This window comes from Nyctibius grandis, chromosome 1 (genome assembly GCF_013368605.1).
Source record: "Nyctibius grandis isolate bNycGra1 chromosome 1, bNycGra1.pri, whole genome shotgun sequence".
In the NCBI taxonomy this organism is placed as follows: domain Eukaryota; kingdom Metazoa; phylum Chordata; class Aves; order Nyctibiiformes; family Nyctibiidae; genus Nyctibius; species Nyctibius grandis.
The window spans coordinates 14,110,465-14,349,679 of NC_090658.1; the positions used below are offsets into that span (position 1 = coordinate 14,110,465).

The 239,215-nt window shown below is 48.0% G+C and overlaps 10 protein-coding genes across 13 annotated transcripts; 6 read left to right on the forward strand and 4 right to left on the reverse strand.

Moving 5' to 3' along the window:
- Nucleotides 1-8,235: 8,235 nt before the first annotated feature.
- On the forward strand, nucleotides 8,236-22,702 carry DSTN (destrin, actin depolymerizing factor). Of its 2 annotated transcripts, none has more exons than XM_068416832.1 (4): nucleotides 8,236-8,479; nucleotides 17,289-17,596; nucleotides 17,837-17,913; nucleotides 21,531-22,702. In XM_068416832.1, the coding sequence occupies exons 1-4, from the start codon at nucleotides 8,477-8,479 to the stop codon at nucleotides 21,572-21,574; spliced, it is 432 nt and encodes a 143-aa protein (XP_068272933.1). In that variant the 5' UTR covers nucleotides 8,236-8,476; the 3' UTR covers nucleotides 21,575-22,702. The 2 variants fall into 2 exon arrangements, with proteins under 2 accessions (XP_068272933.1, XP_068272924.1); XM_068416823.1 differs by lacking the exon at nucleotides 21,531-22,702 and adding an exon at nucleotides 19,202-19,491 and having other exon boundaries at nucleotides 8,245-8,479.
- A 2,261-nt stretch (nucleotides 22,703-24,963) lies between these two features.
- RRBP1 (ribosome binding protein 1) lies at nucleotides 24,964-52,667 on the reverse strand. The gene is given in 25 exon segments (XM_068416744.1): nucleotides 24,964-25,505; nucleotides 25,789-25,932; nucleotides 26,446-26,544; nucleotides 27,059-27,142; nucleotides 27,850-27,942; nucleotides 29,239-29,322; nucleotides 29,766-29,861; nucleotides 30,043-30,114; nucleotides 31,659-31,751; nucleotides 32,192-32,281; nucleotides 32,381-32,461; nucleotides 32,565-32,657; nucleotides 33,029-33,121; nucleotides 33,849-33,939; nucleotides 35,117-35,154; nucleotides 35,343-35,530; nucleotides 35,883-36,021; nucleotides 37,884-38,037; nucleotides 38,837-38,955; nucleotides 39,280-39,432; nucleotides 40,388-40,510; nucleotides 40,759-40,907; nucleotides 45,319-45,791; nucleotides 45,793-46,018; nucleotides 52,584-52,667. Coding segments are annotated over 24 exon segments (2,994 nt in total). The 5' UTR covers nucleotides 45,999-46,018; nucleotides 52,584-52,667; the 3' UTR covers nucleotides 24,964-25,466.
- Nucleotides 52,668-113,037: 60,370 nt separating this feature from the next.
- Nucleotides 113,038-128,866, reverse strand: SNX5 (sorting nexin 5). The gene is made up of 12 exons (XM_068416773.1): nucleotides 128,741-128,866; nucleotides 119,904-120,008; nucleotides 119,282-119,392; nucleotides 118,572-118,693; nucleotides 118,117-118,240; nucleotides 117,362-117,457; nucleotides 116,385-116,490; nucleotides 116,229-116,304; nucleotides 115,339-115,378; nucleotides 115,166-115,252; nucleotides 113,886-114,045; nucleotides 113,038-113,121 (listed from the first exon to the last, which is right to left on the reverse strand). The coding sequence occupies exons 1-12, from the start codon at nucleotides 128,771-128,773 to the stop codon at nucleotides 113,048-113,050; spliced, it is 1,134 nt and encodes a 377-aa protein (XP_068272874.1). The 5' UTR covers nucleotides 128,774-128,866; the 3' UTR covers nucleotides 113,038-113,047.
- Nucleotides 128,867-129,242: 376 nt separating this feature from the next.
- MGME1 (mitochondrial genome maintenance exonuclease 1) lies at nucleotides 129,243-137,802 on the forward strand. Of its 2 annotated transcripts, none has more exons than XM_068416787.1 (5): nucleotides 129,243-129,302; nucleotides 133,706-134,307; nucleotides 135,493-135,715; nucleotides 136,183-136,315; nucleotides 137,567-137,802. In XM_068416787.1, the coding sequence occupies exons 2-5, from the start codon at nucleotides 133,785-133,787 to the stop codon at nucleotides 137,699-137,701; spliced, it is 1,014 nt and encodes a 337-aa protein (XP_068272888.1). In that variant the 5' UTR covers nucleotides 129,243-129,302; nucleotides 133,706-133,784; the 3' UTR covers nucleotides 137,702-137,802. The 2 variants fall into 2 exon arrangements, with proteins under 2 accessions (XP_068272888.1, XP_068272896.1); XM_068416795.1 differs by lacking the exon at nucleotides 129,243-129,302 and adding an exon at nucleotides 130,131-130,281.
- Nucleotides 137,803-142,671: 4,869 nt separating this feature from the next.
- On the reverse strand, nucleotides 142,672-150,294 carry OVOL2 (ovo like zinc finger 2). The gene is given in 9 exon segments (XM_068416807.1): nucleotides 142,672-142,737; nucleotides 142,739-142,982; nucleotides 146,821-146,854; nucleotides 146,857-146,902; nucleotides 146,904-146,955; nucleotides 146,957-147,017; nucleotide 148,134; nucleotides 149,295-149,485; nucleotides 150,189-150,294. Coding segments are annotated over 9 exon segments (801 nt in total).
- Nucleotides 150,295-164,474: 14,180 nt separating this feature from the next.
- Nucleotides 164,475-170,367, forward strand: PET117 (PET117 cytochrome c oxidase chaperone). Its single transcript, XM_068416857.1, has 2 exons — nucleotides 164,475-164,612; nucleotides 170,217-170,367. The coding sequence occupies exons 1-2, from the start codon at nucleotides 164,517-164,519 to the stop codon at nucleotides 170,364-170,366; spliced, it is 246 nt and encodes an 81-aa protein (XP_068272958.1). The 5' UTR covers nucleotides 164,475-164,516; the 3' UTR covers nucleotide 170,367.
- Nucleotides 170,368-170,625: 258 nt separating this feature from the next.
- Nucleotides 170,626-189,666, forward strand: KAT14 (lysine acetyltransferase 14). 2 transcript variants are annotated; one of them, XM_068416754.1, is made up of 10 exons: nucleotides 170,626-170,890; nucleotides 172,891-173,009; nucleotides 175,080-175,201; nucleotides 177,724-177,905; nucleotides 178,449-178,868; nucleotides 179,835-180,406; nucleotides 180,952-181,088; nucleotides 181,600-181,775; nucleotides 184,946-185,136; nucleotides 187,799-189,666. In XM_068416754.1, the coding sequence occupies exons 1-10, from the start codon at nucleotides 170,635-170,637 to the stop codon at nucleotides 187,970-187,972; spliced, it is 2,349 nt and encodes a 782-aa protein (XP_068272855.1). In that variant the 5' UTR covers nucleotides 170,626-170,634; the 3' UTR covers nucleotides 187,973-189,666. The 2 variants fall into 2 exon arrangements, with proteins under 2 accessions (XP_068272855.1, XP_068272862.1); XM_068416761.1 differs by having other exon boundaries at nucleotides 178,452-178,868.
- Nucleotides 189,667-193,691: 4,025 nt separating this feature from the next.
- BIRC5 (baculoviral IAP repeat containing 5) lies at nucleotides 193,692-195,005 on the forward strand. Its single transcript, XM_068416845.1, has 4 exons — nucleotides 193,692-193,815; nucleotides 193,914-194,023; nucleotides 194,231-194,348; nucleotides 194,627-195,005. Exons 1-4 carry the CDS (start codon nucleotides 193,693-193,695, stop codon nucleotides 194,708-194,710), a joined length of 435 nt encoding a protein of 144 aa, XP_068272946.1. The 5' UTR covers nucleotide 193,692; the 3' UTR covers nucleotides 194,711-195,005.
- An 841-nt stretch (nucleotides 195,006-195,846) lies between these two features.
- On the reverse strand, nucleotides 195,847-220,994 carry DZANK1 (double zinc ribbon and ankyrin repeat domains 1). The gene is made up of 20 exons (XM_068397232.1): nucleotides 220,886-220,994; nucleotides 220,070-220,190; nucleotides 217,665-217,782; nucleotides 217,202-217,298; nucleotides 216,311-216,435; nucleotides 215,668-215,753; nucleotides 214,860-214,977; nucleotides 213,788-213,901; nucleotides 210,889-210,981; nucleotides 208,828-208,950; nucleotides 207,628-207,792; nucleotides 206,765-206,993; nucleotides 203,308-203,411; nucleotides 201,122-201,196; nucleotides 200,095-200,191; nucleotides 198,798-198,886; nucleotides 197,472-197,552; nucleotides 196,774-196,901; nucleotides 196,242-196,316; nucleotides 195,847-196,009 (listed from the first exon to the last, which is right to left on the reverse strand). Exons 1-20 carry the CDS (start codon nucleotides 220,992-220,994, stop codon nucleotides 195,847-195,849), a joined length of 2,310 nt encoding a protein of 769 aa, XP_068253333.1.
- A 1,708-nt stretch (nucleotides 220,995-222,702) lies between these two features.
- POLR3F (RNA polymerase III subunit F) lies at nucleotides 222,703-233,039 on the forward strand. Its single transcript, XM_068397245.1, has 9 exons — nucleotides 222,703-222,798; nucleotides 223,603-223,720; nucleotides 225,803-225,870; nucleotides 226,861-226,928; nucleotides 227,727-227,839; nucleotides 229,826-229,969; nucleotides 230,738-230,845; nucleotides 231,559-231,750; nucleotides 232,357-233,039. Exons 1-9 carry the CDS (start codon nucleotides 222,743-222,745, stop codon nucleotides 232,432-232,434), a joined length of 945 nt encoding a protein of 314 aa, XP_068253346.1. The 5' UTR covers nucleotides 222,703-222,742; the 3' UTR covers nucleotides 232,435-233,039.
- Nucleotides 233,040-239,215: the final 6,176 nt, after the last annotated feature.

The following is a 239,215-nucleotide window of genomic DNA, read 5'->3' on the forward strand; positions in this document are numbered from 1 at the left end:
CATGCTCCAGGAACGACACGGACCTCGCCAAGTTTGTCAGCTTAAACCTCTCTGCAAAGGGTGGTCGCAGCAGCTGGGGTGAAACAAGCACATCAGGCAGGCAGGGAAAGCCACAGAGGGGCTTAAGGCCACAGAAGAGGAAAAAAAGGAAAAAAGAAAGAGTTGGAAACTACTAGTTTATATCTGGCTGAGAAAGTCAGGACTGCTCTCCGACAAACTCCTTTCATGCCACCAGATGGTGCCCTGCCTTCAGTCACCAGCAGGCAGTTGCCTGGCAGGGGACAACAGCCCTCTGCTCTCCGCTCCACCTGCCTTTGATGGGCACTGTCCTCAAAACTGCAGGGAGAGGGGAAACACCAGCCTTGCTTTGCCCCAGGGCTCGGCCTTCCCAGCAGGACATCTCACGGTTGCAGGGCCATCTCCACCCTGAACTGGGGTGAGGCTGACTTTGAAACTGGGGACCAAGAGACTCAGGAGCCAGGAGAGGAGGGTAAATCAACCGCCTCCCAGAGGTAAGGACCCTGGAGCTGGAGTGAAGATCAAAAGTACCTTTTTGAGCACTGCGAGAGCAAAGCATCGTATGTTGGGAGAAAGACTTCTGTGACGGGAGATCTGACGGGACAAGTGCTGTCGAGTTGTGTTTTGGCTACATTCAAGTCTTTTTGAACCAGTATAAGTGTCAGAGCCCTGGAGAAGGATTGCAGGGTAGCCTGAACAAGGAAGAAGTTGCTCTAGCAGGCCAGATTCAGCCCATACACCATCGACTGGCAACCCATGCTTCCTGGCCTCCTTTAGAAATGCAGCTGCAGTCATGCTCCTTGCCAGCACCCACGTACGACTTGTTGGGTGACTATCCATCAAGAGATCTGAGCTGTGCTACTCAGGCAATGCAATGGCTCAGAAAGACACCATTGGCTGCTGAAGACTGAAAACACATGGGCTCACCAAGCTGGTTCATCCCACCAGACCAGCTAGCCTTTCTCCAGCGAGCGTGCCAGAGGCACACCAAGCACAGGCCACCATCACAGATCCAGGCGCAGAACAGATCTAAAGAGGGTGGTGGGAAAGGGCTGCTCCACTCTCAATACCCTGTTTGTCAGTGGAGACTTCCCCACAGCCCCTTCCTTGGACAAGACCAACTGCAACAGGAATAAATAGCTCACCGTGGCCCAGCTGTGAGCACAGATGGCTAGCAGAGCTATAGCTATCAAGCCACTGTTGACCCCATTCTTGATCTACGCATAAAGACCACATCCTGTGGGCCAATGGCACCCACAACACAGATAAGAGAGAGGTCAGGGATACTGTTAGTTTCCCATCCATGGCTGTCTGCTGTCTGCCTGCACACTTGCAGGAAACACAGTGAGACCCTCCTCTTTTCCAGTTTGTCTCTCTGCAATATCCTCCTACTCCTCCACCTCAGCTCACACAGTCCAAGTGGCAGAAGCGGTAGGAGTGTTGTCTATCTATGTGTGAGGTGGGTTCACCAGGAAAGCAACACTCTCTTTTATACTACCTGATATATTGGAAGGCAAAAAAATAAGCGAGCGCAACCTGATGTGCTTGCTTTCTGTAGCACCCACACATAACACCGCTGGCACAGCTCTCGTAGCTCTTAGACCCCTCCAGTCCCAGGCTGTGGGCTGGAGACTTGTCCTGCTGCTCTCCCCAGTTGTGCTCCACAGACACTGGCAGTGCTGTGGCTTCTCACCAGTGTCACAGCGGTCAGGGCTGTGCTTTGGAAACGAGTGCTCACCTCTCCATACCTGCGTCTGCAACTCAGGCCTCCAGTAACCACCTGAAATTCTCAGAGCACTCCCCTCATCCACCGCATTCCCAGGAATCACATTCAGTGCTACTTCATTATCTTTGGACAGTTTTGAAGGGGCTTTCACTACCCTCTAGCAAATCCTTCCCAGCTATCAGGCTGGTGTTGATGAAAACCCATCATGCTGACTAATATGGTCTCATTGCTTCCTTTTTCATTATCCCATGCATTTCTTACCTTATAGTTAGACAGTAAGCAGATTAGGGTGGGGATTTTCCAGTCCATGCCTTTACAGCACCTTGCACGATTGGTGATGCATGTGGTAGGGCTAATTCACATGCCATCTAATCTTACCCTCAGAAGCCTTCCTCATCATGAAGTCCCAATTTTAACCACCCCAGTAACAAGAGCCAAGCTCCCCCCATTCCTGAGAGCTAAACCTAGACAGGTTCAGCAAGTGGTCCCAGCCTCAACAAACATAAATAGGCCTGCAGTTCCCAAGCCAAAAGAAAGAGCCATCCTGCAGAAGCAACACACCTCTGAGAGGTTTATTCGTTATTCGGATGCAGCTAAGCACAAACTATAATAAAAAAAGCAACCTGCCACAACAACCTTCTGTCTGGGTCACAGTGTGAGAGGAGTGGGGATTAACTTAGTCAGGAAATAAAAATTATTAATGGCATTGCATAGATCTCAGCAGCAACCACCTCCACACCTGGAACAAAGCCCACATAAGCCACGAAGTGCTTATTCTCTAAGAAATTCAGGCAGCTGTGCCGCATTCGATGTAGTAGCATTATCATCTTACATGCGCAGAGAAGAGATGGCCTAAAGGTTAGGGTGTTGCCCTGTTAAGGCAGTGAAGGCTTCATCAGACTTAACCACAGATTTCCTGCCTGAGGCTGGGAGAGTCATGCCGCCTCTCTTGGCTCAGCCCTTCCCCTCTATAAAAGGGGTTGCACACACAGCCTGTCTCAGGGCAAAAGCTCAGGAGAGTAACCACACTAAACGCTGCAAAGCATTCGGGTAATACAGCCAGAGCTGCTGCTTAAAGCTTTACCCACTGGTTAAGAAGAGTTCAAGGCCTCAGTGGGCTCAACATGAGCCTCCTTCTCAGACTGAGGGGGATTTAAGATCCAATTCATGTGCACGCAGTGAAACCAACACATCATTGTAAGTTTTGCTCGTTGCCTATTTGAGGATTTAAGCGAGAGCTGAGCAGTGGCTAGTCCTTAAGCTGATTCTGGGGCAGGTTGCATTTCATTCTCATCATACAAAGTACTTTGGACAGGCACTTCCGTGGCAACAAAAGCAAAGGAAAAGAGGAGAAAAAAAAATTACACAAGCCAGGTAGGAGAGTAGCTTGATGACAATCTTGCATATTTAAATTAAGGTGGGGCTGTTCCATTCCTGAGCTGCCTTCTTGTGTTACTTCCTCCTTCGTCCTTCTAGTGGTGAAAATGCCCCAAGGGTAATGAAGCACCAGGCTACCTTCCCCATCACACTCAATCCAGAATGGTTCTGATGAGGCTGATAAAATGAGCCAGGTTTTACAGCAGCAAGCAGGGTCAGATTTTGGTCCGGTTGTTCATAGCCTGCAGAGTTTTTACCGTACGGAAATTAAAAGGACTGCAACCTGCAGCAATCGTGGAAGTTGAGAGCAAATTAAAAAGAATGCGAGTTCTGGCATTCATCCTTAGCAATTTAGGACAGCCTTTTCATTACTGTAAAAATAGCACATATTTATAAGCAACATCCAGCTCCGATCTCCGCTAAACCTCAAATTGCATTATAGAGAATGCAGTAACAATGTTAACACTTCACAAATGGGAAACTAAGGTAATGGGGAAACACAGCTTGCCCAGCCTCACCCCACAGGCTAGGGCAGGGGTTTGGACCAGACTCTGGGCTCTTGGTTCCTGCATGCTGCCTGCTGCGCCACACCACCTCCTCGGTAAAGGAATGGAGCATCACAGCAGTTTCTGGAAATCACCTTTAGGTTCTCCTCCTCTCCCAAAATTTCCCTTTAAATTTTTACTCCAGTGTACCTACTAAGCAGAATGTTTCAGCAATGTACAGCAACGGGCTTCTCATGGCTTTGTTTCTGCCAGTGAAATAGCTCTATGACTGTAAGGTTTACAGAGACTTTCTGTTCCTGTCTAAAATTATCTTCGCTGAGCCTTGCGATGCCAAGAGCACAGAGCCAATATTCCATAAGCCCTGAGAAAAATGGACTACATTTCAGGCACACTCAGCTAGCACGGTTACAGTAGCATCCATCAGCCACGACCAAAGCTCAGGGCCACCACTACGTCAGGCCTCACACGAGGGGACACCGCCTGTTTCTTCGCTGCATGAGACAGCACATAAATTCAGGGCCTGATCCAGCCATCCAGGTGCTCTGCGGTTGCGGGGTGGTTGTCCAGCCAACAGAGAGTCTCTGCGATCCCTGCTCGAACAGCGAAAGGGTATGAAAAGACAGCAGGTGGATGCAGACAGCTGGGGGAAGCGGAGGCTAACAGGGAGACAACAGCAATTAGCATAAGCAGCGGTAGTCTCAGCTCACCAGCTGCTTTGCCAATTGTCTGCCTCCCTGATTTCCAACAGCAAAGCAGCAGTTTGCCTAAGAGCACAGCCAGTAGCTAAAACTGCCTCTCAGAAGTGAAAGTATCGGGGAAAAAAAAAAAAAGATTTCCATGGTAGAAAAGCAAGGCTTGCAGGGCTGTCATGTAGGAGTTTGCCTAAGTAAGGCATGGAGCAGGCAGCTCAAAACAGCCACCAAATACTTCAGAGCGAAAGGCTAAAAAAGGAAGGTTTTAGAGGAGGAAATGAGTCAGTAGCTTGGAGGACGGGAGGGGGAGTTCAAATAGCTGAGGCATATAAAGTAAGTAGTCACCGTCTCAGATGCTAGAAAGTCAGTGAGGTGGATGTATTGATCTTTGGTTTCTGTTGATGCAGGGTCTCGTTCACAAATGGGAGTCCATGGGCGACTTTTTATATTGACCATGCTGGGTTTTGAAGTAGTCCTTCACTGGGCAGATGCTTGTCGGCTGCAATTCACACGGGTGCCTCAAACTGGAGCCAAAGCGGCCACCACCAGCTACAGGATTGCTGAAATTTCTTGGGCTCCCCCACGGTTGGGGGGTGGGTTTTTTTGCAGGGGGAACGTTTCAGGTGGATTGCAAATGCCATTTGCCTTAAGAGAGGGAGGGGGATTCACCTTTCAGGATGGTTCATCCAAACATCCAGCCTGAGCTTTCAGCCTAGCTTATTTATAGCATTAATGCTAGGAAAAAACGACAAAGCTTGTTCAGTGTTGAAAAGCAGCAAAGCTGGTAAAAAAACCTCCATCTCCTCAGTGCTGTGGCAATCCACAGCATTCATTTCTTTCTTTGTAACAACCTTCTATTACACGGAAACCCTGGGGGCAAAGGGGAAAGTCTTATTCTGAGAAGCCTTTAACCTTGCTCGCTGGTACACTGCCACAGCAGCTGGCCCTAATAGGGTGTGCATTAGCGGAGCAGTAAGCCATGAGAGGGCTAGTGTCCATGTGGCAATAAGCCACGAGACACGACTTCCTCACCTCGACCCCACGTCCCTGTCCCGTCAAAAGGGCAGGACTGATGAAAAGGGAGCTTGTAAAAGAAACACAAAAATCCCCTCGCACCCTCCCCAAAACAGGGAGCTTCCTCTCAGTTCAGGCACTGAGACAACAGCTACATAGCTGCCGCACGAGGACCCTGCTGCAAGCCCTCTCCGAGGGAAACCGCCGCAGCACTGCAAACGGTTGGGGTGATGCTTAAGGTCACAGGCATGCGAAGAGCAGGCTGTCGAGTGGGAGCAGCACAGGACTGTAAAAACTTTCCCCTACACAAGCAGCAGCACAGGATTTACACACAGTAGGGGTTCCCAAACTGTGTCATACATACTGCTCATCACCGGCAGGCAGCTCCTGGTGCAGAGCCGGAGCTCCCAGTGCCCGTGCTGGTACAGCACATAGAGTCCGTGTAGCCCTATGCGAAGGCAGGCTGGTACCACCATAAGCCACGTGCTTGTCAGTGCATCTTGGTGCACAGCTCCTGCCTCTTGCTTCCTCAAAGCACCACGGCCACTGTGTTTATGCCTCACGGGGCTATGCTGTTTGGTCTTTTGTGGAATTAAGCTTTTCAAAAAGCAATCGTGGTTCTCAGTCAGTGACCTTCCCAGAGCAAGCCCATCTTTCCCATGAGACAGAAACGAAAGAGATCTCCCTTACTCTGCTGATGAAGGAGCTCCTGTCCTTGCTGAGGTTCCCTTAACTAGTTAGATACCTGCTCAACCCACTGCAGTGTTTCCGAAAACACAAGACCTCTTGAAACAGATTGAGCCAACAGGCCAGTTCCAACTCATTTTCCCTTATAAGTATACAACATGAAACAGCCCCAGCGCTGTTCTCATGGCCTTGCATCATCCTTTCCCCTCCTCCCCAGGATGACTTACTTCTGTACCCCTCTTTCATAGTGAAACTGATCTATGAAGAGCAACCTTGGAACAATAACAGACAAATTACCCACAACAATTGAGACTAAAAAGTACAGCTGTCCCAGGTCTCCGTTACATGCCACCAGAGATGGAGGTCTGCTGCAGCACTGTGCAGGGAGGCCCCCACTGCCAAACAGCTCCTGCCTTGATTTCTCTCCCAGCCACACAGCACGCACTGCCACCAGGCTAACAGCCACAGCAGAAAAGACAGGACCAGAACAAGCTGTCCAGAGGAACATATCGGTAGGACTGAAGCTCTGCTATTACACAGGCGTTTTATCTGACTTGTTTTAGAACTTCTTTTTTGTTCAAAAAACAAAAACCAAACATGTCCCTACTAAATTCTTGTTATTACTTCCAAAGTCATTTAAGAGTTTGGTCCAAATTTAAGCATTCTTTGATTAAATACATCAGAAAAGAGCCTAGGGAAGAACTACCCACCCACCCTAACTTAAGTCTAAGTCATACTGGTAGGTCTTTTGCTAGTTTCACCACAGATCTGATGCAAACGCTCTTGCAAAAGGGACCCCTGGCCAGCGTAAGCCACCCAACACAAGAGCCTAACACAATAGGACTGCTTTTTCAATACATGCATCTTCAATATGGGGTCTTTCAGCAACTTCTGTCTAACGTGAACAAGCATAACAGCATCTAAAAAGGGCATCTACTGTGGTATACCACAAAGAGGGGAAAAAAAATCAAAATGTAACACCCTTCATTAGAACGGCAACATGGATGAAAACTGTAAGGTATGGCTCACACCTTTGGTATTGAAGCTTCATGCAAGCTGTAACCTGGTACGAAGTATTGCTGCCTCATACCCCGGCCCTGAAAACATGCAATCAAGTCTTGTTTTTGTTTTCTGCTTACAAGCAGGCACAGAGACTCAATAAACAACCTTGATGCTGAGGGCTTTTTGCTTGTCAATTCGAGCTGGGAACATCACTGAGTCAGGATCCAGTATTGAAACCTAACTGTCTATACATTTTTTAACATTAGCAGGTGCTTCTGTAATGTGATTACAAAAAGCCCGAGCTTCACTGCGCAGGAGCATTACGGAAATATTTTCACAGCATTTCAGAGTGAGCAGTACTGCCATAAACACGGAACAGCAGCTTCTTCGAGCCCCCCGCCCCCCGGTCTCAGCAGCAGCGTTTTCTCAGCGGTCAGCTTTGTCCCGAGGACAAACCGTTCATTGTTTTCAGCCACCTGAAATAGATGCCGCTCTGAATCATGCGGGGACGCGGCTGCTGCTGCTCTTGCTGCCGCCGCCGCTGGGAAGCAATGCACAGGGTTTCCTGCGGCAGGCAGCGAGCGCGGCCCGCCGGAGCCAATCAGGAGTGCCTGACTGAGATCGCACCAAAGTAGGTATTAAAAAAACCCTCAAAAGAGAAAAAAAAAAAAAAAAAAAAAGAGAGAGAGAGAAAGAAAAGCCCCACACTTCCTCCTCGCCCGCCTCCTGCCCGCGCGCCCTCAGCTGCTCTGTTTCAGGCCGCCCCCCCCCGCGGGCTGCCCTCCTGCTAGGCCCAGGGCCGCGGCCGCCCCACAGCCGCCCCCCTCGATGCCCCCCCAACCGCTCCCCTGCCCCTCTCGTCTGCCTCAGTCCCTTTCATCTCCCCAGCGGCCCCAATTCTCCTTTTTGCCCCCCCCAGCCCGGCAGCTGCCGAACCGCCCCACGCCCTTTCCCTCACGCCTCCCTCAGCCCCCCCCAACTCTCCCCTCAGCGCCTTCCCGCTCTCCCCCCCCGCACACCTTGGGGCAGGTAATCCCGCCCCGCCTGTCAGAGAGGACGCCGCCATTGGCCGGCCGGCGCCTGACCGCCGTCAATCACCCGGCGGCTCCCCCCATGATTGGGCAGCCCACCCCCCTCGGGCAAGTGGGGGGCTGTGGATGGAGGGGTTCCCCTCCCCGCCCCCCCCCCCGGGTGCGGGCGCGGGCGCGCACGCGCGGAGAGGGGCGGGGGGTGGGGGAGGAGGGCCCGGGGCGTTGCCACCCAGGGCTCCCACCATAGCAACCGCTTCCTCCGCCGGGCACGGGCGGCCGTGACGTCGACACCGTTTCCGCCCGGCTCGCGCCCTCGCCGCTTCCCTTCCTGCTGCCGGAGTCCGCGCCGCGCCCAGCATCCGAGGGGAGCAGCCGCTGCCGCACCGCACCGCGCTCCGCCGCTCGCCGCGCCCCGCCGACGCCATGGTAGGGAGCCGGGGGAGCGGGGGCCGCGGGCCATCAGGCTTCTTCCCCTCCCCTCCTCCGCCTTCACCCCTGGAGAAAGGGGGGCGATTCGTACCGCCCGCCCGCCGTATCCCGGCCTGCGCTCCGGCCGGCGCCGCCGCCGCTGTGCCCGGCGGCACGACAGTATTGCGCCCCCCTTTCCTTCTCCTTCCCGCCCCCCGGTGCTTTCCGTTCGCCTTTGAACTTGAGGCGGCGGATCCGTTCTCCTCCCTCCCCCGCCGCCATCCCGCCATGAGGCGGCGGAAGATTACTCCCCCCCCCCCCTCCTCTTGAGGCGGTGGAATTGTCCTCTCGCCTTCGTCCTGCCCCCGTGAGGCGATGGTACGTTCCGCGCCGCATACACAGGCGCTGGGGGCGGGCGCGTCCATTTTTCCCGAGGGGGGGGGGGCGGTGAGGAGAGCGAGCGAGGCGGTAAGAGCCGGCGGGGGGAGGACGGGGGACGGCGGCGGCACCGCGGGGGGATGCGCGGCCCCTCCCCGTGCCGCAGGGCGCGGCCGCGTGGTGGTGGGGGGGGGGGGGTGAGGGCGAGTTCCTCCCCCCCCCCCCCCCCCCACGTGAGGGGCTGCGCGAGGAGTGGGTGGCAGTCTGGCAGAAAGGCCACGGGGGGTGAGGGGGTGTGGGAGCCCCCCCGGGGGCTGCCCCGCTCGGGAGGAAGCGCAGCCTCAGCCGCATCCGCCCCGACGGCCGGCCCCGGGAGGGAGCCATCTTCCCCAAAGGCGAGGGGTCTCGGGCCTGGCCTAGAAAACGACGGCGGCTCCTCCCCGGCGGAGTGGGGCGGCTGAGGCGAGCGCCGTTCTCCCTCCCGGCAGCCACGGCCCCGCTCCGCCGCCCCCGGTGCGCAGCCTCTCGGGGCTAGGCCGCCCTTAATCAGGCCCGGCTGGAGTCAGCAGTCCTGGTAGCAGACAAAAGGGGGGAAGCAAAACCGGCGGAAGGAAAACGCTGGTCGTAACAAACACGTTTTTGCAGCGACCACTCGAAGAAGCTTAAATTTTAAGGTACTTGCCGCAAGGGGATATTTTTGTCTTGCTTCTCTGCACAGAGAAGATACAATGCTGGAAACGTTATATCTAAGATATAATGCTGGAAACAGAGGAAATATAGAAATGTATGAAACATACACACTGACTTGCCCCTTTTGTCTGACTTTCAAAAGAATGCCAGGGGACTCCTTTCATAAATGGGGCGGAATAGACAAAACAGCTGTTATGCTTCATGGTGGTTCATTTTCTCTTGGTTTGCCTACACTAAAAGTTTGCATCCCCGTTTAACTCTGGCTACTGAGACTGACAAATTCACTTAAATAATTTGTTCATACAGTTTTAACTGCTGTCCTGTTTTTGCTTGAGTCATGCAGAAGCACTTGTCCAGCAGCAAACATTTGTGTGTTTTGATGCACTTGCCTGGGTAGAGGGGTTACCAGTTGAGGCCTTGCCGTGGTATTTACCATTAGTTTCCTGAACATGTGGTGTATCCAGTAAATAAACTTTTATTCTGTATAGACCTGGCAGACAGGATGTGCTACTAATCTCCCTGCTGCCTATAACACCCGGTCTGCAGCATGAAGCATAGCTAATGGGAGTTGCAGATGAAGCTGCTAAAAGTCTGACGAGACTCGCAGCTCCTGTTTAAAAAAGGCTTGTCTGAACAAGCTAGCTACCACCTCTGCAGTATGCAAACCTAGTTTAGAATGACTACTCTGTGTGTCAGGCCTCATCTTGCTTCTGAACCAGAGAATTCCCCCGTCAGTCAAAATTAGTATTTTTCATAGTGATCTCCTTTTTGGAACAGGGTCTGGGTTGGCTTTCTTAAGATGCTTTCCAGTTGCTGAACTGCTTTTGGGCAAAGAGTGTAGGCCTTCTGGCAGAGTACAGTAATGCCAGCAGGAGGGCATCCTTTGGTATCAAAAGGGCATTGGATTTTCTGCTTTTGTGTCTTGCCACAAGGTTCAGTTTCTTTTAAATGAGTCCATGGTCTTTGGAGGACCGTGCAAATTATTTTTCTTGGTTGTTAGACAATACTATTCCCAAATCTGTGTAATTACAAGGTACATGTGCCTCATATACAAGATGACAGCCTCCTGACAATTGGTAGTGTGGGTGTCTGGCGTGTTCCTACTTGCTTTGTCAGAATATCACTATCAAGAGGCTCCTGCTGGGAGCAAGGGCTGACCTAAGCGATCTCATGTGGGAGAGCCTGCAGACAGCCAGAACTTCCATGTAAAGCTGTTCAGAGCCTTTTGCTCGCCTGATTGTTCAGTATTCACAGCGGTCTCCAGGAAGGATACCTCAGAGATGAGTATCTGGGATGCCCAGAGCAGGCCTTCAAAGTCTGTTTTTAAAGATGAGGTTTAAGCTTTAGGTTGCCATAGGTGCATGGGGGGCCACAAGAAAATTCTTACAGACACTTGGGCTCATAATAGGTGATTTCTGTGCTGAATGTGTTTCTAAGAAGCTTTACTTTTCTCCAAGAGTCCTGTTGCATACCAGCTTACACTCGCATTACCTTAAAAACATGTGTTTCAACATAGGAGTGGGTACTACTCAAAACTTCTGCCCTGCTACTGCCCTGCTACTGGCTACCACGGTTCCTGTTTTTCAGCAGTGTTGCTGGGATTGCCTTTTGTGGGTATTGCTTGTTCTACCTACCTTGATAATTATATTGTGAGTGAACTTCATGATAACTCGGAGAAGGTGATGATTTCCTCTTTGTCTGAAAGCTGAGGAAATAACCTCCAGGAATTCAGGGGAGACTTTTTTTTCTGCTTTTTTTAAAAAAAAAATATTTCTTACTCATCTGTCCTACTCTAGCCAATAAACTTTCTTATTGGCAGGAAAAAAAAAGCTGGATAGAGTTGTGATTCCTTCTCCCACGTGCCTCCCCCCCCCCCCCCCCCCCCCCCCCCAAAAAAAAGAGACCAAATAATGCAAAATAAAAAACTAGAGTTTAGATCGCAAGATCTGCCTACAAGTGATATGCAAATAACTCTGTACTTCTCGGGGTTTATGGTGTGCAAATAATGGCCTCTTACACAACAGCAGTAAAAAGGCAGTTAGTTGTGTTTCCTATCATGCTTCAGATCTGAATTGAAGCTTTGGACTTTCAGTTGCATAGGCTGCCTGGCATAAACTGGCAGTAGGTAGCAGAGGACATGGACCTCTTGGGACTTGGGAGGTCACTGGTGTTTCCACACTGGTGCTGGTCTTTGGGGTGAAGTTAAACTACTCACTCCATGCCTTGCCTCCTTTCCTACTAAGTGAAGTGGAGATGATAATGTCAGATGGGTTTTCTTGAGTGCTCAAATAGATTAAAAGCAAAGCAATATTTAAGATCCTTGTATTTTTAACCACGCACGCTTTCAGTTGGCTTGTCGGCCATAGCTGGCACCTTCTCAGAGGCCTGATTTGGTGAAGTCTTCTCCCAGTCTGTTAGCTGCAGCCAGGCTGTGTGACCATCACTACCTGCTAGGTGCTCTCACAACTATAACTTGGCTTAGTTTTCTCTTCAAGGTCTCGGTGCTGATGATATCCAATGGTATTGCGTGGCACCGTAAGGGACAGCTTTGTGGAGGCTGCTGTCCCAGAACAGTCCGGTGGTAATAGGTTTAATTGAAAAAATATTTGTCACAGGGATGTACTATGACACACTACTGAGTCAGATGGAAACGCCACATGGTTACACAGGCAGTTCTGGCAGTGGCAGGGGATTTTGAAGGTAGATAGGAGGGATGGTATGCCAAGCATAGGGGAAACAAGGTGTTTGCTGAAGAAACTGAGAACCAAATATGTGGCAGTAATGTGACTAGTAAATATGGGAGCACAGTGGTCTCGAATCTCTGCCTTTGCAATTAAACAAGGCATACTTTAATAACTTACTGGTGTCAAATTCTGGAAAAATTGATGATGCTTTTCCAAGAAGCAAAAGTTTCCACATGAGTAGCTGTGGATAGTCACGCTGATGTGTGTGCATGGTTCCCAAACAAAACTAGTCAAAAACTGGTTCTTGATATGTCTCTCTAGATAACACATGCACAGGCATCACTAGGGAGGGCTCTTAGGTTCTGATCACAAGGAAGAAAAGCCACACTGTAAAATTGTTAATACTTAAAAACAAATTTAGTCCTTCAAACTAAGGCAAGCTAAGTCATTAGTTTGAAGTCTTCTTGACTGTCTCACTGTCCCTTGAGGAGGGAACAAAGACTTTTCTTAGGTAAAATATTTTAAATATTAAAGGAAAATGCTGGAGTTCATAGGGCTTCCTAACAAAAGAGAAGGCAAATTTCATTGTGTCAAAGTTGCATTTCAGTGCAGGCTTGCTACAAATCCAGTAAATCAGGCATCTGGCATGTGTCTCACTCCTGAAATGGCTTTCTGTGCATGGGGATTTCTTTGAGAAAGCTTTGGATTGTTCTTCAGTCTTCCCCCTTCATTATATCACCCAAAAGTCCTGTTTAGATTAAATTTCAGTTGTAGGGTACTTGGCAATGAAGGCAAAATGTTGGAAGCTATTAGTAGAGGCAGCTGGGGATGCCTCTTGCAGTTGGAAGCCTGCTAGACAGAAGGCTCTCTCTTTGGGCTGCCTTGTGTAGGGACGGCATTCTGCTCTCGCAAGACTTCTGCAGTGCTTTGCACTTAAGGCAGGAACGATGGCTTTGTGTAGGGAATAAGAGCTATTGTGTTACTGCAGCGCATGCTGACAAGGCATTTAATGCAACCATTACCTCGTGTGCCTACAGCAGTCTATATGAAAATACAATGGGGGTACTGGTGTAAGTGCTCCAGAATAACGTACGAGGCAACAGTGCCTGCGAGACCTGCCGCCTTTGCAATAGTTGCATGGAGGTACTAGGGAGAACTCACTTTTGCTGATTTTCTCAGAGAAATTTACTCTGTCCGTTCTTGCTTGAATGTCTCCCTGAATATGCTGTACTGGCATTGTTTTCCCATCTGATAATTAGGTGGCTTGCCTCCTTGCTGCTGTCTTGTTTCAGTGAGGTTAACAGTCCCTGCAGTTAAGGTCCTTGACACTTACAGAAACAGGCTGGCTACTGGAATGTAGTCTTTTGTCTGCAGTTGTGTTCCGAGAATGGTTTTAAGTTGGTGTTGCCTGCGTTACAGCGTTTATCTGTCCCCTGCAACAAAATGTCACCAGCTGATGGTCGTGTAGCCCATGAGTACCTGCAACATGTACTGCTCAATGAACAGCCACCCATGTAGCAGTCCAGAGTTGGATAACTGCTTTCATGGTGAATAAGGAACAGAACCAGGCTAGCTGTCGTAGCCCTGCAGTGTTCAAGTCAGAGTGCACAAGACAATAATGAATGTGCTGTATGGAATCCTCTGAGCAGAGCGATATTGGGCCAAAGAGAGAAAATCCAAACTAACAAATGTTTATCCTGTCATTACTGGCAGGATGGAGGCTTCTCACCAGCTATTCTTCTGGACAAATCAGCAGAGACACAGTTAAAATGTCGATTGAGGGCATCTGTTTAGGAGTGTGGCATTTCTCCTTGTACCAGTGCTCTTAACAGTCATCCTGTTGCTGCCCTGCACAGAATGGTTGCAACCAACTTACAACAAAAGCTGTCTAGGGTTTGGGCTTTTCTTCCTTTTCAAGGATGTTTATGAAGCCAGTCGTGGCTGGTAGAAGCCCAGGGTTGAAGAGGGAGTCCTACAGTTACAAAAGTAGGTCCTCTTTTTGGAAGCAATTAGTTGCATTGGGAGTTTAGGGGTTCATTTCAACCCATACTGTTACACAGCTATAGGGTTTTCTCAGATGGAACAAATCTGCATTGTCCCTAGCATTATAATGGCTGCTAATGTCAGCTTGTGTGATGAATCCAAGGGTTGTACAGCAGCTGTGAAAAGGAGTAGCACCAGCTACTAACAGCCTTTTGCTTTGGAAAGCTAAAAAATCCAGTTCCTGCTATTGTCCCTTCAGCTTCTGGTCAGTCCCAGTTATCAGCTGCAGTTTAACAGTGAATTTTGAGTTTCCAGACTAAATACTCTCAACATTTTTGGAATCTGAACTGACTTGCCAGCAGTGCTCAGTTTCTTTATAAGGAAACAACTTGTCTCCTGACTTGGAGACATGCTTTTGGCTGTGCAGTAGCACAAGCATATACTCTTGACTGTACAGTTTGCATCAACCTGCAGCTCCATTGCTGCTGCTTGCTTCTGGCTCTCTGCTGAGCATTAACCTCTTCTTTCAAAGTTAACTTCTTGGCAGCAGGACTTGGTGAAGGGGAATTAGGTGTGGTCTTGGAGCAAAGATCAAGAATTGACAAAAGTAGGGCTAGGTGACATGAACTGCTTTTGTGTGATTACTAGACTCATTCCTATGCTAGTTCCGGCTTTCTAAGCATTTTCTACTTAGAATCTTGAGTTTTTTTGTGACTAAAAACTGAGTCTTAACACCTGTTGTCAGCTACTGAGGTGCCATTAGAAGACAAACCTCAGGTAAAAAAAAGTTGTTCAGAGTTCACTGTGGATTTATCCTTAGTGAATGATGCAATAGTTCTAGTCACTGCACTGTTTGGTTTATTAGGGCAACCTTGTATTATTTAGTCTTCCCAGAGAGCTCTTGCCTTCACCAACCACAGGGACAGGAGGAAAAAGACCTTTATTCCTCGTTAGTTCTCAGTCACACTGTGACCAAGTGCAATCTGTCCGCATGGAGGAGGTGACATAGGAATGAGTCACTTTGAGTCGATGTTTGTGCTTTTGCTCAAATTTATCCTGGAACAGGCTTTCTCTGCTTACTTTCCTTGCCTTATTGGAGATATGCAGAAGGGTGGCTGCCTGCCAGGCAGCTGAGGCACAGTGACTTACTCGCTGTTCTCCTATCCCAAAGTAAGTACAAGGGATTCGGGATAGATTATCCCTAATAGACAAGCCATGCATTGTAAATCTTGAGGGAGGTCCTCTTGTATTTGAGTAAACCCCTAAAGAGCACTATTCTCCACACTAGAGAAAAGCTTCTGTCTCAGATTCACTGCTGTATGAGACTGCTCTGGTTTTGCATGACCGGCACTTGGGAGTTGTAGATGCCAAACTCCATGGCAATAGATTCTGCCAGCTGTGCCATCTCTCTTCACTGGGTTAGCAAAGCTATGCTAGCCACTAGACGTTACAGAAGGAGACGTGTTGGTAGGAAAAGGAGAATCCAGGCTCATCTGAGGTCCTGTGTGGTAGGCATTGGTCAAGGCTTTAAAAAAAAAATACCCGTTACGTAGTTGTCTAGTCAATAACCACCTCTCAAGGACAGACTGTATGAAAGCTAGCACTAAGCAGTTCCCCTTCACCACTGATCTCCCTGGTTTTGCAGCTGAACTCTGCTGTTTCTTCAGAAAATTTCCACTCTGACAAGCTACAATGTCCCCCACAAAAGGAGTCCATCAAGCATGTGTTTTGGGGCTGAGCTTAAGGAAAAACAAAATGAAGAACAACTTTTAGTCTCTTTCAACCTTCAGTCTTATTCAGTTGGTATATCTCACATGATGCTTTACCTGACTGTTTAGTACTGCCGACTGTGCTTGTAACAGTGACGTGTGGCAGTTTACACAAAGGGAGGAGGGCGATTTTCCTTCTGAGATATGAATCGCCATATCTGAGGATAATGTCATTTGAATTTGGAAGACCAAAAACCAGCAGGGGAAGAAGCAGTATTAGAAAGGAATCTTGCTGTTTACACTGCACAGATAGGTGAGTGTTGGGCAGGCTTCAGTTTGGTCTTTACTGCTCTGGCCATGATGTCCTTCCAGCGGTGTCCGCTGGCCCGTATGGCTCCCCGTATTTGCAGTATTCGCTATTGCACAGCTGCTTTTAAGCTCTCCCAACTTGCTGCACTCTGAGAACAAAACTCAGATACAAATGCTTCTACCCTGCCACCTCTTTTTTTGTCTCATTCCCAAAAAAGCAACAGACTGAAAATGCAGTTCAGCCTTTTGTCATTCTTTCATTCTTGCTGGGTCTTGTCCTCTTTATTCTGTGTAGCTGCCTTTAACATTAGATTGGTGATGCTACATCTGCACCTCCTATTACAGCTAGCACAGGGGGATACCACTGAGTAACTAGAATTTCCCATCAGACTTGGGGGGGGGGGGGGGAGTTGAAAAGACAGCTTGCTTTAGAAACTGATGGAGGAGCTGCTGGGAAGTAGACACTTTAACTGTTAGACTTGCAAGTTCTCCCTTTTAAAACACTGAATTGAGAGCAGCTTCTGAGAGTTGGTTTGTTCAGCTAAAAACTCTATCACTACAGTCCCAGTACCCCACTCTCTTGATCTCTAAACCAAATCCATGTGACAAACACGGAATTTGGCCATGTTTTACCTCTGTTCCTAAAGCTGCTAGCAAGCATGCTAGAAACTTTGAACAGAAGATCCTGGTGGACTTGAATGTCTAGCCAGCCTGAAATGGGTAACAAAATTAAGCTGCTGTAATGCCAAAGGATCTGCCGCAGCTGAATCTCAGAGGACAAGGAGTGGACATGTGTGTAAAACTACCCCAAAACAATGTTCTAATATAAGTAGGATTGTGCCTTCTTCGGAATATTTTTGGTTTGGCAGCTGGCTGTGGGCAGCATCAAGACTCCAGATTCTTTACTTAGCCTGGAAAAAGAGGGCCTGCAGCCTTTTCTGATGAGACTCTCAGGCCACTGGTGACTATTGCCAGTATCGGTTGTCTTCTAGTCTCGGATTTAAGGCAGTACAGTAACGTAGTTGTGAAAATTTGCAGTGGTAGCCCTAAAGGTCTTTGCTTTTGTCTTTCCAGGCATCTGGAGTACAAGTTGCCGATGAGGTATGCCGTATCTTCTATGACATGAAAGTGCGGAAGTGCTCTACGCCTGAGGAAATTAAGAAGAGGAAGAAGGCTGTCATCTTCTGCCTCAGTCCAGACAAAAAGTGCATTATTGTGGAAGAAGGCAAAGAGATTCTGGTGGGAGATGTCGGTGTGACAGTTACCGACCCTTTCAAGCACTTTGTGCAGATGCTTCCTGAGAAGGATTGCCGTTATGCCTTGTATGATGCAAGCTTTGAGACCAAGGAATCCAAAAAAGAAGAGCTGATGTTTTTCTTGTGGTAAGCCATCTTCCCAAGTCACTCATTCCTAACATGCAGTCCAAGCACTGTGGGTGAGGTCTCTAAGCATTTGTATTGCCCAGGCTGGCAAGATGGCAGGCTTAAAGTGAGCCGAACAGGCTGATGTCTGTTTTCTGAGCCATGAGACATTTCATTTGTTTGTGATCAGTAGGGCACTGCTTCTGTCTGTGCTGGGTAATAAATGCCACTAATTGCACTCTTTTTGGTGTATCCCACTAGGGCACCAGAACAAGCACCTCTCAAAAGTAAGATGATCTACGCAAGCTCCAAGGATGCAATCAAAAAGAAGTTTCAAGGTATGTGATACAGCTAACGCTCCTAGCTGTGCCATGCCCCTAGAATGCTTACACAGCAAGGCTTCACCGTTGGCTAATTGGCTTTGTGGTTTTTTGTTTGTTGTTTTTTTTTTTTTGAGATACTGGTGAGAGGTGAGAACTTCACAGGTGGAAATGCCCTGTGACAGAGCTAAAATGAGCTCTAGCTAAAACTTACACTGACTCTGAATTTTAGAGGCACTAGAACTGTGCTGAGGACAAGAGCAGGCTTTGCAATGTGTGACACCATAGCTGTACTGTACAGAGCAGCACGTCTGCGCCATACAGACTAGAAACCATTAGATTCATGACATTGAGCTGGATTTTGTGCAGTTTCCTCTGTCCGTTGAAATACACAATCTCATAAACTTACTGTGCTCTAGTGGTAATTAACGATTCACCTGATTTAGAGATGCAGTTGTGATTACTCATTGCAAAAGGCATTGCATCTCCAAGTGGAGAAGCAAAGTTCTGTTCAGCCTGTCAGGCACCATTAACCAAGGAATAGACACCTTGCTGCAGCATTCAGAAATTTCATGCTAAGTCGGTCATTACGATGGCTCGTAGCCAGATCGCACTGCCCCCCCTTCTGTTCCTCTTGCTGTGCTGGGCTACAGTCTCGCAGTGTGCAAGACTGACAGGATCATTGTGCAGCAGTACCAGCCTTCACAGGACAACTTGGCAGTGGAGTGGTACTACCCAGGGAGACCGTTGTGTGCTGCACACGTGAAAGTTAAAAAAAGAAATCCTGAAGAAATTCTGCTTTTCTCCACATAAAACAGGCTTGGGTTGGGTTCCCCACCCTCCAAAAAAAAAGAAACTGTGGTTGATTCCTTAGACCAGCAAAGTCTTTCTAGTCTCTACATTTCAAGTTCCCACTCTGATTCTTTCACCCACCTCTCCAGAGCCAGCGGGAGCTGAGTCAGCCATCTTAGTGTGCTGGCATGCAGCTCCCTCAGCTGCCATATCCAGGGTAGCACTAGAAAGGAGAGATTTGCTCCTAAGATAGCCTGCAATGAAAAGGCTAACAGTCTGAGCACTGATCTAGTGAAAACTTTCTCCCTGATATTTCTACATCGATATTTGGTATGTAGCCAGATGTCTCCTGTGACATATCGGGGGAAACCATCCAAATGCCTAAGCTAAGGCAGGACTTACCTGCTTGAGTGACCGGATTGCCTCTTCTAATATTACTACCAAGTATGTTTCTTTGATTGATTACCAGCATGTTGAAATACTGCATTATTGAATGTTTTGCATCTTTTTTTAGGCATAAAGCATGAATGCCAAGCAAATGGGCCAGAGGACCTCAACCGAGCTTGCATTGCTGAGAAGCTAGGAGGCTCCCTAGTTGTAGCTTTTGAAGGAAGTCCCGTGTAGATGTCATACAGTGCCACAACTCTACAAGCATTCCATGTTTTAATATATCAGTTATGTAAAGCAACCATTCTAGGCAAGGGTTTCACTAACTGTAGGGAAGCTGTCTTGTAGAATAAAGTAGACTTTGGAGATGTAGCTCGTATGTACAAATGACCCTAAATAAATCAAATTAAGGATTTATCTTGGTGTATTAATATTTGCATTGGTTGTCCAGCCCAATACTGTCCCCAATGGATTAACACTAAAGGTCTCTAAAAATTTTGGTCCAGTGCAGCAGTGTATTATGGGATGAAAGGGGGGAGGTGAGAACAATCTGGTTCCTGTTCTTACTTTTCTAAATTGTAACAAGCAAAATTCAGTCAGCCTTTTTGAGGCTACTGGCCAAATTGCCAAACTCAAAAACTTTTCCCCTGTGACCGTTTAATACAAAACTTAAAACCTGTAGTTAAAGTTAGGCTAAAGCAACCTGTTGGCACCAAAACTGGGTTAAATTCTTAGTGCTTGCAGTTGCAGAGCAGTACTAATAAAGGCTAATTATGAAGTTAAAATAGAGATAAAATAGACACACTTTTCTGGAGGAGTAGTCCTAATCCACTCTCCTGTAAACTCACTGTGCAGTAATAATATTTAAAGGTTCACTTGTTCTGCAGGTTCAATTTTCTTGTCATGAAGTGTCTTGAGGTCTCTTCCAGCCTGAGTGATTCTATAAAAGTTGCTTTTCTGTTGACATAGTTTAATTTAGAACTACCTTAGTTTCACTAATAACACACTTACTAGTGGATTGGATGCTTCTGAGGCTTTTACAAATGCAGATTCTTATATCGGAGCTCTCCAGTTATGGGTAGTACAATGAGAAGGAACCACATCTTAAAAAGTGGTATTCTCAGCCCCAGTCTTTGGTCACTCGGTCCATTTGTCCATAATTACTATTGATTTAACTTAGAACCAATCAGCCTGACTAATATGGCTTGATCTGGGCTTTTTGTCTGTTAGCTTCTTTAATCCTGTAGAAATGCATGGAAATACCACCTACTAGAAAGTTTGACCTGAAATGCCTTTTGTATGGGGGGTAGAGAACGTTCCTGTGCCAGCTACAGAGATCTTAAAAGCTTCCATGTTTCACCAGTGGTTGATTAAAGCTGTTTGTGTAATGTGTACATGGGAGTTGCATAGAGTTTTCCTGTATGTCTGTAGAGAAAAAGAAAAAAAAAAAAAAAAAAACAAACCAAAACCCTTAGCCTCCAGTGCGTTACTGTGATATGTTCTGTGCGTGCCAAATTCGAACAGCCTAAATAAATGGGGTTTCACTCCCCTGGGTCAGTGACTGATTCCTCTCCAGCCTCCAGATTAGCCTTCCTGCAGCGGGGCTAGTGCTGCTGGCTGAGCGTGCTGGTGACCCCTGTGAGCTGGGCGCTCAGGGAGCTGGTATGCCTTCTGCAGCTACCCCCCTGTGCTGCTCCCAGGGCAGAAAGGATGGGGGGGAACAGGCTGAACAGAAATGCTGGTGGAGGGAGTTGAGGGGAAAGCAGGTTCATCTGTATGCAAAGTGTGCTGCCCTCCTTGGCCCTGCACCCCTCTCACAGCTGAGCGACTGCCAGCCTGCTGCAGGCTCTAGCTCCCTAACAGCACCTGGCCTCTGCCTTTTAGACTTCGGACACAAATTTCCGTGGGCTGGAGAGCTTCCTGGGAGACACCTTGTATTTGCAGTCTGAGCAGGAGAAACCCAGCACGTGTCAGTTATTTTGTGCTGCTTTCCCTGGAAGAACTGAGGGAGCTTTCTCTGGCCAGCCCAATGAAGCCCAGGCAGTTACAGGCTGCCCCTTCCTCTGCAAGCTCTTGCCAGATGTGCAGGGACAGAAAGCTGTACTGTCCCCGCAGCTCCCTGGCAGAGCAGTGCACTGCGCTGGTTTATCTGCAGGGCCAGGGAAATAATGGTCCATTACCTAACTCAGCATGTGCCCTGTCTGGCCATGTTGCATGGTTAAAACCTTTAATTAAACGCAGGCATTGACTGCTTGCTCTAACTTGGCACCCACGTGGGTCACAGGGTTGGAAGCGCAAGGTTTTCTGATGCAAAGAGATCCACCGGAGTGAAGCTTTCTGATTTTGAGAAAAGCAAACTGGCCTGGTTTCTGCTGGTTCTTTTAGCCTGCATTTCAGTCAACTCTGAGCTCGCCCAAGGGGGTAATCATCATCTTAAACAGCTTGTCCTTGCCTAGGTGTCTGCAGTACTGGTCTCTGTCCAAAGTCTGGGTTGAGATAAACCAGAGTGACACAGTGGGAGTGGTGCTGCCTGACAAACAAGGGGAACTCCCAGCCACGATCCAGCTGATAACTAGTGCCTCCAGACTGCAGGCATCTTCGAAGAGATATCCGGCCCAGGTGACGCCTTGGTGGACTTCTGCCTGGGATTTCCTTCTTTGGTTAGAAAATGGAGCAGGAGACTCTGCCTGGAAGGTAGAAGGGCACTTCCCACAGCATGAAAGCCCTCGTATCAGGGGCTTGGGTACAAAGTGCCATAGTCCCAGGACTTTGAGGGATGAGAGGTCTGAGGTGGCACTTTGTGACTTGATTAGGTGTGGTCCTACAGCTTCAGGACTAAGAGGCTTTGGCTGCTTTTAGGACCCTCACAGCAAGTCCCGAGGTATTGTACTGGCCTCTCTGGAAGAGTATGCCTGCTCTCCAGCACTGGCAGTAACACAACCTTCAGAGCTATAATGCTTCAGGCTTGTCCACGTCACGGAATTAGTGGGCCAAACGTCACCACCTCCCAAGGTTGCTTGGCCTGCAGTTGGAGGGGACAAAAAACATGGGAAGATGTCTTTCAGTTAAGGTTTCTCCCAAATCACCAAGACCTTCTGAAAAGGTAAGACAAGCAGGGAGACAGCATGAGGAATGCTTCCTATAGCTTGGCTGGTTGCACAGGAGAGAAATTACTTTCTAACAGGACAGCACAAGGAAAAGGTGAAGGGATTCAGGTGATGGACACAGCTCAGAGCCACGCAAGCTCAGCAGGACCGCAGCCCAGGTAGCACAGCTCAGCTGTAGCAGGAGCAGAGCTGCTAGAAACCTTGTCAAGTCCACGTGCAGGCAAGGGTTTCCCAAAAGCCATTTTTGTCCATTGCACTGCGGAGATGATGGGGGTGGGAGATGGAGGCTGCTAATTCAGGCCTGAGCATGAGCAGCAGGTGGTGTAAATGTAATTTAGCTGCTCCAACAAAGATGAACTTGAGTGTCTAAGCTATGGCTTGATAAGCCTGTGTACCCAGGCTGAAAGGTAACTCCAGCCATGGCTGAAATCAGCAGAAGGATCCAGCGGTCCCATCCAAAATCACCCCATCTGGGCGCTTGCTTGATCTTTATCAATAAAGTACCTGACTGCAGCACCCTAGCACCTGGCTGCTGATCCTTCCTGCCCTGAGTCACAGGCTGGCAGGTAACAAGCTGACAGCGTGGCTTGCCTGAAGGAAAGATGTTAACCCTCACCAAAGCCCATGGCGTTGGGTGTGTGCATTGTGACACCCCACCAGCTCCTGGGAGAGCAGGGGCTGGATGGTCCTTAGCCCAGCACGCTGGTGGGCAAGGTTTGGGTTGCCTCTGGCCCCTCGGGATGTCCTTCCCCTTCCACCAAGGTGCCAAAGGAAGAAAAAAATCCCGGCAGTACCACTCCAGATATTGGAAATTAAGCTAAACATCTTTCTCCAGAGAGATGTGTTTTTTTCAGCTTTGCTTAACAAGACCTCTCTTCCTCCAACAGCCAGCTCGGCAATGTGTCCTGGAAGGGCACTGTGTCTCCCACGCTGGGGACACTGAGTCTTCTCTTGTGTGGCTTTTGGAGCCCCACCAGAGCCCACCTGCCCCATAGCATGCTCGGGATGCCAGCCACCCTCTTTACGTTGGCTGTTTTGGGGGCTTTGTTACTGCTCGTGTGTTAATGCCTGGGTGTCTTGCTCTGTTTTGCACAAATGCTCACAATAAGGGAAATCGTTGTTGCAAAAGCAAAAAACTGTGAAAAACGGAAGGATTGCATCACTTTGCTGCGCCTGCTGCTCTGGGGCCCTTCCTACCAATGGCTCTTTGGAGGTGATGGCCACCCCGATACGCTCAACAGCTCACTGCAGCCCTAGGGGTTAGGTGTGGGGTTGTTTTTTTAATCCTGGTAGAATCCAGGCGTTCCCTCACTTTTGAGGATCTTAAAAGCCAAAAGGCTCTGGGCCAGGCACGCGGCACCATGGTGAGCTGCGACACTAACAGCATTTGACTTCGCCGGCTGTCCTTGGTTTATGAGGTCCTCCCCAGGCATCACAAAGTCCAGCAAGAGAAACTGAAGGCTCATCATCACAGCTGTGGGGCAGAGGTCTGCTTGTTGAGTTTGTCAGACCTGCCAGAGCCTGGGGCACTTGTAGGAGCTGCCACCTGTGCACACACAACAGCCCTGGTCTGCTAGAGCTGGGAGGGGCAGCAACAGCAGAGCTTGTAATGAGTGTGTGGGGTCTCAGCTGCCATGCAAGGGGCTGGGGCCACCACCCTGCCAGGAGACTCAGCAACCGGCTTCCCTCTGGCCAGGTGCGTGAGCTCCATCCACCTCCCATCCTGCAAGGAACTGCAATGGAGGGGTGTCACTGACCACTCACCAAATCTGGAGGGTGGCCCTCCTCCCTGCGGCTCAGCACAGCCCCTCGAGGGTGCTCAGCCCATTTGTGCAATGAGTGTTGACGGGCTCAGCACTGCCATGTGCAGCAGCCCTTGCTCAGCCTCCATCAGCAAAGGCCCAGTGAGAGCAGGATAAAAGGGTGCCTTCGGATGGGGATGGGAGGCAGGTTTGGGGAAGAAGGGGGCTCTCAGCTTGTCCCGTCCTCAGCCAGAATTCAGCAGGACCCCCCCGCCTTTTCTTGCCTGGTCAAAGATGGGTCACACCCCCCACACCCCCCCCAAAGTGTGACTTGCACACCCCTTCTTCATCACAGCCCCAAAAGCCACAATACTGGGGTGGGGTGGGGGGAACGACACAAGTTTGCCCCGTCCCGCCTGCGTGGAGTCTCTGGTGTCTCATACAGAGGTTGAGCGCACACTGCCTTCCCCGGTAACAAAATGGAGGCAGGTCTGTCCCTCATCCCCCTTCCCAGCCTTGGCTCTTCACACCCCCGCAGAGGGACCGGGCGGTTCGGGGCCTCTTTCCCCCCTGTCTCTCAAATCCCGCTGATGTCAGCGTTGGGCTCAGCAGCTTTATTGTGGGGAGACAGGCACCAAGCTGTCACGTGGCCTCTGCCATTTCCTAAGGAACCAGCTAAAACAAAAAAAAAAAAAAAAAAAAAAAAAAAAAGAAAAAAGAAAAAAAAAGAAAAAGGGGAAAAAAAGAGGGGGGCGCGGGGGGAAGAGGAAAAAAAATTTTCCCCACGCCGGGATCTCGTGTGCAGCACCCACGTGAAAACACACACGGGTGGAAGGAAAAGTTTCTCCCCTTTGCTTACATTGGAGGAAAAAAAAAGCAGGGATGGCTTTTGCAGCACAGCCAGCAAGGGGGAGAATAAAAGGATCTGCTCCTGGTCAAAGCAGGGTCCTTGTTCAGTGACACTAAAGACCTGCCTGGCCTGCAAACTTAAAAAAAATATTAATAAATAATAAACAGGAAAATAAAGCAAGGACAAGCTCTTCTCACTACGTCATTTTAATTGCATTGACACCCAGAAATACACAAAAGGATACGTGCCAAGAGCTACCCATCAAAGACAGGCTTCCTTCCATGGTGGCTCTTACTTTCACACTTCTTTCACTCCAAAAAAAAAAAACCAAAACCAAAAAAAAATATAATAATAATTGCACCAGTTGATGTACAAACAGAGTCTTCCCTTTTCACACATTCATGGATTCTGCCAGGAGGGTGAAGCCCCGGCACCCACCCCAATGCAGCCAGAGTGGCTCCCCCGGGGAAGGAACAGTTGTACAAAACAGTATGAAGATCTTCTTACAAACGTACGCCTGCAGTGTTTACTGGTTGGGGTTTGTTTTTTTTTTAAAAAAAGTTTCAAAACTAGGTTTTGGGTCACTAATGGCTTTTATCTTTTATCTACAGTAAATTCAGCATATATTTTTATTTTTAGGAATGTGTAAGGCATTTTGGTAAGTTGAATGCTAAGGTCTAGGTCACAGACTCATCAAACTGAAGTCCCTTCCTTCGAACTGTCCGCTTCCCCCTGGAGAAGGAAAACAGAGGTGGGTTACTCAACTGGGTCTCAACTGTATTCTCATGGTAGCTCAAGCATCAAAGCACTTCACAGATGGGCCAGGTCCTGCCTTCTGGGCAGGGAGAACCATGACCACCATCTCCTGTGGTCCCAGGGCTTCCCAAAAGCCACACAGATGGTTTCTGGCAGCAAGTGCCACCTTGCCTCTGCTATTAAATCACTGCCTGACGTGTGCTTCCCCACAGCCTCTTCCAGCACCAAAGGGAGGGATGGCCATGGCCACCACAAGTACCGTTTCCTGAAGCTGTTCTTTCAACTTCTTCACTGTTTCTCTCTCTTTGGTCAGTTGGTCCTGGGTAACCTTCAGTAGCTCCTGTAGTTTGGTGGCTGCCTGGCCCAGGTCCTTTGTTAATTTTTTTTCTTTTTCAAGTCTTTCCTACATGGAAGTCAAAAGAAAGCATCTGTCTGAGCCTCCCTTTGCCGTCTGGTGACCTTCCCCCCTCCAAAACACCTCAGGTCACCTCAGGACTGCACTGAGCCAGTTCAGTGGCCACAAGACAGAGGAGCACCCAGCTCCCTCCTCGCCAGAGGGGCCAAGTGTCACCCTACCAGCTACAGCTCCCTCTGGCTCCCCAGAGATGCCATGGGCTGAGACAACCTCATGGGAGCAGAACGGTTTCCCAACATGTGAAAAGCCCAGCCTGTGAGAGCATTAGCTCAGAGCATCACCCATAAGGACAAAGGATGAAGGGGCTGTGACTTGCACCCTGCTGTCCTTCAGCCACATTGGAGCTCACAGCCAGCCCTCGGCGGGGAGCTACCTGCAGAGAAACCATCTACCTTGCCCCACCATCCCCAAGAATGATAAATCATGCCCTTAATCCTGCTCAGACACAGCTTTTGCTGGCTTGGCTGAACACCAAGCACGAGAGCAGGGCAGCCAAATCACCTTGAGATGCTGGGCTTCCTCCGTGTCTGAAGCTGCTGCATTTTCAGCCAGTCTCAGCTTTTCCAGCTCTGCTTGCAAACTGCCCGCTGAGCTCTGGGCCTGGAAGGGGGACACATACTCAACAAGCACACGAGCTATAGGCAGCAGGCACCTCCTGCATCCTGCCCCATACAGCCCCTGGTCTCTGCTGGGTCTGCCTCTGGTGAAGGGTTAGGTTATACAGCCACTGTCAGACGGCTGGATGCTAAACACAATGCATTGCTTTTGCTGGTCCAGCTTCTACCAGGAAGAGGGCATTTCTCACCAGGAGCAGCGTGAAACCCAGCTAAAGCCCTTAACCCTCAAGGGAAAGAGCTGGCAAAAAACATGGGGGGACTGGGAGAGGGGCAATTCGAGGGGCCAGCAATGCCGTGTGGCTTTAGCACAGCTGCTGCAAGAAGTTCTTCACATGTGTGAGGGACTGTGGTGATGTCCGAGATGCAGACAGGGATGGGGAAAAACCTTCAAATTAATTCTTCAAATTAACTCTTCAAATTAATTCTTGGGCTTCACTAAGCAGCCAGGAAACCATGAAGGCCTTGCAAACCCTTGTATCCTCCTTGCTCGCACCTACCTCCTCCAGCTCCAGCGCCAGCTTTTGCCGCAGCACTTGCTCCTTTTCCACCAGTGTTTCGTTCTGCTCCAACTGGGTTTTCAACTGTGTTGAGAAAAGGGGAAAACACATTTGCATGGCCAAATTTTGCCTGCTTCTCAGGCAGCGACAGCTGGGACTTGGGACAAGAAGCACCCCATAGTGGAGGACGTGCCTGGCAGGTCCCTGTGCTCAGGAGAAGGCTCCACACTTAATGGGATTAAAGGAGAGAGACAGAGCCCGGCTCGTGGCAGCACTGCCATGGGCGAGAGGCGTTAGCCTGAAAGGGAACAGCCGCTGCTAACGCCTTCAGCCCGGCTCCAGCAACATTTACGGAGCCTCTGTAATCCCAATCCCCACCAGCTGGGAACAGATCCCGGCACAGCTCTGTTGGGGTGTCCCCTTCCTCCGAGGAGACACAAACCCTGAACCCAACGGGGCATCGTCATGTGGCAATGTTGGCCCAAGGGCCTGCAGCATCCCCTGCCTGCCTCCCCCAAAACCCTGCCAGCCTGCTGCCGTAACAGAGGGCTCCCAAGGGGAACAGCCTGGCAAAAGCCGGACGGTGACGTGTTCCCAGTGGGAACAGGATGCATGATTGAAGGGACAAGGGGGCCGGCTACCCCCCAACACACAGGACGGGAGACAACACAGCCACGACAGCCCTGAGCAAAGCCACGTGTGGTTCTCCATGTGCTTAGAGAAGGTGAGACAGGACAAGGGACATGGTTAAGGGTCAGTGCCTCCATGGGCAGCAGTCTCACCACCCTAACCTCGAGGGGCGCAGGCTCGCTTGGGTCAGCTTGTAACCCCACTACTTCTCCATCCTGTACATGGCTCTTCATCTCACTCAACTGCTGCCTGACCTGGAAGGAGGACCAGCAAGCCTGGCTCAGTTACACATCCCTGCACCGCAACCATTACAAGACCTACAAGGACCTACAGATAAATTTTGCCAGCTTTTTGCTTGCACACGAGCTGAAATGTTTGGAAAAACCATCTCAGTTTCTGCTAGATGCAGGATGGTGGTACCTAACCTGGGCAGCCTGAGGCATGACAGCTCCTGGGCGTGCAGAGCACATGCTCGCACCTTGTCTGCTCTCCTTTGATCACTCAGCACCTCAGTTTAAGGCCGCTGCTGAGGGTTTGCACTAACATAGTCGACGTGTTAAATAAAGCAGTCGAGGCAGGGTGGCAGGTCCCATTTTGCCATCAATCACAGCTCAGGTGGCTGGGGAGGCCACCTGAATACCATCCCTGCCCTGACTCCACCTACCAGAGCTCCATCCTGCATCGCAGCAGCACCAGCAGTCACGCTGCAAGCTAACAGCGTGCCGTGGCCAGAAGAAAGGGAAGGCAGCTGGATGAACGCAGACGTGTTCCACACTTACAGCTGCCTGCCCATCTAATGAGATTAAGACTAACGACGACCCTGCGCCACGTTCCCTCGAGAGCAAGGAGCTGCATGGGCTCGCTGAGTGAGCTGGACGGTAGCGGCTGCAAGGCTGGGAAGAGTCATGGCACCCAAGGGAAACTGTACTGCCGGCTCCCTCCGCTCTGAGCAGCTCTGCAAGCCAGCGTACTGCTGAGGTTTATAAAAACAATCATCTCCTGAGCCTCTCACAATCAAAGTTTGGATTTAAAAACAAAAGCCCTCATGGTTTCGGCAGGTCTGTTAGCTCTCCTGGCCCTATATCCCAGTCCTGTCCCCCACTTACCTGCAGAAACCTAGCCCCATCCTTCAGCTCCCCGAGTGACCGCTCCACACAGGCTGCACAGCCTCAGTCCTCCCATCCAGAGGTGGATGGATGAATGGATGCTCAAGGCACGCAAACCTCTGCCCCAGGGTGCTGTTGGGGTCACCAGTGTCCAGTGGTGGGGCAGCTGGGTTTTTCTGCTACATGCCAGCTTGTGCAAGTTCTTGCTGCTCTCCCTTCCTTCCCACCCCCACCACGGGAGGAGAGGCAGGCAAATAAAAATCTCTTCCTGGGTCACGAATATCTGCTCTGAAAGCCGATCAGTCTGGTGCCCGGGAGCAGCGGGTGCCTTCCTCCCCACCCCGAACCTGCAGGGAGGATGCTGGCCCAACAGCTGGGTTTGCAAACTGGCCCCAGGCGGAGCAGCCAGGTCCTAGCAGGGCAGCTCCAGTTGTCCCCCCTTACCAGGGCCAGCTCCTTGCTCTGCTTCTGTGTTTCGGTCTTCGCTGCCTCCAGCTGCTTCTGGGACTCTGACAAGAGCTGCCTCAACTGTCAAGGAGGAACAGAAAGGAAAAAAAATCAATTTATGCACTTGGTTTTGGAGCCCTTTAGCCCAAGGAAGCATTTTTATGATGCAACATCTTCTCAAAGAGGCCATGATGACATCACTTGCAAACCTGCCTTCTGATACCTGCTCAGAAAAATGGCTGTGAGACAGCTCTGTCTCACTTGAGCCACAGAAATCCCACAGGCCACTGAGAAGCAGTGGACAGCATCTCCATACAGATCTCCCTGTCCCATCACCTTGCCAATGGATCTCCTGACTTTAGGTGTCTACAACCCAGACCAGAGCAAACACCTCCATCTGTTTTCTCCTGCTTTACAAAGTTGCAGATCCTTGGGGCACTCCCCAAATCCCCAAAACACGGATGGGTGGTGAGTCAGGCTTAGAAGAAAGAAGCATTTAAGAGGGTAACGGCAACCACACTTACAACTTCAACTTCTTTTGTGTAGTTTTGGCGTTCGGAGCTGGCTGTCTCCAAGTGATTTTCCAGTTGCGTTTCCAGAAGAGAGGTGTATTCCTTTAGCTGGATTAAAAGGGAGGAAAGCGGGAGGGGGTTGATTGATTGAGGTCCAACACATCGCAAACATCCCATAGTCCAAGCCTGCCTTCCCCAGTGCAAGTCAGGAGACACGTCCCGACTCAGTCCAAGCACAGCACGCACCTATCTGGCACAGGGACCTTCTCCTGTACCCAAAAGGCCTTACCTGATCTGTGCTCTGCAGATCTGCTTTCAACTTCTCCACCATGTCTTCAAGGGATTTCAGCTGGAGTTGTGACTAAGCCAGAAAGGATCAGAAAAGGTCAGTGAACGACATCTCATGTGGACACTGAGCATCTTTCATTCAACTGAAAATCGGCCAGTGTTTCACTCCCACCTCTCCCACTTCATCTTGTACCCAAGTGTGAAAGAGACCTGACACCAAAGTGGAGCTCCACAGCCTGCTGGGCAGGAGGAGCTCCTCTTCCCAGAGAGGACAAGTCCAACAAGCCCAGGCCATAAATCGTGGAGCAAGGTAACAGCTTTTGCCTGCAGGACTTCAACTGGCTTCAGTCAGCATTCAACACCCGAGAAACTGGCACCAGACTCAGTGCAAGCTTCCTACTGAAAGCGCCTTTGGTTTGGAAGCAGCAAGGCAGACTTTCCAATGAGGTGTCATGGGCTTTGCCAAAGACACCAATGAGGTGTCATGGGCTTTTTGCCCAAGAGAAGCCAAGCTATGAGAAAAAGCATGGGGTTTGCATTTAAACCTGGACAGATTTTTGAAGAGGACTCCATGGTTACTGAATTTTTTGGAAAGGAGGAATTCACCTCCTCTTCACAGAGAGGCAGGACTGCGCTGGGACCTGCCCTAGCCACCAGACTTTCATCCCATCATACACACCCTGCTGCCAGCACACCACCAGCAGCCATGTCATCCCCATGCAATCCTACACCAGCCCTCAGCAGCACTGGCGCTGCAGGAGCCAGCAACGGGCCGAGAAATCAAAGATCTCTTGTACAAGAGCTCCTCCGCCTCCCTGCAGCCCCTGTTCACTTCAAAACCCCATGTGATGGATGGGGAGCAGCCAGACCATGGAAAGTAGCTTCATCTCAGTTCTGCATTCAAAAGGGAGGAGATATAACTTAAGTCCGCATTGCAGAAAAGGCACGGCCAGCCAAGTTCTCCTAGACTCCAGCTAAGTCACGAGAGCTCATGAAACACACTCCCCACCAAACTCCTGGGCAACAACAGCTCTCTGGCAGCTGGCGGCTGACTTTTCAACTAGGAAGAGCGGTACCCAGAGCTAGACAGACAGCTGGACCAAAACTATGTGCACTACGTGGCTTGGACCTCAGCTCCTTTCTGAAGGCTCAACTAACGCCAAGGTCAACTCAGGTTTTGAGAGCAAGCCAAGTTCTTCTGAAAATGGGAGTCCAAGAGCCCTGCACGTGCTCTCCTCCTGCCAAGCCAGCACCCACCAGGAAGGCTCAGCCCAATTTCCAAGCATCAGTACTTGGATTACTGAAGCGGTGACGTAGTTTTCCAACTACCATGCCCAAACCGGGGAGCTGCAACCATTCCTCCAGCTCCACTGGCAGGGTCTAGGCACACACCGGGTGGGGAGGTGGGATCCAGGAGGAAGAGAGGCTTAGCTCCTACGTGAGGTGGGCTTCTTGTCTGCTGGTTTGGTGACAGAAGGAGTGGATTTGGGGAGAAAAGAAAACCCTCAGGCTGGCAGGAACAGTTAGGGTCACCATTCAATTTAGTGCCAACAGCCCGTGTGCTCCTGTAACTCCAGCTCCACGAGCGACAAACCCAGGTGTGCCCCAAATACGCACCTTTTGGAGTTCCTCTTCAGACGCCGTGAGCTTTGCTTTCCACACCTCCTCCTCCTCCTCCACGCTCTTCTGCAGGTCTCGCAGCATCCCTTCCTGGGGGCAAAGCCTCAGCTGAGCCCAAACCTCCTCCAGCCCTCCCAAGCCAAGCAGTGTCAGGGCTGGAAGCCCTGGCATACCCAGTGCCTCTCCGAGGATTTGGACCAAAGAACAGGTGACAGAATTAGGTGCCCCAGGTGGGGCTAGCGGCTTTCAGTTCCTAGGCTGGCTCCACCACCTTGCTCATCAAAGGCCTTGCTGTGCCACATCTTACCACCACCAGGAAGGTTTCCAACACAATTTGGCTGAAGAAGAGCTCTAGAAATTCAGGTTTCTCCTATTCCCCTGTCTCACTGGCAAACAGTCTTCCATATGGCAGCCCCCCAACGTACTAAGGGATGCCCAGCATGAGCCCACAGGCAGCCTGGGCTGCCAGGAGACCTCTCAAGAGGTATTTCTAGTGGAAGACCAACACAGCACAAAGGGCTGCAACTTACCGTCTCTGCAAGGATAGTTCTATACTGCTCACATTCTGCTTGTAAAGTGCTTTGCGCTTCCTCTGCCTCTTTTAATTTAAGTGCTGAATCCTGAAAAGAGAGGGAAGAGATGGAGAGAGAGGTGAGGAAAAGAAACGAGTGACCCTCAGGCACTCCATCGCCCCTCCACTTTCCAGCCCCTTCACTTACTGGGGCCTCTGTTGTAACTGCCTGCTGCTTTAGCACACCCACGGTCTTCTCCTTAAACTCTTGTAGCCACGTGTCATAATCCTGAGTTTGAAAAAAACAGGACAAGGAAGAAAACCGATGCTTAGACGTCTGTCCTTCCCATGTGGTAGAGGCTCTGTGGGGGTCTGAGAAAGCCTGTGCCCACCTGCTGCGAAGACACAGTGACTCCGGGGAGGGCAGAGAGCAGCGTCTGCTTGGTTTGTGTCTGAAGCGCGTCCAGCTGTTGGGCCAGCTCTTCCTGTAAGAGGGACAAACCAGGGGATGGAGGTCTCGGACGCCTGTCGACCAGGCTGCCAATACTGGTCCTGCTTTTCTGTGCCTACAAGGGTAAGCCAGCATAGGGAAACCAGCCAACAGAGAAAACTGCTGCCGCTGGGAATCACCAAAACGTCCCTCCCGCTTCCCCCATGCTCCTGGTTCCCCCGACCATGACCTGCACTGTGCATACATGGCCCTCAGGGCAAACTTTGGAGAAGCTGGCAGGAGGGTTGGGCCAGCACTGCTCCTAAGAGGAGGCAGGTGACCCAGGGCAAGCACTGGTGGCTTGGTGAGGCTGAATGTTTCCCCTACAACACCAGCATCACTGTCACGGAGAAATGCCGAGCTCACCTTTGCTTTTGTGGCAGCAAGTAGTTTTTCCTCGCATGCCTTCTCCACTGTGGTCAACGCTTCCATTGCTTTCCAGTTCTTCTCGCGAAGGTCCTGCCGAGACCACACACAGAGGGCAATAAGCCACACATCGTGCCGAAGGCCACCAAGCTGCTTGTTGGCACTGCGGAGGATTTCAAAGCCTCCGCTCAGGAAAATGGGCAGCAGCCCGTCGCTTTTGTCAAGGGTCTTCCATCCCACTGCCCACGCGCGCCCCTTTCCCCTCCACCCTTGCAGCGGCCCAATGCACTGCATGGCTCAGGTGGTGGCCTCCAGGGAGCAAAGCAGAGCTGGATGGATGGAGGCAGAAGCTCCAGAAGCAGCCCTCAGGATGCCTAGAGCTGCCTGGAGAGAACACAGGCCAGCTGGAGGGCTGCAAGGTTGCCTCCACATAACTGATACCACCTTGTAGTAGAGGGATAAGAAGCAGAGGAGCAATGAGGTGTGAGGGATCCCTGCTCAGAGATTGCCTTGACCTTGCCAGGGTAGGTTCTCTCGGGCTTACCAGGTCCTAAACCTCCCAAGAGAACAGGGGACAGACATCTGCACCCAGGCAGCCCACTGCCTGCTGCAGCCCATTAGCTCGACCTGCACAGGGGATTCCTGCTCTCGGGCAGACAAGGCAATGCCTCCAGTGCTCTGTGGGGCTGGAAGAGCCTCTGGCTGCACCACAGAGCCATTGGTAGCCAACTACAATGGGTTGTCATCCAAACCCCAGAGATCCGGGTTTTGGAGGAAAAAATTGTGAGCAGCAAAAGCTGAGCCTGGTTCACTCACGTACGTTGTTTTTCATCTTCTGTTGCTCCACCTCCTCTCGCAGCTCTGTGGCTTCCCTTTCCAAGGATGAGAGCTGGTCTGTCTTCTCCTGGAGCCTGGAAGGGCAGGATGCAGGAGTGAGTCTCAGCATCCACCTCCCTCCCAAGTAGCGAGGTGTCGAGAAGGGTACCACAGCCCTTCCTATCCTGGTCTGTTCCAGGATCTACACAGTGGGAGGAGGAGGGAGTGGGACTAAAAACCACGGCCATGGCAATGCTGGAGTGGGATCTAGTTTTCTACCAGCTTATCAGCAATAACCAGCAAGCGAGTAGCTGGCTGGCTGTACACCCAGGACAAGAGGAAGAAGCAGCCTGATCCAAAGGCCAGAAATTCCAGCTTACACAACTGGGACTGCTCCCGACACACTCCCATCCACGGCTCGTTAGGCTGAGATAGCCCATAGCTGTGCATTTTGAAAGCATCATCCTATTATCTGGAGTAACCATAAATCAGGGCTGCCAACCAGACACCTGCAGCTTCCCTCCACACCCTCAGAACCACCATCTGCCCTGAAGGGAGCCTCAGCTTGATCAGACCAAGGAAGGTTCAGGACCTTGAAAAGAACCACCCAAGTCTCCTGGGGTCCCAGGACAATTGAACAGCTGCCCTCCTTTAGAGGAATGCTGAATGCTCACTGGCAGTGGGGGCATCTGAGAAATCCTTCCCCCGTGCAGAGCCTGAGCCTTCTTGGAGGTTCCCAGCACACGGGCAAGGGGCAACAGGCACAAGTCATGACATGGGAAACTCCAGTTAGATGCCAGGAAACCTTTCTGCACCGGGAGGGGGAAGAGGCTGTCAAACAGTGGAACAGGGACCCAGAGAGGTGGTGAATCTCCATCCCTGGAGATACCTGCAAACATCCCCAAAGAGCCTGCTCTGGTTGGCCCAGCTTTGAGCAGGGGCTTGGACCAGAAACATCCCACCCCCAGCACCAACACCACCAGAACCTCCTGCTCTGCAGGAGCAGTTAGCCTCCACATGCCTGCCAGCAATTAAAGTCTCACTTCAGAATGGACTGTCTCTTATTTGGGGCCAGCACTGGAGCCAATTAATATTTTAAACAGCTGTGTTGGCCAGGACTGACCTTGTCCTCCCAGCTTCGCAGTCCCCAAGCCTGCCTAACAGAGAGAGTAGGAAGCCCTCACCCACAGGGCTCAGTGCCTGGGGGAGCGTGGGACAGACAGACAGCAAGCTGGAGGTGCCATAGCAGCCCCCATATGTACCTAGACCCACCTTGACCGCAGCTGCTTCATCTCTGCTTCATTGGCTGCCTGGAAGAGAGAAAGCACTTTTGTTACCTGTCCTAGGCACGTGACGCAGGTCAGCCCTTTCTGCGGCATCCCAGAGGGGATCCCAGAGCAAAGATAACACAAGTACTGTGTTAACACAGTGCAAAAACACCTGCTTGAGCGGTGTAACCCCCTCTCCTCCTCCCACCCCAATTAAACGAGCACACGACCTGCAAGTGTCTGTCTTTTTCTGCCTCCCTCATCTGGCCAGCCTCCAGCAGAGCCTCGATGGATTTGATTCTCTCCAGGAGCTTTGTATTCTCCAAGCTGGCATCCTGCAGTTTCCCCTTCACGTTGTCCAGCTCCAGCAACTTGCTTTTAACCTCCGCTTCAGAGCTCAGCAGCTTGGTCTGCAGTTCTGTTGGAGGAAGGGGTGAGAAACACAGTAAGGTAGGTGCAAACAAATTTGGAGACTCCCCACCCTGCTCTGCCCAAGCAGGACTCTTGGCCAAAGAAGCTGTGGCCATGGATGCTTTCAGGAGGCACAGAAAGGGCAGGCAGGGATGCAGGACAGCACAAGAGAGGGGCATTGAAGTGGCATACTAGGATAGGACCATGCACCAGTCCTGCGTCTTGCTCACATCGACACCAGGCAGCCTAACTCATCCCTGGGTCTGCTTGTCCTGCCCTGACCAGCCCCACCAAGCACCCAGCCCTGAAAGCTCCAAGTCTGCCCCACAGCTCTCCCTGCGCCGATCCAAGGTCCTCACCAGCAATGCTCTGCTGCTGTCCTTTGGCCTTTTCTGCATCTGCTAACAAGCTTTTGTAGCTGCTCTGGGTTTTGCGGAGCTCGTCGCTTACTTCATCCAGCCTCTTCTGCAGTGTCGCCTCCACCTCCCTTTGGGAAGCCTACATGACAGGAAGAGAAGGCTTTCCGTGGCATGCCAGGCACCCTGGCCAATTCGAAGCAAAGCTCCGTGTGTCACATAACGTTATTTTTAAGCTATGCTTTGGGGGGTTTAAGCCATCCTTCCCCCACGCTCCCCCTGTGCATGAAGCATCTTGCCTTGCGCTCGCGTTTTATCATTTGCCAGCCCTCAAGTGGGAAGCAGACAACACCCGAATGTCTCGGTTCTGTGCCAAGACCACAGCCATCCTCCTCTCCAGAGAGCTAAGCTCTGAAAAACCTCTTAAAGCCCTGGTCCTAATGCACACCCCCAGCCCAGTAGTGAGAGGTACTGCCACGGCGCTTAGCAGGACAGAGACACCCAGACACGTGTTTCCACACGCAGAGGAATTTTCTGTGCAGTTTGGGACAGGGAAGACTTTTTTTTTTCCATCTTAGAAAGCAGCGAGGCAGAGGCCTGGCCAAGGCAGGCACTTTGAGGGGGAAGGCAGAGGAGGAGGACGAGGAGCGTGCTGCAAACCAGCAGCTCTATGGGTACGAGTTGTACCACTGCAGATGGAGAGACGTTGCTTTGCATGGAGGGGACAGAAGAAGGTAAACCAGCAGCCCTGTCTCTGTCTGAGTGATGCTTCCAGAACCACCAAGAAAGCAGGACTTCTCCATTTTTTGAGGATTTGAGCCTGTATCCTCAGCTCAGCGCTCCAGGTGTTACTGTGGAGAACGTTCTCCCTAGCACTTTAAACACACCACTGGCTTTAAAGTCTTTGAACTAGTATGATTTATTTAATTAGTATTAAGGTGTGCAGCAAGCTGACAGCCCTGGAGAAGTTCTCCTAAAAGCTGGTGTTTTGAGCCAGGAAGGCGGCTTCTGCCTTCACGCTGGCTGCATGCCCACATCACTCCCCTTTCTCCTCGGCTGCAAAAGCAGCAGGGGGTCAAAAACAGCCCACCAAAAGGAGATCTCTATCCTCAGGCACCCGAAAAATTAAGATATCAAAGATCCCTTGCTCTAGGAGCACCTCTACAAAAACATTTTGGCATGTGCAGATGAAGGTCTCCACCACCACAGCCCCTTTGTAAAGGGGCCAGAGCAATTCGGAGGCCACAACACATGCAGGAGACACACCTCACATCCCTCACCTTGTCTGCCACCCCTCAGGGAAAGAAGTGCAAGTTCCCGGGTCAGGGGTACCTGGGATCAATGCTCCCAGCCCCTGGCTTAGCTGAATCCAAGCAGGAGCGCTGCCACCCCCCAAAGAAGATGCTCTTCCCTGTGTGGATACAGCCCGCCTGCCAGCAACGCACAGCCGCTCACCCACGGACAGCGTGCTCAGAGGCTCGACTTGGGAGGTGTCCTTTAAACACCCCTAAAAACCCCAAACCCAGCCACACCCTGGTGACAACAAAAAAGCCACAAGCTCTACCTCCTGCACCAAAGAAGGAGAGCAATGGGCTTAAAAACAGCTAAGTCAAGAGAGCAACCTATGTCCACGTGAGCACAAGCTGGCGGGGACCAGTGGGTTTCCTCTCTCGCCTTAGGGTACCACCCAGCAGTGTGCACCATCTAGGCTTCCCCCCAGCACCTTCACACCAGGCTCATGAGCTTCACAGGTGAACGAGAACAGCTTCAACCACAGCATCGAGTTCCCTGGGCTTTGCTGGTGATGCTGCACAAAGAGCACATTGCATGTGACAAACTAACTGCGGGAGAGGCAATTAAGAGGTCCGCAAGGCAGCTTGCTCTCCAACCATGGATACTCATCTCCCTCCAAGCTCTTCCCATGGCCAAGTCCATAGATCCCACGCAATTTAGCCACCCACCCCACCTCTGTGAGGGTAGCAGGTTTGTCTGCGCCTGCCTGACCTGCAGCTGCTCGATCTGCTTCTCCGAAGCCGCCGCTTTGATCTCCCAGCTCTTCTTCTGCTGCTCCTCTTGCTGCAGCACCTCCGATTTCTCAGACAGCTCTTTCATCAGCTTGTTGCACTCTTGCCGTAACTTGGCCAGCTCCGCGTTTTGCCTGCACCAACAGAAGCAGGGTTATTTTAGCCCACAGGCCAGTCAAGCATCTCAGATGTTACCTAGCAGGGGGGAACACATTCTCCTGTGGGCCTTACAGGATGTGAAACATCCCAATGGTTGCGTTAGCCTGTTTCCAGGACCGCCTGGTCCTTCAGGGAGGGGGTGGAAAAGAGTTGACAAATCACTTTTCGAAAGCCGCGTTTCAATCACAGGAGACATTCCTTTCTCATGAAGTAGAGGACGTGAGGATCTCTGTTCCCAGACACAAGAGGAAACTCTCTAAGCAGCTGAGTCCGCTCTGTAATTATTTGGCTGCTGTTAATCACCAGCCATTTCAGACTTTCTATAAAAAGGAGTGTGAAATTCTTTTACCTAGCTCCTATTTGTTCTGCATGCACTGGGCAGGTCTCGGTTCTCTGCAGCATCACTCCCATCAAATAGCCAGCTGCATTTCTTCCAAAGTTTAAGAGTACAAGCTCCCCTAAGGGGGAGAAGTGCCACAGTGCCTTCTGGTCCCCTCTCCTCCCCTCCGCTGCCTATTGGTTCTAGCATCAGCACAGGTGACCCCAAAGCAGAGAGGGTTTCCCCTGCCCTTCCACTTGGGAAGAACATCCTTGCTTCCCCGCCAACCTTCCAAAAGCCATTTGGCAAGCTCTTCCTCACTCCCTCCTCTACCTCCAGCTAGCTGGGGTGTCTGTAGAAGTACCTTCAAGAAAGCGGGTGGCCAAGCCCAATGGACAGCCAACCCCACGGTTTGCCAGAGGGCAGCCCCAGGCTCTGCCCCCACCCGGCCTTACTTGCTCTCCGTCTGGCTGGTGGCCTGGTTGAGGGCGTCCCTCAGGATGGAGTTCTCCTGCTGCAGGCGAGCCAGCTGTGTGTTGGGGCCATTCTCCAGCTGCTCCTGCAGTGTCCGGATCTAGAGGAGCCCAACAGGGGTTAATGCCGCCACTGGCCCCTTTGCTCTCCCTGTGAAGCCTGTGCGATGAGCAAGAGGGACTGGCAACACAGGGGGGTGTCTACCAATGCTGACAGCCCCCAGGGATGCAACATCCCATGAGGATGCTCCCATGTGCCTCTTCTCCCTCAAGCACCATGGTCCAGGAGCATGGTGGGGTCTCAGCCCTCCCCGAGGCTCTGGTCCCCTCACACATCTCGGTCTTCTCCAAAAGACTGCACATCTGCCACCAAAAGCCACCCGACAGCCAGAGGAGAAAGCCGCAGAGCACAGCGTGGGGCTCACCTTGCCCTGGAGCTGCTGCGTTTCGCTGACGTGCTCCTGGTAGCTGGCTTGCATGCGTGCCTGCACCGCCGCAATCTCCCGCTCACGGGCAAGCAGCTGCTCCTTCAGCTTGCCCTCCACGGCCGCCGCCTTGGCCCGCTCAGCTGCCAGTTCCTTCGAGGGGAGAAGTCACCCAGTTAGGCCTCAGCGTACGAGTTTCCCCACTTTAAGGGGATGCGAAACCAGCGGCCTCCTAGCTTAGAAGACTTTTAAAAGTTCAGCCCTTTTGGAGCTGCCCCCATGCCCAGCTACACCGTTTAGCACTTACATTTCCTCCTGCATTTTGTTTTGGGCTCTGTGGCCACTGGATGCCACTGTTGTTCCACATTGGGTCAGCTAAGAGAAAGGAGTAAGACAGCCTGGAATTGTACTTCCCCCCCACCTAGGATCAATAACATCACATGAAGTTTGGGGCAAAGCAGGAAAATTAAAAAAATAAAATAAAAATAAACACCCTCTGCCCCCTGCCAAGTCAGGGATGCTCCGTTGGCTTGACGGGCAACCGCCCTGAGTGGTCTGCACAGGCAGGGGTTTAGGACAGCACCTGAGTGCATGGGATGGCTTTGTCCTCTCCTCTCCTGCCTGCAGGCAGATGGGTCCTGCCAGCTGGCGGGGGTCTGTTCCGACTTCAACTCCCAGACAGAGGTGGAGGTGGGGGGGGCTGAGTCAGGGAAGGTGGCTGTAAATAGGATCAGGCCCCTTAAAAAGGGACTGATCAGCATCTTCTCAGCTCAGGGGACCCAGGCAGACATGAGGAGAGATTTATTTTCCTCCTTAAACCAGCAGAAAGCCGCAATCTTATGGGAAGGGCTTTCCCCTGCTTCTCCTGCAGCTGCCAACAGGCATTACCCTGCAGCTCTTTGGGCTGGTGCCTCCCTGGGCTGGATCAGGCCCAGGAGAGGAGGCCAGGCGGGGATCTCCTCCCCTTTTTTGGGAAGAAAACAGCAAACAGGTGAAGGGCCCAGAGATCCCCTGGGGGGGATGGAGATGCGGGGAGCGGGAGGCACATGGTGAGCCATGACGAGCAGAGCCCACGCCAGGGATGCCGGGAGGGCCACATGGCACTTACCTTGCTCAGCTCCCGCAGCTTGTTTCTGGCAGCAGCCGCATCCTCCTGCTCAGTGGTGAGCTGCTTCTCCTTCTCTTCCAGCTGGCGTTTCAGGACAGCAACTGGGTCACCCTTCTGCATGGCCTGCCAGCACAGGGTGGCACATCAGTGGGGGCCACCACCTCCGGACCCATCCCCTCCACCCCACAAACATGGGATCCTGCCCTCTGCCCTCTGCTCCAGGGGAAAATTCATCTCCGGTCTCTAAGACTGACCCTCGGGGCCAGCCTGCCCAAAAACAGGGTGCCTTCCCTCCCGTCCGCACGTCCCAAGGCAGGGCAGAGCGGCAGAGCCCCGGTGGCAGGCAGCCACGAGGGCGCTGGCAGCCCTACCGTGTGCCAGGTGTCCTGGACGATGCCCGCTTTCTCTGTCAGGATCTCGATGAGCTGCTGGGCCTCCCCATCGCTGAACACCATGCTGCTGATGGTAGACACGAGCGTCTTGTAGGGCAGGTAGAGGGGCCCATCTGAGTCTGCGGGTGCTAGGAAGGAGAGAGGAGGGGTTGCAACCGCTCAAGCCAACAGCAGAGCTGAGTACCACCGTCTTGGTTGGCTTGACCACCACAATTGCCATTTCATACCAGCATCCACCCAGATTTCCACAGTCAAGTTTGATACCTCTCTAACTGAAAGCAATATGAGAAGCGCTGGAGATGACACTCACCACACACGCGTGTTTCTTGAGCCAGCTGTCACCTCTGCCTGGCTCTACTACTGGTCCCATCACCCTGCCACCATCCCCCATCAAACTGACTGATTCCCAGCAGGAGCTGGGCATGCTTTGCTAATGGCAGGGAGCAGAGACATGTTGGGCATCAGAAGATGGACCGCATCGCGATACAACCTTGCTGGGGGACGTCACCCCACGCAGCGGTGCCAGTGATGCAGAGTGCAGCAAGGTCATCTCCTGCCTTTCACCACGCAGGTTTGTTCCAGCTCTTTGCTAAGGGAACGACATGACTCCAAACCCTTCCCCTACACCTCTGCTAACCTGGGAAAGCCAAGGAGCATCAGGGACCACGATTCTGTTGTAGGACCACAGTGCACATGGTCACAATGGATAGAGGGTGGCACGCTGTGTTTTAGGAGTTCCTGCACAGTATCTATGGCCCAGTGGGCTTATTTTGCTAAAAAAAAACCCTAGAATTACAGAATCGTTTTGGTTGGAAAGGACCTTTAAGATCATCGAGTCCAATCATTGACCTAACACTGCCAAGTCCACCACTAAACCATGTCCCTAAGCACCACATCTACTCATCTTTTAAATACCTCCAGGGATGGTGACTGCACCACTTCCCTGGGCAGCCTGTTCCAATGCTTGATAACCCTTTCCGTGAAGAAATTTTTCCTAATATCCAATCTAAACCTCCCCTGGAGCAACTTGAGGCCTTTTCCTCTCGTCCTATCACTTGTTACTTGGGAGAAGAGACTAACACCTGCCTTGCTACAACCTCCTTTCAGGAGGTTTTCCCAGAAGAAAAAGCAGTTTGGACTCCAGTAGCTCCAGAGCCTCTAAGGCTAACACCAGGGTCTCTGGAACGCAGAGCTCGGACTCCCCAAGCAGCAAGGTCAGAGAAGAAGTCTGTTTTGCCTGTACGAGTAATTGCTAAGTAATCACTCTGTCTATATCTTGACCCATGAGCTTCCCCACCTTATTTTCACCCCCATTCTGTTGAGGAGGGGAGTGAGAGAGTGGCTGGGTGGGCATCTGGCAGTCAGCCATGGTCAACCCACCACAGCAACACAGCGGCAAAGCCCAGGAACACCTAGCAGCTCCACCATGCACTGTTTGTTCCTGGCTTCTGGTAGATCCATTTGGGATGGCAGCACTAAGCCCTGGCAGCAGCAGAGTCTGTCTCACCAGCAGCAGCCACTTCCCAGCAGTGCAGCCAGGGCAGCTCCACTGTCTTGTGTAACCGGGGCACATGAGCTTGGCTCACACTTCACTCACACTGGTGACAGCACGGATGCAGGACAGCACATCACCTCCCTTGGCCCGGTCCCGCTGGGCGGAGGGACCCACCAAGCGAAATTGTGCCCATCTCCTGGCGGCGTTGCGCAAGCGAGCCTTGCACAAGGCAGGCACGACACAAACCCCACCTTGCAGCTGGCAAATGGAGCCAGGGCAGCCTGCCAAGCCGTGGCTAAAGGCAGCCTATGCTGCCATCGAGCCCATTTGCAGAGCGGGAAACCTTGCGCCTCGCCGAAGGAAGCGGTGAAACAAGAAGCAGCCGTGCGGCAAAGCTGCCATGGGAAAGCACAGCAAGAACAAGGGGTCTGAAGAGCCGCTTCTCAAGCCCAAGGGGACACGGGAGACACGGAGGGCCCTTGTGTGGAGCTCCACACCCGGGAGTCTGCAGCCCAGATCAGGTGCCCATGCACGTTTCATGGGAAAGTGTGGCTCCTGCTATCACAGATAATGACCTGGGAGCCAGCAGTGTGCCCAGATGGCCAAGAAGGCCAATGGCATCCTGGCCTCTATTAGGAATAGTGTAGCCAGCCGGTCTAGGGAAGTGATTGTCCCTCTGTGCTTGGCACTGGTGAGGCCGCACCTTGAGTACTGTGTCCAGTTCTGAGCCCCGCACTTCAAGAAAGATGTTGAGGTGTTGGAGCGAGTCCAGAGGAGGGCGACCAAGCTGGTGAAGGGTCTGGAGGGTCTGACCTATGAGGAACGGCTGAGGGAGCTGGGGTTGTTTAGCCTGGAGAAGAGGAGGCTCAGGGGTGACCTTACTGCAGTCTACAACTACCTGAAGGGAGGTTGTAGTGAAGTGGGAGTCGGCCTCTTCTCCCAGGCAACTAGCGATAGGACAAGAGGACACAGCCTCAAGCTTCACCAGGGGAGGTTCAGGTTGGACATCAGGAAGAATTTCTTTTCAGAAAGGGTTATTAGACATTGGAATGGGCTGCCCAGGGAGGTGGTGGAGTCACCATCTCTGGATGTGTTTAAGAAAAGACTGGACATGGCACTTAGTGCCATGGTCTAGTTGACAGGGTGGTGTCAGGGCAACGGTTGGACTCAGTGATCCCTGAGGTCTCTTCCAACCTGGTTGATTCTGTGATTCTGTAATCACTTGCAAGCAAGTTTTTGTGTGATGCAGGAGGATAAAAATGAACCACACATGAGACAAATACCCCAAGACACTCTTGTCAGGTTTGCCACCCGTTTCAGTGCCAAGCACATGTCTTTGAACACTTTGAATATCCATTTTTTATCTGCCACGGGATAATTTGTTGCTTCTGCCTTTGAGGAGGAGAGACCACAGCTGCTGAAACACTGCCCTCAATACCTTGGTCAAACTGCAGCCAGCTTCATGGTGCAAATACTGCCGAGAGCTTTCCTTTGAAAAATCCCACAGAAGCAGCTAAGACATCACTCTTGGCTTTTAAGACATGCGGGACTGGCACTTCATACCCAAAGGAGTGGATGTTTGGAGTAGCCAAAAAAATTCGCAGCTTAACAAGTGCTAAAAGTTCATGTCCAATCCACATTCCCTCGGCTGTTACAGCTTGGATTTAGGGCCATGTTTTTCAGTGTTAGAGAAATGCATCCCTGCGTGCACATGCCAAACCAGCCACCTCCAGTGTCCCCAACACCATCGCTGCGATAGCCTCTGATAGCGCTGCTCAAACTGTTTCAAATCTCATCACTATGTGGAGATGGCCTTTAGTAAAATCCTTACCTCAGAGGAGCAGATTACAAGGGTTTTAACCCAGCCTTGGAGACCAGCGCTCACAAAATGTCCTGCTGAGTAGCAGGACCTCTTCCAAAACACGGGTGTGGAAACTGCCAGGTTACACAGCAGCCTAGGTTTGGATGTGCTGGAGAAGGCTAGCAAGTAGAGGCATCTTTTTGTTTGGCTGGGATTTTTGTAAATAAAGAAAGAAATGAAACCTATGCACACACACCATCATACCACATCCCACCTTTGAGAACACCTGAGAGATTTCTCCCACATGTCCATATAGGAACACCTCTACAGGTCTGAAAGCACTCACATCTTTAGTGCTTGTAATTATCACTTAACCAAAAATAAAACCCAAACTGTTCACACTGGTGCAATGAGAGGCAAGAATCCAGCTACAGAGCTGCTTCTCCCCTCCCTACACCTATTTACACCCTGGAGAGTTCAAAACCACCTTCTTTAATCTCTTCCATCTTCGAGTCAGTCAAGTGAGGCATGAATGATGACGGGCGAGTTTTCCCTTCCCTGTGACATATCCAAAGTCACTTCCCTCTACCTCCCTCAATCCCCCACAGTATAAAATCCCTTCAGTCCTTTCCCCTCCAACAGGCTGATTTTTACCTTCAATGAAGAAGGAGGAAACTCTAGCAGGGACCCACCTCCCCATAGAAGAGTGGTAGGGCTCCTGTGTGCTTTTAATAGTCAGGAGTGGAAGGGGAAAACACTTCATCTTGGCTTTCCACCCAGATGTCCAGCACCTTGGCAGCTGCCCCCTCTCCCAGGATAAGTACATGCACCTCCCATTCATTCTCAGTGTGCAGATCTGCTCAGAGACCCCCAACGCAACAGCAAATCCAAGAGGAACCTGTAACTCTTCAACACCTGTGTGCTGGACTAAGGAGCTAAGCACCAAGCAGGGGTACCCGATGCAGGAGGCAACACATTACAGAGTGAAAACAAGTCAGTAAACTCTTGACTTCAACTCTACTTCCCCCCAGAGAGAACTACAACCCAGTACAGGCTTGTTCAACCCACCTTCCCCTTGGCGCACATGGTCCATCTCACTAGCGGCAGCCTTTCTACAGCTGCCCTGTTTCAAACACTTAAGAAGAACAAAGAGATCTCAGAATGGGATAGCTCTGTTTTAACAGCACCAAGATGCCCTGCTGGCTTACTCGGTGGGAATATACACAGAGGAATTTGGCCTTACTTGGCTCGCTCTTCTTCTTAGATGCAGCCTTCTTCTTGACGGGTCCATCGTGCTTCTGCTCCTCATGGGTCGAAAGAGCATCGGTTTTCTTGATGGCGACGGAGCTGATGACTGGAGCACTTTGCTGCGTGCCAACTGGTGGCACAGCCACAACAGGCACCTCCTTAGGGGTCACCTCTAAGACGGGAGAACTTTTGGGGACACTGACAGGAGGTGAAGCCAACGCCGGGCTAGGAGCAGGCTCTACCTTTGCCACCTTCTTCTCCTTCTTCCTCTTCTCCTTAGGTGACGGAGCAGGTTTCTCCTTTTCCTGGGGGGCCACTGACACCGCTGCAATCAGAGACTCAACAGCTACAGGCTCAGGCACCACAGCAGGCTCAAGAACCACATCCTTGGGAGAGTCCATCACTTCCTGAGTCAGATGCTGCTCTGGGATTTTTCCATTAGGTTTCTCTTCCTTTTCTTTGCTTTTCCTTTTTCTCAACAGGTTTCTCTTTCTTCTTTTTCTCTATTTTCTGCTGCTGGGTCTTCTCAAGTTCTTTGCGTTGCTTGGCCAAGGCTTCCTCGTAAGATGTCTCCTTCATGGAGAAGGTGGACACCAGGAAGATCCCGATGGCTGATATCACCATAAAACCTCCAAAGACCATAACACCCAGTGTCTGAGGGTCATACACATCCATCCTGCCTTATTCTTCTGTGCCTGCAAGACACCAGAACAACAGTCAGTGGAAGGAAAAAGAGATGCAACAGCCTCTCTGAGCAGGGAGCTTCATATGGACATGTGCATCTCCAAATGGCACCATGCACCAAAAAGACAAATGCTCAAGATTCACACAACTCTGGTGAGGGTGACCTGCCCATACACACCCAAGTCTGTGCTCCTCCGCTACGTTGCCTATGCACAGTGGTCCAGTCATACTGCAGTGACTAATTTCACTGGCTGTAGCAATCAATCTCCAGAAGAATCAAAGAGGGGGGAAAAAAAAACAGGGATGCAGTCGGAGACAGCCATGAGCAACTACCCATTACATGTCCAATGGGATGGTTTTGCGTGACCCTAGGCAATACCTACAGCCCTGCAGCAGTAAGAGAGCCCGTTTTCAGACTGTTTGGTGCAGGCTGGCCAAGATCTGGGCTTTCCCTGGAGCACTTGGCCTTTTCATTGCACCCAGACACACATCCAGGTCTCAACTTTGGAATAAAACATACCCCCGGAAGGAGAAAGCATGCCCAGGAGAGCTTTCCCCAGCTTTGCAGTGGCCCTGGCCTTCTCCCTTTGCCACCTGCACCCTGCAGCACTGCTGGCATCTGCCCAGCCCAGTGAGAAGGATGCACGGTGACTGCGCCCCACTGGGTAGCTGCTCCCAGCTCCCCACAACAAGAACCACCTCAGCAATGATGCTGGGTGCACAGACGTCACACAGAGAACCAAGTCAAAACCATTTCCTTGAGAAGCAAATACCAGTAAAAGTAATAAGTTCAAGCTAAAAAAAAAGGATGACCATTAATTATCTCATCTCCCCAAAAGATGCCCGCAGGAAGAAGTGAGACTTGCAAAAGGAGTGCTGGATGTAGCACTTCTCTTTCTACCTCTGCTACTCGCTGGTGGGCAAACCTGGTTCAGGGTCCTTCCCACCCTCCTCTCCAGCCTCAGTTTCTCTACTCGTAACACATGGAGCAGCAATGGAGACCGTACTGCCTGGTCTGAGATCTAGCAGGCAGGGTGCAGCCACACAAGGAGAAAGATGTTGCTATCTCCACTCTTAATTGCTAATTGAACCCCGTCCCTAGTTTTGAAGCCAATCTCTTCTTCGCTCTCCCACTCACATGCTTCTCCCATCGGGGCAACACCTCCGCGTGGCTCCGAGGTGGCTCATGAACCCCAACATGCTGAAGTCAAGCAGTTATCTGCGAAGAGGCACTTCCCAGGAGGTGCCAGGCTGCAGTTTCTCATCATTGTGCATCAAAACATAATCAGGAAAATTCGGAAAGTCCTCAACTATCAGTTCCCATCCCCATGCTTAACTGTACACGTTATCAAATTTCCTCTTTAAGAGGTTGTGGGTTGAGGAAGGAGGGAGGGGCTGGAAGGGGAGGAGGCAAAAATAAGAATAAAAGTAAGGAGATCAGCATCTTTTCAAAACCCCAGTGCTCGCAGGGAGAGACCTTGGAGCCTTTTTCTTTCTAACAGCCGAAGCAGCGAACTCGCAGCCGAATCTGCAGCCCAAAGCTGCTCGTACAGTGAGGGGGTGACAGTGCAATGAAAAACTCTCCTCCAACACCTGAGCAGGGGGTGCAGAGCTGGAAGGAGCTGCAAAGCGCTGTCTCCCACCGGAGATACCCACCGACCCAGGGAAGGATGGCAGTCCAGCAGCCCAGCCCTCCCTTCCCGGCTCTCCAAGCATCCCAGGCAAAGCAGGAGAGAGCTGGCAGGCAGGAGGGCTGCCAACGCCAGCTGGAACGAGCCTCCCCTGGCAGGGAACCACGTTTTACCCCGGGGCACCGCTCAAGATCCCAGCTGATACTACAGGCATCGCTATTTCACGTCCGCCCCGGTTGTTTTGGATTTAAACAGCCTCAGCCTGCTCTATCCCAGCACGTCTGGTGCCAAGTCACTGCCTTCTGACTAGGTAGCATCACTTTGGGATGGTCCCCACCAGGACAGACAGATTATTCCTAACCTGCAGGGTGAAAAGGGTTGGATTTCCTCTCCCTGGCAGTAAATAAAAAGTAGGGCTGGAGAACACATACCCATGACCTTGTGCTAGTTTTAGGGCTACACTGAAGCACCCGGTAGCTGTATTAGGGGCAGAACAAGGCGAATTGCATTCCTTGCCCAGTGACTGCGACATATCGGTAAAAATAAACCCTTCCTGACCTCACGCCACCATGGCTTCATATCTAGATAAAAATTTGCAGCTCCAGCTTAGGGCAAGGGCATCACCGAGCGCTGGGAAATGTGCTCCAAGCCCACCAGCTACTGCCACATCCAAAAGCAGATGGATGGAGCCCCCAGAGGATGAGATGGGAGGAAAAAACCCAAACCTCCACTACAGAGGTATCCAGCACGCAGAGGATGGATGAGAAAGGATGGCATTATCACACAGAGACCGGGGTGGTGAGGCGGCGGTGCCGGACACGGCACCGTGGTGCCGGAGCTCTCTGCCTGCCCCACATCTCACCCGCACTACTGCCCCCCCCCAAGCCCTTACAGGCAGGGTGTTTGAGCCCCACGCTCCCTATCCCTCGCAGGCAGCCTCACCCAGCCCCGCTGCAGTAAAAGCTGCCTGTACCTTGCCTCCTCTCAGGCTTTACAGCCAGGGTGAGATAACGATGCAGATTAGCATTAAAGTCCTTCCTAGCTAAACAAAAACAAACCCCTCCAAAACAAAACCAACACAAGAAAAAAGCAGACCAGAGCACCAGCCTAGAGGAGCTGGGGACCTGCTGGAAGAGCCGTCACAGCAGCTGGAGCTCGTGAAAGCAGCTGAGATGCTCGCACAGGCCATTCGCAAGCTCCCACCACTGGACCAGAGGAACTCCATGCTGTTCCCAAGGACAGATGTGCCAGGAGAAAATCGAAATGAAGAGTAAGAGGTACCAACAGGACAGCAATTACTCCCAGCAGTGCTATCATGGCAAAGGGAAACTTTGGGCCTGTCTCAACGCTTGTGCCCCGCAGCCCACGGTGCAAGGCCGGTCTCGGCAGACCCAGCGCTGACTCCAAGGAGCAAGTTCTACCAGTACAGTTCCTCCTGCGGTCGAGACTTGGCATGGACCAGCCCAACAACTTGTTTGGAGAAGAGCCTATCACTCCGATGACGCAAAGATGGCGGCACGCTCTACACTACCGCGTGTGTTTAAATCAAACCAGGCTGGCTTTGGCATCTGGGGGATAAGGAAAAGTCTTCCTCTGGGAACTTCCTGATGCATAAATGCAAGAAGCAATGCCCCACAGCATTAGCATCAGGAGCAAAGCTCTGCTTTGGCATTTCCTGACCTCGCCGCCTTTGCCCTTCGAAGGGCTGAAAGTTTCCTCCTGGATTTGCACAGCAAGACACAGTCCTTCTTGTGAGCACGGTGGCAGGAGCGTGCGTGCCGTGCCCTTCAGCAGGAACGCCCTCCACGCTTCCCACCTGCACAAAGCCTTAGCCAGGACACAGAAAAATAGGGCACTGAAGGTACCACTGCTTGTCTGCTCACAGATGCCTAGAGGATAGTTTCACACACACAGGTTTGGCTCGACAGCCAGGCTTTAAAGAGGCTTGAAGACTTCAGCCTCTTCCCCTCTGTACCTTCTGGTCCTCCACAGGACTTTGTCCCTACAACAGCATTTTTCAATCTGATGCCCGGGCTGCTTTGGGAGAGGGTTGTGTGCCTAAGGGATGCAGGGACACCACCAGCTATCAGAGTCCACGTTTGAAAAATCAAGTTTACGTCCAACACTGAGCACGTCTACCTGCGTGAAGTTTCTCAAGCAAGATCATCCTCTACTCCTCACCCAGCCAAAACAGTGGAAATCATCAAATATCGCCACATGCAAACTCCTTCCACAAAATAGCCTGTTCAGATAAAGCTTTTCACCACCACCAGAAGAGGAATAAGATGGACAACTGGTATTTCACTTGGCCTTCTCATGTAAAGGAGCCAGCTGAAACACTGTGCTCCGACTCTTTCGTTCCTGAAGCTTTTTCTCGTTATCCATCAAACTTCCCAACATCCCAGATAACAGCCCAGGACACCTGACCTCCCTCGCCACCCTGCACGTTCAATCAATCACCTCTGTTTGCCCTGAGCAAAAGTCCAACTCACCCCAAGGAAGCAAAACCAGTAAAGCACTCGGCCTTGCTGGTATTTCAGCACCAAACAATTTCCAGGATGCACCAACCCACAGACACGCGGTGTGACAGCAACCGGGGCCCACACTCAGTGTCTTGTGGTCGCATTGCCAGAGACAGTTAAGTGTCAAAAACCAGGCTAGAGCCTTCCCACCTGTTCAGCCTTTCCTCCCCTCTGCGACCACTTCCATGAAATCCACGGGAATTCAGCATCTTTGCGACTCGGCCCTCCACCAACCCTGGTTTAAATCAGCCAGGTGGGCAGGAGAAAAGGAAGAGACAGGTTGTGTAATAACTATAGAAACCTTATTTCTTCACACAGGCAAAGGAAAATATATCTGTTATGTCCTCCTGGTCTGGATAGGTGCTGCAGATGGGAAAAGATGCACTTTGCAAGCAGGACACTGTTCCCCCTGCAATCCAAGGCTTGCACTTTGCCATGGTGTCAAGGTGGCATCTCAGGTCAGAGCAATGTAGAAGAGGTGATGGGGTGTCGGAGGGCAGAGAAAGAGAGAACTGGGTTCGTGCAGCCGGGCTCTGCATAGCCCACAACAACGCCTGCCTGCGAAGAACCTGCAGCTCCCTTTCCTCTACAGCATGTCCCATCAGGTTAAAAAAAAAATAAAATAAAAAGCTCTCCCCTCCTTACACACGCACACACAAGTCAGTTGAAGCTGGTTGACCCAATACACAAGTTTCCTGGCTGAGATTTCAGCTTTTTCCAAAACCAATATTATCTCCCTGGCCATCAGGGCAAGAAGCGGGAAGCACCTAAGGGACCGGCCACTGTTTGGGGAGGGCACTGCCTGGCCTCTGGTTCAAAGAAATAAGGTCTCCTCTCCTTCCCTGGCCCTGGTCTGTTGTTTCCCTCGTCAAAAGGCAGCCCAAGGGCAGAGACACAGCCAGGGACAGCGTTCCTCCAGCACAAAGGAGGGACAGGGTAAGGGAGAGGGAGGCCTGATCCTGCTGCTAGCGGGGCAGCCTGGCAGCAGGAGAAGGCAGCAGCACTGCCAGCAGATAAAAGTCAATCACCAGATACTTCTCCTGGAGTTTCTCTCTCCACCCTGTTCCCGCGTCCCTGGCAGCCTCTGTTTAAATACATTTTCTGCGTAAGTGACTGTGCATTTCCAGCCTCCCAGTACCACGTATTACTCTACGCAGCAACTCCGGATCAGCCAGCACGCCGATCGTCAACAGTTATAGCTCGACTTAATTGAACGTGTCTTTGCGCTCCATTAGCTCTCGCAGCGCGGCAGCAGCAGCAGCCGGGACCCTTGGTCGTGCTGCCAGCTCCCTTCCTAAGCCTCGGAGCTAAAAAAAAAAGGCAGAAAAAATATATCTATACACGAGAAGAGTGTAATAGCACCATAACACAGCTGCAGCTTGACAAACCTCTGCAGCGGCTATTACAAATTTTCTCTCCCCTCCCCGGCCTCGAGCGGCGTTTCACCGCCGGCCTCGTCAGCTTCTGCTTGGGGCTCACGTCCCAGGTAGCACCCGCCTCACCCAACTCCTTCCAGCCACTTCCCGGCGACGCGGGCGAGGGGAGGCCTCTGCCAGGGCTCCTGCGGAGAGGAAAGCTGACATTTCAGGCGGGGAGGTTCTTCCGTCGCACCCGGCCACGTGTGCAGGCGTACGCTGGCCCCGCTGGCCCGCTTCCCTGGCGGGGCGAGGAGTGGGGCGTCCCGTTGGCAAACCCGTGGGGAAGCTGGCGACATCCAGTTTGGAAAGACCCCGGGGGAACGGGGTCTGTGCTTATGGGGTCGCTGCCTCTTTTCAGGCATCGCCAGACCCCACGCTGCCGGGGGTCTCCCACGGCTGTAGGGATTTTTTTGGGGGGGGTCTTAGTTAAGGAGAAAAAAATAAGGCACAACGGCCTGCGAGCTATGACCTTTTGTCACCGCGTTTAATCAGATTAATGAATTTCATCGGGCCAGCGCTGGGGCAGGGGAACTGGTTTGGGCGCTGCGGGGCGGGCGGTGATGCCCGGGGCCGGGGGGGGGGCGGCGGGCGGGGACCGGGGCCGGGGGTGCCGGGGGCGGCGGCGCGGGGCCCCTCCCCTCCGCTCCCCCCTGCTGCCCGGCCGGCCGCACACGCCGCCATTCCGCACCGCCCTCGACCAGCCTCAGGCCATTCATCCGCCCGACCCCCCGCCCCCGCAAACGTGGGGCCAGACCCCAAACCCGGGATCCCACCCCCCGGTTCCACGCGGAACACCCGTCCGCGTGTGGGAGCAGCGTGGACGCGTGTGGGTGTCCTCACCCCACTCCACGTCTGCTGACAGCCGGGGGCTGGGGGGGGTGAGCCGGGTTGTGGGGTCCCCCTCGCAGCGTGGGGGCAGGCGGTGGAGGGGTCCCAGGGCGACGCCTCCGCGTGGAAGGGGAAGAGGAACGGGCAGGGGAGAGGGGGGTGACGGCCGCCGCGTACCCACCCGTGCCGGGTCGCGGTCCCTCCTCGCCGCCGCGGCCGTGTGGAGTCGTGGCACTTTCCGCCGCTGTCTCGCCGGGCTCGGCCGTCCCGTCCCGCCCCGCCCCGGCCCGCCCCGCCGCTCCGCGCCGCGCCGCGGGGCCCACTCAGCGCGGCGGGGCGGGACGCGACGGGACGGGACGGGACGGGACGCGCCGCCCCGGCACTGTGGGGCATGTAGTCCCGCTGCACCCCCGCGGGTGCAGGGCTCCCTTCCTCACTCCCCACCGCCGCGGAGCCTGGAGCGGGCGCCTGGGCAGCGGGATTGCGCCCAGCTGCCAGCCGGGGGGGTGGGCTGGGGGCTCGGTACCGGGAGACCCCGGCTGGGGAAGCCTCGCAGACCTTTGCCCCGGCGGTGCTGGCGGGTTGAGTTGCCAGGGACGGGTCTGCGCCAGCTGTGGCTGCCCGCCCTGCGTGCTGAGGTGTCAGCACAAGCCCTAAGGCACGGCTGGGAGAGGATGGATGGGAAAACTAGGGAGCTCCCTGCAAGGGGTGGGGATGCTCGTTGACGCTGTGGACCCTCCTCAAGTGCTGGGTGCGGGTGCCACGAAGCAGGTCCCACCTGATCCTGGTGGGAGCCTTTCTTCAGGGTTTGCAAACGCTGTGTGCTTAAACAGCGCTGAGTCTGGTCTGTCACCCACCAGCCTGTGGGTCCCAGGGCAGACGCAAAACCATGCCCAGGGCAGCCCATGATGGCCAGTGCCACCCAGCATAGTGGCTGCCCTCTGGGCACACAGCCTCTGCATGCCTGCTGGCCTGGCTGTGACCTCCCGTGGCAGGACAGAAGAAATTAGATGTGTGTTACTCAGGTTCTTCTTTGCACCAGAGGGAGTTAGCTACCTGGAAGTTACTTGGATGCCCCAGTACCCTGGAAATTAAAAGGAAGGGTTGGAAGGGACTCCCTTGACATTGGAGTTCAAGATCAGAGCATCCCATCAGGTAGGAAGTCAAGGAAGGGTACCAGGAGACCTGCATGGTTAAACAGGGAACTGCTGGGCAAACTCAAGTGGAAGAAGAGGGTGTAAAGATCATGGAAGGAGGGGCTGGCCACTTGGGAGGAATGTAAGTCTGTTGTCAGAGGGTGTAGGGAGGCAACTAGGAAAGCTAAGGCCTCCTTGGAATTAAACCTTGCAAGAGAGGTCAAGGACAACAGAAAGGGCTTCTTCAAATACATTGCAGGTAAAGCCAACACTAGAGGCAATGTGGCCCACTGATGAATGAGGTGGGGGTCCTGGAGACAGAGGATAAAAAGAAGGCGGAGTTACTGAATGCCTTCTTTGCCTCTGTCTATATTGCTGGAGGCTGTCCTGAGGAGCCCCGGACCCCTGAGGCCCCAGAAGAAGTCAGGATAGAGGAGGAATCTGTCTTGGTTGATGAGGGCTGGGTCAGGGACCAATTAAGCAATCTGGACATCCATAAATCCATGGGCCCTGATGGGATGCACCCGCGGGTGCTGAGGGAGCTGGCGGAAGTCATTGCTAGGCCACTCTCCATCATCTTTGCTAAGTCATGGGCAACGGGAGAGGTGCCTGAGGACTGGAGGAAAGCGAATGTCACTCCAGTCTTCAAAAAGGGCAGGAAGGAGAACCCGGGTAACTATAGACCGGTCAGCCTCACCTCCATCCCCGGAAAGGTAATGGAACAACTTGTCCTTGGTGCTGTCTCTAGGCACATCAAGGATAGGGGGATCATTAGGGGCACTCAACATGGCTTCACCAAGGGGAAGTCATGCTTAACCAACTTGATAGCCTTTTATGAGGACATAACCCGGTGGATAGATGATGGTAAAGCAGTGGATGTGGTCTATCTTGATTTCAGTAAAGCGTTTGACACAGTCTCCCACAGCATCCTTGCAGCTAAACTGAGGAAGTCTGGTCTGAATGATTGGGTAGTGAGGTGGATTGTGAACTGGCTGAAGGAAAGAAGCCAGAGAGTGGCGGTCAATGGGACAGAGCCCAGTTGGAGGTCTGTGTCTAGTGGAGTCCCTCAAGGGTCAGTACTATTCAATATATTCATTAATGACTTGGATGAGGGAATAGAGTGCACTGTCAGCAAGTTCGCTGATGACACAAAACTGGGAGGAGTGGCTGACACACCAGAAGACTGTGCTGCCATTCAGAGAGACCTAGACAGGCTGGAGAGTTGGGCGGGGAGAAATTTAATGAAATATAACAAGGGCAAGTGTAGAGTCCTGCATCTGGGCAAGAAGAACCCCATGTATGAGTACAAGTTGGGGACAGACCTGTTGGAGACCAGCGTAGGGGAAAGGGACCTGGGGGTCCTAGTGGACAGCAGGATGACCATGAGCCAGCAGTGTGCCCTTGTGGCCAAGAAGGCCAATGGCATCCTGGGGTGTATTAGAAGGGGTGTGGTTAGTAGGTCAAGAGAGGTTCTCCTCCCCCTCTACTCTGCCCTGGTGAGGCCGCATCTGGAATATTGTGTCCAGTTCTGGGCCCCTCCGTTCAAGAAGGACAGGGAACTGCTAGAGAGAGTCCAGCGCAGAGCCACGAAGACGATTAAGGGAGTGGAACATCTCCCTTATGAGGAGAGGCTGAGGGAGCTGGGTCTCTTTAGCTTGGAGAAGACGAGACTGAGGGGTGACCTCATCAATGTTTATAAATATGTAAAGGGCAAGTGTCATGAGGATGGAGCCAGGCTCTTCTCAGTGACATCCACTGACCGGACAAGGGGCAACAGGTGCAAGCTGGAACACAGGAGGTTCCACATAAATATGAGGAAAAACTTCTTTACAGTGAGGGTGACTGAACACTGGAACAGGCTGCCCAGAGAGGTTGTGGAGTCTCCTTCTCTGATGACATTCAAAACCCATCTGGACACGTTCCTGTGTGATATGATCTAGGTAATCCTGCTCCGGCAGGGGGATTGGACTAGATGATCTTTCGAGGTCCCTTCCAATCCCTAACATTCTGTGATTCTGTGATTCTGTGGAAGGGACTAACTATTAGGCTGAACTGTTGGAGAAGAGCCAGGGCACTCTGGGAGATGCGGTACCCTGCCAGTCTGTGCCATAAGAACATGAGAGCCATCTCTGACCAAAGGCTCATCTCCCCAGAAATGTGCTTCCAAACCCACCCAAGTACCCAGACACCCAACCAAGCAGGAGCCATAAGCTGATAGAGCAGAAGTTTGCTGCCTGCTCGGTAGGTCAGAGATCACACTGGCTACGCTTTTCACCCAGAATCGCACAAAAGTCTGGGCTCGAGTGGGAATATGTCTCATATGCCTCTACATCTTCAGACAAGCTCAAAGCCATCTCTATCCCTTGCCTGCTCCTCCCGGGCCACGTTGTGGTGCACACTCTAGCTTCTGCACTTGCTAGGCACTGACTGTGGAGTAAGAAATTAATTTGCCATAAAAATGCCTGGGAAGGAGCAATAATTCAACACCACAGGACAGGCTGTCGCGATCTTCCAGCCTCCTGCCTTGTCTCTCCTTGCAGCCTGTTGTAGATGCTTGGGGCACCTATGTTATTGCATTTCAGTGGCCAGACCTTCTCACGGGGTGGCAATTGGGGCTGCTCTCAGCGGCCTCCCCGGGATTTACATCAGCTGCCACTGCATCTTCACCCCTTGCACAGAGAACAAGCTGTCCTATTGAAGTCAGGCTGGGGACGGGCAGCAGGTCCTGCCCGCAGCCTGGTACATCTCGACACAACAGCAAGGAGAATAAGTGACTATTTCATGCAGGCTGATGTGATGGAAGAAGAGAAAAAATATGCTAACGGAGAAATGGTTTGGCTAATTATGATAACACGGCTTCTGCAGAGGGACCTGAAATAGCACAAACACTTCTATTCTCAGCACTCATGAGAACTTGGAGACTTTTTTGGGGTTTCTACATGCTGCAGGCAAAGCAGGCAGGGCAGGGCTCCCCACTATGTGCAGAACCTGGACTGGCAAGACCCACGAATGCAAAGGGTAGCTGTAGGCAGAGAGTGATCCAATGTTCAGCCCTTCAGGTAAAGGCATGAAGGTTTGGGATCCAGCCCTGCCCCAGTCCTCCCAGAAGCATCAGCTGGTTAAACCCACCAAGGCCCTTCTCAAACTGAAATGCTCAGAAGCAGGAATGTGGGGTCTGAACAGCACTGGTGTCCCAAGCCCCACAGGTCCCCGTTTCCCCAGCTGCAGCTGCGGTGGAGCAGGCAGCCGGGCACCCTGCCCAGCCACCTGCCTTGCTGCGAGCATCCTGGGGGGCCAGGGGAGTTATCTCATGCCTGCTGTACGTGGGAGTTGTGGTGCTGGGCTGTCTCGAACGCTGTTAGCGAAGCTTTTGCCGTTTGCCCCGAGTACTTCATTATTCACTGGGGCAGGGACTGGCACGCACTGCCCCAGCCAGGCACCCAGGGAGGTAGGCTCGCTCTTAATGTCTCGGCCAAATGAATAATTGAGTGTCCACTTCAGTGTGGAACAACAACGAGGACAGAGTGACGCATGCATGTATGGGGGAATGCACAGGGTGGGGTGAAACTCCTGGCAGACAGAGCTGGGATGTGAACCTGGTTGTCCTCTGCCACATGGCACGGACGTGCTCAGAGGACTGCTCCCTCCCCAGCTGTGTTTCAAGTCTGCAGACAGATGTTCAAAACCCTCACTCACCCTCTGCTCATGGATACCTACGTGGTTTAAGGCTGGTTCCCCCCACAGCACTCCTCCCAGCATTCATGGTCACCAGTTGCTCTATTCTTGGATCTTCCCCCTCACTTTTTAAGACGTCAAGCCTACACCTCCCACCATGGTGTTTCCCTCTGATTCTTGCACTGCGCTGCTGATCCAGGCCACTGGGTCCTATATTATCAGTATAATTTGCTTTTGCCCCATATCAAAAGAGTTCTCCCTAACTACTAGTTCTCCCAACTCCTGCCCAGAGGCAGTATCCAGCCCAAATCCAGAGGTCTGTGTACCCTGTTGTTAAAACAACCAAAGCGCTGGCAATTATCCACGGTCGTCCTCACTGCTATAAAGTTTTTATTGGGTTCAGTTTGAAAATCCCTTGCTCCAGCTCAAGTTTTTCAGTTCCTAGTTATTTTTGCATCCACAAGGCTTTGGCTGTTGGTGAAGAAGCTGTTGTTTAGCCCTGGAACGGCTCCAAATCTTTCCACTGGATGTATTAGTTATCCTAAATTCATAACCATCACTGGGGTATTTTTAGCTCTGCACAGCAGTTGTGAAACAAACCCTGCCACAAGGCAGGGGCATGGTCTGCAGGACTCCCCAAGGTCCCTCGCATCCCTGCTCCTTCTGAAGGTCCAGGCTCAGTCGTGCAGAGATGACCACGAAAGCCTACCTGGGGAGCCAGCTGGGACTCTGACCAAGCGCCTCATCCCATCCCCATGCGATCCGCGTCCAGACTGTGGCTGAACATGCAGACAGGCACGGCTTGTGTTTTCTAACGGAGAGCGATTAGCCCTGCCCATGGTGCATTTCAATCTGGGCCCTTGGGGAGGTGGGGAGGTGCCTGCCACCCTCGCTCCCACTGAGGAACACACTGCTACAGAAACATACCACAAAGCTGGTAGGAGTGAGAGCAGAGGAGTCCCTTGCTCCAGATTTGGCTGCTGCCTGCGCTACAGACATGATGCTGCATTGGCTGATCCTCCAAGCAGCCACACATCTACACTCAGTCCCTTTGGAGACTCTGGAAGCAGCCTCCCCTTTTTATAAAAGCCGGGATGGGTACGTCTGGCCTCCCCCCAGCTCCCTGTAAGTCCCTCCCAGCCCACGCGCCTTGCCAGGCGCTCCCTGGTCTGGGTTTAATAAGCAGCAGCTCTGCTCCAGTGATGGAAACTGGAGGTGAATGCCACAGCAGAGTACGGCGTGGGGCCATGGCGTGACCATGGGGAGGTCCATGTTTCTATGGTGGCATGGCTGAGGTTTGGATTAGAAAATGTACCATGCCACAGCTATGCCTGCATCTGGAACAGGGTACGCCCTGGCCTCCCCCTCCTTCAACCCAACTGCATGTGGGCTTGGGAAATGCGGCCTGAATATGAGATATGAACCAGGACCTGAAGGAGAACCCCACTTCAGTGGGCTGGCAGCCAGAGACCAGGGGGACAGCCCAGTTCCTGGGGGGCACTATACTCCTGTGTCTCTGCAGCTGGGCGTTGCTCTGGGTTTTTGTAAAATAACACTTTTCCCAGAGTGGGGACACACTCACAGTGTTCACGCCTCAGATCCCTGTCCCACTGCTTCCCCATGCCCACAGCCCCGCTCTGTGAGATGCCCTAAATACTGGTGGGAGGAGCACTAGCTCAGGAGTCATGGCGTGGGAAGCAGGAGCATCCCTCAGGAGGTCCGCACAGCTCCTGAAAGCCTCTGTCATTCCCCAATGAGGTGTTCGCCACCATACTAACAACCTCCAAGCAACTGGTAGCCACTTAGCCAAGGAGGTGCACCCACCCAGCCTGCCTTTCTGGTGGAAAAAACTTAGTTGCACAGCTGCTGAAGATGGGCATCATGTTTCTCTAGGACAGAGCCACCCCAGAGTCAAGGATGGGTTTTGGTGGAAGCCAGGTTCCTCAGGTAGCTCCCAGTTTGGGGATCTCTCGTGGGCTGTGTGGTGGGTTGACCCTGGCTGGACGCCAGGTGTCCACCAAAGCTGCTCTATCACTCCCCTCCTCAGCTCTCCCCTCTTTCAGGGAAGAGAAAATATAACGAAAGGCTTGTGGGTTGAGATAAGGACAGGGAGATCACTCACCAATTACCGTCATGGGCAAAACAGACTCGACTTGGGGAAATTAGTTTAATGTATTACCAATCAAAACAGAGTAGGATAATGAGAAATAAAACCAAATCTTAAAACACCTTCCCCCCACCCCTCCCTTCTTCCCAGGCTCAACTTCACTCCCAAGTTCTCTACCTCCTTCCCCACAAGCGGTGCAGGGAAATGGGGGTTGCAGTCAGTTCATCCCATGTTGTCTCTGCTGCTCACTCTCTTCCTCTACTCCAGTGTGGGGATCACTCCCAAAGGAGACAGTCCTCCATGAATTTCTCCAATGTGACTCCTTCCCATGGGCTGCAGTTCTTCATGAACTTCTCCAGCGTGGGTCCCTCCCATGGGGTGCAGTCCTTCAGGAACAGACTGCTCCAGCGTGGGTCCCCCACAGGTCACAAGTCCTGCCAGCAAACCTGCTCCAGCGTGGGCTCCTCTCTCCATGGGGTCACAGGTCCTGCCACGAGCCTGCTCCAGTGCAGGCTTCCCACAGTGTCACAGCCTCCTTTGGGCATCCACCTGCTCCAGCATGTGGTCCTCCCTGGGTTGCAGGTGGATATCTGCTCCACCACTAACCTCCATGGGCTGTGGGGGGACACCCTGCCTCTCCATGGTCTTCACCACAGGCTGCAGGGGAATCTCTGCTCTGGCGCTTGGACCGCCTCCTCGCCCTCCTTCTTCACTGACCTTCCTGTCTGCAGAGTTGTTTCTCTCACATATTCTCACTCCTTTCTCTGACTACAACTGTGCAGATTTTTTTTCCCCTTCTTAAATATGTTATCACGGAGGCCCTACCACTGTCGCTGATGGGCTCGGCCTTGGCCAGTGGCAGGTCCATCTTGGAGCCAGTGGCATTGGCTTTTATTGGACATAGGGGAAGCTTCTAGCAGCTTCTCACAGAAGCCACCCCATAACCGCCTCCCTCCTCCCTCCCCCGCTACCAAAACCTTGCCATGTAAATGCAATACAGGCTGGAGGAAAATGCTGATATGGCACACATGAACTTCAGAAGTGAGGCCATAGTAGTTGGCAGTAATGTCCTGCAACTTGCAAACCAAGTTTGGGGCAAGCCCTTTCCCTCCGAGATAAGAGTGACTGTTATATAGGAGAAGAATTGCTCCTGGTCAGCTGGGGTGTCATGCAGGATGTGGGGATGGCCATCTTTCTCCAAAGACAGAGAAGGAGTGGATATCTCATGGGTGGAGCAGTTAGATCCTGAGGACAAGATGAAATTCAGTAGTCTCAAGGGCCAGATCATGCACCTGGAGACACGATGAAGCCCAGGGGAATCCTTGCACAGGAAGGGGCTGCGGGAGAGAAGGACCTGAGTGTGCTCGAGTGGGGGTGTTCAAGGCACAAGAGAGAAACCTGCAATCACAGAAATCCCTCCGGACTCCTGGTGGCATTGTCCTTGGACATCTCCTGGATGGTGGCTGCAGTTCTAGTTGCTCATGTTCAAAGGAGGAAGCGAATCCCTCCAGGAGCTGCTGCTGGGTAGGGCCCAGGGGCCGTCGGGGAATGGAGATCCAGAGTTACAAAGGAAACCAAGAGTTTAGCTATTCAGCTTACCAAAATGAAGGTCGAGAGGGAACATGATGGGAAGCATGCTAGGGAAGAGCAAAGGGTTGAGTCCGTGCTGGCGGGGAAACAAGTGGGTACCAAAACAGAGGTTTTCAACCCACAAAAGAAGGCACCTGGTGGGGCCTTGTGCTCTTTCTGCACATGAGGAGTGTGAGCACAGATCCCCCAAGCCCAGCTGTGACAGAGTGAGCATGTTTATGAACGGAACATCACAGTGCAAACATTCCCAGTGGAGGAGTCCTCGGCTGCGTGAGCCAGAGGCTGCTGGTCAGCCCCTGCTCTTGTACTAACACCTCCACCTAGTCATGAGGAGCTTGTCTGTACTTTAGCCTATTCTTTCCCTCCCCTTTCCAGCCACTCCAGCCTTCAGAAATGGCAACCACAAGCCAAAAGTTCAATGACTTTGTCTTCAGGTCCACTGACAATGAAACTATTACAGAAATAGATGGCATTGATGAGGAGCTTGGAGTTAAATTAGCTGATGAAGGTTTTGAGAAGGTAACCTCTTTCTTTCCTCACCAGCTACTTCCCACATTGCCTTCTGGCCTCATCAATAACATCACGTTCTTGCAGCATCCTTTCTTCTCCCCTCCTGGCCATAACAGGGCTCCCACTGTGTGAGTCCACCTGAAATCTGGTGGAAGATTGCTCCGGGCCATTTCAAGGCATGACAACATGCGCTTTGCAGTGGGGCAAGATCAAATACCTGTGTGGTTCATCACTTCCTCCATCCTGCTTTGGAGATGTTTTAAGCAGAACTTAAACCTGTTCTGTCACAGAATTTACTTAGACTTAACTCCATAGAGGGAGCGTTGTGAAGCTACACCACCTCCTGTGACTCAGACGGTGGTGAATGAATGTTAACCAGCTGATTTCGGACCCTGGACATATCTTCTGGGGATAAGGCTTGACACCAAAGAGATGTGCCAACCAGTAACTTCAACTTCTCAGTTGCATGCCTGACCAGACCTGCTCTGCAAGCAGCTCTGGCTCTCCATGGCACTCAGGAGCCCTGATCAATCACTCTGTGTGTGTGTGTTTATCTTGCTGGCACTCAGAAAATATTTCACGTTCTACTCTTAATTTTCTTCCAGAGCTTTTGCATTGTTTCAGTTCAGAACGATCCTTGGCGGGAGGAAAGCAGAAACAGGTGAGTGACTGGGAGAGGAATGTGCTAGACGGGCTTGGACCCATCTAGCCAGAATGGCTTCAGATACCAGAGCTGTGCACCTTAGCCTGTGCCAGAAGTTAACATTCCCTCTGCCACAATGGCAGGGAAGGAGATGCACCGTTGTTCCAGCTGCTCCTAGTCTCCATCCAGCACCTGCCATGGTCCCCCAAGCCTTGCATCAAAGCTTGAGCTGTTTGAAAGTTTCCACACAGCTGTGCTAGGCACTGGAGAGCTGCAGGGATGTAGGACCAGCTCTCTGTGGTCTCAGCATCAGCCTGAGGTCACTCAGGAAGGGCAGCTGGTAGACTGAGCATGGCTGGATCCATCCCGATGTAAGCTGCATGCTGTGATGCTGCGGTGGGTGGAAAGCTGTATCACTGTGCCAAAGCAGGCTTGTAACAGGAAAAGCCATCCTAAGGGCAAAGCCAGGAACACAAGCTAATTTGGGAACACAATGGTTATTGTAATCAAAACACCTTCCAGAGAAGAAGGAAAGGAAATTACCTAATCCTTCACCATGCAATGTGGCATCCCAATGCCCAGTCCACAGGAGCAGGGCTATATACAGCTTGGAAGAAAGGGCATTGCCATCTGGGCAAGGAGAAAAGCACAGGGAGCTCTTTCCTCCAGGCCCTCTTCATCCACATTAGATGCAGGAGAGTCCACCTCTTCCCATCCCCAAACTGGCTTTAGGTCTAGATAACTTTATGCCTCTCTTGAAAGTTTGGCTGGACAGAAACTCACGTGACTCCAGGAGCTGGAGCTTAACAAGAAACTTCTTCAGGACTTACAACAACAATCTGATGAGATGGGTTGCAGCGATTCAGGGATGTCCAGCTTGTCTTGCTCCACCACCAAGAGACTGCAATCGGGCAATCGCTGGTAATATCAAGGGAACTCTTCTCACTTTCCATGTATGACCTTAGCAGGGTTCATGCTCATTGCCTGACTCAACATCTGGAAATTGTAATCCAGCTGAAAAAAGCCCAGGAAGGACCTCCTAACATGCCAGGAACAAAGACAGTTCCCAGCTTTGAGAAATCCCAGGGCATGGCCCCAGATGGAGAATTTAAGGTATTTTGGGGATGCTAGTGCTACAGAGGACATGAATGCATTTGCAGGATTAAATAAAAAGCCACAAAGTACATCTGGATTAAAAGAAACATGCCTCTTCTGGGGACAGGCTTCTCTGGTTGAAGCTCTCCCATATTCACAAGCCTCCTCTGCCTATTGCCACCACACCTCAGATGTGAAACTGGTTCAACATCTCTCCTCCCCTGGTTGAAGCACCCTTTGGGGAGAGCAGAGGCATTTGCTGTCTGTGGGTACTGTTTGCCTGATGCGACCTGAATAAAGCACAAGGGTAGGAACAGACAGTCCATCTCTTCAGCTATGCACACGAGAGAGAGTGTGTCCATGCTGGTATTGCATGCGGATGGCAACACCAGTCGGGGACAGAGTCAGAAGGGTGACGCTCTGGCTGGTGACACCAAGAAATTGCAGGCATGGACACTCTGCAGGGGTAGACACACACACTACAGTAAAGACAAAACTAGGCTTACATGACCTATGCATCTTCTTCCCATCAGCAGGTAATCTCCAACCAATCTAGCAAGGAGCCGTAAGTGTCAAAGATACTAATGCAAACAGGAGAGGTACCCAGAGAGCCCACAAGAGCTTTGGCTGTGTGAAAGACACAAGTAGTCAGAGGGGGCTGAACACTGCATGGGAAGAGCAGCAGGGGTGGCCTGGCTTCCCACCCAACTGCACAGCAAAGCCTGAGGGCCACAAGACACTTGTACCCCTGAAGGCCAGAGGGAAGAGGGAGCTCAAAGCACAGCAGCCATCACCCTGCCACAGCAGCTCCTCTTCTCTCTGGGCTGGTTTTGCTGGGAACCAATGAGGGGAAAGTGTGAACCGTGTCCACGGTCGGAGGTTTGGATGCACCCAGAGGGACTGCGAAATCTTGGCACAAGAGCCAGGAAGTGAAAGCAAAGACCTGAAGGGGTTTCTTCTGTTCCACGGTGCAGCCAAAGCTGCAGACAGATTGTGCCTTCTGCCCAGACGCTTGCTTCCAGACAGGTAATTTATGTATTTAGTTATAACCACCACGTCGCCCTGGCACACAGCAATTACCACGCAGGACTCTCTCTCACTGAAGGTCCTGCCTGCTGATGAGAAGCAGGAAAAGCAAACAGCGCCTTTCTGAAGTCATCCTTCTGGGCTGCTCCGTGGCACTGGAGCACAACCCCACAGGGAAAAAATCTCACTGTGGCTTTGTGTCATGTCTTTATGGACATGCAGTTTCCAGTATGTCACACCTAGACACTCCGAAGCACTTTGGGTAGAAAGGCAGTACCACCAACCCCACTTTTCAGATGGAGAAATGCAGCCAGAGGGAGGATGCAGCTTCTCCTAGGTCTCTCCTGGGTGGAGGCATCTCCCAGGTTCTAGCTGAATGTACTGCCTCCCCAATGAGCATGGCATTGTCCCACTATTCATGTCTGTCAATATACAGTGGTTCCTCCCAAAGAATCACGTTCCATGCTCTTATTAAAAAAATACACCCTACAAGTGGCATATTTTTCTGGAGCAGAAAAATTCCTGGTTTGCATACGGAATTCCCTTCTCTCCCCACCCCCCTAAATTTTAATGGGCTTTCTATGGGAAAATATTAACTTGCAATTTTTTTCCCTTTGCTTGTCTCCTGTTTCAGTGTTTCTCCAGCCCACAGACACCAAAGGGACACTCGTGGAGTGTGGAACTGATCTGTGAGTCAGCAGTGGGGTGGAGATGGAAGTCAGAGGGTGCCTGTGTTGGAGGAGCAGACCCTCTCCTCCAGTACAGGACACGAGTGCTCCATCAGCTCCCGTGATGCAGAAAGGGCCATGGCCAGACCCCTCGTGGTCCAGGGCAGCCTGGGCAGGACAGGCAGGTGTGCAGACAGACGCACTGTGGGTGCAGGAGTCGGGTCGTACGTGAGGCTGGGTGCTGGGTGTGCCTGGGAGAGGTCCTCTGTGGGACCCAGCCACCCTTTCTGCCCCTGCCATCCCTCTGCTCTGATTGAGGGCATACAAAGCTTCACCCTCCGACCTCAACACCACCTGAGCTTACATAGCTTCCACACCACTGCTTATTCCTCTGCTCCTGTGCACTAGCAAAAAGCAGACAATCCCTCCACCTGCATTTTGTTAAATCTCTTTATTTCTGTGTCACTTGAGTCCCCCTCCCCTCCACACAGTCCTTAGGATTAATTTCTCGTGCTGGGCACAAGCATCCAACATGTACCCGCTATTGCAAGGGGGACTTTGCAAAGGGCCGGCAGCACCTCTCTGCCTCTGCTAGGAAAACCTTGCTTTAGATGTCCTGTGATCTGCTACATCAGCATTGAAATGTATCAGGAAGTCTTGAAGCCAGACACACCTAGGCATGGTTATTTACCCAGAGAAGCTGAACTGGTGTAAAGGGAGTACTCTGAATGTATTGACTCTGTAATGGGACCAGTGACCCAGATCCTGAGTAGAAGAAGAAGAAGGAGAAAAAGAAAGAAAAAGAGAAAACAAAACTAAAAAAAACACAGAGAAAGAATTTTTTAAGCTGCTTTCCTTCCAAAAAATATAGCAGGGAACCTCAGGCTTGGGGAGAGGTTAAATCCGTGTGTGAGGTGGCACTGAATAATGCCAAGGTAAATCCTAACTCTGAATTACTCTTCTTAGGGCAGAGCCGTGTACCTGCACACCGCCGTCCCAGAACACGCTGTGCTTGGTGCCTGCAAAAAACACTTTGTACTCGGGAGTCTCTTAGCAGAACAGGGATTTTTATATTAGCAAATAAAAAAAAAAAAAAGACCTCTCCGAGTAAGTATACGATTACACCCAGGTGCCAGGCTGACATGTCGGCCAGGTGAGGGGTTTGAACCAGCGTGTGGGTCAGCAAGCCTGGACCTCGCTGCAGCAGCACAGTATGATGACTGATGTTGGGGTGTCAAAACAGCAGGAGTTTGGGTCTTGGGGAAGTTTTTAGGTCTGTGAGGGGGAGCTGGGAGTTGTGGGAGAAACTCAAAGTCCTGTTTCAGGTTTGCCAGAAGTATCCCACTTCTCCTCCCACCCCAAGACAACAGACTGGTATTGCATTAACACACCAGCCCTGAGATAGAGGCATTGAACTCTGGCTAGGGGAAGGCACCCAAAATCCTAAAACGCCCCACTAGGCTTTGCCCTGTGTCTCCAAGGGGAGCCCTAAGGGCTGCCTGCAGAACACCTCTTCCCTTGGATGCCCCATCGCTCACCCCCAGTGACTTCAACCTGGCCTGACACCTTCGTGCTATTACCTTGCCCTTCAGGTGTGCTGAAATAAAAACTGCTCTGGAGGGAGAGGCACGTCCCCAGCCGCCCATCCCGCGCTTCGGGTCTGCTCTCCCGACGTGGCCACGAGCGCCTGAGAGCTGTCACCTACAGTTTGCATTAAAAAGAGGACTTTTGCCCAGCGATCGCCTTGGCAAGGGGCAGCATTATTCGGTATGTGATGAGGGCCTTAAAAAATAAAATTGGGGCCAAAGGAGATTGAATAGGAGAAAGCTGGGGAATAAGGTCACTGTGACACTGGCCAGTTTGAAGCGCTCTGACACAGCGGAGCAGTCCCATGGCGATGGCCTTCGGCATGCTCGCACTTCCCGGGCAGCTGGGCGCCCACACCCACGGCGCGGAGCTGTCCTGGACAGCAGAAGTGGTTCCCGTTTCCACTGCCAGGGGCGGTGACTCTCATAAAGTTAATTAATCTCTTCATACAGCATAATTAACCTGTGGGAATCGCTTAAAAGAACAACATGCTGTAAACCCCAAGCGTTAAGATGTGACATAAATGCCAAGATTATCTTAAAAAAACCCACTGAATCTCTTCAAATAATACATTTTAGGGTCTTTCTGACTCAGCATCATGTGCTTAAAACTTAACAGATGTCACGGGGGTCACGCTGTCCGACATTTTCCCAGTCATCCAGGGTAGAAATGAACACACACACGCTTTCTGATAGCAGCTGTAATTTCACATGTCCATGTGCCGCTGCAAGAGCAGACTTCAAGCGGAGCTTCCCAGCAGCAGCCACCCGTGCTAGAACTGCGAGAGGTCCCAGCAGCACGGCAGAAGAGGACGGGGCTAGCTGTGACCCAGAATACAGCCAGCACACGCGCTGTGGTTTGTCCCTGGCTTTATATATTGCAAACTGTACTTTGGCTGTGTGTACTCAAGGGAAACACTCACCTCGAGAGCAACAACGTAAAGCTTGTCTGCGTACCTACTTCTGCTCCTAATTGTATACTACCTCACCAACCTTTGAAATGAGGATCACCGCACACACACACCCCCCTTCTTCAGGAAATAAATGTCATATGCAAAAGGACTGTCCCTTACATGGGAGCGCAGGTCTACTTGGAAGGCTCAGAAATGCTCAAGAGGGAGCGGGAGCTGGTTTAAAAACTGGGTTTTTTTCCAGTTGGTTCCCAAAATTAAAGGACCATCTTGATTCCTGGATGAGAAACAAACAGGCGTTTTCCTAAAAGAGTCAGATTTCCATTAATACCTTAAAAAATGATAACAGATACCTGTCAACCTGTTCAAGTGGAAAAGCAAGTTACACACTTGTTTGTAAGTCTGTAGATGTTACTGAGGGCATTTTGTTCCAAAAAGCAGACCAAAGGCTTTGGGATTAAATGCACTTCGGCAGCAATTCAGGCAGGATCATCAAAGCCTTGCTCAACCATCAGCATAGAATCATAGAATCATTTTGGTTGGAAAGGACCTTTAAGATCATCAAGTTCAACCATTAACCTAGCACTGCCAAATCCATCACTAAACTGTGTCCCTAAGTGCCACATCTACTCGTCTTTTAAACAACTCCAGGGATGGTGACTCCACCACTTCCCTGGGCAGCCTGTTCCAATGCTTGACAACCCTTTCAGTGAAGAAATTTTTCCTAATATCCAATCTAAATCTCCGCTGGTGCAACTTGAGGCCATTTCCTCTTGTCCTATTGCTTGTTACTTGGGAGAAGAGACTAACACCTGCCTTGCTACAACCTCCTTTCAGGTAGTTGTAGAGAGCAACTAGACAACCTCAGTCCCCTCAGCCACTCCTAATAAGACTTGTGCTCTAGACCCTTCACCAGCTCCCTTGCCCTTCTTTGGACTCCCGCCAGCACCTCAATGTATTTCTTGTAGCATTTGCTCTCCTGGGTGAGAAGTTGAAGTTGACATAACCACCCGCCTCCTGGGAGATGCTGTGGGGTAGACTGTCTCCATTGATGGCACTCCATCATCTGCTGGGGCTCCAGGAGGAGGACCCACAGGCAACACAGCAGCTCAGCCCTGCTCCTCCCCAGCCTCTGCTCTCCAAACCACCCCCTCACTTTGGGTTCCTCTATTTTTAAATGTTAGGCCATGTTGTTCTTCTGAAGGTGCTAAACACACCCAGGGCTTTTACTAGAAAATTTTCCACATTTATTAGTATTATGTTAGTACAAGAAAAAGGAGGGAAGGGCTTGCAGTATGGACTGTGCAAACTCAGATCCTTGTTGCTCATAAAATGTTTTTTCACCCTTACCTGATCAAAAAGCTGTCATTCAAAGCGGACAACAGACAGGTGTCCATGCCTGCACTGCCGCTGAAAACCACAGTACCAAGCCATACACACAAGGTTACAGGAGGGCCTGACATCAGCCCCCTACCTCCAGAGCCCAAAGGGCAGGTTTGTGACCACAAGGCTCCACTTCTTCCCTGGTCACCTAGAAAAAATACAGTCACCCCAAATTTATCTGCATCACTTGCTATAATTCAGATAAATCCTAGCTGAGCCAATCAGAATGTTTGTTTATTAATTGAGTGGATTGATGAAGCCACATTCATTAATCCAGCCAATTAAATGTTCTGCCCTACCCATGCCACTGCTCAGGAACAAGGAGTTTTGTGCTCTGGCATTCCCGTCTTCCCAGGAGAAATGCCGCCCGTTATGCGGGAAGAGGCAAGGCTCACGTGGAGATCAAGGGGCAATTACAGGTGCAGGTAGGGATCAGGCACAGGCAGCTCTGGGAGGCTCTGGCTGGCACTGTGCCTGACTGTGACCAAGCGAATAAACAGGTAATAAACGCAGAGCAAACACGTCTTCTGGGGAGCCCGTGCCTTTGCAAAAGAGTGTCTGAGGCTCCAGAAGAAAAGAAAAATATTCATAATGCTGCCTGACACTCCTGAAACTTCTTTAGCTGCTCCGAATGGTTTGCAAGAGGCAAGATCATAGTGGATCTTGTGATGTTTTAGGAGTTACGTGGGGCCAGCTGCAGAAGGGGACAGCCAGGGACATGCATGGCCAATTTTGAGAGAGCAACACCGCTCCTGTAACCAGCAGCTGCTGGGAACTTTTTGCAATCAAATGGCGGGAGTTAAAGAAAAAAGCAGCCGGCCAGTAAATATACTTAGCAAATTCAAACAGTGAACGAGTTCCAGGAAATTGAGATAACCCTGTAGGCACAAAGATCCTGATCCAAGGCCCACAGAAGTCTGTGGAAAAGAAAATCATGTTAGCTTTTAGCAGGCTTTGGATGAAGCCCAAGGAAAGTCAAATAAGCGATCCAGTCCCAATGACTCTGTAACTCTTCCCAATTAAATAGCCACCCAAATCTCACACACCTTCCCTGGCAGCTCCTCACTCGCAGCTTGGCCCCCACTCTGGGAGTTGCTACCGAAGGTTAACTGTACATACATTTTTTTACTCACTAACTGCTACTCGGTCCTGCTCTTCTGGCAGGTCTCTGGTGTCTGTGGCTTTGTCATGAGACTGAGCATCTGGCTTTTCTCCTTGAGCCTCCTGTAGTTACAAGGATATCTGAAGATTTCGAAAGGCAGCAAACTAAAACTGAGCAGCCCCAGAAGCGGCGAATTTCTACGTAACCTCACGGTGCTCAAACCCAGGGTATGAGATCCACTGGTCACCCGGCGGGGACCAGCATCCCATGGCATGGAGAGGACACAGGATAGGAGCAGCCAGACACTTGCCAGGCTGAAGAAGATGCACTCCCATCATCCTGCACCCATCAGAGGGTGGAAGCTCCCAGCCTCCCACAGGCACCCAGTTCCCAAGTGAAGATGGGCCCAGAGGCATCTGTGAGAGGCAGCAAAAGTCAGCTCTTCATAGAGCTCTGGTTACATGCTCTGCCAACTGGCTTTGCCTCGTGCTTTTGGGGACAAGCATCGCATGCAAGCTGGCCACTGTCCAGAGGTCCACAATCCAGTAGGCAAAGGAGAAGATGCGACATCTCCCCTCTTCCAAAAACATTTAACCAGTCTGCCAGTTTTTAAGCCTGCCGGCCCTGACTCAACCATGTCGAATGCCAACAGTTGATGATGGTGAAATCATTTCATGTCATCCACCCTCCAAGATACCAGCACAGCCGTTGAGTCAGATCCTGAGCTGAGGTATGAGCCCGGTGCCCCTTCCACATCTGCAGAGCTACACCCGTTGCCGCACTGGATCTGGTCCTCTCTGCCTGGGGACTCACCCCAGCTTCAGCCATCCCAAAATGCTGCATCTCTCGTCTAACCTCACCTGTTGCTAGCAGGCAGAAAGCAGCTGCTCCAAATAATAGCTGCTCATCTGTAGGGGGGATCTTCCTGTCAGATTTTCCACAGCCACATGGCAAATGAGGTTCAGCTGACATCTTAACCACCCCCCCTATATCCACCTGCAAAGCAGGAATTTGGGTCTGTCAGAAGAAACTCTCCTTTTAACAGTTTTGCTGATCCAACCTATACTGCCCATGATTTTCTCTGCCTAGTCCGGTCTCTGGTGGCATGCACCAGCCTACACGCACTGCGCGTGGTGCAGAAACACCTCTGCTGGAGCAGCTGCCTCTATGAATATTGAAATTATTCAAAAAAGTAGGAATAACTTACAACCCCTCCTCCTTCCAGGAATACTCCCAGTTGATACACACGGCAACCTCTGTAACCCCTGCCCTCTCTTGGAGGTACAATCTCAGCTACTGCTCACTGGTACAGACAGTATGGGTAGCGCTGTGCTCTCCTTCCATGGGCTCAGGCAGTGCTGGCATGGCCAGACCTTACAGAGGTTTGCTATTGGCTGGATGTATTGCAGATTCCTGAGATGCTCACCATAAGGTCATTGGGTTTTTCTTTTTCCTCCCTTCTCTTCACAAAGCCCTTAATTTGTTTTGAATGCAAAACCCAAAGAGAGAAAGTAAAATCTCTCTTTTAAAGAGGATGGCCTCAATTTTCCCAAGAAGTGAGCAATTCAGTATCTCTCACTGCTTTGGGGGTCTGGTGCAATACCCCAGTTTAAGCAGGATCCTTGTTTCGGCTGCTCAGCAGCCAGCGGACCTGGCATGAGCGCTTTACTTTTAAAATAAAATGTGGGGTTTTTTTCTTTGCTCCCTTTAACTATGATTGTCTGGATAAAAAAAATAGCAGTTACACAGTGTCTGCTCCAGAGACCACTGACATCAACAGCAAATTGCTCCTGCCTTCAGTGGGCTTTGAATCAGATCCTAAAAATGCAGCCCAGCCCATCCACATCAGCAATACCAAAGTCAGAAACGAGTTCAAGCATCCTAGAAATCCAGAGAGGCGGGGGGAAAAAAGCCAAGGTGACATCTAGGAAAAGAAACGTGCTGCAAGTCAGCAGCTCTGTTAGGGCTTGAGGGGGGATCAGGGGGAGCTGGGGGGGGTGGCTTAGCACCGCCACCATGGAGTTAGAGGGACAATCGCCCTGTTAATACCAGTGTTATCCCAGCCGGGCCACTCGGTTTCTCACTCATGCTGACAAGTTTTACTGTCCCTGGGCTGTCAGGGCAAAGCTAAGCAACTGTTTTCTAACAGAAAGACCCTTGTCAAAGAAGAAAGTGTCTTCCTAAGAACGATATGTTTGTATGAGAAAATACAGACATTTTATTTCTAAGTGCTCCCTTCCCCCACTGAATTTATAACATTAAAATGAATTGGAAAAAAAATAAGACTGTCGGGTTTTTTAATTACAGTATTTATCAAAGAGCGGCTTTCATGATGCTGGAAAGGAAATCAAGTTGAGACTTTGGAAAACTTTTCCTGGAAACAACTCCTTTTTTTTTAAACATGGTTTTAATATGGTTTCTTAAGGCCATAAAACTTAAGCAAGAGTTGCATCTGCTCATCAATCCCCCCTCTTTTAACATTTTAACCCACTAAGCCCTTTCAAACATATTTGATAAAGGGTGAGAGCTTCTAAAGATAATAAATTCCTGTGAGTTTTCTGAGGACAGGAGAGAGCTGGAGAAGAGCGCCTACGAAGCCCTCCCTCCCCAACGGAGAGGCTGGAGCATGAGCTGAACCATCATCAGACACCAGAGGAGCCATCGCAAGGCACAGATCCATAGACCCAGACATCGACTGGCACAACCATTTGGGATGGGCCCTTGTTGCAAGGGACATGAGCCTGGAGGGGTTTGGTGGTTTATTCACTGGAAGCAACTGGGAGGCAGCTCAGCTGCAAGGGCACCCAGTGCTGTAGGGCTGTGCAGCTTTGCCACCCACAAGACCCGTGGCCGGCATCTGCCTGTAGGCAAGGAAAAAAGTTAAGGACGGATGACACAGCCTGCTTCAAGGCAGAAATGTTTCAGGTTTTCCGTGCCTTCATCCATTCCCCGGAGGTCACATCCTTGGTGAATGAGGCAGGCAGTGGGTTGCGACCCACATGCTTCCCAACCCACCATGCCAGTGACAGTGCATGTCCAGAGCCAACACCAAAAATCAGCCCTGTTCAGGATTGCTGCTGGTACTGTAACGCACCCCACCAGTGTGGCAATGACCTCTGTGGACATCTGACAAGGGATGGACCATGCCCTGTTCTCTCTCTCCTTGAAGGTTTTGGGCTTAGGCCAAGTCTTTGTGCGACAGCGTGAAGGTCTAGACTGGGTTCTGCTAATGATGCAGACTTAGCCCTTGACTCCAGAGGAACACCCCATCATTATGGTCCTCCCCGGGTGCCAGACAGGAAAACCACGCAGCAGGTCAGACACACACGCTTTCACCTCACAGTAGAGCCGGTCTCTTCCTGCTTGCCCACATTTGCGCATCGTGGAAACTATCACTTGGCTGGCAGCAGGGAAAGCCCCGGCAGATGCACTGCCCTGGCTGGGGGTAGCCACTCTTGACTGCTAATGTGGAGAGGATGTGGGTTACAGCTGTTTCAAGGGGGCATCCCCTACTGCAAACTCACATGCCTCTTTCCCCAGTTTTTTCCCCACCATGGTTTAATTCTCACCAAATCAAAGGCAGCAGATCAGATCTTCCTTAGTCTGGCCAGGTCTGCTTTGCAGAAGATGGTAGTTACGTGCATAAAGTGAAACTCCTCTTCTCTGTGCCATCCTTCGCCCCAGCACCTCCCAGCACCAAACCTCCTCCTAGAGTCAGCCTGAAGGGCACAACACTCAGACTTTCTTCTCATTCAAGCAGAGTGACTCTGGGGTGGTTTCCTTTACTGAGGCATAGTATGATCTTCTGGCATTCATCAGTGTTACAGCTGATCTTCGTATTGACTTCTCCATTCACAAGTGGAGTTTGTGACTGCCAGGGAGGGTTGGGACACGCATGCCCGAGGGCCATCAGCATTACAGGGCTATCTCCCATCCTTCCCATTCCCAGATACCCAGCTTTTGCTCGAGGAAGGGATGGAAGGATTCATTTCCCAAGCTGTCCCTTGAGGTTTTCGTCCAAGGACTAGAGGCACGCTAGTCAAGGCACAGAGCTAGCCTAATACTCCAGCCAAAGCAAAGCAACTTCTTCTGATGTTTGATAGAGGTAAGTTAAGTCACAGCTATGTTGATGCAGACAGAACCAGGCAGAGAAACACAAGACGCCCACCTAGAACTAAAGAAAATGGCCCAGAACATCTAAAGAGCCATCTCTCCATTAGAGGACAGATGAACACCTGGTCAGAGCAGCCACCTCCCAGCCTTGGCTCAGTAGTCCCTAGTCAAAGACAGCTCTCCATCGACACAGACGGATGTCAGTAAGGCTGCTGTGAGTCTCCCATCTCAGCAGTGGCTCAGATCAGGTGCATGCAAGAAATTAACTTCCCTGGAGGCCAAGACCCCATCCCTTTTTCCTCCAAAGGAGGTTACTACCACTGTTTGCCGGAAGAGCTGAGCATGGCATCTCCTCCAGCTTTCCAGGCTCATATTTGCTATTGTAACCAGGTCTAGATGCAGCTTAGATTTACAGGTTTTCAGCTTTGACTCTCCCTGTGTCTGCATGGAAGAGTCTTGGGCTCCCTCTGTATGAAGATGAGGACCTGTGCAGAGCACTTCTCATTGAGTGAACGCTTTAGTACTCTGCAGCACATGATCTCAGTGAGTGCAAATGTCCTGCAGAAACAGGGAGTGCTGTCACCCACTGTCTCAGAAGTGTTTAAAAGGAAAAGCAAAAGAAACCATCCCCACACCAAAGCAACCTGACCCCAGAGGGCTAAAGCAACCCATACCTTGGGAAGTGGGTGGCAAGGATTCAAGTCTCAAGCCTGGCTCCATCAGGCCAGGCTTTTGAGCTCTTGCATTTATAAGCAAGAATCACTGTAATCACCATGCACTCAGCTCTGTAGTGGGCACGCACTCACTCTCTTTAGTCAGAAATCCCATCCTCCACCAAACTGGACCCTGCATTCCCAGGAAAAGCTTGGCTGCCAGTTAAAGTACCCACACACAGAGTAAGGTTCTCCTCCAAAGTCTGTGCATGCCTCCCCTTCCAGCACAGGCTGGATGGCAGGTCTAACGGGAGAGGGAAGGAACAACACTGCGCAGTTTCCAAGGCTTGCTTTTTGAGCACATTCCTTCTTGAAGACAAAGGTTTCCAGCTCCTTGCAGTGTTTCAGGGAGGCATACCACTAGCTGTTGAAAGGCCTTGGGCCAGACCGCCTACAGCGACATCTCTGCCACTCTGTAAGCTGATGTGCTTCTGCTCATCCACCAGGTCACCAGAGGAAGACCTGATCTGCTCTATTTTCTTATAGTTATTTCTTCTTTCCCACAGCATTTTGAAGTGTCAGGAGGTTTCCCCTACATAGAAAATAATGCTTTTTTCCCCCATCCTTGGGCACCTCAACACCTAAGAATAATCCTTTCACAGAAGCCTAGTGGTTTAAATTACGTCATGTCTGTTCTGATTGTCATTACTAATATTGGATTAGCTGCTCTGCAGCCAGACCTGTAACAAGGAGGAGGTCCCATGGTGCCCGGTGCTGCCCAGGTGTGTGGGCAGACACAGGACCCTACACATTTCGCTCCTTGGGAAGCTGATCCAAACCGAGGACCTGTCCCACAGCAGCTGGAAACTGCTGTTAACAACGTCTGGAGCAGCAGCGTCTGCGTCCCCTCCAGCCCCAGCCAGGGAGATTTGCTTCCTCCGGCAGCTGCGTTATTATGGCCGGAGCTGCCAATCTTCAGACAGAGCTCAGGCTTCGTTCACACCCCTGCTCCTTCCAGCGATGTCGGGAGAGAGTTCAGTAAATAACACAAGACAGGTCTGAGCGTTAACGTCCTGGGCAGAAGCCGCAGGGGAGAAGCAAGCACTGTGTAGGACCGTGCTGGAGACTGAATCATCACAGGAAGATACACTCATTTATTTTTCCAGCGCAGATCTCGCGATCTCGATGTCTCCTGGGGCTTTCCCGGCCAGCCTGGAATGTCTCTGTGCTGACGTGCGTTAGCCAGCACACGCTCCCGGGTTCGACGCAGGGCAGCATGTCGCTGGGGTGTATTAACAAGGGTCTGTCCATCTGATGCTGCAGGCTTTTCTGTCTCCCACGGATGTCCAGGGTATACCACAGCAGCCGTGCCAGCTCCAGGAGCCTCCTCTGCTTGGGCAGCATCCATCAGTATTTTTAGTGCTGATTTTCCCAAGAGATTTTAGGGTCTCGTGCCAGGGGTGAAAGACACCACCTCCTTCCTGCACGGACGGCTTGGACGGGCTCCCGCTGCCTCAGCTGTGACAGCCAGAGCAGGGCAGCTGTAACCGCGATGGCCTCGGGATGCAGGAGGGAGTGCAATGACTCGTGGGGCCCAAATCTCATCCACCTTTTCCAGCCACAACAGCCAACTGGAGGAGAGTTATTGCCTCTCCCTGCCTGACCCTGGCACTGCTTTTGGTAGCGAACTTACCGAGCAGTCCTGGGCAAGCCCAGTCATGGGCAGCATACCCCTTCCCTGCTCCCGGCCACCTGCCACAGCTCACCCTGTCCCTGACTGGGGGGACACCCTGATCAGGGAATGGACCCAGCTTGAAAAATCAGTTAATACTGGGGAGAGAGAAGGAGCAGGGATTACTTTCAGAGGCAGGACCTGCCCCAGGTCACAACACTGTGGTGGCATTGCTCCCAACCCGCCTGCAGCGATGGGAGCTGGGGAGAGACAGTCTGGGTTGAGGGGAGGGGAAGGAATTTGGTGAGGCAGCTGAGTGATGCCAAGTGCGTGGTGAGTATGTGCACGTCTTACCCTGGCCGCCAGCTTCACACCCCGCCAGCCACACGCCGCTCCGGAGATTCCTGTTCCCCGGGGCTCTGCTTAACTCATGCGCTCACAATTTCCTATTGGGGAAAAAAAAAGAGAGAGAGGGAGATGTAAAGTAGGTCTGAGGGAAACATCTTCTCCTCCTCACCGACTAGCCAAGCAGAGCTGGCAATAAAAGGCCAGTCCTGCCTGCTCCCTGGTGCTCTGTTTTATTTGCCTTTCCAACACGTGGAGACTTTTGGCTGGCACAGCGGTATTTTGAAAGGCTGAACCTACGGCCTTTCCTAGCTTTCCAGAGGGGGAAACGCTCGACACATCCCTGGCATCAGTGCGTGTGTGGACCCCCATCCGTGTGGGGTCAGACTTGCACATCGTCCTTCTTTGCAGCTACAAGTACTTACCCAAACATCTCTCTCAACACCACCAAGTTCATTTATATCCTGGCTTTCATCTCACAAGTTGACACAATACCAGAAGCTGCGATACTAGTCCTGAAAGTGAAGCCCCACATGGTACAACCTGAACAAAAATGGCTTCGGAGCTGAATGAGAGCAGTGCTGACCTGCAGATCTGGCAGGAGACAACAGCACAAGGCTCGGGCTGCAGAAGGACAGACTTGCTGACGGTGCCAGCTGTGTGAAAGCTGTGATGCTAACCCTGCTGCCGGGCTGTGGAGCAACCTCAGAACCAGGCATTTCTCCTGTCCCAGTACATCAAACCCTCGAAAGCTGAGCCCACTGGAGTTAGGCTGCTGTGGTCAGCCTAATAAAGCCTTTCAACAAAGGCAAGTGTAGAGTCCTGCACCTTGGGAGGAATAACCCTATGCACCGGTAGAGGTTGGGGGCTGATCTACTGGAGAGCAGCTCTGCAGAGAAGGACCTGGGGGTTCTGGTGGACAACAAGTTCACCATGAGCCAGAAATGTGCCCTTGTGGCCAGGAAGGCCAATGGTATCCTGGGGTGCATTAGGAAGAGTGTGGCCAACAGGTCAAGGGAGGTTATCCTGCCCCTCTACACGGCCCTGGTGAGGCCACATCTGGAGTATTGTGTCCAGTTCTGGGCCCAGCAGTTCAAGAAAGATAAGGAATTACTGTAGAGAGTCCAGCGAAGGGCTACAAAGATGATCAGAGGACTGGAGCATCTCTCTTATGAGGAGAGGCTGAGAGAACTGGGTCTGTTCAGCCTGTAGAAGAGAAGACTGAGAGGGGATCTTATCAACACTTACAAATACCTTAGGGGTGGGTGTCAAGAGGAGGGGACCAGACTCTTCTCAGTGGTGCCCACTGACAGGACAAGGGGCAATGGGCACAAACTGAAACATGGGAAGTTCCATCTGAATATGAGGAGGAAGTTCTTTACTTTGAGAGTGACAGAGCACTGGAACAGAATCACAGAATCAGAGAATCAGAGAATGTTAGGGATTGGAAGGGACCCGGAAAGATCATCTAGTCCAATCCCCCTGCCGGAGCAGGATTACCTAGATCATATCACACAGGAACGCGTCCAGGCGGGTTTTGAATGTCTCCAGAGAAGGAGACTCCACAACCTCTCTGGGCAGCCTGTTCCAGTGTTCAGTTACCCTCACCGTAAAAAAGTTTTTCCTCATATTTATGTGGAACCTCCTGTGTTCCAGCTTGCACCCATTGCCCCTTGTCCTGTCAATGGATGTCACTGAGAAGAGCCTGGCTCCATCCTCATGACACTTGCCCTTTACATATTTATAAACATTAATGAGGTCACCCCTCAGTCTCGTCTTCTCCAAGCTAAAGAGACACAGCTCCCTCAGCCTTTCCTCATAAGGGAGATGTTCCACCCCCTTAATCATCTTCGTGGCTCTGCGCTGGACTCTCTCTAGCAGTTCCCTGTCCTTCTTGAATGGAGGGGCCCAGAACTGGACACAATATTCCAGATGCGGCCTCACCAGGGCAGAGTAGAGGGGGAGGAGGCTGCCCAGGGAGGTTGTGCAGTCTCCTTCTCTGGAGATATACAAAACCTGCCTGGACATGACCCTGTGCAATATGCTCTAGATGAACCTACTTTGGCAGGGGTTTGGACTAGATGATCTCCAGAGGTCCCTTCCACCCCTTAACTATTCTGTGATTCTGTGGTCAGGTCATGCCAAAGCGCACTGGGCACTGCTGCAGCGTGCAGTGCAAAACACCAGCTGGTTGAAACCAAGTCCACCATCTCCCCATGGGACGCATGATGGTCCTTTGGCAGCACAGCCACATCTGGAAGAAATTCAGGCAAGCTTGGTGGCTGCAGGCACAGGTCCGCAGTCCCTCCTGGTGGGTCTGGGGAACCATGGCCCCAGGGCTGCCTCTTTTGAAACACAAATGTTTCCAGGCAAGCAGGCTCAAGGAAGGGAAAAAGGGGGGAAAGATTATGTTGCTTCACCACACCTCCACATCCCACAGGATAAAGTAACTCAGCAATCCCCATCCAGGCAGTCGCCCTGAGGGACATCCTCACTCCCAGCTGGGGCTCGGGTCTCTACAGGCATTTGAGTGTGAATTCACCCTTGGGCTCCTTTCTCCTGGCCTCAAAACCAACCCTGGGCTTCCCAATGGTGAGTGACCAAGCACTAGGGAAGACTTCCATTTGATCTGCTTGATTCACGCCACTACACTGTCCCCTGTGGTGGACCACCGTGAAGCAAGAAGACACAGAACTGATGTTATTTTAGCAGCCGCTGGTGTGTCTCCAGAAGCCGGTGCATCTCCAGAAGCCGGTGCCTTTTGACCTCCTTGCAGTGACCGTGCATCGGATGGCCAGGCAAGGGTCTGCCAAATGCCCAGTCTTTCATGGCGGTCACTGGTAGAGCTGAGATTTCTGGAATCACTTTTGGAGATAGTTGTTTCCCTGCCTGCCTTCCTCCTCCTGTCTTTCAGAGACACTCCTGTGAAATGTGGAGGGGTGTAGGGGGACAGCCAGAGATCAGCTGATCCCTTAAGCCCAACGTGATCCAGAGGATGTGAAGTTCACATTGTCCTTTATCAGATAAAACTTGCCAGGACTGACTCCTAATGTGGTACAGTCTGTAACCCACGGGAACCATCCAAATCTGCTCGTGACACTAGGAACGGTGATTTTTTTTTTTAGTCCACTTTTTAACTCACTTTTTGCATGTTTTCATGAAAACTGTCACTTAGTGGAGAGTTTCAGGTGATTTTTAATGGGAAAAGGAAATTCCCCAAACCCATTTTGTCTAGTGCTCCAGGTGGATTCAAAACACCACAACAGTGACTTACAGGATATGTAGTCTGATGCTCACTTATCCCTGTTCTCCACAGAGAGACCTGATCTCCCTGGATGGACTCCTACGAGTGACTTCATGGCAGTGTTGCACCTTCTCCAGAGATAAAAGCACCTCATGGAAGATATGGTCATCTGGGGAATTCAGACACCTGGAAAGATGGGGAGAAGACAACACCTACCACACTTACCATGCAATTCCTGAAAGGCATAAAAAGTTTGAATCAAAAATATTTTTGTAAATCTTTTGCTAAGATTCTTGCACTAGCCAGGGAGCTGTCTTCAATTTCTGGCAGCAGCTTCCCTTAGGGCAAGAGGTGTTTTTCTCCTCCCTGCCCAGGAGGGACTGACTGATGTCAAGCCGCAGCATGCAGCTTAAGAAGGGGAGTAGGAGAGTGAGAAGAGCTGCATTTTCAAATACAGAGAAATACTTGTCTGTGGACTGTACATTGCTGTGTCAAATCATGTCATTTAAGCCATTGCCCAAAACAAATCACATCCAAAGGTCCTGTCACAGGTTCTCCAGATTCAGGTCCAGCCTCTGCCCACCATGGACGCTTGCTCATGTGGGTATGCCAGAAAACACTGCAGCGCATGGCTGCCCATTTCTCTGCCCGGTTGCTCTATTAAACATAAGTCGGGAAAAGATGCACCCTCCAGGGTTGGGAAGGGTATTTATATGAAATCGGCATCTCAACAGCAGAGCACAAAACCAACTGAGTTCTGGTCAACACTGCCAAAAGTCTTGACTACCAGAGATTTGTAGAACTGTTACTGGTATTCCCATGACGGACTGGCATATAGAGCAAGAGCCTTCACATAATCACACAGCCAGACGAAATCCTTGCCTTGCCTGTAGTCACTGACAGCCCAGTTGTAGCAGTTTGCCTTTCTGGAAAGAGGAAACAGGACTTGAAACAAGAACTGCATCACTGCCGATAGCCGCAGCCATCACCAGCTGCTGAGCTCGTTCCCTTTCTGTGCTACAAAGGAACAGGCAAACCCAGAGTGGCCAAGAAAGATGTGACCGAGTTCAAATAAGCCTGCAAGCAAGAAGGTTACCAAATCAGCAAGGCCTCCCTGCAAGAGAGCTGGGGGCCCCTGCCCAGGGGTAAGAGCAAGCCAGGTAGGGGAAGGGAGTCCTGAGCTGGGAAGAGGAGAGGTCTAGCAAAACGGGACGCTTCCTCAGAAACACAGGAACAATATTAACAGGAAATAGTCTAGTTGGCAGTGCAGCATTTAGCTAACGAAAAGCACAGAAATGGTTCTGCCCAAACATCTATAAGCAGCAGGGAATATTGCCGTAATTAGTAAGAATTGCAGGTTACACTTGGTAAACACAAAAGGAAGCAGGTACACTCACACTGACAATCAGTCAGCCCCTAAGAGAAGCCATGGATGAGAAAAGCCTGTCCTGTACCTCACCGCTACCTGTGCATAGTGGGGCCATACCCCTGAGGTGTGAAAGTGTGAAGCTTGGTTTCAAAAAGCACAAAAAAATCTGTGTGAAGGGTAGACACCTTTCAGGAGAAAGGATGCCTTTTTCCTAGGTGTCAAGAGAGGGCCTTTACCATAACAGCTCCATCCCATTTACCCCAAATTCTCCCTCAGGGGCAAGCAAGACATCCAAAGGGAGTAGAGGCCTTCACCTGCCCATAAAGCATCATGAGAGAGTTTGTGCCTTTGTTGCACTGAACTGACAAAGAGAACTTTGACCCCCATGTTGCACCAGTAAGGAGAGTCTGCCCTCTGCTTGCTTGGAGAAAGAGGGGGTCCCCAGCAGGGTTAAATCACTGCTCCCCACTGTGATTCAGTGATTTCCACCAGCTGGCAATAGGAATGGCCAAGCCTGGATCACATAGGCACAGAGGTTCCCCTGGCACCACCTTTGCTCAGGAAAAACTTTCTGAAAAAAAGAATGCTGGTGAGAGCCTTGTCCCCAGGGCAGGGGTAAGTTTTACCAGGGCCTGACACCAGGTACGGCTGGAATTAAACCCTCCAAGAGGAAAGTTGCCTGCAAGGAGCTCATCCGTCCTGTCCTGCTCGCATGCCCATGCTGAAATTCAAAGTGGCTGCCAGCACACCTGCAGCCAAAATCACCCCCATGATGGGAAAGTCTGAAGGTCACAGATGCAAACAAATATTTGATGAGTTGATACAAGACAGCCTTGAACGCTGCACCTCCAGCATCAGGGAGAACCCCCCCCCTGCCGTGCCTGTGTGTAAATGCCCTTCAGCATACCACCCACGCTGTGTTTGAGCTGCACCGCTGTGTGCACACTGCTTGCTCCGTTAATGTTTAGACTTTCCCTAAAAGGCCTGTCTGGGCTCAGCAAGTGGGAATCAGCGACATAAACTAGCTGGAGACAAAGTGTTTACCTCAAATACTGCTATCATCTCTTTCGTGTAAGCAGAGGAGCCATGTTCCCCCTGGGCTTCTCTACATGACCTTTTCTCCCCAGCCCACCATCTCCAGGGATCATCTGACCTACATCTCACCCACTCTGGGGATGGCCACCAGAAACCTGCCTGACCACCTTGCTTCCAACCCTCCTTCCGAGCCCAACCAGGCTCAGCCCAGCTCCTTAAAGCATCTGAAGGGCACTGAGAGGCAAATGCATCTTCTGACTAGCACTCTTGCAGCGGAGCAGGGGACCAGCTCAGTGAGAGACTCAGGAACAAGCCTCTGGGTGAAATCTCCGGTCCACATGTCAGCAGGACATGAGGCTGCTCATGGGGTGACAGCCCTGCTTTGATAGACCTACTCTGCTGATGCATGTGTGACTGTGTGACTTTGCCCTCAGGATGCATGAGACTGCTCACAGGAGCACAAGGGACCAGAGCAGTCTTAGGGTTGTACTTAAACTGCTGTTGCTGATAAATCGCAGATACTGTCCCTGTAAAATCATGAGAGGTTTGTTCAGGATGCCAGGAAACATGATTTTGACATGCTCAATAGCCTGTTCAATATCTCAAACAGTCTCTCCTGGTACCCAGCTGTCTGTCTCTCTCTCTGTCTTCTCTTTGCCTCTTCCCTCCCCGTCTCCTTCCAAGTTCTGTGGGATTTCTTCCAGCCCAGCTCCAACAAAAAACAGCAGCCTTGGATCCTGATGCAGGAATATCATCACTTTGGGTGTAGACCTTTTGCTCCACCATGATCTGTGAAATGGGGAAGATTTTCCTCCCCTCTAAATTTTGTTGCAGGAGGCCTGCAAATTGCATGGCACAGTGCTCTCACTTGAGGGAAATGTCCTTCATGACATGAAGAAGAAGAAAGCGCTTTACTGAAACCTGAGACTTGGTGGGATGGAGTTTATGTCTTGTCTCCTGACTCAGCAAACCTGGGTGGACCACCTGCATATGCCCCAAGTGACTTCTTGCTCTGCTGGGAGTTTTGTGGAAATCTGGGAGAGATAAGAAGTTTTAAGGTTGCTTTTTTTTTAGCCCCCTGTAAATTTTCATATAGAAAAATAAGTCTGGGCATCCCACAGGCCCTCCAGCCAAATTTACTGCCCTGTCACAGCATGTCAGGAGAGCCTGAGACCTACCAGCCCTTCCAGCTCCCCACCCAGCATCTCAGCACAGCTCATCCCACTGGCGTGGATTCAGAGCTCTGCTGCGGCTATCCTGAGGAAAGTCCAGTTTAAAAGGAATTAAGAGGATATTGCAGTATTTTTACAGGATTAGTTTAACTGAGATCTGTGCCACAGGCAGCGATGAGCCCCAATGCTGCTCCTCAGAAAGAGGAACCTATAAAACAGGCCTGCTCACAAATCTCTCTCTTATCCAAAAGTCAGTTATTTCCCCCAAATAGCTTTGCAGAGGCAAGACATTTCATGGTGCTGGATTAAAACTCCCCTGCTTTCTCAAGAGCTCAGCTTTCATCACCTGGACTCCATGTACCACCTAAACCGAGCGCCACAAGACAGCATTTCCCCTGTTGAGCTGTGATCCCTCTTGCTGCAGGAGCTGGGCATTTATTCTCACTAAATCCCCTCAAACCCTCTTCAACACCGAGGTGCAAGAGCATCAAAATGCCCCATTAACCATTTTTCCCCAGCCTTGCCTCATCTTCTCAGCGAACAAGGTTTGCAATAGGTTTTGCTTGAATTCTCCAGCTACGTGGCTTTTTCTTTTTAATGCCTGGCTGCCCAAGGGCACCCGCAGGGCTCGGCGAAGCAGGCTTGACTTTCAGCCTTTGAGGTGGTTTCGGACCTAAAACACTTAAAATCCTGGTGCTAAAAATATAACCTGCCACTTTCAAGAACTAAAAATGTGGCTATTAGTTGTCTTAATTTACCTGTTGGCCTGGCTTTAGCATCCCCATATGTCTGCTAGTGAGCTATTTCCTGCTTTAAAGAGGCGTGTTATCTCATATCTTTTTTCACTTTAAGCCTTAGCTCTTAATCTGCGATGAAGGGGCCATTTGAAAAATATCATCGTGCTCTTCTGCAGCAGTTTCAGGTCCTTTGGTTCCTCCCAGCGCTACAGCTGCATGGGTTTCTGGGCACAGGCCTGCATATAACAGCTATTTCTCTCAAAAATGCCAAAGGGTGGCCCAGCACCAGGATTTCCAGGCCTGCAAATGGATGTGGTCCCATCCCACCGGCCTCGAGCGCTCTGGGGCTGGTGCCTCCCACCTGGGCTTGGGGCAAACCTTTTGGTTACAGATCCCATCTGGTCCAGAAACATCAGGACTAAGCCAAGACTGAAGGAGGTCCCAGGATTTCCCCTGTACGTTACAGCCTGTATATACTGGGTGGTCCAACCAAAGGTCAACAAGCCTGATGCTCTTGTTGCAGCTCTGGGGAAGGTTACCCAGGTAAGCCTTAAAGAAGGGAAGAGCCCTGTACGGTTTTGCTCCTGCATGCCTGAGCACTTCTCTGCCTATCCAGGCTTGCTCCTGACATGGCTCAGGATACGTAAATTTGGTAACAGCAGCTGGGGAACAGTGTGGGTGCCGTGTCCAGCCATGCAACTGCAAGCATGCTTGTGCATCACCTCCTGGATGGGCACCAGCTCCCACGCTGCTGTGAGTCCGGCAGCACAACGAGCTCTGCGCCCACTTCTCCTGGTGCAGGAGTTGGCCCTCAGAGTCAGATTTGGGGCCTGAAAATGCCCCCAAAGCTGCTGGGACACGTACAGAGCCACCACCAGGGTAGTCAACCCACTGCACCGAGACCTGAGCAGCTACCTCTGCTGGCACTGTCTGCCTGTCCTGATCCTCGTCTGCTGCTGGACTCCCCAGCCATCCAAACGCACCCGCAAATGGCTCTTATCTGGGATGCAGTGGCGACTGAAGGGCAGGGAGATACAACTGTTCACACAGCAGCTTCTCCACAAGCCCTGTATACAGCTTTCTCTCTTAAGTAATATCACGATTATCTTTATTACTCATACTTCCTCTGAGAAAAATGCTTGGTTTTAAGGAAGGGACTCATGGACCGGGACACCACCTGCACGGCTGGGAGCTGGAGGCATACGTGAGCATACAAGCCAGCCCAAGAGTGCACACATAAGCTCCGATCCACGCGTGCCAGTGAGGTTGGCAGAGCAGATCACTCTTGAAGTTGGAGGTCTGGGATGCCACGCAGCCACTGGCTCAGAGCACTGTTGCAGATCCATCCCTGGGTCCACGCTACCATCACTGCTGCACCCAGCTGCAGGGCACAGGGAGGACGTGAAACCTGGCTCAAGCTCAGGGTTTGTAAGCAGGAGTATTTCAATCTGCAGATCATCGGCACTTCCCACTCCCACCTGGGCACCAGCCCAGTGCCGGCAGACCTCAGCATGGCTGCTACAAGCATTGCTATTATCACACAAGTATTGCCACAGCATCTGGCAGCCCCGTCTTTGGGGGCGGTGGCCTACCTAGAAGGTAAATTACCCAATCTCAGCTGTTTCTATGCATGTTTAAGGTCAGGTTAATCTTGCAGTGCTCCAGGCTTTCTGCCATGCAAATGCACTGCAGTTCCTGAGGTGACAAGGCAGAAGTGATGGAGCACTAAAACAGGAGTAATGCAGCGAGGGGAGCAGGCCAGTTGCAAACAGCATTTACAAACTCGTGTATTTTAGCTCCTTCGCTAGGAGTTGTTGTGGAGCTTAATGGAATTCAAGCAAAATTAGACAAAAGCTGAAGAAGAGACATCTCCAGCACATACGTTGCAATAAACCCCATCAACAGGCGGGTATCACCCTGGCATGATGCTGTCCAGCCCTTGAGGAAGGACAGGAGTCGATCAGCGGAGATGTGGAGTTACTCCCCTCCTGGAGACCCTCCGGCACTGCGTAACAGGGACTGCATGGTGGGTCGCAGCATTTGCTACCTCTGTAGCACTCCTGTGGTGGTGGGTGTCTTAAGAGGCAGCTTAGTTGTAGAGACAGCCTCCGTGCTTTATCAACCTGGCATGACGCGGTCTGGAAAAACAGCAGCAGATGTCTGCCTGGTGAGGCTGAGGGAGAGATTAATGTGCTCACAGCCAACGGGAGGCAGTGAGGGGCACTCTGACTGTTGGGTTTCCCAACAGGGCACCTTGCACGATCGCATGAGCTGTGCCACCCGGGCAGAGGCATTGGGAGGAGAGACAGGAGAACATCTCCTGCTCTCGTTACCCACAGAAGTAAATGGATAAGAAAAGAGTGAAAAACCATCTCCAGAAAGAGTAATCCAGAAACTGTTTAGTTCAGGCAAACCAAAAATTGATATTTCAGTTTGAGCCAAACTGTAAAAACAATTGTTCATACAGTTGTCCCCGCAACCGAGAGAGAAAGCTGCTGCAGAGGGTTTGATTTTTTTTTAACGTGAAACCGAGCAGCGGAAGCATGAACAAAAACCTCGCAGAGCCCGAGATTTCACATATTTACATGTAATTAGGAGCCTTGGCAAGGTGCATGTTACCGAGTATTCCCCCATCAGTTCTGGGACCTCTGACGCCAGCTTGCAAGGGCTGCAGTCTTCGGCGCCTAACGATGCGTCCGGTGACTCTGAAGTGCCGTTTGGGGACCGCCATCAACTCAGGGCTGAGCCAGACCCTTGGTGTACCCTCAGGGCACCTACCTCCCCTTGGATGCAATGGGAATTAAGCACCCCGGGGACTTCGCTTCCCCATCCCAGCTCTCGCCTTCTTCCGGTTTCGGTCCCTTCGAGGGACCCTGCCGTCAGGGCTGCTCCCCACCTCTCGCCTGGCTTCGCCTCCACCCTGGGACCACGTCACCCCCCCACAAAGAGGGGCCTGTGCAGGAGCCGGGGCTCATGCCGTGCCGAGAGTAGTCATAAAGCTCCTTTTAAGCTGGCCAGCACAAAGCCGAGCCTGTTCGGCCACAGGTTGGGGGCCGCCGCCTGCCCTCCCTGCCTCTGCCAGGCACTGAGTCATGGCCCTGATGTGGGGCTGCCAGCCCAGCACCCGTGAGAGGGGGAAACCTGCCCTGCTAACCGCTGCAACAGCCACAACGTGTGCCTCAAAGTATTGCTTTTTCCCAGAGACGCAAATAGGAAATATTGTGGAGAAGACCCGCGTCTGCCAGGGAAAGGGGCAGCCACGTGGAAGGGGTCATGCGCAACCTTCGTCGGGCTTTTATCTTCTGCCACATATCCCTTTCAAATCTCTTTTTGACATAAAGAAAAAGCAAGGGTTTCTACCTGCTTCCTTTCACAAGATGAGGGAGGGAAAGTGGAAGATATGCTCACGACTCTCACAATGGGGGCTTCTCCCTCCATGACTTGGCACCCAGAGCCAGGACTGCAAAGAAATCTCTGCTGTTGTCTAAAGCAGCACAGATACAAGAGACACACAGTCTTCCGCCCATGGAGCAAAAAATTGTAAGAAGTAGGTCTTGGCACTTTTTCAAATTTTTAAAGCACTTTTAGGATTCTGAGTCCCTCTTTTTTTGACACTCTGAGCTGGCAGATACGTGATGCTCACAGGTCAGGATCTTTACTGGTGCCCAAGGGATCAAAGTGCTGGTTCTCTTTAGCTCCCTTGAAAAGTACAGCCCAGTTCCCTAAGGGTAAATGCAGTGATCCATATCATTAGCAGACAGGAAGGAGAGCTAGAGATACATATTGTGCTTTCAGTCTACCACCTCTTAAGTCATAGCAATACAAAAATTAAATAAAAGGCAGGATAAAGCTGGGAAAATGGTCCTGCTCAGAGCCAGGGATATGAGGTAGGTTGGAGAAACATATTCCTGACTCCTTTACCTTGCACATGCCCATGATCCAGGTACACACTCCCTTAAATAGGCCAGTTAGCATCAGCAGGAAAGAGCAGCAGCCAATTTAAAATTGAGGGAAATAGGAGACTTGGAGCCAAAAAAATAAAGCCCTTGAGCACCTCACCTGCACCCACCTGTGCAAGTTCAACAGCTGGGAGCCCTGGGCACTCGCTGTTGCAAAGGCTGAGTCACATTCCTAAATACGTCCCAACTGGCTGGTTTCACTTAGTAATTGCCTTTTTAGATTGAATATGAAAAAATGGGGGGTGAGGGGAAGACAAGCCAAACAGCTTAGAAGTCTGCAAATAGAGAGAAAAATAACTTCAGCACAGGAAAAAAAGACTCAGTGCAGGCAGGAGATTCATCTTCTCCATTTATTATTTGTCTCCTGACTCTGCCTTTCCTCTCCCTTTCTCTTCCAGGTTATTCAAGGCATACTGACAGCAGAGCCTCAGCCAGCGTCACCCTGATGTCCTTCTGAGAGTCTAAACCCAGGGCAAGTGCCAAGGACCAATTTGCAAATTGGCATCAGCGCTGCACAGGCTGACGAAGGCTTCCCACACCTCCGCCCTGCGCTGAAGCCAAATTCACCCCATTTCTGTCTCCACAGACATCGTGGGCATTCTCCAACAAATAAATGTTTTTTTGTCTAACACACTGGCTAATCATGCTGCGATCCCTCCTGGACTCACCCACGGGTCCTGTTCTTCTTACAAGCATCACAGATTTTAGTATTGACCTCCCTGGTCACAGTAGGTGGATCAGCTCCAGCTTTTACATGTGTGCTGAGCTGAACAATGTGAGTTTGCTCTCCAAGGAAGTCCTGTGGTCTTGATTGGCAAGCAGAAGGCTCTGAAGGGATGAGTAGGCTTAATCAGTGCTTGAAATGGCTTTCCACTCAGCCTCTCGTGCCAGGGTAGGCCAGTGCAGCACATTTCAGCCATGCTGACCCAAAAGCACCAAAGCTGTACAGGGAAGGGGTCAGACTCCTAAAAAAAAAAAAAAAAAATCAAAGCCCTGCAGCTACTGCTGACAAGCAGAGAGAAGAGGCTCCCCTCCCCTGCCAGGGCTGGCCGGTTCCCTCTGCAAAGGGGATGGGTACCTTGGGCACATCGGGGCATCCCGGAGATGCTCGCTGCTCTGACTCAGCCCCCGGCCAGCCTCACATGGAGTGGCACCGGGCACTGCCCCTCCACTGCCTGACCAGTGGCCACAGGGCAGCCCTGTGCCTCTGCCCGCCCTCAGGTCTGGGGAACCAGGCCTTCACACCCCATCATTTTTTTTTCTTAACTGAATTAGCTGATTTTGCAGGGATGCAGGCTGGAATGGGTTTCACCAACAAAGCTATTTTAAACCAAGCTTCCCTTTGCTTTCCAAGGGCCAGCAATTCCCTCCTCCCAGTAGGATGCTCTGCCCACGCAGCCCACAATGTGCTTGAGCACCAAGGCACAATGGGGAGGAAACACTGCAAAGCCGCCGGGACAGCCGGGAATCCCAGCACGGCTCTTGGCTCAGCCACCCCACCCCAGCCCCCAGCTCCACAGTTTGCTCTGAGCCCTGGGGATGCTGGCCCTGGCTGGGGATTTCCAGCTGCAGATGTGCCAGCAAGCCTGCTTGAAGCTCCTTTAGCCCCTCCATCTCAGCCAGCCAGGAACAGTCTTCCCTGAAACACATCTGGGAAATCCAGGCTTGACAGTTTCAGGCAGATCGAACCAGGATTTGCCATTGAATAAGCCTCTTCAACAGCACTGCAATGTGTTGCAGGCACTGGAGAGTGGAACAGCCAGCTGAATCACCCCCTGATCCCCTCCAGTCAGCCCTGAGCCCTCAACTTGCCTGAGGTCCGAATTAACCTCGCTGCAGTCCTCCTCCCTCTGCAGCTTCTGGAAGTCACTGCCTCATGCTCCCCGAGTCCTGGCATCCGTCTCTCCCAGGGCTCCTCTTGAACAGCATTTCCTTGCAAGGAAAAGCCCAGGCAAACCATATCCTTTCCCTCCCTTTAAGCACACTCCTGTTTAACTTCATAACCCTGTCGGGGCTGGCTGTGCTCCACAGCAAAGCCATGTGGGTATTCCCACCTCCGGGCAAGGCTTCACCTAATAGGAACCATCTAGGAAACTTTGTAGGGTGGTCTATGCTACTTAGAGCCAGGCACTTGTCAGGGGGGGAGAGAGAGAGAGAAAGGGTGGTTTCTCAGTTGGTTTAAGCTTGCTCCAGGTGAGCACTTGGTAATCAAGTTTACATTAAAAAATACTTGACTTTGGTGGCAATTCTTTCCTTGCCCCAGTAACAAAAAGTCAAGCCAATCTCTGCTGCTCGGGGGAGTAACTTTTAACACTTCTCCCTAGAAATGGGCTTGCATCTATATTAAATTCCAGGTGCACAATAAACACAGAAGTCAGATGGGAAATTGCTCAGGGAACCACCAGGCACTGATGCCCTGCAAGTCTTCACCCAGCTGAGCCCCGTACGAGGACCTGACCTCCAGCCTTCGCACAGCACTGGCATGGAAGAGCTGCCAAGCATCAGTAACCGCTCCTGACAGACTCACATGATGTCCTTGTCCAGATGTCAGGACCAATTAGTGAGCACGCAGGCAGCAGGACAGAGAGCACTCCCCGTGTCTGGTGGACACAGCCTGCTTCCAAGGCATCTGCAGGCTGTATACAAAGTGGCCGAGGGACTGTGACCCTCGTGAGATGTGGCAGTAGGACCCTTCAGCGAGGAGATCCTGCTCCATCACACACTCCTAAAAGCTACACCTTGCCAGCAGGTAGTGGGGAAGGACCTGCAGCTTGGCAGCCCTGGGTTTGGCTTCCTGCACAAGCAACCAAGCTTTCGATGCTGAGAAACTGCAACGTTTCTGCCCAGGCATTGCAAGGGAGAATGAGCTGCCCAGGCTTGGCACTTGCAGAAGCCACCAAGGTGAAGAGCTTAATCCTTACCACAGAAAGGAGGTTATCAGCCAAAGAGGGAGACACTGCCCCCCTACCCTCCTGCCCGATTGTCTCTCTTCACGATACCCAGCTGGGAACTCTCTCCCAGACATAAACATCCAAGCAAAGTCAGCCCTGGCCTCAGGGATGAACAAATCTGGTCTCCTGCATCCCACTCACCCAGAAAGTCATTCTGTTCAAAGGAAATAAGAAACTCTCACCCAAAGTGACTGAAACATTCTTCATGCCCCAGAGCACCTCCTCCAACCCTCATACCAAGTGTTTTCCTTCTTCCCCCACTTTCTCCCCTAATTTTTACCTTTCACGCAGTCTCAACCATGCTCACTAGGGATGCTCTGGCTAACCAAGACCTCTATGGCAGCTCAAGCACTCTCACAGGAGTGGGAAACTCCGCCTCAAGAAGAACTGGAATCTGAAAAGAAGCCATCATCTCCCCTGCAGGGGTGCAAAGTCTGATGGGACACGTGTCCAATGTCTGTCCGACAGCAAAGCCTGACGTGTGATAGACCTTACCCTACTCTTTTCCAGAGCAGCCTGACTAGGATCCTTGCCGTACAGAGACCTTCCTGCTCATCCCCTAGGGTAAGGGTGGCCCTGTTCATAGCCCAGCCTCCTTGAAATCCTGCTTTTGGAAAACGAGCAGAGTGGGGTGGGCCTCTCTCCAGCTCTGGTCCAGACAGGAGGGGGAAGCAGCAATTCATCCGCCATGAAGGCGCTCCCCATGCAGTTCTCATCTCCGCCTGGCTGGAGGTTGGAAGGAAGGACCGCAACACAGTGCCTGTCAGACAGAGATCCTTCCCTCCCACGTCACATTGACATTGGTAACAATCCTCATCCTCCCTTCCTCCTTCTTCCTTAATTTTCCTTTCTCTTTTAAAGATTTTCTCCCCCCCTGACCCTTGTCATTCAGGCCTCAGATTGCCTCTGTGACTCCTTGCTGGGTGGCAGAGGAGCCTTGGGAGGTATTTGAAGGTGATGGGGCAGAGGTGGCTTTTCTCTGCATGGAGGTGTTTTTGCAAACCAGCCTTCACATGTGTTTCACAACAGGCAGACTGCCACCAGCAAACAGTGTAGTAAGTGCCTGCAATCCTGGCCTGGAGAAGACAACACAGTCCACTTGGCTGCAGAACGATCACAGGATACGTTAAAAGAGCTCATTAAACTCACTTTGGTCATGCTTCAAAGCGCATTGGAGGTTGGGGGAGAGTCTCCCGTTGACATGAATGGGTTTCGGATGAGGGTCGATACCATTAGCCTGTGTGTTTGGGAGCTGCTGCAAACCCAGCCCAGTCCTGTGCTTATTACTGTGCGTGTAAGCCGTCCCTAATAAAATAAAGAAGACAAACTGGCCTCCTGTGTTTAATAATCTGTGATGACTAATGGATCGTCTGTGTTTTTTAATATCCATCTCTTACACAGCCTCGTCTCTCTCTAGCTAGTGCCCAGCTTGTCCTTCGTTACCGAAACCACAGCCAGCTTTCCTGCAGAAGGTGAATTCCTTTCAGAGTTGCATTTAATTTGCTGCAAGCTACCCCTTTAAATCCAGGCTTTTATATCCAGTTACTCCAGAGAATAGGAGGAATGCCTCCGCTGGTTTTTCACTGAGCCCATTTAGCCTTTTTTGGACAGAGGGAAGCATCTGAGAGGGAGGGCACATTTTTCCCTCTTTGAATCACAGAAGGAACACCACAGCTCATTCCTCATGTCCAGGCTGCTTAACCCTTTCCATATCCAAGCGGCCCTCAGCCACTCCTCCACTGGCATTGGAGCCTGTCGCTATCACATTGCCTGCTGGTCTGAAAGCCCAGGACACGTATTAGATACCCTGGGAAACAAAGGCGTGGGTTTTTCCATCCTTTCAGAGCTATAGCCAAGACAGTCGTTCCCACCTCGATCCCGTGATACAAACCACAGCCCGACACACAGCCCCACAGCTCCTCACACAGCGGGGCCCTATGCAGAAAACCCGGAGAGATTCTTCTCTCTCCAAAACAAGGAAAGAGTGTTTTTTGCTTCCCACTCCTTTTTCCGCTGCCACAACAGCTGGTCTCCACAGGCTTACTGTACAGCCCTCCGGCTTAGCTCGGTTTTCAAGTGCACTAAATTTGCATCCATGCCACATGACCCAGGCATTAAGCGTGCCCACACGGCTGGCAGAGTTTGCTGGTATAAGTTCGGCTGCAGGGACTGACTTTCTGATGATCACAACGTTGCTAAGAGATTCCCCTGCCCTCTCCTTCTCCTCACGTTCCCATGGGATGATGTGGCATGCTAGATCACTGAGCTGGAGAGCACAGGGAAGGTCAGAGCACAAGCTGTGGGACTCGAGTCTTATGTACACACAGAAGGTGTCCTAAGTCATTTTTTCCTAGTGTTTGAAAACAAGTTAAATTATCCACATAGGCAGAGTGAAGGATGAAAGCAAAGCAGATCACAGCTTCTCTCTGCCACTGCCTGGAGAATGACAAAAGCTGGTCGTGTTTTTACAGTCATAGATGCTGTTTTTTTTATATGCCATCCTTAAGTTAAAACATTCTCCAAGATAACTTCAGGTAAGCTGACCTTTAGATGTGCTTTTTTAACTGAGACGGTGATTGAGATGCTTGTTTGGTAAAAGCCCCACTCTTAATAAAAAGAAAACCCCACATAACAAAACACTGAAAACATCAAAACCTGACAGATGTGCCTGTTTGGAAGGCTGCAAAGTGAAGTTACGTAGCAACAATTTTACAGTGAAAGAAACAATTGATTTCAGATGCTACAAACTGTGGGGACTTAGGGAATTATCACACCTCAGCTGAGCCACATCAGCATCTGCACCTGCACTCCCAGCAGTGGAGAAGACCCAGTGATGGAGCAGCACTGCCTACCCCGAGACAGGATGAGACCCAGTCTCCCATCCCAGCAGGCTGTGCTGAAGCACAGGGAGAGCGTCTGAGTGCTCAGGCTACACGTCCACCATCAGGAATATAGCATCTGTGCACCAGACCACTCAACAGCATACATTTCATCTCAGTTTTGCATGAGCAGAACATCTAATTTCTACCCAATTAGCCACGGCAATAAAGTTTATGCTGTCTTTGTGCAAGAAAACAGGCAGCACGCGGTCCAACATGTAGTTAGTGGGGCACAGAGACAGGCAGCTCCTGATGTGGCACAAGGCTCTCCAGTCAGCCTGCCAAAAATATTTAACAAATCTGAACCAGAAAAGTGAGTTTGCATCGGTCATTAGTGCCTTGTATCACAGGGCTGGGATATTTTTTTGATGTGGTTACCAGGAGCCCTGAAACCACAGCCTCCAGTCCAGGGCATTGAACATCACAAAGGACAGGAGGTGCCACAGGATTCGCCATGTGACGAGCAGCACCATTACCCTTGCTTCATTCTGGAGAGCAGAGCCTTGAAATCTGGTTATGTGAGGACCACACAAATTAATAGATAAACCTCGGCTCCTCCAACACGCTTCCAGAAAAGCAGAAGAGCCTAAGAAACTTGAAATGTGACAGTAAAAAAAAAACAGCATGAAAAAAGAGCTACACGGTTTAACAGTACTCAAGATGTGAAGATAGCAGCTGTGCAAGGGGACAGCAAAACATTTCTAAACCGACCAGACAAACTTCTGCAGTTGTGACGGTTTCTGCACGTGGTTGAAAGGACAAGAATATTCCGTTTCCCTTGACAGCTTCATCAGCCTACGAGTGTGCCAGGACTTGCAGCCACTTCACCAGAAGTTTAATATTCTCCTTGTCATTGTGCCCAAGGCCAGGACCCCTTTCCGCAGCACTGTTCAAGCATGCACAGCAAAGACAGCCCCTATCTCCAGCAGCTTACAGGCTGAGAACAGATGGATCATGTTGTAAGGAATCAATTGGTAGCCTTTGGAGGAGAGCAGAGGGTAGCAGCTGTTGACACAAAGTTTTTTTGCCCAGCACTGAAATACTTCTCCCTTCAGGGAGGAGTGTGTCAGCTGCTTCTGCAGAGATCTCTGGCACAGCCATGGCTGAAGCGGGTGGTGGCAGCTCGTAGCAAGATGCCACAACATCCCAAGAAACCGAGGGCATCTCAGCCCAGACACCACCCACGTTTTGCATTTGCCGAGAAGCACGTGTTCACATGTTCACCAAACATCTACTAGGGCAGAAAACACACAGCAATTTACTCCTTACCTGTAACCGAGGCAGGGAACACGTTTCTAGCACATCCCTGGCCACATGCAAAGCCCACAGAGCCCAGATGTGAATTTCCAGCCATGCTACAGGCCTGGTTTGCCAAATGTATCAGAGACCAAATGGATGAGCTACTGAAACAGGCCAAAGGGAGGCAGACACTATGTCCCCATCGGTGAGGCTCAGGCACCTAACTCCCTTCTGGTCCTCAGGAAATCCCAGCTCTCTGTCCTCTGAAGACATGCAGAGACACCAAGGTGTGGTGTGCTGAAGGAAGGGGCTTTCACAGCACTTTCCCTTTCAGGAGTAAAACAAGGTCTTCCATGAACACCAAAGCATTGATGTGATGAGGTGCAAGTAGCTGAGAGATTCGTACCTCCCCAGTCCCCACCACTTTTCAAGGATGGGCACAGAGCAACCAAGCTGAGAAAGAAACACGGGAAATAAAAACAATGAACAGGCACAGTCCTCCTCCGCATCAAACTGCGACATCCCTTGGTGGGTCTGGCTGGTCCAGAGACGGAGGTGGCTGTGCTGGATGGCAGATATACTTGGCCTAGGGAGGGGCAATATATACTGGACTCACTCCAATGGCTCCATGTCCTTCTATATTGGTCTCCACAAGCAGCTTAGCTGTGCCATGCTACAGCAGGCAGGAGTCCCTCTGAGACCCACACAAGAGCTGTTGTGGCCCTAAACTACCATTTCCTTAAATCATATGATGGCTACAGCCCTTCTTGCAAGCAGGTTTTATTGCCCTGGTGGTTAAGGGAGACAAACCTGGGGGCGTTGCATACTACCACCTCCAGCCATGCCCCAGCTGTGTCTGAGGGAACACTGCTCAGCTTCACTGGGCTACGAACCAAGTCGCACGTGCTACCAGGCTGGAGACAAACTGGCCTTGTTTCATTTAGCAGGACATGCAGACTGGACCTTTTGCTCACAGGCCAGTCTGTCCTTTCCCACATTCAGGCAAGGGAGAAGAGCCAGTTCTCCACCCAGGTCCCTCCAGGCTGAACCCACAGGGAAGGTGAGAAATGGGAAGAACAAATAAAAAGTTAAAAAATCTTCCTTCCAGTGCCCCGAGACAGGCAGGAGATGTGAGGGCAGTGTGGCCAAGCGAGGTGAGGCCAGACTTGCCAGGACAGAGCTGTCAGCTGTCCTGTACTGAGCCAGAAGAGTGACAGCCCATTTCTGAACCACCAGTACCCCTCCTTTCAACCCAGCAAAGCCATTAATAAAACTGCTATTACAGTTAAAAGAATGAGCACTTCCTGAGGAAGTGGGAATACACAGCATGAAAACACACGAGTGGAGGAGGCAGGGACTTACCAGTAAAAACGCCAGCTGCCTCCTGCCTCTTTGGGGGCTAACGCTGGCTAACCCTCTTCTGCTGCTCCCGTCCCTTTCGCTAGGTCAAAATAAAGGGTTTCTGACTCCAGCCAGTGTTACATCCCTCTAAGAAGGGCAAACAGCTCCCCAGCAAGTCAATCAGAAAATGGAATGACATCAGACTCGGGCTGGTGCATCACTCACTCTCATTTTGGCCAATTCTGGGTGTGATTGGGGGTTTGGGGCTTTCTTGCTCTGAAATATGCTGTCATTACTTTCAAGAGCTGGCACGCCAGCAGAAGCAGCAGCATATTTCTCAAAACCCTTCTCTGATACCAGCCTTGTAGCTTTTCAGACAAAACATGCCTATACCTGATAACCTAGAGCAGTTCTTGGAAAGTCCACCTAACTTCTCTGACCACAGCCAGTTTCACAGCAGTGTCAGCAGCAACGCCTAAGCCATCAGTTTTGTCAGGTTATTTTTAGCCTGGGTGAGTTCCCTGCTCTGTTTTACTCCTGGCCCCATAAACTGATGCTGTGGATAAACAGGGAGGCAGGAACAGGGAGCATTGCTTAAGCCTGTATTGCTGCAGAGAGAAATATTTGGCAAATGTTTCCCAAAAGGTGTCTTTCGTTTGAGCAGGGAGATGGTGGGTATTCCTGAACAGCATCAGGAAGGAGACTGGGAAGGAAAGCTTGTCAAGCAGATCCAGGCAGAAGTTAGCGGTACATTAACACCCAGGGATATAGGCGGGGATGCTTCCCTTTGCTCGAGGGATGCAGTGACAGAGTGCTCCCTGCAACAGCAGCACTGGAGCAGCCACCCCACTTGGCAGTGAGCTCTGTGGCTGATAATGTGCTCCAGGCTGCTGCAAGGGTGGTAGTAGCAGTCCATGCACCACACTTTTCAAACCAGCTTTGTCCAAAGACTGCAACGTAGACGTGCCCTTAAGGTGTGTGTGTTACAACTTCTACAGTGATTGCAGCATTTTAGAGGTAGAGAAATTAACCTAATTACTCTCTCTGTGCCTGGCTCATCTCCCCATCTTTCTCCCTTTTAACACCTCAGAGTGGGATCAGGAGACCAACACAGTTTGAAAGCCATGAGATGTTTTTTGGTACAGTGGAGTGAGGTTTGTCTGAATTTTTTGGGAGGTGGTAGAGGATGTATCAGGAGGGAAAAGGGCCTTAAGCCAGAGCAGATCTCTGGTCCAGCCCACCGTGCAGCCACTGAAATCACACGGGTGGCATTCCTCATACTGTGGAACTAAAGTGCCATTGATGAATCCACATACATGATGGAGGTGAGGGTAGTATTCAGGCAGGGACTGCTGAGCAAGGTCCCCAAGGAGTTTAAGGTTGCTGAGACCCCAGAGGGAACCTCAAATCAGAGCCCCGCTGCCTGCCTTTGCTTCATGTGGCAGCAGAAACACGCCTGTTGCGCTGGGAGGAGAAGGGAAAGCAGCGCGTTGCAGATCCCAGAGGGGCCATGGCTTTGCAGGAGTGCCCATCATGGATGCCTGCCCACCTGTCCTGCTGCTGGGCAGTCAGGCTAATGCAGACCCACAGTGAGCCTTAGAAAAAAGAAACAGTAAATCTGTAACCACTGGAACTGGTTGACTCAGGAAAGCATTAAAAGATGAGAGATTAGACACGTCGTTAGTTTACCAAGAGCCCTGTTCTTCGTAGCTGCCTACATACACCGGTGCTTCAAGCCGAAAGCACCTCTTGTTTTGTGGGCAGTTGCTAGATAAGCTCAGTGCCCCATAAATCCCAGATGAATGTTGCTGAGACCATGCCCCTTGGCAGCATCACACAGCAGAAGGAAACGCTGCTGCTTCCTCTGCTTTGCTACGCTGCAGTCCCACCAAGAAGCCTTCCTACGCAGCTCCCGTGAACAGGCTGCACAGAAAGTTAATTCTTTCAACATCTGTTACCTTCTCCCTGCGCAAATACCAGGCTGCTGATGGACGAGGGAAGGACACAAATATTTACAGACAAGGCGAAGGTGGGAGCTCTGCCAGACCCTGTGCTTGTGGGTGCTGCTGAGCAGCAAACGGAGCTGCCAGGGTGACTGTGGCGTGTGGCTGATGCAGAGACAGTCCCAGCAAATCCCAGATTCAGCAGCAAAGCATTTATTCTTGGGCTGATTTCAAGGCGTTTGGTTTAGAGCTGAGATGCTGATCTGGACACAGCTAAGGGTGAGGGAAGCAATCCCGTTAACCTGTTAAGCAATCACAGGCCCTGGTTACATACACAAGGTTCTCCAGCACATCAGCCTCACCATAGGCCAGCCAGCTCACCACAACACCCCACACCAGGCATCGGTGTAGGAAAGCCTGGCACTGCTGCAGAAGAGACGAGCAGCCACAGGAAACCCCTACCACCACCCCCCAGACAACAGCAAACACCCAAAACACCCTCCTTTAGTTCAGTCTCCTCCTTGTCCAGCAAGTCCCAGAGCTGGAACATCCCCCTGCCCTCACATGGACCAGTGAGGACAAAACAGCCTTGCACTGTATCAAAGGAAGGGGAGACAGTTTCTATATCCTAGGAATAATATCTTTAAACATACGAGGGAACATTGCTGGGAAGTGGAACTGTGACTGTTAGGATGGTCCTTGGTGTGGTTTCAGCCCATGCCAAGCAGCTTCATTCTGCAGATATCCCAGATTTGGGAGACAGTGTGGGCCAGACAGAACTTCCAACAGGCAGCATGGACATGGCGACCCTCCTCTTGAGGGACTTTAATAACATATGGGCTTGGCCAAACCCAGCCACAAAACACCCCTGCACACCTTTAAATACTTGTGGCAATGTAGCCCCTTGCGTGCTCGTTTCTCCATTTGCAGATCTAAGGACTAGCACCCTGGGTTGGGTGGACTCTCCTCATTCTAGTTTTTGCAGGCTCATTCGTGAATTCCTGTTTGCTCTGACCTTTCCAGCCATCCAAAGCCTCAGGCTGGTTTTCTGGGGTTTCTCCTTTTTCCAAGGCTGGAAAGTAAGTTGCGGTGACGAGGGGAACGTTGGCCAGGGAAGGAGAGCCTGCCTTTGATGCTTAACAGGGAGAATTTCACCCAGCCTTGCCTCAGCAAAGGAGTACATTCCTCCCAAATTTACAGCAGGACCCTGCAGTATGGAAACACGTGTGTTTGTTAGAAAAAAACTCTCCTACCTGGTGCAGTGTCCTTGTCACAGCTGATCACCCTCCACCTTCTGCTTTTCATTCCCCAGCCTAGTGCTACGCTACAAGCACCACCTCACTGAGACATGCCAAGTTATTTTTCCAATTCCTGTCCTTACCAGCCCCAGGAAATCAGCCGTGATATTGCCTTCACATATCAGATTTCTGGCCTCACTCATTCATGGCAACAAAAACCATATGGCGAGAACACATCCTGCACAGCCCAACGGGGAGGCACAGGGGGCCTAACCGAGTGGCCAGGCAGGGATGGATACAGGCCACAGTGGAGCCCATGGGGAGGTTTAGGGCAGAGCAAAGGTTTTCTTTACCCTCTCCTCCCACCAAGCAATGCAAACTCCTGCTTTCCATATGGACACCAAGTGGCTGGCACATGTACACTCCTCATTGGCAAACACGAAGGTCACTGATATGGAGACATCCACCTCTACGTGCTTTGATGGGAGAGCTTAAGACACATTATTCCTGCAGCCAGGGGATCCTCGATTTATTCCAAAGTTGTTGGCAGCACCAGCTGTCCCTCTCCACCCCATTTTTCCCCCCTTCCATCTGTCCTCATTCACTGTAGCACTGCACCTCTTCTCCTTTAAGCATCCCTGCAGTTCCAGGCCAAGGGGATAAACCTGTTTTCTCTGGCCCAGCTCTGCAGAAGTCTCTCCCGTAACTAGCACAGAGCCTGTCTGCAGGCAGCTGGAACCCTGGAGGAGCCTCCTCCTTTCTCCACCACTCAGCACATATCTGGCTACAGAGCCCTGCAGAGCAAAGAGCCCCAAAGGTTCACAGGGCTTGAAAAGCACCCACTCCCGGGGCAATCGCTTAGAGCTGGGATCAGGGCTCAAGGTGTTACACAAACATTAGTAAAGGTCATTGCTTGTCTTAAGCAGCTTGCAGTGGAGACTGCAGAGAGAGAAAAAGAGAGCTTTTTGTAAAGCCAATGTAGTCATGATGTATCCGTGCTACACAATACATCCAGGCCCAAGTTATAGGGACAGAAAGTGCCTCTTCCGTAGAGCTCAGCAGGCTTCAGCCTGCTCACAAACCCACTGATTGGCCCAGGGCATTGACTTGTTGGCAGATTCCCCACTGCACACCCTGGGCAAAGTAGCTCAGACAACCTTTGCCTGTGCATCGGTGTGTCCATCTATCGCAGCACCTTCCTCACCTCCTTGGGACAGTAAGGGAAGCCATCTCTCAGCACTGAAAAGTCACATTACTATGCTGCTGGGGAGTGCTGAAACTGGGCGGTACTGCCACACCTCTGGCCAAATTTGTGAGGAATCACATTGGCATGCTGGCCCCCCCCTCTGCACCCATCTGGTGGACAGCCACCTGCCCACCTCTACCCTGCCTGCTTTGTTATGCCTCTGCAGAGCTGCATGACAGCGTCTTAAACGTGGATTGTGTAATTTCAGCACAGAGCTCAGAGTCACTCACTCAGCAAATACGTCTCCTTGCAGGACTGCCTTATCTCGCGGCTTTGGTAGGCACAGGGTATGCATACACTGGCATATTGGGGCAGACGGAGGGCAGGGGGTGCCCTCAAGGCTCCTGTTTCCTTCTCTCTGTTGCGCTTTTGAAAGAATTGATCCCTTGCCATACCTCCTTCAGTGTCCCCAAAAGTGTTCTACCTGTGCAGCCCATGGGGGAGCTGACAGAAGACCCCAGACCCATTCTACCTGTGCAGCCCATGGGGGAGCTGACAGAAGACCCCAGACCCATTGCTCCACCTTGCCTCTTACAGAGTATAAGAGGATAGATGGGCTATCCGCTTTGCCTGCTCCCCAAGCCCACACTGCAGGCCCCTTCTTATCTGCACAACCCACCTTACAGCAAGTTACTGAACACCAAGCAGGAATATTCAATAGCACAATGCTAATGTGTGATAACATGATTCTTACATCCTTCCTGCCGTGGGTGAAGCTGAGGGAAGAAAGAGGGGAGGAAGCTGTCACCAGCTCTGTCTTTCACCAAAGCAATCTGTCTCACCAGCTACCAGTCAGGACGCTTGTCCTCCCAGTGTCCTTGCTCCTTTTTTAGCTCCTCTGTAACCAAATAGAGCCAGGTGGTTTATTGACAGAGATTTCTCCACTCAGACACAGGGATGTTTGTCTCCCACAGAGGACTCCCTGTTTGCATTGTACCTCCCTCTGGTTGTTGTGTGCAGAGGAAGCTTTGGCGGTTGAAGGCTTGCATACTCGCGCACCACACAACTTTTATGATTAACCAGTTTCTGCAGACTAAATTACCCTGCCTGAGGAAAGTTTTTCAGCCAAGCATCCTCTTTCTCCCTTCAGCGCACATCCTCCAGCTTGCAATTTCACTCAAGCAGGCAAATATTACGTGCACAGTTCCAAGGACAGCAAATATATGTTGTATTTTCCCTCTTCCCCTCTACTCAAGGCCGAGGCGTGTGCAGCATCCAGGTGCCACGTTACATTTTGCACTTGATGTAATGCAGGACGAAGGATTTTCTAAGTCACCCTATCCAGAGCCCCTTGAAGGGTCTGACAAAGGAAGGCTCGTAGGTGTGTGCATCCATAATGCAAAGGATGGGCAGAGGCACACCCATCAGTCCTTTTTTTTGGAGCATTGGCTCCATTGGCATTGCGTCCCTCCTTCCTCCTGCAGAAGACCAAACTCTGGCTGTCCTTTTTGCCAGTCCTTGCTACAGAGGAAGGAGACACTGTCCTGGGGTCTAATGCGAGAGGATGATTCATCTGCTCTCCCCTGAGCTATGCTCCTTAGCCTCTTCTTTTAACAAAAGGATGGCCTGGTCCCTCTAGAAAATAAAAGACAGACTCCATGCTGCACACAGTTGCCAGAACAGTTGTCCCTGACAACCGAATTGAAGATCAGCAAGACCATCTCTGTTTTCATTTATTGCCTTTAATTCATCCCTTTTGCTTCTCCCTTTGCACACATACAAGGGACAGGGCAGGACTTTTCTTTTTCATGTTGTCTTGTTGACATCAGTGACTGGTTTGTGTGTCACCTTGCATGTTTTACAGGCCATAGGACTAGAAACACTGTGAGGACCAGGCAGCCTTAAAAAAACCCAGCCAGGCTCTACACCAATGGGCCACATGGTGCCAAGTCCAGCCCCAGAACGCCAGGCCCGGGGCTGAAGCAGGCTTTCTGCAATAGGTGGATGCAAAGCCTAAAAAGCCCCGTCTCACATCAGGGCAGAGGAACCACGTCATGTCAAGCTGAAGACGTCTAAAACACACACTGTCGGCTATCGATGGGAAAATAAAGCAGCACAGAGGGTGGAACTTGACTTGTGCAAATATACCTAGGGAGGGCTGGCATAGAAAGGAGAAGGTGGCACACTGTGGTCAGTCATAAAATGAAGAAGTGAATCAGGTCACTGCATGTTGACTCCAGACAGACGTCACAACCTCCTGTACTCAGGGCTAGGCAAACACAGCCAGGGAGCCCTATCGGTGTAAATCAGCCTTGCATTCATGCGAGTCAACACAGCGATGCCAGGTTACATCAGAAGACACTCTCCCAACATGAGAAGAAACAGTGCAAGAGGGTTGTTTGAACTAGGATTGCGTCATTCTGCACTGCATAAAAGCTGGGCTGTGGCAAGTCCGGGAACAGCTGCCAGGGAAATCCTGGAGTAGCTTCAGGGAGGATCCAGGAGTTTAACCCCCACAACCAGAGCCCTGGGATTTTGATGCTGTTCCCATCACACTGGGTGCCAAACGTGCCTCAAATCCACCCACACCATCCCTATGAGCAACTCCCAAGAGGTATCCCCAGAGGCCTCGCTGCTGATTTAACAGCATACTGCATTAGCAACAACACAGCTCAGTTAAACATAAAGGAAGTTCCACACCATCTTAAAAGCAACAACTGGTGTACAATAAGAAGTTGAAGAGCACAACTCCCTCTCCCTTTTCTCTCCAGCCAGGACACCTCCTGTAACACCATGGTCTACATGCAGGAGTATCCTCTGGCGCCTTGAAACAGAAAGTTCAGCTTTATGGGCACAAAAACTTGGCCCATAAAACATTGCTGAGCAGAGCTTAAAGCTCACCAAGTTGGACATGGCTTTCTTGGTTTCTCTTCAGCACCTAACACAACTCAGGACTGCAATAGCATGGACAGACAGGACAGCAATGGGACAGAACCAGATCTGAAGTAGATGACTGACAAGCCTGTCTCTGGAGGAAGGGGAAGTCCTGATGCAGTGTCCATCTAGAGGTGATCAATAACCATTGTTGCACATCAGCGGTAAGCCACTCGTCTGGCCTCTGAAGCAGACCACAGGGAAGAAGGACAAGTACTGGTGATGGGTTAGGTATTCATGGCTAGCAGCAACCAAGCAGCTCAACCTTTATACAACTTGATGATGTTAACAGTGATGGCTTGACAAAGCTGATTAACCCACCACAGGCTTGTCTGGTCTCAGTTCCTGAGGGAACTGGGTCAAGCTTGCAGAGCCTGCAGTGGAAAGATAGAGCCAACATGTCCTGAAAGATCTTCCTCAAATCTCACCTCTTCCCCATCTCATAAGGACAGGCTGGCTTTAAGCATCTAGGTATTTGCAGGAACAGATGACCAGCTGCTAGAGCTGCATACACAGCCTGAACTGCTGTTCCCACCTCCAGCAATAGCAGCCAGGATACATCTCAGATTGTCAGGTGGGGAACACAGACCCACCATAGCAGAGGTGCCTCCTGCTCTAAGAGGTCCAAGAGAAGAAAAGGCAGAGACCTTCCTCTGCAAACAGTAGAGGGAAACAGGAATAAGAGGAGCTGCAGAGTTAAAAGGAAAGGCAGATACTGTAAATTTGCTAAGTATGCTCCCAAGCAAAAATCCCTCCTGCTTCTCACATTAATCAGGACACTTAAACTAGTCCTAACCAGCTGCTCCCACTCCTTTGTGGACAAACTTCTTCAAACGTGCAAGCAGCCCAGTAAGAAACAGAGCAAATATGTTGCAAAGATTTGCAGACAAACAACGAGACCTTCGGAAAACACCCAGTAGAAAGCAAGCACCCCTCTCCCAGCACAGAGGCAGCGTGCTTTACAGTAGGATAGTTTCCAATGTTTTCCTTCTCTGTGCAGACGAGGGATTTCCTGTCCTCCATGGCAACAACCTTGCATTTACTGAAGGAGGCTGTGCCAATAATCTCCACAGCAGAATGAAAAATTTTAAAGTGGCAATCCCTGTTAGCTCAGGGCTTCAGCTCGCTGATGTTTTCCACGCCCATGGTCCAAAACCACTCTGCTGCCTTCCTTAAAAGGTTTGTGAGTGGGGGTAAATCTCCAGTGCTGCACTGCCCACGCAAGGGGAGTTATTAGATTCTCAAGCCCTAGTGATGGAAATCTTTCTGAAGAAGTCACCAACCACCACTACCTCCCAGAAAGAGCTATCTATGCACCTTCCAAAGGACAAGCTTTTTCTAACAAGTAACAGTTCCCAGTTCAAAGGCGGTCTCCACCATGCAGACAGCCCTGGATTTACATGTCCCAAGTCTTCTCTCTGCAGGTTTAGAAGTAATGACTGACACTCTCTTCTGACAGGGAAGCACTTATTAGATCAGCACTGGTCCAACAGTTTCAAACACAGCTGAGCTAAGCTAAGCTCCCCAGCAAGCTCTCCCCTCTCCATCCCCTCTGAGTCACCCTTGCACAGGCCTGCATGCTTCTCTGCTCCAGGGACACAGATTCAGTGCACTGACTTGGCAAAAAGCCTGTCTTCATTTTGGCCCATCTCCATTTTGGCCCATCTCATGCCATTTTAGTGAGTTACATCAGCTTGGCACGAGGCCACGCGAACATCAGGACCAGCCCAAGGGATGCAATAGGAACAAAACAGGAGGGGAAGTGAGGCCACCCCCTTTCAGTGGCAGCAAGCTCGTGATGACACTACATCCGGCACTGTCCTCAAATTTAATTAGACAAGTAACTTCACTAGAACATCTCTGCTAACCTGCTCATTAACCTCTCATAAACCTCTTATGCCTAAAGAGGTTTTGTTTAGCAAAGCTTTCAAAGAGGAGCAGTTCAAGAAAGAGCTGGAAGCCCCTGACTAAATTATACCAAACCTGAGGTATATTTTTGGGCTGAGCCACAGGTGCAATCTAAACCTGTGCTGTTTTACAGAGCCAGACTTTCTTTTTTTTGTTGTTGGTTTTTTTTTTTCCCCTTTTTTAAACTCCCCTGCAGAGGGAACAGAACAAACTTGATCCAAACTAAACCAGGCACAATAAAGCAGTACATTGTTTTCAAAGCAGGTAGTAGGCTGGCACTAAACAGCAACCTTAAACTTTTTACCCTTGTTTTATACCAGTGAATCAGACTCTCAGGGGCATTTTCCCACACAGAACAGGCTTAGAAAAGTTTTTAAGCAACAGCAAAGCAACATTAAACACAAGAAACAGAGAATGAGAATCCCTTAACTGATGGGGAAGACTTCTACAGCCTTCTTAAAAGAAATTAAGGTGCTGCAAGCAGTAAGTGCACAGGATCCAGCCACTGCACTCTACCTTTGAGTGCTGACCAGAAGCTAAAGCATCAGAGAAGCACTCACAATGCATTTCCACCTGCCTAGGACTCCACCACCCTCTCTTGCAGAAAGTGACCTTGCAATTCCACTGCCAAGTAAAACAGACCCACAGAAGAGAGCACTAAAAGTCATTTAAACTGACACGTTTCACTACATTAGAGTGGAGGCGGAACAGTCACACTAGCAGTTACCACATCTCCACAGAACAGCAGTAAACCACAGCCAAGGGACAGCCAAACTAAAATCACAAGCATTCCTTTGACCGCTTCTAACAGCAGTGGATCAAGGCAGCAGGACCCCTGGAGCAGAATTTCAGATCCAAGTTAAATTTCTGGCTCTGACAAAAATTCCCTCTGGAACAACAGGCAAGTCACCTTTTCCGCACTCTACCTAAATCCCTTCCCCTGTAAAACAGGCACGGTTCTTGCTTGTCTGTTCAAGTTACAAAGCAGTCCTAGCAGGGATTATTTTTAGCACATAAGCATGAAAACCCAGCTGAGCTGGACTCTGATCTCAGCTGGGCCTTCTCATTGGCTTTGTAACATAAAAAGCAAACAAAGAGCAAGGCTGAGCCCACACCACAGCTTGGCCACTGGACAGCATTTCCATAGCAGAGGAACCACACTTTTCAGAAAACAGTGAGCTGCAGGTCCAAAGTTGGAGCCAGACAATAATCTGAGGGATTAAAATGGATCGCCAGTGCCTGTATTCATTCACTGGTGACCAGTGAGCTGCGAACCGACAGATTTCAAATATTCCACTGTCACCAAGCAATGACGCAGGTGTTCAAGCGCACAAGTTGAAATAAGTCAGAACTGCACTCTCAGACATAGCAGCAAGTGCTGGGATAGCAGGAAAGTACTGAAAGCTACAACCAAGCATGGGAACTCTGCAGAGCTCCTTGCTTCACAGCATAAACAAGTGGCTCCTCCCAATCTTTTAAGAGACACTGCAAGTGCCACAAACTATCAACACCTGCTGAGAAAGCCTTCCCAGCTCCATGTTTTGAGAACTTCACATTTGCTGCTATCAGAAGTGTAGCATAAGACTACAAAACTGCTAGTGGTCAGGGCCTCAGATCAGAGCTTCTGTACCGAGTGTGCAGTCAAGAAGAAACAGGATGGAATGGAGAGGAGCTGAATAAATTGGGAGCATGTTAAAAAAAAAAAAAAAACTAGTCTTGACGAATCTCTAATTAAAACATCAGTAATCATCCCAAGATAAGCCAGACTGCAGCTGTATTTCTGCCCCCAGCCAGGCTAGGGTGTTTAGCAGAGTTTCTCAGGCTTGTGAAGCCGGTCATAGCTGCAGAACCATTGTGAGAAGCAGACCCAGCAACAACCAGCATAAAGAGTCCATGCTCACAGCTTTTCCAGGCTTTCTGTATCCCAAAGGCACAGGAGCAGTTCTCTGCTTGGTTTACCAGCCTTAGCATCAGTGATGTGTCTTCCTAGAATTATGAATTCTTGCATAACTGGGGCAAATCAGCTCTTTCTTGAAGTACATTCAACCCTTAATCATTCCCTTTCAATGACTACAAAACCCTGTTCTGTTGCACTACCTGGAATCACAATCTTGTGCAACAGGACACATTTATGAGCCTCTTACGCAATCAGGTTGGTTCCCATCTGCAGTTTTCCAATATCCAGGTATTGCCAGCTCCCTAAGTACAATCGCCCCGTTTCACCCACTCCAAAGATGCTCTCATTTTAGTATGCCTTACCCACTGCAAACACCATACCAAGACTGAAGCCTTCTGCATCCAGCTATCCTTCTGCTAGTCTCTCCTGGCTTTGTACTGTGATGCAGATCCACTGCTCTGTGCCTGTCTTAACTGTTAGCTCTGCTGCACTGGAAACAGCCAGCCAGATACCTGCAGCACCCAAGGACTTTGTTCTTTCTAGCCCACCTTGCCTGCGCCATCCCAACAGTCATCATCGCTTCTCTGTAAGATGAGACGTGCTACTGCTGTCGAAGGACACAAATCACCTCCCTACTCTCTAATGCTGAGCAAATACAGCTGGATTCCTCAGAATCCATATTTCTGTTGGGAGGATGAAAAACATCTGCTCCTCCCCAAGATGGAAGAGAAAAAGCTAGACTCCAAACTTACCATGTAGAGAAGGGAGTACTGTATCCTATAACACCCTATGCAGCTCAGCAGCTGCATGCCAGTAGAAACATTCTCTCTTGGAGGGCAGTTTCTCTATGCCATCTCCCATAACACAGGCCACAAGCACAGCAACAAGGCACAAGGGGATGCACCTCTGCTACCAGCTGTGTTAAGAGAATATGTCCTTGACTCCAGGCTGGAGATTTGTACCTGCTGAGCCGCTACCAGGAGAACCCCTACCCCATTTCAGGCAAAGCAAGCTGGATTAGCAGACCTGCTATTTAAACTCTTGGAGGGAACATGGCTGGAAGGGATTCCACAGAACTAACCTAAGAACTTGTGCTGCAGGCCAGTGGCATGCTTACCTCCAGGTAGTAGTAGCACCTGCCTTCATCAAAGACACTAGAGTTGGATATCTAACAAACCTTAGTAAACTTGACCAAACATTAGTTTTCCCTCTGACCTCATTCAAATGGAAAGAGAGGAACTGACCTCTGATGTGAAAATCCACATACCAGTTACCATCACAGTGACGAGGCTTGTGCCTGTTCTCCAAAGCCAGTTTGCAATTCATAAACTAGAGCAACAAGCTTGTAAAGGTAAACTGCTTTACAGATGTGATCATGATGTGTACACTAGAGTCAATCCGTTTCAGATATCTATGCAACTCTCTCATCCCCCCCAACCAGCCTTTTAAATTAAGTCTCAGGAATATTTCTAAAAAAACCCTTTATTTTCACATTGATGATAACTCACCTTATCACACTGACTTGCCTCTGCTAATATTTGTTCTGCTAAGGCTTTACTCAAGGCCCTGCTACAAGGAAAGTCAGGTCCAGTCACATTACATTAGTTAAAGAACGATTTCTATCCTTCCTTATGAGCAGACTGCTCACATAGGCAGCTAATTTCTCTTATATATCAACATATGTCCAGCTGTCAGGTAAGAAACTGGGGTACGCAGCAGCCTTTCCAGTACTTCATTACAACTCAGTCTGAGGGTAAACATCATACAATTAGTTATCAGCAGCTGTACCAGCCTGCCACCCACTGGCCTCCAGGAAGGTGATCTGCGCTGGGACTAGTATTTTCCAAGTCAACACTTTTCACACACTGAAGCTGACTGCAATGCACTCTACTGGCATAGCTGATGCAAAACAGCTTCTTTCAGAGCAACAGTGTTATTGGCAGAGACTGTTTTATAGCTACCATTTCTTGCAGTTATTGTAAATTAACTGTAACTACAATAACTACAGCATCAGTATAAAGCCATACTTACATCCACTCAAAGTCTTTTGCATACTTTTAATCTGATCAGATTAATACTTTAACCCAAGTCAAGCTATGTCAAGAATTTAGAGTGCAAACCACAGAAGAGCCAACATCTCATGAAAGAGCTCTAACAGAATATTTTTTTTTTTTTAAAAAAAAAAGGGTGTCTCACTTAAATCTTCAAATACGCTGTTACTGGCAGTGCATGAAGCCCACAATAGTCTAGAGTGCTTCTGGAGTAGGGACACTAAGTGTTGTTTGTCACGTCAATCCTAGCTGCAACCTTTCTCTGGGGAAAATAAGAATGGCCTTTGAACTGAGTTGAAGTAGCTTAGGATACACACAGTCAGAGTTCAACTTCTTCAGACTCAGGCCAAAGGCAGTTAGGTATAGGCTGCAAGTTCCTGGCTACTGACTTTGATTCACAAAGACCACCTGGTTCTTGGAGCTAGGTTCAGAAAGATCCAGCATGTAGTGGTATTTTACTGTAAAACAGCATAAGCAAGATGCTACTTCTCCTGTACAATAGACACAAAAGAGCATGAAGTAAGCATGGCTTCCAAGAGCCACAGCACACTAGATGCTCATCCTGGCACAGCTGGCACACCAGCAAATGAAGCAGCCAGAAGTAAGGGCAAGAAGCAGAGTGAGCCTTTTTAAGAAAAGCCAAAGCTTTGCCAGCATGAATTGTCCAGCCTGGGGCCCCTAGTTGCCCCAGGATAAGTGGTTAGGAGTTCATATGACATCTGTCACAGGTGACAGCGATGTACCTATCAGCTCTCTTCTATATAGGAGCCACATATCAACAAGTAATATACTTATGTGACTGCTGCTGGAACTGAGCTATTTGGGCAGAAGCTGAGCACGAACTCCAGAAACTTAATCAACCACAACTTGACACTGTTCCTGTCAAACAATGGTAAAAGGAGACAGAATTCAGACATTTTTCAGCTAGAGTGCTGCAGGATGGTGTGCCTGGTAAGAGCTGCACAGTTTTGATGGGGTACCAAAGAGAAAAGGCAATAGGTCATGGAAAAGTAAACTATTGAACAGTCCTTAGATACTGCTGCTGTGCTGACCATTCGAAGCGGTTCTCTGGTTGAAGCTGCTTCAGGCAGTCTGCCCAGAGCATAGCCACATAGCCTACTTCAAGCATGAGTAGAAGTTCAGTCACAAGAAATTAAGAAGGCTTAGATACTCTTCTTACTCAGAAAGCTGCCTTTAGAAGGGTATGGCTTGTCAACCTATATCCATATATGCCAAGTGATAGCCAACCTCTAGAAAGATGAGTTGTCTCAGCTATCGCAGTGTATGCCCAGTTGGCCATAATTAGTTTGAAGAGGTTTATCTTATAGAAGACTGGCAAGGGCTGTGCTTCTAGAAACCCTGAAGTTCTAAATAGCCTCTTGTTGCTAGTAGGAGGTGTAAAGATTGACAAAATATGAAGTGTTGTGAAGTAGTCTGAAGGAACCCAAGCCATCTATACATATCAATGCTTCTGAAAGTCTTGGTTTCCTTTGTGTGCAGCATATAGGAAGTAAAAGTTTGAGTTACTCAAACAGCAACATGACCTGAAGTCTCCACATTTCATGTCAACACCCACTCCAAGAACAATCCTATTGAGTCAAATACTTGTCTCCAGTGCTCTGAACGAAGAGCTCCAGGTGATGAGTAGTTTGTGATAGGTCTGTGCCTGAAACCACAGTTTGTCATTTTACATCCCACACAAAGTCTTGCTATACAAAAACCAGCTTGTTGTATCAGACATCTTTATTTGCTGTATTGCCCAAGTGTACAAATACTGAATGTAGTTATAGAAATTCAAAATATATTGTAGTAGAAATCTGTCTGGGAAGTGGAATGTTAAGATATTTACTTTATAAAATTATAAGTCACTCCCACTTGCAAGTTTTAAATATATCAGGGCTATGAAGAGACAGACTCTTCATGATCCTGCAAAAAAAGAGTTCTTCTCAGAAAACATTTTCTGCTAGATTAAGTCAGTCATCAGCAAATTGATTTCTTACATTTGACTCATTTTGAGTTATCAGCCAACAGGATGTTAGCCACATCCAGACAATTCATACAAACAATCCAGCTCTCATTTATACCAAGAAAGTTAACGTATCACTATCAACATGTTTAAGTATTAGTCAAACTTAATCTCAGTGACAATATTTATTTTAAGCTAATGAAGTCAAGCCAATAAGTTGCCCCTGGTCATTGAGTGCAATTGATGCTTTTTTCACATTTTCAGAATAAGGCGCCTTAGTTCTTGAACAAGTCAATACAGCTTTGCAGGAGAGACACATTGTTCTGGAAAGGAAGAGAATTAGTTTCAGATGAGTATGAACCAATAATTTAAATCCTGCCTTCCACAATGAAATAGCTTCCAAATTAGTAGGTCCATCCCAGGATTTTGTAGCCTGTGACAATGCTAAAGAGCTTATACTGCAAAGACAAGCATTCAAGCAGTAAAGCATCAAAACCAGATCATACAGTCTGCAATCTGCCTCTTCCTACAGGCCTGCAACCATGACTCAGTTTGTGGGAAAGAGAGGGACAAGAGACAGAGTAGCAAGTTTTTAAAGTGGTCCAAACTGAGCAGCATTGTCAAGCCTTTTATATGTCCCATTCAAGCTCATCAATGAAGTAGCTACCTGTGATGAAGTCCAGGACTCTCAAGCAGTGGGAAATTAGACCTTTCTTCTTCAAAAGAAACTGAGGATGCACAGTTACCTCTTCCTAAGGCTTCCTGCTTTGTTCTCTACACTGAAGTAGCAGACCCTGTAACCTGTGTACACTTCCCTGGATTAAGGTGGCAGTACATGGTGTCATCTCTGTAGCCTACTTCAAGCCTGCTCAGTAAAGTTTGGCAGAGCCAAGTCCCCTTTCACTGACAAGCCAAGTGAGAAAGGTTGACATCTAGGTCACAAGATGCAGGATGTGCTCTCACATCACTCAGGAACGCTTTAAGCAGCAGCTGCCTCTAGATGCAGGAAGGGTCAAACCCCACAGATGAGGGGGTTCCCTGCCTCAGGGGAAGTTAGGTGAGCTGTTGTGTACTACCTGCAAAAGTGAGACTTCTCACTTGCAGTGCAATATGCTGGTGACCTAGGAGTGACAAGTTGAAAACAACTTTCTTCATGGGACAGACAAGACTGTCAGCATTTGTTCTTTGTACGCACTACACCTACAGCTTTTCACTTCCTTTCCTTCCTCTCTTCAGATCTCAGCTAAAGAGCCCAGCTGTTCTATTTTACACTTCCTAGTTTTAAAGGGAACCCAGCAAATCCTCCAAGTTACACAATACTCACTTCTCTCAAGCTATGCCTGTTAAATTCCAAAAAGAACACACCTTTTGCATGTTTTATTTCAGTTCTGCCATTTCAATTAGGTTTTTGCGGAATGCTGCTATCCTCTTCTGTTTGAAGCTCATCAGTTCTGTATGGAAGAACGAACAAAAAGATAAGACAGATGTACGAAGTGTGACTGAAATTTCAGTAATGCCCCATTACTTTCAGTAATGTATTGCGAGTTCTGTTGTTACAGCCCTAGTTACAGTATTTGACCACAAAAACATCCAAGAGTTAGTCTTGCTGTTTCTAGCCACAAGATGCATTCATCCCACAACACCAACATCTTGGTGAGGAAATAGACAGCTTGTCTAAGACAGAAAGGTTTTGTAGGAAGACAACTAGAATAAAACTAAAGTAAACCATACAAGCTGTGAGAACACAGAACATTTAAAAACCAAGAACACTAAAGTAGTAGCACGTGTATCATGAAAGCATGTTTCCTCTGGTTTATATTGTCCAAAGGCATCAACCAAGAACCAGTGTTTGAAACTCTGTATGAGGCACTCGGCTGTACTGGGACAGAGCAAAAGCCTGTTTGCACAGTTCTAATTGAGGTAATTGGAAGCCTGAGAAGTTACCTTCAGGTGGAGGCTGAGAACAACAGTTCAGTCTGGAAAGCAAATACTAGGGGCTTATAATTAAGGCTGGTTGAAGCAGAGCAATGTCAGTGTTAGACCATTCTTAAAACTATTCAGCTGCATTAATTTTACAGACATTTATACTGCCCTTGGGATGTCCAGACCACTTGCTTCAGGATTGTTCAGAAGCCTTCAGTAGTTGAAGGTCAGATAGAGGCCTGGACTGCATTAAGATCTCCCTTCAGCATAAATATAGCAAAACCTGTTTTACCTTGTTTTGCAGATTCTGAAATCTTTTCAAACTTCTGACAACAATCCTGTTGATGTGCCTCAGCCAGCCTGACATCCTTGCTCTTTAGTCTGGCTTTATCTAGAGCTTTGTTCGAGTTTTCATAGTCAACAAGAGCCCTTGTACGTCTGTACAGGAGATCCTGAAAGTAGAGAGGAATAGTGCATCAAAGCCTTAAGAGGACTACTTCCCAAACTGAGGTTACAACTACCTTAACAGCAGAAGGTTTCAGTTCTTTCAGCACCAGATTCTGCTTCTTCCAACACACTATTATAACCTGCTATACTCTTACAAAACAACAGGAGTCTTTCACCAGTGCAGTATCAAGTATTCAGTACAGCCACTTGTGCCTAAGTCAAAGAAGTCCGAGGGCTATTACAGGCATCACTTCTTCCTTTAAAGTAGCTTTATCCCTCTATAAGGTGGGCCTCTCCACTGATGAGTAATGGCACCTTCTGAATTCCCCTCAGTCTGTTTCCAGTAAGGGATACACTATCATTTAATTCATTGGAGATCTGATAGTTTGACTGAAGCACTATACTAACCTAGACATGAGAAGCAGTACAGGTCTCAGTGCCAATTCCTTTCTAATCTAGCAGCAGTATAGTCTTGGTATCTAAATAGCAGTGCACCACACATAGGGAGCCTGTAGTGAGTGTTCCAGGGTACATGGCATTAGAGTTATGATACTAGATGAAGAGGCCCATCAGGTTATACCTAAATACCATTTCTCAGCATAGTCACCCGCTTGCCAAGTCAAGTATTGGTTAGAAAAGAGTTGCTGGCAAGGCTTTTGCAGTCACATCAGTTTACCAAACCCCTCTTGGAAGTACATACTCCAATAGCCTTCACGTGTTACTGCATATTCATGCTAAAGTATTTTAGTTGGTATTTACTTCAGGATTTTTAATTAGTCATCATTGGTTTTACTGACAAGTCATGAGTACTCAGGCAGGGGAAGGGTTAGAATGCTGCTGCAGACTCAAATTCAGTTTGCTCTAACTTACTTACAGAAATCTGAGTTCTTCCTCTCTACATGCCAAAGAAAAAATGGTCAGAGATCTTAAACAGCCCTTCTGTAAGTGGGCTGGACTGCAGCTAGCCAATATATAGTTTCTGTATTCTGCTGTGGTTTAGGAGTGCCAGGTTTCTTAGGCAAAACAAGGGTCCACCTTCCTGTCTTCTTAAAGTGCAAATAAAAACCTGAGTGAGCCATGATGCCCATAATAAAATTAAGCTTCAAAAAGAAAACTGTTCTTTACCTTAGCAGCTTCTATATTGAGCATGTAGTATCTCAACAGTTCAGAAAGCTTCAAGTCTTCGTCAGACGAAACTCTACTCTCTACCTTCTGCAGAAAAGATCAGATGGTATGTAACAGGAAACAGCAACATCCAGATTCAGAGATTCTTTTTTCCCCCCCGAAGCTTCTCTTACCCTGAGTTTCTCAAAGAGCTCAGCCACTTTCAACAAGTACCTAGGGGAAAAAATTGCATAAACAAGTTTTAGATACTTCTTAGTCTGATAAACGCCAGGACCAATTGACAGGAAACCAAAAAGCTGAAGGCTGGAGTTTACTCCTCCATACAGACCCAGACAACAGTTTGAAAAGAACTCAGGTCTAGGCAAAGACCTGGACAAAAGGTTCAATGCAAGAGGTGCTGATTCCAGCCTAACAGACTAGTACAGTTGAGCAGCTAGACACCACTGAAAGTAAAACACTGATCTCTAGATCAGAAAGGTCTTGTGGCGAATTTCCCCACTGCTACTCTCCAACAGAGATGAACCATCTTGTTTATTCAGCTATATACTCTGTTTTAACAAGGTCTTGGTAAATTGATAGCAAAGTTTAGAGAGGTGGAAGAATTCACCTCAGAAAAGTGACTAGGTTTCCATAGCTTAAAAAACCATACTACTCTGGAACTTCAAAGGTCCAGAAGATAATACAGGCCTAGGGTAAGCTGTGGTTGTATTTAATAGCACATTAGAACACAGACGCACAACCCTTTTCTCCCATATTCTCTGAGAGTTTGTGACCTGGGCAGGGTGGTGGAATCAATCAAGACTTCTGTTTAGAAGGAGCTTTGATGACAAGCGCAACTCAGCTCTAGGGCATAACTGGCAAAAGATTGGCTAGTTAAGTGTCAGATGCCATTGATAATTTCAGGTCAGCCGCACCAGGAGCATCAGAGGAAAGAAAGTTTCAATGCCACTTGCTTGAAATTCAAGAAACTCAAACCAGGTATGACTCAATCCCCTGGATTTTACAGAAGGAACTTGATATTCCCAGACTCAGGGTATGTTTACGAACAGTTAGAATTGCTTACTTTTTGATAACTGTAGGTTCTTCTAATGCCAGGCTGTTCAAGCAAGCTGAAGTATAAATATAGTCATCTGCAACATCTGCAAGAACAAGACAAGGTTTTCAGGCTGAAATCAGCAAGACTGCAAGGTCTTTAGAAAGGTCTTTGAAAAAGATTAACTTTTATGAGATCTTGTCATCTTATCTGCTTTTGCACACGCATCCCTGATTCTGTTGTAGTAGTTTACAAGAAAAGTCTTCTCTTGCTCAAAAAAGTCTTCTACTTCCTGAAAGAGAGTATGACCTGTTAAGTCAGTTACATTACTGCAGAATACAAGCTCTTCTGTATTTTGTGAAGGGCCAAAGAAATAACCATAGCCACCTGACCGTTATGCCCAATCTCTACTGAAGAGCAGAGTTCAAGACAAGACCCTGAGCCAAGGGTTTGACAAACCAAGCCATTTGGCAAGTTTCTTCTTCATGATGAAGAGGGACTTGAGACTCAACTATTTAACACTGCAGGTTGTCTGAAGCAACCAGCAAGTTGGTATCAGAGGGCTACCAACTCTTGGAATTTTATTTCCCAGGTCTGCTGCACACAGTAGCTAAGCAGTAAGCAGTTTACAAGCTTGTTTCACATCCACACCAAACATTAGATGTACTGTAATGTTTCACGACATTCTGTTTAGGACAGCAAGTCTATTAGAAAGAGCTACCATGGCAACATGATAGAAAAGCTGAAGCTGGACCAATTACAGGAGTCTTTGGTATTTGATCTCATCTAGTGCAAGCAGAAACCCATAAATCATATTTGTTCAGAGCTTCAAAGTAGACAAAAGCCAAAAGCACATTTGCTGAAGGTGTAATCCCTTCCTCCCCACCAGTATCAGGTGTTAAAGCAACTCTTGTTCATCTACCAGAAACTTGAAATACACACTTAGATTTTTTTAACAGCCTATAGCTTCAATGTCTTATTTCTATAGACGTCAAAATTAATATAGGCTACTCCACCCAACTTGGGACAGCAATAACAAGGAAGGTTAGCATTAGTAACTAAGCCTCATGCACATCAAGCCTGAAGCAGACATAACTAACTTCCCTGGAGCAGAAAGCAAGAAACAATCAAGATGAGGCTAAGAGGTAAACCAACTACCTTACCTTGACTCCAGAGAAGAGGACTTCATCAGCACTCTTTACCACACTTTTTAAAAAGCCACCAAACATCTCTTTTGTGTTTTTCCTCCGAACACTCAGCTGCAACAGAGGCCAGGACAGTTCTAAAGTCATCCCGAGGAGGGGGGAAAGTGACTATTTTGACACTTGCAGTGTTGTAACATCATTTATATCTAGCATATGACAGAGCAGGCTGATTTCCAAGCTCTCCATAATACCCCTATAAGCTGTACAATGATGGCTCATGTAACAAATGGCTTGACTGAAACTTGTTCAGCTATTCTGTGCCACGGATTTTTCCCATTCCCAGAAACAGCTCAGTTTCTCCTTACATACCTTGGATCAGCATCCATCACACATAACTAGGTGTAACAAACAGATGCAGTGCTAACATTAATACACCTCCATTCTTCCATTTTAGAATCATGCAACACACAGCACAGCTACACCTGAACTATAGGTGTTCTTAAGATGTCAAGACATACAAAGTTGGCTTCCTAACCAACTTGACTAGGATTAAGAAACACTGAGATGTATAGCAGAAAAAGGTCTAAAGGTCAGGCTTTCATCCTTTAATCATCTCACAGAAGTACTGGCAATATCTGCTTGCTGACACTGCACATAGATTTACATAACATTGACTGTGCCCAGAAAAGTGACGGCACTACTAACACCTTGCCTCACTCAAAGGAGACGGGGGGAGGGGTGGGGGTGGTGGGGAAAAAAAAAAAGTGTCTTACATCCTGGTCATACTCCAGGAAAACATGAAAATTGCGATCTTTGCTGAGCACAGGATGAGAAGAAATCCGCTGAAGGAAGATTTCATGTGATGATACAGTCTTCTTGAAGACAGCGAGGTATTCACTGAAAGGAAAGAACAGACTGAGATCCTCTCTTGTACTGCCTTCTTCAATACACAAAGAATCGCTTTAAGTTTATCCAGTGAAAATATCCAACAGCATGCTTCTGAAATAGCTAGCTAGTGACAGAGAAGCTATTTTCAATCTCTTTAGCCAGGAAGTTTTCCAGTTTGAGAGAAACTTTTGTCAACACCCCAGCTCCAGGATTTTAAAGAGTATCCAGCAGCAGACACCCTTCAATACAGCCACACTCAAGATCAGTTACCATCAAGGAAGTTGCTCTCCCAGGAGGCGTCTTTAGGTGCAGCTTTTGGTAGTAGACTCATTCTACTTACGCTTCTAGCTCTTGCTTCATTTTGGCAAACTCTTCTTTTGTCATAGACACTTCTCCTTCCCCTAGCTTCTGCATCTTCTCTCTGGGACCATCAAAGTCAGGCTTTGAAGGTGCTGGAGGTATCTAGCCAAGGAATTGGTTAGTGATAGATGCTAGTAAATACAGTTTTCCAAAATCACTTCTAGCCTTCTCTGGAAGGAGGCCCTTTTGCCTGGTCATGGTAAGCCAGCAAGGCTCTGCACCCAGGAATTCTAGAGGCATGTTGATGTCTAGGCGGCCCCTGTTTGCCCCTCCCAGCCCTGTGCCACCCCTGCCCCAGGGAGGAAGCAACCGAGAAGAACAGCCTCTACAATCCACCCCATAGCCAGCCATCTTCTGTGGCCCACAGGGCCTCTTAAAGAACCATGACAGAAAAGAAAGACTATATTTAATAGAATATTTCACCATTATCTTCAGGCAGATATTAATACCACCAGAGAGTTGGGAACTCTCCAAGCATCACGCTTTTTTGCTGCTCAGAGCTATACGGAAAGTTAACATAGAGCCATACCACTCAAGTTGTTCGGGAGTTAAGGCAAAAGGAAGCATAGAGAACACCCAAGTCATGAAACACTAGTAACACTGACAAAGCAGACTTCATGCCCTTACTAGCATGCACTTTAAATCACTATAGTCTTTTGTTTAGAATTACATTTTTTAGGAAGTACTTACAATGAGTCCTGCATACTCTTCGGTTTCAGTGAGTGTATCATGCAGCCACACAAAGTCTTCATGCTGCCTTGTAACTGAAAACTCAGGGCTTTGAAAAGCTGGCAGTGTGGTCTAGAAGAGAAGATATAGAAGCCCTACTGTTTTGTAAATTAGTGCTTTTAGAAACAGTTCTGTCCGTTTCCAAAGGAAGCTATTTTGCCTAGTAAGAGCCTCGCCCACTCCCTTTTAGCTGAGCTGGCACTCATTTGAGAGCCTTACTACTAAGGAGACTATTTAAAGAAAAGGCACAGTTGTGGAACAGCATTAATGCAGTTTATTTTGTGAAGTTTCACAGTAGCTGGTTTCCCCACCCCTACCCCCCAGCCTTCTGGTGTCAAACTAGGATTCCTCAGCAAAGCCAAGCTAGTGTATCAGCTACCTTGTCTCTATTTAGAGAGCGTTCAAGTCTTAAGAAATCTGAAGTTTCTGCATATATATGCCCTCAGGCCACCTTTAAATGGAAGAGTTCTATCTAATTAGTTTTCCTTCATTGCCAAGCCCATTTTCACAGGTATGTGTATTGCAAATACACAGATTACTTGCATAACGTTTATGAAGACCACTTTGTACTCCATGATCTTACCTTAGTATGCACAGTGAACTTCACTCTGTCCTTTTCACTTAGGGCATCAGGTATATCAATTTGAAGAGAAGGATCAACATTCAGGTCTACAGATACAGACCTCAGCTGCAATGGAATTCACAATATAAGCCTTGGTCAAGCATCAAGTAGGTTTAGTGATATACTGGTCATCAGCTGCCAACAAGAACCACATTGCAGTAAACTGCTGCCTCCAGGAACAGCACACATGGGCAAGCATGACAGCCTTGACATGACCTGCGCACCACTGTGACAAGTCTTCCCTTCCAAACACAGGAGAGGAAAAAGGCTTGTTAGCTTAAAGTCTGAAGAACCAATTGCTAGAGTTCACACTAGAGGTATTTGGGAAGTCTTCTCAAAAGAAGCATCCTCCTTCCAGTATTTCTCCAGCTTGTTTACTTGGAGCACATTAAGCCAAAGCCTATTACACCATTTAGAAGACAGCAACAACCCTAGTAGTTCTCTCTTCCTTATCCTGTGCCTCCACAATATGTGGCAGAACAGCTGACCTTGGGGAAAAATGGGGCATGAAACCTCTTTAGGCTCTCATGAAGTCTAAGTGCCAACCGTCTGCCATAAACAGGACCAAAACCCACGGACACTGTGGCACTAAGACTGCACCTGTTTAATCTTATTTTCAGGATATCTGGCATCATGTTATTCATTGCTGCTAGAATGCACATTTGCTGTTAAAGAAAGCCCCAGTAAGCTGGTACAAGAACTAGCCTCAAAGATAAATGAACTTTGTTTTACAAAAAGCTATTTTTGTTTGTAACTGCAAGTCTCTTCCTCTCCTAAATCCAGGTCTTGTCTTACCCTTTCTAGACAGAGTTTGGTGTCTGGCAACATTTTAATGCTATTTGTTTCCACTTAGAGCACCTCAGAAGAGGTTTCTGAGCTTGCTACATGAGTACCTCTTTACAGGAGACCCCAGAGCATACCAGGTTCAATAAAGACCAGACTTGCCTTCCCAGTGCTTCAGCCAGGCCTTAAATCACAGAATCACAGAATGTTAGGGATTGGAAGGGACCTCGAAAGATCATCTAGTCCAATCCCCCTGCCGGAGCAGGATTGCCTAGACCATATCACACAGGAACGCGGCCAGGCGGGTTTTGAATGTCTCCAGAGAAGGAGACTCCACAACCTCTCTGGGCAGCCTGTTCCAGTGTTCGGTCACCCTCACCGTAAAGAAGTTTTTCCTCATATTTATGTGGAACCTCCTGTGTTCCAAATGGGGCCAGCATCTTCCTTCAGGGACTTATTTCTTCATTCCAACAGCCTACACCCAGAATACAATTTCAACCATACTTAAACTTTCCTAGAGCAGTGAAATAGCCTTCTCAGTTGAAGATGCTCTAGGTTACACACCACTAACATCCTCAAGTCATAGTCCAACAGAAATTCCTTATAAGAACAGCACTTTCTGACTCAGAGCAGACAAAACCTTGATGCTCAGTGTGCCACCCTGTTCTGGGAAGCCAGGGAAGTGGCCAGGCTGCACTCATGAGCAGTAAGATTCAGCATAGCCACCAGCCCATTTCTCCCTCTGGTTTACAATTTGAACTTCTTTTATCAAGTTGTACCTCATTGCTTGTACCCAACCATTGAAGACAAATGGCTTCAATTCCCTACAGGACCTCAGAAGCAAGCAAAAAAGTTTAGGCATATCCAGCACAGATTACTAAGATTAATGCATACATCCAGTTCTTACATCAAGTAGAACAATTATTTAGATACCAAGGAATCGACTTTTGCAAGATATTAGACACTAGTGATCACCAGCTTCAGTCATCTGTATTTCAGAAGCACACAGGAAGCCTATCACATTATGGTGGTTTCTGTGCTAGAAAACCTGTCTTCTAAAAGGCCCTCCCTGCAGCCTAACAAATCATTCCTATTTTCTGCATAAGGGAGAAACTGCCAGAGATCAAGGTCACAACACAGGAAGTTTGCTGAAGAGTGACTGTCAGAGGCAGGCTGAATCCCAAGGTTATCCTTTATATACATAATTCTGAATGCCTTCACAGGACAGCACACTAGAGAACTGGGCCATGACTGGTGATGTTTCACCACTCTGCAGCATACTACTGCACAGACCCCACCAGCCAGGACCACATGCTAAGCACAAGTTTCAGCATCGAGGTCCACGAGCAGTGCCAAACAGCATCTGAGCAACCCTGTCATATCACACATAGCTTGAATGCTGCCTTCAGCTTCTGTGAAGCTGCATAAGAACTGTTGAGAGGTTGCCCTTTATAAAGGTGAAGCTTCGCTTCCAAAAGCTTTGGAAACTCCCTCCCTCTAGTTCAGCCATCTGTGTACTGCAGTCCAGATCTGGTAGACGACAAGCCTCTCCGGTTGCCTGCAGAGGACACAGCTGTCAGGCTAGCATGCATTTGTCTCTACCCAGCCTGCCCCTGCCTAGACTCCCACTACCGCTGATGGTTACTGCTATCATCTATGATCAGGCTGTCATGCATAAGTGAGGGATACTCCAGTCACTGTACCCTCATACTTCTAGCCACGCTAAAAAGTTTTCATCTGCTGCATGCTAGCTGTTAGCTAGAGTTCGAAGGAGGTACTTCAGCTAAAGAGACATACCTTCTTTAAGCCTTATGACTATGCAAAGACCTTGTATGCAGCACACTGAGCTTCCCATTCTGACTTCTGTAGGACATAAGGCTTTTATCCCATCCTGGGTATTGCCTTGGCAGCAAAGACATTGAGCTTACAGAGCATGCCCTGGAACACAGTTCTTAGCAGTTCCAGCACTGCTCACATGCAAATGGATATGGTGGGACTCCAAACACTACAGGACTCCAACAGGGCAGTTGCCTCTCTCCAGAGACCTTATGGGACAGGTTATTATATCCCCCTACAGGCATGTGATTCTGGGACTTGCTAGGAAGGCACAGACCAAATAGCACAAAGGTGCATGGTTTGGAGGTCACTGACACCAATTTAGGCAGAAGCTGCCCTGTTCAAGCACTAGATGAAGGATAGGTAGAAGGCCACCATTCAGACATTAGTTCCCCTGGGAGCACAGCCCACTATGTTGCCAACTGAATGAAAGGCAAGTTGGTCAGTATTTCCCAGACTGATAACACTAGCAGCCAAAGCAAGGAGATGCAGACTCCAGTGTTTTGCATCCTGCTTACTTATCTTTACTGTCCAAACAGAATCAGCAGTGCTAACAATACGAACTGCTGAGTCTGGAAAGTATGATAAGCCAAAGGAAACTGCTTCCTCTCAGCTAAACTAAGGAAAAGATTACACAAATGGGCCAGTCCTGAATTTGTGAGCTTTCTTAAGTGTTGTGGAGAAAGTAACCCATGATGAGATGCTGGCCACATACCCTTCCATGCCTAGTAGTTGCCTGCACAAGAGATGGGCAGGTATGGACACAAGATGGTACTGCTTTGCCAGATTAAAGCTGTTCTCATGTCACAGGCGTTTCTCCCCTGCACTAGCACCACAAACTGCAGAGGCAATGGTTCTAGTCCTGTGAAGGTCACCGTGGGCTCCTAACTCCAGGCCAGAGACCTTTAGAATTACACAATCACAGCAGCAAGGCTCAGACTACAAAGAGAGCATTCATATTATCTGACTTCAAGAGGATGGAGTGCTTTGCTTCCCAACAGAAAGTACTGGGGCAGCATTTCTCCAATGAACTAGAAGCAAGAAGCCCCCCTCCTGTTACCACAGCTCTATAAGGCACTAACCCAGTGCACCTAGAGCAGATATTCCACACCAACCCTTGATCAACACAAGCACCTCCTCCTGCAGCATTAGCAGCTCATCATTCAGGACCTTTCATTTCACCATCCCTCCTACAAGTAGGAATGAGGACCAACTCGCTTATGGTCACACAAAGGCTGTGCAGAGCAGAGCAATTAAACTTTCATCTCCAGGCCCCCAGGCTTGTTCCTTTATCAAAGCAGGCACCCAACCAAAGACCTTCCCAGGAAACTACTCCATCTCAGCTCTCTGACCCATCATGCCTTGCAGCTCCTTTGTATCTGGAGGCATTTCTCTGCTAGGATGTCATTGCTTCCTCGCTGCACTCAAGGCAGTGGGCAAGAGAACTGAAGTTTCCCTATCCCAGTTACCAGAAACCAGTCTGTTCCCTAACACCCTTGGCAAGGGGGATATAATCCAAGCTCAGCAGCTGGTGAGAGATTACTCCTTACTTGCAGCACATGCCCAAAGAGGTACAGAGGATGGTGACTCCTGGAGTAGCACAGTGGGAAAACAGCTGGGTTGGGCTGCAAACTGAAACACTCACCCAAACCCAGCACAGTGCCACCACTTTCACCTCTCACTTCCCTTCTCGGAAACAGCTTAGAGGCTTCTGGCTTGCAATGACTGCAGCAACTGTTAACAGTTTCTCTGATGCCTTCCACTTCTAGGCTTATGCCTCTTTAGGGACTCATATTGGGATCCCCAGAGTTTCCTGAGGTTTCAATAAAAACTTTTCCCTGTTCAGTAAAGATACTGTCCACCACAACTGTCTAACCTGGAAATCAGAACAAGACATCAAGCAGAGTCCTCCAGAATAACAGTCATCATACTGATTAATGTTTCTAGGCTTCAGGACCAGAAGACTAAAAATATATATTATGGTACTAATTAGGACACTATGATAATCACCTGATCTGGAAACCCAAGAGAAGAGACAGCAAACAGCATTACCATGACCAGCTCAGAGTTTTACAGCACTTGCTTAGAGATGTTAAAAAAAAACAAACAAAAGAGTTGAAACATTTAAGTACAATCCAGTGATGACCATCAGCTACCCAGGCTTCAACTTGACAGACGTAAATTTCTGATCAGGCCTCACCCAATGCAAACACATCTTCATGCTGGCAAGCATCCAGTGGAAGGAAATGCCCTCAGCCACTGAAGCTGCTCAGTTCTGTGAGTGGCCTGAACTGCTGCTTTTACAATTACGCCCTTTGCAGTTTTAGCATTAGTTCTAGATGACTCGATGTTACTTCTGCATTCTAACAAAAGAATCTGCCAGTGCAAGCAACTGTGTACAACATCCAATGGCTAGCAAAATAAGAATCCATATTTGTTCTCGAAGTCAGATTAATCCAGGGGTTTTCCACAGTCAGGCTCCAAGAAGTAGCAAGAACCCCTTCCACAAGGGTTTACATGTCACAGCTTTCTGCTTATTATCAGCTACCTTATAAAAAAACTCTCCTCTTACCTATCACCTCCCTGCTGTCATTCAAGCAACAGCCACAGACAAGACTTCAGTAGTAATTACATCTGTCACTACTCAGCATCCATTACTTTTTACAGAGTAGTCTTTCTAATTAAACCAGTTTAATGCTCTCTAGAGAGCTCTAAAAGATCATGATGTTTTCTGGCAGTTTATACAGAACCCTCTGGAACTGAGGGCCTTGTTTCAACACCCAGGAGTTAACCAGCAGCCTTTCAGAGTACCTGGACAGTAAATATTAGTGGCATTAGTTGCTGGAACTATGTTTCAGTCATATTCGGCTCAAATAGCTTAACTTTCCCCTTAATCAAGATACTAAAAATACATCTGAAAGTACACTGCATGCATGCAGCAGTAAAGAGTCAATACGGTAGATGTGAAGCTTTGATTTTGTAGCCTTTGTGACAGACTTGCTGCTAGCTCTCTGACATTCAGCTGAAACAGTCCTGAAGCAGTCAGTTACATATAACCAGGAAAATCAAACCAGTCTTCTTGCATACAGTCTTCATGTTGCTACTTACACTATACAAAATGCTTTCCCAATTTGTGCCTTTGAACTGTAGAACTCCAGTGATGCAATAGTTTAATTATTTTTCTTAAAACAAAGATAAAGAGGGAATAACAGCTCAATTTAGTCGCATTGAAATGGCATTCCTCACCAAGTGCAGTGCTTGCCAAGTAAGCAGAAGGCAGCCTCTATAGCCAGAGCACTTGTTGCCACTGGCTGTGCAATAAGCTGGCCTGATCACTTAGCTTTCATGTCAGAGGGATCTCTGCATCACTCTACAGAAACCAAGTGGTCATGCACGTCCTTACAGAGGGAGGGAGCTGTGGGAAGGAGGACACTATCAATATTTGAGGATCCCATACCCTAAGCAAAAGTCTCTCTAGCACACCTTGCTCCACCTAGCAGCCCACAGGGACACCTCCACCCAACTCACTGCTTCCTCAACTCAAGGGGTCAAGCAACAGCTTTGGCAGTGCAGGTCAAATCCATCCTGCTGTGCCAGTCTGCCTGCAGAGTACAGCCTATGGCTAAGCCCTTTTAGCCCACATGCCATCTCTAACACAAAGCACATCCAGCTAAAATTGAAATTGTGCAACAGAAGCAAAGCCCTAAGCCACATTTAGCATCTACAAGAATGTTTTGCTGACCTCCTGCAGTGAGGCCAGAACTGGTGGTAGGGAGACTCAGCAATACAGCCTCACCACACTCTCTTCACCTCCCATGGATTTGAAATTGTGTCATTAGCCCAAACTGCTGGACCAGCTTCACAGAGGCTATATGTCCTTGACAGTGCATTATCCTTCTTCTATAGCTTTCACCTTGCTAGCAGTTCATCTCCCTACTTGCTTTTGGGCCCAGCAGCATGCAGAAGCAGTTTTCTTGCAAAGCATAAGCAAGTTCTAGTAGGCCCTCATTCTTTCCAGAACATGTAACAGAAGTTATCTAGCACTGAGAACTGCTGTTCAGGTGTGGTAACAGCAAGTCCCAGGCTATGACATACTGTTTTGTCTTCCACTGACTGTTCTGAGAAAGAAGGGCTACAATATTCACTCTCAGCATTTTGATCTAGAACAATTTAACTGCAGTCTGGAGCCTTTAAAATACTACCAAGCCACTGACATCAAGAAATACCAGGGTATTCACAAAAGCTTCGCTTGGCAGTCCCACTATTCGCTTCACTTTCTGAAGTGCCTTTTCCTCCCCATGACAGATTACACTATCTTTCCCACTGCATTTCCAATCACCCTTATCCTACCCTCCCTTCCTCTTCCTACATATCCTGATCCTCTCCTGCTTCACCACCTCAGGGTCAGTTTCTAGTTTATACTTACCAGTGATTCCTATTCAAGGTTAATACCTAATGAAGCTTCCTTTATAGGCATAGGCTTTATCTACTGGCCACACACTAGCTCCATGTTGCTGTTTCCGTACCCAAGATAGATTTCTATCCTCCCCCCTGCTGCTGGAATCCCAGGACAGCCCTACTACCTGGAACAAGCTAGTTAATCTTTGGCCATTTAGCATTAGAGTTTAAAGCTACTCCAGCCCTCCCCATGGGAATATTTTCCCCTCCCCAATATTCCTGTCTGCTAAGTTAGGAAGGGCACATAAACACCCGAAGTTACCAACTGCTGCAAGACAGTTGATATTTTACCTTCCCCTCCATCCATCACCTGCAGGTCCTGCAAGCCTATAAAGACTTTCACTCAGTATTCTCAAATTGCAGATACTTTAATACTAATAGTTTCACAGGCAGCAGAAAAAGGTTAAAGCACCAGCAAGTTCACAACTCAATGCAAATAACTAGAAAATGCCTGTTCAACAAACTTTTGCCAGTTCTACTAGACCAAGATTGTTTTAAAAGATTCATATGCAACAGAAGCAGATAAAAGGAAGTTATCTAAAAAAAGTTATTCAAGGCAGGTGTATTTCTAGCCCTCAAGTCAGCTAATACACATCTTCCAAAAGGCTGGAGAAAACACAGACTGAAAATAGTTAAGCACCCTTCACAGCTTAAAACACAAGTCATCTTCTTGCAAGTGAGTTAAGCTTAGCCACAATGCAAAACTATGTTCAGATGCAACAGTATGAAAATCAAATAGGCCGCTCACAGACTGTTACAGGGCTGTCTTACCCTCTACTCAAGATGTGCTGCAGTTAGACTAGGTAGACTAAGCCAGGCAGCTTGTCCAATATGAGAAATAATTCCAAGCACTGCCTACATACACACACATTAATTCACAAAGTTCCTGGTTTAGCATTTAATTTGCATTTGCTCTAAGAAGTTGATGCTTAACATTGGGTAACACCCCATGCCCCCTCAAAGACAAGACATAAGCCTCCTTGGCACTTAAAGCTACAGCATTGCTACAGAGAAAGGAAAAACAAGTCAGCTACCGATGTGACAACCAAAGCAAAGAGGCATCACAGCTGAAGTGACAGCTGACAGCCTAATTAACACAGGCCACACAACCAGGAAGGCTGGTCACAGACACACCAGGCAGCTGACCCACTGAGGAAGCACAAGTTTGAATGCCTCTAGCAGAAGCGCCTACAGCACTTCATCGCTAGCACCGAGCCACAGGTCCTGACGAGCAGGTCCAGCTCCTGCATCCCCCCACCAGGCCCAGCTCCTGCAGCTCCAAGGCCCTGCTTGTCACCCTGCTCCCACCTCGAACTAGGTGCTCTGCTCACAGCCTGCACTGCCTTGGGGCAGCTGCAGAGCCCTTCTCTTCTCCTCCTTCCCACCCTGATTTTTCTTCCTTTTTCCCCCCCTTTCTCTAGGCACCTCTTCTTTCAGGGGCAGCACCCCACGCTCACTCCGGGCAGCAGCACCCTTCTCACCTGCCCTCAGAGGACCTTGGGTGCAGGGGCTAAGAACCCTAATAACTAAAATACAAACCCTAAAACGAACAAAACCTAAATCCTGTCACTGCCCCGGTGCTGCCGGGAGGAGAGAGGGCGGGGAGCCCCCTAACAGCCCGCGGGGCCAGCCCAGGTCTGAGCGCGGCCCTCAGCCCCGCAGGCGCGGCCGCACGCCCACAGCTCGCCTCAGCCGGACCTGGGCCCGGGCCGCCCCCTCACCTTGCTCTGCGCGTCCTCCCGGAGCAAAGCCATGTCGCCCAAGCACGGCCTGCCGCTCACCGCCCTCCCCACCGCCCCCTCATATAGCCGGGGGCGGGGCCGCGGCCGCCTCACGCCGCCAGCGACACACCCCCGCCGTCCCGGCGGCCCCCGCGCGGGCCCGGCTCCCCACGGGGGCCGCGCCGTCCGCCCCCTCGGAGCGGCGGCCATCTTGGGTGAGGGCAGGGTGCCGCTTGCCTTCATCCAACATGGCGGCGTAATGTTTTATTTTTCTCCCCTTTTTCACTTGCTTTTAAAGATTTAGGTTATTCTCTTCAGAGGTTTTCAAAGAACACTCAAAAAAAAGCGAAAAAGAGAAGGCACGTCCCCCTCACCACCACTCTCGGGGGCTCCAGCGCCGAACCCCCTCAGCCCGAGCGCGGGGGAGGGTCCAGGGCTGGTAGCGGACAAGAACTACAAGTCCCGGAAGGCCGCGGGGCGCGCATGCGTAGTGAGCGCGACGGCGGGCGGTGCGCGCCTGCGCACAGGTGGCCGCGGCGGTGGCGGGAAGCGCGGCGCTGAGGTAACGGTGGCCACGGGTTTCCCTCTTCGGGGCTGCTGTTCGTGAGGGGGCTGGGACCGGGGTTGGGGTCGGGCCGAGCCGGGACGGGCCGGGCCGGCGGAGGCGGTGGCCGCCTCGGTGGACACCTGCGGCGCTTTGCAGCTTGCGGGGGGAGGCGGACTGGGGCTGTCTGGCCGCTGGTAGCTGTGGTGCTGAGGCGAAAGGGCTCTCTCTCAACGCCGGCCTCTCCACCAGGCCTGGGTTAGCTGAGGGAGAGCAGCAGCCTGCCCCGGCTGGTCTTCCTCTTCCCTTGGCCTACCCCTGCACCCCAACCGCACGCTTGGCAAACGTGTGCCCACCCCTGCCCCCGGTCTGTAACCGACCGGGCCTCATGGCGGGGCTGCCCGGGGCTGGGGGGGCCATGCCCGCTGAGGCAGTGGGGCAGGCCGGCGTCGCGCAGGGCTTCTTGGCCAGAGTAGCTTGTCCCTGAGGGAGTGAGAGGGAAGGCCTGCACAAGCGCAGGCTATCCAGCGCTATCCGGGATTTTCAGGCACCTTGTGCCGATGCAGAAAGGTTGTCTGGCTGCTGGAGGGCACTTGCTGGTCACCGAGATTAGGCCAGCTCTTTCACAGATTGCTTTGCCAGAAACGCTGACTTTGTGTTACAGCCCTGTTTCCCACTAATTCCCTTCCCAGTGCTGAAGGTTGTTGTCCCTTTGATCCAGTGTAGCTCTGTGAGCTTGTGCTTTAAACTGCGTTGCTAAATTTATTTTTTTTTAAATCTCCTTTTTCTCCCCATGCTCTTAACTTCCCAAAAGAGGGAGGTGCATTTTTAACCTGGATAGGTTCAATGATTTAGCTTACAAACGGCAGAGAACCAAGGAAGAGAGGTTGAGGGCAGGGAATGGGCAAGTGTGCAAAGTCCTAAAATTGATATAGCTGTCAAAGCCCTGCATTATTAAGTTGTAACCAGAAAAAAAGTGGTCACTCCGACCAAGAAGGTAAGTTACTATTACATTTCTACATCAAATAGGAGTACTTCTTCACAGATAAAAGCCTGTGATGTTAAGTTAAAATTATACTTTCCTTGGTGGATTTGCTGTCCTCAAATTAGGGACACAGGGTGACAGATCTGTAACTACATTTAGTTATTTTTTATTATCTCTGAAGTAAACTAGTGCTTTTGTTTGCTTGATAGGTGACCATGGAGAAAAAGCTATACTGATTATTGTCTGAAACCATAGTTGGAGGAAGGTTTTTATGGATGTGAACACTTTCTTAAGTAACCCTTTTTTTTGTTTCCTTCACTTGGGCCACTCATTCCTGTCCTGGCAAAACATCTTCAGTTGTGTTAGTGCAGTTGTTGGAGCTGCAAAATCAACTAGCTTGGGAAGCTGAAGAGAGAAGTCCTTCTTCTTTTTTTTTTCCCCAGGTTATTTTATTTGTTTCCAGTTCTCCAGTGTGGCTTATCATGCAATACTTGATGCAATTCAGTCTTCGAACACAAACTGTTTCAGAGAGAAGGCAGACACTTCCCTGAGAGAAATATCAATTAAATTCTGTTCTTTAGGTGTGAGAGTAGATCCAGACCACTCCATCTCCGTTTCTTTCTTGTAAATGTAAGTTATTTCCACAGAAATGCCACTGTGATTTAGTGAAAAACACATGATTCTTTGTTCTGCTAGATACAAGCATTTTTTTATTTCTGAGCAATCCTAGAACCTCTTTCCTTTTGTGGAACAGCACAGCAGCTGACAAACTCTCCCATTCTTGGTGGTTCAGTTCACAGAGTGCACAAACATTTCCACAGATATTACTCCAGAACGATATAGGCTGTTAATTTAAAATTCATACTAGCTGTTACTGAAACACTGCATCAATGTTATAGTAAATTGGCTCTAGGGCTCATAATATTGTGTATTTTAATAGCCCCATGATTCAAAGCACTGATCTGGTATAAATTTATTTTCCTTAAAAAATATTGAGTGGGAAGCTTACTACAAGTGAACTTTATGCTGAATCAGGCATCATCTTGCTTCTTGCAGCTGACACAAAGCCAGAATAAACTTTTTCTGTTGTGCTCTGGCTAATGTAACAAGTGCACAGTCATTGACCCAGTGTTTATTCCGTTCTGATTAATATGCATGGGTAACTGTATTAATGGTCATCAAACAGTAGCCTGAGAAACTACAAGCTTGGATACTGTTACATTGGAATAAGAATATTTTTTTGCTGTTTTATTTTAAATCACAACTTCAGCAGCTCTATTTAGACGTAAACCCTGAGAGAGGAGAGATTAATTTTTCTGCACTGCTTTTTATGATGAAAAAATACAGTGAAGCAATTTGCTTATGGTATTAAAGCCTGACCTTTACATATCCCTTTGCTGCTTTTACTGCTTTTTGTTACCTTCTGCAGCAAACTGACACATGTTGTAATGTGCTAGCATCATTCGTTATTTCTTTTTCAGCAAGGGGCAGATTATGTCGGGTAACCGATCCCATTCTAACACCAAAAAAATCTATTAAAAAATGTGGTAGTCTACTGAGAAGAATGAGTTGCTGTAAATGCTGGCATAGCGGCTTTGCAGAAGTGAACTGCTTTATGATAGTCAAATGTCAAAACGTGGGGAGCTTCTTAAAAATAAATTTATTAGAACGATTGGTAGTAATAGTGAAGACATACAAAATTCACTGACTGAAAACCCAAAGAGAACTTAAAAATTGAAACGTATACTTCATTAAAAGTACCTCTTCATGCTGTTACAAATTTCTAGCAAGCTGTAGAAACAGCTTTTTGACATCATATAAGGAATGAGAGGTAACCTAAAATTTGATTGTGTTTCACCTAAATTTTTAAAACTTCCTCACATGTCCAAGAAATGAAGCAAGGCAGAACTTAAGTTACAGAACATAGTCCAATTTCTTGCTGCTGTGTAACCTGTCTAAAGCAGGTTGTTCTGGTTTTTGGCAAAAGTTGCATACTTCTGTGGCAATAACATGGTTGAAATTATCTGGTTACAGAACAGTTATTATTTGCCCAAACCGTACAAAGTCGGCGTGAAAATGTAAAGCCCGTAAAGAAAAAAGCAGTGTGTCTGCCTACTCCTGATTAAATGTCTACAGCTGGAGGGTTTTGTCCTTCACAGATGAACAATATTTATGGAACCAGAGTCCAAGGTCTCAGCCTTTTGTTACAAGATGCCTTGATCTCATCAGCTGCTGCCGATACAGCCCCATTTTTGCAAACTTCTGTGTGGCAGATGCGTGCACCCACACGTTGGTGTCACTGCAGTTCTGCATGAGCACAGGATCTGTCCATACAAAATAACTCCTCCTACGATGTTTTTGTTTTCTGTGGCACCTACGGCTTGGGCAGTGCACGAAGTGCTGTGTTAGAAGTGTAGGGAAAGAATAGAGTAACGTTGAAGTATTGTCAGGAACAAAATGCTGATGTTAGTTGACAATGTGTGTTGCCTGTATTCTTCATTTGCAGTGGAAGGAAGGGAACTTTGTAACGGTAAGCAGATAACTTTCAGTAGGAGAATAGGGCCTCAATTCTGCAAGTATGTAGTGTTGATTTAAATGCCACTATTCAAGTGTTAACATTTTATCCATGTGCATAAAGTTTCCTAGAACTTAGTACTGCGGTTAAAATGCGATTTTGAAAGCTATGCCATGAACAATAATTCTGGTATACTGTTTTTGCTTTTAAATTTTCTAAGTGTCTTAGAACACAAGTATCTTTGAAACTCAGTTTGGAAAAATACTTTTGTACTTTACTCTGATCTTTAAAAGATTTATTTGAATCTGAAGATACTTGCAGTACATCTTGTTTCTCTTCGGCTTTCCCAGTCTTGGTTCTCCCAGTTTCAGAATGCATATACTGCTACTGTATGCTTTTTCCTAGCTATACAAAAAAACCCCATGTTTTTATTCTCCAAAAGGTACTTTGTCCCCACAATCCCCTTAAGTTGGGCATCCACTATAAACTTACATGTTTTTAATACCTCACAATGGATTTGCTTCATTCTCTTCTGCTTAGCCTTCTTTTTTTCTTTCCTCCTCTTATTTCCTTTGGGGGGTTGTTTGTTGCAGATCATTTTTTGTGTCTCCTTTCATGACAGCTCTGATGCTGTTGCTGTAAGAGCATCCTCTGCTGCAGCGTTTGCTACTTGCGACATCTTTATGCGTTTGCCCTGTTTTGGATTTTGCAGACTGGCATCAGCTCTTTTCAGGATCATTTCTCCTTTTCATTCCATATTGGTTCTTTCTCTTACTGTATTGTTTGTCTAAAGGAATTTTGGTGGCCTAAGGTGTATGAAGGCACTTTATGACCACAGCAGTTCTTTGTTTGGCAAAGGGCAAAAATAGATTGAGGGCAGAGTTTTATGAGTCTGAAAATCACAAGTTTCTTTTTCCACAGGGGGAAAATATGGTAACTTACAGACTGTTCCTAACAGAAGAAAGAAAACTCTAGCTACTCACAAATACTTCCTGTCAGAATGAAATTCCTACAGCTACTGTCCAGGAAACCTGGGAAACTGGGAATGCTTTTTCAAATACCTTTTTGCCAAACGCAATTCCCATATTTGTGTCTGGCTACCTCCACTTGTCTTTATAGTAAGAAGAAAAAAGTGAACAGTTATGAACAAGTTGACCAAGAAAAATACAAGAACTTGGTCTGCTCTGTTACATCTTACAAAACCAGCTCCCAAACACGAGAGACGATATTTAAAGAAGACAATTTGTTATATGGGCCACCAGATAAACACAGACCTCCAGTTAAAGCTGAAACAAAAACTCCCAAGAACTGTGTGCCTTTAATAAACCCCAACAAGAGAATTCCCCTTCTCAACAGTGATGCAAACCTCCCTGTGAAAATCTCTCTACAAAAAACAAAAATGCCCAGTGTTACCCGTATTCTTCAACAGACTATTTCTCCGCAGCAAGCCTTTTATCTAGAAAGATGGAAGCAGAAAATGATACTAGAACTTGGAAAAGATGGTTTTGCAGAGTATACTAAAAGTAAGTTTAACCACAGTGTGATTGCGAAGTAGAAGCAATAGTCTGGATACCTGGCTGGGGTGTGCTAGCATGGCTGCAGTACCTGGCCCTATAAGCCAAGTGTTTTGGATATCCGTTAAGTTGCTTCCATTTCAAGGGGTGAGAGCATATTATAAGTGCACCTATTATCAATGAATCTAAGCTCTGATCTTTTTTCTAGGACCACTAAAATGGATTCAGAAATGTGTGGGAAATGAGAATTAGACTGTAGACGTTCTTTGCTGTATCCTATCTGCCTCTCCTTTATTTCTCTGTTTTCTAGTATCTATTTACAAATAGATATTTTCCAGCTGATGTTATTGAGCCTGACTGCAGGTACAAAACTACTTTTGAGCTACTGTAACGAGATGGAAATAAGCGTATCATCTTGAGTGTTTAAAAAACTGTCTTGCTGTTTATGTTGAAGTTCTTCAGTAACTATTTAGTTTATGCAGTATATATAGCCTCTTCTATGAAGTTGCCATGCATTTAGAGGTTTTCATTTCATAAGACCTACATAGGTGACTTCCCCCAAGCTGCAGGACTGAAGGGGATCTGGGAGGACCTGGAGGATAGCCTCTTGTAGCAAGGTTAATAAATACCCAAGTGCTCCTTACATGAATTATTATGCTTTTTTAAAACTGAATATCCTTTGTTTATGCTTTTTGAGTTACTAAGCACTTCAGTGAATAAGGTGGCATAGCAAACCTCACATAGCTATTTAAAATTTATCTTTCTTGGAATAATTTCTAAGATAGGCCCTTACTCCTAGAAATATGCCCACCTGTTTCAGGAGGAGATTAGTTCCATTCAAATGAACCAATACAGCAGAAGAAGCAAATGCAACAAAAGCAGCCTAGAATAATATTTTTAATTCATAGAAATTTACAAATGCCTTTGAATAAACAATAAATTTAAAATCATATTTTGTTTCTGAGGAATTAGTGAGACCAAAAAAGTAAAGTAAGCATTAATGTAAGGAGATGCTAATTTCACTGTTTGACAACTTATTTTTCTGTCTCATTCCCTTCTCTTCCCCACATCCTCAAGCTTTCAGTACAAAAACCAGGGCTGGTTTAAGAGCTATGTTGTGTAATATCTAGAATACAAGTCCATCGGGTATTATGAGTAGTGTCTAAAATGTGGGGTTTTTTGCATCTTCCTTAGACCTTTTCCTCCAAGGAGAGCTCTTTCATGCAGCTTTGGAATCTATTTTCCTGCCTGAAGAGATGGCATCTAAGGAGCAGGGAGAAGATGCTGCTATTTCTGGCTACTTATCAAGTGTGCAACATGTCTTAGAAGATATCAGCGAAGTGAAAGCTCTGGAAAGTGCTGTTCAGCATGAGACTCTTCAGTATCTGGGCCTGGTAGACTGCGTGGCTAAGTATCGGTGAGGTACTGGTTCTCTAAGAAACCTGATCGTACCAGTGTTGCATGGTGCTCTGTGGCACATGGGAGGCTGTGTCCCAGGCTGGAGCAGGTGTGTTGGTGAGCCGTTGGGGGACAGCTGGACAGATCTTATAAGAGGGGTGAAATGGATGAACTTGGAGGTGAACCTGATGACAGAAGTGCTGTTGTTCCTTGTGGAGAATTCCTTACTGGGGCAGAGTATGAGTGGGGTGGGGTTAAGTGATCCTCAGCAGTTGCCAGGAACTGCAGCAGATATTAGTAAGTCTTGATTTTTGAGATCTAAACCACCAGTGTGGAAGAGACTTGCTTAGACATAAGAATGAGCAATATGACATCTGGGTCAAACAGGCTGGGAGTGATACGCCTTTCTTTGATGTCCCATCCCTTATTTCTTACTATGACTAAACTTAAGTTTAAAACATCGTTCTGTCTTGTTCTCTTATGCAGAGGCCAGTTGTGTGTGATTGACTGGAAAACTTCAGAGAAACCAAAGCCATCTCTGAAGAATACTTTTGACAACCCATTACAGGTTGCAGCATATATTGGAGCCATAAATCATGATGCCAATTATGACTTCCAGGTCAGTAGGCCTGCTGCCTGCCAAGACAAGCAGCAGTGCCCATGTTATTTTCATTTTTCCTCACTTACTGCCTTTAGCACCTGCTCTCCGTCATGAAACTGTTGGTAGGATTTGTAACACAGCAGCTCAAGTCTTAGATCAGATTAAGCTGACATACTGTGAAATAACTCCACTGCTCTTGCTAAATCCTGCTGCCTTTGCCTGTCAGCAGTGTATTTGCATTGGTTTTAAGGAAATGTGGGACTGAGGGATGCTCAGCATCTTAGAAGGTCAGATGAACTCACAGTGACATGGCATCTGGGCAACTCCCGGTGCTTTGTTCTGTGCGGTTTTTGCTTGTGTCAAGAGTAGGAAGAGGGAGGAGAGGAAGTAAAGCAAAAGAGCCTGCAAAGAGGGAAAGGCGGCAGGGAGGGCATTGCTTGCATCATATGTTGCTATATCCTACTAGCAAATGAGGGAGTAAGTGATTTACTTAGAGTGTTTGGAAACTATACGGTGTTTCCTCAGAGGGAAGCAGTGTGTTGTCAATCACTTAATCAGAAGACAGTGGAATAATGTTTTTAAAGACTCCAGAGGCAATTCTAGCCAGGCCTGCTTGGCCTGAAGGATTGTTATTTCGATACAAAGCATTGAAGGGGGAAAACATAAAGCAGAAGAGAGCAGGGTAATTCATAGGTGTGCAAAGGACTTTCTAGAATACTGTGGAGGTCAGTAAACACGAGCCCTTAACAGACATGATCCTTACAAGGTGAAATATAGGCAGTAATTCTAGAATTCTGCTGTTAGCTTCCTGTCCCCCACTGCTTTCTCTTCACACTGGTGGCTGTTTGGGATTTGGATTAGATGTTTGTCAAGTATGAAAGTTGTCGGAACACACCTAAGTAACCATTTCCATTCAGAGTAATGTGGGAGTGTGACATCCGGCTGGTTATATGACCCCAGGCAAAACCTCATCAGTCACTGGGAACTGTGCCAGCACCTGCAAGGTTTAAGTAGACCCTATCACACTGATACTCAGAGTTTGAGTCCTCTAGTTTTCACCAAAGTCCGTCAGAGCTTTGAACGCTCAGCGTTTGAATGTTAGTCTCCAAGTATTTTATGTAAATTATTGCTCTTTTTGTTCCCCATTGCTCATTTAAGGTACTTACATGTTAAGGATGATGTTTTACAGTGAGGTTTAGTGTTCAGAATTGCTGATTGAAGTTGCATACTGACATTGAATTTCTAACAGCCTTCTGTTTTTAACTGTAGGTTAGCTGTGGACTCATTGTGGTTGCCTATAAGAATGGCTCCCCTGCGCATCCGCATTTCATGGATCCTGATCTGTGCTCGCAATACTGGAATAAGTGGCTTTTGCGCCTTGAAGAGTACATGGACAAAAACTGACCCAAGCTAAGCTGTGCAGAGGCAAGTGCTCTGAGCACAGAGCCAAAGCAAGAATCCATTGTTTAAATCTTCCATTTGAATACATATTCTTTTTTGAGTCACTTTGGCTAATTTCTTAATATCAGATTTTCTCCTCCCCCCCCAAAAAAAGAGAGAAAAATTGGAATGGGGAATGTGTATTTGCTTTCATTGTAGATGACTTAAGTGGACCTGGCAGGACAAAGCTGACTCAATCTATTTTTCCCCACAGTTTAAACGATCTAAGGTTGATAGGAAAGTTTCTATTATCAAGTAAAACTGTTCAATCAAATCATCCTTCTTTTGTCATTTTTGAGGAAAAAAACTGGTTGCAGAACTGAGACTTTGAAAATGAAGTTGCTGAACTAAAGCAAAACAACATCTGCATTGTCTGAGCTGAGAGAAATGCAAACGATAAACAAATGGATATAGTAGACTGGGTTTCAGTCAGCTTAGGTCTTGCTCATCTCAAAGGTACCTATTAACAGACTTGTTACTATTTGTGGTTTTTCTTACAGCAACAACTGGAAAAACTGCGCTAAGAATTATAATCAAAGTTCTCATAAGCACTTATTTAAAATACTGAGGCAAAGTGATCATTAACCGAAGTGGCTTAGCAAAAGAGGAGCAGAATTTTAACCGATACACTTAGAAATTTCCAGCAAAGCGTTTTGGAAAGGTAGAAAGTTTGCTTCTAGTGGCTCCTCCTGCAGGTTCCTTAACAGGCTGCGCGGCCCACATAAAAGAACGGTGAGAGTGTAAATGGGCTTTGCACACTTGGGGTTGTGAAGCTCTGTGCAGGCCGAGTCTGCAACTGTCTTGAGCTCTCCTGACTTTGCTGTGGGTCTGAGCAGACAAGGGGCCTTGTGGAACAATCTCCAGTGTCGAGTTGTAGCATTTGCCAGGGCGAGTAAGTTTCTTATAAAAGCAGGCTTGTGACTTTGAAGCTGGGCCTTCTGAGGATGAAGAGCTGCTGATTGGTTTTGGGGGAGTTTTTGTGGTGGTTTTTTTTCCAAATAAGTTTTGTGTATAAATGTTTTTAAAAAAGAAGTTGCTTTTGAAGCTTGTTTCATAAAATCAAGTCTATAGACACAGAATAAGCCTTGATGTTGTCAGATGATGTTGCTTTATGTGTTGCACACCTGGAAGGCTTTTTTCCTCATTCTCTTTTGTTTTATCTGAATTGTATGTATGAGTTTTTGTAATACCACTGCAGATTACAAATAAAAATACAACTAACCCATAAGCTTCAAGAAAGTCAGCCAGAACCATACCTAAAAAACCAATGGGCAAGCTTGCTGCTGAAGGAACTTAAACCTCTGTAATCCTTAATCTTCTGTTCTCCAGAGTACTGAACTGTGGGAAACCTGTGCAGTGACACTTAGTTATAGTGGTACTTGCTTATTCAAACCCGGTCTGGTGATGGTATGATTACTCTGTGCTTAATTAGATTTCTATCTAAAAAGACAAAACCATGGAGACTGAGAAACTGGGTTCAGAGATGACTAACCACGATGATGCTGCGTGAGCGCTCGGGGTGTTCTACCTGTTTTACAAGGATGTTCCACATCACAGAATTTTAGCAAGTGGGTGGTTCAACGCCACTGAACACGGTCAATTTTCTGTGAAAGATAGCTCTGTGGGTACAAAGAGGGTGGTCATAAGCAAGAGGTAAGATGCCCTGGGCAGAAGCAGAAGGTGACAAAACGTGCTGAATTCCCTGTGGTGGTTGGGATTGGATACATTGGGAGAGTGTGGGAACAGCTGGGTAATGTTTGGGTGGGATTGCCACCTTCACCAGTGAATCATACAGGCATTAGATGTCCCTGAACCATTTCAGGCATCATCCTGCCTCCTAGTACATGAGGACAAGTCTGAGCCTGGGCCGTGGGAGGCACCTGTTGGCTTCACCTGTGTTCATTTGTTTAACAAAAGCCTTGTGTCTGAGAAGGCTGCTGGCTTCACTGGCAATGTCCATTTGTAAAACCTATCTTTACGTCTTGGATTGAGTCTGTACCATCAGAGAGCCAGGAGAAGGCAGGCAGCCTTCAAGACAGTGACGGTGGAAGTTACTGGTGTCTGTCACTTCTGAAAGCCTGTCTGCCTCCAGCATCCCTATGTGAGCTCTGGAACATTTCTGTAGAGGCACAAGCTAGTGCCAGTTTTCTCGCGTAACAGAACTGGCAGATCGCCGTTCCCAGTGTCATGCAAACCCAAACCTGCTTTGTGACCAGTTTACACTAACTTGCCAGACTGTTCAATTGACACGCCCAAGGCATCTGCTACAGGGCCTATCTGTCCTCTGCAGAAAAACCAGACATTTAGGGCAGTTACTCCAGCTATAGCATCCAGCTTGTCAGAGCTTTGCTCTCTGTCCAGAGGGGTTTTTCTTCTGTGTACTGTTACCTGCTTCTTATTTTGTTGCTGTGAACGCTTTCTTCAACAGAGATCACATAGATAGACCGCCTTAATGTGTCTGTAGTTCTTTCAGCAGGGACATGCTTTGGCAGTGATATTGGAGGGAAATTAAAAGCAATGTGTGCTACAGGAGAGAAAAAACCCGCACACGCACACCACAAAATGTGTCTCCAGATAGATAGGGAGGGGTTCAGCCGCACCTCCACTGCTCCAGGGTAAGGGCTGAGGTTTCAGCACTGCGAAGGACACAAATCCTTTGCAGTTAGGTGAATGCTAGTCACTTTGCTCAGATGGACTATTGAACAGTCCCACCTAGGAGCTAAACTCAACGAAATTTCACAACTGAGGCCTCACTGAGCGGGTTACCGGGGAGTTTCACCAGCACAATGGGCTGAACCAGCTGTTAACACTTTTCTTAGCCAAGCACTTTTGTCAATGTACTTGCAAGCACGCGAGCTTCGCTCAGAGTGAGCCACCTTCCATTTATGCTGTTCAGTTATAATGGCATGATCTCAGAGGAACTGGGGATCAGTGCATAAGCTTTAGCTCTCTTTTGCAAAGTAAGGATCTTCTAATTTACCCTCAGCTTTTTTTCTGTGGACTTCCCACTTATTAAAGCATTATGCGAACTTTCCCGTTACATAGGGATGACAAGTTTGTTTCTTTACACAGTAGCAGCACTTTATTATCCTTGTTTTCGAGGTCCCAAGCACCGACAGTTTGTGGCAGAATAAAGTATTAATATCATTAGAAATGCTTTAAACCCCTAGAAGCTTTTCCCACAAAATCCCAAGCAGATGCCTGTACAAAACTTGAGGCAATTGAGAAGATTTTTACAATTCTTGCAGAGACACTCAGAATCTTATCGTTTTAGTAGTATGATTATGATTATGAAGGTCCTGGCTATGACTCTGTGTTTTAGATGGGTTACTTCTCAGCTGTTGTTTCAACGTAAACAGAATACAGCGTATCCTCCCCAAATGTACAGCTTATTTTGAACACAAAATGAATTTTGGAATTTACAAATGAAATCCATTGTGATGGCATTTAAATTGATGTAAAACCTGTTAGTAGCTGTGTTGATTAAATTAAGAGACAGATGAATAACATGCGCTTGGACCAGAGTACCTTGTGGTTGCTGAGGAAGTTACCACCCCACCCTGTCTTTCCTAATGCAGACACCCAAGTGCCCAGTAGGGGCTGCAGCAGCTTCTGAAGAGTCTTAAAGTGTCGGGGCGTTTTCAGTGACATGAGTTATATGGGCATCCCTCTCCCTTTTTTTTAAATCCCTAAATTCACACTCAATAGTCCCTATAGGCTACTCTCTTGGTTGTCCTGGTCAACAGGAACTGGAGCAGGACTATAGGAGAAGATTCCTAAATGCACAGAGATGTAGTGCCAGTCCCCTCATCATCATCACCACCTCCTTCCCTTGTAGCATCAGTCTCACTAGGAGCCTTCTAAGCTGACAGTGGTTACAGATGAGAGGCCAGATTCGTGCCCATGGTTTTGCACTGATCTCTTGCGGCAGGGACAGGCTAAGGCTCCCTCTTCACTGCATTGCACTGCTCTGTTGCATTAGTAAACAGGCAACTTGATCATTAAAAAGGAAAAAAAAAAATCCCTAAATAAACACACACGCACACATACACACCATAAAATACACAAAAAATTGCATTTCATCATGACAGAAAAATACATATCTTCAAGTCGTTAAAGTGTTTTCTTTGGGTTTTCTGGGTGATATTGATGTATGTTAAAAGGATGTGGTAATAATCTCCAAAAGCGAGCATGACAAGTCCAGGAACGTCAGAGTTAAGGTTACACTTAAATCTAAACATGATAAAATAAGTTCACAGCTTAAAGTACCTAAAACATGACCATACGTCTGCCCTGGAATAATGCCATTCGCTAGTAGAGAAAGTTTGGGAGGAAAAAGTTTCAGCTTGCCGTGGATCACACTTACCATAAATCATGAGTTGACTGTGTGGGGGTCAGAGTTAAGGTTATTCGTACATTTGTCTTATTTACCGATACAGTGTACTCGTGTTCTTAAGACCATTTTAAATTCATTTTGCATAGAACATGTACTAGTAGCTGCTCTTACACGGCGCTTTTCACCCCAAACCTCTCAAAAGTCATTTGTACGGGAAGTAATGGTTATTATCTTTACAAAAATACACTGGGGAAAGGTGAAGTTATTGTCAGTGGCCGCTTGGATGTGTGGTAGAGCTGAAACAGAGAACAGGTTTGCCTGAGTGTCAGTTCAGTAAATACTCCACCCGAGGGGTGACAGCCTCTTCCAAGCTTTCCATTTCTTTTCGGCCAATATAAAAAAAGCCTGATGTTTGCATCACGTATAGGAATATTTCTTTCAAGTTGAGGTTCCTACCAACATCAAGAGAGCCCCGTTAACAAAGCATCCTTTTCATTTCAGGGGATTTCTTTCAAAATTGTTTTTAAAAAAATAATATATATATATGTATATAGTCCTACATGTAACTTCATTCCTTAGACCACTGTAATCCACCATGTTACTCATCTTTGTCGTCATCTTTGGAGTTCCTCTGCAGGACAGGGTCTCAGTTTTTTTGCAAAACCTGCTGCAAGTTTTTTTGAGGTTTTTTTCAGGAAAGCGCTTCCGGGGTGAACGTTACTAACGTGCAGGTACAGGTCCTCCTGCGTGGGGCCCGTGTAGCCGCAGTCTTCGCACACGTAAAGTTTATCTCGCCTCTGTTTGTAGGCGTATTGCTGCTGCACTCCATGAATCTTCTTAAGGTGGGACTCCAGGGAACAGCGCTGGGTGAAGGCTTTGTTGCAAACCTCACATTTGTAAGGACGATTCCTGCAACATTAGAGGCAGCGATTAGTGTTCTGATTTACATTTCTTGCAGCCAACAAAGGAGCCGCTAGAGCAAAGGCACTGGCATACAGCTATTGACAAAATACTAGCAGCAGGGAGCTACTAGCTGAGGAACTATCTGTCTAAATAAAACATCTTACTTTCAGGCTAAAATTTTCAGGAATGGGTTGATCCTTTGGGAAACGAATACCTAGAAATGCTTTGAGCAGACGTAGGCAGACGCTGAGGATAACAGGTCCCCATCAGCGCTTTGGTCCTAAAGAAGAAGCTGTTATCACTCTTGCAGAACTGACTCCTTCAGAGCCCGACATTTGAAGTCCTGTGATTAGGTAAAACTATTGGTATCAGCTAACTGTTCATTTGGCTTTTATAATGAATGAAATCCTGAATCCTCGGTAAGATGTTAATTTTTTCTCTTTAGCGAGCAAAGCTTAATGAAGCTCCAGTGACGGCAGCCTAACGTGAACATAGAGCAATCACAGTACTTCAGACGAGTGAGGGCCGTTTTCATAGCATATAGACGTGATGACTGAGATTATAAGCTCATGTCCTAGAAGAGAAGTGCATTAAGATGAGAGAAATATGTACGTGTGTCTCCCAGAGGAGGAGAAGGGCCTGGCTTGTGATTTGAATGCTGAGGCAGTTTTGGTCAGTACAGACAACAAACATTATAAAATACCGAGCAGTAACGAGTATCCATTTTGCCACCAATCAACACCGATTTAAACAACAACCCCCCAGCACTTGAATGACAAATAGCCGAGGGTTTATCAACACTTGAAAAAAACCTAAACAGTTGTGACTTTTCTTACTAGGCTAGCTCAGTGAGTTTTCAAGCAAAGACCAGCCTTAAACTGATGCAAGGAGTTACCTAACCCCCTCTCTTTTCCAACGAAAGGTAAAACATGAGCAAGTGGAAGATCAGACCTCCGGTGAGTAACAGCCAGGCAAAAAAGGGGAAAGCACCCCTGTTGGTACAGACGGTTGTAACTTTGTAATTGTGTTAAGTTCACCTCTCAGTTGCTAATCTTTCTACCAGAAATCCAAACTAATTAGAAGTTCCAATAAGCAGCATCTTGATTGCATCTTGTAAAAGGAGGTTATCCCAGTAGGCCGGCTTAAACTATAAGGACTAAAGTTTCCTAAGGACCTACTGCTGTGAGACTGCTTCAGTTACATTAAACTGCAATTGGAAGGAAACTCCAAATCTTCATTAGAATTCACACACAAAAATGTATCACCTATTACAAACAGTGTTTCGGGTCCTGTTGGATGCTCATCTGAAGGCAATTTAAACCTTCACCATCCTTGGTTCTTGATGCCCGTGGTGCTCCACAGCCATGAATACAAGCACAAGAGGGGTCGTGCCAGGATGGCACATCCCATCAGGGCTGTGGGAACCTCTGCATTACTTAGGAATCATTTTAGAATTTGATTTTACTGCATATGCTGAGTTATTTTTTAGTGTTTAAGTCTGCTTATGCCACGAAGGCTAGAACTGGGACACTTTGGCTTTCACGCTCTCTGACACTACCCTACTGTTGCACAGTCTGGTTACAAAACACTGCACAGCAATTTCTACTGGAACATCGCAATTTCCGTAAAGCACATGTAGATGAGCACCTGTAGCTACAAATAAAACCCACACAGCCACTTCCAGCCCACTTGTCTTCTTTTTAACATTCAAATATAGCCCAGTTTTCCTGCATAGCAATCCCAATCCACTTTGACATAAAAGAAGGCCACCGCCTTCAGAGATGCCGTATTTCACCTTGGAAAAACAGATGGCAAAACGCTGCCAGTTACCCCTGCTGCAGCCAGCCTTCATTCCCTCCATGACCCAAGGCACCAGGCAAATACAGTCGATGTGAGTGTTTATACTGGAGAGGAGAAACAGTGACACCAGATTTCTTCTAGTAAAACTGGGGACAATCTAACCATAAGGTTCACATTGCCAGGACAGTGGTTTTCACTCCTGTCCAGTGCAAAGATGTTCCTCCCTTCCAGAGTTTCCCAAAATTGGCTCTGCTCCTGCATAGTGAGTTCAACCCTACCTGCCACAGCGTACATACGTTTTTAGCTTCTGAACAGAGACCCTCTTTGGATTTAGTTCCTGAATCTCAAACGATGAGGAGGCAGGTTGAAAAATCATTTCTTTCAGAAGCACCAACTCCACACCTCAGCCATACCCCAGCAGCAGCTCCCTGCTCGCAGCTAGCAGCTTTCCTTTCCACATGAAAGCTTTGCAAACAAACCAAAACCGCCCAAAACACTGGCTCCGGCCAATGCTTTCCCATCGAAACGGGCGGCATTGTTTTCCTGTGCTCTACTGCTAGGAAACAACTCCTGTCCACCAACATACTTGCGTCTCCTCTAGTGATGAGCCTGGTTAATGTTGCCTAAGCCAAAAAGGGGACATTGCAGAGTGAGCCCAAATAACTGGCAGCTCCTGTAGGTAATGGCAAATCTGGAAAGTTGGAACGTGCCCGGGAGATGCGGTGGATGCATCTTTCGAGTGCCCTGCAGTGCAGGTTCAAAGCCTCCTGAGCACCGCCAGCTTGGCCTGGCAGAAAGTGTCATGCTTGCTGAGGATGAGGTTGATATGTATTTAAGCCATTGCTTCCACTAAGAAAAAGAAAGAGAAACAAAAAGGCAGCCTTCTCCCTGCTCCAGGTTAGGACAAGCATTTCTGTGACCACTGAGCTGGATTTGAGGCCACTGATACGGTTCAAAGAAACACAACCGCCGCTCCTTGGGGTGGGCTCAGGAACTGACCCCACTGCAGAGTGGCCATGGAAAGTGCATCCCTCCAGCCCAGAGGAGCGATGTAGGAGCAAGAGTGAGCAGAGAAGGGAAAGGGCTGATTTTTCTTTCTTCAGTGCCATCGTCGGGCTTAAATCACAGCATCCTTGGTTGTGCCTGTACACCTGGTGTAGATGCAAGCACTGAGCAGGGAACTAGCCCACGTTAAAGCAACATTTTTACCCCCCCTCAATCCAGAGCAGGAACTGCTGTCAGGAGATTTTCAAACCCACTGTACTGTGATTTTCAACCCACTGCCCATGATTTCAAACCATGCTGCAACCTGCACAGTCAGTGAATAGATACAGTTTAGGGCCGGTGGCCAAAACTGATCTGGATGGCTGGATTGTGCAGAGGGAAACGGCTCCAAAAGCGGACCAGGGGAGCTGGTAACGAGAAACCAGGGCGAAGATGGGTTAGGCGAGAAGTCAGATGTATTGTCTAGTTTCCCTAAAGAAGCTGGAGGCACAGCATGAACCACACTCTGGTTTCTCCAGACGGTGCCAAAATCAAGCCATAACCCCCAACCCACAGGATAGCCAGCGGGGAAGGTTCGCAAAAAAAACCAAGAAACTGCTGGTTGTTGCCTCTAGAGGGCAAAGTATTTTCATCTGCTGCCTGCTTCCGCTCACGCGCCACACGCTGGACTCGCAATAACCTGCCTTGAGTTATCCCAGGGTGGGTTATCCCAGTGTGTTAATCCTGATCTCGATGACCCAGGCACAGCAGCACGTGGCCATGTCTACACCAGTTCTGGATGGCAGCTCGTGCACTCACACTGCTTTCACACGGATGTCATTAGTTCTCCTCACATTTCGTTAGGTCCAGGGGCTTTTATCTGTCCACACTCACGTTTTTCCCTTTCCTCCACCACACCCCAGCGCTATTTTTTGCACATGTTATTTACCATGGGGTTTGTATTATTGTCTTGCCAGGTTACCCTCACCCGACGTTTTTGTCCCATCTCGCCCCTTCTCCCACCTCCCACTACCCAGAGCCATCCACAAGCCTGGGAGACACGTTCTCACCTGTATGGGTCCGGACGTGTCTTTCAGATCAAAGGTGTCGTTGAAGCCTTTTCCGCAGAAGGTGCACAAGTGTCCTCTTCACCTGGCTGTGACACTTGATGTGACGGTTGAGCACCGCTGCAAGCGAAGCCTTTGCCACACAGCTCGCAGCTATGCACTGTAGCATCATTACAGGTGCCGTGGTGAACTAAGGAATGGAAGAGACAGGGCGAGTAGGCATCGAATGACAAAGACCAGCAGAAAACAAACAAAATAAGGAGGGATGGCTTATTGTTGCAATTAAAAAATTATTGGGATATATTAAAAATGAAATTGAAAGCACACGGGAGATTCTTGCTGGTTGAAACCTTCATGCTTCCCTGGCGAATCAAGTGGGTGACTTAATGTGCGCGGTTTGGGACTGGTGCAACGCTGGCCAGCCTGGCTTCGGGGATTAAAAACAAAGGCTCATGCTCTGGATACCTTCCAGAGGCAGGACCCTCATCCAGCTACATCCATCAGCACAAGCGCTGAGCTATGAGCACCTCTCCATGGGGCCACATGTGTGTTTGCTCCTGCACTCAGGCGATAGCCTGGACGGAGGCGGGAGGCTGTCCCTGGCATGAGAAACATTGTACCCAGGGCGGTGCCTTCGCTAATCATGCTTTCCAGCTGCTACGGGTCCCTCAAGAACCAGCCATGTGGTGGAGAAAAAAAGGTAAGTTTGGAGAGAAACCAAAAGGCACATTGCGCTGACTCAGCAGAGGCTGAAACAATGGCACTAATCTCCTGTTGGTTTCCCTGGCTCGTTAATTACGGCAGTGTCATTAGGGTTAATATCCTGCATTCCCTCTCCTAAAACAACCAAAAAATATTGCACCAACACCATGACCTAACTTTACGTAAGGGAGACACCTGATGATTCAGTTTCTTGGGAAGAGTGTTCCGCAGGCGGAGAGGCTGAATGTCTGGAAGGATGCAAATACTTTGCTATTAGTTTAATTATTCACGGGGGAGTGGACGTGCTCCCCGCTAGCCGCTCGGGATGAGAGAAAGCCGCGGAGCAGGCAGCACCGCACGCGCACGTCCATCGGCTCTCCTGGCGCTTTCGGGGAGTTTCTGTGGCACGCTGAAGAAAACCCAACTGACGAATGAGGTTTCGCTGTGACAGTGGCTATAGCTTGGGTTAAATTATACAAAGTAGGTTAAAGTCAAGACAGCAGCGGGGCAAGCTCTTCACAAAGAGAGGAATACATCTGGGGTTCTTTTCCTGAAGAGCCAGTTTTTTTCCCATCCTCCTCCTTCACTTACTACTGGAAGCAACACTACCTGAAATTGTAAAGAAAGATTTTTAAAAAAAAAAAAAAAAAAAGGCGATGCCTGCAAAAACCGCAAGGTGAGGAACTAGAGGGGGGGCAGCCAGCTGGGAAGTATCTGTTGGGCCAACAGGTAGGACTCCACCTCATGTGGCCACATATAAGCAGGGTGAAAACTTAGCGTTAATCATGAGATTAATAACACGGCGGCTGAAAGGCTGTCATCCATGCAGAGACAGTGGGAATTTTACAGCTCCATCGGCAAAGCAACAGCCAGGGTTTAATGAGGTGTTAACTAGCCACCGGTAAACACATCTCCTTCCTAGCACTGGGGTAGGCACTGGCTCCACCTCTGCTGAGGGGAACCCTGATGTTGAGAGATGGATGTGGTCCTCCACCACCCCATCTGCATCACCATCATGCTTTGGGAGCTCGTCTCCGGGTTCTCGGTAACCATGAGAAGCCCGTGAGCAATTTGACTTCTCGGCCTGGGAGGGAAAACCACCGCTCTGCTCTGTCTGGCTCTGCCCAGGGGACACCCAATCAGCAGGAACTCCTGCCCGTGCAGCAGAGAGGCTCCTCAGCAAAGTTAATGGACAGATAATTGCTTCATTTCACCCAAGCCTGCGGGTCCACCTCAAGGTGGCTAATGGCCTTTCACAGCTTCAGAGGAAGACCTTTTCCTTGACTGCTATCTTTGATAAGTCAAGGGGTAGGGGGCGGCAGGAAGATTCACCACAGCCCCCTCAGCGAAGGCATGACTACAACCTAGAAGGCAGCCTTTTAAGGGAGGCCCCACGTTAAGGAACCAGACCCACCCACACACCGTGGGGCATGACTCCTTGGCTGCCAGGGCTGGTCCTTCCTGGCTGGGTTCAGAGCTCCTGCGGGACCCAAGCCAAGCAGGTCAGGGGCAGCACGTCCCAGGCAGGGATAAGGGAAGGCAAAGGGCACTGGAAGATTACGGTACATCGCCTACGAGGCCTGCCCTGCCGTTGCCATCCTATGGCCTGCCGCCTCCATCTCGGTGTGCGGATGGCTGCTTTCACCTCGAGCAGAGAAAGCCCAAGGGACGTTGTCACCCGGCGTCCCCAGCCGGCAGCCGGGCCCTGCCTCGAAGCGGGGTCACCCATCACCGGGGTCGAGACGGCGGGGGTGTGGGCGGTTACCTTGATTTTCGACCTGACCACGGGGCGCTTGACGGCCAGGTCCAGCAGCATCCCCCCGGCCGTGCCCAAGTCGCCGGGGGCGGGCTGGGGAGTTGGGGGGTCGCTGGGCTCCGCGTCCCGGGTCCCGCTGCTCCCGCTGCTCTCCAGGCTGCAGCTGTCCTCGTAGCCCAGCAGCACGCAGCCGATCCCGCCTGCAGCGGGGAGGGGGGATGCGATAAAGAGGGGGACGGCCAGGGGAGGGGGGAGGCGGCGGCGGCGGGTGGGGGGCAGCGGGCGGGAGCCGCCGGGCCCCGGTGTTTAACCTGCGGGCGGGCCGCGGGCGGCGGGGGAGGATCCCCGGCTCACGCTGCAATCGGAAACTCAAACACGAACGGTCCCAAAGTTCAAACAAGCCAGCGCCGCCGCCTTCCCGTTATACCCCGGGCAAGGGCAGGAGGAGGAGGAGGGGAGGGGGAGGCCAGGAGGACATCATCGTCCCCCCCCCCGCTGCCGAGTCCTTTCTTCTCCTCTCCCCCGACACCTTTCTCATGCAAACGAGGTTTCCCACCTTCCCGGACACCACCCCCCATGCCCGGGGGCGCCCCGGGGTGGGAGATGGTGCCAGGCATGGGGGCGGCATCGCCCGGCGAGGCCGGCACCCGGCAGCCCCGCCGCTGGGCGGGGAAGGTCCCCCCGAGTCCCGTGTCCCCCCCCGCCGTTTAGCACAGCCCTCCCCGTCCCGCCGCCCGCCCCCTCAGGGCTCCCCCGGCCCGGCAAAGCCCCCTCCCCAGCCCGCCCCCTCAGCAGCCCGCGGGGACCGGGGCGAGGGTTGGGGTCCGATGGGGACCCCCCTCCCTCCTTTCCTCCCTCCCGGCGGCGAGCGGTGCCGGGGGAGGGAGCCCGTCGGCGCCGTACCTGGGATGTAGGTGTCGCTCTCTCCTCGGTCGGGGGCAGCCCATCCCAGCTGCGCACGCGCCGGCTGCGGGGCTGCGCGGCGCTTCACCAGGAAGGCTCTGGGCATGGCGAGGGCAGGGGCCACGGCGTGGGCACTGCTGGGCACAGCACGGCCTCGGCACGGAGCAAGAGCGGAGCGGCGGCTCAGCCCGCCGCCCGCCCGCAGCCCGGCGGGGCGCGGGCGCTGCGCTGCCGTCCGCGGGGAGCGGGACCGCAAGCAACGGGCAGAGCCGCCGAGGAGCGGGGAGGGGAAGGGGAGGGGAGGGGAAGGGAAGGGGGGTGTGGGGGGGAGGAAAGTTTCATAAGGTGGAATAGAAAAATGCACCAGGAAACTTGGGAAGGAGCATGCGTGCTGCAAACATAACGGTGTCAACAAGTCTGCTTACCTGTCCGACCGGTTGGAGCAGCTGAGCTTTGTTCCAGCCCTTCCTAAGGCACGAATGTTTGCAAAAGAATTTAACGTCTGAAAATTAAAAAAAAAAAAAAATCGAGGAGGGGAGCCCTGCCGTTGCTGCCCGCCCGCCGCCCCACCGGCGGGGACCCCGCCGGGGCCGGACCCGCTGCCCGCCCGCCCGTCGGTGCGGCCGGGGGTGCTCCCCAGCCGCGGGTGCGGGTCCTGCCGCCCACGAGGGGGGGCTGCGCTGAGGGCCCCCCCCGGGGTAGCCCGAGGGGAGGGGAGGGCTCCCCAGGGGCGCCGGGGAGAGAGGCCGAGCTGTCCTCGGGGGCTGCAGAGGGCAGAGAAAGTTTGTTGTTGTTATTTTCTTAATGACAAACTTTTCTTCTGGTAAAAAAGAAAAAGGCTTGTATTCTGTTTCAGTCATCGATTTAAAAACGAAAAACGCATCACGGCCTCAGTCTTTTCTTTCCACCCCCCTCTTTTTTTTTTATCTGCCTCTTGTGCCTCTCCCCCTCTTCCCGAAGTGGAAATGAAACAAAAAGACAAGAGAACGGGGGGTTGGGGGGAAGGAAGCAAAAAGAACAGAAGAAAACCCACAAAACTGCACTGAAAAAGTCTCTGAGCACAGCAAAGCATGCGTGCATGGCGTTGTCCTCGGGTATGTGCCTTCTCCAGTCTTGCGCCTACTATTCAAATCCGGTTTTTTATTAACGTAGTGGAAATGCACTCGTGCCTTCCTCCCCAGCACATCCTCGCAGCAGAGCCAGCAGCGGGGCTGCAGCAGCTGTGCGCTCATGGTGGGGCTGAGCACCAAGAGCTGTTTCCTCCCGCGTGAAGAGGCCTTTCAAATGGCATCGTTCTTCTCTAAAATCACCGCTTTCCTCTCAAGCACATACACAGCAGGCCAGGGGGGAATCCATGGGGAGTTTCACACCGTTCATTTCATTGAGACGAAGATTTAACTTCAGGGAACGATCTGGGACTTCTGGAAAGGACGTGCCTTCAAACACGGCAGCCAAATGAAAGAGCTCTTCTTACACCCTCCCTAACTCTTTAGGGTGCGAAGGATTGCACTGCAGGGCCATTGGGGACTTTATCCAGGGGCAAACTGGTGTGAGCTCTTGTGTGGGTCTGAGCCCTGGGGGGTGTGGGAGTGGCTGGAGTCCCAGGAAGGGTGTTAGGATGGAGGAGTCCCATCCCCAAGCCCCATGTCAGGTGCCACACCACCGGAGAGGTCCTCCAGTCTGAGCATCCCAAAGCATCGGTGTGTCCAGCCAGGCGCTGCAGCAGCCCTACCTCAGACATACCCCGTTTCAGTAGGGTCTACTGGAGCAAAGCACGGCGCAGACATCTTCATCCCAGCAGAGGAGTTACGCCACCCCCAGCGCTTGCTCCCCCGGGAAGGCTTTTAGCCCTGACTGGTGACCCATGGGGCAGGTCCTGGGAGCGATGGCGAGGCTGGGGGCACCTCCTCACGTCCCTCCACTTCTGCGGAGAGTTTTACAGCCTCCACAGTTACCCAGGCAGAGCCACTCAGCACACCTTCGGGCAATACCTCAGCAATACCCATCAGGTAAAACCTCTTTCTTTCTTTCTCTTTAAGGCTATGTGATTTCTCTGTTATGTCTGAGATTTGCCTCCGGGGTCAAAAATGCCTAGCTACATGGAGGTTTTAAACTGATTTTTTGCAGATGCTTTCAACTTGAGGGTTCTTATTATTTTAACCACATCCTCGTCTTTTAAGCCAAAAGAGGTAGCAAACGACATCAATCACAACACTCCCCAACCAGAGCTTGCTGTGACTACTTTAATGTCTTCTGGCTTTTTCAAATCCTGCTTTGAGGTTCCCATTTAGGCGAGGTCCTGGAGCACACACTTCACTGAAATTGTCAGGTACGATGCACTTACAAGCACGGCTGAATTGGGAACTGATTATGTATTATTATTATCACCTCTGGACCTTGACACGAGTGGTCAGGGGCTGTGGTGTGCCCAGCGCCATCAGAGGCACAGGGTGGAGAGAAGGGTCCTGCAGCAAGAGGAGCTGGATGGAGGAGGGCACCACCTTACACAAAGCAGAGCATCTCAGCAATGGTGTGCTGGCCTTCCCTTGAACTAGCAGGTGGTAATACAGACTTGCTGACCAGCCTTGGTGTTGCTTGGGCCATAGCCCACAAGAAATCATGCTGCCTTTCCTAAAAATGACCATTCCTTGGTATTTTTTAAGCCGGAGGAGCCCTGGGAGCGGCGCTCACTAGCAATGGCCCCACCACACCATTGCAAGGAGCCACACTCCATGAAGTGGCATCCTTGGAGCTCCGCGCCGTCTTCATCGAGGCAGCCCAACGGACACGTCACCGGGCAGCCGCGTCCTTCATCCATACACCCGCTGCAGCAATGTTGCACGTACCAGCCCGAAGCACTGTAATTACTCAATAAATAACAACGCTAACGAGATAAATGGCACACAAACCTTTCTGTAGGATCTTGTTTAATTTTCAGCGTTAGTTGGGTGTGGGAGAAAATCCAGTATGTTAAATTAACGTTTTGGGTGTAAATCAAATTAAATGTACAAAATGCCCCGTAGGGTCAAAGCACAATGGGACCCACCCGTACGGATCTGACTGCTAAAATCTGTCTCATTTGACTTGAATCGCTGGGGAGTGAGGAGGGAGAGATGGGATCAAACAACAACTCAGACGTGTCGCTGTCGCAATCGCAGCCTCCCTCCTTCCCCAGCCGACCCCGGACGGGGGTCGTATGGGTGGCCATGTGCGAGGGGCACGGGGGACTCGTCCCTTCTGGAGGACCCCTTCTCACCGCCAGCCTCGCCCCGGTTGATGTAGCACCTAGAAGGGAGTGGGGAAGGCGTGCCTGGGGGCAAGGACCTGGGCATAGGGAGCGAGGGAAGGAGCTGGGCTGAAGAAGAGCAGAGTGGAGGGCGAGATGCTTGGTAAAAGAGGTGTGAGCAAAGGCAATGCAACAAGCGCAGCCTTTGGTCTCTGCCTCCAAGGATAGCTCAGATGGGGTGGATTTATGCAGGTTTACTGACCGTGCAGGAGAGGCCACAGCTTCATACCCTTGGGAAGATGAACCTTCATCTTCTGGGGTCTGCAGCGTGCCTGAAACACCAGGGCTGGGACATCTGGACTGCTGCAAGTCACTCAAACACCCAGCTGACACCCCCCTGGCTGGTAAACACCCACGCTGCTCCCAGAGGCATTTTGGAAGAGATGGGGAGGAGGCTGGGTGTCAAAATGTTGACATCCCAGGCATCCTGGCATCCTTGAAACGCTCCATGTTTCCTCACATGAGGTAGGATGGCGAGCACAGAGCCCGTGCTGGTACCTAGGAACAGGTGCTGTGAGGCCACCAGGAGCCCTGGGCTCCCATCCCGGCCACGTTACAGCAGCACTCCAAACCCCAGCAAGACACTACATTGCTGCTCTGACCTGGGTCTCCGCTTGTTTTGGCACAGCAGCACCCGGCAGCTAGAAGAGCGATGAGGACCTGGTCTGGGGGAGAGCGGTCGCAGAAGGAAGACACCCCTATTGCAGCCAAGGCAAGCTGGGAACAGGGGAGGACATTTCATCTACAGCCTTTCCCAACCTGCTGCCTCATGGATTAGCTGGTGGAGGTCCACTGTGCCATAGGGTCTGCCCAGAAGGATCACGGGGACCTCTAAGGACCATGGCTTGAAAGCCCACAGCCAAGCACTGAGGAAAGGTCCCCCTGCTCTAAAACAACCCCTTGCCTGAGGCACACACTGTTTCCAGTACCAACTCTCCTTCCACCTGGATGTCTGCCCTTGGTCTTGCAGCTCAGCATCTGCCTGTGGAGAGCCGATGTGCTCTCCGGGGATGCTCCACTCCACCCTGGCCCACGCCCCATCGCACACCCGCAGCACCAGGGGTGACTCAGCTGGGTTTCGGCAGCCGCCTGCACACACACACCAGCCGTCTTTGGGGGTTGCCGGAGGGGTTGCCATTGCCTCCAAGGGCAGGTTCCCACCCAAAGTGTGGCTTCTCCGGTGCCAAGGTTTGGGTGAATACCGGTCCGTGGTCGCCCGGAGGTCAGGGGGGTGGGAGCGTTGCCGGGGGCTGCACAGGCCGCCAGAGCAAAGCTACTGCCCTGGTCACACCTGCGTAACAACCCCCTGTGCTGCCGGCCATGGGGCCAAGCCCGACCACCAGAAAGCTCTGCTTCCAAGCCAGGTTTTGGCAGCTCCCCTGCTTAGATGAGGAACCACTTCACCGCAGCACACGGAGCCAGGGTGGCTCTGTGCCAGCATTATCTCGGAAGGAGAGAGCAGCGGCTCCGCAAGCTGCCCCAGTTTGGAGGGTGATCTGCTTTCCTTGGCTGAGCAGGGAAGGAGGGATGGAGAAGGTGCCAGCCGGGCGAAGATGGCTCCTGAGGCTGCAGCAGAACCTGCCCTGCCTGTGCTTCCCCGCCGGGTTTCAAAGCACCCCACCAGGCTGACTCACCAGGCTCCTGTCTCCCTGCCTCCCACGGCCCCTGCCACTCCCAGCGTCTCCCTGTCTTTCTCCACCGATACCTCCGCTTCCTTCCCACTCCCCACCGCCGGCTCGGCGCTGTCTCTCCAGCCGCCCACTCACTGCGGCTCTGCTCCCTTGGGGCGCCCAGCCTCACCCCAGGCTGCCCGGCTGCTCCCCACCCAGCCTCCGAGTCCTGCTCCCCTCCCCATGGAAACAGCAGCCAGCCACCCCTGCGAAGCCCATGCAGGGTGTCAGACCCCAGCAGCATCCCCCGACCGTCACCCTTGGTGGCACCTGTGGGCCTGAAGCTTGGGGAAAGGGGCTGCTGGAGGAGCCATGCCCCCCCACATCCCCCACACATGGTCCAGCACCACTCTGGGAGGACGGGGTGACCCCCTTGGAGAGGTGTCCACTCTCACAAGGTGGTCAGCAGTGCCCTGAGCTCGCAGACTCTGCTGTAGAAACATGACCGTGTGAGCAGCTGTCTCTGGGGGGTCCTCTGAGGCCCCTTCCCCAGCTTTGCCCGCACTGCCTAACTTTTTTTGTTGTTTGGTTGCCTGCGATCCCACTGTCTGCCCAGTGTTTCCTCCCTGGGATCTTTGGTGCGTTCCTACCAAGCCTGATACAGCAGCAGAGGTTGCAAAGGCAGTGAAATTCCAGGAGTTCCCTGCAAATTGGTAGCTAAATAGAGGACAGAAAGCTATTCCCTCTTAATGTCCCCACTGTGATAAAAAATACATCATCCAACCTTTATTAGACACCATGAATCCACATGGGGTCTAACCTCCAAAAGCCACATCCACGCAAGCCAGAGCCCCTCCAGCAACCAGTCACTGGTGGTGGTGGTGGTCCTCAATGCTTGGGGTTTCCCTAACCAACAGCTGCGTGAACAGCGAAGAAATGGGACGGCAGCCACTTGTCCTTTTTGACTGGTGGTTTGGATTTTGTGTTCTCTCTGGCAAGAGGTCACGGAAAGCTTTGGCCAGGTGGGTCCATCCAGAGTGGGTGTCGGTCCCCGTGAAGATGAGCAGCTTCCCTGTTTGAGCCCAATTCCATCTCCTGAGGGTGCCTCAGCTACGGCTTGACCACAGGAGGAAGGCTACCATGGGTGGGCTGCTGAAATCCCACACTCTGCCTTTATCCTCCAGAGAGACATTTCCCTCCCTGCGCTGTGCTCAGCTCTCAGCACCACCACATCTCCGTCTTCCCATTTCGCAGCCCGGTTTGTGCCTGCTTCAGTGGGGTGACCCATGCAAATGGGGAGCGTCGCCCGGGAAAAGACACATTTTCCCTGCTGTTGGGGCGCACTGGCATCGGGATGCACTGGTGTCGGGATGTGCTGCTGTCGGGATGCACTGCTCTCGGGATGTGCTGCCTGTGCTCGCAGAGGCTGAGGGTTCAAGGGCAGAGTGCGAAGCCCGGCTGCTGGGCAAGGCTGCCTGTCCCATTAGCTGACTGGGACCACAACCTTTTATTGGGGGTTAGGGAGCCAGCAGTCGCCCAGCTCGCTTGGGAAAGCTCTCCCCGAAAAGGCTGGCGTCGGCTGGTGCTGGTGGAAAAAAGCTGGATGAGCCACAACTGGGGTCTGACCCAGCCAGTGCCTTCCCAGTTTCCTAAAAATAACGAGAGCGCTTTCGAAACACCCTTAAGATTCCGCAGCTTGCCACAGCTGCCATAGCTGCTGCACCACATGGGGGGCAGCAGGCGGCTACGCTCCCCTCCCGCAAGCCTTGTCAGCTCTGCCATCCCCCTCCAAGCTCAAAGCTTGGTGGTAGAAAATCCCCTGTCCCCTCCCCAAGGACAAATGGCACCTTGGGGCCCCAGAGGCTTCCTCATTCCTGCCAGATGACCGCCGCCATAAACCCCATTGTATGCGTACAGGGTTTATGCATTTCTCCACCGTTTCAAAAACCTCCCAGAGGAGCCTGGCTGGGCGGAAGGTGCTGTCCCCACCATGCCTTTCCTTTTGGGGAAGATAAATGGTGTGACAGAGTGGTGACAAGGGCATAGAGGGACAGTGAGGAGCTGGAAGAAGGAATAACTGTCTCGGGTTGGGTGCTGGGGAACATCCCACTGCTGCCACCTGTGCAGTGCAGCTCCCTGGGGATTTCTGCGGCAGTAGAAAGAGAAGATGAGGTCCATCTGGACTCCTCTCAGCTCCTCTCCAAGAAGGAGGACCACCAGGGCAGCCATGGCCATTGGCACTGCAGATGCCAGCTCGAGCACAGGTCTGCTCCCCGCTGGGCCAGGGCATCGGTCAGGATCTCCCAGCCCCTGCTCAAATGCTGTCGTGTTAGAGAAGGACCTTTCCCGCTCCCCGTCCTGGTGCTGCGGGCGCACGGGGAGGGCTGGCTCCCAGCGAGGATCCAGCACCGCTGCCGGATAGTCCCTGCCTGTCCCACCCGCGCTACGGCAGAGCATGTGCTCCAACATGCCCAGGATGAGTTAAGCATCAGGACATGCACCCGCTGCCTACGAAATCGCCCCGGGCGCTCAGCGGTGCCGCTTCCAGTCGGGCTCCTTTCCCTACAGCTGTGGTTTGACAGCCAGGGGGGCTCAGTGCTGGCTGCAGCACCCATGGGTGCCTCTGCCCCCTCCCCACCCGCCCAGCTGAGGCCAAACCCCAACATTAGCCCTCCTCTTCCTGCTCCCCGCACGGCTGCACCGCCACAGCCCAAGAAGCCCTCCTCCTCCTGGGGGAGCCCCGGGAGGATGAGAGCTGGGGGGTGCAGCACCCTGCACCCTGCAGGGCTCACCCTGCTTTGGGGGCCAGAAACCCACACACCTCCCTGCCTCGCAGCGGCCCTGGCGCCGGGGCAGGGTTACCTTTGCCGTGCAAGCTGCAGGGCAATTGCTTGCAGAATTACTCCGCCAACACTGTTTTTTTGCACAAGGGTTTTTATCTCCCACTGCCTTTTACAATGTTTGCCAGGGAAAAAAAAAAAAACAACCCCACACCCGTAGGCGTCTCTGCCCTCAACTCCCTACAGCACTGCCCCAATACCTGCCTCCCGCCGTCCACGGGCAAGGGTCTGTGCGATTGCCGTCAATATAATTATAAAGTGCTGGGTTTACATCCTCCTCTCGCTGCCGCGCGGGTAGACTTTGGCCCCTGCCTGCATTTCAACCTCACGTCCCTGCTCAGAGGAAGCACATGCAGGAGGGAGCCGGGGTGCAGCTCCCCGGGTTGGGTACCTGCTGCAGCACCCCAAAACGAAGGGCAGGGACCAGCTGTGCTGTGGGAAAAGTGGGGTGAGATGTGGGGAGGAGGCAGCATCCAGACCGCCCGCCTGGCTTCCCCCTGTCCCGGGGATGCCTGGGAAGGAGCCCGGGGTGGCTGGGGCCATGAGGGCCCCTTCACACCCTCCGGTTGGGGCGAAACAAGGCCGCGGCGGGCGAGCAGTGGCGGCGGAGCCCACACCTTAGTTTATTTACCTGGAGGTGACCCGCTGGCACGGCCATCCCCGGGGCTGGCTGGCTAACGTGTAACCACACATCGCCCGGCTATAAAACCCGCAGGGCTTGCATAGCGGCTGCCCTGGGTTCCTGCCTGCCCCGCTGCAAGGAGGAAGTGCACGGGAAATTAAAATCAAAAGTAACTGTTTTGCAGGCTGCCCTGCAAAAGGAAGGAAAGCTTCAACACTCCCTTGCTCGCAAGGGAGTAAAAGAAGGGTGTCCCCCTCTCCTTGTGGTGTTCTCTTGTCTCCAACATTAAAATCTCAGAAGGACAAGACTTGCTTCCCTCCAGCTCCCTGGGAAGATCTTGTCAGGGTTCCGGGGCTTGTCCGTGTGGGAGGAGCAACAAAACTCATCCAAATTTCTGGTGAGAGTAGGTCAGAGGCTCATGAACCCCTGTGCAAATGCTGAGGGGACAAGTTAGGGTGGCTTTCATTTCATTCATACCCATCCTGGGCATGAATGAAGTGAAAATAAAACTCGCCCACCCTGGAGGTATTTAAAAGACGTGTAGATGTGGTGCTTAGGGACATGGTTTAGTGGTGGACTTGGCAGTGCTAGGTCAGCGGTTGGACTTGATAATCTTAAAGGTCTTTTCCAACCAAACAGTTCTATCATTCTGTACCTCTGCCTGCCTGGAGAGGAGGCTAACCCAGTCAAAATAAGGCATTTTTAATACATACATTTCATTAATTTAAACTATTTTTTGAGTCTCTGAGCACAGAGAAGACCCCAGCGACCCCACCTCTTCCTTACACTGGAGGAACACAAAAAGTTTAATGTATTTCCATTTTGTGCTCTGCATTTTTCAAGGTTTTGAACACCAACAACACAACCGCCCCGCAGCAAATCCGATGATAGAAACATTTACTGCCTGGCCAGGACAGCTGCTCCTGGACAATGCCGAGACCTCTGGCCGCCAGTGTGCAGGCACAGGCTCGCACACCCACACTCGCCAGCCACACACCCAGAGCCCCCCGCCTGTGGCCACCCATGGGAGGGAGGGTGGCCGGGCGCCAGGAGCAGCTCCCCTCACAGCTTGGAGGGGCCAGGCTGGGCTCTCCAGGGTGGATTCCTAACGGTGTGCCAGCAACCTCCTCCAGTGGCTTCATGGAGCAGGTGGGAACTTGGTTTAGGTTGGGTTCAGGCTTTTTTTGGTGTTCTTTGTGTCTCGGCAGAGCGCTCTGGGTGCGTGCGAAGGCACCCGCATGAGCACGCATGCCTGTACCTGTGTGCCCACCCAGGAGGGAGGAAGAGCAGAGAGGGAAGGACAGCTGGCTCACCAAAACCCCTGGAAAAAAACCCTGAAAGTTTTGTGAAAACACACCTTCGGGATTTTTTATTATTATTATTTGTTTGTTTGCAGTTTGATAAGAGAGATCAGTTCCTCCTGTCATCCAGGAAAAACGGGGCAGGAGGGGGGCTGTTATTGTGGCCATGAACCTGGGAACAGGCTTAGTTCAAACTTCATCTCCATCCCCTGCCACATTTTGCAGGGTTTTCCTTAGGCTTTAGTGCTACTGTTGACACGTTAAGGCAAGCCACAACTGAGCGCCCTGTTTTATGGATTCTCTGGTGGCTAATATAGGGTCGAGCTGACACTGCCACCCCTTCCCTTCATGGGATGCTCCCCTGCTTGGTGTAACCACCCATCACACAAAGCTGAGCCAGAACTCCTTCACGTCCGTCAAAAGGGTTGAAACAGGCAAACAAACGTGGAAGACTTTCCAAGACAGGAACTGCAATGCGGCCTTACCAAAGAGGCTGGCAGACACCCATGTAAAAACACGGAGGGGAGGGAGGGGGCAGATGAGGCACAGAGGTTGCATAAGCTTCATTTTCTTTGGAAACCAGGATAAAAATGTCCCCTAAGCATTGACTTCAGACATGTTATTCAAGATCATTGAAGAGATCTGAGCTGTTTGCCCAGGGGAAAAATGGCCTTCAGCATTTCACAGTCTCCTTCACTTGCGAGTCAACCCTCCCCTGACTGGTGCTCAACCCCGTCTCCACGAGGCGATGCGTGCCGCTTTGCCCAGGCCAGCAAAGGAGGAACCGAGGCACAGGAAAAGAAGACATCAAAGAAAGGTGTATGGGCACGACACACCAGGAACCAGGTTCTAGTAGCCAAGGCGTTTGTTTGAGGAAACCTCAGGTGGAGAGCAATCCGCAGAGCCAGCAAAGGAAGAATCATAGAATCATAGAATGTTAGGGGTTGGAAGGGACCTCTGGAGATCATCGAGTCCAACCCTCCTGCCAGAGCAGGACTAATCTAGGGCAGGTTACACAGGAACGCATCCAGATGGGTCTTGAAAGTCTCCAGAGAAGGATACTCCGCAACCGCTCTGGGGAGCTTGTTCCAGTGCTCTGTAACCCTTACAGTAAAGAAGTTCTTCCTCATGTTGAGGTTGAACTTCCTGTGCTCTAGCTTGCATCCATTGCCCCTTGTCCTATCGCAGGGCACAAGAGGAAAGAGGTTGCGCCTTTCCTCTTGACACCCAGCCCTCATATATTTATACACATTAATCAGATCCCCTCTCAGTCTTCTCTTCTCCAGACTAACAAGCCCCAGGTCTCTCAACCTTTCCTCATAAGGCAGGTGTTCCAGTCCCTTAATCATCCTCATAGCCCTCCGTTGGACTCTCTCCAGTAGATCTCTGTCCCTCTTGAACTGGGGAGCCCGGAACTGAAGAGGCCCTCCTGAGCCATGTTTCCCTCAGCACAAGCTCATCCTCTGCCTCGCTCTCTGCTTGAGAGCATCAGCAACACAGGTCATTGCCTTGCAAGGAGCTACCATCGCTTTGTCAGTCGCACGCACCCCGTCGGCCCCACGAGATGTCTCTGCAACGGGCCTGGGTCGTTCAAGGGTGTATTTGTTGGGGGGAACTCTGAAATCTCCTTCTCTCTCGTCCTTCAGTCAGCTGACAGATAAAAAGGCTTTCCACAGCTCCATCAACCCCACTTCCCAGCCTCTGCAGCTGCCTCTGGCTGGGCTTACCCAACCCAGCTGGAAAAGTGTCTCAGAAAAAAGAAAATGGGCTTTTCCACGTTGTTGCTGCTGCAGGGTTTTAAGCCAGACCCAGCTGCTAATCTGGTCCACGGCTGGGTTTTCCAGAAGGTTGCCTCCCTGAACAAGCTTGCCCCGAGCATGGGAAGGGGGCAACCACTCAAAGCAGAAGAGCAGGGCCACAGCAGGGAAGGTGAGCACTTCAGCAAGCCCTCAGGAGGGAAGGGAGGAGAGCTGGAACACCTGAACTACCATGAAGAAACTCAGGCTGGGAAAGCACAGCCTGAACGTTCCCCACATGGGGTTTTAGCCCCTCAAGTGATTAATGCCAGGCTTGGGTAGAGGCGCTCGGCTTCCAGCCGGGGTGAGCTGCGCCCTTCCACAGTGCCAAGGGCGCTGCGCTGGCTCACATCCGCCGCGCATCTGGCTCGACCCTGTTCTTGGCACTCCAGTGGCCTTGGCCGCGTTACAAGCACTTATGTGTAAGTCTTAATAACAGTAAACACACCGATGTGAGCAAAACTATTAGACTCAATTGAAATATTATCATTCCCACTAATTTCGCCTTTCATTTTAATCACATTCGTTCAGCAGACAGATGAAAAAGATTATAACGAGGAGGGATCAGCTTCACACGTTTGGTTTTCCTCTTCCGCTCCAGATGGGGACGTGACTCGGCCATCCCCTCGCAGAAACTGCTCTGTAACTCTTCTAAGCTCTACCTGGAAACACCTGAGCCTGGTTTTGAGACAGGCACTGTGGTACCTGCTGTGGTTGAGATTCTTTGTGTCCCACTATTCTGCCTGGCAGCGAGCTGTGGCAGATGCTTGGAGAAAAAAGTGCAGGAAGGAATCAGGAATAAGCCTACACCTTTCACAATAAACCTCCCACCTTCCTGTCCATTTGTGGTTTAAGGAGTTCATGAGCCAAAAGCAGCATCCAAACACCAAGGGTGCTCCAGGAATTTGTCCAGTTCCTTTATGGATCCATAAATAAGTTCAGCTTCTGCAGTACCAGGGGCAATGACTTCCACAACTTGCTCACACGTGCTGTGAGCTTCTTTTTGCTTGAAGCTTGTTACCCACACACCCACTGGTTACCCCTGGACTGTGGGAGATGGTGAATGATTGCTCCCTGACCTCCTTTAGGGTTTTATAGACCTCATGGTATATCCCACCTCGCCACTAGACATCCTTTTGTTTGATACATTCATAAGAGCCACTCTTTTGCACCTCTGATGTGCTCATTTGGGTAATAATGCAGCAGATAGTGACTGCTGACAAGTTCCCTCCTTTTTGGGAGCATGACAGAGGGCTGGAGCACCTCTCCTACAGAGACAGGCTGAGAAGAGAAGAGAAGGCTCCAGGGAAACCTTATAGCAGCCTTGCAGTAGCTGAAGGGGGCCTACAGGAAAGCTGGAGAGGGACTTTTTTACAAGGGCATGTAGTGATAGGACGAGGGGGAACAGTTTTAAAGTTAAAGAGGTTAGATTTAGATTAGATATTAGGAATAAATTCTTTACTGTGAGGGCGGTGAGACACTAGAACAGGCTGTCCAGAGAAGCTGTGGATGCCCCCTCCCTGGCAGTGTTCAAGGCCAGGTTGGATGGGGCTTTGAGCAACCTGGTCTAGTGGAAAGGTGTCCCTGCCCATCACAAGGGGGTTAGAACTAGAAGATCTTTAAGGCCCCTTCCAACACAATCATTCTATGATTCTATGATTCCGTGACCTGAGCCTCTGCCTGCTCCACAGTAGCCAGGGGAACTTTGCTTTAAAGCATTACAGGGTGAAAGTGACCTGAAAGGCTGAAGTCCTCTATCTGAAGCGTAACTGAACATGGTGGATCAAAGTCATTCACGATAGCCATCTGTTGCCCTCACATGGGAACACTGGGAACATAAATTTTTCTCTGTCTGTAAAGCACTCTCTGATACTCTAGTGAGGAGGTGCCAGGGAAAAGCCCCCAGGGAGAGGAATAATGCTGTCTTCAGAGCACGAAAAACAGCCAAACATGAGGCCTAAGGCCACACACTGAACAATGAGAAGAAACCAAACAATTGAAGAGCTCCTTTCTCCAGCTGCTTGTCCTATGCAATTTGGGTTTTCTGGGCAAAGAAAGTGCAGAACTGGAGGTCTTCACTTAATAAAAGCAAAAAATTTTCTTGAACTCAGAAGAAATCTCCTTTTGTTTGTTTTTCAGAGCTGCAACCGGACTGAAAATGCAAGCGCACGCCGGGCAGGAAGCTCCAGAAAACACCCCCTGCAGAAAGGCACTGGGAGGCACCCCAGCAGCTGCTCATCCTCCCTTCTGCTGGGGTCTCCCCTCAGCAGCAGCATCGATGGGTCAGAGGCCCTCTTTTAGCTGCCTGCATCGCCACTTGAGGTCAGAAGGCCACAAGCGCCCAGCCAGGGCCGGGTGACAACCCTCCCATGAAAGCTCAGCCCTCAGGGCTGGGGGGCCAGTCAGTCAGGGGCAGGTTAGGGGAGCGCTGGCTGCAGGACACCGTTCCCGCTGCCGTCCCACCAGGACGAGGTGCCGCCCCCCAGCCCTCAGGCTCACGGCAGAAGGCCGCGGCCTGCGCCCTGTGGCAGGGCCGGGGGTGGCCCGTGAGGGGTCCCCCAAACCCCCGCAGGAAAGCCGGGGAGCGCCGGGGGCCGCTCCACGTGCGAGGCAGGCGGCCGGGGGCAGCCGCTTCAGCCGCCTCCCCGTCTCCCGCCGCCCCGCGGCACGGCCCAGGCCTTGCCCGCCCAGCCCCGCATCGGCGATCCGTTGCTCTGGCCTGGCTCGACGCGCTCGGCGCTCAGTGGGGGCGGGGCGCGCCTCCTCCTCCTCGCCCCCCCCCCTCCTCCTCCTCCTCCTCCTGTCGCCCGGCCCTTCCCCCCGCGGCGAGCAGGCGGCTCCGGCACGCGCCGCCCGCCGCGCCGCCGGCGGCGATGTCGAGGAGCTCCCGGGCGGTGCTGGCCGCCTCCGCGCTGCTCTCCGCCGCCACCGTGGTGGCCGTGCACATCCAGCAGCGGCGGGAGCGGGAGGTGAGTGCCCCGCCGCGGGGGGCGGGGGGGAGGGGGCGAGCAGGGCCCCGCCCCGCCCCTACGGCGGCCCCTGCGCCTGGAGCCGCGCTCACCGGCAGGGCAGGCCCCGCCCCTTCGCCTGCGGCCCCGCCCCTGCCGCCCCCTCACCTGGAGGCCTGACCCGAGGTGTCGGGCCAGAGCCCCGCCCCTCACCTGTAGGCTCGGCCCGAGGTGTCAGGCCAGAGCCCCGCCCCCCGGAGCCCCGCCCCTTGCCCCCTGCCCGCCCCGGGCCCGCAGTCCCTCCACCTCTCTGCCTCCTGCTCCCTGCCTGCCCTCCTGCCCACCCTTCTGCCCGCCTTCCTGCCCGCCTTCCTGCCCTCCTGCCTGCCCCCCCTCCTGCCTGCCCTCCTGCCCACCTGCCTGCAGCACCCTGCTTCTGCCAGCACCTGAAGGCAGGCCTCTTGTGCCCGGCCCCCAGCGTCCTGCCACCTTCTGTGCCCCTGCCTGAGGCTGGGGGCTATGGGCGCTCGGGCGCGCCCAGCCCGGAGCCCAGAGGCCGGAGCCATGCCTGCACAGCGGTGCCCTGCCTGTGCGCTGCCTCCCCCTGCTCTGCCCCCAATTGTGTCTTTCTTCACGAACTACCCCTTCCCCACTTTTTTCCAGCCCTGGGCATCTGCCCTTTCCGTGCTCAGAAATCTGCACCCCTCAGAAATCTGCGCTCCCTTATCCCGTCCTGTGTGTTCACCTACGGGGGCAAGCAGCAGGTAGGAGCTCCAGGGTGAGGCACGATAGGCTCAGTGGTGGCAGTTTCCTTGTCCTTTCCATGAGCTGGAGGTGTTACGATGCAGAAAGGATGTAATCCTGCACCCTCTAGGCCCAAGGGCACCACCCTGGCAGCATTCCCAGGGCTCTCCCCTGTCCAGCCGTGCTGTCCCGCTGGTGCTTGTCCCTCTGGCAATTGCATCTGCTCTGCTTTTCCTGAGCTTCACAAATTCCCCCCGCTATAGGGAAAACAGTGCTGTTCTGTGACATGCAGCCAGCTCCAGCTCCCTTCTTGTTCTGGCAGGACAGGCAGAGTGCAAGCTAACAGAAATGCCATGTGATAATTAAACAGGAATTTTTCTGTGCTACATTTACAAAAATCAGGTAATTCCTGGCAGTCACCCTGTGTGCAAGAGAGCCCCACAGCCAAAAGTGTCAGGTCAGACAATGGTGAGTCCTTATACAAAGAAATCCTGCCCTGGGACTAGAAGTTGTGTGATTGCAGAATGGATACGTTGCATATGACAGAAGTTTGGGTAATGAGTGTACAGGTTTAGGCCCTGCTGATGAGCCAAATGGGTACTGATATGAGGACACACATTTGATTTCCCCCCCCTTATTTACAAAAAAATCTTGAAAATGCACACAAAAAAGCCTATGTTAAGTGACTGATGTTAAAGGTCTGAAGCAGTCAGAAGTTACAAACCACCAGAGCTCAGGTTGCTAGTCCATACCCCAGCTCAGTTGCCTGTTGCATGGGTTTACGATGCAGTCCGTAATTACAGGATTACGTTTTTTTCCATCAAGAGATTGTCTATGTCAGTGCTTGAGAATGATGCATCTTGGAGGATGAGACTGATGTGGGTAAGGAAACAGGCAGGTTAATTTGCTGCAGAGGTTGGGAAACACAATGAATGGCACAGGCAGTAGCAAGAAGAGGAAGGCTGGTCTCTTGGAGTGGCAATGGGTAATGGCTCTGCATTTGCCGGAGCTGACATATATGCTGGGTAAATCACTGAAGCTCAGATTTTTGTGCGTGGTTGCTAACTAATTCAGTGTGCCTACCTCGAGCCACCAAAGGTCTGGCAGGAATGTGTGCTGCCAAACTACAGGTGAAATAAATGGGAGCTGTACTTTGAGCATGTGCTGCAGGACAACACATGCTCTGAAAAAAATCACCCTTGGGTGTTTCAGTGAGACACCTAAACTTAATGGATGTTTTGACCTTAATCTTTGGCTAATATCTCTCCTTCATCTCATAGACACTGAAAATAAATTAACGTTTACAAAACGTTCATATTCTCTAGGGGTAACAGGCATAAAACAGTCTACAGGTAAATGAGTAATGCCACTGTCATAGCAGGATCATGAAGTAAGTAACGCCTCCGGCAACAGGCTGAACAAGGAATGTGAAACTAGACACTGAGTACCTGGTCAGGGTCCACGCTGAGCAATGAGCAAGACAGCGGTCCCCCTGTATGTAGAGACCGCATTGTAACTTATGTGCAAAACACGGGTAAATCTAGGGCACAACTGCAAGTTTATGGTGTGTGTTCTACCAGTGTATGAAGTATGTCTCTAGTAAAAGGAGTGGTGGATCAGCCAATGGGTTGACAATGGTTAATGCTCTCTGGTTGCTTCATAGATTTCTAATGATACCAAGAAGAAAACAGGGACTTGCTGCCCTTTGCCTGTTCCCGTTGCTCTGTGCTGTAGCTGTTGCTTGGTTTGCAAAATAAGGTTAAATTGCTTTGGCTGTTACACACAAGGTTACTGCAGCAAGCTTCTGCCTGGGGAGATCCTAGGTCTCCCAAATGAGATGATGGTGGGCAGCTTTCTCCCGTTGGGTCTGTTTTAACTTATTTTTCCACAGCTGGAAGCAACCATTGCTGTGGAAGGTATCAGTGTCACTGCTGTCAGGCTGCTGGCAGATAAGTAGTTTTGCTGCGTGTCCTAGAGATGGAGGGGTCAAAGGATCCAGTTGGTCAGTGACAAAACCTTTTGGGGTTTTTTGGGAACAGATCCGGTGTCTATTCTTTGCCGTCCTTCCTAACACCCAGGCGTGGGCACAGCCGGTGAACTCTGCATAGGGAACTCATGAATTCAGAGGTGCCTGACCTGTACGTATAGGGATGGGTTTGCAAACCAGTCCTCTAAAATTAGAAGTGATCTCCCCAAAAGCTGCATTTGATGCTAATCTGTGTATGTTTGCAGGGATATTAGTATTCCTCAAGATGCTGTTGCTGCAGAAGTGAAGCCAAAATGCTCAGTTCTTTTTTTCCAGCAATCAGTTTAACTTAATTTTAAATCGCTATTCAGAAGCGCTAAAGCTTAAAGCTTATCCTTTATAAATGAAATCTGAGATTTTCTCTTTATAATTCTTCATCTTCAAGTCAGGGCATAATGGCTTCAGGTTTAAGGGACCCAGTTATTTAGATAATGTAATGGAAATAAGTAACGTGGATATTCTTCAGTCCTGGTGTAGGGATTATTTCAGGTTTATGTTTATGCAGATTAATAAACTTTTGACTTTTATAAATTGATATGCCAGGCACAGAGTGACTTGAGCTTGCTCACATTTATCTAAACTGATGCAGAAGACAAGCAGGCCTAACTTCTGAGAACAGAGGAAGGTGAGAAGATTAACTTTTTCATAGCTCTTTGTCACTCGTGACACTCAAATTATAAAGGTGTCTTTTGCAAACGGTGCGTTATCACAGTAAATGCATTCACCATCTGAAATATGGCAGAATAGCTGTGTTTTGTGAAGGAAAAAGAATGACATTCCTGATGTAATTGTTCAATTACATTGTATCTCCCCACATATTTTCTTTATTGTTATTAACTAATAGTAATGAAATAATAGTTTATGAACTTTGTCTTTAGCGATTACTAATTTGTAACCTGAGTTCAGTTGATGGAAGCTGATGGGAAGGAACTGTTTTTATTAGATTGCTTTCCAGAGAGTTTTGATTATTGTCTGTGCATTTTCTTAACAAGATAAAATATTTCTTAGACAAAACCTTTCTATTTTAATCTTGACAGGAGAAATAATTGCCTTTGAAACGTGCAGTTATTGGCATTCTAGATAGGGAATAAAACCCTCTGAGAACTTGTCAAATAATAATCACAAACATGTAAAATGACTTCAGAGTCAGCTTTCAAATAAATTATTTGCAGGTGCATTTTGGCATCATGCAAACAGGTCAAATAAATTATTCATCTTTTTTGCCATTAGGCTAAATAATTTATTCATATCTCCAGTATCCAGTGGCTAACCTTGGTACCTGTGAAACTTTCTCATTCCTGAGTCCAAGCTGAGCATGAGTTGGTCAATTAGGCAGGTGGATAATGCTTTCATTAAACAACTTTAACTAAAGATTCTCATCTTTAGTTGGGCTAAAACACAACTGCGATCACACAGCTTGATTTAGATGTGAACCAGGGTTGGCTCTCAACAATCATTTCATGTTTTTACTCATCTATAATATTTCTGTCCTTGTGTATGATGTTTTCTGATAAGCTTATGACTGTTGCTTTGAAATGTAGTAAGTGTCTGAATACCTAAAAGCTTATCGCCTGCCAGAGGAGTTCAAGCCAAACCACCAAAGTGGAGTGGGCATCCCTTGTTCTCCTTTGTGATGTCACTTCTCTTTTGTTAGCCAGCTCGGGATTAAATCAGCAGAGTATGACTTGCTTTGCACAGGGGGGAAAAAAAAAATAGTTTTCTGCTGGCTGAGCTGTCTGACCCTGGGGTGGGATGAGCAGTGCAGGGAGCGTGGGGCTGGAAAGATGGCAGCAGCACCGGCTTTGGTTGGTTGAAGTTGCCGGGAACTGTATCTCAACTGTATGTCGCCTGCACAACCGATTAAATGCTTCATGTGGTCCCCGTTTCCTTCCAGAGTTAGTGTCAGCCTTGCCATCTCCTCCATCCCGTGTCTGATCTCATCACCCCTCCGCTCACATTGCTCTGCTGCCTCACCTGTCTCCAGAGGTGCACATCTGGAGTAGAGCAGCTGGTTCCCAGCTAGTCCCTCCCCTCCTTTTCCCCACCCCAATCCATGTCACCAGTTTTGGTTTCACTTCTTTTGCATTCCCCTGGTGACAAAGGTTAAACATTTCACCTAATTATCAGAGTGAAAAAAAAACTTCCAAGTAGCAGAGAGAGAAAAGCACATGGAGGAAACAAAGCACAGCTGGGATTTTCTTAGGGCTTTTTACACTCATTGCGGGGCTTACCCACTAGTTTGAAAACTGCTGGTCTGTGTTGCACACGTTATTTGTAATGAACACTTAGGTGAAGGGGCTATTTTTTCAATGAAGTGCTTTGCTTTTACAAGAGCTTGGCATAAGCAGGCTGTGGGACTTTTATCAGCCTTGCAGCAAGAGTTTACAAGGTATTGTTTTAAGAGTAAAACGAGCAGAAAGAAGCAGATGAAGACACATGGCAGGTTTTTTAAAATAATTTCCAGTTTGCCATCAAATTCTTTCCAAGCAGCGGAGAAGTTTTGGGGACATTATTTCGATTTGGTAAAGATTTAGGACAGAGGTAACAGGATTTTATAGATCATGTCCATCCTGCATGGCATGGGTGCATAGCATTGATTTGCTTTGATAGCTTTACTGCTTAGTAAACGCACCCATCTGAAGTGAGTATGAACAAAGCACTTTTTGGTGTAGTACCATTAGCTTATCGATATCAGCTCCTGTGGTTTTAGATTCAACCATGTTAAGTGGCTGTGGCTTCAGGCAGTGGCAAAGGACATGGTGAACAGCCCTGCAGGAGGGATTAGAGCCTGGGTGGGAGTTAATCGCATTCAGCATCCAACAGGCTGTGATAAACCCTGTCCCTTGTGTTTTCAGAGGCTGCACAGTGGAGTTCTCAGAGATCTTGAGCGTCAAAATCAGAAAAAGGAGAATATTCGCCTGCTAGAAGAGCAGATTGCTTTGACAAAGCATCTTATGGAAGAAAGAGACAAGGCACTAATGGAAAAAGGGTCCCAGCAGTCCTAGGCGAAGTCCTGAGTCAGAGGGTTGATTAAAGACATTTGGAGATCATTGGTATCTAACTATTTGCGAATGTTTCAACAAACAGAAGTAATCTGTGAAAGACTGTTTCCTTTGTATAGGTTATAATCCAGCCCCAAAAGCTATAGGGTGGACACAAAACATTTCCTCTATCACAGTACTTTGACTGTGGAGACTTGGCTGGCACATCCAGTGTGGATGGACTTGTCAATGTGGGGAGAAATAGCTCCTTGTTGTGCAAACACCATCTAGGATGGCTAATAATGTTCACATGAGTGGGCTGCTGAGCCGTCATGATGATGAAGCCACCAGGACCTCCACCTCAGAGGGCCTGGAGGAGGGTGAGGTGGAAGGGGAGACCCTCCTGATTGTCGAGTCTGAGGACCAGGCTTCAGTAGATTTATCACACGACCAGAGCGGGGACTCTCTGAACAGCGACGAAGGTGACGCGTCCTGGATGGAGGAGATGTCCTATTACTGCGAGAAGTGCCAGAAGTGGATTCCAGCAAGTAAGCCTGCCAGTTGTGTTGTGTCTTGCTTGCATTGCTGTGGTGGTTGTTTGCAAGGTGGTTACACTGTCCTTCATACCATTTTTATGGGGCTGCCCTTCTTTAGCTGTATCTCATCCTATGGAGAAGAAAGGCTGTCTTGGCATTGCATGGAGCCCTGCAGCTCCATGCATGGCAGCCTGATACCAGCCGTGTGTGTTAGGCACTTCCATCCATGAACTGTATGGGTGCCTGAAGCTGGCATTCCCTGTAAAAAAATGAGAGTGTCTTCTTTAATTAGAGAACAAGGGTATGACTTCAGAAACATGCACACCCTCACCAGTCTTGCTGCTGGTGTGTTTAGCGAACTTTGGCCAGGCGACTGGGCCTCTCTGCTCACTCAGATAAAGATAATGACCCTTGCTGTAAAGCTCTTCCTGTGGAGGAAAAGGGTTTTGGGATAGTGTTACTTTTTCTTTATTTTTTTTTTCCTGGTCAGTTTGTCACATCTGTGGAGCATATGGCTAAATCTCAGCCTTAATGGTTTCCCAATAATGTAAATGTAATTTAGCTTTCACAGAAGCATGTCCAGCCTGTAGCAGCTAGCTTTGGGAGGCATTTGGAGCAAGCTGCAGAACTTGATCCCTCTGCTACTGCTTGACATAAGATACATGCTGTTAGCAACATGACAGACTAGACTTTACTTCTAAATTCTGGAGTATCAGATCTATTGGATCCAAAAGCTAGATATTGCTAAGCACTGGTTGTTTTTTGTGTTTTGTGGTTTTTTTTAACTTGGGTTTTTTGGAGTTTTTTGTTTTGTTTTTTATTTGTTTGTGGCTAGAAATAGTGAACTCTTCAGGTGGCACCTGCCTTGCAGATATATCAGAGCTGCCTTTTTCACCATTCTAGAATATGCCAAAAGTTACAGTGTAGAAATCTCCTCTAAAGGCATGTTAGTGACTGTTTTGATGTTAATGTAGTGGAACCAGCATTGTACTACTAAGGTAGTATGCAGTTAAAAGGACATATTAACTTGAAATGTATTAATTATTAAAAAAATGGAGTAGAGTTGAAGGTAGCATGAGATAACTCATCTTAGAGCACTTGATTTAACACTCGAGTTGTTTTATTTTACAAAGGTGTTCCTCTCTCATTGCTGTGGAACAAATCCAAAGAGCAGAAAAAGCCAATCACAGAGCAAGAGTAACTAGATACAAGTGTGCAAAGTAAACGAGCTGGAAAAGGGAAATACTGTTCTCTTTGCTAATTGTTCAGTTATGCATATATCAGTTGTCACTTGTGAAAGTCACCAACAAGCTCGGACAAATGATCACTTTTTACATTGAATTGCCATCTAGAAATTCTGTTAATCTACTATTGTAGGGGGGTTTCCCCATCAGACATAGGTGCAACTTTAATCGTTAGATTCTGCAATTCACTACAGAAGCAGAGCATCCATATACTGCAAATTCTTGATCTGGTGTCGCTACACAGTAAAAGAGATGTCATACTTTTAGAGAAAGACCTTACAGGTGTGAATTTTCAGAAAAGCTGTAGTCTTAACTGTTTCCCCATCTTGTGATTTTATTTTTTAGTTTTTCATATTTGTGTAAATTAACCCCTGGTGAGTTTAGAAGTCCTGATTCATATGATCACTTTTGTTCAGCAAACTTATGCAGGGTTAACTTTACACAGCAAAGCAACGTACAAACAGTGTACTGAAATGCTTTGCTGATTGGGACCTAATTCACCAACTGCAATCAAGAAAAAGCGTTTCCTGATAATGTTGGGCCATTCTTTTGGCAGTTGGTCACTGCTGTCTGCTGCAACTGTGAAATGAATCTGCGCCTTCTGTCTCGGCGAGTTCTGATGCTTTCTGGGAACTGTCTGGGTCTCTGGACTCTGGGAAAAATGCAAGAAGTACTTTTCTGCCTGATGTTGTAGGGAATCCAAATCTCCTTTGCAGCATTTTTTCCTATAAAAGGACCAATAAATCTATTTTTGCCTATTCATTTTAGGTCAACTGAGAGAACAGCTCAGCTACCTCAAAGGAGATAACTTTTTCAGATTTACTTGCTCTGATTGTTCAGAAGATGGGAAGGAGCAATTTGAACGGCTGAGATTAACATGGCAACAAGTAAGTGCCAGCAGAACAACCACAGTACTTTCTAAAACTGTTGTTTGTTGTGTATGTGCTACCTAGAAAAGAAGGGTCAGGTATAGGTAACAAAGAAACATATGCATGAACTTCAGAAATTAATTAGCTAAGGTTTCCCTGCATATTAGAACTTGGGCATTTGGCAGGTAAATTGAAAGATAATCATACAAACCACACACTGTTTTTTTCTTTTTTTTTTTTTTTCTTCCTTCCCCTTATGTTGCTCATGAATTCATGGCTTCAGGCAGGTTTGGAAAAGCAAAGTGAATGCAATTTGGCTGCTAGGCTTGAACAATTTTTTGTGTATATGAGCAAATGTAAAACTGGTGAAGTGGCAACATACAAACAGAAAGCTTGCCAGCTCCCTGAATGCAAAGCTCCAACCTGGCTGCTTACTCACTAGCAATAGTCCTTGCTGGAATTTGCTATTTCTGTCACTTGCACACTTGAGCAATCAAAATAATTTGGATTATACAGCAACCAACATATGGGTGGACTGATGCACATCATCTTGCTCTAAGCAAGGCACTGGAGGGGCAGGCAGGCAGTGCTGGCTGCCTCTGCATAAAATGAATTTGATCAAGCAGTAGCTGCTGCTCAGCATTGAGTGTTTCCATATGCTGAGCATTGGGCAGTATGTGCAAGACATCTGTTTGCATGCTTTGGGACAGTAGTGGTGTGCTGTCTCATGATAGATCATTTAAAACACCGGTTGTAACTCCTACAGTGCTTTCCCATGGTGCCCAGTGGAGCCCTGTGCAGGGGAAAGGGTTGGTGTAGCAGTCTGTGCTACACCAGTTTCAGGAAGTTACAGATCTGGAGAGCAAAGGCTGCTAGCATTACGCTCAGGTCTCTTCTGCGTGGCAAAGGGAAAGACAAAATCAAAATAGGTGAGGAAGAAAGTTGACTAGTGAAGAGACTGTCTCCCTAGGCTTATCTGAAGTAGGAAAAATGGAGACAGTGATTTCTGGATTTTTTTCAGAGCATGTGGCCTCAACTGATCCTTATCTTTAGTTATTTGAAAAGACAATTGTTTCTGAAGTCCTGAGGCACTGTCCCACCTGACTTAAAAAAAACACAGAATCCTGGATAAATGGTTATCAGTCTAAGAGGGGTTACAAGGCAGAAATACGGTACAGGGGACATTAAGGCTGTCTGTATTTCCTCATTTTGGCATCTTCAGCAATGCATTCCAGAAGGTTACAGCCCAGTGAAAGGAGACCCATCTCCCTATTAAAAAATACATTTCAGACTTCTCTGACAGTGAAGAATTAAGTCCCTATTGGAAGTGGTATCCAACCGAAGCTGTGTGATTGATGAAGGATGGTCCCAGCCCAGCTGTAGGACTGTAGTTGTATCCAAATGAATTGGGTAAATGTAATTAACAGTTATCACCTAGGATTTACTTACAAAGAGGTGTGATATTTTTCAAACCTGCCCTTTAGTTTAGGCATATAATAGGTCAGACTGAATTTGGTTATGAAGCACATGAATGAGCTGTAAAAGTATTGTCTTTAATGAAGATCACCTGGAGACAAACTTAATTCTTGCACATCCAGAACAATTAGTAGATATCATGTGATTTTACAGAGAGTTTACAGTCTGTTCAGTTTGAAAGGTAACAGTAAGTATCTAGAAAAAACATTGTCACTATGTTTCTGATGGATTAGATAGTGGGATTACTTGTGACCATTTTTTTTGAAACAATTTTCCCTACCTCCACACTACATTCAGATCCCAGTTGTGATATAATTCATTTATACAACCGCTGTAAAAGCTTGTATCTCAGCATAAACCTGCATAATTAGGCAGCTTGTTATTCCCCTGGGATGGAGAAATCTCCGGGAGAATGTGCATCTAACAATAGAAAGACGAGAATGGGCAGCAGGAAAGCAGGAAGAAGATGGATTGCAGCAGTTGCCTGCGAGATGTTGCAAAAATAAGATATTTATGAGGGAGCACAAATCTGCGTGTGTGTGGCGGCTGTGGGGGGCAGTTCAGCCGATGAAACAGAAAAGATTCACTTGTATCAAACGTTTTCTGTTCCAGGTTGTCATGCTGGCAATGTACAATTTGTCTCTGGAAGGAACAGGCCGCAGGGGTACTTTCAGATGGAAAGAAGACATTTGTGCTTTTATTGAGAAACACTGGACTTTCTTATTAGGGAATAGGTAAAGACGTGATGTTTCCCTGAAGGTCTGGTTGGTGAGCCAAAGGAATTAAAACCTGTTACACAAATGGACAAGAATCCTGGTTAATCTGGTGATGTCTCTGTTGGGCCTCACTAGTGAGAAAATTGGAGGATTTAATATTAAGAAGCTGAATGTAGGCATGAGGGGTACTCTTGAAAAAGAGTAAGCATTTCTTAGTGGGGAAAACCAACCCCAAGAATGTCACACGAAAGCAATGCGAATACATATATTTTGGGTTATTTCTTATCTTCCTGTAGGTAGCGTATGAACCTGCAAAGCCTTTGAGTATTTCTAAATAGACACAACGGACGGGCTAGTCCTGATGTCACAGGGCTTTAAAGAAAAAAAAAAGGTTCAGCAAAGTACCATGTTACTTGGCTATGAAGCTTGTATGGACGCAGTTCTCCAAAAAGGAAAATTGTGCCTTGCCTCTTAGCTTGTTTTGGATCTTAATAAAATAGCTTTTACATAGCAGGCATTACAAACCACTGAAATGTTTTTCAGTGTGTGTAAAGAAAGAAGCTGTCAGGGTAAGAACCCTTCTCATAAAGAGCAGCCTTCGTGGCATGATGAGTTGTGTGCTGTATAGACAAATGGTACATGTCAAACCCAAGTCTCACTGTTAATGCATGGGCTACAGAGGCAGGAAAGAAAGTGAGCAAGCCTCCGAAGCTGTAGATTTGATTGACTTCACAGCTGCTTTTCTTCCCCAGGGATTTCTCTGTTGTAAGATCTGGCCTTTCTCCCTAACCAGATTTGCTCTTTGGCTTTGCTTTCGTTGCTTGTCTGTGCCTCCTTGCTCTGTTGTCAGAAATGTTAGTATTTGTCCCCTCTGGAAACCACGGGACCCTGACAGGAAGGCAGCTGATGGCCCATTGTCCCTCGCTCAGGGAGCCATCACCTCCCAGGGTTTGCTGCTGCCTTTTGAGACCTGCCCTGGAAACAGGGCACTCCTTGTCCTGATTAAATTCAGATGAAGTGATTACTGGCCTCAGATGTAGTCTCCCCACTTGCCTGGACAAGTCACTGATGGAGCAGGGACAGCTGAACTGTATGTGTAGTGGTTCAAGGCGTGCCATGCTTTACTTCCTTGGCATATTAAAGCACAGTTTATCCAGACTTACTGTAACGCTCCAGACTCTGATCTGGGGCCCTTGAGTTTAATCCCCCATATTTGAGGGTCAGTATCCCAAGGTACGTAATTGGCAACACTCAGACAGGAGTGAATACCTGTTTGGCCAAGCCTAGCCTGAGTATTGAAGTTTTTGCTGGTGGAGATGTGCAAAGGCAAGAAGGAATCCCAAAATCCTGTGCAAATAAGGGTTTAGAGTTTACACCATGAACCTGATTCTCTAGTAATCAAGGGAGTACCTCAGTTACTGGCTACAGGGGCAGTTTTTTAATATTTCTTCTCACTTCTTCCCTAAATGACATTTTATTTAGTCCTGTGACTGGTTCTTAGAGGAACACAAAGTGCTCAAATGCTCAGCAGAGTACACTGCCCTGCAGAGTGAAAGGCTTAAATGCAGCTCCCTGCCTCCGAGTGGCCAAAAATGTACTTCAAATACAGTTCAGTGAGTGTGGCTGACTGGTATGTTGACTAGTAGGGATCCTCTTCCCCATGCTGCAGGAGAGGTTCTATGGCAGAAAACCCCAAGCAGAGATAGGGCTCCATTATATATTGCATGCATGTGTCTGTGGGACAAGCATACACACTCTGTTACCTTGCCACTTCCTGCAGCTCAGTTGTCCTCGGTGATTTATTTCTCAGACCCCTGACTTTGTTTCTCTGTAGTGCCTGACAAGGCTGCAGCTATGGAGGGCAGAGTGGTCAGATCCCAACCCCCTTTGTGAATTCAGCCTTAGGGATCCCGTCCTACAGCTCTGGGAGCGTGCTTTGCTAAATGAAATCTCAAAGTAGTGAAGGCAGGCATTTAAATTAAGTTTGTCTTTCCTTCTGTGTGAAGTGACACCTTTCTCACTACCTTTCCCTTGTCTCTCCCATCCTGCACACCCAGAGTCCTGTTTGCTGTCTTCAGTAACGGAATATGACTCTGCAGTATCTGCAGGTCAGCAGAGCCATCACTAGGATCCTGTTCCCATTCTCATATTGTCAAATCATTAATGAAGGTAGCAACATCAGCGTTTGAAAGCTGGAAGTTCCAGTGGCAGGGCAGACCTCTCCTCTGTAGGCTCGACGTATGGCAGCTCATTGACAAAAGAAAAATTGAGTCTCGCCATGCTGCATTTGCATGGCATTTATGGAGCATATGTGCACAGCGATTTGAGCATCAAATCCCACCAGTCTCTGTTTGAGAAGAAATTAATTCATCTTTCGCCTCTTAGAGGATGAGGGTGTAGGGAGTACGTCATCCCCCTGCATCAGTGCCAGTGGCAGAAGCACTCTGCCCTTTCCATCTTGGTGGAGGGAGGAGGCTTCAGGATGAATGCATAGCTGGCGAGTGGGGACCTAACACTTGTTTTCCCCTCTCCCACTGTAGGAAAAAGACCTCAACATGGTGGAGCACAGTTGCTGGCTGTCTCTCTGTGGGGAGCCCCTTGTTTTTCCGCTCAGGGGCACAGGAATTTGGAGAACCAGGATGGTGGAAACTGGTTCATAATAAACCCCCAACAATGAAACCTGAAGGAGAGAAGTTGTCTGCATCTGCACTAAAGGCAAAAGGTAACCCTTTTCCCTATGGCCTGTAGGTTCCTAGCTAGGGCCAGAGCTGACAGAACTGGAAGACATGAGAAAAGTTTACTCAAAGCAAAGTGTGTGTACGGACAGTGACAGGGCATGATTTTTTTTTTCTTAGTTTCGCTCTGCTGTAATGCTTGATTTAAGAGGACTATGTTGCATGTGCTGAAGTATGAGAGGCCTGTTATATTTTATTGCCTTTTTGCATTGTGCTAACCGACTTAAAGGCCTTTGAGATTCGTTCATTTTTTTGGTAGCTGAAATCTACAATGTCTTTGCTCCTCTTTACCCTGGGGAAGGTTTTTTAATCTTTTGTCACTGGATGCAAATTCCCTTCTGTGCAGAGGAGCAAGATTGGGCTTTAGTTGTGCATTGGCTTTATGCTACATATCCCAGAGTGAATTTTTTGTATATTTTGAAAATACATCTTCTAAGATTTGTAGTCAATGTGTTCTTCTGACCATATAGTATGTATCCAGTGACTGCAGGAGCTCAGTGGCTGTTAGAATAAGCAAACTACTTCTTTAGCAGCTTCAAAGCCACCTCTGGATCCCATCATTACGGTGGAAGGACTCAGGAAGCGGGTAAGCCGCAATCCAGTCGAATCAGCCATGGAGCTGAAGGAGAAGAGATCCCGCACTCAGGAAGCCAAGGATATTCGGAGAGCCCAGAAGGAGGCAGCCGGCTTCCTGGACCGGAGTACTTCCTCCACTCCCGTTAAATTCACCAGTCGAGGCCGTCGTCCCGATATTGTCCTTGAGAAAGGAGAGGTGATTGACTTCTCCTCCTTGAGCTCTTCAGATCGCACTCCTCTGACAAGCCCTTCTCCTTCCCCATCTCTGGACTTCTCTGCTCCTGGCACTCCAGCCTCACATTCAGCTACTCCCAGCCTTCTCTCAGAAGCAGATCTCATCCCAGATGTCATGCCACCACAGGCTCTGTTTCATGGTAAGAGATGCCATGGTTTTTGTTTAATAATAAGCCATATATAGTTATCAAGGAAGATGTTTAAAAAAAAGAAACTCCCAATGAGCTGCAGCATTTTTTCAAGAAAAGGTGGAAAGTAACTGGTAAAATTCTGTTTGTCTTAGTTGCATGTAAATCTTGATTAGTTTTCCATATTTGTATTGCCAACTTCTGAGGCCAGAAAGAACCACCATTATCGTCTTCTGAGCAATCCTGAATAAACAGTGGGTAGAAGATTTTACCGGGCAACTGTTGCACCACTCAGCATAAGCATTTCACTGCAACGCAGATGACACTGTTAGATAGCAACTCTAATTTTGTTTCGAATGTTTTTAAATGGGAGAAATTTTATTCTCATGATAATGTTCCAGTAGTTTTATAAGTTTGAACATCCCGATTAACAGATGATAAATTTTGGTCAGGTCGCAAAGCAGGGATGCAGGCTGAATGCTCTTAGTTCATTGAGGAGCCAGACCTCAGTCTAATCATGAAAGTAGAGAATAAAGCACTTCTTGATGGAAGGAAGGATAGTCAGGTTCTGTAGAGGGACTAATCCTGTGCCTCTGTAACTCCTAATTGTTCCCTCAGATTAAAGAGAACTTCTCCAGGGTATGCTACCTTAAGATACAGCTCACCAGCTTGACCATTTGATCCCCAGTCTTTAGGAATTTTCAACAACTTAACATTTATCAAAGAGCATGAGCTTGCAGCTCAGGAGTGCTGTATTTTCAGATGTCAAACTGCAGGAGGATTTATTCTGTGTCCTGAAATTGGACTACTTATGGTGTCTCCTGTCCAAAATCAGAAGGTCTAGAAGTATATAGAAAATGGAGTGTGTTGGGTAAACCTGCATTATTTCTCCTTAGTAGAAAAGTCCTGTGCCAACCCTTTTTGCAATGGGGATTTGATGTTTACATTTTTACTGGATTATTTTGATCTGTTGAACAGATGATGAGGAGATGGAAGGGGATGGAGTCATAGACCCAGGAATAGAGTACGTGCCCCCTCCCAGTGGGACAGCTGGTGCTGGCACTGTGATAGCAAGTAGAAAAAAAGTGAAGACAGCCGAGCAGATCAAGCAGGAGGTGGAGAGCGAAGAGGAAAAAAATGAAAGGATGGAAGGTGACGGTGAAGATCCTGAAGAGTCAAATGCATCACTGCAGGTGAGGGGGCGAGACAAGAGGAAGCCACAGCTGGAGAAGGATGCTAAACCCAGAGCTCCCAAGCATACCTCTGTTAGTATCTATGAGGAAAAGCTGCTGCTGAAGAGACTGGAAGCCTGTCCCAATGCCATGAGCATGACCCCAGAGGCTCGGAGGCTGAGGCGCAAGCTGATAGTCAGGCAGGCCAAGAGGGAAAGAGGACTGCCACTCTTTGACTTGGACCAAGTTGTGAATGCTGCACTGCTCTTGGTTGATGGGATTTACGGAGCCAAAGAAGGAGTTGTTTCCAGGTCCCCAGTAGGGCAAGCAACATACAGAACTACTAGCCAGGACTTCAGGATCTTGGACAGATACCAGGTGAGTGTTTCCAAATCTAACTGAGCTTTTGGCACTGGTTATTTTAGAGCTTTTGCTGCAGACAGCAGTATCACCTTGAGGTTATCTGACTCTCAAAGTGAAAAGGATTATGTGAACAAGACTGATTTTGACTTGGGGCTGTGTCCCCACCAATGCTCTCACAAGCCCCTTTCTTCTTGGGACATGCTTATACAGCATAGCTGTCTATCAGTGTCAGCACCACAAATGTCTATGTGTTTGTACTCCAGCCCTGCCCAAACACTGATGGTGGAGGCCTGGAAGTACCCAAATAGGTGTTTGCTCTTTCATGCTATGTGGGAGGGAGATCACTTGCAGCGCTTTTCTGATTGATGTGTGTGGCTCATAGGTTTGGGCCCTAAATCTGAGAGCACAGCAGAGTCCTCTGAGGTGGGACCATCACGCTGTGGGTCCAGTCCATCCTGTCACGTTGAAAGGCCCTTATCCTCCCTCTGTTGGTATGATTCCCCTGTGTTAAGTCACTGACTGATCTTCCTGAAACGTTCTGCATTTTTTTGTGCATATAGACAATGCTGCCGGCCATGAAGGGATATCGACAGCAGACAACAAAGTTTCTGTATCGACTGGTAGGCTCAGAAGACCTGCTGACAGACCACAGTATTGTCAGTCCTTACACATCCCGTGTCCTGAAACCTTACATCAGGTACAGCTGGTCAGAGGTTGAATTTGCTCTTGGCTTGTGAACCAACAGCCCATGGAAAGGACAACTTTCTTGGGCAGTGCTCTTCACTAATCCTTGAAGTACAACCCAGTATACTATGGTAGCCGTAAGAGGATGGTGTTTAATTTAGCTGAGTAGTTAAACTGGCTTTGCATTGGGAAGGGGAATCTCCAAGAGAGGGCAGGGCAGAGAGGGAATCACCTTAGTCATTCAATTCAAGTTGCACTTGCTCTTGGGTCAGAACCCCAATTTCCTTGCTCCTGCTGTAAGGAGAGGCTGGCTTGGTATGCTGTGAATCCGGGAAGTGTCCTGGCCTCTGGCACAAGGGTGTTTTTGCTGAGCTGGGTGCTGCTTTCCTGCATGAATAGAAGACTGTTCTTTTGTTCCAAGTTGAGCATGTCAGAAAATATTTCATGGGCAGTACCCATTCAGCTGCCATGGCAGTTATTGTTGCTCACTCGCCTTTTGTGTTTGCTTTTCATGTTACTGGCAGACGCGATTATGAGACAAAGCCCCCAAAACTTAGGCTGCTGGCAGAAATCCGGGCGTATCCACACAGGAATGATTTCAACTGGAAGGCTGAGCCAGAAGCACCCATTGATTACTGCTATGTTCGCCCTAATCACATCCCCACTATAAACTCCATGTGCCACGAATTCTTCTGGCCTGGTAAGATTCTTTCAGTGCTTGGTTTTCTAAGAAGGAAGTGGTTTTGTTCAGAAAAAAGTATTCTTGGGCCAAATTTTTCTTCAGTTGGTGTCTGGCTCGGTTCTTAGAAAACCATTATCTGATGTCATAGGAATGCAGTTGAGATGGAGACATGGGTTTGGTGTCTTTGTCTTTTGAGATCATTTAGAACTGGGCAATTAGGCCCTAATTAGCACAGCACTTAAAGAGATAGGTTATTTTGGGTAACACCATTGATGCCAATAGAAGTAGTCAGTTACTAAAATTAAGCATCCAGTGAAACGTTTTGCGGAATCTGGGGTGAAGTAAACAGTTTTATACCAGAGATCTACTGCTTACTAGCTTAAGAAAGTTTCTTCCTAGCAGCCATAAGCTGTATATGTTGGAGTGAAATTTGGGAATTGCACTTACAACTGCAAGCTTCACTGTGGTGTCCTTTATTTCTTCAAGCCTCAGTATTTGCAAGGTATGGGAAAGCTTGGGTATCAATTTTTATGTGTCATTTCTTGAATTCTATGCTCTTTGGGACAGTGAGGGCAGTTAGGAGGCTGTAGTCTCTAGTTCTTCTAAAATAATAATAGTGACGTTCTTCTACTGCATGGATCAGCTTCTGATGAGCAAACAACCTGGCAGACTAATTTAGAAAAGCCCAGTACAAACAGTACACACCTTTTTTCCAAGTAACTGCTTTACATTTTGATCTGCAGATAGTGATTCAACAGGGTTTGTAGTTCAGCAGTGCTTATATGCTGCAGTCAGGATCGCAGCTCTTTGTGCTACTTATTGTCCAAATTGTACAATTCGTGGGGAGATAATGTGGCATACCTTCTCTTTCACAAGCTGTTTTGGAGCTCATGAGAGACACTTGCAATCCCAGCAGAGGCTGAACTCCTTTGTCATAGTCTCTCCTCTTCTGAAAATGCATTTGAAGTTTTGGCCAAGTTGGGTCCCACCTTCATTAAGTTCTTCAGGACTCACCCTGTTTTATTTAACATAAGGAGCGTGGGTGTGTTCCACCTGACTGTGAACTGTTCATCATTAAATCAGAAAGCTGACACTCCCATCGGTCTCCAAACAGGAATCAAAATCTCTTCCATGGTGCAAATTTTCTGAAGCTAGGATTATACAATCTATGGCACCTTGGTTCTGTTTTAGCAGGAGAGGTAAGGGAGGTGGTGATACTTCAGGAGATAAAGCATAGTCTCTTTGTGGATGTGAGGGGTTTAGCTTCACAATAGGCTGGTACAGTTGGGGAGGGGCTGGGATATGCAGCTGGAAGAGCATAAATAAGATAGCAGTGTTGTTCAGAGAAACAGCTGTAATTCCACCTAAGTTTAGGCATACGAAGCCTGTGTGCTTGGGGGATGCTATTATCAGTAAATGACGTCTTAGGTGTGCTCAGTTGCCTTCTACTAGTGATGCTCTCATTGAGTTCTTCAGTTTTAGGCACTTCACCGGGTGGGGTGAGCCCAGGCCGTAGTTCTTCCACCTCTCCATATCCTTCCCATCAGACCTCTTCTTGTTTCTCACAACGCAGAAACAAGTTTGCAGGTAGTTACCGCAAATGAGCTGATGTGAAGCAAGATTCCCCATTGTTGTCTCTCACGATATCTTGTGCCTTCATGTCCTAACGGGAAACATCTCCCCAGCAGACGAGTGGTAAACCATACTGAGCTAAGCGTCTTCCTACAGGAATAACTGCGTGCTGAGAGGACGGCACCATTTCATAGACACCAGTGTGCTCAGGGCAATGTAGCGTTCCTGTACAGACACGCTGTAAGGCACTTCACAGTCAATTGCAGCCTTGAGATAATTAACACGGCTCCCTATTGCCAATCAATTCCTCCCACGTCTTACTCCACCCAGCTTACTCTAGAGCAAGAAAATAATTCACCCGCTTATTTGTGCCTGGTGCCTTATGAAGTCTTGCATCTCATTAAGAGTGATAAACATTACTGGAAAACATACTCTGCTATTTTGTTATCCCACATTCCAAATATATCCGTGATTGCCAATTTGAGGCCGAAACTAACATTTATGGCACAGCTCTGCTATGTCTTGCACCTCATTTAGGGCCTGTCCACACAAATTACCAAGCAGTCTTCTGTGCTATGAACTGCACTGCTTGGCCCTAACATGCTGTGTGGATCCTCTTAGGCTGCAGCAGCGATGTGCTTAGGCAAGGTAACAAACTCCCCTCAGAAGTCACCAGCTTCAGGCGTTTCTGTCCAGCCTCTGACTCACAGAAGCACCACTGCCTGAGAGGCTGCTTCATGCCCCAGATTAGAAGGTTTGCACGCTAAAAGTAAATGTTTTGATAGCATTGAAAGCTGTGGTCAGGTTCACAGTGCAGCTCCACAAACAGCTGAGTATGCACAACACAGGAAGCAGCAGAAGCTCAAGGCCAGGTGGAGAAAAGAGATAGGAACCTTAGGCAGGTAATGCTACCAAAGCTGAAGCCCAGTTTCATGTCTGCTGCATCTGGAGAGAGTTTGCAGGAAGAACGGGATGGTTCACCCAGTCTGTCAGGCTGATACACTCTAAACTGCCCCCCTTTGCTTGTCTGCAGGCAGGTCCTTGGCATTTGCCGACTGGGATAGGAATGGTGTACACCAACCTCGTGCTGGCCCAGCCCAGGTGAAATGAAGAAGCAAACCCTTATCCATTAACATTACTGTAGACCTTAGGAAACCCGGGCAAGGGGCACAAACTTACTAGGACCCAATCCAGCAAACATTTGCACATGCAAGTATCTTTATCCACGTGCATATTTAGAACTGGGTCCTTAGCAGAGTCTGCTGATATGGCTCAGAATACAAACCAAGGAAAGATTAGTTGGGTGCTGATATCACGTGATTTTTTTTTTAAATCATTGTGTTTTAGAGAACGTGCTTTTTGAGTTTTAGCTTCATCCTCAAGTCATTTGGGAGGAAATCAGTTTTGTTAATTTCTCTGTGCAAGCATCCCCACTAGTCAGCACTACTAGTTTTGTCTGTGTGTTTGGTTAAGGTGTCTCTCGATCTCAGAGCTTTGAAATAAAGGTAAAAGTGAGTGTTTCTAAAAGGCCTTAAAACTCTGTATTTCCGTGCCAATATGACTCCTTTAGTTTGATTTGCAATGCTTTCAGCTGCTGTTTCTCTCTTTTTTCATAGGAATTGATTTGTCCGAATGCCTGCAGTATCCAGACTTCAGCGTTGTCGTCCTTTACAAGAAAGTTATTATTGCCTTTGGCTTTATGGTGCCAGACGTGAAATACAATGAAGCTTACATCTCTTTCCTGTTAGTTCACCCCGAGTGGAGAAGAGCTGGGATTGCGACCTTCATGATTTACCATCTTATCCAGGTAATGAAAAAAATCCCATGTCTCTTCTAAAGAACTAGCTCTCCCTTCTTCCTGGTGTGCACACGTGCAAATATTAGAAAGTGGGTAGCGTTGTGTTCCTGCTTTGTGTCTCTTTCCCCTTGCCCTTTCTTTGCTTACACACCTGCACACATTGTCCACTGTCAGCAGCCCGTGTGAACATTTATGGTGGGAAATCACTTCAAAAGCATAAACTAAAATGTATAATAACCCTACTGGACAGGTCCTCAGAATTAACAAGGTGCTGTAGACTTTGACTGTCTTGGGATTAATCTTGTGTTCTTTGGTGGTCAATAGCTCACATAACAGTAATACCGTAAATTTGGGGTTTAGAGGAGAAAATGAGATAATAGTGGGGAGGTTCAGTTAGAATCTATTGCAGCTTTCTTGGCTACACCTGGGGGTTTATTCCCTGACCAGGGCCGTTGCATTAAATCACTTACTGATCTTTATCATTCTCTTTCACTTTTAATACTCTGGTTCAAATCCAGCTGAGTTGAAGATAAAGAATAAGTGTTTGCAACCTCATTCAAATTTGTTCAAACTAGCTTGTACTGGGCTTTGTTCCACAGGGACACTTGTGAAAATTAATCTGAGCTAACTAAACGGGTGGTATTAAAGTAGTTAAACTTCATTGAATCTCTGAATGAATACTGTTATTCAGGTGGCCTTAATTCCATTCACTTTCTTGAATTAAATTGCAGGAAAGCCAGTTTAATTTTGAGTAAGGATGCAGACAGATGTCCTTTTCAGAGCCCAGCTGTGACTCTTTGGGGCCCACAGTTTTACCACTCCCTGAACTCTCTTGGCAGAGCTGCCGATGTGAAACATTTCTTAACTTGTTTTAGTCAAGATGAGCTACACTAGCAAAAACTCACCATTGAAACTCTTTTTCCTCATACTCATTTGGCTGAAGAGAGGTAGGGAGTGCTGGCAGAGCCTTGGGAACAGTGATCTGTACCTTGGAAAAGCAGTTTCCACTGAGGGTAGCTCTTCTGGGCCACCCGAGGGTAACTCTTCTGCCTACACAGCTCTCTGCAGCGTCCACCTCTCTTTGCTCTATGTGTTGACACAGGCCACTAACCAATCTACTTTAAATTCACCCCTTACATTTCCCAAGCGTCTCTGTGTAAAGTGTTTAAGTAAATTGCCGTCAACGGTAGTCTGTTGATGTGAGATGTCAACACCTAGTGAGAACAGGCATGAGCAATGCGCCAAGGTTTGCAGGGATCCAGCAGCGGGACTCATGTCTCTCCAGCAGAGTTGGGATGTGTTGGCAAGTCAGCTGTAGAAAATCATCACAGCTTTTTGTAGGCAGTATTACAGCCAATTAACCTAATTCTGCTTGCAGGTAGACTAGCATAAAATTATCACATTGAGGAGAGCCAGGCACGTTTGAGGCTGATTAGGCTTGCTAGCAATGAGAGATCACCAGTGTATTGTCAGCTCATGTGGATTTATTTTTCCATTGCTGAGTGTCTGTCAGCGGTAGAAGGCATTTAGTCATGGAAGAGAAGAAATGGTGGTTGTGACCTTCTGTTCCTCAATCGCCAGATTGTATGTGCTGCTTTGCAGCCTGCTTGGGCTGACACCAGGGTCTGCTCTCTGTAGCTAGAGCCACTTTCATACACTGTTTGGATTAAGGGTAATTCTCTGTCTCTTGGATCAGTGTGCTGAGTTTGGGGATGGATTCTTGGGAACAGCATAATCTAAGAGAAAATGTGGTGATGCAAATGATGCCTTGATGATGGGTTTGTTTTCAGAAGTTACCTTCTAATGCATCCGGCCCAGAGGACCAAAAAGCATCTTCTTAATATCTCATTCCAAATTCCTTTTCCCAGAAATGAACCCAGATTATTTTACTTTTTTTTTCTTAAATCCCTGTGAGAGTTTTCCATGTGAATAATCTACCATGGAAATTTCCTAAAGGGTGTTACTGTTCCCACTTAGAGTTACAATACGTTCAATATAAATAGAATGCTATTAAAACACTAGATGAAAGCAGGAAAAAATTATTATATCGGCATCTTTATCAGAGAACTGCTGGTTAGAATAATCTGGCATCTTTAAGGTAACTTCAGCCATTTGCTGTCTGAACTGAATTCCCTGCTTTCGCAGGAGGCGAGTGCTGTGCCCTGAAGGATGGGAGAGGAGCTGGGTGGGATAGACAGGAATTCCAGCGTGACAGCCCAGAGGTGCGCTGGGGCTGCTCGCGCGGTCCTGCAGAACTCAGCTCTGTTTGCTGACGGGGAGGAGCACGGTGCCTGATCCTCTGGCATGTTTTATCTTTTCTTCAGGCCATTGTTAATAAGTATTTGAGGTCAGTGCTGTACACCGAGATTATTTTTAATTAACAATTACTTAGCAATTGACAATAGAAAGCTGACAAATTATAATCCAAAACCTGCTTTCATTGTCAGAGAGTCCACGTTTCCCAGAAACAAAGGCTCAGAGGAACAGCAGTGTTCCCTTCGCCTCTCAGCTGTTGCTATGTGTGGTAACTTCTGTGTCGAGGCCTGCGATTTTCTCACATTTCCTCAGTAACTTGAATACCTGAACTGATGAATCTCTTCACCTCCGCATTCCCCCAGAGGCTGTCTCATTCTCTTGCTGTGATACTTTTTTTTTCCCCCTCCCTTGGCAGACCTGCATGGGCAAAGACGTAACCCTTCACGTCTCTGCAAGCAACCCTGCTATGCTGCTCTACCAAAAGTTTGGATTTAAGACTGAAGAATACATTTTGGATTTTTACGACAAATATTATCCCTTGGACAGCAAGGAGTGCAAGCACGCATTCTTTCTCAGGCTGCGGCGCTGATCCGTCGGAGCTGTCTGGGGGTCTGCGAAAAGCCCAATCTGTCAAGCAAAGAACTACCACAGCTTTCAGCGGAGGACGTTGGCTGCCACATGAGAGCTGGAACACACCAATGCCTTTATCCCTAGGACTTCGAATGTCGACAGTACTATGTTGTGTGCTGAAACTGCAATCCAAGAGAATTGATTCCTACACTCCAAGGGGAGAGGCCTGGAAATGCCAACTGGGACATGCTGAAACCACTGGAAGACTGAAGTTCTTCATGGGGAGGTTTCCTGCCACTGTTACTTTGGAGAGACTCAATGACAAACAAAAAAACCAACCCCAAACAGAAAAATACTTGTCACTTCAGAGTGGCCCCATGGATTTCAAGTTTTGAAATCTATCTAAAAAAAGTTGCAAATTTTTTGTTTCTGTTTTTGTTTATGGGAAATGAACATCTAAACTTAAATCATCCACAGTGTTTCTGTGATTTGATTGCTTTGTTAGGAACCGTGTCTTGAATCTGTGAAGGGAAATAAGATATTGGTGCATCTAGCTGGATGATAAGATTAGGAGAGCTACACATGCCAGAACAGCAATACTGGACTCATGTTTTAGGAATAACGAAGAGCGTGTGAACTCACGTGATCCCGAATTCCCAGCTCAGAGGAAATGAGCATTCCCTCCTTCCCTACTGCCTTCCTTTCCCCTCGTTGACCCTGTGCTCAATGTGAAGTTCTTGTAGTGCGCAGTGTTTTGTGCACAGTGTTTTGTGTTCAGGAACAAGATGTCAAGCGGGTTTGTAGCTAGGTGAGGTAGGACACAACAGCTGCCAAACTAGCTCTTTGAAATCTTACAACCTATCTGCCCGTTGTTGATGCTGCAGATCAGCCCTTTGGGCACACCTCTAACCACAGAGCCAGCCTCGCAGGCTCCAGCATCCACCTCCTCCTGCTACAGACACTCTGGCTAGAAGAAACCCAGAACAAAAGTCAGTGATGATGTTTGAAATGCAGGCTCTGGTTTATAGAAGCAATCTGTTTGCAGCTTGGAGGGAGGAGAGGGTAGAGGTGGGCCAGTTCCAGTTCTTTAGGCTGTGATTTCATGGCTCTAAGTGTAAGTAAAGAGGAGAGCAAAGAATAAAAAAATAACCAGAATTAAAAAAAATACAGACCCCAAACAGTTTCTATGGTAGTGAGGTCTTGTCCTTTTACACAGTTTAGCAGCTTCTCTCTCTCCCTGACTTTATTGCAGATGAACAGTAAGCTGGCAGTTTGCTCTGCTGCCTGACCGAAGGTCAGTCCGTGCATTTTAAATACGAATCCCATCCGCTGTGCTCTTACTTTCACATCAAGCCCCATAGAGAGCTACACAACAAATGTGACTTCTTTGTTCTTAATCCACTGTGTATACCTGTTGGGTACCTGGTTATAGTAGTAGTTGCCTTAATGGAGTCTTCATTTTGGTAACAGCAGAGAGATGGGCACAGAGTATGTTTTTGTGTAGCCAATATGCATTGTCACCAAAACAAAAACAGTGTTAGTGGGAGGGAAAAAGAACCCATCCAAATGTTCTGTGCCCTAACATCCATGCACATTTCCGCCTGCTTTATGACTACATGAAAATGTTTAATGTTACTGATGTTATGAGTTAGCTGTACTTGGAAAGAAAAAAACTGTCTTTATGAATGGAATTAAAGCCCTTCCCTTGGAAAAGCCTGCCTGTAGTCATACTGTTTGTTAAGCTGTCCCTCCATCATCTTATTTCATTGAAATCTAGCAAACCTGAGTATGGCCGATAGAGGATACAAAGCATGTGTGTGGGCAGTGGAGCAAGGCAAGAAACTCCTTATTTCTCTACTGGGGATCCACACAGAGGCTACACACATGCAGGCTCTAGCAGGCTCTTTCCTTGCCAGCCAGAATCAGGAGATAAAAGACAGTCTGAAGAAGATGACCAGCTCTGCATCATGTTCTCAAAGGTGACCGTGAAGATTTTCAGCTTCTTGTTCTGTGCTTATGCCTCTGTGGCTTTGTCCCTGAGAGGGACCAACGGCATGAGGTTCAACAAGAACAAGTGCCAGGTCTTACACTCCGTCCACAACAACCCCATGCAGCTCTACAGGCTGGGGGAAGAGTGGTTAGAAAGTGGCCCGGAGGAAAGAGACCTGGGGGTGCTGATCGACAGCCGGCTAAACATGAGCCAGCAGTGTGCCCAGGTGGCCAAGAAGGCCAATGGCATCCTGGCCTCTATTAGGAATAGTGTAGCCAGCCGGTCTAGGGAAGTGATCGTCCCTCTGTACTCGGCACTGGTGAGGCCGCACCTTGAATACTGTGTCCAGTTCTGGGCCCCGCACTTCAAGAAAGATGTTGAGGTGTTGGAGCGAGTCCAGAGGAGGGCGACCAAGCTGGTGAAGGGTCTGGAGGGTCTGACCTACGAGGAACGGCTGAGGGAGCTGGGGTTGTTTAGCCTGGAGAAGAGGAGGCTCAGAGGTGACCTTATTGCCGTCTACAGCTACCTGAAGGGAGGCTGTAGTGAAGTGGGAGTTGGCCTCTTCTCACGGGCAGCTAGCGATAGGACAAGAGGACACAGCTAGCGATAGGACAAGAGGACACAGCCTCAAGCTTCGCCAGGGGAGGTTCAGGTTGGACATTAGGAAGAATTTCTGCTCAGAAAGGGTCATTAGACATTGGAACGGGCTGCCCAGGGAGGTGGTGGAGTCACCATCTCTGGACGTGTTTAAGAAAAGACTGGACATGGCACTTAGTGCCATGGTCTAGTTGACATGGTGGTGTCAGGGCAATGGTTGGACTCGATGATCCCAGAGGTCTCTTCCAACCTGATTGATTCTGTGATTGTGTGATTCTATGTCAAGTGAAGAAGGTGTTAGAACAGCTTGGGGATTCATGCTGTGCTGCAGACTGCTTGTTTTATCCAGGTGGTTCATTTACCCCCAGATCTTCAAAGGCGATGAAGTGCATCTCAGCCATTTTGGATCTGTCTGTCACCTGGAAAAGTAGAAATACCAACATTTGCCTTCTTCAGGGAGACTGATAAGAATGACCTCATTAAAGGTTACAGAGGGTGGAGATCAATATCGCTGTTCTGCAGGCTGCAGAAGCACAAAATCTCTTTGCAACTTTACAGGTCCACCAGCATTTATGTGGACATGGCTTGTTTCTTGCTAATTTGCCCATCTTTCTTGGAAAATCAGCCAATTAACTGCTATACCTATTATATCCAACACTCCTGGGACTCTAGGCTTAAATTTTGATCCCTCGTTATCTTACGTGGAGAACACTCCACACCCTGTTCCTTAATGCTGCCTGTGAAAATGTGGGATGGCTTTGAACTGCTTACCATGATCCTTCCCTGTTGATCCTAATGGCTTTGGTGAGAACAGGGTGCAAGCGTGGCTGGCTCGAGGATCACTTTGCTGATAGTCTGGGTGAAGATGAATAGCCGTGACCCAAGAAGACCTTTCTGACTGGCAAAGGATCCCAGCAAACCAGATCTGAAGGACACTGGTGAAACCTGTGGTATCTGTGCATTATTTCCTCTCAGCAACTCAAGCTGTCTGTAAAAGACAGTTTCTTTTACTCTGCTGGCTATATGGGTGAGCACAGAGCACTGAGGCACTGTTCCGTGAGCAGGAATTCACCCCCCACTCTCAGCGAGAGTCTTCTGAGGACAGGAGGTTGAGGACGGGAGGTTGAGGCCAGCCTCGTAACAGGCACTATGTGAAATCAGGTGTGCAATCTGATAGGGGCTGGCAGCCCTGGGGAAACACGCCAGGGTTGCCAGGGAGCTCTACCTGCCCTCACTAGGTCAGCACCAGAATTAGGCAGCCTTTGAAGTAGCTATAAAATAGCTGCTGCAGCTCCACCTCTCTTTTGTGGCTGCACAGGGACCACTTCCAGCCTCCTCTCAAGAGAACATTTCCTCCCCAAAACGTTGAGTAATGAGAAGCCTGAATGGCTTGAGGCAGCTTAAGGCCACTGCTTGAATGGTCACGCACAGCTGGCATTCTTTGCAACGGATGAGGCTCCTCCAAGGCACGCAATGACACAAACTGTGCGCTCTTAGCCCTCTGCTTGCCTCTTTGTGCCTCGGAGACCAGCGTGATGAGTTACATTAGCTGTGATTAGAAAGCCAGCACCCACCCCGCTTAATGACACGATTACTCCACACTTCCCTGAGCTGTGCAGTGACTGTAGTGGTGATTGCAGTTGCCAAACACAGCTCAGTTTAACAGAACTAAGTTTTCTTGGAGAATAAAAGTGGAACCTCACCCTTTCCTAATAGAGCAGCAAAGCCCAAACCTTTCCATGCGCTTGTCTGAGCTTTGATACTTCACAACCAGGAAGCTGCCCACTGTGGTCAGCTTATCATGCCCATTGATCTGCAGTGGCTGAGCTGGGTAAATATTGGGATCATTCTGCATAGTAGTCAGTAATTTTGTAGAAGTAATACTTTGCAGTTTACTTTGAAAGAGAAGTCTCTTTCCTGAGAGTCCTGATGTTGCACACATATGTGCCGAATACTTCTTTTCAGGTTTTGGATCCAGTCTGGGGGAAGAAGGAAAAGTCTGCCTGCTCCATTCCTTGCCACCTACGGTGTGTGGATGTGTTTCTTTGTAGACCCACCTGCTTGTGATTATAAGCTCTTAGTGAGTGGTTGAGCTAAGCTGTCTTTATCCCTTGTCTCTGACTACTTTGCTTACATCAGCTTGCTCCAGGAGGTAACCTGGTCCATGGGGTTGCTTCCCGCTAGCCCTTGCGTTTTTTTCTGGAGGAGACTCCTGAGCAAAGACCACCTGCCGCGTCAGACAGTGCAGGAAACTGAGCCCCTGCTGCCGTGATGGATGAGTAGCTGGTTCTTCCCTACAAAACCAGCTGCCTCCTGCCCCTGTGGCAGTGAGCCAGATTGCTGGGTCCTGCTTCCTTCTCCAGGCAGGCAGCGTTAGTCAGGCAGAGACAGTGAGTTTAGCCACTCCTGCTGCCTGCGGGAGGGGAAGGGCAGCTGCCCGTGGCAAGAAGAGGCGGCCATTGCCACAGAGCACTGTGAGCATCTCTGTGTGGGTCCTGCTGTGCTTGTCTACCAGCTCCATTAGCATGGAAACACATGGCACCTTCTTATGGGTGTAATTTAAAAAAAAAAAAAGGTCAAACTGGCAAATTTGTCCTCCTTCCCCTTGGATTTGTGCTGGAGGCTTTAAGAAAATCATCCTTTTTCCTGCTGGCTCATGCCATACCTCAGCTCCTCGGGCATTATGAGGGTGCTTCTTGCCTGCACTGGCCAGCACTGCTGTGAGGGCTGCGCCGCTTCCTGTGGGGTGGGGTGGTGGCAGGGCTCTTCACAAGGAGGGAAGGGAAGCCCAGGGATGCCAAGAGCACGGCTCGCGTCCCAGACCCGGGTCTGGCGCAGGCCTAAGGTCCAGAGGGAGGTTTGGGCCGGCGCGGTTCGTCTCACGGGGTGCGAGGACGTGCGGCTCGGGGCTGGGGTTGGGATGGCTGACGCTGCGCCAGTCCCATGACTCTGGCGGCGGTGCTGCCACGGTACCGCCCGCCGGGGCCTCCCCCCGGCACCGGGGCCTTCCCCCCGGCACCGGGGCCTTCCCCCCGCGCCGGCGCCGCAGGCCGGGCCGGCAGGGCCGAGGCACTGCAGCTCCCGGCGGCCCCCGCGGCCGCCCCGCTCCCGCCCTGCCCCGCGCGCCCAACCGCCGCCGTTTGAACTGAGCCATGGCGGCCGGCGAGGAGGCGGCGGCGCTGCCCGAGGAATGGCGGCTCTACCTCGTCCTCACCCGCGCCGCCACCTTCCGCAACTGGCCCTTCACCGATGGCTGCGCCTGCACGCCCGAGCGGGTGAGCCCGGCGGGGGAGCGGGGCCCGGGGGAGCGGAGCGGGGCCGGGCGGACGGCGGACGGCGCTTACGGGCCCTCCCACCCTCCCTCTGCCCGCAGATGGCGGCGGCGGGTTTCGTGCACTGCCCCAGCGAGAACGGCCCCGACGTGGCGCAGTGCTTCTTCTGCTTCAAGGAGCTGGAGGGCTGGGAGCCCGACGACGACCCGCTGTGAGTAGTGGCGGCGTTCCCCCCCGGCCCCGAGCGGCGCCGCCTCCGACGGCAGCTCCCGCGCTCCAGCCGGGGGTGAACACCGGCTGGGCCGTAGCGGCAGAGGTGGAACCGCTGCTGCGAGCGAGATGCTTGGCGGGGAGGAACGGCTGCCTGTGCCTTATTGTGAGCTGCCTTTCTTTTTTTTTTTCTTTTTTTCCTTTTCAGGGAGGAGCACAAAAAACACTCTGCGGGCTGTGCTTTTCTCTCCCTTCAGAAAGATCCCACTAACCTGACACTGCAGGAATTCCTGAAGCTGGACAAAGAACGAATGAAAAATGCAATTGTACGTACACATCGGCACCGCGATGTTTTTCTACACCCCCGTGATGCTGGAAGAGTTACTTAGTTTCTAATCTTGGGATTGTTTAGCAGCCCTCTTGGTTCCTTACCACAGTGCTGCCAAAGTGGGTTGTTGCTTCCTGACCCGTGCTGGATCAGATTGGGTGTCCTTTCCTGGCTCTTAGCCTTTGCCTAGTGGGAGATGTAGCCCGCTTTCCCCTTGAGGCTGAACGATGCTCAGTTTAGTGGTAGACAGTAATGTATTATTTTTATTCTTTGCAGAAAAAACAAATTTCTCAGAAGGTGACCGAGGTTGAAGATGCAGCCAAGAGTGTGCGTCGTGAAATAGAGAATCTGGTCTCCTAGGCAACTGTAGCTTCTCACTTGCCGGTGACATCTGTCTTGTATGTGTGCTCTGGCACTGCCACTTCGACTGCATAACTGTGTTTCCTGTCCTGAGACTGCTTTCAGAATGGCCATCTCTGTGAGAAGCAGACTGAATTCTCCTTCACTCCCCTGAGTCTGTCTGGGAAGTACCTGGGGTGTGATGCACTGCATACATAATCTTTTTCTGCAGGGATTCTCCTATTCTTCCTGTTGGCTTAATTAAGGATTACTACTTGTGGTTTTATTTGGTATTTTTGTTTTTCTGGGGGGTTTTTTTGGTGGTTTTTTTTTTTTTTTGTTTATTTGTTTTTGGGGGGGTGGGTTTTTTTGGGTGGTTTTTTGTTTGTTTTTTGTCGTTGTGGGTTTTTTTGGTTTTTTTTTAAACTCAGCTGTTTCCATTTTGGAGATGCTGGTAGCCCTTGTGCAAAAACTTGTGTGTCTTGCAAGGGCTGGCAGGGATTTCCATTTTTGTACTGAATATACCAATGCTTTTGGATACTTTTGGAAATAAAAAGGGGAAGGAGTTTTAAAACTCCTTCAGGAATTTAGGATTGTGGCTAATAAAGTCTAGTTATACCAGATCTTAGTGTGCCTGGTATCCTTGTGAACTTATATCTGTAGTTGGCTGCAGCCTCATGTTGGTGCATTTATAAATAGAAGTTGAAGGCAAAACAGCAAAGTAATTTTACTCAGTTTTCTGGAGGAAAAGAATCTGTCTAATGCAATGAGCTGCACTGAATGCAGTTTTAACTTCAAAATGGAAAAGCTAATCGAAGTACAGCTTGTGCTGTTGCTCAAGTGTCAGGCTATCTTAGGCAGTGTTCATCAGGTCTCCTTAAAATGTCCTTGTGCCTTGGAAGGTTTGGTTCATCCCTCTCCTTGCACAAGTTTGGAAAGGAAAAGAAATCTCGCAGAACAGAGCACAGATAGTGAAGAATTGTGCTCTGAACTGCTGGGAAGGAACGGGGGAATCTTGTACAAAATAGTTGGCTGTTATGGGGCCAGAGTTGATTGTACAGGGTTATGAAGTCTGCAGACAGAACTGGACACGTGCACTTAGGTGCTCCCAAACTCAGAGATCCTCCAGCTCTATCTTGGGGAAAAGGCAGTTGCAATCACACACTGACGAGGCCAATGCTGGGTTTCATAAGTTTGTCCAACATTCCCTGTCCAAGCTTACTTGCAAACAATGAAATAGCTTCATTATTTCCAGTTGTAACAGCCAAATCATATGCTGATTGCCCTTTCGCATTCTTCTTTTTTATGCTTGCATTGCAGCTGTAAATAAAGAACATTGTTTTAAGCTACTTAAATTCATTTCAAGTTACTGGAATTAGTAAAGTGGTTCGTAGGTAAATGTTGATGGAATTTCTGGATGCCTCTTCCTGCACGCACACAACTGTGAGATAAAAGTGATGAGCCTCGGCTAGGCTCTGGCCCTTCAGTATTGCTGTGCAGGTAGGCTGTGGGTAGCCTGTAGCTGAGCTAGAGGCCCAGCTGCAGTACTTACTGTAACAGGACTCGGATGCACTCCTCTCCCTCTGATCCAAGCAGAACTGCCTCATGGAGAGCTGTGTTGTTGTGCCTGCATGGGAGGAATGAGCAATGTACTTACTACCTAAGGAAACTGTCCCGGTATGTGGAGAAATGGTCTAGCAAATTAAACTAAGGCAAATGAATAGGAAGATATAGAATACACTAGGAGTCAGTGATTTTTTTTTTTTTTTTTTTTTTTGAGTAGGCTTTAGGGTGATTTATTCTGTTAAGTTGAAGTGGATGGGAGACGCAACTGAATAGAACAGCAGCTTTTCTAACAAATTATGAGAAATCTTCAAAGCTGGCAACTGAAAGAAGTACTGTGAATACTTTATCTTTGCTCATTTGCAGGTTTGTTTTTTGTTTAAATTTGTCTTTGAAAGTAGCTGCTTGACTACAGATTTTTGGAGGAGGGGTGGGAGGTTAATCCTCTCTGAAACTGGAGCACAAGTACTTTTTTGGTAAAACTTCAAAAGACCGGAGGCAGAGAATCAGTGCTCACTTACAGTCCTGACTGCTCGTCAATATCGGCACCTTTCTGCACGAGAAGGGAGATTGCTTCTGCATGCTTGTTAAGAACAGCAACTGTGAGCGCAGGTCGGTCCTCGTCGCTGATGCAGTTTGGGTCAGCTCCCTAGAACGCACAGGAGAGGGAAGGTGAGCTGTTAAAGCCATAAAGGTTCTTCAGCTTCCACCTTGCTTTAATATTCTGCCAGTTTAAGTTGGCAAATGGTCTTTGTGCTCAAGACAGAGAAATGTTCAAATTGTGGTATTGATTCTTAATTTTTTTTTCTGAAAATGTTTGTCCTAACTCAAAACTAGAGTAAATGTGTATAACAAGGGCAGTCAAGCTAGATTTCACAGTCAGGGTGCACCTACACAGCAAAAAGGTAGAGGTTATGATTTCTTTTGCTATACAGAGGACTTGACCCAAAACTATAAAATAAATGTATTTTTCTTTCTATATGGTCTTGAGAAACCCAGAGGAGGATGCTTACACACTAGCCAAACAGAAATCTGGGGAGAACATATATAAATGTAAAACAAGCTGTTTCTTCTCCAAAATGCTCTTTCAACCTGAAGACAATTGTATTACAAGGACGTTGCCTCCTAAGCATGAAGTTGAAGTCGCATACCAGACTAATATTCATGCAGTAAATGGTCAAAGAGTTGGAAAGGGAAACTTCAGCAAGCAGTAACTTACTTTACTGAGCAATTGTTCTACCAAGGTGATTCTTCCTTTGCCATTTGGACCCAATTCATCCAGTAGTTGTCTGGACTCTGGCTGCAGAAAGACAGAAAACAGCCAGTAACCTTTCACATAATGAAAATACAAGTAGGTGGGCCATCTTCTGCCTTTGAGTAAAGGTGGAAAATGCACACAGTGGCATGAACGTAGCTGAGGGAAGAAGGCAATGTAGCTTAGCCTCAGCATTACTAACTCATGAACCTTCTGTGGGAATTTCTTTCTGAATCTGAACAAGTGTTGGATAACCCAGGTGGATATCTCGCTACTGAGTTCTTGATCCAGCAAACGTGTCTGCAAGTGACTAGCTTTACACCAATGCAGCTCTCCAGGACTGTACAAAGATCTGTTCACCACAGTAAACATGGGCACAAGTTCTTTGCTATAGAATTAAAGTTTGAAGCTTCCAAAACTTGTGGAACTATTTTATTTAGACAATTAATGTTTTGCCTCACAGAAGTTTGATAACTGACTCTTGAAACAAACCAACCAACAAACCTAAACACCTTTTCCTTTTATTTCTTCCCACTTTTCCACCTCATTCCTATCCCCTTTCGAAAGCCCAATCATTTGACCAAGCACTTTTATCTCTGGACTCGTATCACAAAGCTCTCCTACCCGTTGAGTTGGCTAAGTGATCCAACATGAGACTAATGCACATTTCCCTTTTGAAGTTTTCAGTGCTATTACCAATGATCCATTTAGTCAGCAGTGCTTCCAGGATATTTCTCTGGTGGAAGTCAGGCTTTGCTTTTGCATTAAGCTAGCCCTCAGTTGTGCTGACATCTCAGCTTTATGGGAAAACTGAGTTGACTTAAAAGCTTGTTGTGTAGATCATCTTTGCCTGTCTAGTTCACAGTCTGACTGTGTGAACAGCAGTTCTAGCACAGCCAAGGGTATGTCTTATGGAGTCAAACAAGGTAGTAAGGGTCAAGGGAAGACAATAACGCCTCCATCTGATGTTGCTTCTGAGAAAAACCTGTAACCAAATCAGTCTGCAACAGTCTTTAGGCCTAGTGCTATGTCAGTAAAACAGAATGAGTCCAAAAATGAAAGCAACTATCTAATTAAGCTCTTACTAGGAACAAAGTGTGGTTATTTCCAGTTCTGTAATAAATGTCAGCTACCAATTTTCAAGTTTTACATTAAGTTGGACTTTTGTCCCCTTTCTTCCCCAGCACCCCAGTCAGTATTAAAAGCTTTCTGTTTTTAACCTTGGATGCCCTCCTTCATGATAGTGCTGCTCTATAGGTAATTTTTCCTGTACTGGCAGAAGATACGTACGGGGAGCTTATCTTCTTTTTCTGTAAGTGTTCTTGACTTTGTTCTTTTTATTTTGCCTCTTGAATGGAAAAGATTATGATAATCTTTGCCTACCAGAAAGGAAAACAAGTGTTAACTCAAAGCAAAGTCAGTATCTTAACAAGAACTTGGGGGAGAGATCCGGAAATAATTTGTCCAAAAGAATATTTTATTTTGTGTTAAAATGAAAGCAATATTTATCAGTTTTCTGCAAGAGAAAATGATGAAATATTTGTTGCAGATCAGACTGGTTTTAACAAAAGGTTTACACTCAGGCAGACTTAAAAACTTGCTATTTTGAAATGAAGATTCAATGAAATGTGGAGTTTGGGGGGTTTGAATGTTTTTTTAACTAGCTGCAGTTATTCAACAGTCTTGACTCGAATTCAGTAATTGTTTTGACCAAAACCTTACAGTATTCAATGCTGTTTAGTTCCTGAATACTTAAGAACAAGACTAGAGGATCTTGAGCAGATATATATGTCCATTATTTTTAAGAGATGTAGTCTACCAATGTGCAAGAGGGTTGATAAGGAAATTACACAGCATGTGGGGACCCTTTGAGCTGGTGTACTGGAGTACCCAGAATCACAGTCACATTATTGACACTCCAGGAAACCAACTCCTAGTGCTGTGGCTGCCACTTGCCAAGTCTCAGATTAGAAGCACAAACTGGCTGAAACTTTTAAGTGAATTGAAGTATGTCAAATTATACTATAGGAATTTCTGAATTCTAATGCTGACTTTACAGCTAGTTAATTGAATGAAAACCTCAGTCCACTATGAGATACCTGAAATGCTGAGCTGTTACTGACACCAATGGGAGATGCAAGTTAAGCATCTGTGAAAACTAGGTCTAGAATTAATGTATTTCATCATTTCTTATCTTTGCCAAATGTGCCAAAGCTGAAGTCCCTGTCACAGCTCAAAAGTAGAGATTATATTGACATTTGTAGCTCCTATTGTAAAAGAATATGCAAAGCATCTGAGGTTTTATCGCTATAATAAAGACACAGCTATGAGCTGTGGCAGCAGTTTACTGGCCTCTCCAGCTTCATCTAGGGATGAAGCATTCCCATAAGCTTTAGACAGAGTCTGTACGTTGCTTAAATTTCAACTCAGCCACATTTTGAGACTTAAAGATCAACTTAAGTATGTGTAGAATGTGCCAATATATTCATTTGCCTATCTCAGTGTCTAACCTTCCAAGCACTACTTCTGTATTCCTGACTACTATATTTATGGTCTATCATAAAGACAGGGCGGGAAAAAAACTCACCAAAACTTGTCTGACCGCTGTCCTGTCCACCTCTGATTTCTGTTACAGTATTCAGGTAATGACTGCTGAACTTCACTGGTTTGTTAGTATGAATATCCTGTAGAATCATCAAATACAGGCAGTTAATCAGATTATCATGTAATGCTGTAATAATCTTAGCAGCACAAAACAGTGGTGTTGCATATGAAAAAATATATAGGCTTTTAATAGTCTCAAATTAGAACAAGACAAATTATATGTAATTGAACTCTGTTTTGAGGAAAAATAATGTAGCATTTTTTTCTAAACCTTGTGTTAGGCATTTGTTTTGATTAAAAAAAGAAAAAAGTGACACAGCCTCACTTAATGAAATGAAGATGCTCATCCAAATGAAAGTGTCTACCACTTGAGAGATCTGATTAACTCCTCACTTATGAAATGATGTGATACACCTTTTCAGGCACCACTTGGCAAGGTAAGCTTTTAAAGATTCTACACAAGAGATACAGTTTGAATTTTGGATCTTTGAAATGGTGGGTTTTCATCTTTGGAAAGCTGGTAATGAATACGTGGGTGGTTTTTGGAACATGGTAATTCTGGAGGTAGGGATTTTGAGTGTTTGAATACGATTAACAGCTCTGGCAAACGTTATCTCCAAACTATTGAAAATTACTAAGCTTGTTTCTTAAGAGTACAATATGCAGACTGAAGAAAAGGAGGCTCTAAGATCAGGAGCTAAGGGGTGTTAGAATGATCAAACAGCATCAGCTGTTGTTTGAAGAATGTTAATATTAATAGCAAACTAATGAAATGCAAGATGATAGCAACATAACCATGAAGTCTGGCTTAATCAGATAAAGGTACCTGTTCAGCCATCTCCAACAGAAAAAGAAAAAGATTCCTTTCTCTGAAGTGATGAGTTAACACCCTCTGAACAAAAGAATTTCTTGTTTAGACCTGAATTTAAAATAAATCATCGTTACACTGACTGGTCTAGCGACAGCTTTAGACCAGCTGCCTAACAACAGGCTTCATCCCCCAAACTGACCTTGTTAATAGCAAGAGAGTAATTCAGTGTAATAGTGACTTCATAGTCTTCCTCATGGACGGTAGCAGAATTAATCTAGAGGAAAAGAGCAACCGTTAGTATCTCTTAGAAAAAGTACACAGAAATAGTTTTAGGAATAAGTCTTGCTGATGATGTTTATTATGGAGCCAATACACAAAATCACATGTGACCTTGGCCTACTTGTGATATTGTACCAACACTTGCCATCTAACTGAGCAAGGGGCAGGTGGTATTTTGTGTAACTGTAAATATCAGAATGATGGAAATGCCAAATGAATGCAAAAGATGTAATAACACTATGTTTCATGAAAGTTCAGTCATTCTCCACCCAGATTTTGCAGCTGCACGAAAGTCTGTGTTGTCCTTAGGACTCCCTACTCCAGGAGAACTGGTTGCTGCTTCAATTGTACCAGTCTGTGGAAGCAGAGTCTGTAGTAAAACGTGGGCAACTCTCTATATCATTTCATTGAGACAGTACTGCTGGCAAGAAGATTATGGAAGTTATACATAAATAAGCACACAGGGGATTATAAAGAAGAGGAATGAAGCTGACAAGGTTCTATTGCAGCAGGTTGAGAATTTTGAGGCAAGGTTGATTATATTTCTAATCTGCATGAAAACTGAAAAAGCAGCATTAAACCCAGATAGTTAATATCTACTTTGGATTACTTTTGTTACTTTTGGGGTAGTGGTTTCAAGACAATAGGATGCAAAAGGCCAAGAAGCAGCAGGAATAGCCTTCTCTAGGCAATTTAATATTTTTCAGGCATATCCTTTTGAATCCTCTAGCAAAGGAAAAAAGTTGCAGTGGACCTATACTTCCATCTCCACCAAGCAGTTATCTTTTATATTTATACTTGTACTACAGCTTCTGAACATGGTGGTGGACCCAATAGGTCTCAATGGGTATAGAATTCAGACGCAAAGTATCTGATGGAGTGTCATACCTTCCAAAAGTGTCATCTGCCAAATGACAATTAGATATCTGAACCCCAGTATTCACGAAATTTGCTGTAGTTGTTTCTATGTGCTAAAATTGGATTTTGTTGCCTGGTGTGTCACAGGAGTCAGGACAGGCTAAGAAACAGTGAGTTTGAACGATAACATGGGAGACTTAGGTCAGACACCAGGAAAAAGCTTCCCAGTAGCTCTGCCAGTTCAAGGAGTTCTCAACCCTACTTCTGCCTGCGTCCCACTTCCACTGCTCACTGCCAACCTATTTTGTACTAGCAGTGATGCCCCTTTTTTCCCTCCAGAGCTATTTTTAGCCTGGGTCAGTCACTGATCCCATAAACAGGACATTGCCACAAGCAGTTGTGCTGGCAGCACCTAGGAAGCAGTGTGAGAGTATGCAACTCCTTAACCCAGCAGGGCTGCCAAAGCAAGCAATACAGTACTGCAGCTGAACAGCAAGGATAATTGAGCGCAGAAATGGACTGCCTGGGGCAATTGTGAAATCTCCATTGTTGGTGAGTTTGAAAAGCTTCAAGACAAACATCTGTCAGGAACAGTTTAGGCAGAGTTGATCCTCCCTCAGGACAGGGACCAAATGATCTCTCAGTCATACCAGCCCTACCTTCTAGGACTCTTTAGGAGGAACCTCCAGTCTCCACCTTCTTGCTATCACCCCTTTAATCATTTTAATGCAGTTTGGTGACATCCTGAAGACTACATCTCCAGTAAGAAAAGCAACACCCTGTTCCTATAATACTGGCATAGTTTATACTGGGAGTTGACTGTGTAGCCAAAGAGAATTCCTGCTATCTGCTGGTATAATCCAGCCCGGAGCACAAGCAAGCATAGCATTACATCCCATTTCTAGCAGGGCTTATTTAACTGACCAACTACATATATGTCAGTGATCTCTTCTTTTTCTTGATTGCCTGCTGTGGCATCCTATAAAAGCCGCTGAGCATGGGCTTTCTGGCTTCTACCACTTCTCTTGTAGCTGTGAGGTAAGAATAGAGACTGCCACAGAAAATCAGAAAAAAAATCCTCATTAAAAGACTGAGCAAAAAATGGAACAGCAAAATAAAACAAATCACACGCAGAAATAGGTCAAGGTATAAAGAAAAGGGAGACATTTATTTTTCCAGTATTTATCTAGCAGCCACAATAATCTTTTCATGAGGCTGCATAGGAAGATATTACAAGCTCCTTCCTACCTTTCCCATTCGAGGTTCTCCAATCAGTGCTCTGAATTCAAGGTTGTTCTGAGCATAGCTTCTAAGGTGAGCACAGATATGATCCAGCTGTTTTCTCCAGTAACCTGATCAGAGAAAGTTAAGCAGGAGAAAAGTCCCTGAAATTGTGATTAACATTTCTTCTACTCATGTGATGGATGATTTAAAAGACAGCAAATTTTCACTGGGACAAAAAAAAAAATTGAAGGAGAAGCAAGTTATACCCTAAAAAAAGGTGAAATACTTTCTTATCCGTAGGTTATAATTCATTCTTAAGGCACCTCTATTCACAACAAAACATGTCTCAGAATTGTCCTTTGGAATCAAAACTGGTCCTGTGTAAAGGAGAATCTCATGCTACTCCAGATCATTAAAAAATAGTACAATATTACAACTAAGCAGTTGTGCATTATTGAACTGGTTTTCAGCTGATGACTGACAGGTAACAATAAGCCAAATCTGAAAACTGCAGACATAATAACTCAACCTATACAGCATTCTGGTCTGTGTAAATTATTCCCCAAATAAATGCCTTTCAATTAGATATGGGAGAGCACATTAGAAGCTTAAGCATTCCTGCTCTTCTGCCTGTCAGGATCTCTGGGAGAGAGTCAGCATTCCTTTATGCTGGTACAGGACATGAAAGATGGAGGGCTGAATGTGCCTGGATTCAAAACTCATCTTAAGCCATTTAGAGTTCTTGCAGTATTTCCAAGTATTTCCGAAGCAATGTTCTGTTTTCATCAGAGAAAGAAACAAAAGGACTGGTTCTCATTCTTAAGTGATTGTTATCAGGATCTGGCTAATTTGATTTTGGGACATACTTATGGAAAGTACAGAGTATGATTTATTTTGTTGTAAATAAATTGTGTAGGCTTGGTAACCTTGTTTAACTTACACAATGGAGTTGCTCTGACCTTATCCTTCCCTTCATGTTAAATGAAGCTCAAAACAGTGAAGAGAAGCCAAGTCAGAAGAAAAGTGCTGCTCTGACTTTTACAAGAAAAGGCAAGTGCACAAGGATTTTTGTGCTTGGAGGACTCTTCCAAGATCAAACTACTAGAAACTATGACAAACTAAAACAGCAAGTCTTATTTGTAGGCAGCTTTAAAGGAATATAAAAAGAAGGACCCACAGAGCAACATAAATTGTTCCCTGCTATGATCTTACAGGCAAAAACTAATACAAGTTGAAAATAGTAATTAAAAAATCTAAGCTAGACTACTACTTGGTGAGTGATCCCTCCAGAGAAGTCTGTATTGTTAGCAATAAACTGGTTCATAAGTAGCCTAGATCCCCAGATTTTATTTCAAAAAATCCAGATGGCTGGGAACATATTCTTGCGTGTTTGATGTTTTAGTACATCTAAAAGGATTTTTGGCAGCACTGATGGAATATATGAATTCATGCTGTCAATAGTTGATTACACCTATATCATGCTGATTTACTGTTTGTTACAGTAGAAAAGGGGAGGCTTCTTTGTAAAATTTACCTGGTAAATGACTTGGCTGCTGTTCAAAACAGACTGAAAGTACAGCAAAAAAAGAAATCCAGTACACATCAGAGGATTCGTGTTTTTGTTCTGTTGTTATTTCCCCCTGTCCTAACTGGTTTTTTTTTGATCTTCACAAAAGAAATAAGGTCAGTTAATGGCTGATAGGTCAAGAAATTAAAAAAAACCCCACAACTTACTTAATCACTTGTATTTAAAAACTTTAATATCAAATGTCTGATACTATTTGAATTGAAGAAATAATGGACATATTTGGCATATATAAACAAGATTTTCCTGGGTGATAGCGTATGGTCCTGTTAATACATGTAGTTTCAAGCCATATATACAGCTCAGCATCAAGGAGCATGAAAGACTTGACTCTAACAGACATTTTTTAATTTATAGAATGAAATATGTTCCTCAGTCCTTCACAGGGTCTAAAGGAGAAGACATTACACAGTGCAGCTTCAACAAAGTTACCTCTGCTAAATGGATAAAAATTAATGTAGTTCAAAAGCAGTTCAGAATTTCTTCCCAACCTTTCCCAGTGAATGGAGTTCTCAATCACAAGTCAAGAGCTGTACTTCTGAGAGAGACATATGAATGTTCAGTGTTACTTTTTTTTTTTTCTCAGCAATATTCCAGACCAATTCTTTATTATCTCTGACTAAATTAAGCTCCCTGACATGTTGAGTCAAGTGCTGTATTTCCTACAGTGATGTCTAAGAGAACACGCCACATTTAAGAGCAAAGGAGCAGGAAAACAGATTTCCCTAGTGATAATTTTAAAAATAAAAGTGCATCATCCGGATCTTTATACACAGAGTCAAACCAGGAAATTCTAACATTCATTAGCGACTTTTTCTACCCCATAGATAAACAACTTCGATAACGGCCTGAGGGTTGACCCTCTGATTGCAGAAAAGAGCTAGAGAGGGGAAAGGAGATCAAAAAAAGTAACCATGGTTTGATGCTGTAGTGATTTAAAATTTACTTATTTTCTGGACTGCACAGCTGGACTGTCCTGTGAGATTAAAGACAATTTGCAAATTGGGCCATCTATTAGGTCCCTAATTAATACTGATGGACTGACTTCAAGGGTTTGGGATCTGGAAACTGACGGAGTTTTCCCAGGATAGTAAAACTAAAACCTCTAAAAATTGCAATCTTTTTAATGACAGCAGTCAAGTGATTCCACAAAGAACTAACTGACCAAACCAGGAACTGTGAAACAAAATCATTTACAGTACCAATACAGTAGTCTATGCATGGATGGTCTCTGCAATGAGCAATATAGAGGTACTGATAACTTTGTGGAGCTGGAAAATGTGGCCTACAAGAGCTCTCAAGGTTTCTATCAATCAACCCTATTTTTTGTAATCCTATTAAAAATCCCTTTCTCTAGTTTCCTTTGCTTCCAAAACTTCTATAATTTATTCCACAACAGTGCTTCAAATAAGTTCTTCTCGTAGACAAGCCTCATCATATTTTTGAAGAGCTGTGATCCCCTTTGTCTCAGATTTCTGTTTAACAATACTCCCAGCAGGTGCTATCACAGTTCTAACTGAACTTCATGTTGCGGGCGGTGGGGAGGGTGTTGGGAGGTGGGGTGGTTTTTCAGTGGTTTCCAATTAAAAATATGACACCTGCCCCTTATCTTGTAGCATCTGAGGAAATCAAACTACTAGCAAATTAGTAAGGCTGCACAGGGGTCAGTAACCATAATTTTGATATTGCTGATAGGCTTTCTTTTAGCTATTGATGGAGATCAGTGATTGAATACTAACGCACTGCATTTACAAGTGACTGGTGGGAAGACAGACTTGTAAAGAGGTAAATCAGTGTCCTACTGATGCCACATTCCATAGACTATAGTCTTTTCAAGAAAAAGCAAGGTCATAGATTGCAGCTTTGTTTAGAAAACGTAAAATCAAAACTCCTAACCTTTTCCAGGACTAATGGCTGTCAGGAGAGGCTTATGATCACTCATCTTTTCCAGCTTTTCTTTTTCTGAAATCAGCTCAAGCTCCTTCTTTTCCAACAGCTTGCTAGATGGGTAAAAAAGTCCAATGGTTTGGGTTCCTTTATCTAGTCTTTCTTTTAGTTCTGCCCTTGGTTTGGGCAAGGAAATAGGAAGAGGCTGCCAGGCAACTTGAGCTTGAAATCGTTTAGCCTGTGGGGAGTGGAGGCGAAGGAAAAGTGTAAGTAATATAATTAGATATAATAAAATGGCTTACAAGCAGAAATTAAGTAGAACAGTATACAAAATTGGAAAGAAATGAAAAAGCTGGCAGGAAGAATCAGTAACAATTCTTGATTTTAATTACCAGTCTGTGATAATGAAGCAACTTATCACAAATATTCAAGCAAAAGCAAAACTGCTCATGATTGTGAGCAGAATGATATATATGCTTTTGTAGGAGAACAGCTGGCCTTGCTAAGTATTATGGTCTTTCTTAAAACAGAGTTTTCAAAGCACTGATACATATGCATGAAAGAATACCTTGTATCAGCAGGACACAAATAATTCACAATAAGATGTACTTAAAGAGCTACAACTTTTGAAAAGATGATTGTTTCTCACTTTCCTATTTAGAATAAGGCTGGATTAAGGCCTTTGGCTAAGGCTACTTCTTGGCAGAAAGCATTTCTCAGAATAAACATATCCTCAGTTTTGCCCTCGGCATGCTCACAGGCCACGACATTGTCTCAAAGAGGAAATGAACGGAGTTGTGCTGATCTATACCCGCAGTGGGTCAGCCTTTTAGCTGTGTTCAAGCTGGGCTTTGTAATACTGTGTGTCTTACCTCAGAAAACCCCAGCGAGTCCCCAGCATCCATGAGAATGCCATTCTGAGAACCCACCCTTGATGGGGGCTCTATGTAAACACCACAGGACCCACAGAAGCGAGCGTATGGACGGTTGCTTGTACCACACTTGAAACAAGTAAAGTAGGATGGAGGAGGTCCAGGCTGGAAAGTTCAATGAAACACCTGTCACTACCAAAACATATGGTGCATGGTTCAGGAATGATAAAAGCAGTGGCATGAATTAAAAGGAAGTAAAGTAGCACTACCTAAAGCTATTAGATTAGAAATACTAACTAGGATACCAGACTGTTAACACACTGACAGATGCAAGACAGTAAATCTTCAGCTACCTCAGCACTATGCTATGGAGGCAACATTTTTTTCAGACAGATGTAGCATTATGGTATGTTATTTTTTTAACATACACTTTCAAAAATACGTCTTTTCTTTTGCAAAGCCCTGTAATTAGTCTGGTGCTCTGATAGTGAATGTTGACTGCAATTATTTCCAGTTCAATTCTAACACAACTCCCACCACCCCAAGTCCCCAGTACAGTACAGGACCAATGGTTATGTATGTATGTAGGAGAGTGTTTCTAATTTTATGTAGACTCAGCTCGCAGAAAAAAAAATTCTCCTTGAGTGTGATCTTAGATTGAAACACTATACCTATAAAAATACATGCCAGGAGAAATTGTTTACATTGACTACCATGCACAAGCTCTACTGAGCAGCAGTTAAATACTTGTCTTTACTGAAGTTAATGAGGCCTACAGCCAAAAAAATTGCATGCATCATCTCATCTCTGGTAATTGCCTATACAGATGATCATAGCCCAGAGCAGATATGGGAAAACTTGCATTAGGTTATCCTATACTTAAATCTTTGTTGGATAAGTTACTTTGGCAGAGTGCACGGCTATTGCATCTCAACTGGTGCAATGAGCTGATGCTCATTGACCCACGGTAGGTAATTTGTTTACATCTCTAAACCCTTAAGTCACTGACTGATGTGGGGTCAGAATGTCATCTAAGCCTTTCATTTTTCTTTACATAATCCTATGTGCTCTAAGCAAGTATTTTGATAATAATAAGCTGTGTACTAACTGACAAGAGTTTTGCAAAGAGAAGTTTGAAATTACTGCAGGTCACAGATGAGTAAAAACAGATTTGTCAACACAAACACTGAGAGCACGTGCCTTGGCTCCACACCAGTCACAGAAACGGGCATCACATTGGTTAACATGATTGCATTTTGAGCACGAAACTGTCTTCCTTTGCTGGCTGTGGTAAGGCAGGGACGTGTCTCCTCCAAACATGGGCTAATACAACAAAACAAGCATTAGGGAGAAAATACTTCTTATGAAGAAAAGTTCACAAGCCAAATAAGGGGAAAGTGGAAAGCAAGCTACTTTGATATCATAAAGTAATATTCAGCCTAAAAGAATTATTTCAACTTAGAATAAGCAACAGACTGACTTGGAGCTAACCTGTAAGTTTTTCATTATGAAACCACAGTAAAATGTGGCACTAATTTTAAATATTTTTAGCAGAACTGAGTGCAAAAAGAATATTTCCTTATCAATGGTGTCGTTTTACACTGAGCATTTATTAATACGGCTCCATGTATAATTACACTCGAAGTTAAGAAGGAGGTTTCTCTGCTGATAAACTTCTATTTTCAAATCCACAACACAACAGCTATTTTTCTTTGTACCTTTCTTTGTAGTACTATGGCAGGCAGAGTCTGTTCAGACAATTAGTTTTCTCTCAGTTTGGTATTTGCTACATAAATATTTTTTTGCACTTTTTTACCTCATACCAGTTGTTATATACTACCTAGCTTTCCTACTACAATTAACTTATATGGGTATGCAAAAGAAAACAGACTTTTCAGCTGAAACTTCTGGAGGTTGAGTATAGATCCTAGTTAGGACAAATAGATCTTAAGAAACGGTTTTTTTAGGTTTTGCCTCAGGGCTTATGCAGATTATTTTCTCTGCAAGTCAGGAATACGGATAAGGAACAGAACTCAAGGAAAATTATTTTGATTAAAGACACCGCAACAGCAAGTAAGCAAACACAAAATAGCCATACTTTCATCTGTGGCCTGCATTGCAATTTGAATGATATAATTTGGGGGTTTGGAAGATAAAATTTACAACAGCACAAGTCTAAATATGTTCTAAGTCTAAATTATATAATAGTCATTAATAGTAATATCAGCATTATTACTTATTATTCAGGAATTGCCATTGGTTATCACTAATTAATCACTAGTGTTAGTAAAATTTCTGATTACTATTAGTAATTCTTAGTAAGCATTTAACTTCCTCTCTTAGCTACTACAGGTCTCACCATTCAAGTCATATGCCTAACTACATATGCAGCTACATATTAATATCTTCATTCAGTGAAGCAGCTAAACTTATTTTCATCCTAGGTAAGTACAGATTCCTACTGAAATTCACTTTGAAATGACACCTCAGTGGCGATTGTTAGAGACAAGAGACCTTTGCCTCTCACTACTGACAGTTTTAGAACTCAGGATGTTGCCATATAATCAGAAGATTTTAACTCACAAATCATTATTCTTCTCTCATTTCTGCATTTATCGCAACCTAGAGAAGTGAAATGTACCATAACGTTTTCATACAAGACTTTTCTCTTCAGAATTGAAAGTAAAATTCTTCTAAGGAACCAAATGAGCAAGCTAAATGGGGAGTTGAAACAGACAGCAATTTTAGGGGGAACATTTATTGTTGCTTTTCTCACCTCTGTGCAGAGTCACAGCCAAATACAAGCATAGTAGCTGTATGCATGTAGGGGATGCAGTAAATGGAGATAAAAAAAATAATGTAAAAGAATGTTCTATTTTCACAAAATAATTGGAATCAATGAGAATGATCTTCCTGATGTATATACTCAATTTTTCTATTGCAATTGAAAATAATCGGAACACAAACAAGACTCCCTTGGAGCCAAGACTACCCATTTTCTAAGAGCCTTCTGAGCTTTCACAACAGCATTTGCAATCCTGACCTCCCCAGGAGAAACTTGAAGGTATATGAAGCACTTAGTTTAGCTGGACATTTGTCATGGCGCATCTGTGGGAGTACTGGCCTTGAATATGGCATGGGGGAGGGATTCTCTGCTTTTGTAACATAGGCACACAGGGATATGACTTCAGTTTTCCAAAGAGAAAGAATGTGATGCTTTGATTTGATTAACACTAGTGTGATTGATGCAAGAAGCCTTACCGTCTGTATTTCAGGCAGTTTGCTTTCGCAAGTCACACAGTGTTTATGGTGAAGAGGATTTCCTGTGCCACACGCCTGACAAATTACTTTACCCTTTTAAATAGAGAAAGAATATATTTCACATGGTATTTGAAAACTGTGAACAACAATATGAAGAAGATGACTTGCTGTTACAAAATATGCTATGGTTATTCAGCCCTGCAGATAGAAGAGATCCTTCAAGTCTGTGCTGTGGGCTTCAGACTTTAATTGGCCATATTGCCTGGTCATCACAAATGACATATCTTGGTGACAATTTTTTTTAAACTATAGTACAGTTCCCTCAGGAGTTCCAGCATCAATACCTCCAGATCTTTTTATGTATTAGCATCAGTTTGCTTAGTCATCGCACTCACACAAAACAGACAGTCCAGTATCTGTAAGGAAAATTAATAATAATATACCACGAGTGTGCCCTAAAAGATCTTAGCACAGTCACTATCAACAAGTGAGTTTCCACCAGAGCTAAGAATAATGAGTCTGATGTTTTGATTGTTGGCACCAATTAGTTCAGGTTTGTCTTTGGACCTACATGAAGGTTGTAATAAAACATTAAATTTGGGCCAATGTCTATAATCTACTTTAATATCAAGCTGATAACTGCCCCAGATTATATATCTCCTTTGTTATCTGATAGTCTTCAATCAATAGTTTCCTTTCAGCATCCTTCTCTTTACAAAAATGTTCCCTTGCAATTATCACAGAACCATACAACGGTTGAGGTTGGAATGGACCTCTGGAGGTCCAACCCTGCCCTGCTCAAGCAGGGCCACCCAGAGCAGGTTGCCCAGGACCATGTTGAGATGGCTTTTGAATATCCCAAAGGATGGAGGCTCCACAACCTCTCTAGGCAACCTGTGCCAGTGTTCCGTCACGCTCACAGTAAAAAAGTGTTTCCTGATGTTCAGAGGGAACCTCCTGTGCTTCAGTTTGTGCCCATTGCCTCTGGTCCTGTCACTGGGCACCACTGAAAAGAGCCTGGCTCTGTCTTTTTTACACCCTCCCTTCAGATATTTATATATATTGATGAGATGCCCCCAAGACTTCTCCTCCCTAGACTAAACAGTCCCAGCTCTCTCAGTCTTTTCTCCAGATGCTCCAGTTCCTTAACCATCTTAGAGGCTCTTTGTTGGACTCTCTCTAGTATGTCCATGTCTCTCATGTACTGGGGAGCCCATAACTGGACAGTGTTCTCTAGATACAGCCTCAGTAGTGCTGAGTAGAGGAAAAGGATCACCTCCCTTTACCTGCTGGCACCACACCTCCTAAATGCAGCCCAGGATATCATTAGATTTTTTGAAGCAGATCCCTGTAGAGGCCAAAGTCTGCTCTCCTGAAATCAAGGGCTGTAACCTTGTTTTTTGACCCTGCTCCTTCCTCTCAGGGTCCTGAACTCCACCATCTCATGGTCATTGTAGCCAAGGCTGTCTTTGACCTTCATATTCCCAAGAAGCCCTTCCTTCTCTGTAAGTATGAGTAAGTATGAGGAGCTACTGGCTCCTCTATCATTTGTATATCAGTTTGTATATCATTTGTATATCAGTTGTCATCAATGCTTTCCAGGAACCTCTGGGTTGCTTATGCCCTTCTGCATTGTTTCTCCAGCAGATATCAAGGTGCTTAAAGTCCCCCATGAGGACCAGGACCTGCAAATGCGGGCCTACTTCTAGCTGTCTATAGAAGGCCTCTGGTTCTTCACTGGTCAAGTGGCCTTCAGCAGATACCCACTACAATGTCACCCCTACAGTCATGCGAGCCATCCCTCCATGTCTCTGTGGTCCCATCAAGACCACAGCACTGCAACTGCACACAGATCTCTAATTCCTTGAGATTACTCCCCATACTGCTTGCATTAGTGTACAGGCGCTTCAGAGAGGGACCTCAGCATGCTGATTTCACAGAAAGGGTCTGGGGGGGTTTCCCCATCATGCTGCGTTATAGACACCTCCTTGCTTACATGCAAATGCTTGAGGCGACCTCACTTAAGCCCTGTTTTGTTGATTAAGTGTTCCCTTTTGTCCACATCACCCAAGACCCTTTGCTTGTCAGCCCTCTCCATCACTCCCTCACGGAGCTGCTGGTAACCCTCCCTCCCCTGTCGTTTCTCGTTTAAAACCCTTCTTACTAGCCCAGCTCCTCTTCTGGCAAAGATACCTTTGCACTGTGAGGTGGATCCCATCTCTCCTAAGAAGATGTTGATCCTCAAACAGGGTCCCACTATCGCAGAAACCAAAACCTTGTTGCTGACACCAGCTCTGCAACCAATTGTGGACATACAGTATCAGTCCTCTCCTCCTCACACCCTTTCCCCTGACTGGGGGGGGGATTGAGGAGGGCCCCTACTTGTGTCCCCACACCCTTGGGTAGGGAGTACTTTGCAGGGTAAATTTTGTCTAATTAAGACCACCAGCACTTTTGGATCATTGATCAAGACTGTGCTCTAATGTTTTGGGCATATAGCTGCTGCCTCAATCCTGCCAGCCCATCTGTGCTAAGCACTTACAATCAAATGAGGTAAGCAGAGTAATAACGACATATTTAATAAACTTAAAATGCTTAGTAATACTAAGGCCATCAATCACAGAATCATAGAATATCTCTCTACTGAACACAAGTGCATGCATTCCTGTCATTCAGACTGCTACCTCAGGTACTCTGCAGCATGCCTTCCTGGGCTTACATGGTTTACCTTTAATGATTATTTCTATTCAAGGTGTTTTTAATCCTACTAGCTCTTAAAGCTGTCATAATATAATCACACAAACCCAAGTTGGATCAAAATATTTGTAATGAAGTCATCTGCTAGTAAAATGCATGCCAGGAGGTAAACTGCTATTTTGTTATATTTATTCTCAAGTACCTTTACGCAGTTGTTGATTTGGGGCTGCAGCTGTGGAGCTATCGGTGACTCACATACAATGCAAGTGGGTGTATTCATTGGCACAAGATGTCTGCATTCAAGACATGGTGCCCTCTGAAGAAAAAGCCACATCACAGCATGTTAAGGACCGTAATGAGATCATTAAGGTTATCATGAGATTTTCAATATTTTCCTGGTTAGAGTCTACATCAGCAACAAAGTCACTGGAAACACAGCAACTGACAGCAACAGATGCTAATATTGATCCTTAAAGATCAAAGGCTATTGAGAAAATATGAAGACAACTGGAAAGAAAATGCTTTACTGACTACTAAATATATGCCAGAAAGGTACTAAGTTAATTTTCAGTAAATTTAAAATGCTGTTATAAAATGTGTGCAGGTAATTCAAATTCTCCTAATTATGAACCTAATCTAAAGAGGTACTAAATATTCTCAGTCATCACTTGAAACTACAACATTGCCCCAGACAACCTTCCTGATAATACAGGAAAAAAAATTCACCACTGACTTGTTAGATCAGGTTATTATCTCTTGGGAAGAGCTTAGAGAAGATAGTTAAAGGCATCACTGTAAAAACTTGGTGATCTTCAGATGCCCACACATGTCACCATTTAAGGTTTCAGGCATATTAGATGGATATTCTAAGCTATGACATCGGTACTAGTTACTAACTAACTAACTGCACTAGTTAGCACTGGGATAAGATGCCTATGCAGGTCCTGAAGATGCGGTAGTTGTTGCATGATGAGGAGGAATCTGAATTTGTTGATGTTACCTGGCACAAGTGAATAACATTCAATTTACTTTTTCATTGTTACCCTTATTAAAATATATGGCGCTTGAAGCAATCTATGGTTAATTTTGCCCATCATTTAGGAATTACATCGGGTCCACTGCTAAAGGTATTGAACAAAATAAAACAATCGGAACAGAGCTTCCCAAATGACAGTGCGACTAAATGATGGTTTTGCCAGCATTGAATGTGTAATTTGCTGAGGAAGCTGATTTCTCCAAAGAGGATTTGTTGATTGCTATGATGTTTTGCTGACCTGCGCTCCTTCAGGGGGCGGGAAGCGACGTACTGGCACAGGTGGGATAGGAGACCCACATTCCTGACAGAAGTGAGCCAAGGGGTCAGACAGGCGAGGTGCAGAACAGTGTGCACATCTGAAAATGAGAGCAAACTGGCTGAGCTTGTTTTGACATTGTACTGCTGCACAATAATGATTAATCTGGAATCTGTTGTGACAGGAATCAGGCCACTGATTCCTCAGTTGTGGCTTTCAAGCTATGGTGGTCCACCAGACCATGCTCCAGCGTCCATGATATGAGGTTCTGAACTCTAAACAGCTTTGCAAGGTAGAAAGCTCTCTGGCTGCTATGAATTTTCATACTTTCTTCCTCACCATGTGAGGTAAACAAGTCTCCTGACACGCAATCTGTATCAGGCCTCACTGCTGCACCATGGGGAACCACTGATGTAGATCACATAACCCTTTCAATATTGATAAGCACTAATGTTCTGTGAGACTATTCCAGTGCGCAGTTTTCACCTACAGCAGTGAGGGCTGTACTCTAATTTGAAAAGACAGCTTTTCCTCTGATCGTACAGGCGTTAGGAATTTTTTTTTAAAGGATGATAAGATAGTTGGTAACTGTGTATGGTGAAATGTAAATAAAATTATATGTCAGAAAAAGAATATTCAAATCCCTACCTAGATCACATTCTGCAGTTATGAGCCAGTGTCTGTCTTTGCTTTCCTCATTTTTAGAGCTCCACAGCATCATCAACTTGGTTGCCAAAGGCAAGTGCTCAGTTACTTTCCAAGGACAAATATGTTAACAGAAGTCACTTACTTGAGGAAATCTGTTTCCCTCTGGATCCTTGCCACCTGTGTGCTTGCTAAGCTTTTCCGGCTAGTCACTGCAGAAGAACTAGCAAACTGAAATAAAGGTAATTCCTTAGCCTTAGTAAGCAAATATTTGCAAAATCCGTATAAAAGTAGCAAAACCAGCTAAAGATGTTATTTGAGACAAACTGCACTGAAATGCGTTGCTCTAACGAATATCTACTACACTTGATTCCCCCATTAGCTGCATTAAGGACTCACAGCTTCTTCCAATAAAAATAAAAATCAATGTCTTGCTACTTATTTCCAAGACAGTATTACTGAATATTAAGTTTTAAATATCAACTTGCCGACCTACAGCAATAATTATTTGCTAATTGCAGATTCAGTAATGTATTAGAAGACAAATAGTAAGAATGCAGGCGTTGTTAATTTGCTTTGCCTTACTGATAACTCTGTACTGCTTTGGGCATTCCTATTCCAGTGTGTCACTACCAGTAAATTAAAATTTGTACTGTGTAATACAGCCAAAGGCATTTAATTTCTGAGAGATTATATGAGAATGATCACAAATCTTCACATCTTTATTTTTTTAGAGCTTAGTTCTGATGACAGCCTTTTACAGTTTTCTTCAACACCCCTTTGCTTACCTGTAACGACTCTATTGGTAGTGCTGAGATGGATTCCTCTCTGTAATCTGTTGTTTCCAAATGACTGGCAAGGAGCTGTGGTCCTTGCAGGGACCTGTGAGCAGTCTTTCTTTCTGTTTCCAAGCCTAAAATTACAATCCTGTTATTCCACTGTCATTCACTTCATGCAGTTAACATATATCTTAACATGAATATTATATATTCTCATTTTAAATTCCAATAGCTTAGCACATTTAAAAATGTGTTTGACATCCAGATTTTGGGTTCAAAAAAACTGCATGGAATTACAGGAAATTAAACCAGAAGAAACCTCATTGCTCTCTGAAAGAGCTTACTTTTGTTTTTTTCTCTATTTATGGTTTTCTTACTTCCTGCATGCTCAAAAAAACCCCAGCTCCTAAGAATAAATTAATGAATAAACATTAATGTGATTCCCTACTCTTAAACAGTCCCATTGCTGTTACCATGGAATAACAGGCTTCATCTATAGAGAAAATCTGGGTCAAGCTTTCATTTCTGCTTTGTGTACTTATTTTGGAATCTTACTGCAAGCAAACATCAGTAAAGAACTCTGTAAAGGATTTGCAGTCCCATCAATTTAACAGCATTTTCTGGCACAAAGGGAAATACAGACTGGGCCTTGTTATGTTGCTCAGAAATGAATGACTTTTTAATATGTTTTAAGAGGTAATGTGATATGTATAGAAGTTAATTTTTGTTCTCCATTTGCAGTGTTGAGCAATCGAAACTGGAATTCCCGGAGGATGTTCTGTCTTCTGAGATGGTTTTGAAATTATCCATATTTTACCAGTGATACAAGAGGAAAACCTTACACTGCCTATTTTCAGCTAGGACAGAAGTCTATTTCAGTCTTATAAATTAATACTATACCTTGAAAATCTTGGGGTGCTTCACTCCAGGCAGGCTTGATTTCCACATTCACTCCATTCTTCTTTGGTTTTGTAGCAAACATCCCACCTTCCCTCTCCTAAAAAGTAATTCCATTTCAATTCCAAATGAAACATTTGGTTTTGCTCTAATCCTCTCTTGCTATATTTATTTGTTATGATTTTAAAAGTACATGCTTATTTTCAATGCAAGCATTTGAAAATCTTAAATGATAAGTGTATTTTTAAAATATTTGACCTGAACTGGTAATGAAAGACTAGTGAAGAAGAAAAATAAATTGTCTCCTTGAAATTTTAGTATTATAAAAAGGACTGAGGCAGCAAAATGGGCAAACAGAGGAAATAAGATATACAAAAAGTACAGGCAATCAAAGTTTAATCTCCAAGTAATACCATACATACCACATTTTATATTCAGACAAGGAGTTAAATTTGCTAAAACTTGCCTGTGTGACGATATCTTTTAGGAAATTCTTGTCATTGTCGTCAACAGAGAAGAGGATGTTTGGTTGCTTGTACTCTACCAGAAATACCTTTGTTACAACTGTACTCTCCCTGCAGTCCCTGAAAATCAATGTTCATAAAGCTATATACATGCCAAAAACCCATGTACAGCAAAAAGTAAATCACTGATGAACATGGCTCATTTGCTGGTACCTCTCTTCTAAGCTTGCGAGTCATTATTTCAGTTAATAAGTATAATCCTGAGCAATACTCACAGAAACTACTGCCTTGTTTTGTTCTTTTTTAAATTTACTTTCAGTTTAAAATGTGCACACTAAGAAGTTACCAATAAAATGTATGAATATTTTAATCCCTCAACATCTTTTACATGTAAAACTCTTGGTACTCCTGTATCTGCTTTCTGGGGTAACTACTGTTTGCCAGCATTGCATAAAATAGAGGAGAGCAAGACTTTTCTTCCATTCACTATACCATATTCATTTTCCCAGCCAAGCAGCAGGTAGCATCCTATTCATTTGATATAACAACTGTCATGCTCTACCATTTCTTAAATTACAGCAGTAACATTAAAATGGCTGTAAATGACCAAACCATTCATTTAGGATTTATTGTCATTCTAGAGCACCTATTTAGCCCACCTGAAAATGTCTTAATAAAAACATACCGGAAACAAGTGTTAATCCAGGTAGTGATATCAGAAAATATAGACAGGCCTAGGTTTGGGTTGTTCTACTCCAGTGCAGACATGAGCAAAGGCTACCTGCAGGTGCTAACAGTGGGGAACAGCAAGCACAAATCCCCACCTGGAGTGAAAGTTTCTGCTCCCTTGGAAATAAAAGATAATACAACAGAGTACAGACAGAGAATGCATGTGTCCTCTCTTCGTCTCTAAGCATGAAGTTAGTCTGGAGAAAGTCGGTGGCTGTACAGCAAAATCCAGTTTTCTTTTTATGTATTGTATTTTTACTTTACCCTTGTGCATACAACATTGTACTTAAGCCGTGAGGTTTAGCATTCTGTGCTCCTTCGGGAGAAACTAAGCAGATTCCTGGGAAGGCCAGCTTCTATAAATCTGCTCAGTCACTGAACGACCCCAGAAAATGCCATGCTAGTTCCTCTGGCATTCATTATGATCACGTTCAAAAGGATAAGCTCAAAGTATAGTATATGTTATTAGTTTCTCACCCACAGCCTCTGCAGATCATTGGCCTACATCCACAGCCCAGGAGGTAAACATCCGAGAGATAATTCAACCGCACAAACACTTAATGGATAAAAAGCATTATGCGAAAGTGAAGTCAATGCAACCCATGAAGACCATTTAGATTGCAAACTGGCTGGGGAAAGGGGCGTCTCTCATTTGCGAGGTACGGAGTGCTTTGAACAGCGCAGCTCCAAGCCATGACTGGGATATCTGCCTCTTGCCAAAATATGACTTGGACGAGGGAATAGAGTGCACTGTCAGCAAGTTCGCTGATGACACAAAACTGGGAGGAGTGGCTGACACACCGGAAGGCTGCGCAGCCATTCAGAGAGACCTGGACAGGCTGGAGAGTTGGGCGGGGAGAAATTTAATGAAATATAACAAGGGCAAGTGTAGAGTCCTGCATCTGGGCAAGAACAACCCCATGTATGAGTACAAGTTGGAGGCAGACCTGTTGGAGACCAGCGTAGGGGAAAGGGACCTGGGGGTCCTAGTGGACAACAGGATGACCATGAGCCAGCAGTGTGCCCTTGTGGCCAAGAAGGCCAATGGCATCCTGGGGTGCATTAAGAAGGGGTGTGGTTAGTAGGTCAAGAGAGGTTCTCCTCCCCCTCTACTCTGCCCTGGTGAGGCCGCATCTGGAATATTGTGTCCAGTTCTGGGCCCCTCAGTTCAAGGAGGACAGGGAACTGCTAGAGAGAGTCCAGCGCAGAGCCACGAAGATGATTAAGGGGGTGGAACATCTCCCTTATGAGGAGAGGCTGAGGGAGCTGGATCTCTTTAGCTTGGAGAAGAGGAGACTGAGGGGTGACCTCATTAATGTTTATAAATATGTAAAGGGCAAGTGTCATGAGGATGGAGCCAGGCTCTTCTCAGTGACATCCCTTGACAGGACAAGGGGCAATGGGTGCAAGCTGGAACACAGGAGGTTCCACATAAATATGAGGAAAAACTTCTTTACGGTGAGGGTGACCGAACACTGGAACAGGCTGCCCAGAGAGGTTGTGGAGTCTCCTTCTCTGGAGACATTCAAAACCCGCCTGGACGCGTTCCTGTGTGATATGGTCTAGGCAATCCTGCTCCAGCAGGGGGATTGGACTAGATGATCTTTCGAGGTCCCTTTCAGTCCCTAACATTCTGTGATTCTGTGATTCTATGACTAAAGTAAAACAGGATACTTACTTTGTAACTGCCAGTGCCTTGACCATTATTTTCCCAAGTGGTAATATGATAGGACCCTTATACTTAAAAGTGTTATGCTCTCCATAGCCAGGTTTCTTGGTGAGTTCTGGTTTACTTCCATCTAAGGTGTAATAAATGGAGACCTCAGGTGTATCTGAAAGACACAGAGAAGGTAATTATCCAAACTGTATTCAACTGTGAAAAACAAGCTCTCCACTTCAAAATACTCACTACTGTGCTTGATTTTTCTCACATAAACAAAATAAAACAGTTCCAAAAATGACTGAATGTTCGGGACCAAAACTGGTTTTCCCATGAAAAATTAGTTACTCAAGAAACGCAATGTCATTATAAGCAATATTTATCTTCTTGAAGTAGCTGTGCAATGGTTTTGTATGAAAACATTGCAACAGCTCGTCCATTCTAATGACAGAAAAGATATTGTCTCCCATGGTGAAAGGTGGCATTTCAAAAATTGTAAGGAAAACCTTTGGGGTGAGCCTGGCCCATGATACTTTCAAGCACTGGTTTTGCAGTCAAAGTGAAATGCAACAGTTTAAGAGCTTGATCTTGGAAGCAATTAAGACTGCTAACATATATGAAATAAGTCATATGGCAATAATATTGTTTGAATGCATAAAATTAAGTGCAAGTATATTTGGTGTATCAAAACATGTTGATTAATTTTGTAAGTTCCTTAAGGAAGTGGGCACTCATAAAAATCATAATTAAATGCAAACAAAAGTATAGAGGCTAAAAGTTTCATATGAACACATATGAAAAGGTTTTACACAGAGTCAAAGCTCTTATTCCTACCTGATTTTATTTCTATGAGAGTATTTGTGTCTATTTCATGTTTAGGCTTCCCTGGAGGAGGGATTCGAAGTGGTATGATCTGAGGAACTGAGACAGAGCCAGCTGTCATTTTTCTCAGCAGTGTCTTTAAAAAAGAAAAACAAAAAAGCAGACAATAATTTTTCTAAACAGAAGAATGCATTGAGAAGTAGACTTTTATTGTGATTCCTTGTCTTCATTTGTTTCTCTTAAAAGAGAGAACACCGTATTCTTTAAACTGTTATTTCTCATTAATGTTTGCATGATTTTCACATTGAAAAGGAGCAGGATCCTAATGACCATCACACTTCCAACTTATTCTCCTCCTCCAGAACTGCGAACAAAGCTTGAGGTGAGCACTGTTGCTTTCATTTCACTTTGGCCTTCCTTGCTTAAGTCTGATCTCCATGTATTCAAGTGAAACAGCTTTAGCATCATACATCAGTGATACGTGGTAAGAGTGAGTGACAGCGAAGTATCTCGACCCTAATCATGGCAGATGTGGTGTCATTTTCTCTGCAGGAAAAACCAGCCTCTTGTTTCGTCGTGGCCATCTGAGTATATACAAGATGTCCTGAAAAGGACTAAAGCAAGACAGCTATTCCTAAAGCTTATCTGAGCTATCACGTGCATTAAGAATATACCTATAAAACAGGTGCCAAACATGATTTATCATGATTTACATAGTCATTATCATGTCACACAATTCAAGAGTGAAAAATTGCATTTGGATACGATAACATTCTACAATACAAAAAAATGTACTCCAGATCTTGGGAATTGATACTCAGGGCCATGAAACATGTCTACACTAGAAGGATTTGGTTTTGTAACCAACCCTTCAATCCTCCAGAAACGTCTCTTACGCTATTCATCAACACAGACAGTAATGATTCATCATGGGAGGTGTTCGTTAGTCCACACTCTCACTGGGGCTACGATGCCACAGTGCTGCCTGCAGCTGCCCATCTCTTCAGCTGGGTTACCCGAAACAGCGGTTAAGGAACGTGGGCAGTTCTCAGCCAAACTCTCTTGGGCTGTATGCAGCGGCACAGGAGACACAACGATGGGTGGATCAGATCTTTACCTGACACGAGGGGGCAGAGAGTATTTTTCCTCAAGGACCCGCCTGCTCTTGGCACACCTGGACCAAAAGCACAGTGCCCTGTTTCAGCCCTCTGGAAGCCCATCAGCAGTGAGACACAAACCGTCCTGCCAGCCTTCTCTGCCTGCCCGTGCCCTGCCAGGTCAGGCCTTGCTTCCCATCCCCTCATGGCACAGCCCACCCCACCCCACTCCATCCCTGCCGTACAGCCCCTGCCACCCCACTCGGTCCCACTGCACCAAGCTGGCCACCCCGCTCAATCCTGTCCCACAGTCCTTCCCACCCCATGCGGTCCCATGGTAGACCCTTGCCCACCCACTCAACACCCACTCGTACAGCCCCTTATTCACCTCGCTCCATCCCAGCCCATAGTCCTGCCCACCCCACTCGATCCCTGCCCACCCGGCTCCATCCCACCCCACAGCCCTGCCCTCCCCACTCGATCCCCGGTACAGAGCCCTGCTCGCCCCGCTGGATCCAGCCCACCTCGCTCGATCCCAGCCCGCGCCCCCCTCCCCGTCACCACAGACGCCGCGCGCCCGGCTGCGCCGCCGCCCTCCCTCCCTCGCTCCCTCGGCGCCGCCAGCGCGGCTGCTCATTGGTCCGCGTCCCGCTGCTTAGCAACTGACCCCGTGTCCCCGCCATGGCCGCGCGGCTCAGACGTCATCTCCCCGCGCCACTCGCGCGCCGGGGCCGGGCTGCCGGCGGCGCTGCCGGTGTGGGACCGTTGCGCCATGGCGGAGGTGAAGGTGAAGCCGGAGGTCCCGGACCCCATGGATATAGAGAACAGGTGCGGGGCGAGCAGCGCCGGGGGGGCGCCCCGGTGGGAGGCGGGGCGGCAGTGGGTGTGTTGGGGAGGAGGCTGCTGGGTGGTGAGGGCCCTGGCGGCGGGGGAGAGAGGGCCGTGAAGGGGTTGGGTGCGTAGGGGCTGGCAGGCAGGCGAGGGAAGTGTCCGGGGGGAGGTGACAGAGGTGTGAGGGGAGTCGGTAGGGCCCAGGGCGTGTCGGTGCCTCGGGGGGGTGTTGGTCGAGGCCCGGGTGGTGGTCGGGAAATAGGCTTGCTGTTGGGGCCAATGTGTGTTTTGTGCTGGGGCTGGGAGGTGCTTAGGTGGCAGGGAGGGATGGGGCTGGGTTTTCTTCGGCAGATATGGTGTCTTTCTGTTCTTGGAAAACTTTACAAAGGGGAATTGCAACTTTTCTGCGTTATTGGTTTCTAAACAGTGTTTCATCAATATTTGCATTCTCTGACTAGCTAGCAATTCCTTCCCATCAGAACCTTTTGTGTAATGAAACTGTACAGGGAGCTCTAAATCAATGTACTTAATAATGAGAGCAACATAAAAGTAAAATGGAGCACCATGTTCAGTGTTGTCACAAAGAGCAAAGGTAGTTTGTCCAGCAGTTGCAGAGGCGTATTTGTCAGCACAGGGAGTAGATGCTAAGTTCCCTCAAGAGATATGACCAAGAAGCAGTTCACGGGTACTTTTTCCCTGAATTGTTCTTTTCCTTTTCATCGGTTCTGATTCTAATACTGCTTAGATTTGGTTTTGGGTGCAACAGAACATGATTTTAAACTTGTTTTTATCATCCCCCAGGATTATTGAGCTGTGTCACCAGTTCCCTCATGGTATCACAGACCAGGTGATTCAAAATGATATGCCTCACATGGAAGCCCAGCAGCGAGCCATGGCAATCAACAGGCTGCTCTCAATGGTAGGATGATCTTGCCTTCCTCATGTTTCTTCAGCCAACCTGGAGCGCTCTTCGTACACACAGTCTTCATGGTAGCAACCTGCTGGGCAGGGCTAGCAAATTAATCCCTTTGGATTTAGTGGCATTTGCCATAACGTACAGTTACCATAAGTAAGTTTTGGTTGCCATAAGCACTTATGATTGCCAAAGCCAATTAAAACATACCTCAACTTACTCTTTCCATTCGTGATACAAAGTTACCATGAATGTGTATATCCCTGTGGGTTTCTAGGTGAAAAAGCTACCACTGAGAAGTAACACATTTGGTTTTTTGTATTTTTGATGTGTCTAAAGTTCTGTGGTCTTCTTTTCCCTGTGTATTACTTTGTAAAGCAGAAATGTGATACAATGGTTTAATGTAACAGTTGGGTGCAAGTGTAGTTGCAGTGTTTCAGCAGGTGGTAAGACACACAGGGGTGATAACCCTAGGCCCTTGAGGAATGAATTAACTAGGGATAAAAGAATGGATGTTATCCCATGCTCTTATATGTGAAAGTCTTCTTCGAACTCCTCGCAAAATCCCAAGGTTGTGGATTACTCTGATAATAAGCAGGTGAAACATCTCAAGGGACTTTTTGCATCTTCTACAAATTTCCCGCATCTCGCTGGGCTTTTCCCTTTACTATATCAGGAGTCAGCCTAAGATAGGACCGAGGATCACCGTTTACTAGTTCTGCCACATATTCAGGAATAGATAGTAGCTGTTTAGTCTTGTTGGTTCAGTGTGGCATAAACTTGAGTATCAGCTAAATGTTCAAGGTCTTTAAAGATCAAGATTCCTTTCAGTTCCTTAGCTAGCTGCTTTGTGGGCAAGTGAAGTCAAGAGATAAAGCAGACTGAGTGGTGCAGTAGAGAGAGCACTGTTGAAAAGAGGGGCTTTGGAAAGTATCCAAACTGAGCAAGGTGCGGCGTTTTGGTGTTTTTTTAATAACTGAAACTTCTTAGCTTGGACCATACCAGGTGGTACTGGAAGTAACCTAATCTCTCTCTTTTTGGTCTTGCTGTTGTAGATGTGAGGTTTATCAGCACACTGGATGTGAGCTTGTGCATTCAATAACTTTTGAATGGGTTGGCCACATTTCACAATGAGGCTTCAAAGACAGTTAAGTCTCTAGAATTCGTATAAAATAGCTGCCTGGGGGTGTGTGGGGAGATCTAGTAAGTACCTCATACATGAGGGAAAAACTGCAGGGAGAGCTCAGGCTTAATAAGTATCAGGTACCTCACTTGAGCTAAGCTGCAAGTACTTCATCTGTAGAAAATCATTGAAGGGGATCATCTTGAGGTATAAGCTTCAATCAACCACATAATACAAATCTATAAGAAACAAGGCTGTAACTATGGGGAAAGGATTAGCTGGCAATGAAAGAGTGAATGGTGGTTAATGCTGTTATACAGTTATGGTCTTAGGCTTGTCTAATTGCTTGCCTCTTCAAAATGGGAAATAAGAATCTGCCTGGCCTAGGCATAAGTGCCAAGGGAAGAACAAATGTTTTGTCTGTGAGAGATGCTGGTAATTTGCCTCTGAGAAGGCACTATCAGTCCTGGCTGGCAGTTTTCCAGTGGTCTCTACTTAGTGAAAAATAGATTGTTTCTCCTGAAACTCAGAATTGTTCAAAACTTGTGCAGTAGAGCTCCAATGGGATTTCTGGGTAGCCATGCAAATGAGCGTTTTGGTGGAAAGGGAGAGCAAAGTATACAAGAACTTGACGTGCCTCGTGCAGTGGTGAAAGTTAGGAGAAATAATAGTAAGTGCATAAATGTTGTGGGAAGGGACGGGAACTGTATTTGTTATTTCTGATAGCTGATGATAAATGGATACTTGTAGGGGGGAAAATATCCTCAAGGTTATTACTGTACTTGTAGGGGAAAAATATCCTTATGGGTATTATGGTTTCCAGTGGTTAAAAATGTTAGTTTTCCCTTTTCTTTATTCAGTTGACATGAAATAAGGTTTTTAATTTAGAATATTAGAAGATTCTTGACATGTCCTGAAACAAGCTATTTGAAGGAAAGTAAATGCATTGTGCCTATCTCTCCTAGGGGCAACTGGACCTTCTCAGGAGCAATGCAGGTCTCCTATATAGAATCAAAGAGTCCCAAAATGCAAGGTAAGCCTCGTGTTTGCTGGAACACAGTTCTGAGAATACACTCAGCAATGTAATATGGATTCTGTAACATGGATGTTGCAGAACATAACTGCTTGTTTCTGGAGGGTACACTTAACTCCCCTGAGCTCATCCTGGAAACTGTTTTAGGTATAGTGGTTTCTACTGAACAGAGGGTGCTATGGGACTACAGTTCTAACTTACTAGTAGAGTTCCCGGTCCAGACGACAGCAAAGTGATCTGTGCAAACAGATGTATATGGTCACTTGAAATCCAGCTGAAGCCTGACCATACCATCTGCAAGCTGTGGTACTGTGGTCTTCCTTGCTGCTCATGTTAAAGGATCAGCGCTCACATTTACAGCTGTTCCAGGAGGCCACTTGAACTACTACTCATGCTCTTTGGTTTATTAAAATGTACCTTCAAACTGTGTCTTGTGATGCCTATGTAAATCTGAGTAAAAGATGCCTAGACATACTTCTGGAAAGAAATATCCTTCAAAATTATCCCCAGTGCAGGCATGTCGTCCTCTCTTTCAAATGCTTTAGAAAAAGATTGCTGAGTTCAGGCTTTCTCAGGCGAGTGAAAAGGCATGTCTTAGAGTTGGGAGCATGCTACTATTCCTTTATAGATGTTCTGTCTAGAGACAGATTATCCTAAATTATGCTCTGTGCTGTGTTTGACCTTCCACAGTTGTGTTAATACGTGACTTCCGATTCCCAATTGTTATGACAGGTTGAGTGACTCCTGCTTAGTCACTTTTATTTCATACTGTGCTCTTTTCTCTTTACTGTGGCTTCTTGCTGGCAAGCTTGTCTTGATCCAGAGGTTCAGTGTCATGTATTACATTTGCTAATGGCTGGCTTATTGTGTAGGGTTTTTTTTCCTTTGTGCATTGTTTTTTTAATAGTACTTGTTTTCAATTTAAAACAAATCCAACTTCTTTCAAATTTTGGACCTTTCAAAAATCCTGATGTCTGTCTTACTTTACAGTAAAATGAAAGGCTCTGACAATCAAGAGAAGCTGGTTTACCAAATTATAGAAGATGCAGGCAACAAAGGTAGTTTAAATAAATTATAATTGTGAATGGTACTAACTCCATTTACTTATAGAACTGTTCCTGTCCAAACTTTGAAATGCTTGTCCAGACAATACAAATATAAAATCTAGAGTCCCCATAACAGGTCTGTAGCTAATGTTCCCTGTGTCCACTTTTTAAAAACAAAAGAGAAGAGGACATATTTCTCTATTAAAATAACAACCTGTCCTCACTGACTTTTGGGGGAGGCTCTTTCAGAATAATTTGGAATATGAATTACGAGTTATCTGTGGGACTGTCAAGCTGAGGAATCTGCAGAACGCTCGCTACTTAAAAGAAAATGTGATACCTATATTGGATTTAACAGGTGTGCTGCCAGCAGAAGCCCCTAGTAACTAGGCTTTCTCAGCAGTCGTTGTACACTATGGTTGAGATATAGAAGGTAGAACTGGCTGTCATATTTTTGTTGAAGCAAACACAAGTTACCTAAAAATGGAAGAACATTTCTGTGATGTATTCATGTTGGCAGTGAAATGGGGTCCACTTGTAAGAGCTCTCGGAGGAGAGGTAAAGGGCAGAAGGACAGTGTGGTGGCTGTGGTATGCATTTCTTGGTTTTGTCAGGTTTTGTTTGTTGTTTTTTTTTTGTTCCATCCCCTTCTGTCCCCTCCCTTTTGCCAGGAGTGTTAGGATCGAGGTTACATCCTATGGTTGGCAAGTGAGTCAAGCAATGCTGTGATGTGACTTTCGGTTTGTGAGTATGTGCAGAAACAAATGGTTTCTTCTATTAATTTCTGTTCACTTCTCTGATTTTAAACAGGTATTTGGAGCAGGGACATTAGGTACAAAAGTAATTTGCCTTTAACGGAGATCAATAAGATACTGAAAAACTTGGAAAGCAAGAAACTAATTAAAGCAGTTAAATCTGTGGCAGTGAGTATTTTGTAACTTTTTTGACAATTTCAAACATTTGCTGCATGCTGTGTATGTTTGGACAGGGGACTGGGAGCAAAGAAACCTCATTCTGCCTCCAGCTTTCTCACTGACTGTGCACCAGTGTTTGACACTATGCCTTTAGTATGCAGGTTTGAGGTGCAACAGTTAAGAGAGGCTATAATGTTTACTAAATAATCAACATACTACTAACAAACTGATTAATAATCTAATTAATAAACACATCACTATTAATATACAGTTCTATCACTCTTCCCACCACTACTAATTACACACCGTTGCTATCAAATTGCAATTTTAGTGCTCTTAATTCTTTATTGCACACAACTGTTTTTATAGTTCTATTACCCTTCACAAACCTCTCACACTGCTTACTACTGATCTGCAGTTCTGTCACCATTTTCTCTGCTCTTCCATACCTGGTCTTTAGGACATAAACCAAGGGAAGAGTCTGGGGGTTTCCCTCCAGCATCTCAATGGGCTTAGGTCCACAGGCCAGCTTCTCTGCTGTCTGTACACATCCATGCTCCTGCTGTCTGCAGATCCTGCCCTCTCTTGTTCTCTGATTTTTATACCTTATTCACCTTTTTCTGTTTCTTAATTCTCTTTTCTACCACCCTTTTCTCCTTTCTCCACTCAAATAAGCAACCTGCCTGTAATTACCTTTTCTCCATTAGTCCCAGTTTTGCTGTACTACAATTTGGTATTTCTGATACTGAAGCAATCTCAGCTTTTTATATGGGACTAGTGATATGGATACCTAGCTGCAAGTGGCCTTGCAAGGTTCCTCGCCCTTGGAGATCCTGAAACTCCCTTCAGTTATCTGGTTCATACTGGATTTGTATTGTTTACTTTAAACAATTTCTAAGACATTTGATTCTGTTTTAGTCTTGATTCCTCTACTTTGTTGCAGTTACTTAAGTACTTTCTGATCTTATGTGCAAACAGTCTACGTACCAGAGTAGGGCTTATCCTTTTCCATGCTTTTTCTCACGCTGTTACAATGCTCATGCAGCATCCTGCTCTCCCTTACCTGCTTAATCATTGGTATTAGCATGTTCTTTGGACATTATCCTGGTTTGCAGCAGAGATTCTGTCTTGGTGCAGGGCCTGGTACACCAGGAAGACCACTTGTTGGTGAACTCTTGGAAGTTTTATGTTGTATGCGTTTCCTTTGTGCCAGTCTCATCTGTACCATGGAGGCAACACCTTGGCTTGCGTTTTTTTTGGGGGGCGGGGGGAGTGAGGGGTGAGGGTAACTTCCTAAATAAAATGGAGATAAAGAAGTCGGACATAGAGAAGCAGTAGCTTTTTCATGTTCTTGTGAGAGATGCTGGCTTCATCTAGTCATACAGGGGATGTAACGCTGCTAAAATTGCTTCAGTGGTTGCTGAGTAGTCCTTTGGACGACCACTGCCCTTTAACTGTCTGCTAATATCAGGACTGAAGCAGCATTCCCATTCACCCTGTCTAGGTGTGGCAGGAAGGAGTGGGCTTGCCAGGACTAACTTTAGCTGCAGGGTTTAATCATGTAAGGGTCCTATCATCAGCACATGGGTTGAATTCTGCAGAAACAGTTGAAAGCTTCTCCGTTAAGTTTGTCTTTGCTGTCTTCTAAAGATGCTTTCCTGCCCTCCTTTGACTGTGAAGAGGGATTAGAGTCAGTAGGCTAAAATGAAACCGAGGTATCTTCTTCAGTGAGGTTTGTATTGTGTGCACATTGTTAGTAGGATTCTCTCTTCTAACACTATGTTATAAAATGATTAGGAATCTAAATGTATTGATCTTCTCTTTATCTCCATGTTACCTGAGGGTCAAACATATTAAGGATAGCTCGAGTCAGCTGGATTGCTGTGCCCTATGTATTAGGAGTAATGAACTATGTCTTTTGCAGATATCTTCTTAAATGTTCCTTTCTTGTGGAAGACTTTCAGTTGTTAAGAGCTGTGTACTTTTCTCTAACAGGCATCCAAGAAGAAGGTGTATATGCTATATAACCTGCAGCCTGACCGGTCAGTGACTGGTGGGGCTTGGTACAGTGACCAAGACTTTGAGTCTGAATTTGTGGAGGTGTTAAATCAACAGTGTTTTAAATTTCTACAGAGTAAGGTGAGTGCCACTACTAAAGTCACCATCCATTTGTTTTGTGCAAGTAATTATTTTCTTTATAAAACCAGTGACAGGCAGGGCTTAAGTTTTCCATAGTGTCCTCCATAAGTGTTGGCCATTGTTATAACTGGATCAGCAAATCTGTACTGGGTTGTTTGTCACAGCAAGTGTGATGGTGTTGCATTGTAATATTGCATATTTTCACACTCTGTACAGGGAGTGAAGCCTTCTGTCTCCAAGGTCCAATGACAAGCTAGCAGCAAAGAACACAGGACCAAACACCCTAGCAAAAGTCACTGTTTTCCCTGCAGAGCTCCTAATTTCTGAGAGGGTGGAAGGCACCGGTCAGTCAGTTCTGCCTAGAAGACAATTTTCTCTAGTACAACCACAGAAGCAGCCTGTTCTCCTTTAAATAAGTCCTATGCAGATTGCAGCATTTCTCTATTCCATTAAAATATATTTTAACTGGCATTAGGTACAGCAGAAACTTCTTTTGTGTCAAAAAAACGCCAGATGCTGATATTCCTTCATTTTAATCTAAATCACCATGTAAATTGTGTCGTATTTAGTGTAAAATTATGTTTGGTTGTGCACTGCATTTTTTCATGTGCATCAGTCTTAAGGACATAGCTTTAAATGCTAAATAAAAAGCATGTCCCAGAAATGGTTTGGAAATCAACTTCTATACTTCAGTTTGCCTGAAACTGAACCACGAAGGAGGCTCTTGGCAGCGAGTACTGACTATAACTCATCTTTGCTTTTTCTCAGGCAGAAGCAGCTCGAGAGAGCAAACAGAACCCCATGATACAGAGGAACAGTTCATTTGCCTCATCCCATGAGGTGTGGAAATACATCTGTGAACTGGGTATCAGTAAGGTCAGAATAGATTCATCTTACTACTCTTAAAATTCTCAGTGCATGATTAGCTGCAGGAGTTGGGTACTACAAATTTGGTGAGGGTCCAATAAGTGCTTTAGTACCCTACAGTTACTGTATTGGCACTGGGCTTTGCTGCTTTATTGCTTTTTGAGGAGGGTCATTGGTGATGCACGGGATTCCAGGGTAGTTTGTACATGGGGGTTTTCTAAGACTTATAAAAGAATTGGCATTCACATCCTTGTTGATGGAAACTGGAGTAAGTTTTCCTTTAACCGGTTTATATTTCATAATTTCTCTCAAGTTGCCTATGCACTTCAAGCAGTTTTAGGGGAGAAAAAAAACCCTCTGCAATTATTGGTCACCATCAACAGGCATTGTTCAGGAGTCTTTTTCTTCTTTCACGATCATTTTCCCGTAAAATTGGAAACGTATCATGCTAGGATGATGTAGACGCTTGAGGTGCATAGGGAAGTTCTTGTTGGTAAGCCAAGGCTAGTGTAATCCAAAAGTGCTTGGGAGGTAGGAGGTATTGGTATTTGCTTTTCTTTTTGTATCTGCACAACTCCGTAAAGTGCACAGTGAGAGCGGTGCCTTTATGTGGGCTAGGTTAGAACTCTATGGATTTGTTACTCTTGGTGTTTGCTTGTTTCCTTCTTGCAGGACTTATTGGCATGCATCTCCTAATATTTATTTTACAAATTGTTTCTTAGGTAGAGTTGTCAATGGAAGACATTGAAACTATTTTAAATACGTTAATATATGATGGAAAAGTGGAGATGACTATTATTGCTGCAAAGGAAGGGACAGTAGGCAGTGTGGATGGACAGATGAAGTTGTACAGAGCCGTTAGTCCTCTCATACAACCCACTGGATTAGTCAGGACGCCCTGTGGACTCTGCCCTGTAAGTAACTAATTCTGTATATGAACGGGTGGGTGCATGCAAATTTTGAATACCTGCCTGCAAATGGCCAGCCGGCACATTGCAAAGTTACGCTGTGAGTGATCCTCATTGCTTTCTAAGCCAACTATGCTTATGAGTGTTATCCGTGATGCCTTAGCTGTGGTGTAAGAGGCAGGTTCTTTAGTTTAACCAGAAAGTTTCCCACTTAATATGTTGTCTTTTTACCAGGCTGTATCTGTAAGGGTGCTGTCAAGTGTAACCTGTTCCAAATTATATTTTCTGATCCCAAGTTTGCCTGTTTATGTTTTTTAAGAAGCTAACTTATTTCTGTCTAGCTTTTGGTCTCTCCTGCTTGGATTGTAAGCTGATAACGTGGGTAAAACTTGCCAGTGTGTCTGTTTGCATCATTTACTCCAGTGGGGTCTGTTTTGCTTTGTTGTGCTCACATTACTCTTCCCCAGAGCTGGCATTGGATTTCCTAGATTTTGGCCACTGTTAGACTACTGCTTTCCTACTGGGGAAGGAGCAGAAAACATGCGAGCATGTTACTTCCAGTTATATCGTGCTGGCTGTATATAATTACTGACACAGGACTTTCTTTTGCAGGTTTTTGATGATTGCCATGAAGGTGGTGAGATTTCTCCATCAAACTGTATTTATATGACAGAGTGGCTGGAGTTCTAAAGTGAAAGAAAACTGTAAACTGGATTTGTGCTTCACAGCCAAGGTGACAAAGCAGCTTGCTTTTTTAAAAGTGGACTTCTAAATTTGTAAGCAACTTCAGGAGATGGAGTGACTTTGTTTTTAATGAAACATAATGCAGCAACATGTCAGTTGCATGAGCAGTCCTGTGAGTGGACTGGAAATCAAGTGGACTGGAAGATCAAGGCTGAAGTGGAAATGTAGATCCATTCTTGTGCCAAAAATTGGTTGTGTCACTTGAAAACTGCCATATAACAGCTGGGGGGTGACACGTTGCTTCCAAGGATTGTGTCAAGTACTCCACAGATGCTTATTCTGAAGGAGAGAAAATAAGTCATTAGCTGATCAGAAAACTTGCTAATGAGCGTTGCCAAGAATGAGATCCTAAACTTTACTTTCAGACTAATGCTACTGGTGGGTGCTTAAGTCCTAAAGCTGATGCTTTTCTCCTGTGATAGCTACCACCTAATTGAAGACTAAGAATCTGACATGGGAAAGATCCTAAATATGTCAAACAGAACTCGCTGATTCTTTATTACCTTTCTTACCTGCTAATTTATTATTAAAACCCTGATTGTTCGCGTGTACATCTGTGCTTCATTTCCTCCATCGCTGCCATTGCCTGGTGATGCATCTGTTATTCCTTCATCTGACAGCTGCAAGATCATCATCAAATCTGTGTTGGTGTGTTCTGGCAGCTGCATCATGTACATGGATATGTCAGCTGAAATTTTGAGAAGTGTTTTCCAGAATAGAAGAGTTCCTCTGGCCTGATGGTACAGGGAAGATTTTATAGATTATCTGAATACCCTTAGGGTTAAAAAAGGTGCCAATGACAGTTGTTTGTACATAAATATGGCCTCTGGCCTTGGTTTGTGATCTGAGAAAGGCATGATACTGGCATATCATCAAAAAGCACAATCTTCTCCTCTTGTCATGTGGAGCAAATTTGTGTTTCTATTAAGTGTGACCTCTCTGCCTCCTTCTCTGTGTGACTCTGTACTGATGAATTGGCAATAATGTATAGATTGTGGTGTTCTCATAAGCCTCATGCCCAGGATATGCCGGGCCATGGACCTCTTAAGAGAGAGCTGTGTCTAGTTTCCTCTGGCTATCAATGTCCATCTGGCAGTATTAGAGGGGTGATACTGTCTTTGGAAAATGTAGGTTTAAATCCCACTTGGGAAGTAAATGCATTTTTGTGCTATGTTATGCTAATTAGATACTCAGCCTCTTCCTTAACCTACAATCAAGCAACCTCTAGGAAAAATAATTCAGGTCCTTTTTCATAAATAAGAATATGGTACAGCCAGCTCTCCACCATCCAGCATAACAGAGGGTGGGAATGAAGTACTAGCAGGCAGGGCAGCGTAGACACGTGAACTGTGCAGAGACAGTCTGGTCCCAATACAACTTGCTACCTGTGGCTGAGCCTTGCTGTGTCCAGGCTGGATCTCTACATGACTACTCAGTATCTTACTGATAGTTCCCAGGACCGGGGAACAATTAGTGGGTCAAGCACAACACTGGACCTGTTGTATCTAGCTATTTTCAAAATTCCCTGTCTGAAAAGAAGCCCTCCTGGAAACTGTGTTAAGAGGGCAATGGTCAAGCACCTCTACATCTGAATTATCAGCACGCCAGGTAATCTGACCACGAGTAGTAAACAGTGGGCTAACAGAGAGAGATTTTGGAAGACGGTTTGCCTAATAAGGGTAGGAGACTTTACATCAGCTATTTCAGTACTGTCCAGGAGTTTGCACCTTCTAAAAGCAGTCTGGATCCCTTAGAAGTGTTCAAATCTTGTGTGTTTTCGGTTTTCCTACTTATAATGTGGGTTGTGGACACAGGGCTAACAGTGATAAGTGCTGTACAAAGCATAAAAAATACACGGTTCCTGTTCCATACAGGGAGGGTAGAGATATCCTCCTCCAAACAAGCTGCTGCTTGTTTGGGACCAGCTAGGCATGCTGTCTCCAACTGAAGCAAACAGCTAGTACTGATAAGCTGGCATGTCCATGGAAGGAGTTTGATTGTATTAGCTAGTGTGAGCGCTCACAGCCGGCTCTTTCTTTTGTTGCAGTGTTGTCTCCAGGTGACAGGGATGCATATTTCTAGGAAGCAGAAGAGCTCTTACAAAAGAGATGTGGGGGTGAAATGATCAGATGTTTGTTCTTTCTCTGCCCCCTTTAACCACTCAGTACACAGAAGCCTGAGGAAAACGCTGCTCATTTCACTGGAGGGAGCCTTAACCTCAGCTTCAGACATCCGTTATGTGGCCAAAGGCAATTTCATTGAGGTGCGGGGCTGGGGTTGCCTTTGTCTTCCCGCGTTCAAAGAGGACCTAACACAATGGGGTCCTGAATCCCGCTGTTGCAGAGATAACACGTTGTTTGTGCTCTGCTGCAGCTAGAAGATAGCTTTCAGCGAAACAACACGTCTTTATCATGCAGGTATGTCACTTCATGCAGTATGACCACATTCACTGGCAATAAGAAAAGGGTGAGAGAGAGCGAGCTTGTCTCAGTGAACAGCTTTAGGACGGAGAGAGATGGTTTATTAAGCTCTTTAAATTCTGACTTATTTGCATTGGGTTTATCTGGTTTAGATGACTTTTGTGGTCTCTGAAGCTTCTTAGTGTTGCAGCTGTAACAAGACTTCACAAATTTGGAAAGAAAATATGCCTACAGAGAAAAGTAAAGCAATTTCATTTTCCTATCTGTAAAATAGGAGTCTGTCTGATCTATTTATAAATGAGTTAGAGGAATGATCTTTCTGTCACTCTGGTTCTTCATGAACCTGGCTAATCTATGAGCCTGTAATTCTTTTTTAAAAAGGGAGCAAATGCTAAAAGGTAACACTAATAGTCTATTTGTCTCTTCCTCCCCGAGTTCCTTCCTGGCAAAACTGTCCCCTTTACAAACTCGTATGAAATTTAATGTTTTGAGGAAGCTACAATACTAGCTCCAGTACTGAATATGAGAACACCTAAGTGTAGAAAGCTTGAGTGCTTAAAGTCAACCCTCAGAACATGGATGACGGCTTGGATGCATGATCTGCTCATTTCTTTATGCAAGCCTCATACCAGAGGTCACAGTTCAGCTGCTGCAGGACCATGAGGGACCGCCTGGGTCGGAGAGCTCAGCCTGGTTAACTGAGTGCTGTGCTGGGCACCCCTGCTGTGAACCTACCAGGCTGCTCTAAGCGGTTGTCTCACTAGTGGTAACCGACTGCACAAAAGCACGTTGGAGGGTGGTCACACACAAACGCCATTTTCACATGGGATCAAGTGCAAGATTGCTTTTTATTTCCAAGAGAAACATTAGCTACAGTACCGGGCTGTATTGTGAACTGAGGGAGAGTACAGCTAGCAGGTACTGTTTAACAAGTCTAGCTTTTACAGTCCAAAGTTTAAAACATTAACATTAATGGCAAACCTGAAGCTTTGATAGTGAAAACATTTACCCTGTGGCTGACTGGCTGTTCCGTTTTTCCTGGTTTTTGTTTGTTTTTTGTTTTTTTTTTTTTAATTTACTCTGAACTCTGGCCCCTGTTGGAGGTGTTAGGCGTGACGGTTGTTCATCTGGTGCTGTTAGAGTGCCATCTTCTGTCTCGTCCTGGTATGGCTACCCTAGGGCTCAGGAAAGAAAAGAGAAAGCTCTTACACCCCGCTCTGGTTGCCTGTTTTGCTTCCACGTGCAGAGCAGTTTCTGGGAAGAAACAACAGCGAGTGGGGACAGCTGTGTCTCCTATTGCTGCCAAACACTTCATGCTTTGAAATAGGGTATAGACACCTTAAACAGGGCTCTCCTCCACCACACACAGACCACCTTCCCCTTTTGCTTCACGTGGCTGGGACTGTCTTATCATTTCATCTGTGAGAAATGGGTAGCCAGGCCCTGAGCCGCACTCAGCCCAGCTTAGCCTGCAGTGTGGAGGGGACAAAAAGGTACTGCAAGAAGCTCCATGGGTGGTGTCCAAGCTCTTGTTGAAAATGTTCACTTCCTACCTGAAAAAGTTAATTATTGCACTTTGTGCACTCTTCAGGAGATCCTGGGGGGAGTGGGGAGGAGGGGAAGCAGACCTCAAAGCTTTCTCCTCTTTCAGCTGTAAAACACAAAACGAGTTGGGGCTTATGTATGTACCTGTGTTCTTCCCCCTCTCTCTCTCGGTTTTTGAGCAAGCTTGCAATTGTTCCAGGAAAACAGAAGAATGGGAAAGCTTTTACTTTAGTTATTTGGTCTAGAAACACAAGGCTTTAGGATTCTCTTCCTCTTGCAAACCCACAATTGTTGCTCAACGTTTTAATCTAATGCTAGAAGGGTGGGTGCAGCATAGCCTTGAAGTCCTGGGTCCCGGTAAGGTGCTGTGCTTTGCTTTTAAGACATCGCAATGTGAGGAAGAGGTAAAGTGAAGGATAAAGTAACAACTCTAGAAGGGCAGATTTGCTTTGTCTCTTACTGATATTGCTTGGAGAGCAAGTCCTGGGTCTGCAGACATTAATAATAATAAAGTAATTTGAATTTTATATGCTTTAGCATATAAGCATAGGTAGCATTCTTCTACTTCTTCATTCCCACTGAATGTGTGATCTTTCTGCTTGTGGACAGATTTTACACAAGCAAATTTAACCCCTGCAGAGCACACAACTTGCCTTATGTTAGGAAGCTGGGAAAGCAATATTAATGTTCAGTTCAGACAGCATCTCGTTTTGCTTTGTTTTGGACCTAGAACATTGCTCTCCTCGTTGCTTCAGTAAAAAAATATAACTTTTCTGCCCTGGGAACAAGGAACGAAGGGCTCTTGGTTAAAGCAGTTTCCTCAAGCATTCCCTGGATAATGCCAGTCTCCCTGTGGCATTCAGTGTTCTGAAAATGTCCCTTATCTGTGTACTTACGCAGTTCTGCTCCATATCTGTCAGCCAATTCCTTCTGTCCTTTCCAGGGAAGGCAAGAAGGACTGCCGATGGATCCAAACTCTACAATAGCCCAATGGCAGTTTCAGTGGATCTTCTTCCACTGCCAGGGTCTGTTGAAGTATCTTGAGGGGCACAGAGACCAAAGTTGAAAACCTTGTTCTTCTCTCCTCAATGGTTTGTTTAACTTCTTGCTGTTTCTAGTGTGAACAAACTCTTAATGCGAACTGGGAGCATCACAGATTTTTACAGATGCTTGAAGGCTGAGAAGAGATTGCCTATTTTTTTTTAGCCAAGCATTCCATCATAGACTGCAGTAACATTTAAAACATATTTATATTCCTAATTGCTTAGGAGTTGGCCACGTTTCCTATGCACTGTTTTACCAAAACCTTCATATAGCTAAGAAAAGTGTAAGATGTGTCCCACATAGCTCATAGAGTAGAAAGAAAGAACATTACCCTGTGGTTGGTCACAACAGAGAGCCTCTACAGGCAATCTAAGCTCCATAGTTTGGCCAAATTTTATGTTTCTTGTGCTAGTTAACTGGAAGGAGGCAATGCCACCTGGCTGAGTAGGTCTCCATACCACTGCCTCTCTTGTTTTTTTTTTTTTATGTGCCATATCAGAGGTGTAGGCAGACACCAACATGATAACTGTGTGAGTTCTGACATTCCTGAGAGAAATGGGAGCCTGGGGATCAAACCTGCATGGAGGATCACACTGCTGCACAGCATTTCAAACATGTTGCTACTGTTGTTTTAAGCTGAGTGTTACCAATCAACTTCAAAATGAACTTTAGGCTTGCTTCTAATCAATTACTTTAAGAAAAATACAAAATATACAAAACATAGATTTCTGTTGCATTTAAAGGGAGAAAACAGAAAAAAACCCAAAGCTTGACAGTGCATGGGTGAGCGAACTTGGTCAAAGGGCATTAATTTCCTTTAAGCAAAGATGGCGTGATGCTTACACAGAAGCCTGGGGAATATTTATAGGCTGACCACTACATGAATTTAAGGCAAGCACCCAAACTCTTAGAAGCGGCTCAAGATGTTTCACTACAACGCCTCTGCCCCTAGAAGTATGTGTGAAAGTTTGCAGCGTTCAGAGGTGAACTTGCATGCATACATTAAGGTAGGATAAATTCCACTTACATGGCATTACATGAAGCTGCAGCGGAGGATTCATGTCATGGGTTTCACTAGGAACAGGCTTTGCCTCTTTGGCTTCAGAAGACGCTGTGGGAAGCAGCAAGAGAAGGAAGCAACGAAAGAGGGAATGTATTTGCCTAGTTTCAAGGCACAGACAAGTTTCTGGGGCAAGTCAGACTTGGTCAAACCTCTACCACACATCCACAGGCATCATGTTCCATTTCTGGATATTGTGACCAACCCTGGATCTCTCCTCACCAGAGGGTCGGAGCACTGGGGTTTTCCCAGCAGGCTGGGGTACAGGTTTCCTCACAGAGCAATGAACCACTGGCCTCAAGCCAGCCGTGAGGGTGAAGCTGGCTCCCACGTCTTTTCTGGGAACAGCGAGGGAGGAAAATCCGCTTTACCGGGGTCAAGCATACTTGAAAGCAAACGCCAGCAACCAGGTGTGGGAAGGGCGGGAGATGCGCTGTCGAAGGGTGCGCATCCTCAGGGCAAACCAAACTGGGCAAACGTTGTGACTGTCCTTTTTAGTTTCCAGCCACGCCAGCTCCCGGCTCACCCCCAGCAGCTGGCCGGCCCTGCCTCGCCACAGGCCAGGGCGGCCTCACGGCTTGGCCTGCTGTGCTTCCCAGTGCCAACGTGCCCGGGAAACGTGCCTGGCCTGACGAGGGAGGCCGAGAACCGAGGCAAA

Coding starts and splice junctions, on each gene's coding strand:
- MGME1 (XM_068416787.1), top strand. CDS start 133,785: ATGAAATTCCTACAGCTACTGTCCAGGAAACCTGGGAAACTGGGAATG. Junction 135,716..136,182: donor GACTGCGTGGCTAAGTATCG/GTGAGGTACTGG, acceptor TCTCTTATGCAG/AGGCCAGTTGTGTGTGATTG. Junction 136,316..137,566: donor ATGCCAATTATGACTTCCAG/GTCAGTAGGCCT, acceptor TTTTAACTGTAG/GTTAGCTGTGGACTCATTGT.
- KAT14 (XM_068416754.1), top strand. CDS start 170,635: ATGGCTAATAATGTTCACATGAGTGGGCTGCTGAGCCGTCATGATGAT. Junction 170,891..172,890: donor CCAGAAGTGGATTCCAGCAA/GTAAGCCTGCCA, acceptor TATTCATTTTAG/GTCAACTGAGAGAACAGCTC. Junction 181,776..184,945: donor CCACGAATTCTTCTGGCCTG/GTAAGATTCTTT, acceptor CTTTTTTCATAG/GAATTGATTTGTCCGAATGC.
- PET117 (XM_068416857.1), top strand. CDS start 164,517: ATGTCGAGGAGCTCCCGGGCGGTGCTGGCCGCCTCCGCGCTGCTCTCC. Junction 164,613..170,216: donor AGCAGCGGCGGGAGCGGGAG/GTGAGTGCCCCG, acceptor TTGTGTTTTCAG/AGGCTGCACAGTGGAGTTCT.
- POLR3F (XM_068397245.1), top strand. CDS start 222,743: ATGGCGGAGGTGAAGGTGAAGCCGGAGGTCCCGGACCCCATGGATATA. Junction 226,929..227,726: donor AGAAGATGCAGGCAACAAAG/GTAGTTTAAATA, acceptor GATTTTAAACAG/GTATTTGGAGCAGGGACATT. Junction 229,970..230,737: donor TTAAATTTCTACAGAGTAAG/GTGAGTGCCACT, acceptor GCTTTTTCTCAG/GCAGAAGCAGCTCGAGAGAG.
- DSTN (XM_068416823.1), top strand. Junction 17,597..17,836: donor GAGCTGATGTTTTTCTTGTG/GTAAGCCATCTT, acceptor GTATCCCACTAG/GGCACCAGAACAAGCACCTC. Junction 17,914..19,201: donor AATCAAAAAGAAGTTTCAAG/GTATGTGATACA, acceptor ATCTTTTTTTAG/GCATAAAGCATGAATGCCAA.
- DZANK1 (XM_068397232.1), bottom strand. CDS start 220,994: ATGACAGCTGGCTCTGTCTCAGTTCCTCAGATCATACCACTTCGAATC. Junction 208,951..210,888: donor AACTGCCTGAAATACAGACG/GTAAGGCTTCTT, acceptor TTGTTGTATTAG/CCCATGTTTGGAGGAGACAC. Junction 200,192..201,121: donor ACTCTCTTGCTATTAACAAG/GTCAGTTTGGGG, acceptor ATGATTCTACAG/GATATTCATACTAACAAACC.
- SNX5 (XM_068416773.1), bottom strand. CDS start 128,773: ATGGCTTTGCTCCGGGAGGACGCGCAGAGCAAG. Junction 118,694..119,281: donor AAGAGTATGCAGGACTCATT/GTAAGTACTTCC, acceptor TTCCTTGGCTAG/ATACCTCCAGCACCTTCAAA. Junction 117,458..118,116: donor TCCTGGAGTATGACCAGGAT/GTAAGACACTTT, acceptor CCTCTGTTGCAG/CTGAGTGTTCGGAGGAAAAA.
- BIRC5 (XM_068416845.1), top strand. CDS start 193,693: ATGGCGGCCGGCGAGGAGGCGGCGGCGCTGCCCGAGGAATGGCGGCTC. Junction 193,816..193,913: donor GCGCCTGCACGCCCGAGCGG/GTGAGCCCGGCG, acceptor CTCTGCCCGCAG/ATGGCGGCGGCGGGTTTCGT. Junction 194,024..194,230: donor GAGCCCGACGACGACCCGCT/GTGAGTAGTGGC, acceptor TTTCCTTTTCAG/GGAGGAGCACAAAAAACACT.